Source organism: Coregonus lavaretus, assembly GCF_964263955.1.
Source record: "Coregonus lavaretus genome assembly, chromosome: 11".
Lineage (NCBI taxonomy): Eukaryota > Metazoa > Chordata > Actinopteri > Salmoniformes > Salmonidae > Coregonus > Coregonus lavaretus.
Genome location: NC_139998.1, coordinates 13,956,546 through 14,244,903, shown reverse-complemented (window position 1 = coordinate 14,244,903; position 288,358 = coordinate 13,956,546). Strand labels below are relative to the sequence as shown.

At 42.5% G+C, this 288,358-nt stretch overlaps 2 protein-coding genes across 4 annotated transcripts; both read right to left on the bottom strand.

The window, feature by feature from the left end:
- Positions 1-32,505: 32,505 nt before the first annotated feature.
- LOC311136810 (synaptotagmin-9-like) lies at positions 32,506-54,478 on the bottom strand (the record flags this gene model as incomplete). Of its 2 annotated transcripts, none has more annotated exons than XM_084171092.1 (7): positions 32,506-32,580; positions 34,105-34,234; positions 34,846-35,017; positions 35,334-35,454; positions 43,122-43,662; positions 43,761-44,124; positions 54,286-54,478. In XM_084171092.1, the coding sequence occupies 7 exons, from the start codon at positions 54,431-54,433 to the stop codon at positions 32,506-32,508; spliced, it is 1,551 nt and encodes a 516-aa protein (XP_084027218.1). The 2 variants fall into 2 exon arrangements, with proteins under 2 accessions (XP_084027218.1, XP_084027217.1); XM_084171091.1 differs by having other exon boundaries at positions 32,506-32,568; positions 34,099-34,234; positions 54,286-54,433.
- Positions 54,479-96,657: 42,179 nt separating this feature from the next.
- On the bottom strand, positions 96,658-231,373 carry LOC311137272 (spondin-1-like). Of its 2 annotated transcripts, XM_084171671.1 has the most exons (17): positions 231,210-231,373; positions 230,773-231,035; positions 217,367-217,473; positions 213,220-213,353; positions 181,601-181,674; positions 181,237-181,359; positions 179,151-179,299; positions 114,983-115,047; positions 113,340-113,541; positions 110,772-110,912; positions 109,838-109,913; positions 109,053-109,235; positions 107,266-107,436; positions 105,994-106,161; positions 104,905-105,066; positions 102,231-102,515; positions 96,658-98,068 (listed from the first exon to the last, which is right to left on the bottom strand). In XM_084171671.1, the coding sequence occupies exons 2-17, from the start codon at positions 230,999-231,001 to the stop codon at positions 97,899-97,901; spliced, it is 2,439 nt and encodes an 812-aa protein (XP_084027797.1). In that variant the 5' UTR covers positions 231,002-231,035; positions 231,210-231,373; the 3' UTR covers positions 96,658-97,898. The 2 variants fall into 2 exon arrangements, with proteins under 2 accessions (XP_084027797.1, XP_084027798.1); XM_084171672.1 differs by having other exon boundaries at positions 107,266-107,433; positions 230,773-231,373.
- Positions 231,374-288,358: the final 56,985 nt, after the last annotated feature.

The window sequence follows — 288,358 nt, the reverse complement described above, 5'->3', positions numbered from 1 at the left end:
CACATGGCAGCTCGATCTGCTGTTCGATTTCACTTACCGGCATGTCAACTGAGCCAGGGTCACAGTCAAACGGATTGGGAAGTAGTTCCCAAAGTGCTCTTCCAAGCGTTGGAGGTGAGCAGTTACTGATGCTGTTTTCTGTTAGAAACATGCACAGCCGAGGGAAGGGGTTATGGTTCGCTTTTGAAAGACTCTCCAATAAGAATTCTTTCCTCTGAATCCACTAATTCGGTCTCTCATCTGTAGAATGTTTTTGTATTTCCCCTGCATGATTGCGTTCAGTTCGTTCAGTTTCCCAAATGTCTGTTACATAGGCAAGGAGATACATTTTTCTTTTCATTACATAGAAAGTCAACCAATTCCGTTTTTTTTTTACATCCATTGTGAATGACAACAGTTGACAAAATCTTTCCAACACTCCCCCTTGATAAGCACCAAGCCTTGGTGTGAAATAGAACATTGTCATGCTCTGATCCCATATCTCCACATAGTTTTGTGAACAGGCGTGCGTGCAGTGGATGTGGTTTGATGTAATTTACAATTGAAGTTACCTGCTGCAGTATACACTGAGTGTGCAAAACATTAAGGACACCTGCTCTTTCCATGACATAGACTGACCAGGTGAATCCAGGTGAAAGCTATGATCCCTTATTGATGTCACTTGTTAAATCCACTTCAATCCATTTAGATGAAGGGGAGGAGACAGGTTAAAGAAGGATTGTTAATTATTGAGACATGGATTGTGTATGTGTACCATTCAGAGGGTGAATGAGCAAGACAAAATATTTAAGTTCCTTTTAGATTTAAATCATTTTCATTAAGATTTTTAAGGTTAACCACATTACAATGATTTTGAGATACAAAGATGATATAAAAATATATACAGTATATATATATTGTTTGTATATGTATTTCTTTCCTCAGGATTCTGGAAATTCTCCCGCAACTCCATTTTCATATCAGGCAACCCCACATGGGGTCGTGACCCCTAGTTTGGGAACCGCTGGCATAATAATACAGTCCACACTCAAAGGCGACTACTAGAATTTGTTTAATTTTTGAGTATTGTCTAGATCATTTATGTGCCAAAGACATCTTAAATCTATGTTTTTTTCCAATGTTTTTCTGCCATGGGTAATATGCGGTAGGCTATTAGGCTATGTATTGTATAACAGCACAATCATTATTTTAATTCCGTTTTTTCCCTGGGGATTCTGCTTTACTTTGTGGCAGGTTTAAAGCAAGTCCTCCTCCATGGGATGCTGTCTGTGTAGTTGTGGGAATGTTGTGGTTGAATAAAATGGCCACGTTTTTTTCTGGTGAATTCTGAAAGGAAAATACATCCAAAAATGGCCTGATACTTTGGCCAATATACCCCAATCACAACTGAAACTATATTACTTTAAACTGTGTTCTTACTCTTAACAGTTCAGAAAGTCACAACCACACCCTTTCTTTAACTACATTTAAATGTCAAAACCCATTATTCTGTATGTGTACCCCTTCACCATGCTTGGCTAGTACATGGGCTTGAATAACTAATTTCTTATACCCATGGGTGGTGTTGAATGGAGTTGAAGGATAGGACTAATAACAACTAACAACAACTAATAACAACAAGATAACTAATGTAAAGCATACTGTGTCCATAATAAGTATATAGGTTATAGGTTGAGAGCTTTGTGAAAGAGCACAGTTAGAAAGATATGGCTTATAGAAGCAAACCGGATGGACATCATGAAAATGATCGGAGAGGTTGAGGGTAGAGGAAGTTCAGGTGTAAAAACAAACAAAATTGAATTATTGCAAAATTGACTGTGTCCATAAAATGTATATAGTATATATAAGCTGGAAGTAGAGGCCTAAGCATTGTTGTTCACTAGTTTACTCCAATTAGGGAAGGGATGGTGGGGTTGGAAATATATTTTAAAAAAGGATATGTGTATTTATGTGTATATGTATTTATATGTATGTATGTGTATATGTATGTGTATGTATGTATATGTATATACAGTGAGGTAAAAAAGTATTTGATCCCCTGCTGATTTTGTACATTTGCCCACTGACAAAGACATGATCAGTCTATAATTTTAATGGTAGGTTTATTTGAACAGTGAGAGACAGAATAACAACAACAAAATCCAGAAAAATGCATGTCGAAAATGTTATGAAATGATTTGCATTTTAATGAGGGAAATAAGTATTTGACCCCTCTGCAAAACATTACTTAGTACTTGGTGGCAAAACCCTTGTTGGCAATCACAGAGGTCAGACGTTTGTTGTAGTTGGCCACCAGGTTTACACACATCTCAGGAGGGATTTTGTCCCACTCCTCTTTGCAGATCTTCTCCAAGTCATTAAGGTTTCGAGGCTGACGTTTGGCAACTCGAAACCTTCAGCTCCAGGACTGGCTAGGCCACTCCAGGACCTTAATGTGCTTCTTCTTGAGCCACTCCTTTGTTGCCTTGGCCGTGTGTTTTGGGTCATTGTCATGCTGGAATACCCATCCACGACCCATTTTCAATGCCCTGGCTGAGGGAAGGAGGTTCTCACCCAAGATTTGACGGTACATGGCCCTGTCCATCGTCCCTTTGATGCTGTGAAGTTGTCCTGTCCCCTTAGAAGAAAAACACCCCCTTAGCATAATGTTTCCACCTCCATGTTTGACGGTGGGGATGGTGTTCTTGGGGTCATAGGCAGCATTCCTCCTCCTCCAAACACGGCGAGTTGAGTTGATGCCAAAGAGCTCCATTTTGGTCTCATCTGACCACAACACTTTCACCCAGTTCTTCTCTGAATCATTCAGATGTTCATTGGCAAACTTCAGACGGGCCTGTATATGTGCTTTCTTGAGCAGGGGGACCTTGCGGGCGCTGCAGGATTTCAGTCCTTCACGGCGTAGTGTGTTACCAATTGTTTTCTTGGTGACTATGGTCCCAGCTGCCTTGACATCATTGACAAGAGCCTCCCGTGTAGTTCTGGGCTGATTCCTCACCGTTCTCATGATCATTGCAACTCCACGAGGTGAGATCTTGCATGGAGCCCCAGGCAGAGGGAGATTAACTGTTATTTTGTGTTTCTTTCATTTGTGAATAATCGCACCAACTGTTGTCACCTTCTCACCAAGCTGCTTGGCGATGGTCTTGTAGCCCATTCCAGCCTTGTGTAGGTCTACAATCTTGTCCCTGACATCCTTGGAGAGCTCTTTGGTCTTGGCCATGGTGGAGAGTTTGGAATCTGATTGATTGATTGCTTCTGTGGACAGGTGTCTTTTATACAGGTAACAAGCTGAGATTAGGAGCACTCCCTTTAAGAGTGTTCTCCTAATTTCAGATCGTTACCTGTATAAAAGACACCTGGGAGCCAGAAATCGTTCTGATTGAGAGGGGGTCAAATACTTATTTCCCTCATTAAAATGCAAATCAATTTATAACATTTTTTACATGCATTTGTCTGGATTCTTTTGTTGTTATTCTGTCTCTCACTGTTCAAATAAACCTACCATTAAAATTATAGACTGATCATTTCTTTGTCAGTGGGCAAACGTACAAAATCAGCAGGGGATCAAATACTTTTTTCCCTCACTATATATATATATATATATATATATATATATATATATATATATATATTTGCGAGAAGAAAAAAAAACATATGTTGGGATGGGAAGTTATAAAGACAATTACATTGATGGAAGTTACAATCTATCTGCAATATTAAAGCTGATCTATCCCCCAAAAATAAAATAAAATAAAATCTTATACCCAATTAACTTAAAGTAGTAGAGGCAATCTGAGTCCAGAAACTTCTTACTTGGTTACAAAATGTAATTGCAGTATTAATTCATAAAAGAATGAAGTGACAGTCAAAATATAACTCTACAATATGGATCAAGCAATAGACTTCAAAATAAACCAATCAGCATGATATCATGCTCAAGCAATAGACTTCAAAAATGCATAGTAATAACTAATTGTCATTCACCATCAAGTAAAAAAACATACACATTCAATAACAGACAATAACCGGTTGCAACCTTATATACAGGTATGCATATAGTGGTACAGAGAGGGGTCAGATATTCATTCTCAATTCACTTAAATGCACCAAAAACATGTTTACGCCTATCACTGTCAGAAATACAATTCTGGCATATTGTTTCCCAATCTATGGTGTACAGCTTTTCCTGGTGGATATGCTTTGTGTCATTGTTGAGCGCAGCCACGTCTACACCTGTTGTTTACGAAGAATGTGACAAATACATTTTGATTTGATTTGTCTTCAGCCTCCATGACAACCAAAGAAAATAGGCAACAACAGTTGTTATAGCACTTGGACGACAGTCATCAAAGAGGAGGAGTTTAACTTATAGGTCCAATTAGTGTGCAATGTAAATTGCTGTGCAACATGCTTTAGAAGAGTGCTTTATAACTCAAATTCTAAATTATTTATTTACTGTCTGGCAATAGGTATACAGTGCCTTGCAAAAGTATTAATCCCCCTTGGCGTTTTTCCTATTTTGTTGCATTACAACTTGTAATTTAAATGGATTTTTATTTGGATTTCATATAATGGACATACACAAAATAGTCCAAATTGGTGAAGTGAAATAATGGAAAAGTGGTGCGTTGATATGTATTCACCCGCTTTGCTATGAAGCCCCTAAATAAGATCTGGTGCAACTAATTACCTTCAGAAGTCACATAATTAGTTAAATATAGTCCAACTGTGTGCAATCTAAGTGTCACATGATCTGTCACATGATCTCAGTATATATACACCTGTTCTGAAAGGCACCAGAGTCTGCAACACCACACTAAAATGGTATTTGAATGAGAATTCCTGTATTTTCTTTACAAAACAAGTGTATTTATAATGTTTCTCAACTATACTTTTACAAATACACTCTACTCATTAATGACATTAGCTGTTGTAATTAGCCATGTAAAGGTTTCTGGGGTACGACAGTTGAACTAAGCTTGAGGCATTTATAGCTTATATTCTTCAAGAATCAATGGGTATATATCCTTAATTTATAAATAAATAAATGTATGCAGCAACACATTTTACTCCTGAACTAACTTACAGTGAGGGAAAAAAGTATTTGATCCCCTGCTGATTTTGTACGTTTGCCCACTGACAAAGAAATGATCAGTCTATAATTTTAATGGTAGGTTTATTTGAACAGTGAGAGACAGAATAACAACAAAAAAATCCAGAAAAAAACGTCAAAAATGTTATAAGTTGATTTGCATTTTAATGAGGGAAATAAGTATTTGACCCCCTCTAAATCACAAAGATCTCTGGCTCCCAGGTGTCTTTTATACAGGTAACGAGCTGAGATTAGGAGTACACTCTTAAAGGGAGTGCTCCTAATCTCAGCTTGTTACCTGTATAAAAGACACATGTCCACAGAAGCAATCAATTAATCAGATTCCAAACTCTTCACCATGGCCAAGACCAAAGAGCTCTCCAAGGATGTCAGGGACAAGATTGTAGACCTACACAAGGCTGGAATGGGCTACAAGGCCATCGCCAAGCAGCTTGGTGAGAAGGTGACAACAGTTGGTGCGATTATTCGCAAATGGAAGAAACACAAAAGACCTGTCAATCTCCCTCGGCCTGGGGCTCCATGCAAGATCTCACCTCGTGGAGTTGCAATGATCATGAGAACGGTGAGGAATCAGCCCAGAACTACACGGGAGGATCTTGTCAATGATCTCAAGGCAGCTGGGACCATAGTCACCAAGAAAACAATTGGTAACACACTACGCCGTGAAGGACTGAAATCCTGCAGCGCCCGCAAGGTCCCCCTGCTCAAGAAAGCACATACAGTGGGGAAAAAAAGTATTTAGTCAGCCACCAATTGTGCAAGTTCTCCCACTTAAAAAGATGAGAGAGGCCTGTAATTTTCATCATAGGTACACGTCAACTATGACAGACAAAATGAGAGAAAAAAATCCAGAAAATCACATTGTAGGATTTTTAATGAATTTATTTGCAAATTATGGTGGAAAATAAGTATTTGGTCAATAACAAAAGTTTCTCAATACTTTGTTATATACCCTTTGTTGGCAATGACACAGGTCAAACGTTTTCTGTAAGTCTTCACAAGGTTTTCACACACTGTTGCTGGTATTTTGGCCCATTCCTCCATGCAGATCTCCTCTAGAGCAGTGATGTTTTGGGGCTGTCGCTGGGCAACACGGACTTTCAACTCCCTCCAAAGATTTTCTATGGGGTTGAGATCTGGAGACTGGCTAGGCCACTCCAGGACCCTGAAATGCTTCTTACGAAGCCACTCCTTCGTTGCCCGGGCGGTGTGTTTGGGATCATTGTCAAGCTGAAAGACCCAGCCACGTTTCATCTTCAATGCCCTTGCTGATGGAAGGAGGTTTTCACTCAAAATCTCACGATACATGGCCCCATTCATTCTTTCCTTTACACGGATCAGTCATCCTGGTCCCTTTGCAGAAAAACAGCCCCAAAGCATGATGTTTCCACCCCCATGCTTCACAGTAGGTATGGTGTTCTTTGGATGCAACTCAGCATTCTTTGTCCTCCAAACACGACGAGTTGAGTTTTTACCAAAAAGTTCTATTTTGGTTTCATCTGACCATATGACATTCTCCCAATCCTCTTCTGGATCATCCAAATGCACTCTAGCAAACTTCAGACGGGCCTGGACATGTACTGGCTTAAGTAGGGGGACACATCTGGCACTGCAGGATTTGAGTCCCTGGCGGCGTAGTGTGTTACTGATGGTAGGCTTTGTTACTTTGGTCCCAGCTCTCTGCAGGTCATTCACTAGGTCCCCCCGTGTGGTTCTGGGATTTTTGCTCACCGTTCTTGTGATCATTTTGACCCCACGGGGTGAGATCTTGCGTGGAGCCCCAGATCGAGGGAGATTATCAGTGGTCTTGTATGTCTTCCATTTCCTAATAATTGCTCCCACAGTTGATTTCTTCAAACCAAGCTGCTTACCTATTGCAGATTCAGTCTTCCCAGCCTGGTGCAGGTCTACAATTTTGTTTCTGGTGTCCTTTGACAGCTCTTTGGTCTTGGCCATAGTGGAGTTTGGAGTGTGACTGTTTGAGCTTGTGGACAGGTGTCTTTTATACTGATAACAAGTTCAAACAGGTGCCATTAATACAGGTAACGAGTGGAGGACAGAGGAGCCTCTTAAAGAAGAAGTTACAGGTCTGTGAGAGCAAGAAATCTTGCTTGTTTGTAGGTGACCAAATACTTATTTTCCACCATAATTTGCAAATAAATTCATTAAAATCCTACAATGTGATTTTCTGGACGTGTACCTATGATGAAAATTACAGGCCTCTCTCATCTTTTTAAGTGGGAGAACTTGCACAATTGGTGGCTGACTAAATACTTTTTCCCCCCACTGTATACAGGCCCGTCTGAAGTTTGCCAATGAACATCTGAATGATTCAGAGGAGAACTGGGTGAAAGTGTTGTGGTCAGATGAGACCAAAATCGAGCTATTTGGCATCAACTCAACTCGGCGTGTTTGGAGGAGGAGGAATGCTGCCTATGACCCCAAGAACACCATCTCCACCGTCAAACATGGAGGTGGAAACATTATGCTTTGGGGGTGTTTTTCTGCTAAGGGAACAGGACAACTTCACCGCATCAAAGGGACGATGGACGGGGCCATGTACCGTCAAATCTTGGGTGAGAACCTCCTTCCTGTCACACCCTGGCTCTGGGGACTCTATATGTTGAGCCAGGGTGTGTAAGTTCTATGTGTTTATGTTCTATGGTGTAATTCTATGGGTGCTATTTCTATGTTGGCCATAGTGGCTCCCAATCAGAGGCAACGAGTGTCAGCTGTTGCTGGTTGTCTCTGATTGGGAGCCATATTTAAACAGTCTGTGTCCCGTAGTGTTTGTGGGATCTTGTTTCTAGTTGGTTTGTGTTAGACCGTGAACTGTCACGTTATCGTTTTGTTTATTTTGTCGTATAATCGCTAAATAAAGAGTATGTTTGCCTGCAACGCTGCGCCTTGGTCCTCCTCTGTTCCCGACGATCGTGACAGAAGATCCCACCAAGACAGGACCAAGCAACGTGAAGAGGAGAGAGGATGGACCTGGGATCAGTGGAGTAGGAGTCTCGACTGGGCCCAGCCAAGTGAAGAGCAGAGAGGTTGGACTATGGAGCAGTGGATTAAGAGTCTCGACTGGGCCAAGCCAAGTAAAGAGCAGAGTGGCTGGACTTTGGAGCAGTGGGGTGAGAGTCTGGCGAGAACTAGGGAGGCCTGGTCCACGGGGAGGAGAGACACCCAGGAATTTTTTAGGGGGGGGCTCACGACGTGGACGTCGGTGCAGCAGGAGGCCGCGATAGAGTGGTCCAGCGGGTTGGCAGAGGAGGCCGCCAGGTTACGGGGGCCACTGGTATTAAAGGGGAGGGAAAGTGTAGAGGCACGGCGAGAGGTACTGGGGTGTGTTACCAGTCCGGTCCGGCCCGTTCCTGATCCCCGCGTAGGGCCAATGGTGTGTGTCCCCAGTACGGTCCGGCCTGTTCCTGTTCCTCGCATCGAGCCTGTGGTGCGCGTCGCCAGCCCGGCCCGGCCTGTTCCTGCTCCCCGCATCGAGCCTGTGGTGCGCGTCGCCAGCCCGGTCCGGCCTGTTCCTGCTCCCCGCATCGAGCCTGTGGTGCGCGTCGCCAGCCCGGTCCGGCCTGTTCCTGCTCCCCGCACCAAGCCTATGGTGCGCGTCGCCAGCCCGGCCCGGCCTGTTCCTGCTCCCCGCACCAAGCCTATGGTGCGCGTCGCCAGCCCGGCCCGGCCTGTTCCTGCTCCCCGCACCAAGCCTAGGGTGCGCGTCGCCAGCCCGGCCCGGCCTGTTCCTGCTCCTCGCACCAAGCCTAGGGTGCGCGTCGCCAGCCTGGCCCGTCCTGTTCCTGCTCCTCGCACCAAGCCTATGGTGCGCGTCGCCAGCCCGGCCCGGTCCATTCCTGCTCTCCCCACCAAGTCAGTGGTGCGCTTCGTCAGCCCGGCTCTGCCTGTTCCTGCTCCCCACACCAAGCCAGTGGTGTGCGTCGCCAGCCCAGTCCGGCCTGTTCCTGCCCCCCGCACCAAGCCTATGGTGCGCGTCGCCAGCCCGGTCCGGTCCATTCCTGCTCTCCCCACCAAGTTAGTGGTGCTCTTCGTCAGCCCGGCTCGGCCTGTTCCTGCTCCCCACACCAAGCCAGTGGTGTGCGTCGTCAGTCCGGCACAGCCCGTGCCTGTTCCACCGGTGCCTGGTCCGGTACCGGTCAGCTGCTCCACGTCGGAGCTAGAGCAATCCGCTCCACCAGTGTTCAGTCCAGCTCCGGCCAGCAGGGCCAGACCGGACCAGGGGTACTGTGGGGGGTTAGAGAAGGAGTGGGGATCATGCCCAGAGCCGGATCCGCCTCCAAGGCGGAGTGCCCACCCAGCCCTCCCCTGGTTTGTTTGGTTGAGGCGCGGTCGCAGTCCGCGCCTTTGGGGGGGGGGGTACTGTCACACCCTGGCTCTGGGGACTCTATATGTTGAGCCAGGGTGTGTAAGTTCTATGTGTTTATGTTCTATGGTGTAATTCTATGGGTGCTATTTCTATGTTGGCCAGAGTGGCTCCCAATCAGAGGCAACGAGTGTCAGCTGTTGCTGGTTGTCTCTGATTGGGAGCCATATTTAAACAGTCTGTGTCCCGTAGTGTTTGTGGGATCTTGTTTCTAGTTGGTTTGTGTTAGACCGTGAACTGTAACGTTATCGTTTTGTTTATTTTGTCGTATAATCGCTAAATAAAGAGTATGTTTGCCTGCAACGCTGCGCCTTGGTCCTCCTCTGTTCCCGACGATCGTGACACTTCCCTCAGCCAGGGAATTGAAAATGGGTCGTGGATGGGTATTCCAGCATGACAATGACCCAAAACACATGGCCAAGGCAACAAAGGAGTGGCTCAAGAAGAAGCACATTAAGGTCCTGGAGTGGCCTAGCCAGTCTCCAGGCCTTAATCCCATAGAAAATCTGTGGAGGGAGCTGAAGGTTCGAGTTGCCAAACGTCAGCCTCGAAACCTTAATGACTTGGAGAAGATCTGCAAAGAGGAGTGGGACAAAATCCCTCCTGAGATGTATGTAAACCTGGTGGCCAACTACAAGAAACGTCTGACCTCTGTGATTGCCAACAAGGGTTTATTCTTTAATTTTGTATATATTTTTTATTTCACCTTTATTTAACCAGGTAAGCCAGTTGAGAACAAGTTCTCATTTACAAGTGCGACCTGGCCAAGATAAAGCAAAGCAGTGCGATAAAAACAACAACACAGAGTTACATATGGGGTAAAACAAAACATAAAGTCAAAAATACCACAGAAAATATATATACAGTGTGTGCAAATGTAGCAAGTTATGGAGGTAAGGCAATAAATAGGCCATAGTGCAAAATAATTACAATTAGTATTAACACTGGAATGATAGATGTGCAAGAGATGATGTGCAAATAGAGATACTGGGGTGCAAATTAGCAAAATAAATAACAATATGGGGATGAGGTAGTTGAGTGGGCTAATTTCAGAAGGGCTGTGTACAGGTGCAGTGATCGGTAAGGTGCTCTGACAACTAATGCTTAAAGTTAGTGAGGGAGATAAGAGTCTCGAGCTTCAGAGATTTTTGCAGTTCGTTCCAGTCATTGGCAGCAGAGAACTGGAAGGAATGGCGGCCAAAGGAGGTGTTGGCTTTGGGGATGACCAGTGAGATATACCTGCTGGAGCGCATACTACGGGTGGGTGTTGCTATGGTGACTCACTGTTCAAATAAACCTACCATAAAAATTATAGACTGATCATTTACATTTTAGTCATTTAGCAGACACTCTTATCCAGAGCGACTTACAGTTAGTGAATACATTTTCTTTATTTTTATACTGGCCTCCCATGGGAATCGAACCCACAACCCTGGCGTTGCAAACGCCATGCTCTATCAACTGAGCTACATCCCTGCCGGCCATTCCCTCCCCTACCCTGGACGACGCTGGGCCAATTGTGCGCAGCCCATGAGTCTCCCGGTCGCGGCCGGCTGCGACAGAGCCTGGATTCGAACCAGGATCTCTAGTGGCACAGTTAGCACTGCGATGCAGTGCCTTAGACCACTGCGCCACTCAGGAGGATGTCTCCACTGACAAATCATGTCTTTGTCAGTGGGAAAACGTACAAAATCAGCAGGGGATCAAATACTTTTTTCCCTCACTGTATGTGAAGAAATAATATACTGAAAAAAATATAAATGTAACATTTCATTAGCTGAAATAAAAGATCCCAGAAATGTTCCATATGTACAAAAAGCTTATCTTTCTCAAATTTTGTTCATACATTTGTTTACATCCCTGTTAGTGAGCATTTCTCCTTTGCCAAGATAATCCATCCACCTAACAAGTGTGGTATATCAAGAAGCTGATAAAACAGCATGATCATTACACAAGTGCACCTTGTGCTGGGGACAATAAAAGGCCACTCTGAAATGTGCAGTTTTGTCACAAATCACAATGCCACATGTCTCAAGTTTTGAGGGACGTGAAATTGGCATGCTAACTGAAGGAATGTCCATCAGAGCTGTTGCCAGAAATTGAATGTTAATTTCTCTACCATAAGCCACCTCCAATGTCATTTTAGAGAATTTGTTAGTACGTCCAACCGGCCTTACAACCGCAGACCACGTGTAACCATGCCAGCCCAGGACCTCCACATCCGGCTTCTTCACCTGCAAGACCAGCCACCCGGCAGGTGATGAAACTGTGGGTTTGCACAACTGAAGAATTTCTGCACAAACTGTCAGAAACCGTCTCAGGGAAGCTCATCTGCGTGCTCGTCGTCCACACCAGGGTCTTGACCTGACTGCAGTTCGGTGTCATAGATTAGGGCCTAATGAATTTATTTCAATTGACTGATTTCCTTGTATGAACTGTAACTCAGTAAAATCTTTGAAATTGTTGCATGTTGCGTTTATGTTTGTTTTTTTCAGTGTAGTTTATCAACATTTTAAGCTAAATGTTCTGATCTGTTGCATCAGCCTCATTGCTTTAGATTTGTTTTAAATAAATTTTGGATCTATCATCCCAGAACTGTCCCAGAGTCTGTTTTGTGTCCTTTTCCAAAAATGCACTGCTATGTGTCCTTTTCCAGGCCCAATGTGTTCAATAGTGCACGTTGCTGAACTGTTACTGCAGACCAAAGCAGTACATCACAGACCGATGTAAAGAGAAAGAGAGGAGAAATTGTGAGTTTCTCCGGTTTCTCCTAATAGGACGGCTGTCTCTGGGGGACCGGCGTAACCAAAATTGTATTTGGCGGCTGGGGGATCCAATCATAAAATAAGTAACTGAGTCACTGTGGTGCAAAGCCATGGCACTTTACAATGAGGATTTTTTTTCTTCGAAACAATCAAACTCATCATGGTATATTATTGAGGGGATCCAATTGACCTGTTTCTAATATTGGGTGATCCCTCCCATCCCCCCGCAAGTTACACACCTGGTGTCCACAATCTCTTGATCCCCTGAAGGTATCCCTCTGAAAGACAGAAATGCACTGCTATAAGTCCTTTTGCAGGCCCAATATGATCAATAACAAGAAGAGAGCCTTTTATCAACATGGTCAGAGCATTTCAGATTTTTCTGTACCTAAATCCGAGATACTCCATTTAGTATGATATGTTACGTTTCATATGGTACATAAGACAGATGGTTACTAAAGGCAAAAATGAACGTAGGGTGGTTGGGTGGTGTATAATCTGAACATCTAGCAATCCAAAGGTTGCGAGTTCGAATTTAATCACGGACAACTTTCGCATGAGCTAATTAGCAACTTTTCTACTACTTTTTAGCTACTTTGCAACTACTTAGCATGTTAGCTAACACTTCCCCTAACCCTAACCGTAACCCTTTTAGCTAACACTTCACCTAACCCTAAACTAAAACTTTTAGCCAACCCTTCCCTTAACCTTAACCCTAACCTTAACCCTTTAACCTAATTCCTAAACTTAGCCCTAACCTTAACCCTAACCCCTAACCTTAACCCCTAGCCTAGCTAACGTTAGTGAGCTAGCTAATGTTAGCCACCTAGCTAGAATTTGTAACATATCATACATTTTGCAAATGTATAACATATCATACTTTTTTCAAATTCATAACATATCATATTAAATGGAGTGTCTTGGCGTTACTTACAGAATAATATTGTCCCCTGTAGCTCAGTTGGTAGAGCATGGCGCTTGCAAAGCCAGGGTTGTGGGTTTGTTTCCCACGGGGGGCCAGTATGAAAATGTATGCACTCACTAACTGTAAGTCACTCTGGACTGCTAAATGACGAAAATGTAATATGAAATGCTCTGAGACCAGGTTGCTTTTATGTGGGGAAATTGCCTTGATAGGCTATGGTATCTCTTTGCTGGAAAAACTATTATTATTATACTTAAATAAGATGTCTCTATTTGTTGATATTGTTTTGTGTTTCGAATCACGTTTCTTCTGTTTGGTATCTAGTGACTACAATGAAACAGTAAACAGGAGAGACTGAACAAGAGATTAAATGCAGGGAGTGATTAATCATTGTGTGATCCAAAATAAAGAGAAGAGAGCGATGCTGTGAGCTGAGCTTAGCGTGGGTGTGTCCCTTTTCATAGAGATGGATGGGGTAAACACTGGCAGACTGACTTTAAAGTGCTATCCGTTTCTTATTGGGATACTGCTGTCTGTTCCCTGTTTACCAGACCCCACAGTCGTCTTGGTCAAAGCACATGGCTGGATAATCCTGTTTGTATCTGATTCCATAGTCTGTCTGGTCAACATCTGGGCTGTATGTGGATGATGCATCAAGACCAGCTTCAGAATTAACTCTTGACTCTTACAGAACTGACGGTTCTTATTACAAATAGAGAGCCTACTCTAAGTTCAGATGTTCCTAAACCTGCTGAGAGTAAAATTAAATAGAATAAATAAGACAGTCTTACAAGAAAGCTTTTAAACACTGTTTGATAAATTGATGAAAGTGTTTCTGTCACTTAGAAGAACAATAGCCATGTTGCAGCTTCTCAACATGAATGAAGGATACATTAATTTCTATTGGCATTTAGCAAACATTGTTTTTATCAGCAATGCTAAGGTCCAGCTTCAACCAGCCTCATCTCCCTGTATGTTAGATGAGTACCACAGTGGTACCAGCGTGCCCTGTGCATCCGAGAGTGGTATTCATGGTATAGTTCGCTAGCTAAGTGAACAGGGGTCCCAGGGGAAGGCCAGTGTTTCTGTAGCTGTCGTCACCCACTGCACAGTGCTCTCTGTCAGTCCCTGGGCTCAGGAGGAGCTCTGAGGCCCTCCAAGTGCCTCACTGAGGATCCAGCGCTCGCACCCTGAATAATATGAATAACGCAACTACTTCCCCTCGACTCATTTATATAACACATTTTAGTGGCTGCCCCATTTTAACACCTATTATGACATACAGTTGAAGTCGGAAGTTTACATACACCTTAGCCAAATATATTTAAACTCAGTTTTTCACAATTCCTGACATTTAGTCCTAGTAAAAGTTAGGATCACCACTTTATTTTAAGAATGTGAAATGTCAGAATAATAGTTGAGAGAATGATTTATTTGAGCTTTTATTTCTTTCATCACGTTCCCAGTGGGTCAGAAGTTTACATACACTCAATTAGTATTTGGTAGCATTGCCTTGGGTCAAACGTTTCTGGTAGCCTTCCACAACTTCCCACAATAAGTTGAGTGAATTTTGGCCCATTCCTCCTGACAGAGCTGGTGTAACTGAATCAGGTTTGTAGGCCTCCTTGCTCGCACACACTTTTTCAGTTCTGCCCACACATTTTCTATAGGATTGAGGTCAGGGCTTTGTGATGGCCACTCCAATACCTTGACTTTGTTGTCCTTAAGCCATTTTGCCACAACTTTGGAAGTATGCTTGGGGTCATTGTTCATTTGGAAGACCCATTTGCGACCAAGCTTTAACTTCTTGACTGATGTCTTGAGATGTTGCTTCAACATATCCACATAATTTTCCTTCCTCATGATGCCATCTATTTTGTGCACCAGTCCCTCCTGCAGCAAAGCACCCCCACAGCATGATGCTGCCACCCCCGTGCTTCACGGTTGGGATGGTGTTCTTCGGCTTGCAAGCATTCCCCTTTTTCCTCCAAACATAACGATGGTCATTATGGCCAAACAGTTCTATTTTTGTTTCATCAGACCAGAGGACATTTCTCCAAAAAGTACGATATTTGTCCCCGTGTGCAGTTGCAAACCATAGTCTGGCTTTTTTGTGGCGGTTTTGGAGCAGTGGCTTCTTATTGCTTTGCGGCCTTTCAGGTTATGTCGATATAGGACTCGTTTTACTGTGGATATAGATACTTTTGTACCTGTTTCCTCCAGCATCTTCACAAGGTCCTTTGTTGTTGTTCTGGGATTGATTTGCACTTTTCGCACCAAAGTACGTTCATCTCTAGGAGACAGAACACGTCTCCTTCCTGAGTGGTATGACGGCTGCGTGGTCCCATGTTGTTTATACTTGCGTACTATTGTTTGTACAGAGAAACGTGGTACCTTCATGCGTTTGGAAATTGCTCCCAAGGATGAACCAGACTTGTGGAGGTCTACAATTTTTTTCTGAGGTCTTGGCAGATTTCTTTCGATTTTCCCATGATGTCAAGCAAAGAGGCACTGAGTTTGAAGGTAGGCCTTGAAATATATCCACAGTTACACCTCCAATTGACTCAAATGATGTCAATTAGCCTATCAGAAGGTTCTAAAGCCATGACATCATTTTCTATAATTTTCCAAAGGCACAGTCAACTTAGAGTATGTAAACTTCTGACCCACTGGAATTGTGATACAGTGAATTATAAGTGAAATAATATGTCTGTAAACAATTGTTGGAAAAATTACTTGTGTCATGCACAAAGTAGATGTCCTAACCGACTTGCCAAAACTATAGTTTGTTAACAAGAAATTTGTGGAGTGGTTGAAAAACGAGTTTGACTCCAACCTAATTGTATGTAAACTTCCGACTTCAACTGTATATCTACAAAATACACTCATTTTTGCTCTTTAGAGTGCTCAACTGCTTTGCCTCTTTCACATTTCTTGGAGGACAATCTATCTCAACCCATCAATGTTCTTGTTTTTGTTCTCAATCCCAACAGATAACCTATAATTCAATGAGCAACGGGTCAGACAATAGCAAGCCTTTATTGTGCTGTGAAATAGGCAGGACAATTATCTGCTAATAGTCAATGTGTGCAATCTCTTGATGATATCGTACTGTTTGCAGGCTAAGTGACCTCATTTGCTGCTCTTTCAATTAAGTGCTGCTCGCTGGTGGAATAATCAAAATTCTACCCCTGATCCAGGCTGGCTGTAATTCACAGTGCCGTTGATAGCAGCAGCTTCATACGGCCACTCCTCTGATTGCCGTCCATTTAGATGAGAGCATGAAAGTGGGCCACACTTCCCTTCCTGCCGTTATGAGCTGAGAGTCAGACTGGCTGATGAGGAACCATTAAGATCAGAGCACGCCATCGAGTAAAGCAAGCCTAATGGGCATGTTTACTACTGGAGAATGCAGTGTGTACGTGCATGCATGTCTGTATAGAGGTGAAACGGATGTCAGCGATTTAAGTAATTTATTCATTATTTAAATAATCAGTTTATCTTTGTTTATCTAAGTTTACTTTATGTATTATTCTGAAGTTATAAGTTAATCAAACAAAAAGTGGCCAACTTACAATATATGACCAAAAGTATGTGGACACCTGCTTGTCGAACATCTCATTCAAAAATCATGGGCATTAATATGGGGTTGGTCCCCCCTTTGCTGCTATAACAGCCTCCACTCATCTGGGAATGCTTTTCACTAGATGTTTGAACATTGCTGCGGGGACTTGCTTCCATTCAGCACAAGAGCATTAGTGAGGTCGGGCACTGATGTTGGGCGATGAGGCCTGGCTCGCAGTCGGCGTTCCAATTCATCCCAATTCATCGTGCTTCAGCACTCGCCGATCCCATTCTGTGAGCTTGTGTGGCCTACCACTTCGCGACTGAGCCGTTGTTGCTCCTAGACGTTTCCACTTCACAATAACAGCACTTACAGTTGACTGGGGCAGCTCTAGCAGGGCAGAAACTTGACGAACTGACTTGTTGGAAAGGTGGCATCCTATGACGGTGCCACGTTGAAAGACACTGAGCTCTTCAGTAAGGCCATTCCACTGCCAATGTTTTCTATGGAGATTGCATGGCTGTGTGCTCGATGTTATACACCTGTCAGCAACGGGTGTGGCTGAAATAGACGAATCCACTAATTTGAAGGGTTGTCCACATACTTTTGGATATATAGTGTATTTCATGAAAGAGCTGTAACAAAATTCATCCTTTCCAATCTGAAATGGGTTTCTCCCACAGTCCTGGTGTGTGGAGCCGGTTGTTATTAATAACTTGCAAATTGAATGAAGAGAGAGAAATCACAGAAAAGTGTGATTCCTGAGGCTCTAATTGGAAAAGGCCCTTGGTAAACAGTCCTATCGTGTCTGGGCTTCGTTTAATTTGAGGGCAGAAGAGAAAAATGTAAGTAATTAACGAGAACACCCTGGGAGTCTAGACTAGTCTACAGGAACATTATGAGTCTGCACGTCTCAGGACCCTAGATAATTACATTTTAGTCCAGGGAATGGGCTTGACTTTGATAATCGAGTCCATCGTTCTTTTGAAGTTGAACCTTTGTAGCCCAGTAGCTATCAATTACAACAGTTTCTCTACCAATCAGTAACAGTTTTTCTGTAAAGAGACATACGTGTAGTGTATTAGTAGTTGGAGTATTACTGAGATACGCAGAGGAAAAGTAGTGGAGGTAAACTAGGTGCAGCCTCTTGTTTGAAAGGACCCAGCTAAGAAGCATGTGCACAGGTATGCATATGGAATGTGGTCAAATAGACTATAGATTTAGCAGTGTTGGAAATGGAAAATGTGGATTGAAATCTAAGTAGTCATTTAGGTCAGGCTTAACCAAGGGGATGGTGTATGTGAAGCATATCAGATGAATACATCAAAACATACAGTACGGTGGGCAGCTGCTCACCTGTGCAATGTGTGAGAGATACATTCATGTGTGTGTGAGTGTGTGTGTGCATTCTTAGGTGTGGCTCTGTGTGCGTGCTTGTGTTTGTGTGTGCGTATACAGGTAACTGCCAAAATAATGGAAACACTTGAGTAAATGAGGGATACAAAGTATATTGAAAGCAGGTGCTTCCACACAGGTGTGGTTCCTAAGTTAATTAAGCAATTAACATCCCTTCATGCTTATGGTCATGTATATAAATGCTGGGCAGGCCATTATTTTGGCTACCATGGCTATGGCCCCATAGGATGACAATGCCCCCATCCACAGGACACGAGTGGTCACTGAATGGTTCGATTAGCATGAAAACAATGTAAACCATATGCAATGGCCATCTCAGTCAACAGATCTCAACCCAATTGAACACTTATGAGAGATTCTGGAGTGGCGCCTGAGACAATGTTTTCCACCACCATTAACAAAACACCAAATGATGGAATTTATCATGGAAGAATGGTGACGCATCCCTCCAATAGAGTTCCAAACACTTGTAGAATATATGCCAAGGTGCATTGAAGCTGTTCTGGTAGATTGTGGTGGCCCAACGCCCTATTAAGACACTTTATGTTGGTGTTTCATTTATTATGGTAGTTACCTATGTGTCAAATATACAGTCAGGTCCATAATTAAGGGCTCCCTTGATAAAGACAATATAAAATAAATACTACAAATACTGAGATATATTGTATGCAAAAGTATATTATTTTATACTAATACGATTGCTCAGACAAAGAGATTTTATTTAACAATTAAGTATGGGGTTCTTTTCTGCATATGCATCTATCTTTCGATGCAAAACCCACCACTGTTGTGCATGGACAAAGAGCTCTATTTTCATGTCATCTGACCATAGCACAGGTTCCAATCCAAGTGCCAGTGCCGTTTAGCAAACTCCAGGCATTTACATTTGTTGGGTTACATGAAAATAGAGCTCTTTGGTGGGTCTTTGATGTTATGGGGCTATTTTGCTTACACTGGTCCTGGGTCCCTTGTTAAGGTCAACGGGATAATTAACTTTACCCAGTACCATGACATTTTAGCCAAAAACCTGGTTGCCTCTTCCAGGAGGCTGAAACTTGGCCGCAAGTGGATCTACCAGCAAGACAATAACCCCAAGCACACATCAAAATCCCCAAAGAGATGGTGAATTGACCACAAAATCAACATTTTGCAATGGCCATCTCAGTCTCCGGACTTGAACCCCATTGAAAACCTGTGGTTTGAATTGTAGAGGGCAGTCCATAAGAGAAGACGTAGGATATTAAGGATCTGGAAAGACTCTGTATGGAGAAATGGTCTAAGATCCCTCCCAATGTGTTCTCCAATCTCATTAAACATTTTAGAAAACGACTCAGTGCCATTATCCTTGCAGGGTATTGAATGGTATTGAAACACGGGTGCCAATTTTTTTTAGCCCTATATTTTTGAGAGATTTTTCGTTTTACTTGTTGAACAGAATCTCTTTCTCTGAGCAATTGTATTAGTATAAACAAATATAACTTTCCCTTTTTTTTTTTTGCATACAATACAGTGCCTTGCAAAGGTATTCATACCCCTTGGCATTTTTCCTATTTTGTTGCATTACAACCTGTAATTAAATTTTTTTATTTATTTAGATTTCATGTAATGGACATACACACAATAGTCAAAATTGGTGAAGTGAAATGTAAAAAATAACTTGTTTCAAAAAATTCGAAAAAATTAATAACGGAAAAGTGGTGCGTGCATATGTATTCAAGCCCCTAAATAAGATCTGGTGCAACCAATTACCTTCAGAAGTCACATAATTAGTTAAAGAAAGTCCACCTGTGTGCAATCTAAGTGTCACATGATATGTCACATGATCTCAGTATGTATACACATGTTCTGAAAGGCCCCAGAGTCTGCAACATCGCTAAGCAAGCGGCACCACCAAGCAAGCGGCACCATGAAGACCAAGGAGCTCTCCAAACAGGTCAGGGACAAAGTTGTGGAGAAGTACAGATCAGGGTTGGGTTATAAAAAATATCTGAAACTTTGAACATCCCATGGAGCACCATTAAATCCATTATAAAAAAATAGTCCCCTGTAGCTCAGTTGGTAGAGCATGGCGCTTGCAACGCCAGGATTGTGGGTTTGTTTCCCACGGGGGGCCAGTATGAAAATGTATGCACTCACTAACTTTAAGTCGCTCTGGATAAGAGTGTCTGCTAAATTGCTAAAATGTAAATGTAATATGGCACCACAACAAACCTGCCAAGAGAGGGCCGCCCACCAAAACTCACAGACCAGGCAAGGAGGGCATTAATCAGAGAGGCAACAAAGAGACCAAAGATAACCCTGAAGGAGCTGCAAAGCTCCACAGCGGAGATTGGAGTATCTGTCCATAGGACCACTTTAAGCCGTACACTCCACAGAGCTGGGCTTTACAGAAAAAAGCCATTGCTTAAAGAAAAAAATAAGCAAACACGTTTGGTGTTCACCAAAAGGCATGTGGGAGACTCCCCAAACATATGAAAGAAGGTTCTCTGGTCAGATGAGACTAAAATTGAGCTTTTTGGCCATCAAGGAAAACGCTATGTCTGGCACAAACTCAACACCTCTCATCACCCCGAGAACCCCATCCCCACAGTGAAGCATGGTGGTGGCAGCATCATGCTGTGAGGATGTTTTTCATCGGCAGGGACTGGGAAACTGGTCAGAATTGAAGGAATGATGGATGACTCTAAATACAGGGACATTCTTGAGGGAAACCTGTTTTAGTCTTCCAGAGATTTGAGACTGGGACCGAGTGTGATGAGTGTGATGGAAAGGAGTCAGGCGCAGGAGGGTAATCACCAAATACAGAGTTTAATCCTTCGTAGTGATGTGTATTTTTAATGGACTATGAGATAAACCTGGGGTAATCACACACATAGAGTTAGAATTCTTTGTTACTGGGCCAGGAATTTAATTGGGTCATTACATTTACATTTACATTTACGTCATTTAGCAGACGCTCTTATCCAGAGCGACTTACAAATTGGTGCATTCACCCTATAGCCAGTGGGATAACCACTTTACAAATGTTGTATTTTTTATTTTATTTTTGTTTATTTTTTTTAAATAATGTTTTATTTTTATTTTTTTGGGGGGGTAGAAGGATTACTTTATCCTATCCCAGGTATTCCTTAAAGAGGTGGGGTTTCAAATGTCTCCGGAAGGTGGTGAGTGACTCCGCTGTCCTGGCGTCGTGAGGGAGCTTGTTCCACCATTGGGGTGCCAGAGCAGCGAACAGTTTTGACTGGGCTGAGCGGGAACTATGCTTCCGCAGAGGAAGGGGAGCCAGCAGGCCAGAGGTGGATGAACGCAATGCCCTCGTTTGGGTGTAGGGACTGATCAGAGCCTGAAGGTACGGAGGTGCCGTTCCCCTCACTGCTCCATAGGCAAGCACCATGGTCTTGTAACGGATGCGAGCTTCAACTGGAAGCCAGTGGAGTGTGCGGAGGAGGGGGGTGACGTGAGAGAACTTGGGAAGGTTGAACACCAGACGGGCTGCGGCATTCTGGATGAGTTGTAGGGGTTTAATGGCACAGGCAGGGAGCCCAGCCAACAGCGAGTTGCAGTAATCCAGACGGGAGATGACAAGTGCCTGGATTAGGACCTGTGCCGCTTCCTGTGTAAGGCAGGGTCGTACTCTCCGAATGTTGTAGAGCATGAACCTGCAGGATCGGGTCACCGCCTTGATGTTAGCGGAGAACGACAGGGTGTTGTCCAGGGTCACGCCAAGGCTCTTCGCACTCTGGGAGGAGGACACAACGGAGTTGTCAACCGTGATGGCGAGATCATGGAACGGGCAGTCCTTCCCCGGGAAGAAGAGCAGCTCCGTCTTGCCAGGGTTCAGCTTGAGGTGGTGATCCGTCATCCATACTGATATGTCTGCCAGACATGCAGAGATGCGATTCGCCACCTGGTTATCAGAAGGGGGAAAGGAGAAGATTAGTTGTGTATCGTCAGCGTAGCAATGATAGGAGAGGCCATGTGAGGATATGACAGAGCCAAGTGACTTGGTGTATAGGGAGAAAAGGAGAGGGCCTAGAACTGAGCCCTGGGGGACACCAGTGGTGAGAGCACGTGGTGCGGAGACAGCTTCTCGCCACGCCACTTGGTAGGAGCGACCGGTCAGGTAGGACGCAATCCAGGAGTGAGCCGCGCCGGAGATGCCCAGCTCGGAGAGGGTGGAGAGGAGGATCTGATGGTTCACAGTATCAAAGGCAGCAGACAGGTCTAGAAGGACAAGAGCACATTGCACTGTGTGTGGGGGGGTAAAGAGGCAATTTGACCTAGGGTAAAATTGCTCGCTCTTACTTAAATCCATGGCTGTCTTATCTCATCAGAGACTGAAACTAGCTTGTGGCCTTTTGTTTCTCTCTTCAAACACAGTGAAGGGAGCGGCAACAGGGTTGACTGGAGTTTGGGCTAGACCATTGTCTCTCCTTGGCTATCTTCTTGATTGATTACAGCATGATGGGGTTGGGTTGGTGTATGTTTCAATGATTTAGGGACTTGTCATGTCCAACAATCTGTCTTTTTTATTTTTTATTTTAATTTCACCTTTATTTAACCAGGTAAGCCAGTTGAGAACAAGTTCTCATTTACAACTGCGACCTGGCCAAGATAAAGCAAAGCAGTGCGATAAAAACAACAACACAGAGTTACATATGGGGTAAACAAAACATAAAGTCAAAAATACAACAGAAAATATATATACAGTGTGTGCGAATGTAGTAAATTATGGAGGTAAGGCAATAAATAGGCCATAGTGCAAAATAGTTACAATTTCGTATTAACACTGGAATGATAGATGTGCAAAAGATGATGTGCAAATAGAGATACTGGTGTGCAAATTAGCAAAATAAATAACAATATGGGGATGAAGTAGTTGGATGGGCTAATTTCAGAATGGCTGTGGGCAGGTGCAGTGATCGGTAAGCTGCTCTGACAACTGACGCTTAAAGTTAGTGAGGGAGATAAGTGTCTCCAGCTTCAGAGATTTTTGCAGTTCGTTCCAGTCATTGGCAGCAGAGAACTGGAAGGAATGGCGTCCAAATTAGGTGTTGGCTTTGGGGATGACCAGTGAGATATACCTGCTGGAGCGCAGACTACGGGTTGGTGTTGCTATGGTGACCAGTGAGCTAAGATAAGACGGGGATTTGCCTAGCAGTGATTTATAGATGACCTGGAGCCAGTGGGTTTGGCGACGAATATGTAGTGAGGGCCAGCCAACAAGAGCGTACAGGTCACAATGGTGGGTAGTGTATGGAGCTTTGGTGACAAAACGGATGGCACTATGATAGACTACATCCAATTTTCTGAGTAGAGTGTTGGAGGCTATTTTGTAAATGACATCGCCGAAGTCAAGGATCGGTAGGATAGTCAGTTTTACGAGGGCATGTTTGGCAGCATGAGTGAAGGAGGCTTCGTTGCGAAATCGGAAGCCGATTCTAGATCTAACTTTTGATTGGAGATGCTTAATGTGAGTCTGGAAGGAGAGTTTATAGTCTAACCAGACACCTAGGTATTTGTAGTTGTCCACATACTCTAGGTCAGACCCGCCGAGAGTAGTGATTCTAGTCGGGTGGGCGGGTGCAAGCAGCGTTCGGTTGAAGAGCATGCATTTAGTTTTACTAGTGTTTAAGAGCAGTTGGAGGCTACGGAAGGAGTGTTGTATGGCGTTGAAGCTCGTTTGGAGGTTTGTTAACACAGTGTCCAATGAAGGGCCAGATGTATACAAAATGGTGTCGTCCGCATAGAGGTGGATCCGAGCGTCACCAGCAGCAAGAGCGACATCATTGATATACACAGAGAATAGCGTCGGCCCGAGAATTGAACCCTGTGGCACCCCCATAGAGACTGCCAGAGGTGCAGACAACAGGCCCTCCGATTTGACACATTGAACTCTATCTGAGAAGTAGTTGGTGAACCAGGCGAGGCAGTCCTTTGAGAAACCAAGGCTATTTAGTCTACCAATAAGAATGCGGTGGTTGACAGAGTCGAAAGCCTTGGCCAGGTCGATGAAGACGGCTGCGCAGTACTGTCTTTAATCGATCGTGGTTATATTATCGTTTAGGACCTTGAGCGTGGCTGAGGTGCACCCATGACCAGCTCGGAAACCGGATTGCATAGCGGAGAAGGTACGGTGGGATTCGAAATGGTCTTCAGGTTAAGCATAGGAGAGCCGGGGTTGAACAGAGTTTAAACTAAACATGAGTGTTTTTGCAAGACAGGGGAGTGATTGATTGTAGTACTATGTGATTCTGAACATAATGAAAGTCGAATTTAGCCGCCCTCAGAGACAAAGGAAGTGGGCGTAGTGATAAAGTGCGGGAAACTGAAGAGGGGTGGATTTTGAGCTAGAAGAGAGGTGGATGGGCTATATAACGGGGAGAGAGAGAAAAACGGGGGCTACTCTGCAGACTGGCCTGGCTTTGTTGAAACTCTAATAAAGTCATTTTTGTTGCAACAAAAACTCTGGAAGTACTTTGATTTAGTATAGTGATTAATTTCCACAACAGTAGACACACAAATGTGCTCAAATAGCGATCAACGAAACAGGCACAGGGGAAACTATCATCCCTGGCAAATACACTGCAACGGATATCCAATAATAAATAGGCACAGGAGAAAACCTACCCTGGCAACACAATGTTACGAGTAGCTCCACCGAGCTCCACTACTCTCACAAACAACAATCACCCACAAGGACAAGGGGGCAGAGGGAACACTTATACACAGACTAATTAGGGGATAGGAACCAGGTGTGTGTGATTGACAAGACAATTGTTATGATGATTGGGGCGGCAGTGGTTAGTAAGTCGGTGATGACGAACGCAGAAGCCTGACCAAACAAGGAGGGGAGGCAGCCGAAGTCGTGACACCACCGGCCTGAGGAGAGACACATGAAACGAGGGGTTAATACGGTAATCAGGGGGAAGTAATAACCTATATGTGACCTCGTTGATTCTCCTCAGGACTTTAAACGGCCCCACAAACCGCGGGCTCAGCTTCCGGCAGGGCAGGCGGAGGGGCAGATTCCGGGTCGAGAGCCAGACCCGATCCCCCGGTACGAAGACCGGGGCCTCACTGTGGTGACGGTCTGCGTTGGCCTTCTGACAATGCACAGTGCGCTGGAGGTGAACGTTGGCAGCGTCCCACGTCTCCTCCGCACGCCAAAACCAGTCAGGAGCCTCGATCTGGCTCTGGTGCCACGGTGCCAGAACCGGTTGGTAACCTAAAACACATTGGAATAGTGTTAGGTTAGTAGAGGAGTGGCAGAGAGAGTTCTGGGCATATTCTGCCCATGGCAAGAACATCGACCACTCCCCCGGCCGGTCTTGGCAGTAGGACCGCAGGAACCTACCCACATCCTGATTTACCCATTACACCTGCCCATTTGACTCAGGGTGGAACCCAGAGGTCAGGCTGACCGAGACCCCCAGATGTTCCATGAACGCCTTCCAAACCTTGGACATGAACTGGGGACTTCAGTCGGACACTATATCCTCTGGCACCCCGTAGTGCCGGAAGACCTGAGTTAACAGGGCCTGCAGGGCTGTGGGGAGACCATAAGAGAAAGGAGGCGGCAGGACTTGGAGAAGCGGTCCACAACGACCAGGATGGTGGTGTTACCTTGGGAGAGGGGAAGATCAGTCAGAAAATCAATACTAAGGTGAGACCATGGTCGTTGTGGAACTGGTAAAGGTTGTAGCTTACCCGCTGGGAGGTGCCTAGGTGCCTTACTCTGGGCGCACACCGAGCAGGAGGAGACATACACCCTCACGTCCTTAGCCAAGGTAGGCCACCAGTACTTGCCGATCAAGCAGCGCACTGTACGACCGATACCTTGGTGACCAGAGGATGGTGACGTGTGTGCCCAGAAAGTCAGACGATCACGGATAAGAGCAGGCACGTACCGCAGCCCAGCTGGACATTGCAGTGTAGATGGATCTGTGCGTAATGCCTGCTCTATATCCGCGTCCATCGCCCATACTACCGGCGCCACAATGCAGGAGGCCGGGAGTATGGGGGTGTTGTCTCTGGGCCTCTACTCTGTGTCATACAGCCGGGACAGTGCATCTGCCTTCACGTTCTTCGTACCCGCAATGTATGACAGTGTAAAATCAAACCGGGTGAAGAATAGGGCCCACCTGGCCTTGCGAGGATTCAGCCTCCTCGCTGCCCGGATGTACTCCAGGTTACGGTGGTCCGTCCAGACGAGGAAAGGGTGTTTCACCCCTTCGAGCCAATGCCTTCACACGGTCAAAGCTCGGACAACAGCCAACAGCTCCCGATCACCAACGTCGTAGTTCTGCTCCGCCGGGCTGAGCTTCTTTGAGAAGAAGGCACAGGGTCGGAGCTTGGGTGGCATGCCCGAGCGTTGAGACAGGACAGAACCTATCCCTACCTCGGACGCATCCACCTCCACTACGAATGGTAGTGATGGATCAGGGTGGGTAATCAATGCATGGGTGCAGACCGCCATCTTTCTTCTTCACAAAGAAGAAACTCGAGGAGGCGGGTGAAGTGGAGGGACATATATACCCCTGGCCCAGGGACTCGGAGCGTATCCATAGCCTCCGTTTCAGCCTGCGACAGGGGGTACACATGACTCCTGGGAGGTACAGCGTCTACCCAAAGGTTTATCGTGCAATCCCACGTCCGATGAGGTGGTAATTTTGTCGTCTTTGAAAACGCGTGCGCCAAATTGAGGTATTCGGGGGGAATGCGCATGGTGGAGGTACCGTCTGGACTTTCCACCATGGTTGCACCAACGGAAACATCTAGACACCTACCCTGACACTCTCGCGACCACCTCGTGAGAGCCCTCTGCGGCCATGAGAAGGTGGGGTTGTGGAGTGCTAGCCACGGGATACCTAAAACCACAGGGAAAGCAGGAGACTCAATAATCGAAAAAATCACCTGCTCACAATGTGTCACCTGGGTGATCATGGTGACTGGTATAGTGACTTCCGTATCAAACTCTGACCCTAATGGTCGACTATCGAGTGCTCTGATGGGGAGTGTAATGGATAGGGGAACCAATGCAATGCCTTGACGGCGTGTGAATACCCTGTCCATAAAGTTCCCAGCCACGCCTTAACCGACTAGTGCCTTACACTGGGGAACTACCATGTGATCGAGAAAGTGGATAGGTAGGGTACAGTGCGCAGCAGAGGGCTCTGAACAAGTGTGGGTGTTCGATACCTGTGGTGATGTGTGAGTGCCCTGCCTGCCGCCTCCAGGCCCAAAAGGACGTTGACTACGACGTGTGGTGTACTGTCCCTTCGTGCCACCAGAGTGACACTGTCGCTGTCCTCCTCCGCTCTCTCGGCCGGCAGCTCCACCCAGTTCCATCTGCTCGGGATCCGAGTCGTCCGGGGTGGAAACGGGCAGACCCCTACCAGGACGTCCTCTGGCTGCCAGCAGGTTGTCCAAATGATTGGCCATGTCCACCAGTTTGTTAAAGGACAACATGGTGTCCCGGAAGGCTAGCTCCCGTCGGACGTCCTCCCACAGATGGCACCGGAAATGGTCAATCAGGGCCAGCTCGTTCCACCCGGACCCCGCTGCCAGCGTACGAAACTCCAATGCGAAGTCCTGCGTGGTCCTCGTCCCCTGCCTCAGATGGACCAGCTGCTCGCCCGCCGTGATCGAAGACCGCCCGAAAGAGGTGAGTAAACTCCCCATAGTCCTCCAACGCGGCTCCTCCTTCTTTCCACACTGCGTTGGCCCACTCCAGGGCTTTCCCACAGAGGCAGGAAACGTGGACGGACACCTTCTCCCGCTCCGATGGCGCCGGCCTGATGCTGGAGAAGTACAACTCCATTTGGAGGAGGAATCCCTGGCACAGGGCCGCCGTCCCATCAAACGCCCATGGTCGGGATATCTGGATCCCTCCGGGTGCTGGGGTGTAGGTGGCTTGATCCGGTTGGCCAGATTGGGTCCTCTCCTCTCCAAGTGTTGGACGGCCTGAAGAACCCGATCCATCGCTTCCCCCAAGCTGGCCAGCATCGTGGAATGCTCCTGGACCCTTGCCACGACTCCAGGCATGCGCTCTTCTCCCGCTGACTCCATAGCGGGTGGGTGATTCTGTGATGAGTGTGATGGAAAGGAGTCAGGCGCAGGAGGGTAATCACCGAATACAGAGTTTATTCCTTCGTTGACACACAAATGCGCTCAAATAGCGATCAACGAAACAGGCACAGGGGAAACTATCATCCCTGGCAAATACACTGTAACGGATATCCAATAATACATAACCTACCCTGGCAACACAATGTTACGAGTAGCTCCACCGAGCTCCACTACTCTCACAAATAACAATCACCCACAAGGACAAGGGGGCAGAGGGAACACTTATACACAGACTAATTAGGGGATAGGAACCAGGTGTGTGTGATTGACAAGACAAGACAATTGTTGATTGGGGCGGCAGTGGTTAGTAAGCTGGTGACGACGAATGCCGAAGCCTGCTCAAACAAGGAGGGGAGGCAGCCTCGGCCGAAGTCGTGACACGGAGGTTCACCTTCTAGCAGGACAATGACCTTAAGCATACTGCTAAAGCAACACTTGAGTGGTTAAATGGAAACATTTAAATTTATTGGAATGGCCTAGTCAAAGCCCAGACCTCAATCCAATTGAGAATTTGTGGTATGACTTAAAGATTGTTGTACACCAGCGGAACCCATCCAACTTGAAGGAGCTGGAGCAGTTTTGCCTTGAAGAATGGGCAAAAATCCCAGTGGCTAGATGTGCCAAGCTTATATAGACATACCCCAAGAGACTTGCAGCTGTAATTGCTGCAAAAGGTGGCTCTACAAAGTATTGAGTTTGGTGGGGTGAATATTTGTGCGCGCTCAAGTCTTCTGTTTTTTTGTCTTATTTCTTGTTTGTTTCACAAGAAAAAATATTTAGCATCTTCAAAGTGGTAGGCATGTTGTGTAAATCAAATGATTCAAACCCCAAAAAAATAAATTTTACCTCCAGGTTGTAAGGCAACAAAATAGGAAAAATGCCAAGTGGGGTGAATACCTTCGCAAGCCACTGTATATGTCAGTATTTGTTTTCTACATTTTATACAGTGTTTTTGCTACATCTTTATCAAGGGTGCCAAAAATATTGGACCTGACTGTATGTGAAGAGGCTGGGTTAGCATGTCAAGTATGAATTAAGAGGTCACATTAGTCGTAAGCACAGTACAATTTACCGTGTTCAAAAGGTAACACACAAATCAGATGTCTTGCAGATGCTGTCTTTGAGCTCAAAGTAAATTTTTATATTGCACTTATACAGGTGTGTAGGAGGAGGAAAATGTTGAATAGACTCCCACACACCTTTGCGGTGGTCAGACAATGAATATCGTTGTTGTAAATCATATCACTAAGGATACTACATTTTCAGTTTTCAGCTGTAAAGAATCATTTGCCTTTGACATGGACTCATCTAATGGTAATGCTCTAGGGTGTCTGTTGAGTGTGAGCTTCTGTTGAAAGTGGTCAAACTGAAAATCAAAATGTTCTACCCATAGCATTATTGCAGTAAGGTCTCATCTGTCAAATCCTCATTATGGATGGCTTTTTAAACATGCTTTTTTGTCATCTCTGCCTTATGTGATCTTCCTACCTTGTTCATCAATAGTTTTCCTGGGAGATCTACTTGGGGCATTTTGTCCCCTGACAGGCCACATGTTTCAATTAACGCCTGACTATGAGCAGACTGCAGCCTGGGAGCATCTCAGGTCTCCCACCCTATCACATGGCTCTGCCTGTCTGCTGGGGGATTCTTATTCACACTCTCTCTGTTGCTCTGGCACACACCATTAGGCAAACCAAGACTGAAGACCAGCAAATAGATTCAATTAAATGTTCATTAAACAAGAGGTTTCATTAAAGTAAGATTAGACAGAAGGGTAAAGAGTGGGGTGAAGGTATGCATTTATACAAGGATAAATTACTTTGTCCATTTTCCCTCTTTGCCCCCATGTCCCTTTTCAAAGAGCAGGTCCCCTCTGCTCTCTGGTGATGGCTGTGTTGTTAAGTAGCAGTCATGAGAGCACACCCAGTTTGGCACTGCTTTGCACTTCAGAGAGATCCTGCTGTTAAATTATTCATTTTCCAAACAGTAATTACTGTAGCAGAGGAGCCTGGATGCTGAAATACATGATTAGTGAGAGCGCATGCGCACCACGGAACCCAACCCCCGTCGGCCTTAACATCTTTCCCATCTCCATCTCTCCCATCCCCCTGTTGTGACGGTAGTAGTACCTCACCCAGGTGCTCCTGGGCCTCCCTCTCCTGTAGTAGTATTACTACTACCGTCACAACATGATTGTTCACTGACTCTTTTTACCGGAAGAACATGCCAGAAGTGTCAGTGGAAAATGTCCCAAATGGGGCCCTCTACAATGAGGTAGGAGTAGAGAATATTCACAAAATCAGTTGTCTAAGCTGCATTCTGACTTCCTCATGTTTTCTGCTGTCTAACTGTTGGTCTTCATTGCGAGAAGCAATTCCAGTTATGTATAAAACAAAGACAGACAGAAAAACCAAGTGCCTCTATTCACGCCGTTTGGCATTTCATTTCAACATTAATATTGTGTCACGCCCTGACTCAGGGGACTCTTATATGTTGAGTCAGGGTGTGTTTATTCTTTGTTTGTATATATTCTATGTTGTATATCTAGCATGTGTGGATCTATGTTGGCCGGTGTGGTTGTCGCTCGTTGTCTCTGATTGGGGACCATACTTAAGCAGCCTATTGGCACAGTCTAGTTGTGGGATCTTGTTCAGGTTAAGGTATGTTGTGTGTTCTACCTTGGACTTCACGTTTCGTTTCCTTTGTTGTTTTGTCGTGTGTTTAATAGTTATAATAAACATGTACGCATATCACGCTGTGCCTTGGTCTGACCCGTCCTTCAACGAATGTGACATATTGACATGTGTTAAATTCTGTGATTGACCTTGAGATGTGTGTTTGGGGCTTTTACATTTTTTTTATGTCACCCTGTGTAGGAGTAATCATTGGTCCTGTCCTGCTGTCATTAATTGAGATCTCCACGTGGCTGCTGGTGGGGCCCCATCCTCCTCATCAGAGGTCACCTGTTGACTACCTGCTGACTGCACAGTGCTGGGTGATGATGTGATTTCACTGAGGGAGGGGACTGATTCTAAACCTGGCTCCAGCACTCCAGATGGATCTGGCTCCGGCCCTGTGTTGTGTTCCCATCAGCAGCCCAGTGTGCAGCTCAGACACACTCTGATTGGAGCACTCCCTACTGGCTGGCAATTACACCAAACACAGCTCATAAGTTTTGATATTTTATCACCCTGCTGTAACCTCGTTGCTGTTTGTTTGGCTGTCAACTGGTTTGGCGCAGGGCTCGGCATCCGTCATGTGTCCATGGCCTGTTGGAGACTGGTCACTGCAGGTGTGAAGAGAGCGTCTTCGTGGAGAAAGGTGCCGAGGACAAGCTCTAAGGCCTCTCTCTTCTTCCTGACACAGAAATTCACTCTTGAGATCATAAAATTACCCGTCTGTCTTTGTGTGGTAAACTTATAATATAAATGTTTATTTAGTAACATCTGAATGGACAATTTACATACTAGGTCTTAGTTTCATGGTACATTTTATGTTTTCAATATGTTAGTATCTCACAAAGTAATCAACCAAAGAGCAATATTACGCACAAAAAGAAATAACCATGCACTGTACCCAAATAACAGAGATCAATTAATTGTAACAATGTGTTATTAAACAAGACATAAACAAGACTATACATTTAACTCCCAACTGAAACTATAACACTTTTTAGATTTATGTAGTTTTTTAAACAAATAGTACTAATGAATGGCCACTGGACATGCAGTTGACTAAACATGGTCCCCCAAGCAAGAATGTCATGGAGGCACAAACTCTGAGTAGAGAACATATACTGTAGGGCTGGTTTCCCAAGATATGGTTTAAGCCTGGTCCTGGATCAGAAAGCACCTTCAAATGGAGATTCTCTATTGAGCATGCTTTTTAGTCCAGCACTAAGCACTTTTTGTGTATGGGTGGTCCTCTGTGGCTCAGCTGGTAGAGCACGGCGCTTGTAACGCCAAGGTAGTGGGTTCGATCCCCGGGACCACCCATACACAAAAAAAATGTATGCACGCATGACTGTAAGTCGCTTTGGATAAAAGCGTCTGCTAAATGGCATATTATTATTATTATTATTATTAAGCTTAATCTATGTCGGAGAAACCAAGTGTAACATCTACCATTACTAGCATACGTCTCTCTCCTCCTCTCTTGATGCTGGGGCTCTCTGCTGTTCCTCTCCTTCACCACCCTGTGTTCTCCTCATGGTGAGGGAGGAGTCTTCAGAGAGTTGGTGGAACCGCCCTGGCTTCCACCTACAGTCCCCTGACCCACCCACTAGAGAACACACAGAGAGAAAACACAGTTAGAGAGATGAACATAGCCCGGTTATATGAGGTATGGGAATACAATTTGACAGTTGAATTGCACAAAGAGGGAACGAGTCGGAGGTGAAATCTAATTTTGGCAAATAGAGACTGTGAGACTGAAGTCACATCATGCACTCTGAAGTTTTAATTCCTTTTACAAAACAAATGGCCTCGGTGTGTGTGTAGACCCCCTGTGGGTTCTGTCGTGCCTCTGTCCGAAAATCAATTGTCACCGCGCCGTGTCTCCGAAATTCCTCCTCCGTTTAGTAAAAAACGTACTCTAAATAAATTGTCCTTCTTTCAGAGAAACACAAAATCAGTTAGTGTAGCAAATAGCAAAAAAAATTCATTTTTGCCCTTTTTTATTTTCCTCCTAGCTGGCATTTAACAGCCTAAAAAAGCAGCCCAGGGGAAGAGAGAGAGCGAGAGAGAGATGTAAGCACAGTTTAAATGGCTGGTTTAGCGGCTCTGTGTGTAGAGGGAGCACAACCTTGGCTCAAGTGGCCTGAGATGTGAATTATTGATGAGAACTGTCTGTAGCCTTGGGGGTCAGCGAGTCTTGCACTAAGATTTCAAAACACCAATGCATGAAAAGCAAGCGAAAATAATGAAAAGTCAAGTGTGTGTGTGTGGCCGTAATAATAATAATAATTAGGTGGGTGCTTATATTTGTCCTAGTGTGTGTGTGTGTGTGCTCAAAGAGCATCTTTCCATTCTTGAAGTAACACAAATAAGACATTATCCCGAGCTTGAGCCCTCTGCTATGTCTTCTTCAGCTTAATAGGAGGAACAGGGTTGTATTCATTAGACAAAGACCGTGGCAAACAGTTTCAAAACATTTTGCAACGGAAACCGTTTACTCCAAAAAAGTTTATATTGGACAAATTCAGGAAGGTCCCTCCCCATATCATTCCATTTGCTTCTGTTTGCCTTTGGTTGGCTCTGTTTGGTTCCTAGTGCATACACCCCAGGGCTTCTGACTATGAAGCTACAATGATAGCCAGTGACAAGCACTTCAGTTATATCACTGTGTAGGCAACATTACTGTTCCAATTTCTGCTTTTAACCTCTCAGATGAATATGAATACATCTATTTCTGGTCTCCATTAATGAGGGTGGAGGAGTAGTGTTTTTAAATAGCAATGAAGCCGCCTTCTCTCCTCCTCTCCCACTACAAGAATGGATTGTTCTGATGATGGCACAAAAACAAGACAAGTATACATTTGTTTTATGCAATCATGCTTGTGTTTTATTGTCCCTATACAAGCTAGAGAAGGAGAGCTCTACCGTTTGTTGTTTACCTACACCTTGCTGTCTACTTACACTTGAGATGTGTGGTCATGATGTCAAGGATAAAGCTTTGATAGGCTTTCTTCTTTCATCACTTTACGTGTTGACTCACATAGAAAGACGGAGGGACGGACAGACGGATGGATGAATGGATGGATGGATTGGCACACATACACACACACATACACACACACACACACACCTCTACCAGGGTGTGCCAGTGGGCGATGGGCTTGCGGGGGTACGACAGCATCTCGTTCCAGTGGTCTCGGCCCAGGCTCTCCGCCTCATTGCCCACCCTACACACTCCAATGACTTCGTTGTGACCTACACTGTAAGAGGGGGGCACACATATACGGTCACTTTAAAACCTTTTGTTGCCATATATGCCCTCCCATTCATGTTTTTGATTTAAAACCACGTTGATTTGTGCACCTCTACACGTTTTCACTTAAATAGGTAGTTAGCTTGTCTTACAGATTTAAAAGGCCTGTAGTTGCACGTATCCTAGTGCATTTTCTGTCCAACATCATGTTCTTTGGTGTAATAATTATAGTGATGTTCGGCAGATTACATTTAACTCCTCAAATATTTACTCTGAACAGCATCAGGAGGAATATAGTGTGTACTCTGTACTCTGTGCTTGTTCGTCAGCATTTTAGTTTTGTAATGTTGTTTCCTCCTCTCTTGAGTTGGGCTAACAGAATGCCAGCTGCTTTCCAGGCCAATTATCAACTAAAACATGTTACACTTAGGGAGTCTCAGCTATGTGTTTGTATACAGCAAAGATACTGTCTACCCAAAAGCGTGGTTTCTGAGTCCTTTTCAGTGCATCATAGTCACCACAAACTTGTAGGCTATTTGCAGAATAAAAAACATAAACTGCTGTCATAATGATAGAAAGTTCAGTTCATAAAAGCTTCGCAAAATAAAATGTATTCACCGATCGTAGTCCATCACTGCTATTAGGAGATTGATCTGATCAATGTTCTCAGGAGGGACATCAAATACTATGGCTTCGTTGTAGACTGGATTCAGAGTGTTTCTCTTTGTGGATGTTTTCCTCTTCTTCAATCTCCGTCCCTCACACATTAAAGACACCTTCACATAGGGATCTAGAGAGAGTTGGGACACAGTGGCGGAAAGGGTAAACCCACGGAGTAACACATGGGATGCATCCACATAGGCCGCTGGTCAAAAGTAGTGCACTAAATAGGGAATAGAGTGCCATTTGGGATGCACACATGGCCTCCTCATTGATATGTTTTGTCATGGCTTCTGCTCATTGGGCCATATTATTAAAAGACTGGGAAACAGAAATGACTATTCCATTTGATATACTACTCTGTCATATCATTTATCCATCCAGTGTTGACTAAGCAGAATCCACATGACATTTGTACCCCAGTCCCCACATTAAGGACCCCCTACCTGAGGCTCCAGTGATGTCCATGGCTTTAAGGTTCCTAGCCTTGATCATTGTGATGGTCAGCCTTCCAGCCGTTGGTAGGTAACACAGGGAGAACATGAGATCCCCCAAGTCCACATTGTCCTACAAAGCAATGAAAACTTCAGTGAAATGTTTTGTAACTGAATGTCTCATGATGTCACCATATAGCTCTGGCTTCGCTGTTTAGAGATTCCGCTGGTTCACAGTGAACTGTGTGAGCAGTCGGGGTCTCAAATTATTGTTGAGAGTTAGAATAATAGAATACACAAGGTGCAATTTCGAAGCTTGGTTGTGCATCAGCAGTTTTCCTCTTGTTATATGTCACTCACTGACAATCACTCAATTAAACCATGTCAGTCAGTCTACTTAGTCTAGCCAGCTATCTAAACTTGCTGAATTACCGACCGGGCACGCAGAGCACGTGCCCAGGGGCCCTGACCTCCAGGGGGCTCCCATTGATTTTATTAGTTACTCTCACTCAGATATCATATTAACATGGAATAAGTCATGGCAAAATGTGTAGAATTTCAGAAAATTAGATTTTAAAACTGCAAACATTTCTCCCTACCCCATGTCAGAATGTGTAGAATTTGAGGAAATTAGCTGTAAAAGTGCAACAAAAACAATAACAGTTCTGTAAAACCAATGGATTTGTTTACCTTTTGTTCATAAAATATATGTTCTGCTAACAGATCCCTCTGTACGTATTAAATTATAGTTTTTCATCCCGGTGCTGAGTTTATGTGAGTAAATGTGTAGCGGCTAATTGTATAGCTAATAGGCTATGTGTTTGTAGATTGACTGAGGTGAATGAAGCTACAGCAACCAATGTGATAATGGCTGGGGTAATTTTCGTTTGTTTTTGCTGGCTACGGCCCTGCGTGTGTCAGTGAACAGGAAGAGCAGCGCTCCAATTATCACCTCTGAAAATAGCGTGTCTGTGAGAGAGTGATGTGTTCGTTAGACCACAGCATCACTCACAAGGTTAGTTACCGGCAGGGAATATGGAGGCCACAAGTCTCACCTCCAGTTGAGGCATGTACCTCACGTTGTAATGTAACCCTGACAACCCTGTTACCCCTACAGGTTTCTCTCTGCTTGAGGTAGGAGCTGGAGACACCCAACATAGTTAAATAAGCAGCATCTCCAGGCTTGGCTGACACTAGCCTGACATCTGAATTAGTCTTTGTGTGTGTGTGTGTGCGCGTGTGTGTGTGTGTGTGTGTGTGTGTGTGTGTGTGCTCCTCAGCCCTGAGCTGTACGGGCCTGTTATAACAGATCATTCTTCCTGTGTGAAAGTTCCCATTGGCAGGCCCCTGGAATCAGTGGGAAGCCCCATTATTCTGCATCAGCAGGAAAGGTCAGTCCAGCTCTCCACAGAGAACCGCTCATTATCAGGTCTGGCTTGGTCACCTGCCTGGTCAGTGGTCAGTCCCAGTCTCACACAGACACAGCCTTCCCGAGAAGCTAGCTAGCTCACACCCTGCTGGAACTCTTTTGCCAGGGCTATCAGACCTTTCTGCCTGGCTGTCATGTCTCTGACAAGCACATTGTCAACAGTGGCAACAGGGTTTAGTTCCCCATATAGCAGTGGTGTACCGCAGTTGTCCCCCACCCCTCCTGTAATTCTATTTTTTTTTGCCATGGCTTATGACGTGTTCATATCCTGGGTTGTGGGCCCCACAGTGACTGTGTTCTCTATGGGATGGGTTTTACTAGGGGGATATGTTCAATGATGAAGTTAATGAATTTTACCACATATTGAAATGCAATCACAGCTACATTTGTGCTCACTGCTCACTCACAATGACCATGAACCTGAATTGGAAAATGTATTTCTGTATGAATAGAGCCCAAATAGACTCCAAAATTAATATCAAAGTTTAAGAATAACAACACATGCTGTCTGATGTGCTACATTGTTCTAATGTTCTGTATATTAAAAATGCTTGTTACTATAAATGGCTCAATTCAGATAGTTAGCTAATTACTTTGATGTTCCGTTTCAAAGCGTCTCTGTAAAACACCTCACATCATATCCAACAGAAATCAGTGGACATGGTTGCTAAGGACTTGAACTAATAATATGTGCTACTTGTTCTGTTATTCTTTGTGCATTATAATTAATTTAATGTCCTACAAGGAATGACTTTGGCGGTTGTTGTTGGCTATTAGTTTTTTAGACAACGACATTGATTGGGACATTGATTGGGAGTGTAATAGTGGAAAATGTAGAATTGGCACATCCATTCAAGCATCAATAAGTTCTCTATGTGGATGATTGAAATGACAGATCTAATGTGATCTACTGTATCCAAAACAAGATTGGGCTTTATCATTGCTCTATGGCCTGTGTCCAAAATCACTATAAATGTAATCAAACAAAGGAGTTGATTTATCAAGGCTGTCAACATAGGGCAAGGCACCACAGTGACCTCTAACCTACAGCATCATCAGTCCGCACTTTGCTACACTGACCTGGTCACTCAGAAGGCGCGGCAGGAGGTATCCATCGTAAAGTGGTAGAAATCACGCATACACACACACGCATACACACACACAAGTACACTTTCAGCCTCTACTACACACACACACACACACACACAGGCTCAGCCTCCACACATACGAGCGAAAAGATTAGAGGTGGTACCATGCAGCCCATCCCTCTCAGGCTGAATAATCAAATTACCCACTTCCATCTGCAGACTATAGGATAACAGTCTCCTCCACTCATTGAAGCACTTAAATCAAGTCAGTGGTGGAATGATGGTCACTTGTGCTCTTTCAATTAAATTAAACTGGAGCTCTGAAGGCCCCCAATATGGCTGAGAGAGAATACTGACAGTCTATCTTGTGTAATTATCCATCTTGCACCTTCCCCCCTAGGATCTCTCTCTCTCTCTTGTAAGGGCCTCTTAACATACAGGGTGTGTTACTACCATCTTTGTAAAGAGAAACAGAGGGAGACAAAGTGGGAGGGCAATAGAGAGGGAGGTGAAAACGGCTTTGCAATAGCCGGCGCGTGTAAGACCATGTCTTGCCATGTCATCCTATTACATCAGCAGACAGTAAGTCAGCAGTTGTGACCCACTGTGGAACGACATGATTCAGCACTTTAGATGTGTTTCACTGGGCTGCTAAATGAACAGAATCAGGGTAAGCTAACACATTTCAATCACTCATAAATGTAGTACTCATGTTTAACTGGTTAGCAATAATGGACTTTGGAATGATTCGGTTGACATCTTGTAAATAAAATATTCTCAAGAGTCAATGGACTAGGTGGACATTTGAACCAAAACTTGACAGCTCCTCTCTCAGCAGTTGGCCTATATTTAAGGCATATTGTTGTAAACCCATTTTATCTTTCTTCCTTTCTTCATCAGTCATTCCACGAGTTTTATATTCAGCCCATGTCTGTTTCCACCATGCAGGTCAATAAGACATAAGGACATGTGGACATGCGTAAGGACATGTGATGTGCTCATTATACTGCGGTGGTGGTTATTGAGGAGCCAGGTAGTAAACCTGCTGAATTGGATCAAGCCACACACTCATCCCATTAATCAAAGTCCAAATAATTTTTTTTACGTTTACATTTTAGTAGAAGCTCTTATCCAGAGCAACTTACAGGAGGAATTAGGGTTAAGTACCTTGCTCAAGGGCACATTGACAGATTTTTCACCTAGTCAGCTCAGGGATTTTAACCAGCAACCTTTCAGTTACTGGCCCAATGTTCTTAACCGCTAAGCTACCTGTCGCCCAAGTTGGCTAACATCAATACTATTGACTGGCGTTGCAGGGATTACAGTGCTCTTTGAAATCTTTGTTATAACAGCCTGACAATTAATGTGAACCTGAAGAGGCTATTGGTCTTCTATTGAGTTCTAGAATAGATTAGTTAAGCTGTGTCTAATTAAAGAAAGTATACCACAGTAACAGGTCATCCATCCATACAGGTCCTTTATCTCCCTGACAGGATATTTTATTTGACCCTTATTTTACCAGGTAAGTTATAGGGGAGAGGAATGAGCCAATTGGAAGATGAGGATGACTAGGTGGCCATGATGGTATGAGGGCCAGATTGGGAATTTAGCCAGGACACCGGGGTTAACACCCCTACTCTTACAATAAGTGTCATGGGATCTTTAGTGACCACAGAGAGCCAGGACACCCGTTTAACTTCCTATCCGAAAAAACGGCACAGGCTACTGTCCCCAATCACTGCCCTGGGGCATTGGGATCTTTTTTTTTTAGATCAGAGGAAAGAATGATTCCTACTGGCCTTCCAACACCACTTCCAGCAGGATTTGGTCTCCCTTCCAGAGACCAACCAGGACCAACCCTGCTTAGCTTCAGTGGCAAGCCAGCAGTGGGATGCAGGGTGGTATGCTGCTGGCCAAAACCGCTAGTGATTCTGATCTGTTGTATAACAGTTTAATTCAACCCTCATGAAGATGGATTTGAGACCTGCTTGTGGAGGCTTGTAGAGATCAGGAAAAATATTTAGAGCTGGCCACTTGTATGGGTATTTGTATAGCTCTCTGTCCCTGGAAGGTGTCAGGTATTGTAGAGGTATGTTAAAAACATGTCATAAACATGCTACATTACTTGTAATTGATGTTATCGAAGAAGCAAGTGGTGGGTTACATTTTCTTGACCCCGTTACTCTTCATGTGGTCCTAGAGTTCATTTATGGAGATGTAGCACTTTAATATCAGATTTGATGCCATTTTACAGTTTGTATGTTACATATGGGATGTTTGAAACCCAACTTAGCCCATGCTGCATGATGTCCCATGCTCTGGGTCCCAGGAGGGCTGGCCCAGTTCTGGGCTGGAGAGTGGCTGTGTGTGTGCGTGTTTTTGTGAGTGTGCATTTGCGTGTGTTTGCTTGTACTTCCTAGATGCTCCGGGTTGCATCCCCTGAGACTTTGTAACTCCCCAGTTAGCTCACCCATGTCACACAGGTAAATCTAGGACTGAGAGTTTGACAGCCTCTGAGAGTCGACATTATAAATCTGGCCTCCTGAATGAAGCTGTGAAAAGATCTGCTCTTTAGGTATTTGAGTCTATTTTGCAGTTACTAGCTGTTAATGGATTGATGGTTTTCAATCTTACATTGCGGCCAGTTCTAAACCCCTTCTCTCACATTATACCATTTAGCAATCCTTAACAAATAGTCCAGAAACGTGAAGCTGCACAGCTTTTTTTGCTCTATGGGTACTAAATATAGATCTATTTAATGTGCAACTTGCCCAGAGTAGATCTCATGACACAAAGTAGACTTATTCATTGTCTAAGCCTAATCAAACACTTTTGATTAACTCAAACCCTACACGGGTGGTAAATCACTTCTCCTGGCTTCCCATGTCCATGGGAAGTGAAAATGAACACTTGTAAAAAAAGAACATGGCCCTCAAGGGAGACAGTATATACAGTGAGGGAAAAAGTATTTGATCCCCTGCTGATTTTGTACGTTTGCCCACTGACAAATAAATGATCAGTCTATTATTTTAATGGTAGGTTTATTTGAACAGTGAGAGACAGAATAACAACAACAAAATCCAGAAAAATGCATGTCAAGAATGTTATAAATTGATTTGCATTTTAATGAGGGAAATGAGTATTTGACCCCTCTGCAAAACATGACTTAATACTTGGTGGCAAAACCCTTGTTGGCAATCACAGTGGTCAGACGTTTCTTGTAGTTGGCCACCAGGTTTGCACACATCTCAGGAGGGATTTTGTCCCACTCCTCTTTGCAGATCTTCTCCAAGTCATTAAGGTTTCGAGTCTGACGTTTGGCAACTCAAACCTTCAGAGCCACTCCTTTGTTGCATTGGCCGTGTGTTTTGGGTCATTGTCATGCTGGAATACCCATCCACAACCCATTTTCAATGCCCTGGCTGAGGGAAGGAGGTTCTCACCCAAGATTTGACGGTACATGGTCCATCGTCCCTTTGATGCGGTGAAGTTGTCCTGTCCCCTTAGCAGAAAAACACCCCCAAAGCATAATGTTTCCACCTCCATGTTTGACGGTGGGGATGGTGTTCTTGGGGTCATAGGCAGCATTCCTCCTCCTCCAAACACGGCGAGTTGAGTTGATGCCAAAGAGCTCGATTTTGGTCTCATCTGACCACAACACTTTCACCCAGTTCTCCTCTGAATCATTCAGATGTTCATTGGCAAACTTCAGACGGGCCTGTATATGTGTTTTCTTGAGCAGGGGGACCTTGCGGGCGCTGCAGGATTTCAGTCCTTCACGGCGTAGTGTGTTACCAATTGTTTTCTTGGTGACTATGGTCCCAGCTGCCTTGAGATCATTGACAAGATCCTCCTGTATAGTTCTGGGCTGATTCCTCACCGTTCTCATGATCATTGCAACTCCACGAGGTGAGATCTTGCATGGAGCCCCAGGCCGAGGGAGATTGACAGTTATTTTGTGTTTCTTCCATTTGTGAATAATCACACCAACTGTTGTCACCTTCTCACCAAGCTGCTTGGCGATGGTCTTGTAGCCCATTCCAGCCTTGTGTAGGTCTACAATCTTGTCCCTGACATCCTTGGAGAGCTCTTTGGTCTTGGCCATGGTGGAGAGTTTGGAATCTGATTGATTGATTGCTTCTGTGGACAGGTATATTTTATACAGGTAACAAACTGAGATTAGGAGCACTCCCTTTAAGTGTGCGCTCCTAATCTCAGCTCGTTACCTGTATAAAAGACACCTGGGAGCCAGAAATCTTTCTGATTGAAAGGGGGTCAAATACTTATTTCCCTCATTAAAATGCAAATAAATTTATTACATTTTTGACATGCGTTTTTCTGGATTTTGTTGTTGTTATTCTGTCTCTCACTGTTCAAATAAACCTACCATTAAAATAATAGACTGATCATGTCTTTGTCAGTGGGCAAACGTACAAAATCAGCAGGGGATCAAATACTTTTTTCCCTCACTGTAGATATATCATTGAGACATCACTGAGACTACAGTTCTCCATTGAGACTGCAGACAACCTACAATCGTTCAATGACACCATAGTCCTTATTTCTACAGTGAGACTCCAATAAGACTGACTCATATTGAGACCGCACATTGACCAATTGAGACTTCAGAGCCTTTCTGACATCAGTGAGAGTCCAGTGAGATTCAATCGGACAGGTGAAACCTTCAGTATGTCACACCTCTCCACAGTGATTCATGTGATCCATGTGGATAATGTAGAAAATTTGGATAATGTAGAAAATGTGGATAATATAGAGAGCTCCAGCTTTGTGTCCTCATGTCAAAGCAGCCTCTTTACTGCCAACTCAGATTTAGGTCACTACCCCATGTGTTTCCTGATGTGATCATGTATTATTCATCCCATCTAAGTATATTTTTATTTTAGTGTTCTTTTTTTAAACCAGCGTGGGTGGTTCTGCGGGGACAGACATACTTACACTTTGGTATTTTCCTCCCTGCCTTGTTGTTACATGGTCTTTACACATTTATTATTGTTTGGACAGTTTTTGATAGCCCTGAGGGGAGGGCGGAGCTGGTTCAGATATGATTCTAAGTGTTTAACCCTCTCCAGTTCCACTCCTAAACTGACATAGTTGAATGATCAGGGACCAGAACTGAAGTGACTTCCAACTAAACTCTCTCAGATAATGTCCCCTTATTCACTACCTCATTTGAAGTCACAATGGTGCATTTATTATTGCGTGTCCATGTACTCAAGCAGATATTACGATACTGTAGTGAGACAAATATAGAGGTTAGCTCACCGAGGTGACGTATTGAATGTCCCTACAGAGTTTAGTCTCTCTGGGGAAGTCTGCAAGGTCCAGGAAGTTATCCACCACCACCTGGCCAATGATGTCGTGACGGGAGAAGCGGTCAAAGTCGTAGACGCTGAAGTGCAGTTTGCGTGTGGGCAGCTCAGTGTAGGCCACGGGGAACAGGAAGACCTCATCGAACACGGGGTTGAGGGTCTTGCGGTGCACCTTGGTCTGGTGCTTGGTCTTGCGGTCGGGGAGCAGGTAGATCTTGACGTAAGGGTCAGAGGTCCCTGAGAAATCCTTGGCCGGTAGATCCTGGGCCTTGTGGATCTTGATGATGAGCTGCTCCAGGTCACAGTCGAACTTGAGGATGAAATGTATCCGGCCGCAGCTGTCATCCCTCCTGCCGTCGTCCGTGTCCACAGAGTGTTGCTTGTAGAGCTCGGGTTTGATCCGGCCCAGAGTGGCCAGGGACTCCTGTCTCTGGAACTGGCCCATGTTGAAGTCTGGGTTGGACAGGTTCATCTGGCGGCGGATGGAGTTGTGCCTACAGAGGGTAGAGAAACCAGTTATCATTAGCTATAGACACAATGCAACATGGTTAGTTGAATTGACTTGTTATTTTTTCTGTGTTGTGGGACTGACCGGACAGAGGAGGTGGGCTCAGTGATCTGGCGCTGCACGCGGGTGATGTGGCGGACATGGTTCTCCTTGGCCTTGGCCTGGGCCTCCAGGGGGATGTCTGGGGATGTGTGGCTGATCTTCATGATTGCCTCTGGGACTAACAGGCCTGAGGGCTCCTTGACACAGTCCTCACTGTACTCATTCTCCGCCCCATCCACCTCCATCAGGACTGGCTGCTGGTCTCCCTGGCCATCCTTCAGGCCGTCGGGGAGGCCACGATCGCGCCATGGCACCCAGCACAGCTTCCACAAGACGAAAAGTGAGACACCAAAAAGGGCTAGGCCACAGGTGGTCACCACCAGAGACAGCAGGCTCACCGACACATCTGGATAGACAGAACCAGGGAGAGAAACAAGTTAGCAGGGAACTGTAGGAAGATATATTTTGTATTAATAGCAATATATTATAATATGCTATCAACCTTTCTTTCAATCTCTCCCAATGTGCTGCTCAAATTGATATTGCACAAACATTCATATTAGTATGACAGACATGACAATTGTATCCATTAGCAAAGGAAGAGAAACTCATCAGATAGGTAGCAATGTTCTGTTCAGTCAACATTAACTCATCAGTAAGTGCTCTCATCTCAAATGTCCTCTCACAGACAGTAAAAGGGAAGTGTCTGGTGTCTGGGATAGCCTGGTGTGTTCCACCGGAATATGTTCTGTTTCTCAGAAAGAGCATCTCATCTGAATGAGCTCACTCTGTCTCCATGTCTCCTCTCCACTCCCCAGTCATTGTGAATCAGGCCAGACAGACACAGAGAGGGATTTTAGTGAATAAGCCCTTGTCAGAGTGGCCTGCCACTGCCATAGCGTCCCATCAGATCTACTGTCTACATTGTCTGTACCTGGGCCATGTGTCCTTGCGACCGTACATCCCTGTGATTATCTAGACCAGTGGAGGGAAATGGAGCCTTGAGTTATTCCTCCCACCAATCCATCTTGGTTGGGCTTTACCCATGAGAAGATGTGGGATCCACAGGCTCATTGGGCTGGCCCACATACTGCACTGCAAACCAGCTGGGTCTTCTGCACTAAGCCACAGAGATAGATGGCATGCCCAGACATTGTGGCACTTCATTTTAGTGGTGACAGTTTTTGAGGATTCACTCATCTAGTTATCTGTTATTTTGACAATCTTTGGTATATCTCAATGTGGCTGTTCTAAAAAGCAAAAATAATTTCAAGATAAAATATCAAAGACACTATATGAGTTTGGAAGCAGAATTTCTCAAAGCAACACTCGGACAAGTTTAATTAGCATTGGCTTAATTACTTTAATTATCAATATTGTATTATTCAACCACCCAGCAACCACCCAACATTGGCACGCCCACACACATCCACGCGCGCACACATTCAATGAATTATATATACGGCCATAAGCAAACAGGAAAAAGCTCATCCAGAGGCGGCGCTCCTAGTGGCTGGGGACTTTAATGCAGGGAAACGTAAATCCATTTTACCTAATTTCTACCAGCATGTTAAATGTGTAACAAGAGGGAAAAAAACTCTAGACCACCTTTACTCCACACAGAGTCGCGTACAAAGCTCTCTCTTGCCCTCCATTTGGCAAATCTGACCATAATTCTATTGTCGTATCGGGTGAATGGTGGCAATTATTGCTGATGAACAAAGGAGTCCGCTCATACTGAACTTGGATCATAAGGTTTATTCATATCACAAGCTTCAGCATAAGTGACAGGTGACATGCCCACCCGGAGAGCGACGCCTCAGAATGGCCGCTCTGCCTTCTCCTTCGTTTAGCCCCTACTTATAAACAATGCAAAAAGATGGGTGGCTCCCTGTTCTGGCCAATCACCAGTCTCCCCTGTCTACAACACACTTCCTGTCTGTTGTATGTGGCGTTACACTAAAACATTCCCTCTTGATACTAAAATCAACATTCTTTCAGTTCCACTTAACAACATTTAACAAAAGCATAATCCCAATACACGACACTATCCTCCTGATTCCTGCTTACAAGCAAAAACTAAAGCAGGAAGCACCAGTGACTCGGTCAATAAAAAAGTGGTCAGATGAAGCAGATGCTAAGCTACAGGACCGTTTTGTAGCACAGACTGGAATATGTTCCGGGATTCTTCCGATGGCATTGAGGAGTACACCACATCAGTCACTGGCTTCATCAATAAGTGCATTGATGACGTCGTCCCCACAGTGACTGTATGTACCCCCAACCAGAAGCCATGGATTACAGGCAACATCCGCACTGAGCTAAAAGGTAGAGCTGCCACTTTCAAGGAGCGGGACTCTAACCCGGAAGCTTATAAGAAATCACGCTATGCCCTCCGACGAACCATCAAACAGGCAAAGTGTCAATACAGGACTAAGATCGAATCGGATGTGGCAGGGCTTGCCAACTATTACAGACTACAAAGGGAAGCACAGCCGCGAGCTGCCCAGTGACACGAGCCTACCAGATGAGCTAAATTACTTCTATGCTCGCTTCGAGGCAAGTAACACTGAAATATGCATGAGAGCATCAGCTGTTCCGGACGACTGTGTGATCACGCTCTCCGTAGCCGATGTGAGTAAGACCTTTAAACAGGTCAACATTCACAAGGCCGCAGGGCCAGAAGGATTACCAGGACGTGTACTCTGAGCATGCGCTGACCAACTAGCAAGTGTCTTTGCTGACATTTTCAACCTCTCCCTGTTAGAGTCTGTAATACCAACATGTTTCAAGCAGACCACCATAGTGCCTGTGCCCAAGAACACTTAGGTAACCTGCCTAAATGACTACCGACCCGTAGTACTCACGTCTGTAGCCATGAAGTGCTTTGAAAGGCTGGTCATGGCTCACATCAACACTAATATCCCAGAAACCATAGCCCACTCCAATTTGCATACCGCCCCAACAGATCCACAGATGATGCAATCTCTATTGCGCTCCACACTGCCTTTTCACACCTTGACAAAAGGAACACCTATGTGAGAATGCTATTCATTGACTACAGCTTAGCGTTCAGCACCATAGTGCCCTCAAAGCTCATCACTAAGCTAAGGACCCTGGGACTAATCACCTCCCTCTGCAACTGGATCCTGGACTTCCTTACGGGCCGCCCCCAGGTGGTAAGGGTAGGGAACAACACATCCGCCACGCTGATCCTCAACATGGGGGCCCCTCAGGGGTGCGTGCTCAGTCCCCTCCTGTACTCCCTGTTCACTCATGACTGCATGGCCAGGCACAACTCCAACACCATCATTAAGTTTGCTGATGACACAACAGTGGTAGGCCTGATCACCGACAACGACGAGACAGCCTATAGGGAGGAGGTCAGAGACCTGGCCGTGTGGTGCCAGGACAACAACCTCTCCCTCAACGTGATCAAGACAAAGGAGATGATTGTGGACTACAGGAAAAAGAAGAGGACCGAGCACGCCCCCATTCTCATCGACGGGGCTGAAGTGGAGCAGGTTGAGAGCTTCAACATCCTTGTTGTTCAGATTACCAACAAACTAACATGTTCCAAGCATATCAAGAAAGTCTTGAAGAGGGCATGACAAAACCTATTCCCCCTAAGGAGACTGAAAATATTTGGCATGGGTCCCCAGATCCTCAGAAAGTTCCACAGCTGCACCATCGAGAGCATCCTGACCGTTGCATCACTGCCTGGTACGGCAACTGCTCGGCATCCGACCGTAAGGCGCTACAGAGGGTAGTGCGTACGGCCCAGTACATCACTGGGTCAAGCTTCCTGCCATCCAGGTCCTATATACTAGGCGGTGTCACAGGAAGGCCCAAAAAATTGTCAAAGACTCCAGTCACCCAAGTCATAGACTGTTCTCTCTGCTACTGCATTGCAAGCGGTACCGTAGTGCCAAGTCTAGGTCCAAAAGGCTCCTTAACAGCTTCTATCCCAAAGCCTGCTACTCGCTGTTTATTATCGATGCATAGTCACTTTACGCCTACCTACATGTACAAATTACCTTGACTAACCTGTACCCCCGCACATTGACTCGGTACCGGTACCCCCTGTATATAGCCTCATTATTGTTATTTTATTGTGTTAATATATATATATATATATATATATATATTTTTTTTTTTACTTTAGTTTATTTAGTAAATATTTTCTTAACTCTTTCTTAAAACTGCTTTGTTGGTTAAGGGCATTTCACGGTAAGGTCTACACCTGTTATATTCGGTGCATATGACAAATACAATTTGATTTGATTTGATTTAACCTACATGTACATAGTACTTAAATCAATCAACCTAACTACCTTGTACCCCAGTACACTGACTCAGTACCGGTACTCCTTGTATATAGCCTGTATATAGCCTCGTTATTGTTATTTTATTGTGTAACTTTTTCTTTTTATCTATTTTTAAATTTTCGTACTTTTTAACTGCATTGTTGGGAATGGGCTAGTAAGTAAGTATTTCACTGCAAAGTCTACACTTGTTGTATTCAGCTCATGTGACAAATACAATTTGATTTGATTTAATTTGACTATTAACATCATTGATTTGATTTACTTATTTCATCAAGTTAAGGGTTTTCTGTATACTGTAGTTGTCTAATGTTGGTGGGGCATGTTTAACCAGTTTTAATGATAATAGGGGGCATGTTAACCTGTTTGCTTACACCTATCAAGTTGTTTCATTTATACTGAACAAGAATATAAATGCAACATGTAAAGTGTTAGTCCCATTTTTCATGAGCTGAAATAAGAGATCCCAGAAATGTTCCATACCCACAAAAAGCTTATTTCTCTCAATTGTATTTACAAATGTGTTTAAATCCCTGTTAGTGAGCATTTCTACTTTGTCAATATAATCCATCCACCTGACAGGTGTGGCATATCAAGAAGCTGAATAAACAGCATGATCATTACACAGGTGCACCTTGTACTGGGGACAATAAAAGGCCACTCTAAAATGTGCAGTTTTGTCACACAGCACAATGCCACAGATATCTCAAGTTTTGAGGGAGCATGGAATGTTCATTTCTCGACCATAAGCCGCATCCAACGTCATTTTAGAGAATTTGGCAGTATGTCCAACCGGCCTCACAACCGCAGACCATGTGTAACCACGCCAGCCCAGGAATTGTTTTTCAGTGTACATATTTAGGGAGTCAAATCAAATCAAATAAAGCTTTATTTATACAGCACATTTCAGACATGGAATTAAAATTAAAACTGAAATATTACTACACAACAAACATAAAAGGATAAAAAACAAAAGAACAACAAAAACTGAACGACTAAAAAGGACCCAGAGGAAAAGCACATCTAAAAAGGTGTGTTTTAAGATCTCTTTTTCAGGTTTTTCTGGCAGGCTATTCCAGAGGCTGGGGGCATAATAACTAAAGGCTGTCTCTCCATGTCTCTTGGTCCTAGGCTTTGGGATAGTTAAAAGGCCAGTGCAAGAGGACCTGAGTGACCTACTGGGTAAATAACTTAAAAGCATGACTGACATGTATTGGGGTGCATAATCATGGATTGATTTAAAAACCAATTAAAATGAATTCTAAAACTCACAGGCTGCCAGTGCAGTGACCTTAAAATTGGTGTAATGTGTGCTCTCTGTCTGGTCTTGCTAAGTACCCGTGCTGCAGCATTCTGTCTGTTTTTCAGTTGACCAATGGCTTTCTTGGGTAGACCAGACAGGAGAGCATTACAATAGTCAAACTCAAGCCTGCTTGTAATAAAAGCATGGATGAGTCTCTCTGTATCAGCCTGAGAGAGAAACAGCCGCACCTTGGCAATGTTCCTCAATTGGTAAAAAGTTATTTTGGTCACATTCCTAACGACTGATTCGAAATTGAGTTCAGAATCTTAAATAACACTTGTTTTTTTACCTGGTGTTTTATTTGTATTACCTGTGAATTAAAATGTGCAGCCAGAATCTTTCTCTGTCCTTAGCTCCAACAACGAGTACCTCGGTCTTGGTACTTATATAGGGGTTAGGGTTTCTTCTGGACAGGGCCTTACTATACTGGCCCAATAAGCATACAGTGGGGAAAAAAAGTATTTAGTCAGCCACCAATTGTGCAAGTTCTCCCACTTAAAAAGATGAGAGAGGCCTGTAATCTTCATCATAGGTACACGTCAACTATGACAGACAAATTGAGGGAAAAAATTCCAGAAAATCACATTGTAGCATTTTTAATGAATTTATTTGCAAATTATGGTGGAAAATAAGTATTTGGTCACCTACAAACAAGCAAGATTTCTGGCTCTCACAGACCTGTAACTTCTTCTTTAAGAGGCTCCTCTGTCCTCCACTCGTTACCTGTATTAATGGCACCTGTTTGAACTTGTTATCAGTATAAAAGACACCTGTCCACAACCTCAAACAGTCACACTCCAAACTCCACTATGGCCAAGACCAAAGTGCTGTCAAAGGACACCAGAAACTAAATTGTAGACCTGCACCAGGCTGGGAAGACTGAATCTGCAATAGGTAAGCAGCTTGGTTTGAAGAAATCAACTGTGGGAGCAATTATTAGGAAATGGAAGACATACAAGACCACTGATAATCTCCCTCGATCTGGGGCTCCACGCAAGATCTTACCCCGTGGGGTCAAAATGATCACAAGAACGGTGAGCAAAAATCCCAGAACCACACGGGTGGACCTAGTGAATGACCTGCAGAGAGCTGGGACCAAAGTAACAAAGCCTACCATCAGTAACACACTACGCCACCAGGGACTCAAATCCTGCAGTGCCAGACGTGTCCCCCTGCTTAAGCCAGTACATGTCCAGGCCCGTCTGAAGTTTGCTAGAGTGCATTTGGATGATCCAGAAGAGGATTGGGAGAATGTCATATGGTCAGATGAAACCAAAATAGAACTTTTTGGTAAAAACTCAACTCGTCGTGTTTGGAGGACAAAGAATGCTGAGTTGCATCCAAAGAACACCATACCTACTGTGAAGCATGGGGGTGGAAACATCATGCTTTGGGGCTGTTTTTCTGCAAAGGGACCAGGACGACTGTTCCGTGTAAAGGAAAGAATGAATGGGGCCATGTATCGTGAGATTTTGAGTGAAAACCTCCTTCCATCAGCAAGGGCATTGAAGATGAAACGTGGCTGGGTCTTTCAGCATGACAATGATCCCAAACACCCCGCCCGGGCAACGAAGGAGTGGCTTCGTAAGAAGCATTTCAAGGTCCTGGAGTGGCCTAGCCAGTCTCCAGATCTCAACCCCATAGAAAATCTTTGGAGGGAGTTGAAAGTCTGTGTTGCCCAGCGACAGCCCCAAAACATCACTGCTCTAGAACAGATCTGCATGGAGGAATGGGCCAAAATACCAGCAACAGTGTGTGAAAACCTTGTGAAGACTTACAGAAAACGTTTGACCTGTGTCATTGCCAACAAAGGGTATATAACAAAGTATTGAGAAACTTTTGTTATTGACCAAATACTTATTTTCCACCATAATCTGCAAATAAATTCATTAAAAATCCTACAATGTGATTTTCTGGATTTTTTTTCTCATTTTGTCTGTCATAGTTGACGTGTACCTATGATGACAATTACAGGCCTCTCTCATCTTTTTAAGTGGGAGAACTTGCACAATTGGTGGCTGACTAAATACTTGTTTTCCCAACTGTATGTCCTAGAGACATTGGTGCTGGTGGCCTTTGTTTGAGGCCCGCTAGAGGAATCACCCTACTCTCACATTCTTAGCAATATACTGTACCAGTCAAAGGTTTGGACACACATACTCATTCAAGGGTTTTTCTTTATTTGTTACTATTTTCTACATTGTAGAATAATAGTGAAGACATCAAAACTATGAAATAACACATATGGAATCATGTAGTAACCAAAAATGTGTTAAACAAATCAAAATATATTTTATATTTGAGATTCTTGAAAGTAGCCACCCTTTGCCTTGATGACAGCTTTGCACACACTCTTGGCATTCTCTCAACCAGCTTCACCTGGAATGCTTTTCCAACAGTCTTGAAAGAGTTCCCACATATGCTGAGCCCTTGTTGGCTGCTTTTCCTTCACTCTGCGGTCCAACTCATCCCAAACCATCTTAATTGAGTTAAGGTTGGGTGATTGTGGAGGCCAGGTCATCTGCTGCAGCACTCCATCACTCTCCTTCTTGGTCAAATAGCACTTACACAGCCTGGAGGTGTGTTGGGTCATTGTCCTGTTGAAAAACAAATGATAGTCCCACTAAGCCCAAACCAGATTGGATGGCGTATCGCTGCAGAATGCTGTGGTAGCCATGCTGGTTAAGTGTGCCTTGAATTCTAAATAAATCACTGATGGTGTCACCAGCAAAGCACCCCCACACCATAACACCTCCTCCTCTATGCTTTATGGTGGGAACTACACATGCAGTTGGTAGAGCATGGTGTTTGCAACGCCAGGGTTGTGGGTTCGATAAAAATAATGTATGCACTAACTGTAAGTCGCTCTGGATAAGAGCGTCTGCTAAATGACTAAAATGTAAAATGTAATAGCACCTCCTCCTCCATGCTTCACGGTGGGAACCACACATGCGGAAATCATCTGTTCACCTACTCTGCGTCTCACAAAGACATGAACAAAGACATGAACTTACCTCTGCAGCAGAGGTAACTCTGGGTCTTCCTTTCCTGTGGCGGTCCTCATGAGATCCAGTTTCATCATAGCGCTTGATGGTTTTTGCGACTGCACTTGAAGAAACTTTCAAAGTTCTTCAAATTTTCCGGATTGACTGACCTTAATGTCTTAAAGTAATGATGGACTGTCATTTCTCTTTGCTTATTTGAGCTGTTTTAAGAAGGCACACCTGTTAATTGAAATGCATTCCAGGTGACTACCTCATGAAGCTGGTTGAGAGAATGCCAAGAGTGTGCAAAGCTGTCATCAAGGCAAAGGGTGGCTACTATGAAGAATCTCAAATATAAAATATCTTTTGATTTGTTTAACACTGGTTTGGTTACTAATTTACATGATTACATATGTGTTATTTCATAGTTTTGATGTCTTCACTATTATTCTACAATGTAGAACATAGTAAAAATAAAGAAAAACCCTTGAATGAGTAGGTGTGTCCAAACGTTTGGCTGGTACTGTATGTTAATGTCATTATTTGGTAACAGTTACAATAGACCTATCTGATCTAATTAAAATGAGTTTGTCATTAGGCAAATTTCTATTGACCAAAATGTTCTCGACAAAAGCAATGTCGCCAAAAAAAGCAATGCGACGTTTAATGGAAACGGCAGATATAGGAACAATGCGCCAACATTTTCGAAAAACTGAATTCCACTTTGACATTATGGGGTATAGTGTGTAGGCCAGTGACCAAAACATCTACATTTAATCAATTTTAAACAAAGCAAAATGTGGAAAAAGTAAAGGAGGGTGAATAGTTTCTGAAGGCACTGTAAGACAGAAGGTTACTTAAGGCAAAAATGAAAGTAGGGTGGTTGGTCGGGGTGGATGGGTAGGCATATAACGCAAACGTCTAGCATGGGTGTTTCAAATCTCATCACGGACAACTTTAGCATTTTAGCTATTTAGCAACTTTGCAACTACTTACTTTTTTTCCTACTTTGTAACTAGCCTACTTAGCATGTCAGCTAACCCTTCCCCTAACCTTAAACCTTAAACCTTTAACCTAACTCCTAATCCTAACCTTAACCCCTAACCCCTAGCCTAGCTAACGTTAGCTACCTAGCCACCTAGCTAGGAATTAGAATTCGTAACATATCATACGTTTTGGCAAATTCGTAACATATTGTACGAATTGTAATTCGTAGCATATTGTACAAATTGAAATTTGTAACATATTTTGTAATTCATAACATATCATATGAAATGGATGATGGATATCCACAAATTAATACATACCAATATGAAACGTAACATATCATACTAATTGGTGTGTCCCGGATTTATGTATCTATGTTACTTCTACCCCTGAGTCCAGGTTGATGCCACATAGGCCCTTTTCAAAGGGATTAGTTGGTTTTTAGGGGCAGTTGCTCTTTAAAGGTAGTTTGTTATCAAAGTCAATATACAGCAATATAAATCATAAATAAACAGTCAAATTAACATTTAGAATACAAAACATTGGAAGGTTGTGAGCCATTGAGCAGGGTTTTGTCATGCAATCTCATATCTTCAAAGCATTATGTTTTCTGGGCTATGGAGAATGGGTGGGGCTCCTATCCCCTCCACTCTGTCAAAACAAAAACAAAAAACTTCCATTTGTGCTGCTGTAGATGCCTGGATGAACACAGGCAAGCTCATGTAGGTTGTTTAAATTGAAATACACTACGCACTGTTATCCAGTTCTAATTGATATAGCCTATGCAACAAGTTCCTAAAGCTCCTTATCACTGGAAAAGTGTCTTAAAAACCGTTTTAAAAACCACTGAAATCGTTGCAATTGTCACTCTATTTTCAAAGATGTAGTCTACATTAACTTCTGAAATTGAAAAGTTTCAAATCTCACAATGCAAAATAAAATCTATTTAAATACATTCCACAACATACCTGAATCTGAGTATCTTGGTCTGGCAAGATCTCGAAAATAGTATATAAAATCCACACAGTTGTCATTTTGCACTTCACCCCTAGAACAGAGATCTGACAGCAGTTCCAGAGCCTTTCGAAAAATCTCGTCCTCTCTGTCTCCAGGCATTTCCCACCAGCATCCTTCTTAATAATGGAGGGGCTCTCCGGCAGCTCCACAACACTCCTAACGCCTATCTAGACCCCGATTCCAGGCGCCCGGGGCATTCAGTCATCCCAAATAGCACTTTTGCCTACATCAGCATCACGCAAGCGAAGAGTTGAGAAACTCTTTATCCAACGAAGTTTTCCTCTGAAAGATGACTTTAGTTAGAATATAAAGTTTTGAAATAGACCTTTCTTGAATCTATTTTAGTCTTAGAATTGTACTACTGGTTGAATCCATCCACTGGCATTTGCTGTTCTCCGTTGCGCTGTGTGTTGTGCGCTGTCCACTAGACTGTGGTGCTGAATTACTGAGCTGTGCTCCTCAAGGTCTTGAATGAATGGCTTTGACTGCGTGCAATTTTTCCCCAATGCACACTCACAGGAATCTCCGTTCTGCCTACCCACGGTACCCTGCACTATTGTTCCCTGCAGAGCCAGTGATGGAACAGGCAATAAAAACACAGACATTGTGGTGAATCAATCTTTCAAGGTTTGTTATGAATTGATGAATCTTGGATTTTCAGTGTGACAGAAGGCTACTTTCCATGTTTAACAATCAACCCGAGCTTTGATCAACCTGGCATTTATGTCTGTTTTATTACAGCCCAGCTAGCACATAACGTTCTGGGAACCATATGTTTCTTAGAGCTTGGTGAGATCGTGGTTGCCCTATGGTTATTTTGCATTCAACTTTCCCACAACTTTCCGGGAATGATGCAGGATAGTTGCTTGGCTGGAACATTCTCAGCACATTTAATGAACTTGACAAAAAAACATTATTTTGTTGGTATTTCATTACTTTTTCAGAATGTTTCCTAAACATTCAAACATGGTTATATTTAATAAAACATTTGGTAATGTTCTAGGAACGTTCTCCAACTGGTTTGACATTGAGAATGTTCTCAAATAGTTCAGAGAACATTAAAGAAACAACGTTCTTCTGTGGGAATTTCAGAACTTCAGTATAACGTTTCCTACAGTTTTCCTCAAAGTTCTATTTAAAGTCATGTTCTCAAATGTTTCTGAGAATGTTAAGAAAATGTTCAATAAAAACGACAAGAAAACTTTAGTAACTTTCAGAGCACGTTCTAAAAATGTTATTTAAAAACATATACATTCCGTTCTCAGCATCAACAAAACTCTCTCTATCCTCTATATTGTTCAGTGTGTTCAGGTGTGTTGGCTGTGCTCAATAATTGGCCACACCTGATCTTAATGAGTGCTTGTATCCTTTAGACTAAAATTAACAGCTTTGTATGTGTAAAAAAATATGGCATCCTAGCTCCATCCTGGTTGCGCAGTGGATTAATTCCATGGATAGCAAACAGAAGATCATAGGTACAAATCTCACTGATGCCTGTCACACCTTGGCCTTAGTTATCTTTGTTTTCATTCATATTTTAGTTAGGTCAGGGTGTGACATGGTGAAGTATGTGTTTTGGTTTGTCTAGGGGTTTGTAGGTTTATGGGGTAATGTCTTGTCTAGGTGTTTGTATGTTGATGGCTGCCTAGATTGGTTCTCAATTGGAGACAGCTGTGGTTTATTGTCTCTAATTGGGAGCCATATTTAAGGCAGCCATGGGCATCATGTGTTTGTGGGTAATTGTCTATATTGAACGTTTGTTGCTTGTCTGTGCACTTACGTTATTTAGCTTCACGGTCGTTTGTTGTTTTGTAAGTTTTGGATAGTGTTCGGTTTCGTGTTTTTCTCTCTTCCAAAATAAAGAGATGTATTTTGCACACGCTGCGCCTTGGTCTACTCACTCCTACGACGATCGTGACAATGCCTTGTCACAATAATTTAAAAAAGTGTGTTTGCATGATTAATGCCTAAGGAAATGCATTGTGTGTCCTATCTGTGCTTGGAGTTAAAAAATGCTAACCCCAAATAAGCTACCAGTGCTTACAAGTCTTATTGAAACATTAAGTGAAAGTTTTAACCTCTACGGAATCGGTGTCCCATATTTGGGACGGTTGAGCTATCGTGCGCTAATGTGATTAGCATGACTGTTGTAGGTAACAGCAAACTTTCAAGGACATAGACATTTCTTATATGGGCAGAAAGCTTAAATTCTTGTTAATCTAACTTCACTGTCCAATTTACAGTAGCTATTACAGTGAAAAAATACCATGCTATCGTTTGAGGAGAGTGCACAACAACAAAAAAGGTATCACGGTAACTGGTTTGATACATTTACCTCTGAAAGTAAATAATTTACTTACATTCAGTAATCTTGCTCTGATTTGTCATCCTAAGGGTCCCAGAGATAAAATGTGGCATAGTTTTGTATGATAAAATCAATTTTTATATTTAAATGTAGGAACTGGGTTCTACAGTTTGAACCTCCCAAGTGGCGCAGTGGTCTAAGGCACTGCATTGCAGTGCTAGCTGTGCCACTAGAGAGCCTAGTTCAAATCCAGGCTCTGTTGTGACCGGGAGACCCATGGGGCGGTGCACAATTGGTCCAGGGTAGGGGAGGGAATGGCCGGCAGGGATGTAGCTCAGTTGATAGAGCATGGCGTTTGCAATGCCAGGGTTGTGGGTTCGATTCCCACGGGGGGCCAGTATTTAAAATAAAAAAATTATGTATTCACTAACGGTAAGTCGCTCTGGATAAGAGCGTCTGCTAAATTACGTAAATGTGAACCCCTGCTGTATCTGGCTCCCCGCCCGGCCATCTAGATGTGTGAAAGTTAGTGTATAAGCTAATGATCCATCATGTAAGACATTCCTGGGAGTGTATTATTTTGTATTACCATATAATTTTTGTATGTTCTCTACAGTTATGTACTTCAAAATGTATAAATTTGCCAATTCTGCACATTTGGGCAGACTTGATACAAAATAGCAGCCAACAAGTGCTCAGCATATGTGGGAACTCCTTCAAGACTGTTGGAAAAGCATTCCAGGTGAAGCTGGTTGAGAGCTTTTTGGCCATCAAGGAAAACACTATGTCTGGCGCAAACACAACACCTCTCATCACCCCGTGGGATGTTTTTCTTCGGCAGGGACTGGGAAACTGGTCAGAATTGAAGGAATAATGGTTATGCACGCTCAAGTTCTGTTTTTTTGTCTTATTTCTTGTTTGTTTCACAAGAAAATAATATTTTGCAACTTCAAAGTGGTAGGCATGTTGTGTAATTCAAATGATATAAACCCCCCAAAAATCCATTTTAATTCCAGGTTGTAAGGCAACAAAATAGGAAAAATGCCAAAGGGGGTGAATAAGGAGTCAATACCAAGCCACTGTACTTGGTATTGACTCCTTAGATATCAAAAGACAGGCCTATGTGGACATCTTATTTTCTCTGTATGGTGACAAATACTGACAGTAGGCCTACATAGTATATTTTCTCATTTTACATTTACATTTTAGTCATTTAGCAGACGCTCTTAACCAGAGCGACTTACAGGAGCAATTAGGGTTAAGTGCCTTGCTCAAGGGCACATTAACGTCATTTAGCAGACGCTCTTAGCCAGAGCGACTCACAAATTGGTGCGTTCACCCTATAGCCAGTGGGATAACCACTTTACAATTTGGGGGGGGGGGGGGGGGGGGGGGGGGGGGGGGGGTTGGGGTTAGAAGGAATACTTTAGCCTATCCCAGGTATTCCTTAAAGAGGTGGGGTTTCAAATGTCTCCGGAAGGTGGTGAGTGACTCCGCTGTCCTGGCGTCTTGAGGGAGCTTGTTCCACCATTGGGGTGCCAGAGCAGCGAACAGTTTTGACTGGGCTGAGCGGGAGCTGTGCTTCCGCAGAGGAAGGGGAGCCAGCAGGCCAGAGGTGGATGAACGCAATGTCCTCGTTTGGGTGTAGGGACTGATCAGAGCCTGAAGGTACAGGGGTGCCGTTCCCCTCACTGCTCCAAAGGCAAGCACCATGGTCTTGTAGCGGATGCGAGCTTCAATTGGAAGCCAGTGGAGTGTGCGGAGGAGGGGGGTGACGTGAGAGAACTTGGGAAGGTTGAACACCAGACGGGCTGCGGCATTCTGGATGAGTTGTAGGGGTTTAATGGCACAGGCAGGGAGCCCAGCCAACAGCGAGTTGCAGTAGTCCAGACGGGAGATGACAAGTGCCTGGACCAGGACCTGCGCCGCTTCCTGTGTAAGGCAGGGTCGCACTCTCCGAATGTTGTAGAGACTTGTTCTCAACACATACAATGCATATGCTCTTGACTGAGGTCCGTATCAGGATCTTGATATGCATTTTGATATGCAAATTCTAATGATTATTGGAGTTTTGAGGACATGCTCAATAATTTGGCAAATATGAAATCCATATAATTATTTCAGACACTAGCTATATTTTTGGTATTCCCTCTGGATAGAGGCTTGCAAACTGCAAGCTAAAAGCACTCAACTGTGTTCCAACTGTCATTTTAGAATTTGGGCACCACAAATACACACCTACTCATTCAAGGTTTTTCTTAATTGTTTCTATTGTTCTACATTGTAGAATAATAGTGAATATATCAAAACTATGAAATATCACATATGGAATCATGCAGTAACCAAAAAAGTGTTAAAGAAATCAAAATATATTTTATATTGGAGATTCTTCAAATAGCCACCCTTTGCCTTGATGACAGCTTTGCACACTCTTCGAATTCTCTCAACCAGCTTCATGAGTTATTCACATGGAATGCATTTCAATGAACAGGTGCATTCTTAAAAGTTAATTTGTGGAATTTCTTTCCTTCTTAATGCGTTTGAGCCAGTCAGTTGTGTTGTGACAAGGTAGGGGGATATACAGAAGATAGCCCTATTTGGTAAAAGACCAAGTCTATATTATGTCAAGAACAGCTCAAATAAGCAAAGTGAAACAACAGTCCATCATTACTTTAAGACATGAAGGTCAGTCAATATGGAAAATTTCAAGAACTGTTTCTTCAAGTGCAGTCGCAAAAACCATCAAGCGCTATGATGAAACTGGCTTTCATGAGGACCGCCACAGGAATGGAAGACCCAGTGATACCTCTTCTGCAGAGGATAAGTTCATTAGAGTTACCAGCCTCAGAAATTGCAGCCCAAATAAATGCTTCACAGAGTTCAAGTAACAGACAGATCTCAACATCAGCTTTTCAGAAGGGACTGTGTGAATCAGGCCTTCATGGTCGAATTGCTGCAAAGAAACCACTACTAAAGGACACAAAGAAGAAGAAGAGACCTGCTTGGGCCAAGAAACACGAGCAATGGACAGTAGACCGGTGGAAATGTGTCCTTTGGTCTGGAGTCCAAATATGAGATTTTTGGTTCCAACCACCGTGTCTTTGTGAGATGCGGTGTGGGTGAACGGATGATCTCTGCATGTGTAGTTCCCACCGTAAAGCATGGAGGAGGAGGTGTTATGGTGTGGGTATGCTTTGCTGGTGACACTGTCTGTTATTTATTTAGAATTCAAGGCACACTTAACCAGCATGGCTACCACAGCATTCTGCAGCAATACGTCATCCCATCTGGTTTGGGCTTAGTGGGACTATCATTTGTTTTTCAAAAGGACAATGACCCAACACACCTCCAGGCTGTGTAAGGGCTATTTTACCAAGAAGCAAAGTGATGGAGCGCTGCATCAGATGACCTTGCCTCCACAATCCCCCGACCTCAACCCAATTAAGATGGTTTGGGATGAGTCGGATGGCAGAGTACTGTGTTTAAATGGTGTGTGGTCGAACTGACAACTGGAGAAACAAAGAAGTGAGACGCTGTTCAGAAAATACCTCAAAGAAGTTAACGCTAAAGTGAGTAGCTAATTTGAGATGTTTTATTTATCTTAGTAACTAGAATGAAGAACGTTAGCTAATTTGGTCTGCAGCCAGTAGGGCTAGCTTGCTATCTAGGCTTGATAGGGCAGTAAAAGCTAACTGGTAGGCTAGCTAGCTAACAAATAACAAAATTGCTAGAGTAGCTACCTTGTGGTATGGTTATGTGAAATGACAATATCTTCTTGTATCAACACAATTTTGATTAATGATTTAATTATTGACAGTTTGGACCACAGACCAACACTACCACCACGTTGGGTCTGGACTGTGAGGGACGACCGCTGACGACCAAATCTGCACCCATCGCATCCATCGTCCATAACAAACAGGGCAGGCAGGGGTATTGAGGGTGTACAACTTTTATTTTCTGTTAAATAAATAAAATACATTTTTGCAAAGATTGGCCAACATTTGCATCTTTACAGAGAACGTGTTGTGATTGGAGCTCTGGATTTGCTATGCTGCATTCTTTTTTTAAAAATAGCATAGATGTGCTTTTGGAAATAGCAACTGGGATTAAATATGATGATGTTTGCCTTTCCGTTCCTTGTATAGCCTACTACTAAGTATATGGTGCAAATGTGTGCTCAGATATGTGAAGAAGCATGATCATTTTTGCCGCCTGAACAGGTCAAATAATTTGGCCGCTGGACATTTCATGAGTTAGATTTCGCACATTTTAGATCAGACATATGAGGATGAATATTACATATCAAGGATATCTATTAAAATGATGTGTAAAAAAAATACAGTCAGGTAATGACAAAATATATGATACATGTCTGAAAATATGTGGATTCGTATAAAGGCTTAGATATGCCAGCACGTTGACACATACCCTTTCTGGAGTTAGAATATTCTACAAATATTTCAGCGGGTGCGCGCGCATCAGGTGCTTGTCTTGAACGTGTCTCACACCAGATATCTCCCTGGATTAATATGGGAGCAGGGAGATTTCTGAGGTCCGGATTAGATGCATGTAGAATCTGTTCCATTACAGATAATATCCTAGCTCCGTATATGAAATTAAGGACATGTGTATCTGGAACATGTGTACACCTTATATCTAATAAAATATCAGATATCAGGAAATATACACTACCGTTCAAAAGTTCAGGGACACTGCAATTATTTTGTCCATTAAAAAACATAAAATTAATCAGAAATACAGTGTAGACATTGTTAATGTTGTAAATGGTTATTGTAGCTGGAAACTGCTGATTTTTTATGGAATATCTACATAGGCGTACAGAGGCCCATTATCAGCAACCATCAGTCCTGTGTTCCAATGGCACGTTGTGTTTGCTGATCCAAGTTTATCATTTTAAAAGGCTAATTGATCATTAGAAAACCCTTTTGCAATTATGTTAGCACAGCTGAAAACTGTTGTGCTGTTTAAAGAAGCAATACAACTGGCCCTCTTGAGACTAGTTGTGTATCTGGAGCATCAACAATTGTGGGTTCGATTACAGGCTCAAAATGGCCAGGAACTTTCTTCTGAAACTCGTCAGTCTATTCTTGTTCTGAGAAATGAAGGCTATTACATGCGAGAAATTGCCAAGAAACTGAAGATCTCGTACAACGCTGTGTACTACTCCCTTCACAGAACAGCGCAAACTGGCTCTAACCAGAATAGAAAGAGGAGTGGGAGGCCCCGGTGCACAACTGAGCAAGAGGACAAATACATTAGAGTGTCTAGTTTGAGAAACAGACGCCTCACAGGTCCTCAACTGGCAGCTTCATTAAATAGTACCTGCAAAACACCAGTCTCAACGTCAACAGTGAAGAGGCGACTCTGGGATGTTGACCTTCTAGGCAGAGTTGCAAAGAAAAAGCCATATCTCAGACTGGCCAATAAAAATAAAAGATTAAGATATGGATTTTTCTTTGCAACTCTGCCTAGAAGGTCAGCAGCCCGGAGTTGCCTCTTCACTGTTGACATTGAGACTGGTGTTTTGCGGATACTATTTAATGAAGCTGCCAGTTGAGCAAGCTGGCTACGTCCTGCCATTTAGGGTCAATACAGGGCAGGAACTTGGAAACTAGCTTGCTAGCTAATCATAGGATGTAGCCAGCTTGCTTTCAATAATGTTTCAACTCAAACTGGCTAGCTAACATTAGCTAGCTAGCCATCTCATTTCAACTCGGATCGGAAAATGATATGATAAATAACCCAGATTTGCAAGTTAGGTAGCTAGTTTATTTTCTAGTGCAAAAATAAATGGTACTTGTCTACTACAAATATAGCTATGTCTCTGGCAGCAAATAGCAAAACATATAAGCAAGCATCCAGCAACATACACAGCTGGTTGCATAGTAACGGCATCACCCTCACCAGCCTGAATCTATTCTGTAGTTTTACAACGGGTGGGTCTAATCCTGAATGATGATTGGTTAAAAGCGCATTCCAGCCGGTTTCTATTCCACAAGTTATCACCGGCTAAATCTATGATGTTAAAATGCCTATTTACTCTGTTCCATCTGACTGCACAATTCACTATCTCATCAGCTCAGTCAAGCAATTTATAAACTTGATCTCCACTATAAAAAGCATCTAGACATGATCTCATATTTCTTTTCGACTAACATTTAGTTTTCAACAGCGGAGATTTGTATAAACCTTGCTGTCTGTCTCTCGGACATTTGCAACATTGTTTCAATATTTGAATCCGATCTCCAGCTGTCCCATAGTAATGAACGTGTCGGGACAAGACAGACAGGCAGGCAATGTTTCTCAAACAGTCGAAATCATGAATCAGCTAGCATAATTTTTATGGATATATACAAATAAATGTAAATTGAAAAAAGATACAACGAAACGAAATGCAGCTAGTTTGTGTCACGTCTACTCCCGCTCCCCCTCTCCGGCGCTCGACGTCGCCAGTTTACTTATCATTATGCACACCTGCCACCATTGTTACGCGCACCTGCGCCTCATTATGAGACTCACCTGGACTCCATCACTTCACTGATTACCTCCCCTATATCTGTCACTCCCTTTGGTTCATTCCCCAGGCAGTATTAGTTATGTTTTTCATGTCCAGACGCTACTCTTGTTTTGTATTGTTCCATGTTTATTGTATTATTAAATTCACCCCCTGTACTTGCTTCTCGACTCCCAGCATCTGCGTTACAGAATACTGCCACAACAAATGGAAGCAACAGGGATTTTCTGGTGACATCTGGTCCAAATGCCACAGCCGAAGCAAGCGGCCATGCCTTGGCAGCAGATGCAACCACCAACCATGCCTCAGCTGGCTCGACAGGTTCCCATGCCTCAGCTGGCTCAACAGGTTCCCATGCCTCAGCTGGCTAGACAGGTTCCCATGCCTCAGCTGGCTCGACAGGTTCCCACGCCTCAGCTGGCTCGACAGGTTCCCATGCCTCAGCTGGCTCGACAGGTTCCCATGCCTCAGCTGGCTCAACAGGTTCCCATACCTCAGCTGGCTAGACAGGTTCCCATGCCTCAGCTGGCTCGACAGGTTCCCACGCCTCAGCAGAAGTGACCGGCCCACTCCTGGTCCTCGGGACCGTCCCTCTGGTCAGCGTCGTCCTGCAGCTGGAGTCGGGGGGGTACTGTCACGTCTACTCCCCCTCTCCGGCGCTTGACTTCACCAGTTTACTTATCATTACCCACACCTGCCACCATCGTTACGCACACCTGTGCCTCATTATGAGACTCACCTGGACTCCATCACTTCACTGATTACCTCCCCTACATCTGTCACTCCTTTTGGTTCATTCCCCAGGCAGTATTAGTTATGTTTTTCATGTCCAGACGCTACTCTTGTTTTGTATTGTTCCATGTTTATTGTATTATTAAATTCACCCCCTGTACTTGCTTCTCGACTCCCAGCGTCTACGTTACAGTTTGTAGTCTTTCCAGCTTCCAGTTTGAAGTGATTGTGTTAACTGTGTAGTTGGCTAGCTCCTCTGAACAACAGTATCCTGATGAGAGAGTACATTTTCTATGCCAGGCGAAATCGCGCCTCATTAGCTCATTGTTATGGGTGTATCCAAATAAATATCTCTAGAAAACAGCTAAGCAAATGCAGCTACTTTGCTGTTATTCTGGCTGCACTTTTTGACGTGACTGTAAGTTAGCCGTAGTTGGCTAGATAGCAAGCAAGGGATAATAACGTTGCCAGCCAGTATGGCAATGGAACATTTAGAACGAACGACTGGGTCGCGCCCATAGATACAGAACGAAAGACTGAACGACAGGGTCGCGTCTCTAGCAACCGAACCGATAGAATGAACGTCCAGCCGGCTTGGGTATGTGTCCGGACTATATCTTATGGAAGGATGAAATAGTATGAATAAATTAATCAAAATAACGTTTTTAATGAATATATGTGAATCATTATTTGAATATTTTGCTAACCCGTTGTATAAAACTGATAATTCCCTCGAAGCCTGTGTTTGGAGGATATATTGGCACGGTTTGCCAGACCTCGACTTCGTCTCGGGCCTAACAACACCCGTGCCAATATATCCTCCAAACACCGGCTTCAAGGGCATTGTCACTTAATTCCAGTCCCTCTATTAGCATATACATTACTTTTCTCGCTATATGTTTATTGAGTGATTATATTTTATTTAATTCAAAGTCTATGTACAAAACCTGGTGGATTTGTTGTTCGTAGTGCTGACCGATTAGTCGTTTTTGAGGTTGGTTCGGTTTTAGTTTGATTATTTAAAAAATTACGGTTTTCGATTTCGGTTTCAATTTATTTTTTTAAACATGAAATGCACTATGCATTATGTGGGTTGAATGCTGTAACAACACAGAATAAAACAATTAATAAAAGTCCCATGATGGTAGTGACTGCCCATTACTGCTTGTCACTTATTAACCATCATTCATTCACATTACTTTAATAACATATTTCAGTTGTTGTGTATATTACATTTGTTTTATAGAGCTGCTGCCTATGCTGTCTGACAAAATCAAAGTAAATAAGGCATACTTTTATGACTGCTGAATACCAACTATCAATCACTTAGATCATGTATTTTCAGGGAGAGATACCTTGAGAAGCAACAGCTGCTCTCTATATCAACTCAAGATCCCACATTCTTCTCTCTTCTGTAGCAGGTGTAAAAGAAACACAGACTGGACAGGTAGATGCGTGTTATGCGCTAAACTATATAGAATATTGGCCCGTTGGAAACAACAACACCCTACAACATCGCACAGTTCAGGCTGGATCTGATTTATCTCTAGGGAAACTGTGCGATGTGCGCATTGAGCACACAAAAAAAGTAGTATAACATGGAATTCAAATATTTTCAAAACCGAAAAACAACCTAGATGTTGGTTAATCGCTTAGCACTAGTTGTTCAGCAGTCATGGACCATTCCATAAAAATGTAGCTCTATAGGAGAAAGCCTCCAGCTGTTTGCTTAGAAAATTCTAGGAACAATAAGGAGGCCTGCATCTTATGACCGTAGCGTACGTTAAGGTATGCACGACAGGACCAAATCGGCGAGATAGGTAGGACAAGTCCACGTTTTGCTTTGTAGGTTAACAGTAAAACCTTGAAATCAAATAGAATGGCTAGCAATATGATCGCATTTTACCACTAGCTGAAGTTTATTTAGTGCCTTATCCGGGTAGCCAGAGAGTAGAGCATTGCAGTAGTCTAATCATGAAGTGACAAAAGCATGGATTAGCTTTTCTGCATCATTTTTGGACAAAAAGTTTACGATTTTTGCAACGTTACGAAGATGGAAAAATGCTGCTCTTGAAATATTTTTGATATGTTTGTTAAAAGAGAGTAGGTCCAGAGTAACGCCGAGGTCCTTCACAGTTTCATTTGAGACGACTGTACAACCATCGAGATTCATTGTCAGATCCAACAGCAGATCTTTTTGTTTCTTGGGACCTAGAACTAGCATCTCTGTTTTGTCCAGCATGCACTCCATCCTTCCTGTCACCTGACTGCACCTTTGCGTAACCTGTAATACATTACATAAATGGAGACTTGAAGACATAACTTCACCCAGAGAGCAGTGCATGTCCAGTGTGTGGTTAGACAGCCACATCCTTAGATTTGGCCAAATAGACAAATAGAATGCCATTCTAGTTCTGTTTAGACAGCTGAAGTTGTATGATATTTATAGCATAAAATGTTTTGTCTTCGTAACACAAACACATAAATCCATTTTATTTTTCGATAAATGTATCTACACTCAAGCTGGGCTGTGTTTTTGCAATGTCCACCTGTAAGAACATTAGTCATTCTGTGATTTGTCCATCGTGAAAGCTTTGCTTTGGACATAAGGAGAGATAAATAAGGCAGTGCTAGCTGTGCCACTAGAGATCCTGGTTCGAATCCAGGCTCTGTCGTAGCCGGCCGCGACCGGGAGACCCATGGGGCGGCGCACAATTGGCCCAGCGTCGTCCAGGGTAGGGGAGGGAATGGCCGGCAGGGATGTAGCTCAGTAGAGCATGGTGTTTGCAACGCCAGGGTTGTGGGTTCGATTCCCATGGGGGGGGCAGTATGAAAAAATATATATATATATTTAAAAAATAATGTATGCACTAACTGTAAGTCGCTCTGGATAAGAGCGTCTGCTAAATGACACAAAAAAAAAGATGAGACAAAACTAGCCAGTTATAGAATATTGTGTTGTAGGACAGCTGAGCTGACTCAAGATCGGGCATTCAACTCGCAGTTAGTATGTATTTACATGACATGAAGAAACGTTGAAACTAAGTCGCAAGCTACTTTCGTAGCGAGGTGTTGTGGAACAAGTGTCTTATGAAACACATTCCAGAGACTGATTCTTGCTATCTGGCCATAACTGATTTGACAGAGAAATATCAGCTAGATAGGATAACCAGCTGCAGCTATCATCAAGCTATGCTAGCTAGCTAGCTGCTATCAGCTTGGCTAAACACAAGGTCAGCGCAGGCTTTAGCCTACACATAGAACTGAATTAGCTGACCATCTTGAGATAGAAAGTCAGTCAAGAGTGGAGAATTACTCAACTTCAAAACGTAGTTCTCTCCATAGCAAAGCTAGCTAAGCTTACCTCACTGTATTCACTACTTGCCTTTTTTGTTGTGATTGGCAAGGACACACCCAATAAACACCCACATCAAACTACACCCCCAAGACAACTCTTGTTTGCCTTCATTCATGGCCACTACCATTTCTTAACGAGCGTTGATGAAAAACAAGGCCAATCAGGAAGTGCAGTCGCCCTTTAAATGGGTGTGTTGTTAATTAACTTACCTGGATAAAGAACGGTTAAATAACATTTAAAAAACTTGACTCTGTTCCCTATTTGTCACTTTCTAAAGAGTCACGTCTGACCTTTAATCATTAAGCTAATTAAGGGAAAGGACAGTAAATGTCAGCTAGTTGGAAAATAAGCCTCACTAAATGAGCAAATACAGGTCTCTTTCATGTTCCCTAGCTATTCAACGTGTAAAATGTCAAAGAAATGCCTAGGAAAATATGTTTTTCATTCTCCAGCCTCTGCTATGAGTCAACTTGTGTTTGAAGTGCTTTTCTTGTGTCAAGTTAACCATGAACCATGCTCTCCTTTGAATGCACACAATACTATGGACTTTCATTCTGTTTATGCAGACTCATATTTATTGAGAAACACTGGCTTGTGTGTGTGTGTGTGTGTGTGTGTGTGTGTATGTGTGAGATGGTGGATGTGTGTGTGTGCGTTTGTGTGATTGTGACCGTTTGTGTGTGCATGCGTGCACATGTATGCATGTACAAGGCCTGTTCGGCTACAAATGAATTATATTACAATTGTGTCCGCAAGATGCAGCTACCACCCCATCTCTAATATAACTCACTGAAAGGTCAAACTTTCTGCATGTAATCGTTTGAAGACATCAATACGTATCACCTGAAAGGGGTCATAGGGCAGAGGTGAAGTCGTCTAATGGCGCCGTGCTAACATGAAACTCACTAATAAGTATGACGTGATCAAACAGGGGTCTCTGGAGCCTTTGGCATGTGGGTTTGTTAGTAAGGGAGGATTTACTGAAAGCTTCTCCCAGCTGCCTTGAGGAACAAAGGGGATCTGTTCATCCTCACTGTGGATATGTCAATCAGTCAATGTTGTGATAGAGAAGCTCCTCTCATGGTTCTGCCACGGTCTTCAAGGTCTTCAGCCATGATGACAATAAACAGCAGAAAATACTGATTCAGTTAGTAACAGATGGATAAGAAGTGGATAGGGTTTTTGATGATCAGACCAAAGAGATGAGATGAGATGAGAGCTTAGTCCAAAATAAGGCAGCCCATTAAACTCTTGGCATTAGGGTTCAGGAAGTGAGTGAGAGAGAGAGAGAAAAGACACGGTTCATTGGTATGCAGATCAGTCTCATTGGTGCCTTGTCCTCGTGAATACTCAGTTTTTTACTGATAGACTGATGCACTACCATACAAACAAACACCTGTATCTCTATCGGGAAATATTCTTGAAATTGTGCTTCTGGAAAGCTATTTGGACTGTACATTTGAAAGACTATTTGATTTCTCCACACCCAGATGTTTCGTGTTCAATACACACCAATAGTACATTTGCCCAGCAGCAACAGTTGTGGCTACATGCTGAGGGAAAAAAGTGTTGGCTTTTCCATTCCCCATATCTGAGTCTGCCTGCTTGTCGTCTATGGCAACTAACAGACTGAAGAAAAACTAACTGTAGCTCCTTGTTGCTCTCACATAAACAATGTATGTCTCTCAGAGGCAATCAGAGAGAGACTAAAGCATAAGACACACACAGCTCCTCTCTCATCATGGAATGAAGACTAATGAGAGTGTGGTGCAGAGGCCCCTCTATGTCTCTGCTCCCCACTGCCACTGGGTCTCACTGTCACAACATGGTGCCAACTCCTGTTAATTAGACCATACATATGCAACTAGACATATAGGATCATGTACATCTTCTACAAAACCCATACATTTAAAGGGGAAGTCTGCAGTTTAAACAACAACACAGGGTCCCAACGCCACTGATTTGGTAAACAGCTGCGAGATTGGGCTGGAGAAATGTAACCACTCTAAAATACACTATAAATACAAAAGTAAAGTATGTGGACACTCCTTCAAATTAGTGGATTAGGCTACTTCAGCCACACTTGTTGCTAACAGGTGTATACATTTGAGCACACAGCCATGCAATCTCCATAGACAAATATTGGCAGTAGAATGGCCTTACTGAAGAGCTCAGTGACTTTCAACGTGGCACCGTCATAGGATGCCACCTTTCCAACAGGTCAGTTCGTCAAATGTCTGCCCTGCTAGAGCTGCCCTGGTCAACTGTAAGTGCTGTTATTGTGAAGTGGAAACGTCTAGGAGCAACAATGGCTCAGCCGTGAAGTGGTATGCCACACATGCTCACAGAACGGGACTGCCGAGTGCTGAAGCGCGTAAAAATCGGTTGCAACACTCACTACTGAGTTCCAAACTGCCCCTGGAAGCAACATCAGCACAAGAACTGATCATCGGGAGCTTCATGAAATGGATTTCCATTGCCGTGCAGCCGCACACAAGCCTAAGATCCCCATGGGCAATGCCAAGTGTCGGTCGGAGTGGAGTAAAGCTCGCCACCATTGGACGCTGGAGCAGTGGAAACACGTTCTCTGGAGTGATGAATCACGCTTCACAATCTGGCAGTCCGACGGACAAATCTGGGTTTGGCAGATGCCAGGAGAACGCTACCTGCCCCAATGCAAAGTGCCAACTGTAAAGTTTGGTGGAGGAGGAATAATGAACTGGGGCTGTTTTTCATGGTTCGGGCTAGGCCCCTTAGTTCCAGTGAAGGGAAATATTTTTTGGGAAGGCCCGTTCCTGTTTCAGCATGGCAAAGCCCCCGTGCACAAAGCGAGGTCCATACAGAAATGGTTTGTCGAGATCAGTATGGAAGAACTTGACTGGCCTGCACAGAGCCCTGACCTCAACCCCACCGAAAAGGCTGTTATAGCAGCAAAGTGGGGACAAACTCCATATTAATGCCCATGATTTTGGAATGAGATGTTCGATGAGCAGGTGTCCACATACTTTGGTCATGTAGTGTATATAGACAGAGCTATGGATGCAATGACTGACCATCCATGAGATAAAAATGACAGTTTTAACCATGTTTTGGGGCTATACAGTGTTTGTTTATATTTACATTAATTACAAACAATAGAGAATATTTTGGGTCCGATAGTTGAGCTAAGCTCATGAGACATTTATAAGTTATGTTCTTCAAGAATCAGTGGGTAAATATCATTAATTTAAAATGAATGTAGCAATCTCAGATTGCCCCTTTCACGGAAAGTAAACTTCTTGTCAAAGTGCTACAGATGTAGGATCTTAACTTGAGCCAGTTTGATACAGCAAGGATATAACCCAGCAGCAACAGGAAATGTGAATTATTTTGTGGATTATAATTAAATTACAAACTTCAGAAGCCTTTTTAAACCTCAAATACACTACAAGTTTTACATGTCCTGCCTTACAGGAAATGTATCCTGCAACAGGGTGATCAAATTAAGATCCTTCCTGTGGTACAGAGACTGCATGGGCTTACTTAAATCGAAACTACATTCCAGTATGCAATATTTGTATAGTATACACATTACACAGTGTACACAATACTTATTGTTGTCTTGATAGGATGTGTTTGCTGGCAAAGATACTGCATAAACATTGCTATGTCAGGTTTGATTACATTTACAGGAGGTATGATGATCATTATGCCTGCCAAAATTAATGTAGGTCTATGATGGGCTATTGGTGGTGTTCATTACGTCAGTGTTATCATCATTGAGATGAGATTGCTACATTTGCACACACTGTATATATATTTTTCTGTTGTATTTTTGACTTTATGTTTTTTACCCTATATGTAACTCTGTGTTGTTGTTTTTATCGCACTGCTTTGCTTTATCTTGGCCAGGTCGCAGTTGTAAATGAGAACTTGTTCTCAACTGGCTTACCTGGTTAAATAAAGGTGAAATAAAAAAAATAAAAAATAAAAAAGATTACAATCACAAACAGTAGTGATGGTGCTGTTGGCAACATTGTTGTTAAAGGGGTTGAATGTTTGAACAATAAAAAATATGTATTTACATGAACTAAGAGTTACGCATATCATGCTGTGATGTTTGTTCCTAAGGCTGAGGATGTGAGGAATGACATTCACATAGAGGCAGTGGTTTAATGAAAGTACACAGGGAGCTCTCATTAGCCTCAGAAGAAAAATTATGACAGTGTGTTCACGTAATCACTTATTTCCTGTGTGACTAATAAGGATGCTCCCCCATGTGTTACTAGGGGAGGTAATCATGATGCTTTGAGACAAGACTGGGGTGTCTCATAAGTCCCTGATGCTGGAGTGTTGATGCCCCGGGTGACAGATCTCATCAGAGACGCTCCATGCACGGCAAGAGAAGTAGAGGCCCACTGCTTTGTGTCCATCCTCTGCAGTGGAGAAAAGCAATAACCACACAGGGATGTAGTATAATTAAGAGGGGGCATGAATAGCTGATAGGTGGTGGTCATGAGGTAGGCTCTGTGTGACACAGAGGGCTGAGAGTCAACCTGAAAGGTTATGTTCTGCCTAAAGCTGCTGTTTACACAGGACTCTGTGGTCATATCAGTTTAGAGAGAGAGAGAGTAGTCTCGGCAATCCCAGACCTAGGACAACACTAGGTCTGGGAATCATGTCGGATTTTCTTGGCCAATTCAGGAAGGGTGCTCTTCAGACTGACAGCTCTTCTAACAAATCACAAGTTTGGGTAGGTGGGGCTTAAAAAGAATCCCCTCGGAAACATGACAGAGGCGGACACAATGCGGACACAGATAGCTAGGCAAATTTTTACCACAGCCAGTCAGTGGTTATAATAATATAATATAATATGCCATTTAGCAGACGCTTTTATCCAAAGCGACTTACAGTCATGCGTGCATACATGTTTTTTTTTTTTTTTTTTGCATATGGGTGGTCCCGGGGATCGAACCCACTACCTTGGCGTTACAAGCGCCGTGCTCTACCAGCTGAGCTACAGAGGACCACAGTGGTTGTAAGCTTGTATCTCTAAAATCATGGTGAATGCAAACTACTTACTTGCGAAATACAGTAATTGAAAATATCCTTTGCGAGCTCCATCTAGCTAGCTACCAGGAATGTTTACAGCAGGACATGAAGGTATAGGGCTCTGGACGGATTTGCAAGAAAATTCTCAGCAACAAAAGAGTGATCAAATTAAGACCCTACACCTGTAGTAACCAATTTAGCCAAATGAAACAAGCTACGTTAGTGAATAGCCACACCCATTAAGTCATAAGTGAAGGAATTGCCTGTATTTCAGATTTATTTAATGGGCATTGATATATTTTCACTGCCATCTCAAGTATTTCAGAGTACAGTCGTGGTCAAAAGTTTTGAGAATGACACAAATACTAATTTTGATGATGGCAATTTGCATATACTCCAGAATGTCATGAAGAGTGATCAGATGAATTATAATTAATTGCAAAGTCCCTCTTTGCCATGAAAATTAACTTAATCCCCAAAACACATTTCCACTGCATTTCAGCCCTGCCACAAAAGGACCAGCTGTCAGTGATGCTCTTGTTAACACAGGTGAGAGTGTTGACGAGGACAAGGCTGGAGATCACTCTGTCATGCTGATTGAGTTAGAATAACAGACTGGAAGCTTTAAAAGGAGGGTGGTGCTTGAAATCATTGTTCTTCCTCTGTTAACCATGGTTACCTGCAAGGAAACACGTGCCGTCATCATTGCTTTGCACAAAAAGGGCTTCACAAGCAAGGATATTGCTGCTAGTAAGATTGCACCTATATCAACCATTTAACGGATCATCAAGAACTTCAAGGAGAGAGGTTCAATTGTTGTGAAGAAGGCGTCAGGGCGCCCAAGAAAGTCCAGCAAGCGCCAGGACCATCTCCTACCATCAGTCCTGTGTCATGCCAACAGTAAAGCATCCTGAGACCATTCATGTGTGGGGTTGCTTCTCAGCCAAGGGAGTGGGCTCACTCACAATTTTGCCTAAGAACACAGCCATGAATAAAGAATGGTACCAACACATCCTCCGAGAGCAACTTCTCCCAACCATCCAAGAACAGTTTGGTGACGACCAATGCCTTTTCCAGCATGATGGAGCACCTTGCCATAAGGCAAAAGTGATAACTAAGTGGCTCGGGGAACCACAAAACATTGAAATTTTGGGTCCATGGCCAAGAAACTCCCCAGACCTTAATCCCATTGAGAACTTGTGGTCAATCCTCAAGAGGCGGGTGGACAAACAAAAACCCACAAATTCGGACAAACTCCAAGCATTGATTATGCAAGAATGGGCTGTCATCAGTCAGGATGTGGCCGAGAAGTTAATTGACTGCATGCCAGATCGGATTGCAGAGGTCTTGAAAAAGAAGGGTCAACACTGCAAATATTGACTCTTTGCATAAACTTAATGTAATTGTCAATAAAAGCCTTTGACACTTATGAAATGCTTGTAATTATACTTCAGTATACTGTAGTAACATCTGACAAAAATATCTCATAACACTGAAGCAGCGAACTTTGTGAACACCAATACCTGTGTCATTCTCAAAACTTTTGACCACGACTGTACAAAGCTTTTAAAAATCAAATGTCTTATTTTATGACCTAATAGAATCTATAATGTAATCTACAACCCATTTCAATTTCATTTGCACCTCTCTCATTCCTGTACGTCTTATCCCTCCTGAGTCCATTTTTATTACATTTTAAACAATTTATGATTTCGTGGACTGTGATTGCATTTGTTCTTGTTTGGGGACCATTCTCTCTCCCCTCAGATGGAGAAACTGTAATATCTACATTTGAAACGTGATCTACATACTCAATGTTTTATATTGCATTTTTTAGCACCCCCGTGAAGCATCCATGTATGACAGTATAAATGAGGGAGGTTCGAAGCTCGATGGCGTTCCTGGTTTGATGAAGCAGTTCACTCATTTAGTGTGCAATAGAAAAGCCAACAATCTCCATGATTCCTAGCCTAACGTAAACTCCAAAATATTTGTGTGGCATTGACGTTACAGAGTTCAGTGTGACAAGCTTACTTAAGCAACTCTGAGTATCTTATTCCACTGTGAAAAGGTCAGGGATGCAGAGGTGTTTACTACACCCAGGAGCACTGGGATATTCTCTTAGGGGTGCAGTACTGGAGGACTGAGGGACCTACTGCCTTGTGGTTAAATCTATTGACAATTACTTTCTGTCCAAATAATAATGGCAATCAATGAAATGGTAGGGCAGAGACAGAATCAGTACCCCTGAAGCACTGATGGCCTTCTCTTCTCCGCTGTGTTAAAAGCTACAATTACATTAAAGGTAATACACCTAATGGAAATAAAAAATTCACCAAATTAAATCAATCAAATCAAATGTTATTTGTCACATGCATCGTAGACAACAGGTGTAGACTAACAGTGAAATGCTTAATTATGGGTATTTTTCCAACAAGACTTAAAGATAAAAAATAAAATAGAAATAGTGACACAAGTAATAAATTCATAGTGAATAACTACTAAAAATAACAAGTAAAAATAACATGGCTACTGTATATACAGTGGGGGAAAAAGTATTTAGTCAGCCACCAATTGTGCAAGTTCTCCCACTTAAAAAGATGAGAGAGGCCTGTAATTTTCATCATAGGTACACGTCAACTATGACAGACAAAATGAGAAAAAAAAATCCAGAAAATCACTTTGTAAGATTTTTTATGAATTTATTGGCAAACGATGGTGGAAAATAAGTATTTGGTCAATAACAAAAGTTTCTCAATACTTTGTTATATACCCTTTGTTGGCAATGACACAGGTCAAACGTTTTCTGTAAGTCTTCACAAGGTTTTCACACACTGTTGCTTGTATTTTGGCCCATTCCTCCATGCAGATCTCCTCTAGAGCAGTGATGTTTTGGGGCTGTCGCTGGGCAACACAGACTTTCAACTCCCTCCAAAGATTTTCTATGGGGTTGAGATCTGGAGACTGGCTAGGCCACTCCAGGACCTTGAAATGCTTCTTACGAAGCCACTCCTTCGTTGCCCGGGCGGTGTGTTTGGGATCATTGTCATGCTGAAAGACCCAGCCACGTTTCATCTTCAATGCCCTTGCTGATGGAAGGAGGTTTTCACTCAAAATCTCACGATACATGGCCCCATTCATTCTTTCCTTTACACGGATCAGTCGTCCTGGTCCCTTTGCAGAAAAACAGCCCAAAAGCATGATGTTTCCACCCCCATGCTTCACAGTAGGTATGGTGTTCTTTGGATGCAACTCAGCATTCTTTGTCCTCCAAACATGACGAGTTGAGTTTTTACCAAAAAGTTATATTTTGGTTTCATCTGACCATATGACATTCTCCCAATCCTCTTCTGGATCATCCAAATGCACTTCAGACGGGCCTGGACATGTACTGGCTTAAGCAGGGGGACACGTCTCGCACTGCAGGATTTGAGTCCCTGGCGGCGTAGTGTGTTACTGATGGTAGGCTTTGTTACTTTGGTCCCAGCTCTCTGCAGGTCATTCCCTAGGTTCCCCCGTGTGGTTCTGGGATTTTTGCTCACCGTTCTTGTGATCATTTTGACCCCACGGGGTGAGATCTTGCGTGGAGCCCCAGATTGAGGGAGATTATCAGTGGTCTTGTATGTCTTCCATTTCCTAATAATTGCTCCCACAGTTGATTTCTTCAAACCAAGCTGCTTACCTATTGCAGATTCAGTCTTCCCAGCCTGGTGCAAGTCTACAATTTTGTTTCTGGTGTCCTTTGACAGCTCTTTGGTCTTGGCCATTGTGGAGTTTGGAGTGTGACTGTTTGAGGTTGTGGACAGGTGTCTTTTATACTGATAACAAGTTCAAACAGGTGCCATTAATACAGGTAACGAGTGGAGGACAGAGGAGCCTCTTAAAGAAGAAGTTACAGGTCTGTGAGAGCCAGAAATCTTGCTTGTTTGTAGATGACCAAATACTTATTTTCCACCATAATTTGCAAATAAATTCATTAAAAATCCTACAATGGGATTTTCTGGATTTTTTTTTCTCAATTTGTCTGTGATAGTTGACGTGTACCTATGATGAATATTACAGGCCTCTCTCATCTTTTTAAGTGGGAGAACTTGCACAATTGGTGGCTGACTAAATACTTTTTTTCCCCACTGTATAGGGAGTAGAAAATAACATGGCTATATATAGGGAGTACGAGTACAGAGTCGATGTGGGGTACGAGGTAATTTCTACGTACTGTACATATAGGTAGGGGTAAAGTGACTAGGCAACAGGATAGATACTAGACAGTAGCAGCAGAGTATGTGTGTGTGTGTGTGAGTGTGTGTGTGCGTGTGCATGTGTGCGGCGTCAGTATGCATGTGTGTCACAGGAGGTTGGTGGCACATTAATTGTGGAGGACAGGCTCGTGGTAATGGCTGGAGCGGCATAAGTGCAATGGTATCAAATAGATCGAAGACATGGTTTCCATGTGTTTGATGCCATTCCATTCGCTCCATTCCAGCCATTATTGTGAGCTGTCCTCCCCTCAGCAGCCTCCACTGATATGTGTGCATGTTATGTGTGTGGGCATATGTTGTGTGTGTGTGTGTGTGTGTTTGGGCATCAGTGTAAGTATGTGTGAGTGTGTGGGTAGAGTCCAGTATGTGTGCATACTCAGTGCAAGAGAGCAAAAAAGGCTCAATGCAGGTAGTCTGGGTAGCCATTTGATTAGCTATTTAGCATTCTTGTTTAGAAGTCTTATGGCTTGGGGGTAGAAGCTATTCAGGGTCCTGTTGGTGCATTGGTACCGCTTGCCGTGCGGTAGCAGAGAGAACAGCACTCATCTGTTGTGCTTGAGCTGATTTCCAAATAGTGTTGGTCAGGGTTGTTACTCTGTTCCTAGTCTCGTTTAACACCTGTTACCTGCCACGCAAAACAAGGCAACAACAAGGTTACTGTTTTTAAACCTCTTACAGTACTCTGACGCTCCTCTCCTCACCAGCCCACCAGAGCATCACATGCTACAGTAGATATTTCCTTTTCATCCACCTCTCTACCATTAATGAAATCTGAACCTAGGATCTGAGTGCTACAAATTTCACTACACACTAATGAGGCCTTAGTGGGTGAAAAAGAGCAACGCTGCACATTTCCACAATTAGTTTAAAATCCACTTCTTATAGAGTAATTTGATCACTGTAACTTGCTAGATTGTTGTCTCTTTGGCCAATTTGCACATCAATTGTAGTGTGCAATTTGTAGTGTGCTGTTTCCTCCTCTTAGCTGTGTCTCCTACCTAAACCACAATGTATGGTATCAGAGCAGCACTCCACTGTGCTGTGCTGTGCTGTGCTGTGCTGTGAGGTGATAGATTCACTGAGCTTTGGGAATTTGTGTTTTCTCAGTTTCTATTTATAATATGCATGTATACAACCAATTGAGGCAGACTGCATAATATCTCTTTAGCAACAGGCGTCATGTCTCTGAGACTGTAGGCTAATTATGGACATTGGAGTGTATAGGCATTTTTAAAAGGAGGACATTTTGGGAACACAAACTATCTGGGAGATGTCAAGTCTGTCATCTCCCAGCCAATGGCCATGGGGTAAGTTGAGCCAATGGCCATCATACCCCAGACAAATGATGATGACATTTAGTCAGTTTTATGCATAATATGCATAGTATTTTTCAATTTGTCATGCATAGTGCCTTTTTATTGTTACAGAGCAGACATCATCATTCCCTGTGTATAGAAACGTAAAACAAGCAGGGGTCTAGCCCCCCTTGAGGTTCTTGAGAGAGCAGCCAAGGAAGTGAAAGAAGGGAAGAAGTCAATTCGAGGGACAAAAAAATGTACTGAAGGACACTGAAGACCCTGCTGAAAAAAAACAGCATCGACCAGCAAACGTTGTGTTTTCACTGGTGACCAGCCTTCGCTGTGTTTTTGCTGGTGACCAGCCTTCATTGTGCATATGCTGTTCACCTGCAAAACCAGCATCAAGTCACATTATGCTGGCTTGCAAAGTGCTGTCTAATTACTATCGGAATCTAGACTGATTGAAGATAACTTTTATTCATCCACAACCTACTGAATGACTGCCAGGGTTAGAAATTGAAATGAAGTAAACTACATAAACCATGTAAACTGGAACCACCATTTCAGTAACTGGTGCAATAAATCCAACTAACAGATTGGATTAGTTTAGAAAAAATTATGTTTTTTATCTTTGTGTAGCATAAGATACATGTATTGATTAATTCATCAATCAATGTACATGCAAAAACACATATATTATAACAAACGATTATACTACAATAGAGCATGCTGGGAAATATGATAATGATGGGCAGACCAGCTTGACCAAACCATGCTAGACCATCATACACTAAAAAAAATGAAAAGGTTCTTCAGGGGTTCTGTGTCAGGGGTGAGGGTGATATCAGGAAGGGTTCTTTACATATCATGAAGGGTTCTTTACTGCTGTGATGGTTGTGAAGAACCATGAAATGCTACATTGTTAAAAAGTTCCTGTAATTTTTCATACATTACATGCTACTAGTTGAAGTGAAAGTAAGGTAAACAACAACAAGTTACTGAATTTTTACAACTGAATGAAGTTGTTCCTGCTGTAAACGGACAATATGCTGCTGAATGCTGGTTACTTGAGACTAAAACATTAAGAACACCCTCCTAATATTGAGTTGACCTCAGAACAGCCTCAATTCATCGGGGCATGGACTCTAAAAGGTGTCTAAAGCGTTCCACAGGGATGCTGGCCCATGTTAACTCCAATGCTTCCCACAGGTGTCAAGTTGGCTGGATGTCCTGTGGGTGGTGGACCATTCTTGATACACACAGGAAACTGTTGAGCGTGAAAAACCCAGCAGCGTTGCAGTTCTTGACACAAACCGGTGCACCTGGCACCTACTACCATACACTGTTCAAAGGCACTTAAATATTTTGTCTTGCCCATTCTTCCTCTGAATGGCACACATACACAATCCATATCTCAATTGTCTCAAGATTTAAAAATCATTTAGCCTGTCTCCTCCCCCTCATCTACACTGATTGAAGTGGATTTAACAAGTGACATTAATAAGGGATCATAGTATTCACCTGGAAGTATATAGACAGTCTATGTCATGGAAATAGTTCTTCATGTTTTGTACACTCAGTGTATATCCACACACTCTCAGAAATAGCGTACAGTTAGGGTACAGTTTTGTTCCCTAGGGTATAAAAAGGTCAACGGTACACCTAAGGTACCTTCACATGGTACTGGTTGGTTCCTTTAAGGGTACATGTGCAGATAACGTAGTATAATGGTACATTTTGCAAGTTTAGCTTTAGCTGGTTTCGCTTTAGCTTATGCTAGTCACCAGTGTCCAAAACACAGCGAAGGCTGGTCACCAGCGAAAACACAACGAAGGCTGGTCACCAGCAAAAACAAAACGAAGGCTGGTCACCAGTGAAAACAAAACAAAGGATGGTCTGCCAACATAAGCAGCTAGACCATGCTGGTCAGACCAGCTTGACCAGCATCTGATCAGCACTGACCAGCATAGGCAAGCATGGACCAGTGTAGACCAGCATGGACCAGCTTGACATTTATGCTGGTCTGTGCTGTTTTTTTCAGCAGAAATCGGCCAAAATCCCTGCTGCAGTGTGTGCAAACCTGGTCAAGACCTACAGGAAACGTATGATCTCTGTAATTGCAAACAAAGGTTTCTGTACCAAATATTAAGTTCTGCTTTTCTGATGTATCAAATACTTATGTCATGCAATAAAATGCAAATTAATTACTTAAATATCATACAATGTGATTTTCTGGATTTTTGTTTTAGATTCTGTCTCTCACAGTTGAAGTGTACCTATGATAACAATTACAGACCTCTACATACTTTGTAAGTAGGAAAACCTGCAAAATCGGCAGTGTATCAAATACTTGTTCTCCCCAATGTTTACTTCACTTTATGTAGTGATGCTGAATGTAAAAAATGGCTCAACTTACCCCACTCTCCCCTACTCCCCTACTGTGCTAAATTGTTGTTTAGAAGTAAACCAATTGACTGGTCATGAAATTCTTCATCATTATTAGCTTTCAGCATTGATGTGTTGAAGTAAACGAATGAACTGGTCATCCTTGAGTCTGACATTTCTCAGATGGTTTCACAGAATTAGTATGAGGCATTTTATGAGTCTCCCTGTGTGTACAGGCAGTAGTCATGACATGTCTACCAATTTATAGTATGGCCCTTTCTATGTCTGGACTTGGTATTGATTTGCTAGTTTTTGAAAATCCAAATATTATATTTCCATCCAACACGGCAGCAATGAAGCCCTGACCTATAGGCTCAACAAATTATGACATGATACAGTAGGAAAGATATGTGAAAGGGCGATTGGAAAATGAGTCCAAAAATTATATTTACTACGAACATACATTTTTGTCTCCCATCAATTCACTAAATAGATTTTTCTCAATATGCCAGATCAATGATCAGCCTCCAGCTCTTGAAATTGCATGGGAGAAGTGTATGTACTTTGTTTTGCATATCTCTAATGTAAAGCCTCCCCAAAAAGTAGGCTACCATAATGCCAGATCGTGATACGCAGGTTCAAATACATTTTTACCTGGCCAAATTAATAGATCACCTGCGAAAAAAACTGCTATTTTTTTAATGCACTGTAAAAATGAGCGTGGAGCAGCATGAGGTGCTCTCCCCACTATTTATTGTTTCTGCAGTGCGGATTCAACATCTTCAGATAATTCTTTTGTAACTTATTTGCAGATAATCATTGTTTGAAATTCAAAAAGCAATAGTAGTAGTATATAAATCAGGGAGCAGATGCGATTCGTTTCCCAACATTCACCACGACGTTCACAAATGACTCATCACTAGGCTACGCTTCACAACTAGTCAGACCAGAGAAAGACCAGCTCCCTCAGCAGCATCAGAGTTTCCATTCCTTCTTCAAAGTGCAAGCTGCTGTGCTTCTGTTTATGATGACGGAGAACACAGCTCTGTATGGAGCTCAGAGAGGACATGTACTGTATGGGTTAGTGCCACACAATTACTACCCACCAGGATACAATAGTGCTGAAGCAATCACGGGGTGATATGGTGGGAGGGGAGGTTGGAGGGGGATGGAACACACAGCAGAGACATGTCAGATGTGATGGTGGTAGTTCATTGAGTGAACCCATGGTAACCAGATTCAGACCTAACCTCTAAAACATGATCACGACATACTGCAGAGGTGGGACCAAGTCACTATTATTCGAGTCACAAGGAAGACTCAAGTCACAAGGTCCGAGTCTCAAGTAGAGTCCCAAGTAGAATGGGGTCAAGACTCGACTCAAGTCCAAGTAGTGCATTCTAAGAGCAAGTCAAGTCGAGTCGAGTCGCAAGTCAAGTAAAACAAAAAATCTATACATGCAACAACTTGTTCAACTACAAATCTTTGTCTATTTATCGAGGAACCAGACAGCCCTTTTCATTATTTTGGCTACAACATATTTTTATCAGCCTATGTAATTGTAAAATATGGACCTTGTAGCAGTCGTAAGGGCATCAAATCAGCAGAAGGCAAGCCAGGTTGACGTGCTCATAGAGTAGATTTATTTACAGGTATTGGTGATCCAATGGTGAAAGCACCATATCATACAAAATATACAAGTAGATTTACCAAATATAAATAAGCAATAGCTCGAAAGAAATAGCCTCTGTATCAGGCCTTACCTGTCTTATCTAAAAAAAAAAAAATATCGTATATGTCTAACAGGAGCTCAAACAGGTAGGTCTACATAATAAGCATTTGGCCCCAAGACCATACAAGTACCCAATTGGCAATTACATCCAATAAACTGGTTCTACAATGTAAAAGGCCATTTCCACCTCCATTGGTCTTAATCAGACTTAATGATTTTTTATGATATTCCAACACCATGTATACAGTGCCATGTATACAGTATTCATCCCCATTGGCGTTTTTCCTATTTTGTTGTGTTACAAACTGTAATTTAAATTGATTTTTATTTGGATTTCATGTAATGGACATACACAAAATAGTCCAAATTGGTGAAGTGAAATGAAAAAAATTACTTATAAAAAATAAATAACGGAAAAGTGGTGCGTGCATATGTATTCACCTCCTTTGCTATGAAGCCCCTAAATAAGATCTGGTGCAACCAATTACCTTCAGAAGTCACATAATTTGTTAAATAAAGTCCACCTGTGTGCAATCTAAGTGTCACATGATCTGTCACAACATCTCAGTATATATACACCTGTTCTGAAAGGCCCCAGAGTCTGCAACACCACTAAGCAAGAGGCACCACCAAGCAAGCGGCACCATGAAGACCAAGGAGCTCTCCAGACAGGTCAGGGACAAAGTTGTGGAGAAGTACAGATCAGGGTTGGGTTATAAAACAATATCAGAAACTTTGAACATCCCACGGAGCACCATTAAATTATAAAAAAAATTGAAAGAATATGGCACCACAACAAACCTGCCAAGAGAGGGCCACCCACCAAAACTCATGGACCAGGCAAGGAGGGCATTAATCAGAGAGGCAACAAAGAGACCAAAGATAACCCTGAAGGAGCTGCAAAGCTCCACAGTGGAGATTGGAGTATCTGTCCATAGGACCACTTTAAGCCGTACACTCCACAGAGCTGGGCTTTACGAAAGAGTGGCCAGAAAAAAGCCATTGTTTAAAGAAAAAAATAAGCAAACACGTTTGGTGTTTGCCAAAAGTCCTGTGGGAGACTACCCAAACATATGGAAGAAGGTACTCTGGTCAGATGAGACTAAAAATCAAGGGAAATGCTATGTCTGGCGCAAACCCAACACCTCTCATCACCCCGAGAACACTATCCAACATCATGCTGTGGGGATGTTTTTTATCAGCAGGGACTGGGAAACTGGTCAGAATTGAAGGAATGATGGATGGCGCTAAATACAGGGAAATTCTTAAGGGAAACCTGTTTCAGTCGTCTAGAGATTTGAGACTGGGACGAAGGTTCACCTTCCAGCAGGACAATGACCCTAAGCATACTGCTAAAGCAACACTTGAGTGGTTTAAGGGGAAACATTTAAGTGTCTTGGAATGGCCTAGTCAGAGCCCAGGCCTCAATCCAATTGAGAATCTGTGGTATGACTTAAAGATTGCTGTAAACCAGCGGAACCCATCCAACTTGAAGGAGCTGGAGCAGTTTTTCCTTGAAGAATGGGCAAAAATCCCAGTGGCTAGATGTGCCAAGCTTATAGAGATACAGTGGGGAGAACAAGTATTTGATACACTGCCGATTTTGCAGGTTTTCCTACTTACAAAGCATGTAGAGGTCTGTAATTTTTATCATAGGTACACTTCAATTGTGAGAGACGGAATCTAAAACAAAAATCCAGAAAATCACATTGTATGATTTGTAAGTAATTAATTTGCATTTTATTGCATGACATAAGTACTTGATCAGAAAAGCAGAACTTAATATTTGGTACAGAAACCTTTGTTTGCAATTACAGAGATCATAAGTTTCCTGTAGGTCTTGACCAGGTTTGCACACACTGCAGCAGGGATTTTGGCCCACTCCTCCATACAGACCTTCTCCAGATCCTTCAGGTTTCGGGGCTGTCGCTGGGCAATACGGACTTTCAGTTCCCTCCAAATATTTTCTATTGGGTTCAGGTCTGGAGACTGGCTAGGCCACTCCAGGACCTTGAGATGCTTCTTACGGAGCCACTCCTTAGTTGCCCTGGCTGTGTGTTTCGGGTCGTTGTCATGCTGGAAGACCCAGCCACGACCCATCTTCAAGGCTCTTACTGAGGGAAGGAGGTTGTTGGCCAAGATCTCGCGAGACATAGCCCCATCCATCCTCCCCTCAATACGGTGCAGTCGTCCTGTCCCCTTTGCAGAAAAGCATCCCCAAAGAATGATGTTTCCATCTCCATGCTTCACGGTTGGGATGGTGTTCTTGGGGTTGTACTCATCCTTCTTCTTCCTCCAAACACGGCGAGTGGAGTTTAGACCAAAAAGCTCTATTTTTGTCTCATCAGACCACATGACCTTCTCCCATTCCTCCTCTGGATCATCCAGATGGTCATTGGCAAACTTCAGATGGGCCTGGACATGCGCTGGCTTGAGCAGGGGGACCTTGCGTGCGCTGCAGGATTTTAATCCATGAAGGCGTAGTGTGTTACTAATGGTTTTCTTTGAGACTGTGGTCCCAGCTCTCTTCAGGTCATTGACCAGGTCCTGCCGTGTAGTTCTGGGCTGATCCCTCACCTTCCTCATGATCATTGATGCCCCACGAGGTGAGATCTTGCATGGAGCCCCAGACCGAGGGTGATTGACCGTCATCTTGAACTTCTTCCATTTTCTAATAATTGCGCCAACAGTTGTTGCCTTCTCACCAAGCTGCTTGCCTATTGTCCTGTAGCCCATCCCAGCCTTGTGCAGGTCTACAATTTTATCCCTGATGTCCTTACACAGCTCTCTGGTCTTGGCCATTGTGGAGAGGTTGGAGTCTGTTTGATTGAGTGTGTGGACAGGTGTCTTTTATACAGGTAACGAGTTCAAACAGGTGCAGTTAATACAGGTAATGAGTGGAGAACAGGAGGGCTTCTTAAAGAAAAACTAACAGGTCTGTGAGAGCCGGAATTCTTACTGGTTGGTAGGTGATCAAATACTTATCTCATGCAATAAAATGCAAATTAATTACTTAAAAATCATACAATGTGATTTTCTGGATTTTTGTTTTAGATTCTGTCTCTCACAGTTGAAGTGTACCTATGATAAAAATTACAGACCTCTACATGCTTTTTAAGTAGGAAAACCTGCAAAATCGGCAGTGTATCAAATAGTTGTTCTCCCCACTGTATACCCCAAGAGACATGCAGCTGTAATTGCTGCAAAAGATGGCTCTACAAAGTATTGACTTTGGGGGGGTGAATAGTTATGCACGCTCAAGTTTTCTGTTTTTTTTGTCTTATTTATTGTTTTTTCACAAGAAAAAATATTTTGCATCTTCAAAGTGGTAGGCATGTTGTGTAAATCAAATGATACAAACCCCCAAAAAATCCATTTTAATTCCAGGTTGTAAGGCAACAAAATAGGAAAAATGCCAAGGGGGGTTGAATACTTTCGCAAGCCACTGCACATGGAACAATCATTTAATCTTATTCAACATTCTGACTCCAAAGAGTGGAGTGTTAGCCAATTAGCCTATTTTTTATGTGAAGTAGGGTGCACGCGGTCCTATTACGCACAACAAAAATGGAAGAGACATAGGACACAGACACACGGAACTATGACATAACCCGGGAAATATGAACAAAGGAAACTATACATTGACTGAAATAAACGTAACTTCCACCTCATGAGTCTTGCGAATGTTCATGTGCATTATAAACATCACACCCACTCAGAGCAGGGTAAGAAATGGCTTTAAAATGAAAATGTATTGTAGACCTATCAAACATGAAACAGAAATGTCTACGTGTTGCAATAAACAGTTAGGTAATGGAATGATGAAACGCTAGCAATTATTGTAGTATAAGATGGAATATAGATTTACCACATAGGACCAACACATTTAAATGTGTGATAGCAACAGCAAATATTTCAACAAGAGAAAAAAAGCCCTCTCCGCTGGCGGGAGTTTGGAGAGTGCAAGTGAAGAGCCGTGGCTATGGTGCATCTTCCCCACAGTAATATTTGATTTTAACAACACATTCCAAATGGAAGCTTCTTAAGTAAATTATCAATATCAAGCAATTGTTAGGCTACAGTGGGGAAAAAAGTATTTAGTCAGCCACCAATTGTGCAAGTTCTCCCACTTAAAAAGATGAGAGAGGCCTGTAATTTTCATCATAGGTACACGTCAACTATGACAGACAAAATGAGGAAAAAAAATCCAGAAAATCACATTGTAGGATTTTTTATGAATTTATTTGCAAATTAGGGTGGAAAATAAGTATTTGGTCAATAACAAAAGTTTCTCAATACTTTGTTATATACCCTTTGTTGGCAATGACACAGGTCAAACGTTTTCTGTAAGTCTTCACAAAGTTTTCACACACTGTTGCTGGTATTTTGGCCCATTCCTCCATGCAGATCTCCTCTAGAGCAGTGATGTTTTGGGGCTGTCGCTGGGCAACACGGACTTTCAACTCCCTCCAAAGATTTTCTATGGGGTTGAGATCTGGAGACTGGCTAGGCCACTCCAGGACCTTGAAATGCTTCTTACGAAGCCACTCCTTCGTTGCCCGGGCGGTGTGTTTGGGATCATTGTCATGCTGAAAGACCCAGCCACGTTTCATCTTCAATGCCCTTGCTGATGGAAGGAGGTTTTCACTCAAAATCTCACGATACATGGCCCCATTCATTCTTTCCTTTACACGGATCAGTCATCCTGGTCCCTTTACATGCTTCACAGTAGGTATGGTGTTCTTTGGATGCAACTCAGCATTCTTTGTCCTCCAAACACGACGAGTTGAGTTTTTACCAAAAAGTTATATTTTGGTTTCATCTGACCATATGACATTCTCCCAATCCTCTTCTGGATCATCCAAATGCACTCTAGCAAACTTCAGACGGGCCTGGACATGTACTGGCTTAAGCAGGGGGACACGTCTGGCACTGCAGGATTTGAGTCCCTGGCGGCGTAGTGTGTTACTGATGGTAGGCTTTGTTACTTTGGTCCCAGCTCTCTGCAGGTCATTCACTAGGTCCCCCCGTGTGGTTCTGGGATTTTTGCTCACCGTTCTTGTGATCATTTTGACCCGACGGGGTGAGATCTTGCGTGGAGCCCCAGATCGAGGGAGATTATCAGTGGTCTTGTATGTCTTCCATTTCCTAATAATTGTTCCCACAGTTGATTTCTTCAAAACAAGCTGCTTACCTATTGCAGATTCAGTCTTCCCAGCCTGGTGCAGGTCTACAATTTTGTTTCTGGTGTCCTTTGACAGCTCTTTGGTCTTGGCCATAGTGGAGTTTGGAGTGTGACTGTTTGAGGTTGTGGACAGGTGTCTTTTATACTGATAACAAGTTCAAACAGGTGCCATTAATACAGGTAATGAGTGGAGGACAGAGGAGCCTCTTAAAGAAGAAGTTACAGGTCTGTGAGAGCCAGAAATCTTGCTTGTTTGTAGGTGACCAAATACTTATTTTCCACCATAATTTGCAAATAAATTCATAAAAAATCCTACAATGTGATTTTCTGGATTTTTTTCTCTCACTTTGTCTGTCATAGTTGACGTGTACCTATGATGAAAATTACAGGCCTCTCTCATCTTTTTAAGTGGGAGAACTTGCACAATTGGTGGCTGACTAAATACTTTTTCCCCCCACTGTACATACCAAAAGACCAGTAGACCTATGCTAGAAATTGTTGCCCCATTGCTGGTGAGCTTGCAAAGTATACAGTTCATATTCTTGATCACCAAACAATTTTTGGAGCTGCATAGTTATTTATTATGGCAATCCTCTCTCCCTACAATTTCACGTTTGCGCTGCACCCAATCCTGTAGCTGTACAGTAAATCAGCAATCTGTTCGCTAGCTCACCCGACCTTTGTTGATTGACAGTTTGCTGGTCCAATCAGAGTGCAGAGTGTGCGTTTCACTATCCAATCTGTTGCAGTTTGTTTTTGCAAAGGCGATGCTGTGGCTACAGTCTCTGGTTGCATGTAGATTAATCCACTTAGACTCTGTGTGACAAAATGAATGACAAAACATTACAAAACCTGGCCAGATAATTTCTAGTCATCAGTCTCAAGTCAAAGTCGAGTCCCGATTCTTGAGGCTCCAAGTCAAGTCTCAAGTTATTTTATTTTCTGTCAAGTGGAGTCTCAAGTCATCAAATATGTGACTAGTCAGACTCGAGTCCAAGTCATGTGACAACATACTGTACTACTGTATCCTTCCACTACCTACAGTTCCTACACCAAAGTGGGCCTGCATATCATACACTACATGATCAAAAGTACAGTGCCTTCGGAAAGTATTCAGACCCATTGACTTTTTACACATTTTGTTATGTTACAGCCTTATTCTAAAATGTATTAACAAAAAAAAATCCTCAGCAATCTACAAACAATACTTCATAACAACAAAGTGAGAACTGGTTTTTTGAAATCTTTACAAATGTATAAAAAACAACAACACAGAAATACCTTATTTACATAGGTATTCAGACCCTTTGCTATGAGACTCGAAATTGAGCTCAGGTGCATCCTGTTTCCATTGATCATCCTTGAGATGTTTCTACAACTTGATTGGAGTCCACCTGTGGTAAATTCAATTGATTGGACATGATTTGGAAAGGCACTCACCTGTCTTTAAAAGGTCCCACAGTTGACTGTGCATGTCAGAGCAAAAACCAAGCAATGAGGTCGAAGGAATTGTCCGTAGAGCTCTGAGACAGGATTGTGTCAAGGCACAGATCTGGGGAAGAGTACCAAAACATTTCTGCAACACTGAAGATCCCCAACACAGTGGCCTCCATCATTCTTAAATGGAAGGAGTTTGGAACCACCAAACTCTTCCTAGAGCCCTCCGCCCGACCAAACTGAGCAATCGGGGGAGAAGGGCCTTGGTCAGGGAGGTGTCCAAGAACCCAATGGTCACTCTGACAGAGCTCTAGAGTTCCTCTGTAGAGATGGGAGAACCATCCAGAAGGACAACCATCTCTGCAGCACTCCACCAATCAGGCCTTTATTGTAGAGTGGCCAGACGAAAGCCACTCCTCAGTAAAAGGCACATGACAGCTGATGAAACTAACACTGTAAAAGTGTGAAAAAATATTGAGCAGTGTTATTTCCTTATAGTTGCTGGTTGAAAATACAATCTACACAGGACCTTCTAATCAGCAGGTTTGCTTGGGAGGGAGTTTCAGCTTTCCATTGTATAATAATAATTTAGGTAGTGCTTATATTTGTCCTGTTACACACAAGGGTGTAATGAAAATTAGTTTTTTTGCATATCCCAACTCCCTCTGAGACACCCGCAGGGAGTGGGGTCAGAGCTAGGGTCGCCATTGTACAGCGCACCTGGAGCAATTAGGGTTAAGTGCCTTGCTCAAGGGCACAGCGGGGGGGGGGGGGGAAATCACCTTTTCAGCTTGGGTATTCAAACCAGCAACCTTTTCTGTTATTGGCCAACGCTCTAACCTCAAGGCTACCTGTTTGCCCCTGACATCGCCATGTGGTCAATTGGTTAATAGACCATTAACAAAGAGAGGTCCAAACCGCTCTGCCAATAACAGCTAGTTTTCCCGTTTTCCCCTCCACTCTCAGACCACTCCCAGACAGTCCTAGCAAAATTCTTGTTTGAGAAATAGTTTTTTGCTAAAAAGCAATTTTTTCCCATTTTAATGGACATCTATTATGGTAAGGTACTTAATTGTTACCCACAAATCATTTGATATTGATATAAAAACGTCTGCATTATGCTTTTAAAGTATAAATGAACCACAATGTTTTTCTCTTTCCTATTCTGTTTATTAAACTATGAATGCTGATTAATTTGCAAATTCAAGAAATGATTACCATCAGACATTATTCAACAGAATTGCGTAAAATTATTTTTAACCGCGAATACTCAAATCATTGTCAAAAACAGGCATTTCTCTTAGCTTACCAGTCATATGGCAGCAAACTGAAGCATATCAACCAGTGGTGACGCGTCATTCAGGGCTGGTGGGGCAAAAAAATATATATATACACTTTTCGAAAGAAAAGCAATTTTTTTGTCCATTCAAATAACATCTAATTGATCAGAAATCCAGTGTAGACATTGTTAATGTTGTAAATGGCTATTGTAGCTGGAAACTGCTGATTTTTAATGGAATATCTATATAGGCGTACAGAGGCCCATTATCAGCAACCATCAGTCCTGTGTTCCAATGGCACAAAGTGTATCATTTTAAAAGGCTAATTGATCATTAGAAAACCCTTTTGCAATTATGTTAGCACAGCTGAAAACTGTTGTTCTGATTAAAGAAGCAATAAAACTGGCCTTCTTGAGACTAGTTGAGTATCTGGAGCATCAGCAATTGTGGGTTCGATTACAGGATCAAAATGGCCAGAAACAAATAACTTTCTTCTGAAACTCGTCAGTCTATTCTTGTTCTGAGAAATGAAGGCTATTCCATGTGAGAAATTGCCAAGAAACTGAAGATCTCGTACAACGCTGTGTACTACTCCCTTCACAGAACAACGCAAACTGGCTCTAACCAGAATAGATAGAGGAGTGGGAGGCCCCGGTGCATAACTGAGCAAGAGGACAAATACATTAGTGTGTAGTTTGAGAAACACGCCTCACAGGTCCTCAACTGGCAGCTTCATTAAATAGTACCCGCAACACACCAGTGTCAAGAAGCAGTACGGATTGGCTCGCGACCTTCGCCGAGTCCGTAGGGGAATTGCAGCGATGAAACAAGATCGTAACTACCAATTGGATATCACGAAAAACGGGGTAACGGCATGGACAAGAAAAGTTTTAATACATTGGCAATGCTGTCAATCCAGCATGACTTCTGCCACGTTGAAAACAACTGGAAACTCAGATCTGGGAAATGTACATTTTACATTTTAGTCATTTAGTAGACGCTCTTATCCAGAGCGACTTACAGTTAGTGAGTGCATACATTTTTTCATACTGATCCCCCGTGGGAATCGAACCCACAACCCTGGCGTTGCAAGCGCCATGCTCTACCAACTGAGCTACACGGGACTAAATCTCAGACTTCAGTGAGTTCAAGACAACTGGGAACTCGGATAAAACTAGCTCGGACTGGGAAAATACGGAAAATAATTTTGAAAGGTCATCCAACTCTGAATTCCAAGTTGAAATTTCGGGCCTCTTTCTAGAGCCCATAAGAATGACCGCCGCGCCACCTTCCTGTTCAAGTGAACACAGCACCACAAAGTGAGTCCAAAAATGTATTGTATGCTGCTGCATATATCATGTAATATGCCAGGGATATATGTATACTGTAGCTAAGAAAATAATACTAAGTGTACAGTATGTTGTGTAGTAAGCTGTTAGTAGCCCATGTGCCTCACCCTAATAATTTTGGTCCCTTTCCCCCTCACAACTTAGCCTACTGTTCTGACTTGCTGGTGCACATGTAGCCTATAGCCTGTTTTAGAGAAATGTAATAATCAAATATTGTAAGCGCTTTCATTGTCTGCTTATATGCCCCCTTCATTTATCATACGGTTCTGACTTGGTGTGCAGGGAGAACACTGTAAGAATGACCCATGTTCTGAATTCTGTCGTTGTACATTTCAAAACTGCTGAGCAAATAGTTATATTAACTACGTCCATCCTAGCTCGCTCATTAATGTCTTAATCAAAATTACGGATTGCCTCTTATCCGCTCGTCATTCCCTTATGCCATAGTTTTTACATTTAAATTGTCAGTAGAAACCACATTTGTTTAAGCAAGTCAGCCATATCAGCTATGTTTTTTAAAAAGGCAGTAAATGAGGCTGAATGAACTGTTTCGCTGCCAGACAAGGCTCCGCTGATAGCCAGGTGTAGTGGTGGTAAGGCTTCACTCCATGGTGCTGAAAAGAAAGCTCTGCTGTTGGGACAGCTTTATGTAGTCCATAACTTGTTTAGTGTTGTGTTGTGTAGTGGCTTTGCTGGCATGCATTAAAAAAAATTGGGGGGAGTTTGCCCCGCCAAGGTTTACATGCTAAAATCGCCACTGCATCAAAACTATGAAATAACACATATGGAATCATGTAGTAACCAAAAAAGTGTTAAACAAGTCAAAATATATTTTATATGTGAGATTCTTCAAATAGCCACCCTTTGCCTAGGCAAATACTGTAGCAATAAAGATTAAATCATAATGGGGTGTCAGTAGAAAATGGCCCTGGTGATATTTTCAGTTATCCGGATCCCAGATTAATAGCTCCAGCACAAAAACTTTAAAGATTAGATCTGACACGAAGATTAAGCCTCACCCGGTACACCTTCATGGCATTTGCCTGTCACACAGAGGAAGAGAGGCAGAAAAAGATCAAGTGACAAAGAGCAGTTGAAACACCACCGCCCCACTCCTCCACTGGAGCTCTGAAGAAGGCGCTGCAGTGGATAGCAGCCTTCTTATGGGCTTCTGACCAATTATGCTATTTGGTGTTTTTTGCGCTGAGCTTAACTTTTTTGTTCATAATGTCTCTGCCATCATTTCCTATGACCGAAGACAGCTTCTGGAAATCAGAACAGTGATCACTAACCCCGATTTGGATGAACATTTCTACTTTAACGAGTCGGCAGCTCTGAACATTCTGCTTACTCCAGACCAGGCCCTAATCCCCGGGACTTGAAAGAGGAAGTGGCGGCAAAAGAGAGACAAGCGAGGCAGCATCCTGACGAGACTACATCGGCGAGCAAATAGACTGCCATTGCCCTCTGTTCTATTTTTGCGAATGTCACTGGAGAACAAACTGGATGAGCTCTGTTCGAGACTATCCTATCAACGGGACCTGAAAAACTGTAATATCCTATGTTTCTCAGAGTCGTGGTTGAACGGAGACATGGATAATATACAGCTCGCTGGTTTTTCTATGCATCGTCAAGACCAGACGGCAGACTCGGTTAAGAACAAGGGAGGAGGGGTGTGTCTCTTTGTTAACAGCAGCTGGTGCTCGGTCTCTAATGTTAAGGAAGTCTCAAGTTTTTGCTCGCCTGAGTTAGAATACCTCATTATAATCTGCAGACCATACTATTTACCAAGAGAGTTTTCATCTATATTTTTAATAGCTGTCTATTTACCACCACAAACCGATGCTGGCCTTAAGACCGTACTCAACAAGCTGTATAGGACCATAAGCAAACAAGAAAATTCACATTCAGAGATGGCGTTTCTCGTGGCTGGTGATTTTAATGTAGGGAAACTGAAATCTGTTTTACCTAATTTTTACCAGCATGTCACCTGTGCAACTCTAGATCACCTTTACTCCACACACAGAAACGCATACAAGGCCCTCCCTTGCCCTCCCTCTCGCAATTCAGACCATAACTCTATCCTCCTGCTTCCTGCTTACAAGCAAAAACTCAAACAGGAAGTACCAGTGACGTGCCCAATACAGAACTGGTCCGATGAAGTGGATCCTAAGCTACAGGACTGTTTCGCTAGCACAGACTGGAATATGTTCTGGGATTCATCCGATAACATTGAAGAGTTCACCAAATCAGTCACCGGCTTCATTAATAAGTGCATCAATGACGAAGTCCCCACAGTGACCGTACGTATGTACATAACCCAACCAGAAGCCATGTATTACAGGCAACATCCCCAGTGAGTTAAAGGCTAGAGCTGCCGCTTTCAAGGAGTGGGACACTAATCTGGACGCTTATAAGAAATCCAGCTACGACCTCCGACGAGCCATCAAACAGGCAATACAGTACTAAGATCGAATCCGACTACGCCGGCTCTGATGCGCGACAGATGGGGCAGGGCTTTCAAACTATCACTAACTGCCCAGTGACGCGAGCCTACCATACGAGCTAAATGCCTTCTATGCTCGCTTCGAGGCAGGCAAAACTGAACCATGCATGAGAGCACAAGCTGTTCCGGACGACTGTGTGATCTCGCTCTCCGTAGCCGATGTGAGTAAGACCATTAAAGAGGTTAACATTCACAAGAATACCAGGACACGTACTCTGCATTCACTGACCAATTGTCTTCACTGACAATTTCAACCTATCGCTGACCAGATCTGTAATACCAACTTGTTTGAAGCAGGCCACCATAGTCCCCATGCCCAAGAACACCAAGGTAATCTGCCTAAATGACTATCGCCCCGGAGCACTCACATCTATAGCCATGACATTTTTTGAAAAGCTGGTTATGGCTCACATCAACACTATCCCCTTAATTTGCATAACGCCCCAACAGATCCACAGATGTCGCAATCTCTATTGCACTCCACACTGCCCTCATCCACCTGGACAAAAAGGAATACCTATGTAAGAATGCTATTCATTGACTACAGCTCAGCATTCAACACCATAGTCTCCTCCAAGCTCAGGACCGTGAGACTGAACACTTCTCTCTGCAATTGGATCATGGACTTCCTGACGGCCGTCCCCAGATGGTGAGGGTAGGCAACAACACATCCTCCACACTGACCATCAACACAGGGGTCCCTCAGGGATGTGTGCTTAGTCCCCTCCTGTACTCCCTGTTCACCCACGATTGCGCGGCCATGCACGACTCCAACCCCATCATTAAGTTTGCCTTCGACATGACGGTGGTAGGATGAGGCAGCCTATAGGGAGGAGGTCAGAGACCTGGCAGTGTGGTGCCAGGACAACAACCTTTCCCTCAATGTTATCAAGACAAAAGAGCTGATCGTGGACTACAGGAAACGAAAGGGCGAGCACGCCCCCATCCACATCAATGGGGCTGTAGTTTAGAGGGTCGAGAGCATCAAGTTCCTCAGTGTCCACATCAGTGGAGGCTCCTGATGGCAGAATGGATCATAATAATGGCTGGAATTGAGTGAATGGAATGGTATCAAAAACATGGTTTTCATGGGTTTGATACCATTCCATTCCATCCATTCCAGACATTATTATGAGCCGTTTTCCCCTCAGCATCCTCCACTGGTCCATATCACCAGGAATTAACATGGTCACACACACCCACACAGTTGTGAAGAGGGCACAACAGCGCCTCTTCCCCCTCAGGAGGCTGAAAAGATTTGTCATGGTCCCTCAGATCCCAAAACATTTCTACAGCTGCACCATTGAGAGCATCTTGACTGGCTGCATCACCAGTTGGTACGGCAACTGCAAGGCACCGGACCGCATGGGGCTACAGAGGGTGGTGAGTATGGCCTAGTACATCACTGGGGCTGAGCTCCCTGCCATCCAGGACCTCTATTGCAGATGGTGTCAGAGGAAGGCCCAGAAAATTGTCAGAGTCCAGCCACCCAAGCCATAGACTGTTTTCTCTGCTACCGCACGGCAAGCGGTTCCAAGTCTGGAACCAATAGGATCCTGAACAGCTTCCACCCCCAAGCCATAAGACTGCTAAATAGATAATCAAATGGCTATCTGGACTACCTGCATTGACCCTTTATTTGCACTAAATCTCTTGCACTGACACACACACTGGACTCTACCCACACAATCACACATACTTACACTAAAACCCCAACACACACCCATAACATGCGCACACATGCATACTGACGTCACACACACACGCTGCTGCTACTGTCTATTATCTATCCTGTTGCATAGTCACTTTACCCCTACCTATATGTACATTGCTACAGTACCTCAACTACCTCGTACCCCTGCACATCGACTCAGTACTGGTACTCCCTGTATATAGCCATGTTATTTTTACTCTTTATTGTTATTAGTTATTCACCTGTATTTATTCCTTGTGTCACTATTTATATTCTTTATCAAATGTTTTATCTTTAACTGCATTGTTGGAAAAGGACCCGCAAGTAAGCATTTCACTGTTAGTCTACACCTGTTGTTTACGATACATGTGACAAATAAAATGAGATTTTTGGTGTACTCGGCCATTCATCACTGTTCATCTTGGCGGATGCCTCACCCCCCCACCATAGATATTTAATGTCTGTGTCAGAAAGTTTCTCTCCCACAATTCATAGTAAATCTTTCATGAGTGTACAATGTAGGCCTCTGTATTTGTTACCATGGCTATACTGGCTGGTTATAATGTTACCCAGTCAATCAACTCAGTTGCCATTACAGCTAAGACTAATTTATAGACATACATTGTATGCTTACCTTATTGAAAAATATGTGTATTCTTCCCATTTTGAAATTCAAGAAAGGAATGCAACTGTTAATTTCTCTCTATGGTTTGACATTGAATATAAATGAAAAATAAACCTTTTGTGATGAAGATGAGAGATTATGTTTTTTAAAGTCCAACTGCTATTGGTTCCCTTAAATCTATGACAGCCCTGGTTAAACCTGTGGCTGCGCAGTAACTGAGGCACAGGGCTGATTTGACAGTGGCAGATGAACATTTATAAATAAACAATGCTCTTTCTCCCCCTGTTGGTTGAACTGATACAGTGCCGCTGGGAAGTAGCTTGTCTCTCTAACCCTGGAGCTGGGTCCTCACTGTCAAACTCAATAACTATCTCATTGAGAGCATATGAAACAATGGCTTCTGCAATAACATACAAGTGCTGTATGATTGAACTAGGTCATTTCAGACATGTGACTAAAAGCTGCAAGGTCCTTCTTCCTCTCTCAATTTCCTTTTCACTGTCTTCACCTAGTGGATTCATACTGTGCCTACAGTAAAGGCAGACAAATTGAAAGTACAGTACATGCTCTGTCTAAAGAAAGTGTGAGATTAGCAAAAAGACATTCAGAATTATTTCTCACATGTACTTTTATTGTAAAGGTGATTTATTCCAAAATATGGTGTAATATGGTGTAGAGGCAAAATAAGAAAGAGAGAGGACAGAAAAAATAAGAGCGAGAACATCTAAATATGAGTTTGGCAAGTCTTGGCTGACATTTTTATCAAAATACACAAGAAAAAGAACAAAATATCGAATGATGCACACAATCTCTGCCCTCTCAATGGGGCATCTCTATGTTTAAGCCTCTACATGTATTACAATGGAATAAAAAGTCACAACAGATTCTTGTCTTGAAAATAATAATCTATTTGAGGCATACAAAAACCTGGAATGATTGTTCACCTGTGCTTTGTTTTGGAATATAATTGTCAAATTAACGAACTAACCACAGGATACAATATTTGTTATCAATTACTTGGTTGGTATTTTCATTCAATAACGTTTCAATACACTCAACACTGATTTTCGACACTGAAGACACTGAAGTCTTACTGTGTATACAGAGCTACATGGTACAAACTGTATGGAGTATTGTGGTTCAACCAATGGGGTTATTATGCCCAAATCAACAGGGCCGTGTTCTATGGAGACCTGCCTTAATGATAAAGGAATGCTGTGACCCAGATAAAGAAATTTTGGGCAGGAAAAAATGCCGAAGGCAAATTCCTTGTGATGCCCTAGACTTGAGGCCTGGACTGATGCGGCTCTTTCTAAGTTTTGCAAGTGCCCTTTTAAACATGGTTATCATCATAATCTGGCCACAGTTTTAAGTCTAGGGCCACAACCAGTGAAGTGAAGTCTTCTGACTGAGAAATGTTAGACATGCAAGAGTGAAAGAGTGTCATCACTGCTAGCTAGTAAAGCCAATACAACGGTAGTATAAAGACAAAAATAACATTGTAAAAAAACGTGTTGTATTGTGTGTGATGTATTGTATAGTTGTGGTGTACTGTATAGTGTTGGTTACATAGTAATACATAGGCCTGCTGAGTGATGAGGCTACTATAAGACTAATGACTGACGCTGGTCTCGTCCTCAGCCCAGTGATCCACTAAATGCCTACAGTAATGGCATCTCTGGAGAATCTCTTATCTCCATCCAACACACAGGTGGACAGTCTCCACCACAATGACTGCCAACCTTGGCTAAATCAACACTGACTGAGTATGCTTCTCCTTCCTCCCCCCAACCCTAACAAAGAGTGCACCGTATAATATCACAGAGAAACACAGATAAACAGCAGCGCCCCCTAGCAGGGATGGACTTTACATGCGCGGATCTCCTTCCTGTCCTTGCAGCTGGTGACCTGTGCCGGGGTGTTCTTGGCTCTCTTCTTCACCGTCATGAAGCGCTCCTGGATCCCCCCGCCGCAGTGCTTGGTACAGTCTGTCCAACTGGACCAGGGCCTCATCTTGCAACCTGTGGGAACAAGTCAATGACACAAGAGAGGAGGGTTTCAGATTAATTTATTTAGTTTGCCAAATCCATCCCTTTTAGTAATATTCTAATTGAATATGACATATCAGTTAAAGATGCACTATGCAGAAATCACTCCGCCATTTCCTGGTTGCTAAAATTCTAATAGTTCGCCTAATTTCGGTTTATGTGAAAAAATTAGCAAATATAGTGTACAGCACGGTTTCCCAAAGTCGGTCCTGCCCCCCCCCCCCCCCCCCCCCGAAAAAAAAGAAGATAAAAAACGATTTAATGAAATTGTTTATTTAGCCATACTGCTATTAGCCCATACAAACGCACTGAATAACATGGAACAACAGATAGTCCCCCCCAAGTTTGATCTGAGGTGTCTGTCCTATATCTGAGAGATCAGCAAACATTTGAATTTAACCCCTTATTTTTCGCACTAAACAGTCTCCGTATATACTTCCATTCATATTTCCAACTGGTACCGGGGGACCTTCAGACGAGTCTTATGAGGGGTCAAATTAGTGTGTAGCCCAAATTGTTCGGATGCTACAGACAGAAGTTGGCAGATTATGTGAATTTTTTTATGATATAAATTAGATTTCTACGGGGGCGCGGACATAGAGTCTAGGGGGTTAAATCAAAAACATGAAGTGCCTGCGGCACTCCAGGACCAGGGTTGCCTACCCCCGGTGTACAGAATCATTGTACCATCTAAACCGCTGTGAAATATATTTTCCATAACCAAAAATATTGTATTTTCAGCTGTTTGAAGCTGGTGTAGAAAAAATAAAATATAGAACAGGAAGCATAGAAATAGCGCACATAGAACATATCTACTGCTTCTTAGATTTGCTTTCAATGAGAATGAATTATCTATAAACCCACATTTCTATATGAATTTGGTCAGGTCGCCCAAAAAGTTACATATTGCAGCAATAAAGGAGAAGTTCACTATATTTGAACCAAATATGTTTTTTGGATGTAAATGGCATGTTATAGAAGAGTCCAGAGTCCATTTCACTTGGTTTTGAGAAACTTACCCCAACCAGCAATACACTTCCTTATCCTCGCTCTGCAGAGCCAGAGCTTCGATAAAATGTGAACAAAAGCTCCAAAAACACCCAAATATGTCCTTTTAGAAACGGCAGCATTCTCAGTATAATGATGCAGGTCTTTAGATGTTGTACACATTCAATTGTGTAATTACGCACTTCATCCGCAACGTTATACTGTATTCCATCTTGTGCAACGCAAGCCATACTTTTCCGTGTGCACATGTGCAGGCCAGACAGATAAATATCACAGATGGATCGAGGAAACCGCTCGAGTCGCACAAAATGGAATATAATGTTGCGGATAAAGTCTAAAGACCTGCATCACTATACTGAGAGTGTTGCCGTTTCTAAAAAATGTGGGTGTTTTTGGAGCTTTTGTTCATATTTTATTGAAGCCCTGGCACTGCAGAACGAGCATCCCTAGAGGATATACCACAGTGGGGGTATTTGTCACTGTCTACAGCTCATTAGCCCCAGGTTAAAGAGGCCTGTCCCTGTTTCTGTGGGGAGGCAGCAGTCCAAAGCCCACCCTGACTACTCGGCCTCTACCTGCTTGGAGCATCAGGACAGCCATCTGTGAGCTGGACCAGTCTCTGTATCACCCTGACAGGGCTGATCAGCATTGAGTGTAGCCGTTCTAACACAGCCATCGCTCTGCGCCCGGCTGGCCAGGCAGAGAGGGAGGGAGGATGGGGCAGGGTTGATCCTCTCAGGCCTTTGGGGGGGTGGGGGGGGTGGGGGGGGGGGCTCATGGGGAGGTACAACCGATACCTCAGCGGAGGTACAATGGAGGTACAACCGATACCTCAGCGGGACTCATGGGGAATTAATGATGTGAGTGACTTGCCCTATAAATGTTTTGCCCTTTATATTTGGGATATAAAGGATACATCAAGGTGGTGTATAAATCATGAATCAAGCATGGCTTGACAATGACATTAATCGAAATGTGGAACATGGCTGAAAGTGGTCATGACAATGACACTAATAGTGGTGTTGAAGATGATGATGGTCTTGATGAAGATGATGATGATAACAAAGGTATATAAACTCAGCAACGTCCTCTCACTGTCAACTGCATTTATTTTCAGCAAACTTAACATGTGTAAATATTTGTATGAACATAACAAGATTCAACAACTGAGACAAAAACTGAACAAGTTCCACAGACATGTGACTAACAGAAATGGAATAATGTGTCCCTGAACAAAGGGGGGGTCAAAATCAAAAGTAAGTCAGTATCTGGTGTGGCCACCATTATGTACTGCAGTGCATCTCCTCCTCATAGACCACACCAGATTTGCCAGTTCTTGCTGTGAGATGTTACCCCACTCTTCCACCAAGGCACCTGCAAGTTCCCGGACATTTCTGGGGGGAATGGCCCTAGCCCTCACCCTCCGATCCAACAGGTCCCAGACGTGCTCAATGGGATTGAGATCCGGGCTCTTTGCTGTATGTAACAGTGTTGCTTCAGTCCCTCTCCTCCCCCCTACCTGGGCTTGAACCAGGGACCCTCTGCACACATCGACAACAGTCACCCTCAAAGCACCGTTACCCGTCGCTCCAAAAAAGCCGCGGCCCTTGCAGAGCAAGGGAAACAACTACTTCAAGGTCTCAGAGCGAGTGATGTCACCGATTGAAATGCTACTAGCGCGCACCACTAACTAGCTAGCCATTTCACACCGGTTACACTCACCCCCCTTTTGACCTCCTCCTTTTCCGCAGCAACCAGTGATCCGGGTCAACAGCATCAATGTAACAGTGTTGCTTCCGTCCCTCTCCTCGCCCCTACCTGGGCTCGAACCAGGGACCCTCTGCACACATCGACAACAGTCACCCTCGAAGCACCGTTACCCGTCGCTCCACAAAAGCCGCGGCTCTTGCAGAACAAGGGAAACAACTACTTCAAGGTCTCAGAGCGGGTGACGTCACCGATTGAAACGCTACTAGTGCACACCGCTAACTAGCTAGCCATTTCACACCGGTTACATGGACATGGCAGAACACTGACATTCCTGTCTTGCAGGAAATCACGCACAGAACGAGCAGTATGGCTGGTGGCATTGTCATGCTGGAGGGTCATGTCAGGATGAGCCTGCAGGAAGGGTACCACATGAAGGAGGAGGATGTCTTCCCTGTAACGCGCAGCAATGCCTGCAATGACAACAAGCTCAGTCCGATGATGCTGTGACACACCGCCCCAGACCATGATGGACCCTCCACCTCCAAATTGATCACGCTCCAGAGTACAGGCCTCGGTGTAACGCTCATTCCTTTGACAATAAACGCAAATCCGACCATCACCCCTGGTAAGACAAAACTGCGACTCATCAGTGAAGAGCACTTTTTGCCAGTCCTGTCTGGTCCAGCGACGGTGGGTTTGTGCCCATAGGCAATGTTGTTGCCGGTGATGTCTGGTGAGGACCTGCCTTACAACAGGCCTACAAGCCCTCAGTCCAGCCTCTCTCAGCCTATTGCGGACAGTCTGAGCACTGATGGAGGGATTGTGCGTTCCTGGTGTAACTCGGGCAGTTGTTGTTGCCATCCTGTACCTGTCCTGCAGGTGTGATGTTCGGATGTACCGATCCTGTGCAGGTGTTGTTACACGTGGTCTGCCCTGCGAGGACGATCAGGTGTCCATCCTGTCTCCCAGTAGCGCTGTCTTAGGCATCTCACAGTACGGACATTGCAATTTATTGCCCTGGCCACATCTGCAGTCCTCATGCCTTCTTGCAGCCTGCCTAAGGCACGTTCACACAGATGAGCAGGGACCCTGGGCATCTTTCTTTTGGTGTTTTTCAGAGTCAGTAGAAAGACTGCTTTAGTGTCCTAAGTTTTCTTAACTGTGACCTTAATTGCCTACTGTCTGTAAGCTGTTAGTGTCTTAACGACCGTTCCACAGGTGCATGTTCATTAATTGTTTATGGTTAATTGAACAAGCATGGGAAACAGTGTTTAAACCCTTTACAATGAAGATCTGTGAAGTTATTTGGATTTTTACTAATTATCTTTGAAAGACAGGGTCCTGAAAAAGGGACGTTTCTTTTTTTGCTGAGTTTATATACAGTATATATAGCATAAAGGTGATGATGATGACTGACCTGGCTGTTCCTCCACTGCTGCGTCCCGTCCTTGCTGTTTGCCCCTTCTCTTCTCTTTCCCGCCGCCCACCTCTCCCCCGCGCCGTCTCTTCCTCTCCTCACTGGCCCTGGAGCCCCTTTTGCAATTCCTGATCTTACACTTCTTCCTCTGGACCGTCTCGGGGCAGGGCTCCCCTCCAAACTGGGGCTCCAGCTTCACCATGCGCGTCCTGATGGTGTGGCCTTTACCGCATGACTTATTACACTCTGACCACTCCGTCCACTCTGATACCATGCAGTCCGTAGCTGGGGAGAGATGGGAAAGGGTTGGGGGGGGGGGTGGGATATTGAAAGGTTGAGTGAAGAGTTACTTGCTAATGTTTTATTCATGTTCATCTACCGTGCTCATTGGACAACTACTTACTTACCTGACAATGATGAAAACACCTCAATTTCAGTGACATAAACTTAGCTGTGTTATATTTTTGCAAGTCAACACTTTCTAAAAGACACTGAGGGCTTACAGTGAGGGAAAAAAGTATTTGATCCAATGCTGATTTTGTACGTTTGCCCACTGACAAAGAAATGATCAGTCTATAATTTTAATGGTAGGTTTATTTGAACAGTGAGAGACAGAATAACAACAAAAAAATCCAGAAAAACGCATGTCAAAAATGTTATAAATTGATTTGCATTTGAATGAGGGAAATAAGTATTGGACCCCCTCTCAATCAGAAAGATTTCTGGCTCCCAGGTGTCTTTTATACAGGTAACGAGCTGAGATTAGGAGCACACTCTTAAAGGGAGTGCTCCTAATCTCAGTTTGTTACCTGTATAAAAGACACCTGTCCACAGAAGCAATCAATCAATCAGATTCCAAACTCTCCACCCTGGCCAAGACCAAAGAGCTCTCCAAGGATGTCAGGGACAAGATTGTAGACCTACACAAGGCTGGAATGGGCTACAAGACCATCGGCAAGCAGCTTGGTGAGAAGGTGACAACAATTGGTGCGATTATTTGCAAATGGAAGAAACACAAAATAACTGTCAATCTCCCTCGGCCTGGGGCTCCATGCAAGATCTCACCTTGTGGAGTTGCAATGATCATGAGAACGGTGAGGAATCAGCCCAGAGCTACACGGGAGGATCTTGTCAATGATCTCAAGGCAGCTGGGACCATAGTCACCAAGAAAACAATTGGTAACACACTACGCCGTGAAGGACTGAAATCCTGCAGCGCCCGCAAGGTCCCCCTGCTCAAGAAAGCACATATACAGGACCATCTGAAGTTTGCCAATGAACATCTGAATGATTCAGAGGAGAACTGGGTGAAAGTGTTGTGGTCAGATGAGACCAAAATCGAGCTCTTTGGCATCAACTCAACTCGCCGTGTTTGGAGGAGGAGGAATGCTGCCTATGACCCCAAGAACACCATCCCCACCGTCAAACATGGAGGTGGAAACATTATGCTTTGGGACAGGACAACTTCACCGCATAAAAGGGACGATGAACGGGGCCATGTACCGTCAAATCTTGGGTGAGAACCTCCTTCCCTCAGCCAGGGCATTGAAAACGGGTCGTGGATGGGTATTCCAGCATGACAATGACCCAAAACACACGGCCAAGGCAACAAAGGAGTGGCTCAAGAAGAAGCACAGTAAGGTCCTGTAGTGGCCTAGCCAGTCTCCAGACCTTAATCCCATAGAAAATCTGTGGAGGAAGCTGAAGGTTCGAGTTGCCAAACGTCAGCCTCGAAACCTTAATGACTTGGAGAAGATCTGCAAAGAGGAGTGGGACAAAATCCCTCCTGAGATGTGTCTAAACCTGGTGGCCAACTACAAGAAACATCTGACCTCTGTGATTGCCAACAAGGGTTTTGCCACCAAGTACTAAGTCATGTTTTGCAGAGGGGTCAAATACTTATTTCCCTCATTAAAATGCAATTCAATTTATAACAATTTTGACATGCGTTTTTCTGGAATTTTGTTGTTGTTATTCTGTCCCTCACTGTTCAAATAAATCTACCATTAAAATGATAGACTGATCATTTATTTGTCAGTGGGCAAACGTACAAAATCAGCAGGGGATCAAATACTTTTTTCCCTCACTGTATATTGTCCAGTGGGGGACTGGTATGGTTTTCATTTCAACCAGAGAAACACAAAGAAATGCAATGTTTATTGATAAGGAATAAATTGTCATATTTTCATATGTTATATCAGTCTGCCTGAAAAACAGAAAACTATTTCTCGTTTCAATCATTCTTTCCATAATCCATTTTCACATTTGACTGCATCATTCAGGGAATAATACGATTGTGTATTTTTGCGGAACATTTGTTATTACTTTGCAAGGAACCCGATTAGAATATCAATCATGGAGCTTTAAATGTCAAAGTACAAGGAGACAGAAGATGTCAAATCCTCTATGATGGAAATCTGCCTGGTGTCTGATTTCCACTATGTCTGTCTGTGAGCCTAAGTCTCAACACCTTTTGGCAACACACAGGCCATTGTTATGCGAAACAAACCATAGGAGTCAATTATACAACACAGAAAGATCTGGGACCAGGCTATGAGAGTGCTGAAAAAAGCATATGAATGTAAAGTTGGGCACTAGTTTCTAGTGGTCACACTTTGTATTGGTGTTGATGGTAGTGGTAAACAGTTTGGCAACATCTGATGGTGGCACTTACGACACTCAGGCTGCATACACCGCTCCACCTGTTCCAGATCCTCGGTACACTCCCCCAAGTCCGGAGACTTGAGCATGCGCTGGCTTGTACGCACTCCCTTCCCGCATGTCACACTGCAGTCGCTCCAGTCGGACCACGGAGACAGCATACATGGGATAGAGTCTGCGGGGATAGACCAAGCATGGGACTGTCAGTGTCACTCATTCTGCAGTCTGCACATAATACATAGTCATGTCCCCTGCTTTTCAGAACAACAGCTGTTCGGTAGTTTCAACATACAACATTCATTTCCTCCATCTTCAACTGCTGTGTTTCATACGTGGGACTTAAAATGATCTTATTGGGTGAATTGAGTGTACATAACATTAAGGACATCTTCCTAATATTGAGTCCCCCCCCCCCCCCCCCCCTACCTTTTGCCCTCAGAACAGCCTCAATTCGTCGGGACAAGGACTCTACAAGGTGTCTAAAGCGTTCCACAGGAATGCTGGCCTATGTTGACTCCAATGCTTCACTGGATGTCCTTTGGGTGGTGGACCATTCTTGAAACTTTTGAGCGTGAAAAAACAGCAGCGTTGCAGTTCTTGACACAAACCGGTGCGCCTGGCACCTACTACCATACCCCGTTTAAAGGCACTTAAAACTTTTGTCTTGCCCATTCACCCCCTGAATGGTACACATACACAATCTATGTCTCAATTGTCTCAAAGCTTAAACATCCTTTTTAACCGATCTCCTCCCCTTCATCTACACTGATTGAAGTGGTTTTAACAAGTGACATCAATAAGGGATCATGCTGTAGCTTTCACCTGGAATCACCTGGTCAGTGTATGTCATGGAAAGAGCAGGTGTCCTTAATGTTTTGTACACTCAGTGTAGTCTCATGTATTCTCTCCTATGAGATATTCTGTCAATTTCAGTGTGTACGTAACCTGTTGGATCTAGATAGGTAAAGACTAGAGATGCCCCTTGGCAGATGGCTGAACAAGGCTGCCTGTCACAGTGCTTTTAGATGGAGTGTCTCTGGCCTGCAGCCCGGGACCTGGGGGATGAGGCAGGTGTTGAGTGGGTGTGGGGGGCATTACTCACGGCACTCGGGCATCATGCATTTCTCCACCTCTGCCACCTCCACCTTGCACATGGAACCGTCCGAGGGGGGCATCTTCACCATGCGTTCACGCCGCTTCATGCCCAGCCCACAGGTGGTGCTGCAGGGATCCCACTCACCCCACTCTGTCACCACACAGCTACTGGGGGCTAATGGAAGGGACAGGGACAGATAAACGCTCATACACTGGGATGGTTCTTTGTTATGACAGCTTGTGATTACTGTTATTAACATTACTTGAGAAACCATGTTTCATTAACACATTGCTGGCATATAGCAGCTTTTCTCTAGAAATGTGTGTGGTCATACGCACATCCTTAAAAGAAATGTAGGTGCTGGGCTAAGGAAGTATACTTCAAAAGAACAGAAAGGCCCGCACACTGAATATGCTCCCAATTACCTCCTTTATTTACAATGTTTCGATCTTTGTCAGGTCAAACGGAGTGCTCACATTCAAAAAGATTTACACATTTCACCTCACATGACCATTACGCACATGACACATGGTGGGTGTGGAAACCATTCTAAACATGGCTATACAAAAAGGCACTAATCATCCATCACAGAGGTACATATGGTCATTAAGGATCAGGTACATACAAATAGGGCCGAGTTAAAACCTAGGCAACAGTAAAAAAGATTACTTTGGAAACTGTTAGAATACTGGCCCATAAGACCATTATGCACAGGTATATCCATTGCGCACAGGTAGTAGCTTTTCAACATAGGATTACTTTGACTATACATCATCACGCCATCATATTATAGACTAAACATCATATTGTAGTCTTTAAAGCTAGAATCCGCAGTTGAAACAATAACAAAGAAACACCCCGCCTCTGTTTTGGTTAAAAGCTGAGGGATGGGCCTGGAGAAATGTAACCATTCTCAAGTTTATAGACAGACCTATCGATGCAAGGACTGACCATCCATGATATAAAAACTATAGCTTTAACCGTGTTTTGAGGCTATACAGTGTTTGTTTACATTTACGTTGTTTACAAACATTGGAGTAAAACAAGCTTATATTTTGGGTTCTGATGAGGTATGACAGTTGAACTAAGCTCATGAGGGAAATAAGTTATATTCTATAAGAATCAATGGGTATACAGTATATCATGAATTATAAGTCCAAAAATGGTTGTAGCAACTAAAGATTCTAGCTTTAACACAAAAGGCCTGAACCCACAACATTATCCTGATGTCACAAAGACTCAGAGCAACTAGTATCACCATGTTTCAGTGAGACTCACAGCAGTCATCGTTGACCACACATTTCTCAGTCTCCTCAGTGTTCAGAGAGCAGATGGATCCATCCTCCGGGAACTGTTTGATGTAGCGCTCCCGAGACCTCATGCCCATCCCACAGGACACACTGCACGGAGACCAGCTGATCCACTCTGACATCATACAGGTAGACGCTTCTGGGAATGACGAGGCAAAGGCAAAGCCTGGTTAAACCACACTGGAGGCTGTGATCACCATTGTGTAATGGTGAGTGCAGGGTTCAGTCTGGTTTAACCAGGCTAGAGAAAACGAGCAGGGTCATTAACATTCCATACATGCAACAGCTCTGTCCATTTATTCCATCACTACTGGTTGACACCTCTGAATTCCACCTCCCTTCACCTTCTTCTGGTAACAAGTAACACACCCTCAAATAATGTATTCAGTCCTGCCTAATCTTACTCCGCTCTCTCCAATTATCTGGGAACCGAGCATGTAAGTAGATTTGTTTTCATAGAGGATGGATAAACTTTGGGGAACTTTCCATTCATTTCTCTCTTGTCTGGTCCATCCTACTGCCTGCCTGCAGATTGGAAGCAGCTGTGAGCGTAGCTTAATAAAACAGAACTAAGTGAATCATTAATAAGAGCTGTAAATAAATGTGGCCCTCATGAGGCCCCCAGGGGCCCCGTCCAGCTTCAGGAATATCAATCAACTATGGACATTAACGGAGCGATACATGAAAGCAAAGGAGTGACCTGCAGGAAGAAAAGCATGCGATGCCAGTCCTATTACTCGATAGTGTGTGGTGGGGAGAAACAATAGCCTTGAACAATTCAAACCCACTCATCAAGCCCCGACACAGCTGAGATTTGGGGCCCGAGATGAGATAAAGGGAGGAATGAGAGAGGGAAAGATAGTAGGAGTGAAGGCGAAAGAGAAAGCGACAAACACCTCTGCATGACTGATCATGTACCTTTTAGCATAGTGATCTAAATTTACAACTTTGATGAGAACTGGAGAAAGGAGCAGTTAGTTCCTGAGAGACAAAGTTAATGCCAATCTGACTGAATAGAACTGGAAGAAGAAGAAGCGTTTGTGGAATATCATGTATTTTGATCTCTACCTGGTTGTGGGACTTGATGAGACTCCAAAGTCCCAGCTTTGCATGTTGTATTTGAATGCCAATGACAAAACTGTGTTAATTGTGCATCTCAGGTAACATGTAAACCGGGAAAGGGAAAACAATGGCAATACAGTATCTTCTTGTGCTTGGCTAGAAAATTGGAGGAGGAGCGTGATACCATTTCAACCCTAATCCCTGTTCTCATACACAGGCCTGCTCCCATCTTAGTTCAGGAATCGTCTGTTTGCACATAATGGATATGTTGACTGTCTTTTGTCAATATGACATGCACACGATTACACAGGGATCACCAGCTCAGCCTGCAGAGCAGCAGATGAACACACAAACCTTTAGCCAACAACCTCTTCTTTATGACTTGCTTTGTTTAAAACAATAAAATATAATTCACTATGTCTTTTCTCCATTTTTGGAAGCTATTGGAGATGGAACAACATGTTCCGAATTAGACAAAACTGTTGGATTTCAATTCTCACACAAAATCATAGACGTTCCACCCAATATAGTCTAAAAAGCCAGCCATTTACCAGGCAGGCAAACAACTATATTCATGTCTAAGCTGAGGCGACTGTCAGCTGACTCATACCAGTGATTGAACTGTGCTATTCAAGTGCATGCATTAGTGCTATGAATGAGAAACAGGCCTGTGACACTGTCCTTAGTCCTCACCCTCCTCGCTGCAGCCAGGCCCCATGCAGGGCTTGAAGTCCTGGGTGTGAGGGCAGGGCACACTGAGGTCCAGCTGGGCCTTCAGCATTCTCTGTCTCATCCTCCGGCCCTTGTCACAGGTGGCAGAGCTGCAGGCTGACCATGGTGACCAGTTGGAGTAGATACATGTCTCTGGAGTGTCGTCTGGAGGAAGAAATACTCTATGACACAATGCATTGACAAGTCATCTTGGTCAGCTTGGGTAACAATAACCGCACTGGTTAAATTTCACTATCTTGTCATATTCTAATGATATGATGTTAATGTGTGGGGGGGGTATTCATACTACATTTTCTTGTTTATAACCCTACATTTTCACTGGTTTAGAATGTGCTGGTGCTGTATAGGTATGGACTAATGCCTAATTGCCTATAAAAGTAAATGCAAGTTCATACAGTTCAGGTCTTGCTCTAACCACAGTGTATAGTTACTGTACAGTACCCACAGTACGTGTATTGTAATGTACTAGAGACCGTCCTGTTTAGGAAACAGACAGTGTTGCCCTCAACAGAAAGAGGGTAGAGAGAACCCGGTTCAAAGGTAGCATTGGAAGGTAATTGCAGGGTGTGGTTAGAAACATAAACCCCACAGGTTCATTTCTCCTGCTTGACCGTGTTGATGGTGTTCAACAGACAGACATCTGGAGGTTTAAACAGGGATCCAGGCAAAGCAAGTCCAGCAGCTAGAGTGTGTGGCTTTTAAAAATTTGAACATCCCAAATTGGTTGAGATAAAGTGCTTCCACACCTTCCTCCTTCTCCTCCTGGCCAATATCTGCCACGATATCGTCCACGGTGTCCGGGACAATATTGCACTGCTCTCCCTGTGGGCAAGAAACATGATTCCACATCACAAACACTGATAAGATTCTCAATTTACCATTTAAAATAACATTCTCATCGGAGACAAGGGTAAACACCCAAATATGTGTAATTTATTTTCTGGGTAATCTTCTGTAGGTCAGGTCAATATGACATCTGGTTGTTGCTTTAAAAAATATAGATTTTTTATAATTCTTTGCTTCAATTGTCAGGAGACAAACACATTGTAAATTTTCTCTGTGTTTTCCAAAGACTTGCTATGATCACTATGGCAATATATGCTGAGTGTACAAAACTTGAGTTGCACCCCCTTTTGCCATCAGAACAGCCTCAGATCATCGGGGCATTGACTCTACAAGGTGTCGAATGCGTTCCACAGGGATGCTGGCCCATATTGACACCAATGCTTCACACAGTTGTGTCAAGTTGGCTGGATGTCCTTTGGGTGGTGAACCATACTACCATACCCCGTTCAAAGGCACTTAAATCTTTTGTCTTCACCCTCTGAATGGCACACACACAATTCATGTCTCAATTGTCTCGAGGCTTAAAAATCCTTCTTTAACCTGTCTCCTCCCCTTCATCTACACTGATTGAAGTGGATTTAACAAGTGACATCAACAAGGGATCATAGCTTTCATCTGTATTCACCTGGTCAGTCTATGTCATGGAAAGAACATGTTCCTAATGTTTTGTACACTCAGTGTACTGCCCATTCAAAGAGCTATGTATCCAAAGCAACATTACATGCATAGTGACTGTGAGGAGAGTTATGTTGCATGAACATTCACATCTCTTCAGAGAGAGGGAGCAGACACAGACAGAGATAGCGGAATGAATGAGCCAGGTGCTGTAGGTACCTTTCTGGCTATCCTTTCCACCACCACCCGGGCCAAGGCTGTGATAGGGCCTCCCTCAGTGTCGTAGAAGGGACTCTGGGGGTGGTCCAGGCTGGTCAGGGGCCGGATCCTCTCCTGGGGTATCGTGGGCTTGTTGGGAGACTGGAATGGTATGGTACAGGGTGGACTATGAGTGACACAATATGGACATTGGGCTAGGCATAAGTGTAACACAGGGTAATATAGGTCCACGGAAGATAATTAGTGTAACAGTACTAATAGTAATTCTAACAGGAGTTAGTATAGGTGCAGAGTTGGTATTAAAGGCCCAGTGCAGTCAAAAATATGATTTTCCTGTGTTTTATATACAATACCAGTCAATAGTTTGGACACACCTACTCATTCAAGGGTTTTTCTTTATTTTTACTATTTTCTACATTTTAGAATAATAGTGAAGACTTCATGTAGTAACCAAAAAAGTGTTAAACAAACCAAAATATATTTTATATTTAAGATTCTTCAAATAGCCACCCTTTGCCTTTTTTTTATTTTTTTGTCATTTAGCAGACGCTCTTATCCAGAGCGACTTACAGGAGCAATTAGGGTTAAGTGCCTTGCTTAAGGGCACATCGACAGATTTTTCACCTAGTCGGCTCGGGAATTAGAACCAGCGACCTTTCGGTTATTGGCACACCGCTCTTAACCACTAAGCTACCTGCCGCCCATGACAGCTTTGTACACTCTTGGCATTCTCTCAACCAGCTTCACCTGGAATGCTTTTCCAACAGTCTTGCAGGAGTTCCCACATATGCTGAGCACTTGTTGGCTGCTTTTCCTTCACTCTGCCGTCCGACTAATCCCAAACCATCTCAATTGGGTTGAATAAAAAGTATCTCTCTTTTGTATACTAGCTGTGCACGCCTAAGATGAAAATGTGGAATCAATAGTAAACTTTGCGATAAAAGCACCAAATTTAGCACAGAGGTAGAGATGTACAGTATGTACCCTGAAAAAAATAATATATGGAACCCAGATTTGGCCTCTGGCGTGGCAGCCACGATAACAAAAAAAATTACTCAAAAATGTAAATACATATTTAGGTTCCAGTCAATGTCTCTACACCAAGTCGAGAGTCTCATCTGTCAGATGCAATTTGAACTAGAGCTAAAAGTCTGATGGCCTAAATCGGCCTTATCTGTGGCCATTTTAGGTCATACGGGTATGTTAGATTAGCTCAATCGCCAAATTCTCAGCCTCTGAGTATTACAGAAACACAACATGTTGAATAACAGACAAATGTTCATAACAAGTGGCTATGGATGAAATTGATCAAAATATATTTTACAAAACATACAAAAACATACAAAACTGTGTATTTTGAAACATAAAATTTGACTATAAATATGTGAACATTAAAAAATATATTGGGGAATTTAAACAATTGACTTGTGTTACAAAAGGTTTGGCAGAAAGTGTATTTTTGCGATCAGATCCAAAAATGACCCCTTTTAGGGGTCAAAATACTGTACTTTTAGGGTTAAGATGCACTAACTGTAAGTCATTCTGGATAAGAGTGTCTGCTAAATGACTAAAATGTAATGTAATATGTAGTATGGGCACAGGGAGGGGAGCTAGTGAAAGTGTGGGCACAGGGCTGAGAGCGAGCACCTCGTCATGTTCAGCTGCCATCTGTTAGGGGCTTCTGTGTTTGATCTCAATATGCATAATTGATCGGCTGTGTAATATTCCTTTTATGAGTGATTTATGACATTGTTTCCTGCTAGGTGCATTGTGAATCACCTTTCATGCTGCTGTTCCAAAACAATAACTTCAGGGAAGAGAAAACTACAAAAGCCATTGAGTCCCTTTCTACTTTAACTCTAGGGAATCTAGTTTTAGTTAACTTTTGGCTGATATATTCATTGGTACTGCCGCCAATATATGGAGCCAAAAGTGAAATAACTAAATCACATATGGGGTATATGAATGCATGATTCATCTGCTTTCTTTGCATAGAAAGTATAAAGGCTATTTACAGAGTGTGGACTTGTGTATGATTACGCTGTGTGTGTGGGTCTGCATTGAAATCTGGATATACTGTATCTTCAGTGTCTTTTCTGGCCTATAGAGGGCAGTGTCTTTCCTTTTCTTTTCCCAGTATCTTTTGAAACCAGCAGAAAATGAACTATAAGTCCCAGTGCAGGATTTGTTGGGTACATATTTACAGTGTAGCGACACAAGACTCGTCAGTGAGGCAGCCACTTGGGTAAATATGTCCGCCTCAATAAAACGACAACACAGAGGATGTGCTGTTTTATGTTTGCAGTGGGGTTTTTTGCTGAATTTGTTTATGTGTTTTTCCACCGAGGTTGGGTAATTTGTATATTCATAAGCCATAAACAAAAATATTAAAAAGCAATGCTCCTGCACTATTAATGAAAGTAGATCAACAGCTTTCATTCCAGATTCATGGCAAAATACAGAGGCCTGGCTACGAAAGTTAGAATGGCAGAAGTATTTTACTAGATAACTGAAACCAGAGCCATTTACTACATATTGACCCCCATGTCTGGGGCCCCAGGGCCTCACCTCATAGGTGACCCCGTTGTCGGTGCCTGCGTCCCAGGGGATGAGGTCTTGGTCCAGGCTCTGGACCCAGCCACACTCCTTGGTGCAGAGGTCCTCTGCAGACAGCCCCACGTTCCAGTCAGGGCTGGGCCCCAGCATGCTCAGAAAGGACATGAGGTGACGTGTACGGTCCACTGAGAACTCAGCCGAGGGAGCTGCCCGCCTGGATAGACAAATAGATATACAGACATGCACAGCATGCTCCCCAATGTGCAGATTGATCTGATTGATCAACACACAATGATATAGTGTACAGTAGCTCCATGAGACTGCCAGCTCCATTAGTGGCCAGCGCCATAAGTACAGTATAGGATGAACATGTATGCATTAGTATTGATAGAGAAGGTTGGCAATATTGGCAATGTTAAAGACTGGTGAAGGCTAATACAATATACAACTGTGGTTTTCATTTTAATGCATCACATACCACACCAATTATCTGCTTTAAGTGTTTAAATGAGCTACATACTGTATATTTAAAAACTTTAGTTGGATAAATATTCAGAATTATCACTCACACTCAAGTCCAAACAAAGAAGTATAACACATTTCTGTCATACCAGATCAACATTTACTGGTTCTATTTAGAACTCAGAGAGAATAATGTTGTATCACTAGAACACATTAAAGAAGTGTTAATGAAATAGATGTTACGTTGGAGATGTTAAGGCTGGTGAATGTGCGTGGAGGCTAATAAAATCTACTGAATCTGTCCCAAATGGCCCCCTATTCCCTATATAGCCCTATAGGCTCTGGTCAAAAGTAGTGCACTTTATAGGGAATAGGGTGCCATTTGGGACTATCTCTTTGTTAGTTGCCACAACACAAATACTAAGAGGAGAATAACATCCAGTAACATCTGAATAGTTACTGAAGTGTGAAGAGATAATAAAAAATGACAAGGATAAATTATACAAGTAAGTGATAAACAACAAAATTCTGTACATTTCTATAATATATCACAATGTGGGAGTGTGATACTGCTCAATTAGATACAACTCATCTAATTCAAGCAGTTCCTGTGAGATGATTAAACAAGTATGGAAACAACAACCTACACTTTGCTGTGCCTTATTTAGAGAACTTCCACATTCCACATGCACATCAATCGTTTTAAACAATCTCCTTCCTTTAGAGACATCTATGTTGTTCCAATCTCCCTTTACATAAAAAATGTAGATGTCTCCTCCAAACAGCCTCTTCTGAAGAGAAAAAATAGCCTGGCTTAATTGGTAGGCTGATGTATTGGAACTGTAGGGAGGTCATTAACCCTAATCACAGAAACACATCTCTCATCAAAACAGGAGTCTTCCTTTTGCAAACAAAATACCTCATGAAAAATGTACACAATCGTTAATGAATTTAAAGAAAACACCCGCAGGCCAGGCAGGTAGCTATTGAATTAATGCTGGGTGATTATCTCCTCCTTAGCCTGTTTTCTGAGGAAGCTAAAAAATAATGAGAAATTCTGTTTTCATCTGAATTCTCAATTAATGGTTATCAAATGATAATCTCTACAAGTAGTTTCACATGTTTTAGACAGACAATGAACATTTTAAAACAGAATTGAGTGAGGGTACTCTTGTACATCACTGTGTACTCACACATTCAAGGGTTGCCATGCTGGCCACTGCGCCTTGGTTTTGATAACAGTCAGAACTTCATCACCCTGTGGATGACAAACACAGAAAGAGAGAGAGAGAGAGATACATTATTTTGGTAAAATTAGTGAAAACTGCATGGAGAATACAGAAATATACTCAACAGTGTTCATTCCTCTCTTATGAAATCCAAAACACTTTCCAAAGTTGGGAGCTGTGAAAGTGGGCGTCTTGTGACCAGATGTGCCTGTTATTTTATAATGGCTGTTTTTTCCACAAGAGGATCCCTCTTGTGAATCACACACAGTAGTTCAGCTGAGCTGGCCATTCTGGGAGAGCAGGGTGTTAACATAGCAGCAGCTGAAAAATTAAAGGCCCAGTTGCAAACAGACCCTTTTGATGTATAACTAAGTAGGGATTGTTGCTGCGCTGTGAGACAGTTTGGTGTCTGACATCAAACAAAGGAAAAACAGGGTGGTAGAGATCTGTGGTGTTACATGTAGCCTGTTATTACGTTATCACACACACTGCAACACTCAGCCTCTTTTTGGGACGCGCCCCGCATGCTTGCAAAAAAAATACTTTTTTTTATGGTTGACTGATGGTTCCGCAATACCCTGAAAGCCTCCTTCTCTTTGTGGATTTCTATAGAAAACAAGTCATTTTGAGAAAATAGATATTGACATGGCTACAGTTGGCTAGCCAAGACAACATTTATTTTTTACTAGGTAAGTCAGTTAAGAACAAATTCTTATTTACAATGACGAATGCTAGGTGTATTTTTGTAGCTTTCTTTTAGCAAACTATCAACAGTAGTCAGCATATTGCTTTTATGTTCACTATTGAAGGTTTACTTTTGTAAATCACTTTCCCTAAAATAAATAAGCTCAGCGAGTAGATTGATGGGAACACCACAGGCTATCGTTTGTCACACACCCTACGCAGATTTGTATGCTTCAATCTTGTTTTAATAAGTAAAAACCGTGTTGATGAGCCAATCCAGTTCAACAGTGATTGAATGGAATGGTAGCCGAGCGAGGGCTTCGGAGCTAGGGGACGTGTGGCATGGCAGCAGCGGACGGATCGATACTGAGTTTCCTGAAGTCCCACACAGAGATAGAATTAATGTCGGAGGACCGGGCGAGGAAGATGACTGATAGCGAGAAGAAGCGAGACAGAAAAAAAGGTGCGAGGTGCAAACCCAAACCGGCTGCGAAATACAAGGACAAATATCATACCTCCAAGACATACTAGCCTCTCACCATTACAATAACAGGGGGGGGGGGGGGGGGGGGGGGTATGATATTGTAACCGATCCGCCCGCTGCTGCCATGCCACACGTCCCCTAGCTCCGAAGCCCTCGCTTGGCTACCGTTCCGTTCAATCACTGTTGAACTGGATTGGCTCATCAACACGGTTTTTTACTTATTAAAACAAGATTGAATCTTACAAATCTGCGTAGGGTGTGTGACAAACGATAGCCTGTGGTGTTCCCATCAATCTACTTGCTGAGCTTATTTATTTTAGGGAAAGTGATTTACAAAAGTAAACCTTCAATAGTGAACATAAAAGCAATATGCTTACTACTGTTGATAGTTTGCTAAAAGAAAGCTACAAAAAGACACCTAGCATTCTTACATTATTCATGATTCATTCAGGATTATCCATAATCATGGGAGCATACACATTAATGTAGAAATGTTTAAAAGATATATATGATCATTATTTAGAATAAAAGTGACTCCAAAATGACACAATACATTATTTACCAATCATTTCTATTGGGCACAAAATTATCTGAAACACAACCAAAACGAACAGCACACGCATCCAACAAGTTTGTAGAGTCACAAGCTTGATAATAATAAATAATAATATGCCACTTAGCAGACGCTTTTATCCAAAGCGACTTACAGTCATGCGTGCATACATTTTTGTGTATGGGTGGTCCCGGGGATCGAACCCACTACCCTGGCATTACAAGCACCGTGCTCTACCAGCTGAGCTACAGAGGACCAATGCTTCACCGTAGGGATTGTGCCAGGTTTCCTCCAGATGTGATGCTTGGCATTCAGGCCAAATAGTTAAATATTGGTTTCATCAGACCAGAGAATGTTGTTTCTCATGGTCTGAGAGTATTTAGGTGCCTTTTGGCAAACTCCAAGCAGGCTGTCATGTGCCATTTACTGAGGAGTGGCATCCATCTGGCCACTCTACCATAAAGGCCTGATTGGTGGAGTGCTGCAGAAATGGTTGTCCTCCTGGAAGGTTCTCCCATCTCTACAGAGGAACTCTGGAGCTCTGTCAGAGTGACTATCGGGTTCTTGGTCACTTCCCTGACCAAGGCCCTTCTCCCCTGATTGCTAGGTTTGGCCGGGCGGCCATCTCTAGGAAGAGTCTTGGTGGTTCCAAACTTCTTCCTTTTAAGAATGATGGAGGCCACTGTGATCTTGGGGACCTTCAATGTTGCATAAATGTTTTGGTACCCTTTCCCAGATCTGTGCCTCGACACAATCCTGTCTCTGAGCTCTACGGACAATTCCTTCGACCTTATGGCTTGGTTTTTGCTTTATATAGACAGGTGTGGCTTTCCAAATCATGTCCAATCTATTGAATTTACCACAGGTGGACTCCAATCAAGTTGTAGAAACATCTCAAGGATGATCAATGGAAACAGGATGCACCTGAGCTCAATTTCGAGTCTCATAGCAAAGGGTCTGAATACTACTGTTTTTTTTTTTTTTTTTTTTTATGTACAAACATTTCTAAAAACCTGTTTTCGCTTTGTCATTATAGGGTATCATGTGTAAATTGCTGTGGATAATTTTTTTAATCCATTTTAGAATAAGGCTGTAAGGTAAGAACATTTAGAAAAAGTCAAGGGGTCTGAATAAACTCCAAAGGCATTGTAGATAGATCAAACATGACTGTCAGATAGATTGGAATAGCATAGGAGATTGTGTGTAGTCTATTAATTATATTTCTATCTTCAACATGCAGTTCCAGATACAGCCCTGCCATTAGTTGAAGGCAGCCAATCCAATAGTTTCTGAAAAGTAGTCACTTCCTGAGATCTGTATTCAAATAGTTTAAAAAAGTAGTTACTTGCGGAGATCTGCATTCAAATAGTTAAAAAAGTAATTTATTGGCATCTGTATTCAAATTGTTGTAGTCACCTACAAAGTAGCCATTTCCCCCCGAAACAATAGTTATTTTCCACAAAGCATAGTTATAACTATAGTTATCCCAGGTCTGTTGCTCTCACATCTCCATATATCACGGCTTCAAAATGCCAGAGCTCTGCGACACATACAGAGTTATCCTATAACTTGTTTCAGCAAACACCACCATTACTTTTTACTCACTATTGCTGAATGCGAGCTCAATGACACACAGCGTGCCGCCATTTGTAGAGGAAGCTAAACAGTGGCTAGGTTTTTTAAACATACTTTCTTTTGTAGTAAGTAGCCTACCTAAGGTTTCTCTGATAAATAGCACTCTGACAAAGAATATGTCTTAGGCTTTGTCTTCACTCTTACCTCCAAAGAATCAAGGCACTCTTATCTTTTCCCTTTACAAAGTTTTTGTATTTTAATTATTTGTCATGTTGACCCTAGGCTGACCCCATGTGATGCACTGTCCAGCCTCCTGAGTTCCCTAAATGGCCCTGTCTGTTTGTCTGTCTCCAGCTACAGAGAAGTCTGGGCCATAGCATAGCTCAGTAATTGATTTGATTTCAGTGAGGTGTCAGTCAGGCCAATCACTCCCGGAAGCTGAGAGGAACTGAGAGGCAGGGCCATGAGTCTGATGCCAGAGCACAATCAAAACCCAGTGACTTTGCCAAGGGATCTGTTGCACGGCAGCGGGAGAAATATTGTCAAATCGTAATAATGTTGAATGAGCTGGGAGCCTCTGGGAGAGTCTGTGTAATAAAGAATAAACTCTGTCATATTGGAGTTTAAAAGCTGGGTGACTGTCTGGAGAATGAGACTGGGCTCTGGGAGATGATGGTGTGGTCTTCTGTTGTGCTGCAACCGTGCAGTTCGGAGGGTGTATTATACAATAATTCCAGGAAACATTACCCAGATAACCTTGTAGCGGACCTTTTTAATCACTTAGTTCAAACAGTGCAGGATGAAGTACACTATATACTGTGCATGGTGCAGACAACAAAGCACATGATTGGATATCAATATATGTATACAGTAGGCCTACTACTTTAAATATAGCAAATTAACTCCTGTTATATAATGTACTGCACAGTGTCTTCAGAAAGTATTCACACCCCTTGACTTTTTCCACAGTTTGTTGTGTTACAGCCAACATGATTAAATTGAGGTTTTGTGTCACTGGCCTACATACACACAATACCCCATAATGTCAAAGTGGAATTATGTTTTTCGGAATTTTAACAAATTAATTAAAAATGAAAAGCTGAAATGTCTTGAGTCAGTAGTTATTCAACCCCTTTGTTATAGCAAGCCTAAATAAGTTCAGGAGTTAAAATGTGACCCGTTCCAGGAAGCTAGGCGTATGTCGCACGTCACTACTTCACAGGAGAGGCATTTGAACGCACATTTTAAATTTTTATCAAAATGCATTTTTGGGGCAAAATGCCTTCTGGAACATGGGAAATGTCACGTGCCTTACTAGCAAACTTGTATGCCATCTGTAAATATTAATAAAATGTTGGTTTAGCCACGGAAAAAGGCAGGAACCTTCCCACTAGCCATGATTGTCTGAGAAAATGTATGGGCTGGACATGCCGAGAGAGGAGTTCGGATTGGTCTGCCACGTAGAATGCTTCTGTCTATAGCATGATCTGCTCAGTATGTGTAGATAATCCCTGCTACCGTGGATTTTTAAAAAGATATCATGGAGAACTGCAAAAGTGTTGCTACTGCTCTCAACATTGCTGCCCTGAATTTAACAGGCGCTATCGATGAAGATCAGTGGGAAAAGGTTGTGATGGACTACTTTCTGGAGGATGATCGTGCCATGCTGACTCTCTCGACTCTGAAAATGAATCAGACGATGAGGAAATCCCTGTTGTAGTTAAAAACATTTTAATTGAACCAGACATTGTAGAGTCTTCTGATGACAGTGATGGGAAATAAATGGTGATCAACAGTGTTGTTGTCACGGAAGAAGTTGACAGAGTTTTGAAATCAGTGGAATGCCCAGTGGAAGCAGAGTGTGATTGCAAATGCGGAAGGAGTCAAAAAGACAACACAGAAGGCTGTTGGATAAAACAGCTGTCTCTGGAATACATCTTCAAACTAAGGGCAACCATGGCATCCATGACAGAGAGAGGAGAAGCGTTCATCCATGTATACGGGTAAGAGTCTAGCTACATTTTCAAATATTATATGTTTCTAATTTTGCAAGTTAAAGCGTACTGTTAGCTAGCTAGCTAATATTAGCTGGCTGGCTGGCTCAATAGCTAATGTTAAGTGTAGTAATATTATTCGTATCTCAGAAATCCATTTGCATTGCTAGTTATAGCCTAATGTTAGCTAGCTAGCTAACACTGAACCTACACTACATTACCAAAAGTATGTGGACACCTGCTCGTAGAGCAGTTGGTCCCCCCTTTGCTGCTATAACAGCCTCCACTCTTCTGGGAAGGCTTTCCACTAGAAATTGGAGCATTGCTGCGGGGACTTGCTTCCATTCAGCCACAAGAGCATTAGTGAGGTCGGGCACTGATGTTTGGCAATTAAGCCTGGCTCGCAGTCGGAGTTCCAATTAATCCCAAAGGTGTTCGATGGGGTTGATATAGTGTGTGTTTACCAGAGACGGTAATGTGAAGAACAACATGACTAGCACTAAAGTCAGATTAGGATATAGGCCAAGGTCTAGATAGTGCATTTCTACCATTACTTTTTGCTAGTACTTTCACCACTTTTACTCACTTTGTTTAGCACATGACCTCACATGTGAATCCTTAAAGAGATGGGTGGGGCTAAGGCTTAAGAGGGTGTGAACGATGCTGAATGGGTGTAGACTAGGGCTGCACGATATATTGTTTCAGCATCGACATTGCGATGTATGCATCCGCAATAGTCACATCGCAGAACGTGCGATTTAGTAAGGTAAACATATATCAGTCTACAATATATATATTTTTAAAATGTTAAACTAGCATTATATCTGTCTGATATAACGTAATTTACTCCAATTTATGGGTTATTGGATACACAGTTTATTATTATTATTATTATTATTTTAAACACGGAGTTCGTTGCTGCACGTGGTTGACATGCAGGCTCTGCTTGCGCGTGACGAAATGATGAGCGAGGAACAGGCAAAAAATACAGAAATTGAGAATTTGGTTGCAAAAAGAAATGCATCGTCAATTATATGGAAATATTTCGGCTACAGACAGGATGATGTTGACCAAAAACAGGTACTTTGTCGAGAGTGCCTTGCAATTGTTGCCACAACACGAGGCAACATGACCAATTTGTTCGATCATTTATGGCGGCACCACAAATCTTCGTATGACGAGTGCAAAGCATCTCAATGCCCTCCAAAGCAAAAAATTTATTTCGGATGCCTTTGCCAGTATTACACCATACGAGAAAGGTTCCAAACGGCAGAGAGAAATCACAGATTCAATAACATTTCAAGTCGCCAAAGACATGGTACCAATTAACACGGTTACCAAAGAGGGTTTTAAAAACATGATCCGGTCGCTTGACAAGCGGTATGTAATGCCATCACGCAACTATTTTTCTCAAGTTGCCATCCCAGAGTTGTACGAGAAATGCAAGGCACAAGTTGAAACAGAGCTGTCACAAGTGGAATATTATACAGCAACAACGGACTTGTGGTCCAGCCGGACAACGGAGCCCTACATAAGTCTGACCATACACTTTATTAATGAGGACTTCCACCTGAAAAGTCGCTGTTTGCAAACTGCATTTTTCCCAGAGGATCATACATACATCCTGTATTTTTTCATATCGCAATATATATCGCAGAAAAACAAAATATCTCAATGTCAGTTATTTCCAATATCGTGCAACCCTAGTGTAGACAAAGAAGAGCTCTCCAGTAGGTGTACCAAAACATTCAAGGGCCATTTTCTCAAAAGTGGGGTTACAAGTTGATTAACTTTCAAAACAGAATTCCTTTCCCATTGTTCTTCAACTGCAGTGTATAATAAAATGTTCTAGCGCTGAGTCTCTACTTTTATCCAATGTAAAAAACACCATTTCATATTTTTGTACAGAAGACCGAATCGAGGTGGCCACATGTGAGGCCATAATATGCCATTTAGCAGACGCTTTTATCCAAAGCGACTTACAGTCATGCGTGCATCATTTATTTTTTTGTGTGTATGGGTGGTCCCGGGGAACGAACCCACTACCTTGGCATTACAAGCGCCGTGCTCTACCAGCTGAGCTACAGAGGATCATGTGCTAAACAACCAAAGATTTCAAGACTAAAGGCTGGTTTATCCAACGTCTATCGACATGTCTGTAGACAGTTGTCGCAGTGACATCATGAACATTCTATTGTCGTCCGACATCAAACTTATCGTTGTCATTATGAAAAAGTATAAACACAAAAACAACAGGCTGCATGACATCAGCAGCCTGGTGGTCCAAAATAGCATCACTGGTGTATTTAACACCAACAAACCCATCCAACTGAAAATGAATTTAGAATATGTCAATCTAGCAAACCAGGCAACTAAAAGCAACTTTCTAAACAATGTTTTGGTTAGTTTCTAGCTTGTTAGCAAGCTAGCTAACGTTAATTTAGCTGGATAGCCAGTTCAAATAATGACCATATCATAGCTGACAACATCTTAACTTTAGCTAATTTTTATTCATTATTACAGGAAAATAAACTCACAACAAGATCATTATTTACAAGTTAATGGCGAGCTAATTACAGAAAATAGCTTACGGTTGTGAGTGTGACAAAATAAAAGCAGGGCATTCTACAGGAGGATTTTAGAACTTGGACACTGTCTCGTTGGCCTAACGTTATATCCTAATTTGACTTTGGTGCAGGTCATGTTGTTCTTTGCATTACCGTCTCTGGTAAACACACACTATATCAAATACAATTAAGTTGATTTGTCAAATGCTCAGGATACAGAATGTGTAAACGTTACAGTGAAATGGTTACTTGCATAGTGGAGTCTTTTGTTTAGACATGTGGCTAGCTAGCTAAACAATTAACCATAATCCCAATTTATACGAATCTGCAGGTAACTACATGTAACCAACTAGGTTCAATGTTAGCTAGCTAGCTAACATTAGGCTATAACTAGCAATGCAAATCGCTTTCTGAGATAAGAATAATATTACTACACATATCATACAAGTAACGTTAGCTAGCGAGCTAGCCAGCTAAAGTTAGCTAGCTAGCTAACAGTACGCTTTAACTTGCAATTAAAATGACTTTCTGACAAAATGAGAAATATATAATATCTGAAAATGTAGCTAGCTAGACTCTCTTACCCATATACATGGATGAATGCTTCTCCCTCTCTGTCACAGATGCCATGGTTGCCCTTAGTTTGAAGATGTAATCTGGAGACAGGTGTTCCCTTTTCGACTCCCTCCATATAATATTTACAATCAAACGCCAGAATTTTCTCCATATCCTTAGCTATCATACTCTGCTTCCGCCGGGAATTCCACTGATTTTAAAACTCTGTCAACTTCTTTGTTGCAGTTCGTGATATCTTTCAAAAAAGCCAAGTTAGAAAGGATTACTTACACATACTGAGCAGCTTGTGTAAAAGACAGAATCATGCTACATGGCAGACCAATCCGATATCTCAGCCAATCATGGATAGCGGGAAGGTTACTGTCTTTTTTCGTAGCTAAACCATCTAGGCTCGTAATTTAATTGTTTTATTCGTATTTACAGATGGCATGCAAGTTTGTTATTAAGGCACATGAAAGTTCACATGTTCCAGAAGGCATTTCTGCCCAAAAACATATTTTGATAAAAATAATTAAGTTGAAATGCCTCTCCTGTATAGTAGTGATGTGCGACATACGCCTAGTTTCCTGAAACGAGTCACAAATGTGGAATAAGTCGAGGGGTATGAATACTTTCTGAAGGCACTGTATAAGAGAAATAAGCCTTATGCATTTGCATGAATATAGCCTTTATATGACAACTAATCCTACCTTCAAATAGTTCAATCCTGTACATCCTCCTGACATTCAAACAAACTGCCCTTAAAATGTTCATTTCAATGCAAATCATGGTAGATACCTCATGTGAATTTTTATAACTTTAACCCTTAAATGATACTTTGGCAAAAGGTCATTGTTCTTAATTGGTCAAACTTCCTGGCAATCCCGTGTCCTGCCTTTTTCATTATAGCCAGATTACCAGTGTACTATAGCTCCCCCTAATCCTATGTATGGGTTGATACACTAATTAATAAGATACGTATGTAACATTACAGTATCTGAGCTGGTTGAAAAGCTTTACATATCACCGACTTTCCAAGTTAGGTTAAAAGCTATCTCCTGTCACGTGGCATATTCAAAAAAATAAGAACTGATAGTACATTGAATATAGATTTCTTTGATATCAACAATGACATTCGTCTGTGTCTCTCATTTACAGTGCTTGGCGTCATTTATGCCTTACTACTGTGCTGTAAGTCAAATGAGGGAGTGCATATGGGAAAATGGAGGAGTGCATGGGAGCACTAAACCAGGTTAAATGACATTGACTGAATAAGGTACAGCAAGTCAGGAAATATATATTTACATTAAACATTTTAGTCATTTAGCAGACACTCTTATCCAGAGCAACTTACGGTAGCAATTAGGGTTAGCAAAAGCAAAAGTGTCTTGCTCAAGGGCACAGACAGATTCTTCACCTAGTCATTTACATTTACGTCATTTAGCAGACGCTCTTATCCAGAGCGACTTACAAATTGGTGCATTCACCCTATAGCCAGTGGGATAACCACTTTACATTTTTTTTTTTTTTTATTACTTTTTTTTTTTTGGTGGGGGGGGGGGGGTAGAAGGATTACTTTATCCTATCCCAGGTATTATATAGTCGGCTCAGGGATTCAAACCAGCGACCTTTCGGTTACTGGCCCAATGCTCTTAACTGCTAAAAAAATTAGTTGGTGGGAACTGCTAACTTCCTGCAATTCTATACATTTTGCCATAGGGCAGAGAGGAACATTTGCAGTTTTATAGCTAATCTCATGCTATTGTACACCTATTGCCATGAGGCTGAGAGAAAATGTAACATTTCTAAAGCTAATGAAAGCTAAAACATAGGTGTGTTGACTGTGATAAAGGCCCTGGATTATGAGCTGTCTTGTTTGCTAAATGAACAAATGCAGTAGGCAGTGGTATGGTCCATATAGCCGTAGAAGCACAGCGACATATGCCTCAATGCGGTCATATTCGTGGCTTATTGGGGCCGTGGCTTTCACTTAGGTATTTTTGGCCACCCATCCCATGAGAGTGAATTGTCATTCCAGTTCATCTGAATGTCATTCCAGTGCACTGCTTGCTATAAATTCTATCTGATGGTGTTTGCATGTTTTGGTAAAAAGACAAATAATGATTGGGTGGGCCTGGGCCTACCCTGAACTCAATATTGCAACACACTTAAAGCTGCAACATGTCACTTTTTGGGTGACCCGACCAAATTAACATAGAAATGTGAGTTATAGATCTGTCATTCTCATTGAAAGCAAGTGTAAGAAGGGGTAGATATGTTCTATGCTTCCCATTCTTAAGTTTCGTTTTTGCGTCTTTTACTTTCTTTTTTGTACACAAGCTTCAAACAGCTGAAAATACAATATATTTGGTTATTGAAAATATATTTCACAGTTTAGATGGTACAATGATTCTCTACAATATACTTGCTTGTTTTGTCACATAAAACTGAAATTAGGCGAACTATTAGAATTTTAGCAACCACAAAATGGTGGAGCGATTCCTGCATATTGTGTGATGTATTTTCAATTCACTGTGGAATTATAATAACATCTCTCATATAGGATGTACATGATCCCTGGGATGCAAGATATTCAGACTATGTGCCTGTGCTTGCATGTGTGTGGGTTGTCTTTAATGTATTTTTGTATTTCCAAAATAGGAAAATAGGACTATTACATAACATTGGTTTAGGTTGTTATGTTTTTTTTCATTTGAGACTGAGTGCAAGGTTAGTTTTTATGCATAAACAGCATTTTTACTGTAATCTGTCTGACCTAGACTGCTAACTGTGACCAACTTTTCTCCATTTAATTTCATGTTTGATAATAAGCACATCTCAATACCTCCCACCGGTTTCTATGGAAAAATCATATGTGGAACAGATGTCATGATCAACCCGTCTGCTGTGATTTGCCTCGTTTCGGAGGCTAACATTTATACACATGCAGCTATGTACTCTGTACTGTATTTTATTTATGCAACATGAGACAGGAGTCATATGACCAACAATACTTTCTTTCTTTCTCTGCCTCAGGCCTGGAAAAATACTGTGTGATTAAATATTGCCTTTTAATAACATAACTGCGGCAACAGCAAAAGCATCTAGCATAAGTTTACTCTGGCTCATCAGATAAGGATAATTTGTCATTTTTTGGGTGCTGGATGATGTTTTCTGGGGAGCCAAGTGATACATCATCCATAATTCAGAATTTATGTTAGATATTACTTGACAAGAGATTACATTAGTCAAACATATATCACAGACTATTTAATCATGTCAGGGTATAGGCTCTGTTTTACCAAGCAAGGGAATAAATTAGTAACAGCAGATCTGCAGGTAAAAGGACATCTCTATGATAATAATCAGCAGACCCTCTGGGCATCATGGTATAATGTTGTCTGAGGCTACTCAAGCCATAGTAGATACCAGTGACGCCTGACGCTAACCAAAGCTAAGCACATTAGAAATAATACCAATGCCTGTCTAATGAAAAAAGTACTCAATCAATCATGAGATTTACAGTGTGCATGTGACATCAAACCTATAGCGCATTCTAACATTACAAACATCCTCACCTCTATTGGGTTTCAAACTACATAATATCCTTTAACGAAGCTAGTCGTGGATACTGAGTGTGGTTGATGTCGAGATCGGTGTGGAAGAACCTAACTGGCCTGCACAGAGCCCTGACCTCAACCCCATCGAACACCTTTGGGATGAATAGGAGGAGTGCATGGGAGCACTAAACCAGGTTAAATGACATTGAGCGCGCAACAGAACCGTGTACTGCCTACACTCGGTTTGTTGTTTTTATGAAATCGTTTTTAAAATCATAGCTAAAGTTTGCATTGCTACTGATTCCGCAACGCGGTCAGCCTTTACGGCTGGGACCGTAAGTTTGTGTCCCAGATTCCTGGTTACGAACAACGACGAGACAACCTACAGAGAGGAGCAAGCTGAAAGTAGGATGTCTCTCATGGCTTCGCTCACCCCTGGATGTACCACCTGCCAGTACCTGAGCCAGAGAGTCGCTGAGCTGGAGGGGAGAGTATCTGTCTTGCGCCAGATCAAGGAGGACGAGGAACTCCTGGACTCCATGGTTGCACAAACCACCTCCAAAATCGACGACGTCACCTGCCCCTGGCTCGGCACCTCCACTTCTGGGGAGCCTGTAACGGAGAAACTCCATTCGGTTCCCTTAAATGAGCCATGGCCCAGGCTAGGAGCTAAACCGAAGGGCCCGGTCTGTTCCACCCCTTCTGCTCCGCCTCAGGATGCCTGGATTGCTGTCCGGGGAGTAAAGCACTCCATGAAACGGAATCCATCAAATGTTTCGGAAGTGCTACAATTGGGGAGGAGATTCAAGGTCCTGGAAGACCTGGAAGTGCATTCCAATCATACTGTACAGGGTCCCTCCGCTACATCTCTACTGCTGCCGTCTCACTCTCAGGTGGAAGTACCCAAGCACACTAATCTGCGCTCCTTGCCTACTGCTAGGTCGTCAGTCTCAGCTGCTAGACCCCCTCAACCTGCTAGGAGGCAGATCACCCGGGAGAGGCCCCGTCATTTACCCAATAAACCCATCTGTAGTCCTTCCGTTCTCGTGGTGGGTTCATCCATGGTCCGAAACGTTTCAATCCGGAAAGCTGAGACTTTCTGCTACCCTGGCGCTAGGATCCCTGACCTAAATTCCATGCTACCGCTATTTATTAGCAAGCACTCCGCCGCTTCAACTGTCATTGTCCATGTTGGGTCAATGACATTAAACTCCAGCAGTCAGAGAAATTGAGAGACGATTTTAAAACATTGATAAATACGCTGCTGGAATCTGGGAAGCAGTGTGTTGTTTCCGGTCCTTTTCCATCCCCACGCTACACGGATATGGTTTTTAGTCGTATACGCCAATTACACACCTGGCTTAAGGGATACTGCTGCACGATGGGAATTCCTTTTGTGGATAACTTTGCAGCTTTTACAGACCGACCAGGTCTATTTCTTCGGGACAATTTACATCTTAACAGGTATGGCTCCAGCATCCTCTCCACCAACATGTCTCTTACTCTTGCCTCATGTAGAGCCTTTGATACCTGACGTTGTGTATTTTCGGGGGTTGACTTTTGGGATTGTACGCTCCCCTATCAGACTATGTTCAATGCTCCTCTCCCAATTTCATTAATTAGTCCCTCAATTGCAAATATGGAACAAACTTCAGCTAACAACCTGCAGAGAGGTATTGTTAGTAGTAATCTTGTCCCCATAAAATTGAGCTCTGTCAATAGCCAGAAAATGGTTAATTGCTCATTCAGTGCAGCTTCAGGTGCTACCTTGGATACTCCATCTGAAATGAATTCCCGTAGCAATGGCATTGGAATAATTCATTTGAATGCTAGAATCCTGATCCAAAAGTTGGACTTTATTGAAATGTTGGTCTCACAATCAAATGTTGACGTACTGATTGTATCTGAATCGTGGCTGTGTGATTCTGTGCCTGATTCAGATGTTCAGTTGATTGGGTACAATATTTATAGAGCTGATAGATTTGGTAGAGGTGGTGGTATCGCGAATTATGTAAAATGCTGCTTAAATGTTTCTGTGTCCATATCAACCTCTGTCCCAAAGCAATATTAATGTCTTTGTACTCTGTGCAAATTATCTGATATACTGTCTAACTATGCAAACTCTGAATTACTGATTTTGGGAGATTTTAACCTGGATTGGCTTTCACCAGTATCCGATAAATTAAAAGATATTTGTACTGAGCTAAATCTAACTCAGCTGATAACTAAACCAATCCGTCCCAACTTTAAGAATCCAGTAAAATCTACTCTACTAGACATTATTCTAACAAATACCCCCCATAAATACACAGCCAGTGTTTTTTTTTCAAATGATATCAGTGACCACTGCTCTATTGCTTGTATTAGAGATACCAGGCTGAAACACTCTAATCCCTGTATAATCTCTAAGAGAAATTATAAACATTTCTCACAGCAAGCTTTTATCCTTGACTTATTTATATCACTCTGAGCTTTTATCCACTTGCTGCTTTCTGGACCCGGTTTTAGCCCTTGCTTTTTTCTCTTCTATTGTTACCTCTATGTCTGATAAACATGCCCCGCTTAAGAATCACAGAGTAAGAAACCGAACCAGTTCTTGGTTCTCTCCTGAATTGTCAGGTCTTTTTCTGCAAAAGAATCGGGCCTGGGCCTTGGCGAGGAAAACAAGTACTCCAGCTGATTGGCTGTTTTTTAGGCAATTGAGAAATAAATGTACTGCAGCTGTCAAAAAGGCAAAATCAAATTACTTCCTTAATGCTATGACAGATTCTGCAGGAGATCCTGCAAAATTCTGGAAAACCGTTAATTCACTGAAACGGGGGAATTCTGCTGTTTCTCTTCCTAAGCAAATTATCTCAGACTCCTGTATTCTAAGTGAAAAAAATGATATTTGTGATGCTTTTAATAAGCATTTCATCTCTACTGGCCAGATAGTTGATTTTTCGTCTTGCTTTTCAACTGTTACTCTGAAAAATGGTAACCCTGTTTTTAGTTTCCAGAAAATAACAGAAGCAGAGGTTCTAGCTGCCCTGTGTGCCATTGATACTTAGAAATCCTTAGGCGCTGACAATTTAGACCTGCACTTACTTAAGTGTGCTGCACCTATCATTGCTGGTTCAGTGACACACATTTTTAATCTAACATTAAGCACAGGAAATATCCCTAAGGTGTGGAAAGCAGATTTTGTTCTGCCATTACATAAGGGAGGTGACGGTAGTGATTTGGATAACTATCGACCCATCTCTAGGCTCCCTCGTCTGGCAAAGATCCTAGAATCTATAGTCAACAAACAGTTACAATCTTTTCTTTCTGTTAACAGCCCCAATCAATCTGGTTTTAGATCTAAACACAGTAACACATCGGCCACTATGCTTGTTGTAAATGATATTGCAAATGCCTTAGATGATAGAAAGCACTGTGCTGCGTTGTTTGTAGATTTGTCAAAAGCTTTTGACACTGTAGACCATGCTATCCTTTTGAGTAAGCTGTCATCTATAGGACTGGGCACTGATGCCTGTCGATGGTTTTATGACTATTTTAAAGATAGAACTCAGGCCGTCATGGTCGACGGGGTCAAGTCTGACCCCTTACAGTTACTTAAAGGAGTCCCTCAGGGTTCAATAATTGGCCCACTATTGTTCTCACTTTATATAAACAACATTGCTGATGATGTCAGATATTGTAAATTCCATTTATATGCAGATGACAGAGTGATGTACTCTATTGCTCCAACAGCGGACCAAGCTTTAATGCAGTTGGAGTCTGATTTTAGGATACTACAGGGGTCTTTTAACAGCTTAAACTTGTTTTAAACGCTAAGAAATGTCATGTTTTTTTCTAGGTCTAAACTCTCAATTAGAAAAACTTTTGTAATCACTAGCTTGGATGGTACTCAAATCAAACAGGTCTCTGCATATAAATACTTAGGGGTATGGTTAGATGATAGGCTTTCTTTTAAAAAACATGTTACTGAATTGGGAAAAAAGCTCAAATTCAATATAGGGTTCCTTTACAGAAACAGGGCTTGTCTGTCCTCCGTAAATAGAAAACAAATTGTGCAGGCTACTTTTATGTCCGTTTTAGATTATGGTGATATTATCCATATGCATGCATTGGCAAACACATTAAAACCACTGGATGCTATTTACCATTGTGCACTCAGGTTTATCACGGGTGATAGTTACAAAACTCATCACTGTATCCTATATCATCATGTGGGTTGGGCCTCTCTATCTGTGAGGCGAGAGCAACATGCTCTCTTGTTTATTTATAAAGCACTTCTTTTAAAACTACCTCCATATATATCATCATTAATTTCCACTAGATATACTAATTTTAAAACCAGATCACAGATGTGGATTACATTAGAGACTTCTGTGGTCTCCACAGAGTTGGGTAGGACTGCCTTCAGTTCCTTTGCACCTTATTTATGGAACAAACTGCAGATCCAACTTAAGTTAGACACTCTGGTGTCCCTTGCCCATTTTAAAAATGTTATGGAGGATCAATATGATGTTGTCTGTGATTGTTTCTGTTGAATTGTGTTTTTTGTTTTGTATGTTTGAAATGTTCTTGTCTGTATGTCTAAAACTGTACATGTCAACATGTTTACACAGGGCACAGCCGTAAAAGAGATCCAGGTCTCAGTCTGTTTTTCCCTGTTAAAATAAAGATAAAAATAAATAAATAATAATAATACAAAAATAGGAACACCGACTGCCAGCCAGGCCTAATCGCCAAACATCAGTGCCCGACCACACTAATGCTCTTATGGCTGAATGGAAGCAAGTCCCCGCAGCAATGTTCCAACATCTAGTGGAAAGCCTTCCCAGAAGAGTGGAGGATGTTTTAGCAGCAAAGGGGGGATCAACTCCATATTAATGCCCATGATTTTGGAATGAGATGTTCGACGAGCAGGTGTCCATATACTTTTGCCCATGTAGTGTATCTCTAATTAGCCAAGCACAAAGCGGCTATACAGATGGTTAACGCCCTATTGCAAAAACATACTTTATTGTAAACCTACAGACGTATGAGCTACCAGATCCGGTCTCAAAGATGGGTCTCTAGTGAGTTAGGTAGATCTGTGTAAAAAAAATTTTTGCACCTTACTCTAGTCATCTCTAAAATGTGATGTTTTGGTGCCCCTAGGGCAGTTCAGACGGCTGGTTGATAACCTTTTTACTGAGGAATGTGTTTGTTTTTCATGATTGTGTTTATAAGTTACTGTTCTTGAATTGCTTGTAAATATTGTATGTTTTTATTGCATTGGAATTGTAAATTTTGTGAATTTTATCCCTTGTAAAAGAGGACTTGGTCTCAATAAGATTTTGTTGTCTAAATGTGCACCTGTACACAGCCATTCTGAAATTAGCCCACTCAACTACCTCATCCCCATATTGTTATTTATTTTGCTAATTTGCACCACAGTATCTCTATTTGCACATCATCTTTTGCACATCTATCATTCCAGTGTTAATACGAAATTGTAACTATTTTGCACTATGGCCTATTTATTGCCTTACCTCAATAACTTACTACATTCGCACACACTGTATATATATATATTTCTGTTGTATTTTTGACTTTATGTTTTGTTTACCCCATATGTAACTCTGTGTTGTTGTTTTTATCGCACTGCTTTGCTTTATCTTGGCCAGGTCGCAGTTGTAAATGAGAACTTGTTCTCAACTGGCTTACCTGGTTAAATAAAGGTTAAATAAATAAATAAATAAAACAGTTTTCTGTCTGTCTGTCGGTCCTGCTTCACTACATGGTATTTCTCTAGACGATGTCTAGACCGACGCATGAATTGTTCTGTTGTCGGTGTTCTGTTGTCATCAGGCAAGCATTAATTAGTTTAGGCTATGACTCAATTTAATTAGCCCAGCCAAAATGAAATAATATTGCAGATACGGTATCATAGTGCTTTGACGTGAGACATGACTGAAAACACATTTGTTCATAATGATGAGAAGAAAGTTTGCAGAAGAAAGACACTTAAGATGTATGGTTTCTTCAAACTTCAACATATTTTTTTCAACATACCTCAAACAATTTAACATGAAGTTGAATAGAAGTACACATACTGTGTCCCCATATTTGACGTTCATAAAGTTTTGAACGTTTCAAAGTCCGTTTTCAAAGCATTTTTCGACCCTGCCATGGACATTTCAAACTTGCATTCGGATGTAATTTGACAATTCAAATACCCAACTAGCATGTTCTTTCCATATGCTATTGGTCACACCAGAAAAGTGTCCATCCCTGTGAGAAAGACCCAGAGGTTGCATTTTAACAGTGAGGAGGCTGACAATGAAGATAGTTTTTGTTGCCCAGAGTGACACTTTTATTAGCAAACGTGACAAATTAATAGCTGGCTACTGTACAATATGTACAAATATAAATAGCAAACAGGCCGTTGATCAAAGACAATCTGAATCAAAATAAGTAGAGCTCTGTTAAAGAAAAACCCATGCTTCAAATATGCCTGTAACCAGCATCATGCCAACCTGTTCCCTGTCCTGTCCGACAAAAAAGGAAATGACAGGGTTTAAATACCCATAATGCATCAGCCAATAGGAATAACCATATCACATCATGATCAATTAACATTAACAATGCATGTCCAAGGTCAGCAGGACGATAATGCATGGAGTTACATTGGGATGCCACCGGGCTGCAAGGAAAGTTGGGAGAAGAGGAATATTGGGACAGGGACACAGAAAGGTGGATTTCTGAGGATGAATGGAGGGGAAACAAGAGGAAGAAGAGGTCGAAGAGAACAAGGAAAGCAGAGGTTGGATTTGAGGAAGATGGAGATAAAAATTCAGATGGGGTGTCGAAGAGTGGTGTCAAGTGCAAACAGAGTGAGCCATGTAAATATATATCAATAAATAAATGTGCTTCTCATAAACCATGTCAGTAACCACGTTTCCATCCAACCATTTCATGCGGATGAATTATCTAATGCATGAAAAAAGTCAGAACAGGGCTGATGGAAACATGAAATGCCGGTAGAATTGTATAAATGCCAACTGACAATTTGTTTGTTCGACGTGGTGGAAACTTTTTGTGTTAGTAAAATAAATGATGCGAGAAATGGCGGTAAAAATGCCTTTATGCGCAAATACTGATATAATAACCATCATATCGAAGTAAATTTGGAGTCACACGATGATATGTTGTGTGGTCCTCTCACTACGACTCGGGAAAGCATGCAGTTTATTAGGCTACAGATGAAATAGTTATGATGAACTTCACAGGGTGGTTAATGTGCAAGGTGATGAGCTTGATGCTCCTTTCCAATAAATATCGAGGGTCTTATTCTGGTGACATGATGATCGATGCTTGGCTGCCGTTTGGCAAATACCAATAAAATCGCTCTTATCCATAACAACCTCATAATGTAGGTAGCCTACCCATACTGTATCTGTGATTTGTTGGCTAGAGCACATATGCAAAGACCAGAGGGGGCTACATAAATGGAACAGTTTTTGTGACAAAACCATCAGTAGAGTTAAAAATGCGATGGAAACCCATTTAATTTGTAGTTTGATGGAAACATCTCTGGTGGGAAAATGCGCATATTGTTTTATGCAGATTTTTGAATATTTGCATGAAAATCTGTTGCAAATTGGATGGAAACCTAGCTAGTGTCTTGTTATTCAGAATTTCTTTAGATCAAGTGATGGACATGGGGTGATCATCACACTCCTATTCCCCTGGAGGTTGGGGAAGAGATGATTGGGACTGAGAGTGTGGTAATTAGTGGTGCGCGGGTCAGCTGTTTCTTCGAGAAGGGTGCAATTGCAGCCTGCAATTCGGGGCGTTCCTACATCTATACCAGTCTGCTAATACAGGACTAGTAAAGGCCCAGTGCACTACTTTTGTGAAAAAAATAATTTTTCAGGGGGTGCCCCACGGCTATGCGGGGGGAGACCGGGAGACAGTGTCTTTCGGCCCCGCCTGTCGGGCAATGGTTTCCCGCCGTTCTGTTAACGACGGTTAGGACAGGTGTTCGGCAGGAGGAAGCTCTAGCTAGCAAGGAGGACTCCGGGAGGTGCAGGCAAAAAAATGCAGATAATACTATTATTTCCCTTTTGACCCACATTTTGAACCAATGGGATGCTCGAGGGGGGGCGTTCATGCAGGAACCAATGGATCCTCGCGGGGGGGTGTTCATGAAGGAACCAATGGAATGTTCGAGGGGGGCGTTCCTGCAGATGCAGGAATGCCCACATGCAGGAACGCCTCGAATTGCGGGCTGCAGTTGCACACTATTGTTTTGTTAATTCACACCCGCCTGTAATTGCTAATAACCACTCCGCAACAGCCGACTATATGTGATAAAGTGAAAATGTGAGGCCCGCACCCGACCCTAACCTGCAAATATAGAAAATGTGCTGTAGGCTACAGTCAGAGACAGCAGAACTATTTATTGACGGGGTGCAGGGTTATTGTTTCGCTTAATTTAGATATGTTTCTGCTTATAATTTCTAACATTTCGGTAGGCTATTTCGAGAGTTTGGGACTATAATGTTCTATCTGCATTTTTGTTAAAAATGATTTATTGATATAGCCTTGTTCTGTTCAATGGTCTCTACCTATATAGTACACTAAATAACCCAAATCCATGTTGATAAGTTCAAAAGAATCCCAAATAAAAATTGATGACAATTCAAATGAGGGTTAGAAAATTTAAAGGCAATTATTTCAATCATCTTTTTGCGGATAGAACCTTATAGTCCCAAGTTCTCGATTTGTTAGTCAACTGTCTATAATTACATACATGCAGCTTCTCTTCTGTCATTATATGTTGCCTTACAAGACTAAATAAACCCTTGCTCACCAAAATGTCATAAATCGATAGAATGAATGCTTCTATCTAGTTGACATCGGTAAAGTTCTCTCTGTCAAAGACATCTAGGCACCGGGGAGAAAATACAATAACTTTCTTTCTGGGCCAAATTTGACCGGTTGTAAGGAAATAGAAAGTTGTGAAAATGACCAAACATGTTTCTGATAATATTTCAGTTTGGCTTCGAAGCATTTTATGTGGTTGAATATCAGCTTTTATGATGCTGATAAAGATAGCACCTCTACTGCAAGACATGATTACTTCTGCAGGAGTTAAACATCAGATCAAATTTATTGGTCACATACACATGGTTAGCAGATGTTATTGCGAGTGTAGCGAAATGCTTGTGCTTCTAGTTCCGACAGTACAGCAATATCTAGCAAGTAATATCTAACAGTTCCACAACAAAAATCTAATACACATAAATCTAAGTAAAGGAATAAGAATATATAAATATATGGTTGAGCAATATCATTATCAAAGTGGCATAGGCTAAGATGAAATAGATAGTCTAGAATACAGTATATACAAATGAGAAGGGTAATGCAAGATATGTAAACATTATTAAGATAGTATAGAATACAGTATATACAGCTGTGGAAAAAATTAAGAGACCACTGCAAATTTTTCTTAAATCAGCATCTCTACATGTACAGTGGGGAAAAAAAGTATTTAGTCAGCCACCAATTGTGCAAGTTCTCCCACTTAAAAAGATGAGAGAGGCCTGTAATTTTCATCATAGGTACACGTCAACTATGACAGACAAAATGAGAAGAAAAAAATCCAGAAAATCACATTGTAGCATTTTTAATGAATTTATTTGCAAATTATGGTGGAAAATAAGTATTTGGTCAATAACAAAAGTTTCTCAATACTTTGTTATATACCCTTTGTTGGCAATGACACAGGTCAAACGTTTTCTGTAACTCTTCACAAGGTTTTCACACACTGTTGCTGGTATTTTGGCCCATTCCTCTATGCAGATCTCCTCTAGAGCAGTGATGTTTTGGGGCTGTCGCTGGGCAACACAGACTTTCAACTCCCTCCAAAGATTTTCTATGGGGTTGAGATCTGGAGACTGGCTAGGCCACTCCAGGACCTTGAAATGCTTCTTACGAAGCCACTCCTTCGTTGCCCGGGCGGTGTGTTTGGGATCATTGTCATGCTGAAAGACCCAGCCACGTTTCATCTTCAATGCGCTTGCTGATGGAAGGAGGTTTTCATTCAAAATCTCACGATACATGGCCCCATTCATTCTTTTCTTTACACAGATCAGTCGTCCTTGTCCCTTTGCAGAAAAACCCCCATGCTTCACAGTAGGTATGGTGTTCTTTGGATGCAACTCATCATTCTTTGTCCTCCAAACACGACAAGTTGAGTTTTTACCAAAAAGTTATATTTTGGATTCATCTGACCATATGACATTCTCCCAATCCTCTTCTGGATCATCCAAATGCACTGTAGCAAACTTCAGACGGGCCTGGACATGTACTGGCTTAAGCAGGGGGACACGTCTGGCACTGCAGGATTTGAGTCCCTGGCGGCGTAGTGTGTTACTGATGGTAGGCTTTGTTACTTTGGTCCCAGCTCTCTGCAGGTCATTCACTAGGTCCCCCCGTGTGGTTCTGGGATTTTTGCTCACCGTTCTTGTGATCATTTTGACCCCACGGAGTGAGATCTTGCGTGGAGCCCCAGATCGAGGGAGATTATCAGTGGTCTTGTATGTCTTCCATTTCCTAATAATTGCTCCCACAGTTGATTTCTTCAAACCAAGCTGCTTACCTATTGCAGATTCAGTCTTCCCAGCTGGTGCAGGTCTACAATTTTGTTTCTGCTGTCCTTTGACAGCTCTTTGGTCTTGGCCATAGTGGAGTTTGGAGTGTGACTGTTTGAGGTTGTGGACAGTTGTCTTTTATACTGATAAGTTCAAACAGGTGCCATTAATACATGTAACGAGTGGAGGACAGAGGAGCCTCTTAAAGAAGAAGTTACAGGTCTGTGAGAGCCAGAAATCTTGCTTGTTTGTAGGTGACCAAATACTTATTTTCCACCATAATTTGCAAATAAATTCATAAAAAATCCTACAATGTGATATTCTGGAGAAAAAAAATCTCAATTTGTCTGTCATAGTTGACGTGTACCTATGATGTAAATTACAGGCCTCTCTCATCTTTTTAAGTGGGAGAACATGCACAATTGGTGGCTGACTAAATACTTTTTTTCCCCCACTGTATGACAGCCATTCCATTCCAGTGTCTGTTGAATTCCAACACAGGCACACCTCATTCTACTGAATTAGGTACTGATTAGGTGATCACCTGAACCAAATCTTATTTAATGAGGAAAAGTATATAAATCACTGCTGTGGTCATCACTATCCTCTTGCAATAGGACCAGCTGGATGGTAAAAACAGTGCTATTAGTACCTCAAAAGTAATATTAATAAAAAAAATAACTATTGACCATGCCAAAAGAGTTGAAAAGGAAAGTTTTGAGTGAGGAAAACAAGGTTTCAATTCTGGCTTTACTGGCAGAGGGATACAGTGAACGTCAGGTTGCTTCCATCCTTAAAATGTCAAAGATGGCGGTTCATAAGAACAAGGTCAAGCAGCAGACATTGGGGACAACAAAGCTACAGACCGGCAGAGGGCGAAAACGACTCTCTACTGACCGGGATGACCGCCAACTCATTCAAATGTCACTCAACAACTGTAGGATGACATCAAGTGACCTACAAAAAGAATGGCAAATGGCAGCTGGGGTGAAGTGCACGGCGAGGACGGTTCGAAACAGGCTCCTAGGGGCAGGGCTGAAGTCGTGCAAAGCTAGAAAAAAGCCCTTCATCAATGAGAAGCAAAGAAGAGCCAGGCTGAGGTTTGCAAAAGACCATAAGGATTGGACCGTAGAGGACTGGAGTAAGGTCATCTTCTCTGATGAGTCCAATTTTCAGCTTTGCCCAACACCTGGTCGTCTAATGGTTAGACGGAGACCTGGAGAGGCCTACAAGCCACAGCGTCTCGCACCCACTGTGAAATTTGGTGGAGGATCGGTGATGATCTGGGGGTGCTTCAGCAAGGCTGGAATCGGGCAGATTTGTCTTTGTGAAGGACGCATGAATAAAGCCACATACAAGGTTGCCCTGGAAGAAAACTTGCTTTCTTTTCCTCTGACATTGTTCCCAAACTCTGAGGATTGGTTTTTCCAGCAGGACAATGCGCCATGCCACACAGCCAGGTCAATCAAGGTGTGGATGGAGGAACCCCAGATCAAGACCCTGTCATGGCCAGCCCAATCTCCAGACCTGAACCCCATTGAAAACTTCTGGAATGTGATCAAGAGGAAGATGGATGGTCACAAGCCATCAAACAAAGCCGAGCTACTTGAATATTTGCGCCAGGAGTGGCATAAAGTCGCCCAACATCAATGTGAAAGACTGGTGGAGAGCATGCCAAGACGCATGAAAGCTGTGATTGAAAATCAGGGTTATTCCACCAAATATTGATTTATGAACTCTTCCTAAGTTAAAACATTATTATTGTGTTGTTTAAAAATGAACATGAACTTATTTTCTTTGCATTATTCGAGGTCTGACAACACCTCATCTTTTTTGTTATTTTGACCAGTTGTCATTTTCCGCAAATAAATGCTCTAAATGACAATATTTTTATTTGGAATTTGGGAGAAATGTTGTCAGTAGTTTATAGAATAAAACAAAAATGTTATTTTTACACAAACACATACCTATAAATAGTAAAACCAGAGAAACTGATAATTTTGCAGTGGTCTCTTAATTTTTTCCAGAGCTGTACATATGAGATGGGTAATGCAAGTTATGTAAACATTATTAAAGTGGCATTATTAAAGTGAATAGTGTTCCCTTTATTAAAGTGGCCAGTGATTTTCAAGTCTGTAAGTAGGCAGCAACCTCTCTGTGCTCGTGATGGCTGTTTAACAGTCTGATGGCCTTGAGATAGAAGCTGTTTTTCAGTCTCTCGGTCCCAGCTTTGATGCAGCTGTACTGTCCTCGCCTTCTGGATGATAGCGGGGTGAACAGGCAGTGGCTCGGGTGGTAGATATCCTTGATTATCTTTTTGGCCTTCCTGTGACATCGGGTGCTGTAGGTGTCCTGGAGGGCAGGTAGTTTGCCCCCGCACCACCCTCTGGAAAGCCCTGGGGTTGTGGGCGGTGCAGTTGCCATACCAGGCGGTGATACAGCCCGACAGGATGCTCTCAATTGTGCATCTGTAAAAGTTTGTGAGGGTTTTAGGTGACATGCCAAATTTCTTCAGCCTCCTGAGGTTGAAGAGACGCTGTTGCGCCTTCTTCACCACACTATATGTGTGGGTGGACCATTTCAGTTTGTCAGTGATATGTATGCCGAGGAACTTAAAACTTTCCACCTTCTCCACTGCTGTGGATAGGGGGGTCCTCCCTCTGCTGTTTCCTGAAGTCCACAATCATCTCATTTGTTTTTTTTTACGTTGAGTGAGAGGTTATTTTCCTGACACCACACTCCAAAAGCCCTCACCTCCTCCCTGTCGGCTGTCTCATCGTTGTTGGTAATCAAGCCTACTACTGTTGTGTCGTCTGCAAACTTGATGATTGAGTTGGAGGCGTGCATGGCTACGCAGTCATGGGTGAACAGGGAGTACAGGAGGGGGCTGAGCACACCCCTTTATGGGGCCCCAGTGTTGTGGCTCAGCGAAGTGGAGATGTTGTTTCCTACCTTCACCACCTGGGGGCGGCCCGTCAGGAAGTTCAGGACCCAATTGCACAGGGCGGGGTTGAGACCCAGGGCCTCAAGCTTGGAGGGTACTATGGTGTTGAATGCTGAGCTATAGTCAATGAACAACATTCTTACATAGGTATTCCTCTTGTCCAGATGGGATAGGGCAGTGTGCAGTGTGATGGCGATTGCATCGTCTGTGGCCCTATTGGGGCGGAATACAAATTGAAGTGGGTCTAGGGTGACATGTAAGGTGGAGGTGATATGATACTTGACTAGTCTCTCAAAGCAATTCATGATGACAGAAGTGAGTGCTACGGGGCGATAGTGATTTAGTTCAGTTACCTTTGCATTCTTGGGTACAGGAACAATGGTGGCCATCTTGAAGCATGTGGGGACAGCAGACTGGGATAGGGAGAGATTGAATATGTCCGTAAACACACCAGCCAGCTGGTCTGCGCATGCTCTGAGGACGCGGCTAGGAATGCCGTCTGGGCCGGGAGCCTTGCGAGGGTTAACATGTTTAAATGTCTTACTCACGTCGGCCACGGAGAAGGAGAGCCCACAGTCCTTGGCAGCTGGCCGCGTCGGTGGCACTGTGTTATCCTCAAAGCGTGCAAAGAACTTGTTTGCTTATCTGGCAGCAAGACGTCGGTGTCCGCGATGTGGCTGGTTTTCTTATTGTAGTCCGTGATTGTCTGTAAACCCTGCCACATACGTCTCGTGTTTGAGCCGTTGAATTGCGACTCCACTTTGTCTCAATATTGACATTTTGCCTGTTTGATTGCCTTGCGGAGGGAACAACCACTCTGTTTGTATTCTGCCATATTCCCAGTCACCTTGCCATGGTTAAATGCGGTGGTTCGTGCTTTCAGTTTTTCACGAATGCTGCCATCTATCCACGGTTTCTTGTTAGGGTAGGTTTTAATAGTCACAGTGGGTACGACATCTCCTATACACTTCCTTATAAACCCACTCACCGAATCAGCGTATATGTCTATATTATTCTCAGAGGCTACCCGGAACATATCCCAGTCTGCGTATTCAAAACAATCTTGTAGCGTGGATTCCGATTGGTCAGACCAGTGTTGAATAGGCCTAAGCACGGGTGCATCCTGTTTGAGTTTCTGCCTATAGGAAGGGAGGAGCAAAATGGAGTCGTGGTCAGATTTGCCGAAAGGAGGACGGGGGAGGGCCTTGTATGCATAGCAGAAATGAGTGTAACAATGGTCCAGCGTTTTTCCAGTGCGAGTGCTACAGTCAATATGCTGATAGAATTTAGGTAGCCTTTTTCTCAAATTTGCTTTGTTAAAATCCCCAGCTACAATAAATGCAGACTCAGGATATATGGTTTCCAGTTTGTATAAAGTCCAGTGAAGTTCCTTGAGGGACGTCGTGGTATCGGCTTGAGGGGGGATATACACGGCTGTAACAATAACCAAAGAGAATTCTCTTGGGCGATAATACGGTCGGCATTTGATTGTGAGGAATTCTAGGTCAGGTGAACAAAATTACTTGAGTTCCTGTATGTTGTTACAATTACACCATGAGTCGTTAGTCATGAAACATACCCTATTTGGTGCGCGTACAGTTGGGCCCTAAAGCTTATAACCCTATGCACTAATGCCAGATAGCCTAAAAAGAATGAAAGAAAAACATAAATGTAGCCTATAGACATAAATTGCACAATAATGATAAATGTATGATTTTTTAAATATATTGTTTTCTATTTATTCAACCCGCCCCCCCTTCATCCACACAATATTTCATGACCCTAAACCTGCCCGCCCCATAGATATTACCGTGGCGACTGCGGGTTATGAGTCAACCCACGCATCAATAGTGGTAACTGCTTTAACATTCAGCTGAGTTTACTTTACTCAGTCCGGCCAGGCAGGCAGGCTTCCAAATGAGTTTCCGGCCCCCTGCCCGTCCAAGGAATCATCTGACTGGGAGGGATGTTGACCCCAGTGTCTGTACCTGTGTGTGTGTCTCTTCACAGTCCCCGCTGCTCCATAAGATGTATTTCTATCTGTTTTTTAAATCTGATTCTACTGCTTGCATCAGTTACCTGATGTGGAATAAAGTTGAATTCATGGCTCTATGTAGTACTGTGCACCTCCCATAGTCTGTTCTGGACTTGGGGATTGTGAAGAGACCTCTGGTGGCATGTCTTGTGGGGTATGTATCGTGTCCGACACTTCTTACAAATACAAGTATTGATGAAGTCAATCTCTCCTCCACTTTGAGCCAGGAGAGATTGACATGCATATCATTAATGTTAGCTCCCTGTGTACATTTAAGGGCCAGCCGTGCTGCCCTGTTTTGAGCCAATTGTAATTTTTCTAAGTCCCTCTTTGTGGCACCTGACCACACGACTGAACAGTAGTCCAGGTGCGACAAAACTAGGGCCTGTAAGACCTGCCTTGTTGATAGTGTTGTTAAGAAGACAGACTTCTCCCCATTTTAGCTACTATTTTATCAATATGTTTTGACCATGACAGTTTACAATCCAGGGTTACTCCAAGCAGTTTAGTCACCTCAACTTGCTCCACATTATTCATTACAAGATTTAGTTGAGGTTTAGGGTTTAGTGAATGATTTGTCCCAAATACAATGCTTTTAGTTTTTGAAATATTTAGGACTAACTTATTTCTTGCCACCCATTCTGAAACTGACTGCAAGCTCTTTGTTAAGTGTTGCAGTCATTTCAGTTGCTGTAGTAGCTGACATGTATAGTGTTGCTCCTGTAAGTCGCTCTGGATAAGAGCGTCTGCTAAATGACTAAAATGTAAAATGTTGAGTCATCCGCATACATAGACACACTGGCTTTACTCAAAGCCAGTGGCATGTCGTTAGTAAAGATTGAAAAAAGTAAGGGGCCTAGACAGCTGCCCTGGGGAATTCCTGATTCTACCTTGATTATGATGGCGAGGCTTCCATTAAAGAACACCCTCTGTGCTCTGTTAGACAGGTAACTCTTTATCCACAATATAGCAGGGGGTGTAAAGCCATCACACATATGTTTTTCCAGCAGCAGACTACGATCAATAATGTCAAAAGCCGCACTAAAATCTAACAAAACAGCTTTTTATCATTAATTTTTTATCATTAATTTCTCTCAGCCAATCCTCAGTCATTTGAATGTCCTTCCCTATAATCGTGCTGAAAGTCTGTTGTCAATATGTTTACTGTAAAATGGCATTGTATCTGGTCAAACACAATTTCTTCCAAAAGCTTACTAAGGTTTGGTAACAGGCTGATTGGTCGGCTATTTGAGGCAGTAAAGGGGGCTTTACTATTCTTAGGTAGTGGAATGACTTTTGCTTCCCTCCAGGCGTGAGGTCACACACTTTCTGGTATGCTTAAATTGAAGATATGGCAAATAGGAGTGGCAATATTGTCCGCTATTATCCTCAAATTTTCCATCCAAGTTGTCAGACCCCGGTGGCTTGTCATTGTTGATAGACAACAATAATTTTTTTCAGCTCTTTACGGAATTCAAAATTACAACGCTTGTCTTTTATAATTTGGTCAGATATACTTGGATGTGTAGTGTCAGCATTTGTTGCTGGCATGTCATGCTTAAGTTTGCTAATCTTGCCAATGAAAAAATAATTCAATGAATGATGGAGCTGAGTTTGCCTTTCAGCCCAAAATGTAATTTAAGGTGCTCCAAATCATTTTACTATCATTCTTTATATCATTTATCTTTGCTTCATAGTATAGTTTATTCTTATTTTTATTCAGTTTAGTCACATGCTTTCTCAATTTGCAGTACGTCGGTTGTGTTGCCAGACTTACTTGCCATACCTTTTGCCTCATCTCAACCATACCATTTTTCAATTCCTCATCAATCCAAGGGGATTTAAGAGTTTTTACTGTCATTAATGTGGGCATGCTTATTCGTAACTGGAATAAGCTATTTCATAACTGTGTCAAGTGCAGCGTCTGGTTGCTCCTCATTACACACCAGCAAATATTCTTTACATCATTAACATTAGATCCTCTCTAAACTTTACAGGAATGTGGTTCTTAATATAGACCGCAACCCCGCCCGCATTGGCATTTCTGTCTTTTCTATAGATGTTATAACCATGTATGCTACCACTGTATCATCAAAGGTATTATCTAAGTGAGTTTCAGAGATAGTCAGAATATAATTGTCATCTGTTACTAGCAGGTTATTGACTTCATGAACCTTGTTTCTTAGGCTATATATGTTAATGTGGGTTATTTTTTAGCACTTTTCTGGGTGCTTCTTAGTTTTTATTGCTTTACTGGGAAGCTTATCAGATGTAGACATGCTCATGTTATTTATATTTGAGCTGATAGTGCAGGGTGAGCTGCACACTGTGGACTTCCTACTAGGGCACATCGCCTCAGTGCTAACAGTATAACTCTGGTTCATAGGCACATGATTACAGCATACAATAGCTGTAGGATCAACATACGCATTCAGGGCAATTAGGGGGACATTAATTAAGTTACTTACATTTGTGTCTGCCAATGCCCCTGGGATAATGTACATTTGCTGAAGCATCACGACAATTCAGCAACACAATGGTAGGGATTAACTGAGCTGGTCTTGGGTCATTGATAAATCATTGTCTCAACGCAGCCTTGAAATGCGTGGACAGAGTTCAGGAGCCAAGATGATTTGGATGGACTCCGTCAATCCTGTAGAGCGTCTTCTGTTTCCAGAAGGTGTTGAAGTTATCTATAAAAGTGATTCCAACCGAGCTACAGTAATCTTTTAGGCAGGTGTGTAATGCCAGTAGCCTGCTGAATCTTTCACACACGCGGCCCAACGATGGTATCGGACCTGAAATAATTGTCTGCTTTTGGAATCTTTCAGTACTAAAATCAGTTCTTTAAAAATCTATTTTCAGAAGTTCCAAGCTAGCCCTCCTGATGTCCTTTGACCCCACGTGGGCCGGAGTCTCAGGCAGCCTCATGGTCTGATGAGGGTTGGAGCTCTGAGGATCTGAACCTGAGGTAGAAGCCACTGGAGAGGGAGACAGAACAGAGGATGAAGGCGCAGGTACATCTGGATCCGATCTCGAATCGGAAGCCCCCAGGGAAGAAGGCACTGGAACCTCTGGATTCTGGGCAGCGATGCTGTTTCTGGTCCGTTGCCAGAGGATGCTGTTTTCGACTTCCACGGCGAGTGACAGATCGCCATGGCTTGTTGGTAGAGTCGAGAACAGGAACATCCCCAAAGTAATCCAGGAGCATCCTACTAGCTCCATTCTCCAGGGAAGGGGGAGACCCCTTCGGGGAGGGATCCCTGCAGAGTACCGGCCAGTCCGGCTACTGGGGTAGAGGAGAAAAAGTAGGTGGGCGTGGGTTCCCCAGTAGCTTGTGTAGGTTCGCTACTTGTTTGCTGAGAGTAGCCACTTCACCCCTGTAGTCTTCTGCAAGCAAACAGTTGCTACATTGAAAGTCCGGGCAGTCCACATTGTCCCGGAATAAAGCAAAATAAACACAGCTCCTGCAGCGTTGAAAAGGTTCAATAGTGACCTCCATTTGAGACTGCCAGCCAGCTAGGCTAGCTGGGCTTCCATGTCTCTCTCTTTATATGGAATTCTCAACTAAGTGAACAAAACGAGCTCACACAAATTGCAAAAGCAGAAAAGCAGAAATATGTGTCCTCCTTAAAATCCTCTCACAGCGGTGAGCGCGAAAGCAGTGTCTTTGCACGTAATGTTGGTAGCAGCATTGGCTAACGTTCATGACTAGTCACACGCCACACACTAGCTGTGCTTGAGTTGAAATACAGTGCCTTCAGAAAGTATTTATACCCCTTGACTTAATCCACATTTTATTGTGTTACAGCCTGAATTAAAAAAAAAAAAAAAAGATATTTTCCTCCCCCATCTACACACAATACCCAATAATGACAAAGTGAAAACAAGTTTTTTGAAATGTTTGCAATTGTATTGAAATATAAATACAGAAATATTTAATTTACATAAGTATTCACACACCTGAGTCAATACATGTTAGAATCACCTTTGGCAGCGATTACAGCTGTGAGTCTTTCTGGGTAAGTCTAAGAGCTTTGCACACCTGCATTGTACAATATTTGCCTTATTATTATTTTCAAAATTCTTCAAGCCCTGTCAAATTGATTGTTGATCATCGCTAGACAAACATTTTCAGATAAGTCAAAACTGTAACTCGGCCACTCAGGAACATTCACTGTCTCCTTGGTAAGCAACTCCAGTGTAGATTTGGCATTGTGTTTTAGGTTATTGTCCTGCTGAAAGGTGAATTCATCTCCCAGTGTCTGGTGGAAAGCAGACTGAACCAGGTTTTCTTCTAGGATTTTGCCTGTGCTTAGCTCCATTCCGTTTCTTTTTTATCCTGAAAAGCTCACCAGTCCTTAACGATTACAAGCATACCCATAACATGAAGCAGCCACCACTATGCTTGAAAATATGGATTTTCCACAAACATAACACTGTATTCTGGACAAAAAAGTGAATTGCTTTGCCAATTGTTTTGCAGTACTACTTTAATGCCTTGTTGCAAACAAGATTCATGTTTTGGAGAAAAAAATATATTCTGTAGAGGCTTCCTTCTTTTCACTCTGTTAATTAGGATACTATTGTGGAGTAACTACAATATTGTTGATCCATCCTCAGTTTTCTCCTATCACAGCCATTAAACTCGAACTGTTTTAAAGTCACCATCGGTAGGCCTCCCGAGTGGTGCAGCGGTTGCGGCGTCACTACAGACTGGGGTTCGATCCCAGGCTGTCACAACCGGCCGTGACCGGGAGTCCCATAGGGCGGCGCACAATTGGCCCAGCGTCGTCCGGGTTAGGGGAGGGTTTGGCCTGGGGGGTATTACTTGGCTCATCGCGCTCTAGTGACTCCTTATGGCGGGCCTGGCGCCTGCAAGCTGACCTCAGTCTTTAGTTGAACAGTGTTTCCTCTGACACATTGGTGCAGCTGGCTTCCGAGTTAAGCGAGCAGGGTATTAAGAAGCGCGGCTTGGCGGGTCATGTTTCGGAGGAAGCATGACTCGACCTTCGCCTCTCCCGAGCCCGTTGGGGAGTTGCAGCGATGAGACAAGATTGTAATTGGATCGCAATTGGATATCACGAAATTGGGGAGAAAAAGGGGGTAAAATTAATAAAAATAAAAGTCACCATTGTGAAATCTCTGAGACGTTTTCTTCCTCTCCGGCAACTGAGTTAGGAAGGACGCCTGTATCATTGTAGTGACTGGGTGTATTGATACACCATCCAAAGTGTAATTAATAACTTCACCATGCTCAAAGGGATATTCAATGTCTTGCTTCTTTTTTATTCTATTACCAATTGATGCCCTTCTTTGCGAAGCATTGGAAAACCTCCCTGGTCTTTGAGGTTAAATCTGTGTTTGAAATTCACTTCTCCACTGAGGGACCTTACAGATTCCTGTATGTGAGGGGTACAGAGATGAGGTAGTCATAATGCACACAGAGTGAGTCCATGCAATTTCTTATGCGACTTCTTAAGCACATTTTTACTCCTGAACTTATTTAGGCTTTGAATACTTATTGACTCAAGACATTTCAGCTTTACATTTTTTATTAATTTGTAAACATTTCTAAAAACATCATTCCACTTTGACATTATTGAGTATTGTGTGTAGGCCAGTGACAAAAAAATCTAAATTGAATCCATTTTAAATTCAGGCTGTAACACAACAAAATGTGGAAAAGTCAAGGGGTGTGAATATTTTCTGAAGGCACTGCAGGCATAAGCCAAGCTTGGATCTGTCTTTTATAGAAATGTAGGCAGTTATGCACTAAATATTCTATCTTGTCTTGTTCTTAGGCCTATCTGATAGACACTTTTCTTTCGTAGTTTTTTTGTAGCACTTTTTTGTAGTCACATGCTTTTATCTATATAAACATGTAAAATACATGTAGCCTAACTGTAGAGACATGCTTTTAAAAAACACCCTTTACCCCAGCGTCAAACTGCTGATAAAAGCATTACCATACAATTCAAGTACATTCAGGTCTGAGGTGCTGTAGCTACCCCCACCGAATCTCTACGGAGATGACTAAATGTAAAATGTAAATGTGAAATTCAGCCTGTTAGGATAGCAATAACCACGTAAGCCACACAATTGCAATTATCTTGTCGTCCCTAGATTGTAACTCTGAAATACATTAATGGAAAGTGACGGTAGAGATAACGGAGTCAAACAATTATAATGAAGAGGGACGAGAACCCAAGTCATCTCCTTGTCACACAGAAAATATCATTCACAAATCATCTCTAACAAAGGTAACAGGGTCATATCCAAGGCCTTTGAATGTCTCATCATCAATAAACCAGCCTGCCAAATGTTTAATGAAACAAACAAATCAACAGCCAGGCCTACTCTGATAGTGGGTTTGAAGAGATAGTTCACCGCTCTTTCCCCATGTTTTTGAATGCACGGCTAACTTTAAACAATCCGTTTCCACTAGCATTGCTAAATAGTCCACTACAAAGGCTTGAGCAGAACGTTCCTTGGAGCTAACACACACGTAATTGCTAATATGCTACAGCACTAAGAGAAAAATATTTTGGTATTTTGTTGTTGGGCTGTTCATTAGTATCTCTCCGACATCAAGCATGAGGGCTTTTCTACCTCCTCTTTCATCTTAACAAAGTTCCTCAACCTGAACTGAATCAAATCCCTCTCCATCAAAACCTTAGTCCCTTTTTTCGATTACATGACAACAATTATACAAGAGAACAATTAGGATGGAACACAATCTATATAAAAAAATAGTTTAATCTTTTTGTTTTGTTGAAATGCCCAACCATCCATCCCCCCTTAGGGTTTCACATGTAATTGCTGATTCATAAGCTCATTCTTGTTTTTGATGAAACTGACTGTTCTGTCTGGCTATTAATTCTAAGCCAGTGTCACAGTTAAGAGAATAAACACCAAGGGTGGTGGGCATTTTACCATTCATCCAGCGTTCAGGGAAGATCTTATTATAATAAATTCTTAACATACCAAAGCAATCATATTAATCACCTTCTGGGCTGTGTGATACATATTCAGAATGTTAATCTTGTTGCAAAGGCAATCCCTTGGCTTGTAATTACCGCTCAGTTTAAATATCTAATAAAATTGCGGATCTGCTTCTCCACCATAGTAATACTTCTTTGTCAGGCCAGAAAATGTTTCCTTGTAAACATTGGAGATCAGGGGCTTTTATGGCTAGTTGAAAGGGGGAGAGAGCTTCAGCTACTAGCAAAAATAGTTTTGATATTGCAAGCCTCCTAAAGTTTTCCTTTAAACTTATCATATATATCTTATAACAAACGATTTGTGGATTCCAATAAAGAAAAGAGAAACAAGACAATTCTATTTGGACATTCTGTCAGTTAACATATAGAGCTTCCTCCTGATCCGATCTTTAACAATTGATTTGCTGACAGAGGATTTCAGCTTCACCTTCAGTGAGGCCAACAGACAGGCACCCTGTGCAGCAATAATCTTTCATTTCAAATTCAGGGAGCCTTGAAGTCTTGAATAGGATCTATGCATTAGTTGTCGTCAATTCTGATGACTGATTTCAGTGACAAAATTATTCTTATCAATAACATGAACTTCTCTTCCAACATCAAAATCAGGTGTTTACAAAAACATAAAAATCAGCAATTGACCAGTGCTTTATCAAAGAGAGAAACTACACCTATGATTATACACACTTGATTGGTGGGAAGTCCTGTTTATTTGAGCAAATATTATATAGGCCTTCTTAAAAAGTAGTTCAAGAGCAGTTAACTAAAAGAGAGTAGTATGGGTGAAATATTTGACAGTCCGCTACTATAACAAAGGAATAAGAGAGAAATAAGGCCATCGAGAGACTGTATGAGTCTCTGAGCCTTGATATCAGATTGAATCCCACTACAAAGTGTGCTATCAAAGGCATCAGACATCAGACATGACAGAGAGGAGCGTGTTAAGAGATAGTCGTCTCTGCAAACATTCTAATTTCAGCGTGAGGGTGTCCTGAATAGGGGGTGATATGGCTGGGGACACTTTAGGTAACAGTTTCAGACATTCTGAGAAAGATGTGCAAGAATTGCAGCTGATGCAAGTCACCAAAATCCCCAACCGGTGTCAATTTAACCTCATCAAAATGCACAACTAATTTCTTCCCATTTTGGAAACTCATCATTTGCTATTAGTGAGACAGTAGCCTAGGGGTCCGTATGAAGGCCAGTGCTCTCTCTTCTCTCTCTCGTATCCCCACTCTATCCATTACCCAGACAGCACTGAGACATGTTTCCAAGCAGTGTGTGCTTCTCTCAAATCCTCCCCGTCAAAATCCCTACACACACACGGACACAGAGAGCTCAACCATGTCTCTCTACCCAGCCACCATCACCATCACTATCCTCAGCTCATTGTGTCCAATCAGCTCCTTCCGTTTGGCTTCACTGCTCGGCACCAATTAGGTCAGCTTGGTGAGTTTGTCTGTCAGCGGCCAAAGCTCACTACACAACCTCAGGAATGACTCCTCTCTCTATACACCTCCTTCCCTCTGCCCTCATCTTCTCCCACAAATAACTGACAACCACTTTCCCATGTCTATAGTCAGTGCTATCTTACTCCAGCTCACTTCACCAGTGCTCTCTGAGACAAGTGTCCTCATCCATTGTAATGAATACTCGGACAGAGTGGTAAGATCCAATCGCAGAATTGCGATGCTTTATTAGAGTACAGACAAGGGAATAGCTTAATCGTAGTCGGGCGGGCTGTGGTCAGAACCGGGCCAGGCAGAGACAGGCAGAGGTACCAAGGGAGCGGGCGTAGTCGTAGTCGAGGGCACAGGGTCAGAGTACGGTAATCACTGGGATAAACAAGCAGAGGATTAAGCAATACGGGGAGTCAAACAACAAGGCACAGGTCGGATACACGGGTAATCAAAAACAACAAACTCTCTCTCTCTCTCTCGGAACAAAACGCTTAGCAAGTCACAATGGAACAATACCTCGCACCGACTGAACTTCTGAGCACACCTTATATCCTACACTAATTACTGACAGGTGTGCTCAGAACTCAGGTGAACCAGATCGAGTCTGATGACTCCCCCTCTCTGTAGATCGGGGAAGTGTCAGACTCTGTCTAGATCCCAGCCAACCCCCGATCCCTTACATCCATCAACATATCCCTTTCACAAAACAGTCTGAGGTTGGCCAAGGGATAGAAGCAGGCAGACAAACACATAATAACACAGAAGTAAGAAATATTGTTAAAATAGAATTGGCAGTACTGGTTTGTACTTGTAAAGTTTGAAAGACAATATGAAAATACACTTAAGTTCTGAGTCATTGTGGATGAGGAAACAAATTATGTTATTTACTGCTGAGAGAATACAGCAGTACGTTACACCCTTATTTTCAAATGTATTAAATTGTTTTTTCCCCCTCATCAATCTACACACAATAGCCCATAATGACAAAGCAACAACAGGTCTGTAGATTGTTATGCAAATGTATTAGTAGTATTCAGACCCTTTACTCAGTACTTTGTTTAAGCACATTTGGCAGCGATTACAGCCTCGAGACTTTTTGGGTATGACGCTACAAGCTTGGCACACCTGTATTTGGGGAATTTCTCCCATTCTTCTCTTCAGATGCTCTCAAGCTCTGTAAGGAGTTCAGAAGTGGCGCCGGAGAAGATGGCTGCCGTTTTACAGCCCTCTAACCAATTGTACTATTATGTGTGTTTTTTCCGCATTATTTGTAATTTATTCTGTACATAATGTTTCTGCCACCATCTCTTATGACTAAAAAGAGCTTCTGGATATCAGGACAGCGATTACTCACCTCGTATTGGACGAAGATTTTTTCTTCAACGAGTCATATGCAAAATATATCCTACAGACACCCGACAAGGCCCAAATCCACGTCATTCGCATGAGAAAGAGACAGAGATATCGTGGACGTAGGTCGGGGTGCCTTGTAAGGATCCGACGGCGAGCAGGTAAACTGCCTCTTCCATCATTCCTATTAGCCAATGTTCAATCATTTGAAAACAAATTGGACGACCTAAGATTACGGTTATCCTACCAACGGGACATTATAAACGAATATATTATGTTTCACCGAGTCGTGGCTGAACGACGACATTGATAACATACAGCTGGCGGGATATACGCTACATTGGCAGGATAGAACGGCTGACTCCGGTAAGACAAGGGGTGGCGGTCTGTGTATATTTGTAAACAACAGCTGGTGCATAAAATCTAACACTAAGGAAGTATCGAGGTTTTGCTCGCTGGAGGTAGAGTATCTCATGATAAGCTGTAGACCACACTATTTACCAAGAGAGTTTTCATCTATATTTTTCGAAGCTGTCTATCTACCACCACAAACCGATGCTGGAACAAAGATTGCACTCAATGAATAAGGCCATAAGTAAACAGGAAAACGCTCATCCAGAGGCAGCGCTCCTAGTGGCCGGGGACTTTAATGCAGGGAAACAAATCCATTCTACCTCATTTCTACCAGCATGTTAAATGTGCAACCAAAGAAAAAAAAAATAACTCTAGACCACCTTTACTCCACACACAGAGATGCATACAAAGCTCTCTCTCGCCCTCCATTTGGCAAATCTGACCATAACTCTATCCTCCTGATTCCTGCTTATAAGCAAAAAGTAAAGCAGGAAGCACCAGTGACTGGGTTAATAAAAAAAGTGGTCAGATGACGCAGATGCTAAGCTACAGGACTGTTTTGCTAGCACAGACTGGAATATGTTCCGGGATTCTTCAGATAGCATTGAGGAGTACACCACATCAGTCACTGGCTTCATCAATAAGTGCATCGATGACGTCGTCCCCACAGTGGCCGTACGTACATAACCCAACCAGAAGCCATGGATTACAGGCAACATCAGAACGCCGCTTTCAAGGAGCGGGACTCTAACCCGGAAGCTTATAAGAAATCCCGCTATGCCCTCCGACGAACCATCAAACAGGCAAAGAGTCAATACAGGACTAAGATTGAATCGTACTACACTGGCTCTGACACTTGTCGGATGTGTAAGGGCTTGAAAACTATTACAGACTACAAAGGGAAGCACAGCCGCGAACTGCCCAGTGACACAAGCCTACCAGACGGGCTAAATAACTTCTATGCTCGCTTCGAGGCAAGCAACACTGAAGCATGCATGAGAGTATCAGCTGTTCCAGATGACTATGTGATCACGCTCTCCGTAGCCGATGTGAGTAAGACTTTTAAGCAGGTCAACATTCACAAGGCCGCAGGGCCAGACGGATTACCAGGACGTGTACTCTGAGCATGTGCTGACCAACTGGCAAGTGTCTTCACTGACATTTTCAACATGTCCCTGACTGAGTCTGTAATACCAACATGTTTCAAGCAGACCACCATAGTCCCTGTGCCCAAGGACACTAAGATAACCTGCCTAAATGACTACCGACCCGTAGCACTCACGTCTGTAGCCATGAAGTGAAACCCTAGACCCACTCCAATTTGCATACCGCCCCAACAGATCCACAGATTATGCAATCTCTATTGCACTCCACAGTGCCCTTTCCCACCTGGACAAGAGGAACACCTACGTGAGAATGCTATTCATTGACTACAGCTCAGCGTTCAACACCATAGTGCCCTCAAAGCTCATCACTAAGCTAAGGATCCTGGGACTAAACACCTCCCTCTGCAACTGGATCCTGGACTTCCTTACGGGCCGCCCCCAGGTGGTAAGGGTAGGTAACAACATGACTGCCACGCTGATCCTCAACACGGGGGCTCCTCAGGGGTGCGTTCTCAGTCCCCTCCTGTACTCCCTGTTCACCCATGACTGCATGGCCAGGCACGACTCCAACACCATCATTAAGTTTGCCGACGACACAACAGTGGTAGGCCTGATCACCAACAACGATGAGACAGCCTATAGGGAGGAGGTCAGAGACCTGGCCGTGTGGTGCCAGGATAACAACCTCTCCCTTAACGTGATCAAGACAAAGGAGATGATTGTGGACAACAGGGGAAAAAAGAGGACTGAGCACGCCCCCATTCTCATCGACGGGGCTGTAGTAGAACAGGTTGAGAGCTTCAAGTTCCTTGGTGTCCACATCACCAACAAACTATCATGGTCCAAACACACCAAGACAGTCGTGAAGAGGGCACAACAAAACCTATTCCCTCTCAGGAGACTGAAAAGATTTGGCATGGGTCCTCAGATCCTCAAAAAGTTATACAGCTGCACCATCGAGAGCATCCTGACTGGTTGCATCACCGCCTGTATGGCAACTGCTCGGACTCCGACCGCAAGGCACTACAGAGGGTAGTGCATACGGCACAGTACATCACTGCAGCCAAGCTCCCTGCCATCCAGGACCTCTATACCAGGCGGTGTCGGAGGAAGAACACCCTAGTCATAGACTGTTCTCTCTGCTACCGCACAGCAAGCGGTACCGGAGCGCCAAGTCTAGGTCCAAAAGGCTTCTCAACAGCTTCTACCCCCAAGCCATAAGACTCCTGAACAGCTAATCATGAATACCCAGACTATTTGCACTGACCCCCCCCACCCCACCCCATCTTTTACACTGCTGCTACTCTGTTTATTATTTTTGCATAGTCACTTTAACTGTACCCACATGTACATATGACCTCAATTACCTCAACTAGCCGGTACCCCCGCACATTGACTCTGTACCGGTACCCCCCTGTATAGCCTCCCTACTGTTATTTTATTTATTTTACTGCTGCTCTTTAGTTGTTTGCTTTTATTTTTCTTTAATTAACACATTTTATTTTACATTTTTCTTTAAAAAAACTGCATTATTGATTAAGGGCTTGTAAGTAAGCATTTCACTGTAATGTCTACACCTGTTGTATTCGGCGCATGTGGCAAATACAATTTGATTTGATTTGGATGGGGAGCGTTGCTGCACAGCTATTTTCAGGTCTCTCCAGAGATGTTCGATCGGGTTCAAGTCTGGGCTCTGGCTGGTCCACTCAAGGACATTCAGAGACTTGTCCCGAAGCCACTCCTGTGTTGTCTGTGCTGTGTGCTTAGGGTCGTTGTCCTGTTGGAAGGTGAACCGTCGACCCAGTCTGAGGTCCTGAGTGCTCTGGAGCAGGTTTTCATCAAGGATCTCTCTGTACTTTGCTCCTTTCATGTTTCCCTCGATCCTGACTAGTCTCCCAGTCCCTGCCGCTGAAAAACATCCCCACAGCATGATGCTGCCACCACCATGCTTCACCGTAGGGATGGTGCCAGGTTTCTTCCGGATGTGACGCTTGGCATTCAGGCCAAAGAGTTCAATCTTGGTTTCATCAGACCAGAGAATCTTGTTTCTCATGGTCTGAGAGTCTTTAGGTGCCTTTTGGCAAACTACAACTGGGCCGTAATGTGCCTTTTACTGATAGGAAATAGGAAATCAGTCAATTGAAATAAATAAATTAGGCCCTAATCTATGGAATTTACATGACTGGGAACACAGATAGGCATCTGTTAATAATATAAGTAGGGGCGTGGGATCAGAAAATGATTCAGTAATTGGTGTGACCACCATTTGCCTCAACCAGTGTTGTGCGATGTTTCTGGATATTGGCGGGAACTGGACCACGCTGTTCAATATGTGACATGTCTGGTGAGTATGCAGGACATACTGTAGAAGAACTGGGCCATTTTCAGCTTCCAGGAATTGTGTACAGATCCTTGCGACATGGGGCTATGCATTATCATGCTGAAACATCAGGTGATGGCAGTGGATGAATAGCACGACAATGGGCCTCAGGATCTTGTCACGGTATCTCTGTTCATTCAAATTGCTATTGATAAAATGCAATTGTGTTCGTTGCCCGTAGCTTATGCCTGCCCATACCATAACCCCACCACCACCATGAGGCACTCTGTTCACATCAGAAATCGCTCGCCCACACAACGGTATACCATCGGTCTGCCATCTGCCCGGTACAGTTGAAACCGGGATTCATCTGTGAAGAGCACACTTCTCCAGCGTGCCTGTGGCCATCAAAGGTGAGCATTTTCCCACTGAAGTCAGTCACGATGCAGAACTGCAGTCAAGTCAAGACCCTGGTGAGGACAACGAACACTCATATGAGCTTCCCTGAGACGGTTTCTGACAGTTTGAGCAGAAATTCTTCGGTTATGCAAACCCACAATTTAATCAGCTGTCCGGGTGGCTGGTCTCAGACGATCCCGCAGTTGAAGAAGCCGGATGTGGAGGTCCTGGGCTGGCGGTTACACATGGTCTGCAGTTGTGAGGCCGGTTTGACATACTGCCAAATTCTCTAAAATGACGTTGGAGGCGGCTTACAGTAGAGAAATGAACATTAAATTATCTGGCAACAGCTCTGGTGGACATTCCTGCAGTCAGCATGCCAATTGCACACTCCCTCAAAACTTGAGACATCTGTGGCATTGTGTTGTGTGACAAAACTGCACATTGTAGAGTGGCCTTTTATTGTTCCCAGTACAAGGTGCACCTGTGTAATGATCATGCTGTTTAATCAGCTTCTTGATATGCCACACCTGTCAGGTGGATGGATTATCTTGGCAAAGGAGAAATGCTCACTAACAGGGATGTAAACAAATTTGTGCAAAACATTTTAAAGAAATAAGCTTCTTGTGTACAAGGAACATTTCTGGCCTCTTATTTCAGCTCATGAAACATGGGACACTTTACATGTTGTGTTTTTATTTTAGTTCAGTATATTTACTATGAAAATGAATAGAATGCCTCCAGGCTTGTGTAGGTGTATAGCTACAGGTTAATGTACTCTAGGTTTACATCTTGGCAGATACACTATAATTCCTCCCCCTGATTATTATCAAATAATTATATGATCATGTGTATGAACTGTATTATAGACAGTGTTCACCCTCAATGTTACTCTTAGATAAATATAATAGAGCAGTATGAGAGTGGCCACATTGCAGCAGTGGGGAACTGTGCAGTGGAATGAAATGTTTGACATGCAGACACAGACGGGTCTTGGAAATCATTTTCTTAAGGACTATCACATTCCTACCACGGGACAATAGCTGCCTCGGAGAGTGTGTGTAGTGTGTTTAGGGGAGAAAGTCCAGACTGTCACTCAGACCAGTGCGTGTGTGTGTGTGTGTGTGTGTGTGTGTGTGTGTGTGTGTGTAAGTACATGCTCTCAGGCCTCTCGCTGCGGTACAGGAGGGAGGAATTCACAGAGCAAATTATGGGTAGATTACTGTCAGAAAGGCCTTTGGAGCTAAGGGTTCATTTACATAGGAAAACCATGGGACAAAGGCCGTTAATTGAAAACAGATTTATGAGGGGACCCTCATGAATTAAATAAGCTCTGTGCATAATGTAGCTTTATTGTGTTTACAGGGCTCTGTGTTATGAGGACTTTAGGAGCTGGAGGGATCGGGCCATATCGCCTGAATCTTAATATGGGAACACTCCTACTACTAGAGACAGAGACATTCAGTACAATCCCTCTGGGGGACAAGCCAAGAAACATGTTGAATGTTTCCAACAAGAACAAAAACCCACCAAGTGAACCTTCACTGCCCTACAAAAGCCTAGGACACTGACCCTCAACGCACACTGTCAGTCACACAACAGTTAGTTGTTCACAGCTCCTGCTAAAGTTTCCAGAGCTTTCGGTACTTCAGTAGTATACTGATGTTGCCACGAGGTGACAAAGTACTTCCAAACATTTGAGATTCCATTTGAAGATAGCTTTACTAATCAGAAATGCATTATGTTACTGTGCTTTAGAAAAGTCAAGATTGGAGCGGATTGGAAGAGATGCTGTCAAGCGCTGCCTGGATGCTTCAGGTTTTCACCCGTTTACTGGGATGTATATGGCAGGCAATAAAGGCTGAGTTTGGCTTTCGGATAGGTTTGCAGCAATTTCCTCTGAAGCAGTTGAGTATACAGATGAAAGTGAAGGACAGCTATGCAAGCTGGCATGCCCGCTGATTTCACTCCCTCATCCCAACCCTCCTGTCACAATATCAGTGAAATGAAGCCTTCAGAAAAACAAGTAAAGTAAAAAGATAGACAGAAACGCTTAGGATTTGTTTATAAGACGGAGGAAAGACATTCCAGTCAAATGGAATGGAATCTGTGAAGTGTCTGGAGAGTGAGAGGATAAGATATAGATGTGCTTTGTCAACTTCCAGACTGACAATAACTGACGAGAAACTTCAAACTTTGTTTACAGCAAAAACGGAATCCTCCATGAAATAGTCTGACATGTTTGTGCACTAATTTCGAGGTCTCTGTCCAGATAAAGACCATGTGCATAGCTAGTGCATGTTGCCTATGACGTTTGCGTATAACCTCCAGAACCATACAGTATATAGAGCTATATAGTATGACACTGATAACATACTGCTCTACTACTATAGGAAGTATTTGTGCTATGCAGAACTATCCAAACAAAACAATCTCCAACAAGGTAACATTTCCATCAAATATTCACATGATTATTCTTCCAGGTAAACAGAAAGTCAGATTAACCCCAGCAATATTGTTTACCTGTGCACACCTGTGGGTGCTGTGAGGCATATCTCCCCTCCATGCCCAGGATTAAAGATTTGTTAAGAGATCTTGGGCTTTGTTTTCATATTATCAGAGCTAATTCCCAGCTGGATGTTTGAGATTCCCCTGTAATCCCGGGCTTACTGGAATCCATGAACTGTGCACCTTTGGACCAGACTTTCTCCCCTGGTGGAGTGGTGCCAACCAGACCTGAACAGAGTACACTGGCAGACTGGACAGAGTCAAACATTGGTGCTTAGGATACATCCTATCTATGGAGGAAAAGCTTCTCTTATCCCCTGAGAAAGCATTTAAAGTGGGTGGTGGGCACGAACAAACACACACACACGTTTGACCAGCTGTAGTGAATGTGTATAGCCACTGGCCAGACTGTACAAAGATTAGTTAGATCCACAGTTCTGTAGAAACCAGATAAAGTATTTGTGAGCATATCACAGAGTTCTGAAGTGACAATGGTGAGTGAAGTCAGAAATCAAATCACAGTCATGAGAGAAGGTCAAACATTAAACAGCAGATGGTTGGGATATGATTACAAAGCACTATCGTTTTACATGTATTTTTCAAGTGACAATTGTTGCTAGTTGAGGAAACTTTGATATAACAAAAATAAAGTACAGAAACTTCTAAAAATAATAAAATTCAATAAAATTCAGTTTCAAGCCATTGTTTATCAGACTACGCCAGGTTTTAATGCACAGGGAAGTCCATTGTAAAAACAGCCTCACAAGCCAAGAGAGGGGTTAGGCCTGTCTTTCAAATACTGATGTCTCCATGCAACATTGCAAAGCTAAGCTGATAGGCAAACAGAAAATTGCCAGTTGGTTGAAATTAGACAATTGTTCCTCTGTAAACTACTGGAACGCCTGTCAAACAATGCAGCGGTCTACTCTACTGAATCCTGCCTGAACAACGGGCCCAGCGAGCAGAAGATTTGCACAGGGAAGAATCCTGTGGCGGCCGTCCAAAACCCTGATAGCTTAAGACTGTCTGTAAAAAGTATTGGGCAATATTTCCCATCATGTAGTGTGGACTGGACGGGCTAGCAGGCATGGTGGAAAGGCTGGGCTGACAGACAGAGCTCCCCAGAGATCATATTTACTCTAAATTGCCCCAGCTCTAGACTGAGCTAATCCAAGCCTTGTGAGGGGGATATAGAGGGGGACATAATCAATGCCTTCTGTATGAAAGTGATGGGCTGCCAAATGTTTAATTAGAGTCGGATTCAGACGTTGCAAGGCACATTATTTATGTTTTCTTGCTTTTTTTTGCCATAAGCAATGCAATTAGAGACCTCATACTCCACAGGAATCTTTACTCGCAATGTCGAGCCTGGAAATGTGACGTGCATTTTCATGCCTGTAATTTGCTGTGTCTGTGTAGGTTCTCTGCCCCCTCCTGTACTCCCTGTTCACCCATGACTGCGTGGCCACGCACGCCTCCAACTCAATCATCAAGTTTGCAGATGACACAACAGTGGTAGGCCTGATTACCAACAACGACAAGACAGCCTACAGGGAGGCTGAAAAAATGTGGCTTGGCCCCTAAGACCCTCAAAAACTTTTACAGATGCACCATTGAGAGCATCCTGTCAGGCTGTATCACCGCCTGCTACGGCAACTGCACCGTCCGCAACCGCAGGGCTCTCCAGAGAGTGTTGCGGTCTGCCCAGCGCATCACCGGGGACACACTGCCTGCCCTCCAGGACATCTACAGAAACCCGATTTCACAGGAAGGCCAAGATCTTCAAATGACCTCAGCCACCCGAGCCACCATCAGTGTTAAATAGCCATCACTAGCCGGCCTCCACCCAGTACCCTGCCCTGAACTTAGTCACTGTCACTAGCCGGCTACCACCCGGTTACTCAAACATGCACCTTAGAGGCTGCTACCCTATATACATAGAATGGTCACTTTAATAATGGAACACTGGTCACTTTAATGTTTACATACTGTTTCACCCATTTCATATGTATATACTGTATTTTAGTCAAGGCCATCCTATTCAACTATTGCTGTACACATACTATTCTATCCTATGTATTCTTCAGATATACTACATATTCTATCCATATACTGTCCATAATGCCTATACATCCCATCCCATCCTACATAGCCTTCAGAAAGTATACAGACCCCTTGACTTTTCCCACATTTTGTTAGGTTACAGCCTTATTCTAAAATTGATTAAAATGTTTTTTCCTCATCAACCTACCATACCATATAATGACGAAGCAAAAACAGATTTTTAGAAATGTTTGCTAATAAAAAAATCAAATAAAAAGGAAAAATGACATTTACATAAGTATTCAGACCCTTTACTCAGTACTTTGTTTAAGCACCTTTGGCAGCGATTACAGCCTCAAGTCTTCTTGGGTGTGACGCTACAAGCTTGGAACACCTGTATTTGGGGAGTTTCTCCCAATCTTCTCTGCAGATCCTCTCAAGCTCTGTATGGTTGGATGGGGAGCGTCACTGCACAGCTATTTTCAGGTCTCTCCAGAGATGTTCGATCGGGTTCAAGTCCGGACTCTGGCTGGGCCACTCAAGGACATTCAGAGACTTGTCCTGAAGCCACTCCTGCGTTGTCTTTGCTGTGTGCTTAGGGTCGTTGTCCTGTTGGAAGGTGAACCTTCACCCCAGTCTGAGGTCCTGAGCTCTCTGGAGCAGGTTTTCATCAAGGATCTCTGTATTTTGCTCCGTTCATGTTTCCCTCGATCCTGACTAGTCTCCCAGTCCCTGCCGCTGAAAAAACATCCCCACAGCATGATGCTGACACCCCCATGCTTCACCGTAGGGATGGTGCCAGGTTTCCTCCAGACGTGACGCTTGGCATTCAGGCGAAAGAGTTCAATCTTGGTTTCATCAGACCAGAGAATCTTGTTTCTCACGGTTTGAGAGTCTTTAGGTGCCTTTTGGCAAACTCCAAGTGGGCTGTCATGTGCCCTTTACTGAGGAGTGGCTTCCATCTGGCCACTCTACCATAAAAGGGCTGATTGGTGGAGTGCTGCAGAGATTGTTGTCCTTCTGGAAGGTTCTCCCATCCCCAAAGAGGAACTCTGGAGATCTGTCAGAGTGACCATCGGATTCTTTATTATTATTATTATTATTATTATTATTATTATATATATTTTTTTTTTAGGGGGTAGATCAGCTTTAATATTTCAGATAGATTGTAACTTCCATCAATGTAATTGTCTGCATCACTTCCAATCCCCCATATGTTTTTTTCCTCGCCAATATATATATATATATATATATATATATATATATATATATATATATATATATATATATATACATATACATACACAGTGGGGAGAACAAGTATTTGATACACTGCCGATTTTGCAGGTTTTCCTACTTACAAAGCATGTAGAGGTCTGTAATTTTTTATCATAGGTACACTTCAACTGTGAGAGACAGAATCTAAAACAAAAATCCAGAAAATCACATTGTATGATTTTTAAGTAATTCATTTGCATTTTATTGCATGACATAAGTATTTGATACATCAGAAAAGCAGAACTTAATATTTGGTACAGAAACCTTTGTTTGCAATTACAGAGATCATACGTTTCCTGTAGGTCTTGACTAGGTTTGCACACACTGCAGCAGGGATTTTGGCCCACTCCTCCATACAGACCTTCTCCAGATCCTTCAGGTTTCGGGGCTGTCAATGGGCAATACGGACTTTCAGCTCCCTCCAAAGATTTTCTATTGGGTTCAGGTCTGGAGACTGGCTAGGCCACTCCAGGACCTTGAGATGCTTCTTACGGAGCCACTCCTTAGTTGCCCTGGCTGTGTGTTTCAGGTCGTTGTCATGCTGGAAGACCAGCCACGACCCATCTTCAATGCTCTTACTGACGGAAGGAGGTTGTTGGCCAAGATCTCGCGATACATGGCCCCATCCATCCTCCCCTCAATACGGTGCAGTCGTCCTGTCCCCTTTCCAGAAAAGCATCCCCAAAGAATGATGTTTCCAACTCCATGCTTCAAGGTTGGGATTGTGTTCTTGGGGTTGTACTCATCCTTCTTCTTCCTCCAAACACGGCGAGTGGAGTTTACACCAAAAAGCTCTATTTTTGTCTCATCAGACCACATGACCTTCTCCCATTCCTCCTCTGGATCATCCAGGTGGTCATTGGCAAACTTCAGAAGGCCTGGACATGCGCTGGCTTGAGCAGGGGGACCTTGCGTGCGCTGCAGGATTTTAATCCATGACGGCGTAATGTGTTACTAATGGTTTTCTTTGAGACTGTGGTCCCAGCTCTCTTCAGGTCATTGACCAGGTCCTGTCGTGTAGTTCTGGGCTGATCCCTCACCTTCCTCATGATCATTGATGCCCCACGAGGTGAGATCTTGCATGGAGCCAAAGACCGAGGGTGATTGACCGTCATCTTGAACTTCTTCCATTTTCTAATAATTGCGCCAACAGTTGTTGCCTTCTCACCAAGCTGCTTGCCTATTGTCCTGTAGCCCATCCCAGCCTTGTGCAGGTCTACAATTTTATCCCTGGTGTCCTTACAAAGCTCTCTGGTCTTGGCCATTGTGGAGAGGTTGGAGTCTGTTTGATTGAGTGTGTGGACAGGTGTCTTTTATACAGGTAACGAGTTCAAACAGGTGCAGTTAATACAGGTAATGAGTGGAGAACAGGAGGGATTCTTAAAGAAAAACTAACAGGTCTGTGAGAGCTGGAATTCTTACTGGTTGGTAGGTGATCAAATACTTATGTCATGCAATAAAATGCAAATTAATTACCTAAAAATCATACAATGTGATTTTCTGGATTTTTGTTTTAAATTCTCTCTCACAGTTGAAGTGTACCTATGATAAAAATGACAGACCTCTACATGCTTTGTAAGTAGGAAAACCTGCAAAATCGGCAGTGTATCAAATACTTGTTCTCCCCACTGTATATATACATACATTTTACATTTTAGTGATTTAGCAGACGCTCTAATCCAGAGCGATTTACAGTTAGTGAGTGCATACATTTTCATACTGGCTCCCCGTGGGAAACAAACCCACAATCCTGCCGTTGCAAGCGCCATGCTCTACCAACTGAGCTATATACATACATCTATAAACACACACATATCCTTTTTAAAATTATATTTCCCTTCATTACTTTCCAACCCCACCACCCCTTCCCCAATTGGAATAAACTAGTGAACAACAACGCTTAGGCCTCTACTTCCAGCCCATACTTACTATATACATTTTATGGACACAGTCAAATTCTACAATAGTTATATTTTGTTTGTTTTTACTCCTGAACTTCCTCTGATCATTTTCATGATGTCCATCTGGTTTGCTTCTATATGCCATATTTTTCTAACTGTGCTCTTTCACAAAAGCTCTCAACCTATAACCTATTTCTTATTATGGACACATTATGCTTTACATTAGTTATCTTGTTGTTATTAGTTGTTGTTATTAGTCCCATCCTTCAGCTCCATTCAACACCTCCCATCTATCTCTTAACAAAATCCATATTGGATTTCTATTTGCAATATACTTTTCAACTGTACTGTGATGTTTTACAAAAGTTCTGAACCTTTCTACTCTCATTGTTTCTACAGATTGTAAATTGAAAATAAACATTTTTGCAAAAAGTATTATTATATTATTGATCGATTGACTATGACTTTTCAGATCACCCAGTAGTGCTATCTGCAGGGTTCCCTCCAGGTAAATATTGCAATCCTTTAGCCATTCCTGGACCTGTGTCCAAAAACAAGCTACAAATGGACAGTACCAAAACAAATGATCAAATGATTCTGTCTCTTCACAGCAAAATCTGCATTCATTATTTACAAAACAATCCAACAAAACATTGTAATAAAGTGTTCAGAACATGGACATTTACATTCTGAGCTTCACTTCCAGCTCTTGTCCTATGGTGTCTCTAAGTATATTCAGATTAATCCATGTTTTTCCCAGCCTTATCTTGATGCTACTGTTATGTACTAGCGTGTTAGTGTTTAGAAGAAACTATGTCCCTCCCCTGGCAAGAAATGAATGCTGAACTCCTTCCGTAGCATTTCCCAAGGTCAGTAGCAGAATTAGAAAATGTAATCACCCCATATCTGGACATTGTCAAATGATGAGCACGGAATGCTATAATCTATCCTTATCGTGTGAGAAAGAAAGTGCATTCTACAACACCCGATAGCCAGTGTCTCAATTCAACAGAATATAAGAAATTGATATGGCTTAGAGCTATGTAGTTGCATTTAACCCTATACAGCATGAAACATTCGTCACTGTCACAAACATCAGGACATTTTTAATTTATTGTGTGAGCTTTGACAAATTAAGCATGAGTTTACCTCTGGATCTGTGTGTGCAGCAATTTGACTCTCTCTTTTGTATTAGCAATGACTGAGAAATCACAGTAATCTAAATAAAGATCACGTTGTTACGTACTCAGCAAATAAAATAAAAAATCCACAGATGGAACAGACTGACGATCTCTAAGAAAAACACTCCATAGCCCAGATAGCAGAAACCCCAAACGCACTCTCCCAGACACAGCCATGCTGTCAGAGAGACACTCACAGATGCCAAAACACAGATTATCTAACCCTGCTGCCATATCTATGATTTCAAATCTAAATATCTTCCTCTTATGGCTTCATCTTTAGAGAAATGTACTCTTCAACACAAGGTGAACCCAGGTGTGCAATGGATAAGGATGTTTAGGTAGACATATTTACAGTATGTAAGCCATTATATGAATGGCCTACATAGGATCACATAAAAAACAAGAACTCTGATGGCTACATTGATGTATGATATAGGAGATGGCATTCCAAATCAAACAGATGACAGGTATGATGAATGGTGTAGACTGTTAACAGGCCAGGGCACAGCAGTGGATGGATGACAGAGGGATATGAGCATAGAGATCCTATAAAATTTCTAGAGGGGCTATGTCATAAACCCTCAAAGTTCTAGAATGGTATGTAAATGGAAGCCATTGTTTTTTAAATTACATACATTGTGAAGGATACATAATCAAATGTGTTAAAATGTTTAAGAAGGAGGTACAGTATAGATTATTGTAACACAAAACATCACAAATAAACACAAAAACAGAAACACAGGGTTTTAACATTCAAATAAATTTGAGAAGCTTAAGAGTATCAATTGACTTCATTACCTTCTTATTCTTACAGAGCATAATATTCAATGTGGTAAAGTAATTATTTATATCTACCTTTACAATTATTGAATATGATGTTGTTTTTTAATGCATTTTATAATCAAATTCATCACATACTTTTTGTTAGTGAAGAATCTTGGACTATCAAAAACTAAAATAACATCAGAAGCTTGCAGATGGATACCAAAATATGTCATCTCCTGAGTGGGGCAGTGCATCGCAGTGCATCGCAGTGCCACTAGAGATCCTGGTTCGAATCCAGGCTCAGTCGTAGCCGGCCGCGCCCGGCAGACCCATGGGGCGGCTCACAATTGGCCCAGCGTATTGGAGGGAATGGACGGTAGGGATGTAGCTCAGTTGGTATAGCTTGGCGTTTGCAACGCCGGGGTTGTGGGTTCGATTCCCACGGGGGGCCAGTATGAAAAATAAAATAATGTATGCACTCCCTAACTGTAAGTCGCTCTGGATAAGAGAGTCTGCAAAATGACTAAAAATGTAAATCTAAGTCCAGAAACATAGTCACATACACACATTAGAAAAACAAATGCTCAAGTGATTCTGTCCCGGATTGACAAAATGTAAATTTCTCATCAATTTCTCAGACCCCTTCACTTTTTCCACATTTTGTTACAGCCTTATTCTAAAATGGATTCAATTGTTTTTTCGCCTCATCAATCTACACACAATACCCCATAATGACAAAGCAAAAAACGTTTTTTAGAAATGTTTACGGAAATAACACAAGTATTCATGCCCTTTACTCAGTACTTTGTTGAAGCACCTTTGGCAGCGATTACAGCCAAGCTACAAGCTTGGAACACCTGTACTTGGGGAGTTTCTCCTATTCTTCTCTGCAGATCCTCTCAATCCCTGTCAGGTTGGATGGGGAGCGTCGCTGCACAGCTTCACCGTAGGGATGGTGCCAGGTTTCTTCCAGACATGAAGCTTGGCATTCAGGCCAAAGAGTTCAATCTTGGTTTCATCAGACCAGAGAATCTGGTTTCTCATGGTCTGAGTCCTTTAGGTGCCTTTTGGCAAACTCCAAGCAGGCTGTCGTGCTTTTTACTGAGGAGTGGCTTCCGTCTGGCCACTCTACCATAAAGGCCTGATTGGTGGAGTGCTTCAGAGATGGTTATCCTTCTGGAAGGTTCTCCCATCTCCACAGAGGAACTCTGGAGCTCTGTCACCTCCCTGACCAAGGCCCTTCTCCTCCGATTGCTCAGTTTGGCTGGGTGGCCAGCTCTAGGAAGAGTCTTGGTGGTTCCAAACTTCTTCCATTTAAGAATGATTGAGGCCACTGTATTCTTGGAGACTTTCAATGCTGCAAACTTTTTTTGGTACCCTTCCCCAGATCTGTGCCTTGACATAATCATGTCTCGGAGCTCTACGGACAATTCCTTCGACCTCATGGCTTGGTTTTTGCTCTGACATGCACTGTCAACTGTGGGACCTTATATAGACATGTGTTTGCCTTTCCAAATCATGTCCAATCAATTGAATTGATAACAGGTGGACTCCAAGTTGTAGAAACATCTCAAGAATGATCAATGGAAAAAGGATGCACCTGAACTCAATTTCAAGTCTCATAGCAAAGGGTCTGAATACTTACGTAAATAAGGTATTTCCGTTTTACATTTTTATAAATTAGCAACATTTTCTAAAAACCTGTTTTTGCTTCGTCATTATGGGGTATTGTGTGTAGATTGATGAGGATTTTTATTTATTTAATCCATTTTAGAATAAGGCTGTAACGTAACTAAATATGGAAAAAGTGAAAGGGTCTGAACACTTTTGCTATTGGAACAACACGGTCATAAAAAGCTTTTCTAATGAATTAATTATTGATAAAAATAAATAAATTAAATAAATTACTATGGTTGAATTCAGAAGTGATGGATCTGTATTGACCACAATTTGTTTCAAAACACCATCTGGTAATGCTTTACACACCATTTCATATTCCTTTAGTGAGACAGCGAGCTCATACATTCGGGAAAAAAAACGTTTTATGTAGAAAGATGTCCGTCTGAAATGAGAAGCTGGCCCACAAGTAAAATGTCCGTTCTAAACCAATGTTCTAAAAATAGTCACTTGTTATTTTTTTTATGACAAGATTATTCCATAAAACATACTTATGAGGGGGAAAATTATGTTTGTATAGAAGGGACCAACAATTAAGTAATCAAGCACCAACAATTAAGGACGTTTTTCAACTGCATAAGGACATTGCTAAAGGAAACTTAAACCACCAAACATATTGAAAATAAGATTTGGTATTGTAAACCAAAAGGTTTAGGTCCTTTAAAGTAATGCTTTATCCAAGAAATCTTTACGCCTTTGTTAAAAGTAGTGAAGTCCAACACATTAAGAACATACACTATACAGTTGTGGTCAAAAGTTTTGAGAATATTGGTCTCCACAAAGTTTGCTGCCTCAGTGTTGATGATGGCAATTTGCATATACTCCAGAATGTCATGAAGAGTGATCAGATGAATTGCAAAGTCCCTCTTTGCCATGAAAATGAACTTAATCCCCAAAAAACATTTCCACTGCATTTCAGCCCTGCCACAAAAGGACCAGCTGCCATCATGTCAGTGATTGTCTCGTTAACACAGGTGAGAGTGTTGACGAGGACAAGGCTGGAGATCACTCTGTCATAATGATTGAGTCAGAATAACAGACTGGAAGCTTTAAAAGGAGGGTGGGTGCTTGAAATAATTGTTCTTCCTCTGTCAACCATGGTTACCTGCAAGGAAACATGTGCCGTCATCATTACTTTGCACAAAAAGGGCTTCAGAGGCAAGGATATTGCTGCTAGTAAGATTGCACCTAAATCAACCATTTATCGGATCATCAAGAACTTCAAGGAGAGAGGTTCAATAGTTGTGAAGAAGGCGTCAGGGTTCCCAAGAAAGTCCAGCAAGCGCCAGGACCGTCTCCTAAAGTTGATTCAGCTGCGGAATCGGGGCACCACCAGTGCAGAGCTTGCTCAGGAATGGCAGCAGGCAGGTGTGAGTGCATCTGCATGCACAGTGAGGCAAAGACTTTTGGAGGATGGCCTGGTGTCAAGAAGGGCAGCAAAGAAGCCACTTCTCTCCAGGAAAAACATCAGGGACAGACTGATATTCTGCAAAGGTACAGGGATTGGACTGCTGAGGACTGGGGTAGAGTCATTTTCTCTGATGAATCCCCTTTCCGATTGTTTGGGCCATCCGGAAAACACTTTGTCCGGAGAAAACAAGGTGAGCGCTACCATCAGTCCTGTGTCATGCCAACAGTAAAGCATCCTGAGACCATTCATGTGTGGGGTTGCTTCTCAGCCAAGGGAGTGGGCTCACTCACAATTTTGCCTAAGAACACACCCATGAATAAAGAATGGTACCAACACATCCTCCGAGAGCAACTTCTCCCAACCATCCAAGAACAGTTTGGTGACGACCAATGCCTTTTCCAGCATGATAGAGCACCTTGCCATAAGGCAAAAGTGATAACTAAGTGGCTCTGGGAACAAAACATCAACATTTTGGGTCCATGGCCAGGAACCTCCCCAGACCTTAATCCCATTGAGAACTTGTAGTCGATCCTCAAGAGGCGGGTGGACAAAGAAAAACCCACAACTTCTGACAAACTCCAAGCATTGATTATGCAAGAATGGGCTGCCATCAGTCAGGATGTGGCCCAGAAGTTAATTGACAGCATGCCAGGGCGGATTGCAGAGGTCTTGAAAAAGAAGGGTCAACACTGCAAATATTGACTCTTTGTATAAACTGAATGTCATTGTCAATGAAAGCCTTTGACACTTATGGAATACTTGTAATTACACTTCAGTGTACATAGTAACTACTGACATAAAGATCTAAGAACACTGAAGCAGCAAACTTTGTGGAGACCAATACTTGTGTCATTCTCAAAACTTTTGACCATGACTGTATATACAAAAGTATGTGGACACCCCTTCAAATTAGTGGATTCGGCTATTCAAGCCACACCCGTTGCTGACAGGTGTATCAAATGGAGCACACAGCCATGCAATCTCCATAGACAAACATTGGCAGTAGAATGGCCTTACTGAAGAGCTCAGTGACTCAACGTGGCACAACGTCATAGTTTGCCACCTTTCCAACAAGTCAGTTTGTCAAATTTCTGCCCTGCTAGCTGCCCCGGTCAACTGTAAGTGCTGTTATTGTGAAGTGGAAATGTCTACGAGCAACAACGGCTCAGCTGCGAAGTGGTAGGCCACACAAGCTCACAGAACGGGACCGCCGAGTGCTGAAACGTGTAGCGCGTAAAAATCGTCTGTCCTCGGTTGCAACACTCACTACAGAGTTCCAAACTGCCTCTTTATTTTTTTATTTAACCAGGAAATGCTCATTGAGATTTGAAATCTCTTTTTCAAGAGTGTCCTGGCCAAGATAGGCAGCACCAAGTCATTACACAATTACAGACAGACAACATGAAAAACTACAAGTAATCTAGTAAACATCCATAGAAATCACAGGAGCAGAACAAAATCATAAAACAGCTATTTAAAAACATTGACAGGTCAAGGAATCAGCCTCAAAATCCTTCATCAATGATTTAAAAACACCAAATCGGGACAAGTTCTTCCAGTTTAAAAGTATGTTGTAAGGCATTCCAAGCCGATGGCGCAGAGTACATAAAAGCCCTTTTACCAAATTCAGTTCGGACATTTGGAACAGTTAGCAGGATAAAGTCCTGCGAACGAAGGGAGTACCCACCACATTTCTGAAGAATAAAAATGCCCAGTTAAAATGGTAATGAACCCAAAATGGCTTTGTAAATAAAAGTATACCAGTGACTGAGCCTACGATTCACTAGAGAAGGCCAGCCAACCCTGGTATATAAAGTGCAATGGTGCGTAAGGGTTTTGCAGTTTAAAAGAAATCTCAACGCTCCATGATAAAGGGTGTCAATTGATCTCAAACACTGAGCGGAAGCATTCATATATAAAATATCTCCATAGTCTAGTATAGGCATAAATGTAGCTGGTACTAGCCTCCTTCTGGTTTCAAAAGAAAAGCAGGCCTTATTCCTAAAATAAAATCCCAACTTTTTTTTTTGTAAGTTGTTGAATATGCAATTTAAAAAGAGAGACTGTCATCAATAAAAATTCCAAGATATTGACAGGTAGTAATAGGTGAAATGTTCAGTGGTCTGTTTCTTGCCTTAGAAAACACCATTAGTTTAGTTTTGTCAGCATTGAGGACACAAGGTATGTTGAACAGTATAAAAAGCAGTTGGCAAGTTCTGGAAAGCTTTTGTGAGAGACGAGGCACAACAATAAATAACAGTATCATCAGCATACAAGTGAAGTTCCGCATTTTGCACATTTTTGCCTAATTTATTTATGTGAATAAGAGGAGACCAAGTACAGAGCCCTGCGGCACACCATTTCAGACAGACAATTAAACAGACATGAGCCCATCAAATTGAGTGCACTGAGTTCTATCAGACAGATAGTTAGCAAACCATGCAACTGCATGCTCCGAAAGACCTACACTCGACAATCTCTGCCTCAGTATAGCATGATCAACTGTATTAAAATCCTTAGAGAGATCAATAAAAAGTGAGACACTGTGCAGTTTTTTGTCAAGGACTTCAGTGATATCATTTAAAACCTTCATGGCTGCAGTAATTGTGCTATGCTTTTTCCTGAAGGCCGATTGATACATTGATAAAATAGAGTTAGTATATAAAAATTATTTTAGCCGTTCACTAACAAGGGTTTGAAGTATTTTTGCCAGGGGTGACAGCTTTGAGATTGGCCTATAATTATTTAAAAGAGTTGGATCTCCCCCTTTTAAAAGTGGTAAGACAAATGCTGATTTCCAGATCCTTGGAAATTCACTACATTCCAGGGTTTGATTGAACAGTAAGTGGTTCAGCTATGAAATCAGCTGCCAGTTTTAAAAAGCAGAGATCAAGAAGATCAGGACCTGCAGGCTTTCTCTGATCTAAGGATTTCAGGGCTTTATTTACCTCCTGCCTCTGAAAGCAACGTCAGCACAAGAACTGTTCGTTGGGAGCTTCATGAAATGCGTTTCCATGACAAGCCTAAGATCACCATGCGCAATGCCAAGCGTCGGCTGGAGTGGTGTAAAGCTCACCGCCATTGGCCTCTGGAGCAGTGGAAACGCGTTCTCTGGAGTGATGAATCACGCTTCACCATCTGGTAGTCCGACGGACTAATCTGGGTTTGGCAGGAGGAGGAATAATGGTCTGGGGCTGTTTTTCATGGTTTGGGCTAGGCCCCTTAGTTCCAGTGAAGGGAAATGTTAATGCTACAGAATACAATTACATTCTAGACGATTCTGTGCTCCCAACTTTATGTGCACTGGAAAGGGCCATCCCCGAACTGTTGCCAAAGTGAGGTCCATACAGAAATGAGTTGTCGAGATCGGTGTGGATGAACTTCACTGTCCTGCACAGAGCCCTGACCTCAAACCAATCGAACACCTTTGGGATGAATTGGAACGCTGACTGTGAGCCAGGCCTAATCGCCCAACATCAGCACCGAACCTTACTAATGCTCTTGTGGCTGAATGGAAGCAAGTCCCCACAGCAAGGTTCCAACATCTAGTGGAAAGCCTTCCCAGAAGAGTGGAGGCTGCTATAGAAGTAAAGGGGGGACCAACTCCATATTAATGCCCATGATTTTGGAATGAGATGTTCGATGAGCAGGTGTCCACATACTCTTGGTACTGTAGTGTATTTATTTTACTTTGTGAGGGTTCTTTTTCCATATAAAGTTAAAGAGTGTCTTATCTAATTGGGAGCAAATACAGTTGAAGTCGGAAGTTTACATACACCTTAGCCAAATACATTTAAACTCAGTTTTTCACAATTCCTGACATTTAATCCTAGTAAAAATTCCCTGTCTTAGGTCAGTTAGGATCACCACTTTATTTTAAGAATGTGAAATGTCAGAATAATAGTAGAGAGAATTATTTATTTCAGCTTTTATTTCTTTCATCACATTCCCAGTGGGTCAGAAGTTTACATACACTCAATTAGTATTTGGTAGCATTGCCTTTAAATTGTTTAGCTTGGGTCAAACATTTTGGGTAGCCTTCCACAAGCTTCCCATACATAATAGGTTGGGTGAATTTTGGCCCACACCTCCTGACAGAGCTGGTGTAACTGAGTCAGGTTTGTAGGCCTTGCTCACACATGCCTTTTCAGTTCTGCCCACACATTTTCTATAGGATTGCGGTCAGGGCTTTGTGATAGCCACTCCAATACCTTGACTTTGTTGTCCTTAAGCCATTTTGCCACTACTTTGGAGGTATGCTTGGGGTCATTGTCCATTTGGAAGACCCATTTGTGACCAAGCTTTAACTTCCTGACTGATGTCTTGAGATGTTGCTTCAATATATACACATACATTTCCTTCCTCATGATGCCATCTATTTTGTTCAGTGCACCAGTCCCTACTGCAGCAAAGCACCCCCACAGCATGATGCTGCCACCCCCGTGCTTCACGGTTGGGATGGTGTTCTTCGGCTTGCAACCCCTCCCCTTTTTCCACCAAACATAACGATGGTTATTATGGCTTCATCAGACCAGAGGACATTTCTCCAAAAAGTACGATCTTTGTCCCCATGTGCAGTTGCAAACCGTAGTCTGGCTTTTTTATGGCGGTTTTGGAGCTGTGGCTTCACTCGTTTTACTGTGGATATAGATACTTTTGTACCTGTTTCCTCCAGCATCTTCACAAGGTCCTTTGCTGTTGTTCTGGGATTGATTTCTAGGAGACAGAACGCGTCTCCGTCCTGAGCGGTATGATGGCTGCGTGGTCCCATGGTGTTTATACTTCCGTCCTATTGTTTGTACAGATGAACGTAGTACCTTCAGGCGTTTGGAAATTGCTCCCAAGGATGAACCAGGCTTGTGGAGGTCTACCATTTTTTTTCTGAGGTCTTGGCTGATTTCTTTTGATTTTCCCATGATGTCAAGCAAAGAGGCACTGAGTTTGAAGGTAGGCCTTGAAATACATCCACAGGTACACCTACAATTGACTCAAATTATGTCAATTAGCCTATCAGAAGTTTCTAAAGCTATGACATCATTTTCTGGAATTTTCCAAGCTGTTTAAAAGGCACAGTCAACTTAGTGTATGTAAACTTCTGACCCACTAGACTATAGTTTGTTAACAAGAAATTTGTGGAGTGGTTGAAAAACGAGTTTTAATGACTCCAACCTAAGTGTATGTAAACTTCCGACTTCAGCTGTAGATTTGGGACTGTCAAGACAAGAGAACACATAAGAGGCTCTAGACAAGCCCTCAACCTTAGTCAGCAAAACTCTTCCCCGAATGGACAAATCTCTGCCGAACCATGAGTTGAACCTATTTTATTTTTATATAGCTGAGACAACTGGGGAAAGATTAAGGTTCTTCATTCTCTCCTTTTCTTTTGTAATTTTTGTCCCTAAAATGGCAGCCATCGTGGTCAGGAAGAAATGCAAACCAGTCTAACTGGAATGAATGGCACTTGAGGCATAGGTGACGCATTTTGTGCTTTTACTTCTGCAAGAAAATAAAAGTAAGGCATGTGATACAGTGCCTTAAGAAAGTATTCACACCCCTTGACTTTTTCCACATGTTGTGTTACAGCCTGAATTTAAAATTGATTTAATAGAGATTTGTTTGTCAATGGCCTACACACAGTACCCCATAATGTCAAAGTGGACATTTTTCTCTTCCATTTTTTATTTTTTATTAATAAAAATGAAAAGCTGAAATGTCTTAAGTCAAGTATTCAACCCCTTTGTTATGGCAAGCCTAAATAAGTTCAGGAGTACAAATTAGCATTAACAAGTCACATAATACATTGCATGGACTCACTGTGTGCAATAATAGTGTTTAACATGATTTTTGAATGACTACCTCATCTCTGTACCCCACACATAAAATTATCTGTAAGGTCCCTCAGTCGAGCAGTGAATTTCAAACACAGATTCAACTACAAAAACAGGTTGGTTTTCCAATGCCTCGCAAAGAAGGGCATCTATTAATTACACTTTGGATGGTGCATCAATTAAGGACTGGGGAGTTTACCAGGATGCAAAAGAAACGGAGCTATGCACAGGCAAAATCCCTTTAGGAAAACCTGGTTGAGTCTGCTTTCCACCAGACACTGGGAGATGAATTCACCTTTCAGGACAATAACCTAAAACACAAGACCAAATCTACACTTCAGTTGCTAACCAAAAAGACAGTGAATGTTCCTGAGTGGCCGAGTTACAGTTTTGACTTACACTACCATTCAAAAGTTTGGGGTCCACTTAGAAATGTCCTTGTTTCCGAAAGAAAAGCAATTTTTTTGGCCATTAAAATAACATCAAATTGATCAGAAATACAGTGTAGACATTGTTAATGTTGTAAATGGCTATTGTAGCTTGAAATGGCTGATTTTTTATGGAATATCTACATAGGCGTACAGAGGCTCATTATCAGCAACCATCAGTCCTGTGTTCCAATGGCACGTTGTGTTTGCTAACGTAAAGTTTATCATTTTAAAAGGCTAATTGATCATTAGAAAACCCTATTATGTCAGCACAGCTGAAAACTGTTGTGCTGATTAAAAAAGCAATAAAACTGGCCTTCTTGAGACTAGTTGAGTATCTGGAGCATCAGCAATTGTGGGTTCGATTACAGGCTCAAAATGGCCAGGAAGTTTCTTCTGAAACTCGTCAGTATATTCTTGTTCTGAGAAATGAAGGCTATTCCATGTGAGAAATTACAGAGAAACTGAAGATCTCGTACAACGCTGTGTACTACTCCCTTCACAGAACAGCGCAAACTGGCTCTAACCAGAATAGAAAGAGGCTTGGGAGGCCCCGGTGCACAACTGAGCAAGAGGACAAATACATTAGAGTGTCTAGTTTGAGAAACAGGCGCCTCACAGGTCCTCAACTGGCAGCTTCATTAAATAGTACCTGCAAAACACCACTCTCAACGTCAACAGTGAAGAGGCGACTCTGGGATGCTGACCTTCTAGGCAGAGTTGCAAAGAAAAAGCCATATCTCAGACTGCCCATCTTAATCTTTTCTTTTTATTGGCCAGTCTGAGATATGGCTTTTTCTTTGCAACTCTGCCTAGAAGGTCAGCATCCCGAAGTCGCCTCTTCACTATTTTGTTTAATTTGATTATAAACCAAGCATAGCCAACCCTTCCCTTAATCAAGGCTGGTTTAGCAGCATTGCATAGGTGCATATTTTATTCTGGCCATTCGCCAAGTAGCCTATGAATAAAGGGGTTTTAAATGGTCTACTGAGAGTGCTTTGAAATATTTTGGAGGTTTTTGTCCTCATGCTTTTTCATTATTCACAATTCACATACCTGCATTTTGCTTGTTCAAGTAGGCTATCCATCCCCATTTTCAAAAATCGCCCCTCGTCTGTTTTTTGAGAATCTGCCTGAACACATAGGTCACGATACAATTGACAGGAGCCTAGTATTTTGTATAGACGTGCAAATGTTATGCATAAAGCAATGTATGATTTCATGCTTCTGACCCCATCCTATTAATAAATATTGTTGTTTTAAAAAACAGATTGCTTGTTTTCCGTTTCACATCTGCATACTTCATTTTGTTTGTTCAAGTATCCATCCCCATCTCCAAATAGCGCATCTCATCCGGTTACCAAAGACGCGCTCCTCCAAACATATAACAATTATTCTGTCCTATAATGCAGTATCAACGGTAGGCCGAGGCTATATTTTGCTTATTGAGAACATGCCTTACACATAATATAACATTTACAGGAGCCTAGTGTTTTCTATTTTAGAAGAAGTGTGATGCATAAAGACATGTAGAGTTTGTTCTTAACTGACTTGCCTAGTTAAATAAAAAAATGTAGGCTCCTTGAGGCCATTTACAAAAATGTTGACTGCCAACACTCCAAACATAGACTATTGAGCAAACATTTTTTTTTTTTTTACTGTTGCTATTACTCATTACTGTCGTCTACGCTATTTAGTAAACTGTAGTATCAATCCACAATAGACCAGGACGAGAATAGTCCGTGCCCCCAGCTGAATTGGAGTTGATGACAATGCAAAGACAGTCAATAAGAGGCTCTGATTCAGCTGATGGATGGCTTTTAAACGCATTTAGAATGAATCAGGGTGTAGCTTTGACCCGAAAGCTGAAAGCAGACCACTACCTCAAATCTACTGCTGATAATCTGAATAATCCTTACAAAGTTCGGTTTGGAGTGCAAAAAAGATGCACAGCTTCCTAAACAACTGCTGGTAGACTCACAGGTGGTAACTGAGAAAAACTATATTCTGAACTCTTTTCATCAGCATTTTCTTGATGCAGGCAAATTATTTAATAGGGTTAAAGGTCAAAGTGAGCCCCCTGTGAAATGACCTCACACTCCTGAGCACTCCTTCTCCAGGTTCTCCTTCTAACCTTTCTCTGTCTCAGAGGTGCATAGAGCCCTGAAAGCAATTAATGTAAAAAAATAATAATAATTAAAAAAAAAATATGCCCCTGATTATCTAGACCCCCGCCTACTACAATTAGCTGCAGACAAGGTATCATGCAGCCCTTAGGTTTATTACCAATAAAAAGCGTTTGACATCACTGTGATCTCTATAGTGCTGTTGGCTGGTCTTCGTTGACTCTACGTTGGCTTAAACATTGGCATACCATGATCTATAAGGCCATTTTGGGAAAACTACCATTTAAGGTCTCACTCCTACTTACTTTTAACGGTTCCTAAAGTCAGAACAGATCATGTCAAAAAGTGTTTTAGTTACTCAGCTCTGTGGTCTTGGAATTCTCTCCAGACCAGCTTGAAACTCCAGGATCTTGTTTTCTTGGAGTTTAAAAGTTTGGTTGACTCACATGTTACTGAGGAATGTGATCGTCATTAGGACTTCATGCGGTGGTACATATGATAGATTTGTATCTAGAACGCTTGTATGTTTCTGTAATTGTAATGTATGTGTGTCTATGTCTAAATTCTGTTTATGGTGTGTCTATGTCTGTAAACTGTTATGTCTGATATTTGTCTGAAACATTTCCCCCCCCCTGCTGCTGTCTTGGTTGGACCAGGTCTCTCTTGAAAAATGTATTTGATCTCAATGAGACTAACCTGGATAAATAAAGGTTAAATAAAATAAAACAAATAACCTAAAGAACTTGAGACTAAAGCATGCAGTATTAAGCCATGGAATGTGTTGATTGGCCAGTGAGTGGCCAAGCCCTCATCACACTTACAACTTGTTTATTCATGAAAACCCAGCAATTTTGAGCCACAGCCAGCTATTGTGCTCATAATTCCGGCTGTCATGGCAAAAATATTTCTGACAGACCAATGATACTCCCAGACCTACAGCCAGCACCATTAACTAATCTGTTTCCAGTGTAATTCTATCCCAATTGAATTTCATGACCGATTTCAAATCAGTAATGTCTTTAAGATTCTCTGTGAGGTGGCCATCCTTACTCACCTCTCCCTCCATTAGCCATGCCACCGCTCCTCCACAGCCATCCCATAATGCCCATCTGCATCTCATTTGTCCCTGGCCTCAACACTATTGTTGCCATGTCACCCAAGAGCAGGGAATTAGCACTAAATAGCAGAGCGGTGCAGATCAGCCAATATACAGACTTGTGTATTTCATTAATATGCCAGAAAGGGCCTTCCATTAACTGATCAACCTTTGACATGCTGTTTCAGAGGCGGAGACAGGCACATTAAGACATCAGAAAGTCAGATCCAATACACTTTTTGTCTAAAGATCAGATATAGCGGATCAGCAAACATGAACAGTTCGGAACCCATGATGTTTTTGAGGACCTACCTTCTGTCTTATCTCCTCCTCCATCTTAACTGGAGACCCCAGCTCTGCTACCTGTTTCACCCCTTCGCTGGCAAAGCCACCGTACTCCCACAGGACATAGCTCCTGGAGTGGGACGCCCCGATGAGGGCTGACCAATGATTGGCACGTCCTGTATAGGGTGGAGACAAAGAAACAATGTTGCCTGTGTGTATGTCTGTCTGTGTACAGATGCAGGATCTTAATTTGATCACCCTGTTGCAGGAGAACTTTTAAGTTTAAAAAGGCTACTGAAGTTTGCAATTTCCACTTTGAAATTTCAGACTTGATTTTCCCTTACGAATAATGTATCAACCCCTACAACATTTTTGATTAATTAGAATCCACATAATAATTCACATTTTCTGTTACTGCAGGACTATTTTCCTGCTGTAGCAAACTGGCTCAAATTAAGATCCTACATCTGTAGGTGTAGAGGCTGACAGATCGCTCCTGGCTTTAACTGTGTCTGCTGGGCGTGTGAGGCTAACAGCAGAGTGGTGGAGACAGTGTTCATTAGCCATGCATGTGGCTGGAAGGCCACTGTTAGATATACTGTGACAGGCCTGCACTTCCACTGGTGGAGCCCTCATCATTACTGAAAGAGTTGAGGCTGGAATAGACCCTGTCACACCACACACACACCAACCAATTTGTATATAGAATAGTTTTTACTTTGGTCACTCAGGACTCTCCTCAGAAACTCTTGAATGTAATAACATTTTTCCATGATTCATTTTCCTCCGTGAAAGATGATATATAAATCTGGAGGGAAAGGTAAACTATACATTTAATCTCTTTAAACCCATCAGGCCTATAGAGAATCCCTGTGATGTGCTATAATGTACCAAAACTATTTTCTTATTTCCTGCCAAAAGAGCCTCTTCCCGTCTCAAATTATTTATGGCGATTCCTTTTGTAAGCTGTGACTACCTAACACTGACTGCAGGGAATATGTGTGCGGTTCGGATCATCAGCTCCAAAAGAGGACACTGTATCATAACAGCTATCCAATATCATACTGTTTTACTGACTTAGGCTTACTGAAAATGATGTTTAAATCCCAACAACACACAAATAATTTGAGAGAAATCCTCTAAACCAGTGGTTCCAAACTGGTTTGCCGTGAGGAACTCTCGTGTGTGCAGCAAAACCTTTCCTAATCTTTTTTTTTTTTTTTACACTTATAAACGTGACCTGCGGAATGAACATGGAATTTTGACTTGGGAGCACTAGTGCTGGTCTGATAATACATTACATTGCACATGATTACATCTGTATTGTTGTTTCAAGTCCAATACACTCAGGCTGTTATGTTTGTATCATTTTGAGGGGTGCGCATCACGAGCAAACTCATTTGTATAATTTTGCTTTGTCTGTGAAAACGATTAGAACAGGCTAGTCTGATTAGTCATTTCTTTCTTAATATATGGCTCTGGGCTTAGCTATGCCACAGCCTCTGCCATATAACCAAACAGAGCATGGCTTTGCGTCCATGGTTGTACCTTTACAATGCAGAAAGCAGCTCATCTTTAGCCCAAACCGTTCAAAACTAAAGACCTATTTTACCAGAGCTACATGTTCTTCTATCTGGCACAGATTGATAGGAAGCTCTTAAAGGGGTACACACAAATTAACCATCATGAGTAAGGAACTATGAAAACAAACCTATAAGAAATGTCACAGATAATAGATGATTTGCAGTATGGATCAGATGAGATCATTACCACTAAATAAATTAGAAGGGACATTTTAGGTGTGCCGCAGAATTTAATATCCTATCAAGGTGCGCCACGGTTCAGAAAAAGTTGGGAACCACTGCTCTAAACTACGGTGTGCTGTTCTTTCATGCAGTATGTTACTCTAGTCAACAGACAGTAAATATGTCCAGGGTAAAATGTTTAAACCTTTTCGTGTTTCTTCCAAACCACAATGTCTTGCTTCATGACTATAATGGTGCAGCTCCTTTCACTCTCCAGAGCAAATTGACAGTTGAGCAACAGGTGGGAAGTTGTACAGTAATGTGCAGTGTGTGGGGGTGTACATATACGACTGCAGTGGAGGACTTACTGGGGTAGTCTTTAGGGTGAATCTTCTCCGACCAGTTCCCATAGAAGGTGACTCTGTACTTGGCCGTCCCACAGGCACAGCATTCCGGAGGGGGCTTCTCTGTGGTCTCCCCAAACACAGCCTCTGAAACACACACACACACACACGCACACGCACACACACACACGACCCCCCCCCCCCCACACACACACACACACGCATACAAAGTGAAGATAAGAATGGTGATCTTGCTTGACCTAATATAATTTTTTTAATATGACTACATACAGTATCTTCATTATAATCTACTACAGTAACAGATCATATAAAAAGCATGGGGTTGTTCTGTGAGAAGTCATATTCGTATAGGACAGATATGCTGTACCTTTCTCACACAGTCTGACAGTGAGGGAGCCTTCATCCTGGAAGTAAATTATCCTCCTCTGCACAATGCTGGCCCTGCAGAGGAGGAAGAACAGCATTCCTTCTATTCACTGACAGCACAATGCAATACAGCCCTCATGTTAGCTCACATCTCCCAGGGGGCGCGCACACACACACACACACAGTGCAATGCATGAGGAATAGCCTCATAATTACCGGCTGATTACCGATGCACTGTAGCGAAACAGAATGTAAGCTTGCGAGACTTCCGGATGGTTTTACAAGGTTACGTGAGGAGTGCAAGAGGCAGTGACTGTCTGTTTCCTCTGAGGAGAGGTGGTAAAATCACCCCGTCAGAGTGCATGCCAGAGGCACTGCCAGACCTGCTTCCCATCAACCTCAGCAGAATACCAATGTGCAGAGAGCCAGGAGTCCAGACTGAGGCTGATCCACAGGACAGTCCATCAACACTCTGACAGATACTGTATGACTACTCTGTCTCACACACTCTAAAGCTCGTCTCCCAGGAGAGACTATTCTCGGCAGACAGAAACTTTTTTGGGGTTAAAAGATAAAATATCAAATTGTGATAGTCTCATCAAACCACAGGATCTGAGGCCATGGCACGTACATGTCTGTTTCTCCTAACAGACAAAATCAACCCCAAACTTTTCTCCACAACTGAATCTTTTGATATACAGTACCAGTCAAAAGTTTGGACACACCTACATTGTAGAATAATAGTGAAGACTTCAAAACTATGAAATAACACATACGGAATCATGTAGTAACCAAAACAGTGTTAAACAAATCAAAATATATTTTATATTTGAGATTCTTCAAAGTAGCCACCCTTTGCCTTGATGACAGCTTTGTACACACTTGGCATTCTCTCAACCAGCTTCATGAGGTAGGCACATGGAATGCATTTCAATTAACAGGTGTGCCTTCTTAAAAGTTAATTTGTGGAATTTCTTTCCTTCTTAATGCATTTGACCCAATCAGTTGTGTTGTGACAGGTAGGGTTGGTATACAGAAGATAGCCCTATTTGGTAACAGACCAAGTCCATATTATGGCAAGAACAGCTAAAATAAGCAAAGAGAAACGACAGTCCATCAATACTTTAAGACATGAAGATCAGTCAATCTGAAAAACTTCAAGAAAGAAAGTTTCTTCAAGTGCAGTCGCAAAAACCATGAAGCGCTATGATGAAAATGGATCTCATGTGGACTGCCACAGGAAAGGAAAACCCAGAGTTACCTTTGCTGCAGAGGATAAGTTAATTCGAGTTACCAGCCTCAGAAATTGCCGCCCAAATAAATGCTTCACAGAGTTCAAGTAACAGACACATCTCAATATCAACTGTTCAGAGGAGACTGTGTGAATCAGGCCTTCATGGTCGAATTGCTGCAAATAAACCATTACTAAAGGAGACCAATAAGAAGCAGAGACTTGTTTGGGCAAAGAAACACGAGCAAAGGACATTAGACCGGTGGAAATCTGTCCTTTGGTCTGATGAGTCCTTTGGTTCCAACCGCTGTGTCTTTGTGAGACGCAGAGCAGGTGAACGGATGATCTCCGCATGTGTGTTTCCCACCATGAAGCATGGAGGAGGAGGTGTGATGGTGTGGGGGTGCCTTGCTGGTGACACTGTCAGTGATTTATTTAGAATGTAAGGCACACTTAACCAGCATGGCTACCACAGCATTCTGCAGCGATACGCCATCCCATTTGGTTTGCGCTTAGTGGGACTATCATTTGTATTTCAACAGGACAATGACCCAACACACCTCCAGGCTGTGTAAGGGCTATTTGACCAATAAGGAGAGTGATGGAGTGCTGCATCAGATGACCTGGCCTCCACAATCTCCAACCTGACCCAATTGATGGTTTGGGATGAGTTGGACCGCAGAGTGAAGGAAAAGCAGCCAACAAGTGCTCAGCATACGTGGGAACTCCTTCAAGACTGTTGGAAAAGCATTCCAGGTGAAGCTGGTTGAGAGAATGCCAAGAGTGTGCAAAGCTGTCATCAAGGCAAAGGTTGGCTACTTTGAAGAATCTCAAATCTATTATGATTTCTTTAACACTTTTTCGGTTACTACATGATTCCATATGTGTTATTTCATAGTTTTGATGTCTTCACTATTATTCTACAAAGTAGAAAATAGTAAAAATCTAGAAAAACCCTTGAATGAGTAGGTGTGTCCAAACTTTTGACTGGTACTGTATATCCTCAGCCATACAGCTGTTCTAAAGCCCACAGTTACAATGTATGGAGTTCTGTGGGGACTTTGCATGTGACAATGCAACTTGATAATAAAACAATTTTAACTATCATTTCACTTTAAAATATGATACAGTAACTGATGCACAGCTGCATCAAGTTATCAAGGTTCAGACAAGGACAAACACTGTAGAAAGAATGACTTTAACATTTGCTGGCATCAGTGGGATCCAGTTGCAGTTGGGTTAATACAGTGAGGGAAAAAAGTATTTGATCCCCTGCTGATTTTGTACGTTTGCCCACTGACAAAGAAATGATCAGTCTATAATTTTAATGGTAGGTTTATTTGAACAGTGAGAGACAGAAAACAACAACAAAATCCAGAAAAACACGTCAAAAATTTTAGAAATTGATTTGCATTTTAATGAGGGAAATAAGTATTTGACCCCTCTGCAAAACATGACTTAGTACTTGGTGGCAAAACCCTTGTTGGCAATCACAGAGGTCAGACATTTCTTGTAGTTGGCCACCAGGTTTGCACACATCTCAGGAGGGATTTTGTTCCACTCCTCTTTGCAGATCTTTTCCTAGTCATTAAGGTTTCGAGGCTGGCGTTTGGCAACTCCAACCTTCAGCTCCCTCAACAGATTTTCTATGGGATTAAGGTCTGGAGACTGGCTAGGCCACTCCAGGACCTTAATGTGCTTCTTCTTGAGCCACTCCTTTGTTGCCTTGGCCGTGTGTTTTGGGTCATTGTCATGCAGGAATACCCATCCACGACCCATTTTCAATGCCCTGGCTGAGGGAAGGAGGTTCTCACCCAAGATTTGACGGTACATGGCCCCGTCCATCGTCCCTTTGATGCGGTGAAGTTGTCCTGTCCCCTTAGCAGAAAAACACCCCCAAAAGCATAATGTTTCCACCTCCATGTTTGACGGTGGGGATGGTGTTCTTGGGGACATAGGCAGCATTCCTCCTCTTCCAAACACGGCGAGTTGAGTTGATGGCAAAGAGCTCCATTTTGGTCTCATCTGACCACAACACTTTCACCCAGTTCTCCTCTGAATTATTCAGATGTTCATTGGCAAACTTCAGACGGGCATGTATATGTGCTTTCTTGAGCAGGGAGACCTTGCGGGCGCTGCAGGATTTCAGTCCTTCACGGCGTAGTGTGTTACCAATTGTTTTCTTGGTGACTATGGTCCCAGCTGCCTTGAGATCATTGACAAGATCCTCCCGTGTAGTTCTGGGCTGATTCCTCACCGTTCTCATGATCATTGCAACTCCACGAGGTGAGATCTTGCATGGAGCCCCAGGCCGAGGGAGATTGACAGTTCTTTTGTGTTTCTTCCATTTGCGAATAATCGCACCAACTGTTGTCACCTTCTCACCAAGCTGCTTGGCGATGGTCTTGTAGCCCATTCCAGCCTTGTCCCTGACATCCTTGGAGAGCTCTTTGGTCTTGGCCATGGTGGAGAGTTTGGAATCTGATTGATTGATTGCTTCTGTGGACAGGTGTCTTTTATACAGGTAACAAACTGAGATTAGGAGCACTCCCTTTAAGAGTGTGCTCCTAATCTCAGCTCATTACCTGTATAAAAGACACCTGGGAGCCAGAAATCTTTCTGATTGAGAGGGGGTCAAATACTTATTTCCCTCATTAAAATGCAAATCAATTTATAACATTTTTGACATGTGTTTTTCTGGATTTTTGTTGTTGTTATTCTGTCTCTCACTGTTCAAATAAACCTACCATTAAAATTATAGACTGATCATTTCTTTGTCAGTGGGCAAACGTACAACTCAGCAGGGGATCAAATACTTTTTTCCCTCACTGTATATCCCTGACAAACCAATGACTTCCATGGCTTGCTCCATGGTTATGTTCTTCACGCCAACGGTTTGGGCTGGGCTTCTGTCCACACCATTAGTTCCTGCGGGAGTGTTTAAGATCCTTTAGCCTTTAGTTGTGGTCCCACACACAGGCCTGTGGGCCCTGTTTCCGCATGTCTCCAGTGCTGCTGCCCGCCTGCAATCTCTGTGTCACTGGGGAGAGGGTGGCTATAGAGAGCAGAAGCTCCATTTAGAACTTAATCTCTTTTTCTTCTTCATCTGACTCTCAAACACTGTTATTTTTTCATGAGTCTGTCCTTCTTGTTCGTCAACTCTAAGATACTATTCAGGTCAAACCTCCAAGGGATTTATATGCAGTGCCCTATGACATAACAGCCGTTGACATTTCAGTATACAAGGTAAACTAGCACTAATGACAGGACTCAGTAGTGTAGAAGAAGGAGCATCCTTTTGGGATCCTTTTGGGATCTCAGCTGTTAAATGTGATATCCTTTATGAGATTCAGTGGGAGAAGGATTGGACCTCTCCCAGCAGTAATTTGGGTTCTATTTGATGTTCGGTGGACAGAGTTGGCAGCTGTGTTTCATGGCCTTTGTCTGGCAGGCAGCCCAACGCTCCGGTACGAGGTAGAGAGCTGTATCTCTAATTTGACAGGCAAAGACAAAGTGACAGCAATACGGCGGGATTTGCATAGCAGATGTTTCTCAGTGCAACATTTATTGGAATAATACCAGGACTGCAATAAGCCATCTGTCGTATGGGATAGGAAGATAAATTAAAACTAACTATTGTGGATATTTCTTCAAAGAGCTAGGCAGAGAGGAGTGAGTTACATCTACCACTAAGTCAGTGAAGCGCAGCACTATTTTCAGGGTAAATACAGGGCAGGGGATGGAGAGACAGAATGTGTTAGGGAAAAGGATCTCTTAAATATCTATACAGCACAGCTTAATTGTTCAGTATTCATGCGCCAATTCGATCTCACCTCAATTTCACATTTCTTAACATAAGAAAGAGCTTTCAGGTGACCAAGCAATATGCCATGGTAAGAGTTATTTAACACCCAATTTCAACCATTTTTGAGAATTATTAGGGCCAGGCTGCCTATTCTCCCTTTATGCTAATCATGCAAGTTTGTGTGACTGTGGGTAGCGCAGCTATTCCAGGAATCCACTGAGGCGACGCCTAGCCTCCTGGCTACACAACTCATGAGGCTAATGCAATAAAAGGCAGGTCTGTATCAGTAGGTATCCCCCACAAATGACACGTTAACAAAGGCATAAGCATGTGAAGATATAATCGAAACAGTGCTGAACTTGTGATGGTTGCAAAATGTGTTGTTTACTCAAGAAGTCTTCAACTAATGTTGAATTCTTCAGCTAAAGGGCATTCGGACTGCTAGCTCACTAGCTGTTGTGACAGGAGACCTTTCGTTTTTAGCCTGTATAACATGTCTACAGTTAAAGAGGCTTATTGATAACCTGTTAGATACGTTACGAACTCGTAATGAATTTCATGTCCAAATGTAGTTACATATGTCAGTGCTATTTTCAGTGCTGCCAACTTTCGAAGGAATCTTGGAGTGAGATGTTCTATTGTGAATATCATTCCCCCCTGACACAACCCCTAGACGGGGGGTTTGGCGGTTCTCCCCCAGGAAAATTATATCGTTTTAAAAGCTCATTTCCTGCAATTCTACGTATTTTGACATGGCTTATGCCTATGACCATTAAAAAAAAAATATATATATATATATACACTACAGGTCAAAAGTTTTAGGACACCTACTCATTCAAGGATTTGTCTTTATTTTTACTATTTTCTATATTGTAGAATAATAGTGAAGACATCAAAACTATGAAATAACACATATGGAATCATGTACTAACCGAAAAAGTGTTAAACAAATCAAAATATATTTTACATTTGAGATTCTTCAAATAGCCACCCTTTGCCTTGAAGACAGCTTTGCACACTCTTGGCATTCTCTCAACCAGCTTCACCTGGAATGCTTTTCCAACAGTCTTGAAGGAGTTCCCACATATGCTGAGCACTTGTTGACTGCTTTTCCTTCACTCTGCGGTCCGACTCATCACAAACCATCTCAATTTGGTTGATGTTTGGGGAATTATGGAGACCAGGTCATCTGATGCAGCACTCCATCACTCTGCTTTTTGGTCAAATTGAAAAAAAGAAGAAAAACAACTACCCCAGAAAGGGCCCAAATGGGCAGTATGAGTATCACCACTTACTCTCCTCTTGAATTGACCTCCATAAACTAGGTACACCTTGAGAAAAGTACTGGAGGGCATGAGTATATCCTGGTGTAAAATAGGTACCTTCTAGCAGTCGTAAGGACAAAGATTCAGCAGGACGCAGGCAGCTGGAGGTGCAAATGGATGTTGAATTTATATGAGATGAAAAAGGTCTAGTGTTACCTTTTATGAAAACTTTTACAGCTAACCATACCATAATTGAGTCCTCCACTGAATGATAATTGAAATGAATGACTAATAATAAAAATGATTTTTAATTGGATCTAAACAGAGATGAAGTCAGAGTTATGTAGTAAAGTATTATTACATCTCCATCTCAGTCCACACTTTTTCAATGGGAACATTTGAAATTGACAAAGAATGGGATTATGATCAGATAGAATGGCCGGTAATGTTTTAATAAATTCCATGTTACCTGTAATATCAGTAGATGTTAAAACATAGTCAATTCTCGAGAAAGTCTTAAATCTAGCAGAAAAGCATGTATAGTCCTTAGTTGTGGGATTATGAAGATTTAATGTTTTAAGATTAAGATCTTTAAGAGATTAAGTGCATTGGAAGAATTCACTTGTGATGAGCTATGAGGTCCAGATCGATCTATCTATCTTAGAATCAATAATGGCATTCATGTCAGTTCTAATAATAAGCGTATAATCCGATAAATTGAGTAAACTTCTGGTTCCAGAAGGGAGAAAATCTTTGTCATATGAGTTAGGAGCATACATAGATACAAATGCTATTTTCCTTACATACAGAGTGGAACATACTGTATGTAACTATATAAATCTGCCCTGTTTATCATTTCCAATTTTTTCAATTGTAAGGGGTAAATTGCGTTTGTAGAATAAGCACCCTTTTAGATTTAGATGTGAAGCAGGAAGCAGCTGCCAGTTTGTAGTATTTGTTTTGAAGTCTACAGACATCACCCTCTAAAAGATGTCTCTTGCAATAGAGCAATGTCAACTTTATTCCTATGTAATACGTTGAGACATTTAATTTGAACAATTGAAATAAAGAATCCCTCCACTCCCTGACAGGTTAGGACACAACAGTTCTCCCTCTCCCCTCAATGTTAGACCTGTGACTGAACGCAGCGGTGTCTATCACTAAAACCCTCTCCATTTCCCTGAATGTCTGACTCCATTTCCTAAATATTTGCATTAACTGACACAAAGGAGATATGAGAATGGCAAGAAATGCTCAGTTGACTGAATGATTAAGGCTAAATGTAGCATAAACATGGAGAACTAACGTGTAAAATAATTCAGTGGTGATGGTGATAGCTGACTTCACCAGCTACGCAGTTGTTGTCATTGCAACATGAAACAAGCTAGCTAGCTAGCTGCCGGCTAGGTTAGCTAAGCTAGCTAGCAAGCTACCACCAGACAAAGTTAACACAGAACGTTGTAAACGTAACTTAGTTGTAAAATACAAAAATGTGTTTGTAGAAGCTAGATAAACTTGCAACAACATGTAGGTTATCCTGGACACTACTGAATAGATAATGATTTAGCTAGCTAACAGATGTGATGATGACTTACTTAGCTGCTAACGTTAGCTGTAACGTTACTGTCCCAATCACCAAGCCAACTTGAAAGCTAGTTCACTAGCTAGCTAGCTAGCTTGCTGGTGCTCTGTTGTCAAAGTTCATAATAATGACAAGCAATTAGATCAAATGTTCCTCAAAGTTGTGGATAAATTCTCTTGACCAGTTCATTTAATCCATAGGTTACCCGGTGCTTGCATGGCCCCGTTGTTGAGTCTTCCTTCTCACAACAGGACCAGCGGCGTGGTGCTCACTGCGGTGCTCGTGGTTGTCCTCTCCCAGTGATGCCACGTACTCCTCAGAGTTTTGTGCTGTGGTGAATGACAGGCGCTCTCCCGTGTGTGGCCCGGTGCGTAGCTGGATAGACTAGGAATGATTGGATGCCCCTCAGTCAGAGTTTGTTCTGGACATCGTTGAAGGCTTTGTGGCATTGAGAGGTGTGGGTGCTGTAGTCAGGGAAAAACCGCAATGCCTTGCCGGCATGGTCAATGAGCTCTGCTGCTCTGACTCCTTATAGAATGGCTTGGTAGTCGTTGTACCAGAGGACCTTGAAGATCAGCATCTTTGGTCTGTCTGAAGCATTACCAGTCCCAGTTCCCGAGTAGATGCAGTGGGCTCTTTCTATCTCAACCTTGTGAGATATGGATGGGATCCATTTAGGGATCATTCCCTGTAGGAATTCGATGGGATCGTCAGTCTCGTTTCCATCTTTGAAATAAATTAATCCTACATTTGTGCGACGTGAACGGTCCTCCATTTCAGCCATCTTGAGCTGCATCTTCTCCAGTTGTGAAGAACAGTCGTTGATTTTCCATTTGCTTTCACCTATTTCCACCTTGCAGATTTTCCACTTTAGTAGGCAGTTTGTCAACCACTTTCATCCATCTCTCAATGTCAATTGTAAGTGCTTCAACAGCCGCTAAAGTCTCTGTCTTTGTTGAGTGGTTCCACCGCCTCAGCTAACAACCGTTGTAGCATAGCTTCAAAAGAGTTCTGTTGCTTGGCTAACACCTAAGAAATGGAGCCAAATGTTGGGGGCTGTCTTCTGACGCTTACCTATAGGCAAAGAACTCAGAGAAGCGCCATGTTTCTTGCCTCCTTGGGTATTTGGCATTGCTAGTCAGTCTTTGGTTATTTTTTAAAGAGTTAATTATCAAAATAATGTAATAAAATAATGAAAAAGAGATATCGGGTTTGCGGAGCTCTGGTGACTAGCGATCATATTGCCCGTTGGTCACGTGACCCCTCTTAAAATATCTTTAATTACTATATTCCACGCTTTGGATATCCAGCAAAACTTCACCATGACCAGGGCCGCAAGTTTGAAAATGACCTGTTCAGAGGCCTAGCTATCAGATTACCTCAAAGAACAGCCAACACATTATTCATTCTAATCAGACAGGTTTTTTACATGGGCGATACATTGGAGATAATATAAGGCAAGTACTGGAAACAATAGAACACTATGAAAAATCTGGGAAACCAGGCCTACTATTCATAGCAGACTTCGAAAAGGCATTTGATAAAGTACGACTGGGGTTTATATATAAATGCCTGGAGCATTTCAATTTTGGACAATCTCTTATGAATTGGGTTAAAATCATGTATAGTAAGAAAGTTTTAAACTGTCAAGAGGAGTGAAACAAGGTTGTCCACTATCGGCATATCTATTTATTATTGCCATCGAGATGTTAGCTATTAAAATCAGATCCAACAATAATATCAAGGGATTAGAAATCCAGGGCTTAAAAACAAAGGTGTCATTGTACGCTGATGATTCATGTTTTCTTTTAAATCCACAACTTGAATCCCTCCACAGCCTCATAGAGGATCTAGATACATTTTCTAACCACTCTGGATTACAAACGAAATTATGATAAATGTACTATATTACGTATTGGATCACTAAAAAATACAATTTGTACATTACCTTGTAGTTTACCAATAAAATGGTCTGATGGTGATGTGGATATACTCAGAATACATATCCCAAATGAAATAAATGATCTCACTCCAATACATTTTAATAGAAATTTAGCAAAAATAGATAAGATCTTGCTACCATGGAAAGGTAAATACCTGTCAATTTGTGGAAAAATCACCCTGATTAACTCTTTAGTATTATCCCAGTTTACCTATTTGCTTATGGTCTTGCCTACGCCTAGCGAACACTTTTTTAAATTATATGATAAAAAAATATTCAATTTTATTTGGAACGGCAAGCCAGACAAAATTAAACGGGCCTATTTATATAATGAATATGAATTCGGAGGACAGAAATTATTAAATATTAAAGCATTAGACCTATCACTAAAAGCTTCAGTCATACAAAAAGTATACTTAAATCCGAACTGGTTCTCTAGCAAACTAGTAAGATTGTCTCACCCAATGTTCAAGAAGGGACTTTTTCCCTTTATTCAGATTACAACCCCTCACTTTCAGGTATTTGAAAAGGAAATAATCTCCCAAATATCACTATTTCTAAAACAAGCCATAAAGTTGGTTGCAATTTCAATTTAATCCTCCAGAAATGACAGAACAAATATTGCAACAAATATTGTGGTTAAACTCAAATATACTAATTGATAAAAAAACGTTCTTTGAGAAAATTTAAAAAAAGGTATAATCTTCGTAAATGATATTATCGGTAGGAATGGTGGAGTTATTCGCACATGCAGCTAACAAAAACATATGGAAATGTCTGCTCTACCCAAAATTACAACCAAATAATTGCAGCATTACCGCAAAAATGGAAGAGGAAAGTGGAAGAAGGAAAAAGTAAGGAACTTGTCTGTCAGCCTTGCATTAAAGAACATAATTGGTTAAAGAAAATTGTGATAAATAAAAAAGTTTACCAGTTTCATTTAAGGACCAAAAGATTGACAGCTATCCCATATTGATTGCAAAATAGTTGGGAAGAGATTTTTGACGTACCGATTCCATGGCATAGTGTTTATGAACTGATACGCAAAACAACACCGGATTCAAAACTCTAGAATGTTTCAATTTAAATTATTATATAAAATTCTTGCTACCAATAGAATGTAATTTGTATGGGGGATACAATCTTCCCAGCTCTGCAGATTTGGCTGTGAAGAGACAGAATCATTAGATAATTTGTTTTGGTACTGTCCATTTGTAGCTTGTTTCTGGACACAGGTCCAGGAATAGCTGAAGGATTGCAATATTTGCATGGAGCTGACCCTGCAGATAGCACTACTGGGTGATCTGAAAAGTCATAGTCAATCGATCAATAATATAATAATACTTTTAGCAACAAAAAAATATTTTCAATTCACAAACTGTAGAAACAATGAGAATAGAAAGGTTCAGAACTTTTGTAAAACATCACAGTACAGTTGAAAAAGATATGGCAAATAGAAATCCAATATGGATGGTGTTAAGAGATAGATGGGAGGTGTTGAATGGAGCTGAAGGATGGGACTAATAGCAACAACTAATAACAACAAGATAACTAGTGTAAGACATGCTGTGTCCATAATAAGTATATAGGTTATATATTGTGAGTGTTTGTGAAAGAGCACAGTTAGAAAGATATGGCATATAGAAGAATACCAGATGGACATCATGAAAATGATCGGAGGAAGTTCAGGATTAAAAACAATCAAAATATAATTATTGACTGTGTCCATAAAATGTATATAGTATGTATAAGCATGAAGTAGAGGTCTAAGCATTGTTGTTCATGTTTACTCCAATTAGGGAAGGGATGGTGGGGTTGGAAAGTAATAAAAGGAAAATATATATATTTTAAAAAGATATGTATGTATGTATATATATATGCATGTATATGTATGTGTATATATATATATATATATATATGCGAGAAGAAAAGAAAAAACATATGGGGGATTGGAAGTGATGCAGACAATTACATTGATGGAAGTTACAATCAATCTGCAATATTAAAGCTGATCTACCCCCTAAAAAAATGTATATATAAAAAAAGAAAAAAAAAGAACAGCCAACACTCATTTGCACAGGGAAATTCTAAAAAAAAGTCAGAAGCGTAGCTCTTCAACCTGGGGACCATGTGCTTGTTAGAAACCAATGGGAAAGAGGAGGGCCAGGAAAACTGAGAGCCTACAGGGAGAAGGATACCTACAGGGTTGTGGAACAGGTGGGTGAAAACCCTGTCTACCAAGTTCGACCTGAAAAGGCCACTGGGATGCAGAGATTCCTTCACCGCAATCTATTCCTACTTGTCAATGACTTGCCTCGAGACAGAGGCCGCCCGATCAGGAAACACATCAAGTTGTAAACTTCCACGAGAGAGGCGGACAAGCCCCTCAACGGGGATAACCTTAGAATAGAGTTGAAGTCGGAAGTTTACATACACCTTAGCCAAATACATTTAAACTCAGTTTTTCACAATTCATGACATTTAATCCTAGTAAGAATTCCCTGTCTTAGGTCAGTTAGGATCACCACTTTATTTTAAGAGTGTGAAATGTCAGAATTATAGTAGAGAGAATGGTTTATTTCAGCTTTTCTTTCTTTCATCACATTCCCAGTGGGTCAGAAGTTTACATACACTCAATTAGTATTTGGTAGCATTGGGGGTCAAACGTTTCAGGTAGCCTTCCACAAGCTTCGCACATGGGTGAATTTTGGCCCATTCCTCCTGACAGAGCTGGTGTAACTGAGTCAGGTTTGTAGGCCTCCTTGCTCGCACACGCTTTTTCAGTTCTGCCCACAAAATGTTCTATAGGATTGAGGTCAGGGCTTTGTGATAGCCACTCCAATACCTTGACTTTGTTGCCATTTTGCCCCAACTATGGAAGTATGCTTGGGGTCATTGTCCATTTGGAAGACCCATTTGCAACCAAGCTTTAACTTCCTGACTAATGTCTTGAGATGTTGCTTCAATATATACACATAATTTTCCTTCCTCATAATGCCATCTATTTTGTGAAGTGCACCAGTCCCTCCTGCAGCAAAGCACCCCCACAGCATGATGCTGCCACCCCCACGCTTCACGGTTGGGATGGTGTTCTTCTGCTTGCAAGCAACCCCCCTTTTCCTCCAAACATAACAATAGTCATTATGGCCAAACAGTTCTATTTTTGTTTCATCAGACCAGAGGACATTTCTCCAAAAAGTACGATCTTTGTCCCCATGTGTAGTTGCAAACCGTAGTCTGGCTTTTTATGGCGGTTTTGGAGCAGTGGCTTCTTCCTTGCTGAGCGGCCTTTCGGGTTATGTCGATATAGGACTCGTTTTACTGTGGATATAGATACTTTTGTACCTGTTTCCTTCAGCATCTTCACAAGGTCCTTTGCTGTTGTTCTGGGATTGATTTGCACTTTTCGCACCAAAGTCCGTTCATCTCTAGGAGACAGACCGTGTCTCCTTCCTGAGCGGTATGACGGCTGCATGGTCCCATGGTGTTTATACTGGTGTGGTTGAAAAACGAGTTTTAATGAGTCCAACCTAAGTGTATGTAAACTTCCGACTTCAACTGTAAATCTTGAGATATAACTGAGGTGTCCCACACTGGTCGTAAAATAAGTCCAGTGGACTTTACACCGCCCCAAATTTATTTTAAACATTTATCATTCCTTGCCATGCGTAGTCTCAACTACAATGCAAATAGTAAAATGCTCTAATCATGTGTTCCAGTAGGTAGTGTAGCTGGTCCCCTTGGGAACCAGCACAATGCCTGCAACAGTCAGCCAGCCACAGTCAGTAAGAAGGTTAGAGACCTAACAAGTCAAATTGACCTTGGTAACAGCAACAGAGGAGGTAGTAGTCACTCAGATTGCAACACATGGAAGGAAATCTCCAAAACACTCTTCTGATGGTTAACACACATTTCACTAATAAATAGAACGCTCCATTCAGGAGGAAAGTTATTAGAAGTCATGAACCATGATCACACCGCCTGGTTCAGTGCTTATAGAGTCCTTCCGTCGTGAGGTAAGCTCCTCCGTGGATAACATAGCTATGAAATAGACTCCTTCATACCTATCGCCACTACAATGGTGTAAGACACATTGACTTGTAGTAAAACCACTACAGGTCCCCTTGGCATATGGCTTGAGGTCGGCACCAATTCCTACTGACACACGGTCATTGACATGGAAACTATCAGATGATGTCAGACTCACTCTGCCCAGGTTGCAGCCTACCAGGATACTTGGTTTTCTTGCCCTTGGCATGTGCGCTTGTGCAAGCATAAACGCACATGCACAACGGAACATTTAATGAGGATTTATACTAGGATCACTTCAGAGTCCGAGCAAAATACCAGTCTTGGTAAATTTGAACTAGACTCTGAAGCCCTTTTGACTCTACAGCTACATTAAATCACCAGTTTCTCTCCAGAGGTCCATAGGTCATCCCTGTAGACCGTCCGAAGCTAGTGCCTTACAGCTGTAGCCTTATCAACTTTGGATAGTGCCCTAAGCAACACACCTCTAAGTAGGATCACCCTAGATATGACATTAGACAAAATGCCATGATAGTCATTTAGCCAAGACCGTGGACATACAGTGGGGAAAAAAAGTATTTAGTCAGCCACCAATTGTGCAAGTTCTCCCACTTAAAAAGATGAGAGAGGCCTGTAATTTTCATCATAGGTACACGTCAACTATGACAGACAAATTGAGAAAAATTTTTCCAGAAAATCACATTGTAGGATTTTTTATGAATTTATTTGCAAATTATGGTGGAAAATAAGTATTTGGTCACCTACAAACAAGCAAGATTTCTGGCTCTCACAGACCTGTAACTTCTTCTTTAAGAGGCTCATCTGTCCTCCACTCGTTACCTGTATTAATGGCACCTGTTTGAACTTGTTATCAGTATAAAAGACACCTGTCCACAACCTCAAACAGTCACACTCCAAACTCCACTGTGGCCAAGACCAAAGAGCTGTCAAAGGACACCAGAAACAAAATTGTAGACCTGCACCAGGCTGGGAAGACTGAATCTGCAATAGGTAAGCAGCTTGGTTTCAAGAAATCAACTGTGGGAGCAATTATTAGGAAATGGAAGACATACAAGACCACTGATAATCTCCCTCGATCTGGGGCTCCACGCAACATCTTACCCCGTGGGGTCAAAATGATCACAAGAACGGTGAGCAAAAATCCCAGAACCACACGTGGGGACCTAGTGAATGACCTACAGAGAGCTGGGACCAAAGTAACAAAGCCTACCATCAGTAACACACTACGCCGCCAGGGACTCAAATCCTGCAGTGCCAGACGTGTCCCCCTGCTTAAGCCAGTACATGTCCAGGCCCATCTGAAGTTTGCTAGAGTGCATTTGGATGATCCAGAAGAGGATTGGGAGAATGTCATATGGTCAGATGAAACCAAAATAGAACTTTTTGGTCAAAACTCAAAGAATGCTGAGTTGCATCCAAAGAACACCATACCTACTGTGAAGCATGGGGGTGGAAACATCATGCTTTGGGGCTGTTTTCTGCAAAGGGACCAGGACGACTGATCCATGTAAAGGAAAGAATGAATGGGGCCATGTATCGTGAGATTTTGAGTGAAAACCTCCTTCCATCAGCAAGGGCATTGAAGATGAAAGGTGGCTGGGTCTTTCAGCATGACAATGATCCCAAACACACCGCCCGGGCAACGAAGGAGTGGCTTCGTAAGAAGCATTTCAATGTCCTGGAGTGGCCTAGCCAGTCTCCAGATCTCAACCCCATAGAAAATCTTTGGAGGGAGTTGAAAGTCCGTGTTGCCCAGCGACAGCCCCAAAACATCACTGCTCTAGAGGAGATCTGCATGGAGGAATGGGCCAAAAAACCAGCAATAGTGTGTGAAAACCTTGTGAAGACTTACAGAAAACGTTTGACCTGTGTCATTGCCAACAAAGGGTATATAACAAAGTATTGAGAAACTTTTGTTATTGACCAAATACTTATTTTCCACCATCATTTGCAAATAAATTCATTAAAAATCCTACAATGTGATTTTCTGGATTTTTTTTTCTAATTTTGTCTGTCATAGTTGACGTGTACCTATGATGAAAATTACAGGCCTCTCTCATATTTTTAAGTGTGAGAACTTGCACAATTGGTGGCTGACTAAATACTTTTTTTCCCCACTGTATATATATATAGAATAGTCCAATTAGATGATTAAGGTGTGGTAACTATATTTTGTATATCTTTTGTTTGTGTTTTTATTCTTTTTTTTATTTTTTTGTCATTTTTCTTTCACACTTAGGAAGTGATACCGCCACAAACAGGTTCCCCATACGACCACCAGTTAGTGCCACAACGCCGCTCATTTCGGGAAGAAATGTAATGATGTATTGCCTGAGTGTTGTGCATTGTTAACGTCTGCCTAAGTTACTGCCTAGATCCACCAGCCTTGACAACCGGACGACGGGTCCGGAACGACAATCCGCAACCAGGACATCCCATGGAAATTCTTGTGGTGGTCTGCAGCTTGCAGAAATCCTACCAGGTTAAAATACCAGAGGGGGACTCCTACGATGATCCACAAACCAGAACATCCCGTTCCAAGATTGAACCCACCAGAGGGGGACTGTCATGACTGTCCTGTGAGGATCCAAAGAGGTCAGATCAGGTTTGCAATGAATAACTTAAACCAGACCCCCTCTCACCCACAGAGAGGGGGGAGGAGGGAACTGTGGGGGTTTGACACCTCAAGCCCTGTTGTAAGTCAAAGGAGAGGAGATCCAGGGTCTCCCTCTCCAAATTCACAAAGCAATGTGCTTTGTCTCCAGAGACCTTTTCCCGCTGAAACTTTAACACGTTCAAAAGCGAATACTGGACAATATTCCTAACAGAGAACGTGGGGAATGGTCAGAGGCGATCTATAGAAAACGAATATCGTTTGGTTGGTTATTTTGTGATGTCATTAAAAATGTTAAAGGAAATACTGTAACTTATTAAGTATACCCACTACATGTAAGAAGTTTCCATCCGATGCGTTGTGCATGAAATATGATGAAAGTATTTTTGTTAAGATAGGGATGTGACTTTAGGAGCCATAAGAGATAACGGTTTTACATAAAACTTTGCACAGTAAGTAGCCACGCCCCGAGTGAGGTCAGAGAGCATGTCAGCTTGACGGAACCGCCCCTTTCGACCAGAGTGCATAAAAGGATTGGTAAAGAAATTAACATTTAGACCAGAAAGACGCATAGCTGCAGCTGGGCGTTTAAAGTGGTTTGAACTCTGAATTGCAACACGAGGTGGAGAAAACTCCCCTCCCGGATAATCACTGGTACGGCTGATTAGCTGTCCTAAGTAAGGTATCTTCAAAAGCGAATTTAATTAGAACAATCCTGCTACTCTCACCACCCCACTGGGGAACCATCGATACGGCTGGCGAGCATATCTTCAAAGAAGCAACTTCAAGAGCGACGGGAAGAAAAATCAATTCTGAAGTTCTGTTCAGGGCTACATGACAAGTCACCGGATACCGGACAACTACAGAGGAGAACAACAGTAGAAGACTCGTTGGAACATTTGGACAATCAGAGCCTTACAAGCGTGCCGCGAGAAATGCCAAACTCCCTTTCCAGGGCGGTCCTGTCCACCGAGAGATACATGGCGAACCAGACATTCCACGTAAATACATTCACGATTTCTTACTCAAAGAGGGCGGCGGTTCGTGTGCAAAGTATATTGGTACTGTAAAAGAGCGTAGTTTCTGAATGTATCAAAGTATTCTCTGTCCCTCTCTCTCTCCCTTTCTTCTTGTTAGCAAGCCATGTTGTTGTCATTCCACTAGGGACCTGTTTTCTCCAGTCAATATCCGGTGCAGAGTGTGTATGTTATCCTGTGTTCACATTTAATTATTGAAAAAGAAAAAGTTGATTGTGCTGATTTATTGGCGCATTGAACCATTTATTGCGCCATAGTTTAAAAACTCTGTGGGTATTGCTAAAACAATGACGTCGTATCTGAATTCCTCCATGTTTATGCACCTTCACCACAGAGTTTAAGCCAAGAGGTGCAACATCGCAATACTTCCGAGAACGCGTCGCGAAGCAGACTCGACAGACCAGACCGGGGTTTGGCAGGTCAATGTAAGAAGTGAAAAATGTGTCCTTAGTTGTTAATTTTCTCTAATTCTAAAGGCAAAACCTAGATTCGAGCCAATGTCTTAAGTAACTGAATTTGTCATTACTATAACCTCTTGAAAGTGAAAAACAGACACGTTTTCATTAGTCAAAAACAAAATTTGTCAAAAACGTATATATCTTTATTTTGTTACCACCTTTTTCTCCCCAATTTCGATCGTCTCATCGCTGCAACTTCCCAATGGGCTCGGGAGGCAAAGGTCGAGTCATGCGTCCTCTGAAACAAACCGCGCTTCTTAACACCCACCTGCTTAACCCGGAAGCCAGCCGCACCAATGTGTCGGAGGAAACACCTTTCAACTGACGACCGAGGTCAGCCTGCAGGTGCCCGGCCCGCCACAAGGAGTCGCTAGAGTGCAATGAGCCAAGTAAAGCCCCCCCGGCTAAACCCTCCCCTAACCTAGACGACGCTGGGCCAATTGTGCGCCGCCCTATGGGACCTTCGATCATGGCCAGTTGTGATACAGCCCAGGATCGAACCTGGGTCTGTAGTGATGCCTCTAGCACTGTGATGCAGTGCCTTAGTCTTCAGCAGCTAGAATTTGTCTGTCCACAATTCAACTGTGGGAACATGGCATCTCTCAATACCAGACAACAGAAAGAGCTGGCCACTACTATACGAGATATTGTGTGTGAGGACATTACCTCGACTTACAATTAAAACCGGTAAATGAATCATTGGCAGTGCTCACTGCTAAAGTGGATACCTATTCAACCAAAGTGGAAAGTCTGGAGAGGACAGCCAATGCGACAGAGGTGCGACTCCATGACCTGGAAACAGCGCAAGCTAGGTTGGAAGGGATAATCAAACTCCTAAAAGAGAAGACGGAATCAACCGAAAATCATTCCCGTAAATTCTATGTGTGGGTCACAGGACTTGAAACTGGTGTGGAAGTGGCCAACCCAACTTCCTTCGTGAGCAATCTTTTCTATGAACTGTTCGGGCAGGAGAAGCTGGGTCCCATGCCGCTGATCAACATTGCGCATCGCACGGGTCCTCTCTGGAACAGATATTGGTGTATGATTCTACGAATCCACAGCTTTGAAGATTTCGGGGGTCTGACCTATGCGGGAAAGAGGATCAGCATCTACCCAAACCTGAGTGCCGAACTGCTATTAACACTGAAGATAATAATTACATCATTAATACAACTTCTTTTAAAGTAATAATGGTAAAGCTAGCTATTAACTCTTGGAATGTGAAAGGTCTAAACTCACCCATTAAACCTTCCAGCTGTCTTGATATCCTAGCAAGAAACCATATTGATATAGCAATGTTCCAAGAAACACACCTGCTCCAAAAGGACATGCATAGAATAGAGTACCATTTGTACAAAACTGGCTGCTTTTTCATAAGCTCCAAACAAAGCTAAAGGTGTACAATAATAATGACACATAAGAAACTCAAAATTACCATCTTGGGTAAAGGCGAAGACCAATAAAGCAGAATCACTTTCCTTAAATGTATCCACAATGGAAAGAAAATTGCCTTTAATAATGTGTGTGTTCCAAATGCATATGATCCTACGTTTATTTTTATTCTCTGAAGAGCATATTGTTAAAATTAACTGAATTACAACTGGTTATTGGTACAGACATGAATGCCATTCTGGACATGTGGGACAAATCTGGCTAACAAGCTTCGCAGTAATGATAAATTAGTGGATATTGCAACTATTGAATCTGAATCAGGTGAATTAGTTTCAGAACCAACATTAATTAACCAAAGATTCTCCCATTTCTATAAAGAATTGTACATTCGTGGTCAAAAGTTTTGAGAATGACACAAGTATTGGTCTTCACAAAGTTTGCTGCTTCAGTGTTTTTAGATATTTTTGTCAGATGTTACTATGGTATACTGAAGTATAATTACAAGCATTCCATAAGTGTCAAATGCTTTTATTGACAATTACATTAAGTTTATGCAAAGAGTCAATATTTGCAGTGCTGACCCTTCTTTTTCAAGACATCTGCAATCCGCCCTGGCATGCTGTCAATTAACTTCTGGGCCACATCCTGACTGATGGCAGCCCATTCTTGCATAATCAATGCTTGGAGTTTGTCAGAATTTGTGGGTTTTTGTTTGTCCACCCACCTCTTGAGGATCGACCACAAGTTCTCAATGGGATTAAGGTCTGGTGAGTTTCCTGGCCATGGACCCAAAATGTCGATGTTTTGTTCCCAGAGCCACTTAGTTATCACTTTTGCCTTATGGCAAGGTGCTCCATCATGCTGGAAAAGGCATTGTTCGTCACCAAACTGTTCTTGGATGGTTGGGAGAAGTTGCTCTCGGAGGCTGTGTTGGTACCATTCTTTATTCATGGCTGTGTTCTTAGGCAAAATTGTGAGTGAGCCCACTCCCTTGGCTGAGAAGCAACCCCACACATGAATGGTCTCAGGATGCTTTACTGTTGGCATGACACATGACTGATGGTAGCGCTCACCTTGTCTTCTCCGGACAAGCTTTATTCCGGATGCCCCAAACAATCGGAAAGGGGATTCATCAGAGAAAATTACTTTACCCCAGTCCTCAGCAGTCCAATCCCTGTACCTTTTGCAGAATATCAGTCTGTCCCTGATGTTTTTCCTGGAGAGAAGTGGCTTCCTCGCTGCCCTTCTTGACACCAGGCCATCCTCCAAAAGCCTTCGCCTCACTGTGCGTGCAGATGCACTCACACCTGCCTGCTGCCATTCCTGAGCAAGCTCTGCACTGGTGGTCCTGGCGCTTGCTGGACTTTCTTGGGTGCCCTGAAGCCTTCTTCACAACAATTGAACCTCTCTCCTTGAAGTTCTTGACGATCCGATAAATGGTTGATTTAGGTGCAATCTTACTAGCAGCAATATCCTTGCCTGTGAAGCCCTTTTTGTGCAAAGCAATGATGACGGCACGTGTTTCCTTGCAGGTAACCATGGTTAACAGAGGAAGAACAATGATTTCAAGCACCACCCTCCTTTTAAAGCTTCCAGTCTGTTATTCTAACTCAATCAGCGTGACAGACTGATCTCCAGCCTTGTCCTTGTCAACACTCACCTGTGTTAATGAGAGAATCACTGACATGATGTCAGCTGGTCCTTTCGTGGCAGGGCTGAAATGCAGTGGAAATGTTTTTGGGGGATTAAGTTCATTTTAATGGCAAAGGGACTTTGCAATTCATCTGTCTGATCACTCTTGATAACATTCTGGAGTATATGCAAATTGCCATCATAAAAACTGAGGCAGCAGACTTTGTGAAAATAAATATTAGTGTCATTCTCAAAACTTTTGACCACGACGGTACACCTCTCTGATTGTAGATCCACACCAAGCCAGATTGAGTCATTTTAAAAAAGATATAAGAACTCCTCTTCTCTTAACTGAGGAAGCCAGCTTGCTGGGAGCCCACATCTCTCTCCATGAACTCAAAAGGGCATTGGATAACATGAATAAAGGCAAATCACCGGTATTCCTTCTGAGGTCTTTTTAAAAATGTGGAAACAATTAGGTCCACTGTTACTTGAAATGATTAGCACAGCCGTTCACAAAGGTTCATTTGGAAGGGATGTAAATACAGCACTAATTTAGCTTTTGTAAAAAAAGTTAAGGACTCAATCCAGTGCTCTCACCATTGCCCTCTATCTTTGATAAACACAGATGTTAAACAATTTTAAAAAATTATGTTGCCCTGTCTCGAAACATACTTACCCAAATTGGTACATCTGGACCAAAGTGGGTTTGTTAAAAAAAAATTATCCTCAGATAACCTCCATCATCTAGTACAGATCTTACATTCTTCATCAGAAACTAAAGCTCCTTGGGCAGTTCTATATCTCAATGCAGAAAAAGCTTTTGATAGACTAAAATGGTCATATCTTTGGTCAGTTTTGAAACATATGGGACTTGGCTCCAATTGTATTAATATTATTAAAATACTATATGCCAATCCCTCAGCTATAGTAATAAAGGGCAATACCTGCTCTGTTCCGTTTAGAATAACTAGAAGTAGCAGGCAAGGTGATCCAATCTCAACTTTATTGTCTATGGAGCCCCTGGCCAAGGCAATTCGACAACCAAAGGAAAGTACACCAATAGCTCTCAGTTCTACGATCACATCATCTAATTATATGCCAACAATATCTTACGTCATCTAGACAATGCATCTCAATCTCTCCCAAAAGCTATGAAGATCATAGACAAATGCAGCTCCATCTCAAGTTATAAAATAAATCTAACCAAATCTGCCCTACTGCCTCTCAAGACCCCGATGGAGAACTCCATCTCTACTTATAAATATTTGGGAATAGATATACAGTGGGGGAAAAAAGTATTTAGTCAGCCACCAATTGTGCAAGTTCTCCCACTTAAAAAGATGAGAGAGGCCTGTAAAAAAAAATCCAGAAAATCACATTGTAGGATTTTTAATGAATTTATTTGCAAATTATGGTGGAAAATAAGTATTTGGTCAATAAAAAAAGTTTCTCAATACTTTGTTATATACCCTTTGTTGGCAATGACACAGGTCAAACATTTTCTGTAAGTCTTCACAAGGTTTTCACACACTGTTGCTGGTATTTTGGCCCATTCCTCCATGCAGATCTCCTCTAGAGCAGTGATGTTTTGGGGCTGTCGCTGGGCAACACAGACTTTCAACTCCCTCCAAAGATTTTCTATGGGGTTGAGATCTGGAGACTGGCTAGGCCACTCCAGGACCTTGAAATGCTTCTTACGAAGCCACTCCTTCGTTGCCCGGGCGGTGTGTTTGGGATCATTGTCATGCTGAAAGACCCAGCCACGTTTCATCTTCAATGCCCTTGCTGATGGAAGGAGGTTTTCACTCAAAATCTCACAATACATGGCCCCATTCATTATTTCCTTTACACGGATCAGTCGTCCTGGTCCCTTTGCAGAAAAACAGCCCCAAAGCATGATGTTTCCACCCCCATGCTTCACAGTAGGTATGGTGTTCTTTGGATGCAACTCAGCATTCTTTGTCCTCCAAACACGACGAGTTGAGTTTTTACCAAAAAGTTATATTTTGGTTTCATCTGACCATATGACATTCTCCCAATCATCTTCTGGATCATCCAAATGCACTTTAGCAAACTTCAGACGGGCCTGGACATGTACTGGCTTAAGCAGGGGGACACATCTGGCACTGCAGGATTTGAGTCCCTGGCGGCGTAGTGTGTTACTGATGGTAGGCTTTGTTACTTTGGTCCCAGCTCTCTGCAGGTCATTCACTAGGTCCCCCCGTGTGGTTCTGGGATTTTTGCTCACCATTCTTGTGATCATTTTGACCCCACGGGGTGAGATCTTGCGTGGAGCCCCAGATCGAGGGAGATTATCAGTGCTCTTGTATGTCTTCCATTTCCTAATAATTGCTCCCACAGTTGATTTCTTCAAACCAAGCTGCTTACCTATTGCAGATTCGGTCTTCCCAGCCTGGTGCAGGTCTACAATTTTGTTTCTGGTGTCCTTTGACAGCTCTTTGGTCTTGGCCATAGTGGAGTTTGGAGTGTGACTGTTTGAGGTTGTGGACAGGTGTCTTTTATACTGATAACAAGTTCAAACAGGTGCCATTAATACAGGTAACAAGTGGAGGACAGAGGAGCCTCTTAAAGAAGAAGTTACAGGTCTGTGAGAGCCAGAAATCTTGCTTGTTTGTAGGTGACCAAATCCTTATTTTCCACCATAATTTGCAAATCAATTCATTAAAAATCCTACATTGTGATTTTCTGGATTTGACCCAAGTTAAACAATGTAAAGGCAACGCTGCCAAATACTAATTGAGTGTATGTAAACTTCTGACCCACTGGGAATGTGATGAAAGAAATCAAAGCTGAAAGAAATAATTCTCTCTACTATTATTCTGACATTTCACATTCTAAAAATAAAGTGGTGATCCTAACTGATTTAAGACAGGGGATTTTTACTAGGATTAAATGTCAGGAATTGTGAAAAACTGAGTTTAAATGTATTTGGCTAAGGTGTATGTAAACTTCCGACTTCAACTGTATCCACAGTACATTTAGCTAATAGTTTTGCTAGCTAGCCACCATAGCTAGAAACTGAAGATTATCTTTTTGGCTAGCTAGCCTAATTATCTGTATTCGATTCTGTCTATGTAGCCAGTTGTCTCTTTGCTATGTTAAATGTGCTATTTGTTCTAATGAATGAACACTATGAAATTCATCTTTATGGACAACTCATGAAGCCAATGCAGTAAAAGACAATACATTTAATTGTGCTTTCCTGTCAATTCAATTCAGGCCACATTCCTGGGGCCTGTAACACATACACAGTATTTTATGTGGGTCGACTAGAAAACTCTGTACATTGCCTTTATCACAATAGCTAACAATTGTTTGTGTCTACTGTGTATGTGGTGTTTGCCGATTTTGTCTAATTCCAACACTGCCTGAAGTTCAACAATGCCTGTCAAAGAGCAGCTTTTGGAATGAATCTGGCTCATGCTTCATGACTGCCAAAGAATTACAGGGGCCCATCAGAGTTCACTTCTTTAGACAGCAATCAAAATTCAAATAGGAGTTGCCTTGGGACGAGTTTAACCCACACGCCGCTCTAATCAGTGGCGAACAGTCATTCAGGGCAGGTGGGGCAGAGGCCCACCTGTTTTGAGCCCCAAAATTATTTGTATTTGTTGCCTGTTTTGCCTGTTATTTTGGCATTCATTCACGTCACATACCAGTTTGCAAACAATGTAAAGAAAAAAAGATAATAATTGACTTAATAAAGCCACATACAAATATGGTCTCTTTCTTGAGTAAGGCAGCTCCAAAATGCAGGTGTTTCAGCCTAGCTCAGTGCTTTCTGTGGTGGAGGGGCAGCCAGCGGAATATAAAGAGCATAGGCGTTGGTAATCTTCTCTAGTTGCGCCGTGATTGGCTCAATCTTCTGTCACTCATGGGGACACTACGTCACCGCAGAATCTACAGGGAGAGCTAGGCAGTTCAAGCCTCATTGGGTGCTGCCATAGATTTACATCAGAAGTGCCTATCCAAGAAGGCTCAAGGTCATTGGCCACAGATAAAATGTAAAATCACGTTATATCTACCATAGCTTTGATTGGACTTATCATGTTACTTTCAAAATCTTAGCTATCAAGCTAGACAAGCAGTCATCATCATGAATCACGTCGACAATCTACTGGCAAATCCTTTTCAATCCTTGTCATATGAAGATAAATTATAGATAATGGTATCGGTGCTCATCGGCCATTGGACATAAACATTACACAACAAGTTGGAAATCGCAAATTCAACAATGAGTAGTTTGGAAGGAAACAGTGGCTCACTGCAAGCGTTGCAAAGCAATCACTATTTTGCTTCCCATGCCTGCTATTTGGTGGAGAAGGTGTGTGGTCCAAGTCTGGGTTTAAGGATTTAAAACATCTGTCTGAAATGGTCTCTTTCCCCAGCTTAAAAGGATAAACATTTACTTGCAACACCATGGGCCAGAAAAGGTTGAATACATTGGCCATGCTGTCAATCCAGCATGATTTATGCCGCATTCAAAACAACAGGAAACTCAGAACAGGAAAAAAAAAAAAGAGCTCCGACTGGGAAAATAAGTTTTGAGCGGTTATCCAACTCGGAAATCCAAGCCGGGAACTCGGGCCTCTTTCTACAGCTCCAACCTGAAGATCACTAACGTCATGATTCAACCTCCCAGTTGTCTTGAAAGCACCTTTGATGACAAAATTTGCCCACAAGAAGGAACGCCGTGCCACCTTCCTGTTCAAGTGAGCACAACAACGGTGAGTCCAGAAATGTCTTGTATGCTGCTGCATAAATGAGCTCGTGCTTTTTTTCACGAGGAGGGGATACTATACTAATGTTGTTGGGTCTGAAACCATGTTTGTCAGTGAGTCTCTTCCCATTCAAGTATTTGTTTTCAACAAAAAGTTCAGTAATAGATGCATGTAATTCCAGTTGATATTGTGTGGGTTGTTTTTTGTTTTGTTGTCACCATTATAGTGCAATTAATGTATTGTTTAGTGTTGTGTTGTGTTGTGTAGTTGCTTTGCAGGTATGCATCTAAAATAACTCTGAATTCTTAAGGTTTGACATTAACTCTGAATGGTTAAGGTAAGGGTTAAGGTTTGGGATATGCTTAAAACAAAAATATAAAAAACAACTTTCTATCGCTGGATTCCACATGCAACCTTTCGAAACAGAGGCAGATGCTTACACCCATCCACCATCACCAACACTCATAGCAAAACCGAAACCTACTTGAACGTCGGCAAAAAAGCGTAATTAAATTGTTGCCAGCAGCACAGTTAGTCACCAACGCTCTGGATAACATGAAAACAGCCTAGCCAGCTCTGCTAGGGCAAGTAAAATGGTCAGCATGAGGTGTTCTCTCATTTGTGTCTGGAAGTAGCTAGCAAGCTAGCCAACTTTAGCCAGTTAGCTCGGGTGCTTGACTGCCGTTGTGAGGTCAGAACGCTCGGATCAATCCTACTCCTCGGCCAGAGCATCCAGTGTACACTCTGAATTTACGAACGGACAATCTGACAACGCTCAGAATTTACGAACACTCTGAGCGCTCTCTGGCACGCCAGATTGAATTTATGAACACACCCAAAGTCGTAAGATGTCTAGCTAGTACTTTGTTATTCTAACAAGCTAGCAAGAGGTTGCACAGCAACAGCATCAACTTCCGGTAGACAGGCGAAGCGCTAGTACGCTCAACTGAAAGGATACCGTTCGTTTACAGTATACTAAAATGAACTAATAATATATAGTATGTAGTATATACTCATTAAGTATGTAGTATACAGTATGTTAGTATGGGTATTCGAACACAGCTATGGTGTGTTATACACAGAGATGTGTTATTCTTCTATTCTACTTTGACAAGTAACTGGTCATACAGATGCGTTTAAATATATTTGCACCCTTGCACTTTACAATGGAGTGCAATATAGCAGAATATTTTGTTCCTTAGGTACTTACCTATGTATCTGGACTGTACACACCTTTTGAAATATGTTGTGTTAAAGACTGATTTTAGTACTGTCTGAATTCAAATGTTGTAAAATCCGATCTAGACTTGCAATTTTTTTTGTTTTTACTGTCAGGAAATGTGCTCAAACTGGCTCAAAAAAATTTATCACTGACAAATACATGGCTACAATGTTTTTCGGTCTGAACACAAATCTAAGGGTGGTGGTGTTGCTATATACATAAAATATACGTTTTCAGCGACCATTCTGACTTCTGTTACCAATCCCAAGCAATTTGAATATCTGTCTTTCAATATAAATCTCTGTGCATCCCCCCAGACCCCCCATCTGCTATTGCTGGCTCCTGGATTGTATTATTAATTATGAATTTGTAATTATGGGTGACCTGAACCTAGACTGGTATCTATGTAATACCTACAATCTTACTCCAATTGATAACAATTAAACAAGGTTGAATGCAAAGTGTCCTCTAAAATACTCTTTGATTGATCTTATTTTAACCAAATCCCCACATCGTTTTAATGCTTCTGGTGTTTATGCAAATGATATAAGTGATCACTGTGCTGTTGCCTGTGTAAGGGATGGTTCCTAAACTACCTCCAAGTATCATCATAAAAAAAACTGGAAGCAGTTTGATACTCAGGGTTTTTTAAATGACCTGGAATAGAGTTGAATTCATGCCCAATGTTGAATTAGCCTTTTATTACTTCCATAAAGCATTCCAGGATGTATGCAACAAGCATGCCCCTTTCAAACAATACAGAATTAAGGGCAGAGACAGATGAACTAGCTGAAATCATAGGGAAACGGAATGGTTTGTGGGCTAAAGCAAGAAGATCTGATTCAGCTGATGATTGGATGGCTTTTAAATGCCTTTGGAATCAGGGAGGGCAGATCACTACCTCAAATCTACTGCTGATAATCAGAATAATCCTTCTACATTTTGGCAAGTAGTGAAAGGTTTAGACTGCAAAAAAGATGCACAACTCCCTAAACAACTGCAGGTTGACTCACAGGTGGAAACTGATAGAACCTCTATTCTGAACACTTTTAATCAACATTTTCTTGATGCAGGCAGATTATTTGGTAGGGTTAAAGGTCAACATGAGCCCCCTGTGAAATTACCTCACTCTCCTGAGCACTCCTTCTCCAAGTTCTCCTTCTCACCCTTCTGTCTCAGAGGTGCATAGAGCCCTGAAATCAATTGATGTAAATGGTCTGTCCTGGCAAAGGTATCCCAGTCAATAAGCAGCTTAAGGCCTACCTCCACTCCAGGAAAACAATATTTTGAGTGGTATGCAATCAGGTTTCAGGTCTAGCCACAGCACTGTCACAGCACACTTTGAGGGTTTTGAATGATAGTCATTGTGCCCTGGATAAGAAGTTGCATTGTGTATCTGTATTCATCAACTTGTCAAATGCATTTGACACTGTGGATCATACTGTCTTGGTGCAGAGATTGAAGTGTATTGGGATTACTGGTCATGCTCTGGAGTGGTTTGTGAACTACATGTCAAATCGAATCCAGTATGTTAAGGCAGATGGTTTTAAATCGGACACCATAGAGTTGTGCTCGGGTGTGACTCAAGGATACATTTTAGGTCCCCTGCTGTTTACTATTTATATCAACAACATTGGGAGACATATTGAAACAGCTGATGTACATTTTTATGTGGATGACATCGTTCTCTATTCAAGTCGCAGCAGTTTGACTTTGGCTTTTGAAAAAGCTCAAACGGTGTTTAACATTCAACAGAATCTGTATGATTTGAAGCTTGTTCTGAATTCCTTTAAAACAAAGTGCATGGTATTTTCCAATACTAAAACACTGAGAACCATGTAATTACTACCTTGGAAGAACCATTCTATAGAGCAAGTAAAGATGTACAAATATATGGGAGTTTGGGTGGATGAGAAGTTGCGCTTCACCACCCATGTAGAGAACCTTGTCAGGAAACTCAAGCTGCGTATTGGGTTTTATTACCAGCACAAAGCTTGTTTTTTCTTTGCCGCCAGAAAATAGTTGATTCGTTGAAATTCTCTCTGTGTTGGAATATGGTGATACTATTTATGTGCAAGCCTCAAGCTCTATACTGAAGGCTCTTGACTATGTGTATCATGCAGCCCTTCGTTTAGTCACCAATCAGAGACGTCTAACTCACCATTGTGATCTCTACAGGGTTGTCGGGTCGATATCACTAGCAACACGCAGACATGTACAGTTGAAGTCGGAAGTTTACATACACCTTAGCCAAATACATTTAAACTCAGTTTTTCACAATTCCTGACATTTAATCCTAGTAAAAATTCCCTGTCTTAGGTCAGTTAGGATCACCACTTTATTTTAAGAATGTGAAATGTCAGAATTATAGTAGAGAGAATTATTTATTTCAGCTTTTATTTCTTTCATCACATTCCCAGTGGGTCAGAAGTTTACATACACTCAATTAGTATTTGGTAGCATTGCCTTTAAATTGTTTAACTTGGGTCAAACGTTTTGGGTAGCCTTCCACAAGCTTCCCATAATAGGTTGGGTGAATTTTGGCCCATTCCTCCTGACAGAGCTGGTGTAACTGAGTCAGGTTTGTAGGCCTCCTTGCTCGCACACACTTTTTCAGTTCTGCCCACAAATTTTCTATAGGATTGAGGTCAGGGCTTTGTGGTGGCCACTCCAATACCTTGACTTTGTTGTCCTCAAGCCATTTTGGCACAACTTTGGAAGAATGCTTGGGGTCATTGTCCATTTGGAAGACCCATTTACGACCAAGCTTTAACGCCCTGACTAATGTCTTGAGATGTTGCTTCAATATATCCACATAATTTTCCTTCCTCATGATGCCATCTATTTTGTGAAGTGCACCAGTCCATCCTACAGCAAAGCACCCCCACAGCATGATGCTGCCACCCCCGTGCTTCACGGTTGGGATGGTGTTCTTCGGCTTGCAAGCCACCCCCCTTTTCCTCCAAACATAACAATGGTCATTATGGCCAAACAGTTCTATTTTTGTTTCATCAGACCAGAGGACATTTCTCCATGTGCAGTTGCAAACCATAGTCTGGCTTTTTTATGGTGGTTTTGGAGCAGTGGCTTCTTCCTTGCTGAGCGGCCTTTCAGGTTATGTCGATATAGGACTCGTTTTACTGTGGATATAGATACTTTTGTACCGGTTTCCTCCAGCATCTTCACAAGGTCCTTTGCTGTTGTTCTGGGATTGATTTGCACTTTTCGCACCAAAATATGCTCATCTGCATGGTATGACGGCTGCGTGGTCCCATGGTGTTTATACATGCGTACTATTGTTTGTACAGATGAACGTGGTACCTTCAGGCGTTTGGAAATTGCTCTCAAGGATGAACCAGACTTGTGGAGGTCTACAATTTGTTTTCTGAGGTCTTGGCTGATTTCTTTTGATTTTCCCATGATGTCAAGCAAAGAGGCACTGAGTTTGAAGGTAGGCCTTGAAATACATCCACAGTTACACCTCCAATTGACTCAAATGATGTCAATTAGCCTATCAGAAGCTTCTAAAGCCATGACATAATTTTCTGGAATTTTCCAAGCTGTTTAAAGGCACAGTCAACTTAGTGTATGTAAACTTCTGACCCACTGGAATTGTGATACAGTGAATTATAAGTGAAATAATCTGTCTGTAAACAATTGTTGGAAAAATTACTTGTGTCATGCACAAAGTAGATGTCCTAACCGACTTGCCAAAACTATAGTTTGTTAACAAGAAATGTGTGGAGTGGTTGAAAAACTAGTTTTAATGACTCCAACCTAAGTGTATGTAAACTTCCGACTTCAACTGTAGTTGTTTCTAGTTGTCACCCCATGTCACTAGTTTGCGTTGCCATATGTAAGGAAGCATGTTGTTGAACTTCAAAACACACCACACACATGCCTCCACGCACACACTTTGTTTACTTTTGTATTTGTGCGGTTGACAGTGTTGTATGTCTGTTGTCCATTTTGTCGTACTTTTTTATTTATTAAATTTTTTTCGGACCCACAGGAGGCCTTTTACCTCTTGCCGTAATTGTAAATAAGAATGTGTTCATAATTGACGTGCCTGGTTAAATGAAGTTTAAATAAAATAATCAAACAAATACACATGTGAACACCAAAAGTTTTCAATTTCAACTTATTTTAGAAGAAATTGTCAATTGTGCTAAGGTGCCAATATATTTGACCCCATCTGTATCAATATTGAGAAATAGTATTCTGAAACAAATAATTGTTAGCACTAACAGGTCTTTTCCCATCTTGATTACTGTCCGGTAATATGGTCAAGTGTAGCAAAGAATGACCTGGCAAAGCTGTAGCTGGCTCAAAACAGAGCAGCATGCCTTGCTCTTAACTGCACATACAGAACTAACATCAACAACATGCATGCCAGTCTTTCCTGGTTGAGGGTTGACGAGAGATTAACTGCTTCTCTTCTAGTTTGAATTAGAAATATTACTGTGAGGGGACACGCACACTTGTCATGTTTTGTGCTTTTTGTGGAACGCATGAAGAGTAGCTGCTGCTTCTGCAAAAGCTAATGGGGATCCAAAGAGATAAACAAATACCAGTAACAGAGATTTATGGTAGTGGTAGTAGTGTAATAACTGGTGTAATAGTATCAGTATTAAAAGGTACCCACTTGAGGATGACACAGCCGATGCCAGAAGGGGGTGCTGTCCAGAACACTTGGATCCGGCTCCTCCTGCGGGGGGTGCTCTCAGTCACAGCAGGGGGACAGTTGGTCATGAACTGGGTGTCTTCCTCATCTATGATCTAGGGAACACAGGAAATCAGTCAGAAACACAACACTTCTCACCAAAATCACCTTTTGAACAAAAACAAAAAGATAGATTTTTTTTACTTTTTTATAAATGTTTTTCCAAAAACGAAAAGTTATAAATGCAAAAAAAGTGAGTAATTGTGTCAATAACATTTTATATTTTCAAAAATAGATCAAATGTATTTTAACTTTCAACCATGGTACTCTGCTCACTACATCTGTGCCGAAAAAGTTTAAAGTTTTAATTATCACGGCTGAGACTTATGACTAATTTTAGTTATTGATCAATGCTATAATTCAGGGCTCCTGTAATAAACCAATGGTTTAGCATCTCAGACAGGCTGTAATCTGTATTCTGTTGTCACCTCGCTGCTGTGTCACACTCCACTACGCCCACATACCATGATCAATAGTGTATTTCACAGTCACACGTGGCTGAATGTTTTCAAATGGAATCCTTTTCAGATGCCAACACTGGCATTACACGTACTGTAACAAATTGTTTTGTGTAGTTTGATATGTGAACTTCTCCTCTTAAAACTGATGAAAACTCAGATGTCTTCAGTAAAAAATTATAGATAACAGAGTTGTCGTAATACATTATGACATTGAATTCCACTCTAGGTATGTTGTTTCACCTCATCTCTCTACAAATTTGACTGGTTGATTGACAGTTGAGTGTGCAGTGCATAACATTCTAGGCATCCCTTCACCTGTCCTTGAAAGTAGGACAGTAATAAAATAATACTCCAAGTTACGCAACGAGAAAGTGGTAAAACAATGTTGTGAGTCCATGGCGTGTTCATCCCAGTCCCCCTCTATGTCACGGCCATGAGAGAGTAATAAAAACCAGGCGTGACGAGCAGCAGACTCACACAGAGATGACCTCTGGGGCCACGATGAATGTTCGCCAGCTGCCCCGGCTACACAATCATATTGATCTAACAGCCAGATGCTTCACACATGACAGAAAGTAAGGGAGGGAAGCAATTTTTCTTGATACGTTTGCGTAAGAGGAAGAATTCTTTCTGGAGGTCTTTTAGAAAATAAAAAGTATTCATTGATACAGACGATTGTTTCAATTTGCATTCTGTCTAGGTACCCCTGTGAGCCCAGTCTTCCCGCACTATAATTAGTATCTCCCACTCTCTCGGTCTTTGTCTCTTTCTCTTTTCTCTCCCTCTCTCTGACTCACATAAGCTCCCCGCTCCACCAGTATTCCTCCATACTATTCCTTAGACCTCATTATACTCATACTGAAATGTATTTTTGTGCCTCTTCACCATTGAGGTCCTGTCAGTCACAGGCAGCGCCAAACAACTGACAGTGCTAAGGAAAACAACAAATGTATAGGAGGAAGCTGAACTTGGAGTTGAGTTACTTCGGAAACTGTGCATTTCTTACAGAACACCCAGCCTATATCTATTTTTTTACCCTGTGGGAGGGAGGAGGGAATGGTTCCATTGTCTTGTAGGGGGAGGGGGAGTCTGGAGGAGCAGCTAAATACTGCTGTTTTCATAGTCATTCTCTCCCGGGTGACACAGCAAACACAGATGCTTTGCAGCGCCTGCATAAGTAAATGTGTATTTTCAAGGAGATGCAGATGGACAGTATTCCTTTTGGACTGAGTAGAGGTTAGAAGCCCCCTGCGAAAATCAAGACATGGAATAGATGATAGTTTGGCAAGAGACTCAGGGCGAATGTAACTTTCTGATACAATATTTAAAATGTCACATCAACATATGATTTAAAAGTAACAGGTTTCTTCTGATCTCGGTGGAAATCTCTAGACTCGAGAGCACTAAACGTTTGCCTTGAGCCTCCTATCAATCAAACACTTCTATTACTATGGAAACCCATAAAGATGTTCAAGCTATCTCTGATATCAAATCTTATTATGTGATATATTTTTCAAACAGTGAAAATGTCTGAACATGTCTGGTACAGTATTAGAGAATCAATATATAGAGTTATACCTCTTATATTACTGTATACTTTATTAGCAGATTGGCTTTAAATAATAATTTAAAAAACAGAACATCAATTAGCTATAATTATTTTCTATAGTTCATTAATCTTATTTAACAAGCTATTCGTAACACCCACTTTGCCATTTTTCTTCTTCATACATCACTGGCACATTCTTGGCTTGACAGTATTTACAGCAAGGGTCCAAGGTTTCCTGGGCATTTCATTTAGTCTGTCATGCTGCAGTGAGCTTCAGCCTGGAGAGCTAGCTCAAGGATGCTCCTAAATAACAGTCGCGTGCAATCTCTGGTCCAAATAAAAACAGCAATGATGAACTGTGCTCTATACAAATACAGCTGCTGAGATGGTAATGGTAACACTCCTCCTGTTATTTTCCCTAAAACCTTTGACGCTGGCTGGGTTTGTGTGAAAAGCTTTTAAAACAGGAGATCACTTGGAGATCACTCGGCCAGAAAACACACTCTTAAGAGGAACTAACATTATGATGGTGTAAAGAAAGCAGGCCAAATGTTTTGCCTTCGATAAAGGTGTGAAGTTGAGTTCTGCTTTTTAAATGTGAAAAAATGAGTGGTACAACTATACCTTTACCTACATCAGGATAGACACAGCAAGAACAGACGCCATGGTCATGATGACACAGGGAGCTATTGAAACTTGGACAAGGTGACCATATATTTCCCCTGACCTGTTGACCATCTCCCCCTCACCATGTCATATCCTGCTGTGGTGTAATATCCCTTTACTAAGGAGTCTGCTTCTGTAGATCATCCACCACTCATTTGTATTTTCCCTGCTGCATGTAATGTACTTGCACCCATTGACCTAGAGAGCAGATATCCAACAGAGTCAGCTTGTCTGTCTATCCATAGCAACCCAGAAACAAAGTGAAGCTTTTAATCTCTGTAAACACAAGATTAGATATAATCTGGGCTCATCTTCTCTCTCCAAACAAAATAGTTTGCTTCCCTTGCTTCCCTGGGTAATAACATCTCTGGCCTAGATAAATAAGAGCGAGGAGGGTTAGGAAATCTGCGTTTGTTTCTCTGAGGTTTAAGGCACAAATTGAGTATTTTGCTAACTTTATCTGCGCATACTTTAGTTCGATTTAAATTGATTGAGGCCATTGTTTGGACATCTCCCGGCAGATGGTCATTAGGATGGAAAATTTAATTTGCTATATCATGCTGATCTCATTGAATGATTTGTCAATTATTTGTCCAATTAAATGATGACAATCAGTCCCACTTTACAATAGGTTGTTATCAATTTCTAGCTTAGCGATACATGGGCAAATGTGCCCTTCTTCTGTTTGACGGGCAGAGCCCACAATGGAAGGAAAATTAACCTAAACCACACATACTTGTCAGGCAATAAATAGTTAACTTTTATTTTATATCACTCAAAAATCAAATTAAATGGTGGCTACTATTGAGAGATAATGTTAATGCATTGGAGTGGGCTGCGGGCTTGCCCCCCAGCTGTGAATGGAATGCTTTATATTTAATGAAATGTAACGTTATTGACAACTTATACAAAAACCTAAAACCATTCAGTAGTAATGAGATTGTAATAACCATGTTCGGACCTCACAACAGGACCACAATGCATATTGAATGTATTTGATTATCTATTACAGGTGGCATTAGGGACATTTGAAGATGCCAATGAAAATGGGATTCAAACCTTGAGAATAGAAAACGGTTACACACTCAGGGAGACGAAGGAGGCAGAGTGCGGAGTGTGGGCTGAGGCTGAGCAGGTTGTGGGAGCGTTTGTACCTTTTTATATTGTGAGGTAGTTAAGGACATTTGTTCTCACTGGTGGAGAGCTCTCTCACTCAGTAGGTGGTGTATTTTCATCGCAAGCTGAGCGAAGGAGACAACTCTTTCCTTTCATTTAGCTGTTCTTACTGAGGTTTTAGGAGGAATGTATTGACTCTTTTTGAGGTGGAGGGTGCATTTGTAATAAGAAGATAATTACTCAAATATGAGCACAGCAAACATTCACAATATATTACCTGGAATTTGCCAGCATAGTGGTCGTCTGTGGTTCCTTCCTTCCCCTCCTTCAGAGCGATGAGTGTAAAGCCTCTAAAATATGAGGGGCTGGAGGCGTACAGAGTCACTGGAAACAGGAAAGGAGGGGAGTTAAGAGAATATACACTACCAGTCAAAAGTTTGGACACACCTACTCATTCAAGGGTTTTTCTTTATTTTTACTATTTTCTACATTGTATAATAATAGTGGACATCAAAACTATGAAATAACACATATGGAATCATGTAGTAACCAAAAAAGTGTTAAACAAATCAAAAAATATTTTATATTTGAGATTCTTCAAATAGCCAGCCTTTGCCTTGATGACAGCTTTGCACACTCTTGGCATTCTCTCAACCAGCTTCACCTGGATTGCTTTTCCAACAGTCTTGAAGGAGTTCCCACATATGCTGAGCACTTGTTGGCTTAAATGAGTAGGTGGGTCCAAACTTTTTACTGGTACTGTAGGTCAAAGATAACGTAAGTAGTCCCATCCCAAGAGCAGACCCTCCCAGGTACTGATAAGAGAGAAACAAACTCAGCCGGTTGAGCCTACTACAGTATGTGGGCCATTTCATGGATGCTAAAATTAGGATAATTCACTTATTATATATATATATATATATATATTATATTTCAGTTTAAGTGTCAAAACAAGCAAGTATAGTGTAGAGAATCATTGTACCAAATAAACCGCTGTGAAATACATTTTCCATAACCAGAAATATTGTATTTTCAGCTGTTTGAAGCTCGTGTACAAAACCGAAAGTAAAAGATGCAAAAACTAAACTTAAGAAGGGAAGCATAGAAATAGTGCACATAGAACAGGTCTACCACTTCTTAGACTTGCTTTAAATGAGTGACAGATCTATAACACACATTTCTATGTGAATTTGGTTGGGTCAACCAAAAAGTTATATATAGCAACTTTAAACAACAGTTATAAAATAATGTAATTGATAGAGGGGAAACAACTTTTCTTCAAAAAAAAAGAAAGATGAAGTTTCACCTGAGTGCTGAGAGGATTTTTTGAAGTGAAAATGAACGTTAGCTTGGCTCTCTCTGTGTGTTTCATACCGTGGGAGTAGGGGTTGGTTCATTGACAGAGAGCAATGGCTAGCTAATATGCTAACTATTCTAGCTAGCTAACTAACTGGCTGAATAAGTTGACGACGTACTCACTCAAACTGTCAAAACTAACCCCACAACGTTAGACACGAACACAAAAGATCTGTTTAGCATGTTAACACACTATTGGTAGTTTGTTGTAACCGAGTATTGGTGCTAAACCGTATTATTGGAAGCTAGCACGCTAGTTATCTATGGCGTCATAGGATACGGTGCCCTGGGCGGTTTTCACTGAAGAATACTGTACCAAGTTAGCTAGCTGAATAAACTAAGTTAGAGTCTATTCCTAGAAAACATTGAACCGCTGTAGTTTACAACAATTATAATTTCTAAAGTGGAAGTTGGGAGAGTTATATTTGAGTGTTTCTGTGAAATGTAAGTGAGGGAGGCCATGCTCTCTCGCTTTCCCAGATGTTTAGTTAATCTCCTTTGCATTATTGTAGCCTTTTCTGTAGCCTGTCAACTATGTGTCTGTCTATCCCTGTCCTCTCCTCTCTGCACAGGCCATACAAATGCTTCACACCGCGTGGCTGCTGCCACTATAATCTGGTGGTCCCTGCGCGCACGACCCACGTGGAGTTCCAGGTCTCCGGCAGCCTCTGGAACTGCCGTTCTGCGGCCAACAAGGCAGAGTTCATCTCAGCCTACACTACCCTCCAGTCCCTCGACTTCTTGGCGCTGACGGAAACATGGATTACCACAGAAAACACTGCTACTCCTACTGTTCATTCCTCGTCTGATCATGTGTTCTCGCATACCCGAGAGCATCTGGTTAGCACGGCGGTGGCACAGGAATCCTCATCTCTCCCAAGTGGACATTCTCTCTTTTCCCCCTGACCCATCTGTCTATCTCCTCATTTGAATTCCATGCTGTCACAGTCACTAGCCCATTCAAGCTTAACATCCTTATCATTTATCGCCCTCCAGGTTCCCTTGGAGAGTTCATCAATGAGCTTGACGCCTTGATAAGTTCCTTTCCTGAGGATGGCTCACCCCTCACAGTTCTGGGTGACTTTAACCTCCCTACGTCTGCCTTTGACTCATTTCTCTCTGCCTCCTTCTTTCCACTCCTTTCCTATTTTGACCTCACCCTCTCACCACCCCCCCCCCCCCTACTCACAAGGCAGGCAATACGCTTGACCTCATCTTTACTAGATGCTGTTCTTCTACTAATCTCACTGCAACTCCCCTCCAAGTCTCCAACCACTACTTTGTATCCTTTTCTCTCTCGCTCTCCTCCAACACTACTCACTCTGCCCCTACTCAGATGGTAATGTGCCGTCGCAACCTTCGCTCTCACTCTCCCGCTACTCTGTCCTCTTCCATCCTATCATCTCTTCCCTCTGCTAAATCCTTCTCCCTCCGATCTCCTGATTCTGCCTCCTCAACCCTCCTCTCCTCCCTTTCTGCATCTTTTGACTCTCTATGTCCCCTATCCTCCCGGCCGACTCGGTCCTCCACTCCTGCTCGGTGGCTTGACGACTCATTGCAAGCTCACAGAACAGGGCTCCGGGCACCGAGCGGAAATGGAGGAAAACTAGACTCCCTGCGGACCTGTCATCTTATCACTCCCTCCTCTCTACATTCTCTTCCTCTGTTTCTGCTGCTAAAGCCACTTTCTACCACTCTAAATTTCAAGCCTCTGCCTCTAACCTTAGGAATCACTTTGCCACCTTCTCCTCCCTGCTGAATCCTCTTCCTCCTCCCCCTCCCTCCTCCCTCTCTGTGGATGACTTCGTCAACCATTTTGAAAAGAAGGTTGACGACATCCGATCCTCATTTATTAAGTCAAATGACACCGCTGGCCCTGCTCACACTGCCCTACCCTATGCTTTGACTTCTTTCTCCCCTCTCTCTCCAGATGAAATCTTGCGACTTGTGACGGCCGGCCACCCAACCACCTGCCCGCTTGACCCTATCCCCTCCTCTCTTCTCCAGACCATTTCCGGAGACCTTCTCCCTTACCTCACCTCGCTCATCAACTCATTCTTGACCGCTGGCCATGTCCCTTCCGTCTTCAAGAGAGCGAAAGTTGCACCCCTCCTCAAAAAACCTACACTCGATCCCTCCGATGTCAACAACTACAGACCAGTATCCCTTCTTTCTTTTCTCTCCAAAACTCTTGAGCGTGCCGTCTCTAGCCAACTCTCCTGCTATCTCTCTCAGAATGACCTTCTTGATCCAAACCAGTCAGGTTTCAAGACTGGTCATTCAACTGAGACTGCTCTTCTCTGTGCCATGGAGGCTCTCCGCACTGCTAAAGCTAACTCTCTCTCCTCTGCTATTATCCTTCTAAACCTATCTTCTGCCTTTGTTACTGTGAACCATCAGATCTTCCTCTTCACCCTCTCCGAGTTGGGCATCTCCGGCCCTGCTCACTCTTGGATTGCGTCCTACCTGACAGGTCGCTCCTACCAGGTGGCGTGACTAGAATCTGTCTCCGCACCACGTGCTCTCACCACTGGTGTCCCCCAGGGCTCATTTCTAGGCCCTCTCCTATTATCTCTATACACCAAGTCACTTGGCTGTCATATCCTCACACGGTCTCTCCTATCATTGCTACGCAAACGACACACAATTCATTTTCTCCTTTCCCCCTTCTGATAACCAGGTGGCAAATCGCATCTCTGCATGTCTGGCAAAAAAAAGTAATCCTTCTGTAAATGTAAAATAATTGGTATTGTAGCAAATTCATGGGGTAGCCCTAACCGGGAGCCCTAACAGCGCCCGTCAAGCCAATATCTTAACCGTTACGCCAAGAGGGTCAAACCTCTTAATGAGATCACTAGGTGTCGGGTTAAGGTCACTACATTGCCCCCTACCTTCGGGAGAGTGTGATATTGAGCCACCTACCACAGACCAATGAACACCTTTATTACATCAGTAATATATGACATATGACCCCCCCCCATGGCATAGCTGCAATAGCTGCAATAACAAACTTGTGTTACTTTCACTGATATTTGTGTTCAACGCAGGTCCAATTGATAAGGGACAGATCGAAAATAGGGGAGGGTTGTAAAACTTTTTATTTGCTTTGGGGAGGGTTTTGTGTTTTTTTATTGGGTAGTGTTTGTCCCTGGTTTACATTTGCTCTTTTGCAGATTTTACAATATAATTTCTTCCATCCTAGCCAAATTTCTTCATCTGCTTGCATGCGCCTCCCATATATCAAGGTGTTTTGGTACTTCTCCACGTGCTAACTTTTACTATACCACAGGTCAGTAGAGTCTACCAGTCTAAGTGTCTATCCTGCCTTCTCTCCACCATTTAGTGACAATAGTGGTAGGTGGATCGTTTATCTAGATCTGCAATAGACTAACTAGCAATCATACCACACATAAAAGCATTCAAAGCTGCATCAATGTTCAATATGAGCAGAAGAACAAACAGAAACAGCAGATAGGCAGTGGAGAGGTCATTGTGCATGTTAGAACAGTGAAGACAAGCAGCTCAAAAAGCTCCCCTATTTCAGTATGTAGACTCTTCCTGGAGTCCAAACAGGAAACAAAACAACAAATAAATTACATAATATACATAACACTACATAATACAGTGCAAAATACAATACAAAATATATACAAATGTCTGTGTTTCTTCACAGTCCCCATTGTGCCGTAAGGTGGTCTTTTATATGTTTTTTTAATCTGTGCCAACTGCTTGAATAGACAGTTCGGTACCTTTAACCCATCAACACCTCGCACAAAGACCAATAGTGATGCAGTCAATCTCTCCTCAACTTTGAGCCAGGAGAGACTGACATGCATGTTACTGACACTTTCCCGCGTGTACATCTAAGTGCTGCTCTGTTCTGGACCAACTGCAATTTACCTATGTCCTTTTTGCAGCACATGACCATACAACTGGGCAGTAGTCCAGGTGCAACAAAAAACTAGGGCCTGTAGGACCTGCCTGGTTGATTTAGATGTCAAGAAAGCAGAGCAACGCCTTATCATGGACAAACCTCTTCACATTTTAGTAACCATTGAGTCTATTGATCTTGTTTAGGGCCAATACAATTATCCTACATAGATGAGCCTACAACACCACAATGCAATTAATGCATTATTGTTTTCAAGTGAGTACAAAATTCGACTATAGGCTGCAGTGAAAATATCATTTGAATAACAGCCCTTAACCCCTGTGATTTGAATGTTTCATTTAATTTGGATCAGTTGTGGGTCTACTCTCGACAGTTAATAAGGTCTAGAAAGGCACAGTAGCAGGCCAGTCTGGCTGTATTTTTACTTCTGATACTGAATGCGCTGTCTGTTGCAGATCATCATTCTCCCAAGTCATCCTATAATGTGGCAACATATCCTCTTGGCAGTCCCAGTTATTCAGGAAAGCTTAACATGCTCTGCCTCCTCTCCAATCCGAGCGGCTATTCCTCACTCACCTAGAACCTAACACTTCAATATAGCCTAAATATTTGATATGTGGAATAAACACAAGCAGTCACAATGTTTTAATCTGATTAGGCTGCTTCAAAAGTCTGTAGGCATGCGCACGTTCGTCCAAAATATACTGAACAAAACTATAAATGCAACAATTACCTATTTTGTTACAGTTCATATAAGGAAATCAGTCAATTGAAATAAATCAATCTGGCCCTAATCTATGGATTTCACATGACTGGGCAGGGGCAAAGCCATGGGTGAGCCAGGCCCACCCACTGTGGAGCCAGGCCCATCCAATCAGAATAAGTTTTTCCACACAAAAGGGCTTCATTACAGACAGAAATACTCCTCAGTTTCATCAGCTGTCTGGGTGGCTGGTCTCAGACGATCCAGCAGGTTGTCACGATCGTCGTAGGGAATAGACCAAGGCGCAGCGTGATGAACGAACATGTTTAAATTTCATTATCTTTAGTGATAATAGACAACAATAAACAAAACAAGAAACGACTCGTGAAGTCCACGGTAACAATGACCAACACGGAACAAGAACCCACAAACACAAAGGGAAAACAGACAGTTTAAATATGGCTCCCAATCAGAGACAACCAACGACAGCTGACACTCGTTGCCTCTGATTGGGAGTCACTCTAGCCAACATAGAAATACAACAACTAGAACTCCCGACATAGAAACACAACACATAGAATGAACACACCCTGGCTCAACATATAGAGTCCCAGAGCCAGGGTGTGACAGTACCCCCCCCTAAAGGCGCGGACTGCGACCGCGCCTCAACAAGAGCAAAACAGGGGAGGGCTGGGTGGGCATACCTCCTCGGCGGCGGTTCTGGCTCCGGCCTTGCCCACCACCCTCCAATAAACCCCCCATAGCGCCCCAGGTCCGGTCTGGCCCCGCTGGCTGGAGCTGAACTGGACGTAGCAGGAGCGGTTAGCTTCAGCTCCGTTGTGGAGCAGTTGACCGGTACCTGATTAGGCACCGGTGACCCAGGCACGGGTTGTGCCGGACTGACGACGCGCACCCCTGGCTTGGTGCGTGGAGCAGCAACGGGCCGGACCGGGCTGACGATGCGCACCCCTGGCTTGGTGCGTGGAGCCGGAACGGGCTTTACCGGGCTGACGACTCGCACCCCTGGCTTGGTGCGTGGAGCAGCAACGGGCTTTACCAGGCTGACGACTCGCACCCCTGGCTTGGTGCGAGTAGCAGGAACGGGCTGGACCAGGCTAACGACTCGCACCCCTGGCTTGGTGCGAGTAGCAGGAACGGGCTGGACCAGGCTGACGACTCGCACCCCTGGCTTGGTGCGAGTGGCAGGAACAGGCCGGGCCGGGCTGGCGACGCACACCGTAGGCTTGGTGCGTGGAGAAGGGACAGGCCGGGCCGGGCTGGCGACGCGCACCGTAGGCTTGGTGCGAGTAGCAGGAACAGGCCGGACCGGGCTGGTGACGCACACCGTAGGCTTGGTGCGTGGAGCAGGGACAGGCCGGACTGGGCCGGCGACGCACACCGTAGGCTTGGTGCGTGGAGCAGGGACAGGCCGGACTGGGCTGACGACGCACCCCGTAGGCTTGGTGCGTGGAGCAGGGACAGGCCGGACCGGGCTGGCGACGCATACCGTAGGCTTGGTGCGAGGAGCAGGGACAGGCCGGACCGGGCTGGCGACGCGCACCGTACACTTGGTGCGAGGGGCCGGAACAGGCCGGACCGTACTGGGGACACACACCACTGGCTCTACCTCGGGATCTGGAACGGGCCGGACCGGACTGGTAACACACCCCAGTACCTCTCGCCGTGCCTCTACACCTTCCTTCCCCGCTTTGACCAGTGGCCCCCGTAACCTGGTGGCCTTCTGAATCCGCCCCTTTTCTGCCTCCGTCAGCCCCGTCGTCCATGCCGTGTGCCCCCCCCTAAACATTTTCTGGGGTTGCCTCTCGCCTGTCTGACGTTGACACTGCTGACGCCGCTGCTCCTCTTTCGCCAGGGCCTTTCCCGGCGCTTCCTCCCATGTCCAGTCCAAGTTCTGCCCCGGGACACGCTGCTTGGTCCTTACTTGGTGGGTTCTTCTGTCACGATCGTCGTAGGGAATAGACCAAGGCGCAGCGTGATGAACGAACATGTTTAAACTTTATTATCTTTAGTGATAATAGACAACAATAAACAAAACAAGAAACGACTCGTGAAGTCCACGGTAACAATGACCAACACGGAACAAGAACCCACAAACACAAAGGGAAAACAGACAGTTTAAATATGGCTCCCAATCAGAGACAACCAACGACAGCTGACACTCGTTGCCTCTGATTGGGAGTCACTCTAGCCAACATAGAAATACAACAACTAGAACTCCCGACATAGAAACACAACACATAGAATGAACACACCCTGGCTCAACATATAGAGTCCCAGAGCCAGGGTGTGACACAGGTGAAGAAGCCAGATGTGGAGTTCCTGGGCTGGCATGGTTACACGTGGTCTGCGGTTGTGAGGCCGGTTGGACGCACTGCCAAATTCTCTAAAACGACGTTTTTTTTTATGGTCGAGAAATGAACATTAAAGTCTCTGGCAACATCTCTGGTGGACATTCCTGCAGTCAGCATGCCAATTGCACGCTCCCTCAAAACTGGAGGCATCTGTGGCATTGTGTTGTGTGACAAAACTGCACATTTTAGAGTTGCCTTTTATTATCCCCAGCACAAGGTGCACCTGTGTAATAATCATGCTGTTTAATCAGCTTCTTGATATGCCACACCTGTCAGGTGGATAGATTATCTTGGCAAAGGAGAAATGCTCACTAACAGGGATGTAAACAAATTTGTGCACAAAATGTGAGAGAAATAAGCTTTTTGTGTGCATGGAAAATTTCTGGGATCTTTTATTTCAGCTCATGAAACATGGGACCAACACTTTACATGTTGCGTTTATATATGTTTTCAGTACCCTTCAAGACGGTAGCCCACTAATTAAACAGCATGGAAGCACAACTCACAAATGCGCATATTGTTTTTATGCAGATTTTAGAATATTTGCATGGAAATCTTTCACCTAGCTATATACACCCCAAAGGCTCTGGCAAGTGCGCTAGTCCAGTGTCACTTTGATTATGCCTGCACATCACCAGCAGCCCCAAACATCTAAAGAATAAGCTACAGACCAGTCAAAACAAGCTTGTAAGACTTGTACTTAAACTACCCCCTCATACTCATCTGGAGGTCGAACATTGTTTTGTCTGTATCTATGCAACTGTATACAGTGGGGGAAAAAAAGTATTTAGTCAGCCACCAATTGTGCAAGTTCTCCCACTTAAAAAGATGAGAGAGACCTGTAATTTCCATCATAGGTACACGTCAACTATGACAGACAAATTGAGATTTTTTTTCTCCAGAAAATCACATTGTAGGAATTTTTAATGAATTTATTTGCAAATTATGGTGGAAAATAAGTATTTGGTCACCTACAAACAAGCAAGATTTCTGGCTCTCACAGACCTGTAACTTCTTCTTTAAGAGGCTCCTCTGTCCTCCACTCGTTACCTGTATTAATGGCACCTGTTTGAACTTGTTATCAGTATAAAAGACACCTGTCCACAACCTCAAACAGTCACACTCCAAACTCCACTATGGCCAAGACCAAAGAGCTGTCAAAGGACACCAGAAACAAAATTGTAGACCTGCACCAGGCTGGGAAGACCGAATCTGCAATAGGTAAGCAGCTTGGTTTGAAGAAATCAACTGTGGGAGCAATTATTAGGAAATGGAAGACATACAAGACCACTGATAATCTCCCTCGATATGGGGCTCCACGCAAGATCTCACCCCGTGGGGTCAAAATGATCACAAGAACGGTGAGCAAAAATCCCAGAACCACACGGGGGGACCTAGTGAATGACCTGCAGAGAGCTGGGACCAAAGTAACAAAGCCTACCATCAGTAACACACTACGCCGCCAGGGACTCAAATCCTGCAGTGCCAGACGTGTCCACCTGCTTAAACCAGTACATGTCCAGGCCCGTCTGAAGTTTGCTAGAGTGCATTTGGATGATCCAGAAGAGGATTGGGAGAATGTCATATGGTCAGATGAAACCAAAATATAACTTTTTGGTAAAAACTCAACTCGTCGTGTTTGGAGGACAAAGAATGCTGAGTTGCATCCAAAGAACACCATACCTACTGTGAAGCATGGGGGTGGAAACATCATGCTTTGGGGCTGTTTTTCTGCAAAGGGACCAGGACGACTGATCCGTGTAAAGGAAAGAATTAATGGGGCCATGTATCGTGAGATTTTGAGTGAAAACCTCCTTCCATCAGCAAGGGCATTGAAGATGAAACGTGGCTGGGTCTTTCAGCATGACAATGATCCCAAACACACCGCCCGGGCAACGAAGGAGTGGCTTCGTAAGAAGCATTTCAAGGTCCTGGAGTGGCCTAGCCAGTCTCCAGATCTCAACACCATAGAAAATCTTTGGAGGGAGTTGAAAGTCCGTGTTGCCCAGCGACAGCCCCAAAACATCACTGCTCTAGAAGAGATCTGCATGGAGGAATGGGCCAAAATACCAGCAACAGTGTGTGAAAAGCTTGTGAAGACTTACAGAAAACGTTTGACCTGTGTCATTGCCAACAAAGGGTATATAACAAAGTATTGAGAAACTTTTGTTATTGACCAAATACTTATTTTCCACCATAATTTGCAAATAAATTCATTAAAAATCCTACAATGTGATTTTCTGGAATTTTTTTTCTCATTTTGTCTGTCATAGTTGACGTGTCCCTATGATGAAAATTACAGGCCTCTCTCTTCTTTTTAAGTGGGAGAACTTGCACAATTGGTGGCTGACTAAATACTTTTTTCCCCCACTGTATATGTATTTATGTAAAATAAAATGTTTGTGTCCTTGACTTTATTGTGCAATCCCGGTCACTTTAAAACATCTTTGTACTTTGTGTGTGAGTTTGTTTGTATATATATATATATATATATATATATAATAAAATACTGACAAATAAAATCAATCAATTCAAAATGTGCAGTGGCCATTTGATGAATGGAAAGAGACATCTGTTACAAAACACCAAAAAGTTGAAAATTATTTGATACTGGGTAGGCCTGAAAGGTAGGGAGGGAGGTATTTTCTGTTTGTCGAGGTTGACATAGTCCATTTATTGTGGTTTTGAAAAAGCAAACCATGATATTGAAGTGCCCGAAGTGGTTATGCTTTGTTTATTGGTTGTGTGGTGCATTGGCTCAGAAATATGTTGGTGGAAAAGTCATTGCATATATTTAATACAATTATAAATATGGCATCAAAATGTTGAAAATCTGATTTCCCCCTAGCTGATCATTATCTGCAGCCGGCTCTGATCGTAGTGTAATGAAAAAGGCAGGGAGAGTGCGTTCGTCCGTGGTGGTCGACAAACCCGCAACCTTCTGTCCCATAGCCCTGCGTGGCATTGGCAGTGCCATAAAAGCATGCTGAAGTGGCAAAGTCGATATCCACGTTTATAAACACAGGGTCGCTACAGTCATTATTATTTGTGGTTGTAAACATTATTTTGAGTTAATTCTATGAGATGGGAGGGTGTGCAATTTGTTACAGTACAAGGGGAGGGTTATGTGAAGAAGAAAAAAATACATTGGGGCAGTGTTTCCGTCAACAAAAATAGTGAGCAAAATATTGGTCAAACACCTATTTTTCAATTGACAAGCCTATAACTGACTAAATAGAACCAGAAAAAAACTAGAACTAAACAAAACAAAAAATAATTTAAGTTGACTAATATCTGACTACTAAATGGAATGGACAAAAGTTTTTGGAGAGATTGAGAGATTTTCAGTGTTAAGCACAATTCATATTAGCAGCACAGTTCTGTTCAGCAGTGGGAAGGATGTGGCAAACCTGGTACACACAGCCTAGCCTACATCAGCTGGTGAGCTGCGGGGGAGCAAGCGATGAGTGTGGGCAGACAGGCTCCTCCTGCTCAGAGTACACACACCGCGCAGGCGACGCTTGCTTCTCTGTAGCTAACCAGTCACCACCAGACTTCTACTTAGTTACCCTTTACCTAGTTAAGAAGCACAAGCTGCTTTATGAAATTAAAAACAATACAATACTCCCTTGAGTGTAGAAAGGTTGTTGAATTTGTAGTCTCACTCAACCCTCACACTTTCCCCACTGCATTTCATAGCCAGGTTCTGTAACCAACGTACTAACCAAGTCTCCCTCTTATCCTCCGAGAAAATTCCTTGATTCTAGCCATTACCATTCAAAAGATATGACCCATAATACCGGCGCTACGTTTTTTTTCTTTCTATTGTGCATTTTACATTCATAAAGCATATACCAGGCTTTTCTAAAACCAGGCTACTTGCCGACCGGCCAGTTAACTATTTGTTTAGGCTACACCTTGTTCAGTCACGTTACCTCGTTAGCTAGCTATAGCTAACAACCTGGGGCGCGTTCAGCAGGATGCAACGTTTTGGAACGTTCAGATAGAAATATGCTATGTATAAAAAAACATGCGTCTCTGACATGTTGAATAAGGAATAACGTCGGCGTTGTTAATGGAATTTCTATCTGCAATGCACAAGAACGTTTTGCAACTGAGCGTGGCCCTGGTAACATTACCAGTAGCCTATATGCAAACATTTGGTGGCATGGAAAGAAAGGGAAATGGATAGCAAACAGTTTATTGACTAAATCCCACTACACTATATCTGACTGGGTAAATAACTTTATTTTGAGCTAATGTGGACCCAGTGACTCAGACTTGAGCACTTGGACCAGGACTCAAACATGGGGACTCGGACTTCAGCCATAGGGACTCGTGACTTAACTCGTGATTCGACCATTGGTGACTCGGATTTGTAATCGGACTTGAACACAGGGGACTTGGGACTCGATTCTGACTTGAGGTTTAGTGACTTGACTACATCACTGGGCGAAACAGTCATTAGCCCCATTCTACTTTTGGACATCAATGTGGCTGCGACGTCTGTGGAACGTTGATAACAATGGCAACTGAGTGACGGAGGCGCAACCCATACTACTTTGCCAATACGTTGCATCTGGTGATTGTGCTACTCTCTGTTTCTCTCCCTCTCTCTCTGCTTGTGTGTGTGCTTGTTTTGTATGTAATATGCAATATGTAGGCTGTATTAGGTCCCATTACATGGCCAGATAATTTTTATATTATTTTACATGTTTGTCATATTTCTGCTGTTGGGAAGAAAATATGATGTTATACTTGGGAAGAAAATATGATGTTATGGTTGGGAAGAAAATATGATGTTACGCAGAAGAATATGTTGGTAGGACAAGGCTATGTATGTTTGTTCAAATGGAAGTCAGTGATTTATGTTTACTATAAGTTAATGAGGCAATACAAATGTGATGTGACTCAAATGAAAGGGCATTTAGTTGACTAAAATGGCCCTCTGTTTTCATCATTTTGACAATAACTAGACTAAGTAATTATTTAAATGAAAAAATTTGACTAAGACTTAATTATATTTTTGTCAAAATGACTAAGACTAGACTAAATCTAAAAAAGAGTGCCAAAATTAACACTGCATTGTGGAGGGGGTGCATTTGTTTTATGACACCTTAAGTTGGACCAACTCCCCCCCAGTAACTTTCGAACTGGCCCTAAATGTTTTGCATTTCAAGTGACAATGAGTTGTGATAAGTACTCAGGTTAGCTACATTTGCGAAATGAAGTTACTTGTGCACAGAACCTAAACTTGACTTTGGTGTTAGGCTAGTTGTCATTTTCAAAGCCACTTCAATTTGGTGGTATAACAAAAGCCAAGCAAGTAACTGTAAGTAAAATGTGCTCTAGCTGCATACCTCTGTAGGTGCTTGCAGGTTGGTAGTTTTCGGGGTCCCCCTCGACTCTTAGCCGAAACTCATTGTAGCCATCTCTCCGTGTACCCTGTGTCTGTGCCCGTAAAATCCTGCCGCAATATCCATCCGACTTCGCATGCTTATCTGTGGGTTCTTCGACGAAAGCGAGAGCATTGCACAAAAAACTCGACACCAAATACTGCAAAAGCAGCAAATGCATATATATTCCCATAACGTATGTTGTGGTGCGAAGCTCTTTATTCCACCTATAAAAAGCAAACAAAAATATAGGAGTATAAATTCTCTCCCCACAGTCCCCACGAAAATAAATACCTGCAAACTATTTAGCCCTGAAACTTAAGTAATAAATAGTTTGAGAAACCGCGGTGAATCCATCACAGACGGACGGATTTTGAAATTCAATGGCAATGCTTCAGTACCTATAGTTACACTGATTTGAGAGGAAAGCGGTGATAGGTGGCTTGAATGATGAGTTAAGGGAGTAGGCTAATTCTCAGCGTCCGGGAAATAGCGAACCGCAGCATTGAAACGACTAGATTGAAGCGATGAAGGCAGCAGAGTTTAAACAAAACCCAGACATTTCAACCAATGGCCGCTGTGAGCCTGTGACCGAGGAGCGTTCGACATTCTTGGTGAGACGCAGGAAAGCTGTTGGCCAATGTTTGCACAGCCGTGGATCTCACAAGTAAATTACATCAACGCGCTCATAACAATTGTGCGTCTTTTCTTTGCGTAAAACATGTTATTAATGGTAATGGAGACACAATCGTTTGGTGAGTCAAAAACATGTCTCAATTATTTACTTTTGACGATGAAACAATTATAATGTCTATATAAAAGTGCATGATTTGATTTGATTTTTTATTTTAATTTTTAAGGGGTAGATCAGCTTTAATATTGCATATAGATTGTGGCTTCCATCAACGTAATTGTCTGCATCATTTAGAATCCCCCATATATTTTTTGGTAAATGTATATATGAAATATATATAGTGCCTTCGGAAAGTATTCAGACCCCTTGACTTTTTCCACATTTTGTTATGTTACAGCCTTATTCTAAAATGAATTATAAAAAATTAAATTCTCAGTAATCTACACACAATACCCTATAATGACAAAACGAAAACAGGTTTTTAGACATTTTTGCAAATGTATTAAAAATATTTAAAAAACAAAGAACTCATAAGTATTCAGACCCTTTGCTATGAGACTCAAAATTGAGCTCAGGTGCATTCTGTTTCCATTGATCATCCTTGAGATGTTTCTACAACTTGATTGGAGTCCACCTGTGGTAAATTCAATTGATTGGACAAGACTTGGAAAGGCACACACCTGTCTATATAAGGTCCCACAGTTGACAATGCATGTCAGAGCAAAAACCAAGCCATGAGGTCGATGGAATTGTCCGTAGATCTCCAAGACAGGATTCTGTCGAGGCACAGATCTGGGGAAGGGTAACAAAACATTTCTGCAGCATTGAAGGTCCCCAAGGACACAGTGGCCTCCATCATTCTGAAATGGCAGAAGTTTGGAACCACCAAGACTCTTCCTAGAGCTGGCCGCCCGGCCAAACTGAGCAATCGGGGGAGAAGGGCCTTGGTCAGGGAGGTGACCAAGAACCCGATGGTCACTCTGACAGAGCTCTGGAGTTCCTCTGTGGAGATGGGAGAACCTTCCAGAAGGACAACCATCTCTGCAGCACTCCACCAATCAGGCCTTTATGGTAGAGTAGCCAGACGGAAGCCACTCCTCAGTAAAAGGCACATGACAGCCAGGTTGGAATTTACCAAAAGGCACCTAAAGACTCTCAGATGATGAGAAACAAGATTCTCTGGTCTGATGAAACCAAGATTGAACTCTATGGCCTGAATGCCAAGTGTCACGTCTGGAGGAAACCTGTCACCATCCCTACGGTGAAGCATGGTGGCGGCAGCATCATGCTGTGTGGATGTTTTTCAGCGGCAGGGACTGGGAGGCTAGTCAGGATCGAGGCAAAGATGAACAGAGCAAAGTACAGAGATCCTTGATGAAAACCTGCTCAGGAACTCATACTGGGGTGAAGGTTCACCTACCAACAGGACAACAACCCTAAGCACACAGCCAAGACAACGCAGGAGTGGCTTCGGGACAAGTCTCAATGTCCTTGAGGGGCCCAGCCAGAGCCCGGACTTGAACCCGATCGAACATCTCTGGAGAGACCTGAAAATAGCTGTGCAGCAACGATCCCCATCCAACCTGACTTGAGCTTGAGAGGATCTGCAGAGAGGAATGGGAGAAATTCGCCAAATACAGGTGTGCCAAGCTTGTAGCGTCATACCCAAAAAGACTTGAGGCTGTAATCACTGCCAAAGGTGCTTCAGCAAAGTACTGGGTCTGAATACTTACGTAAATGTGATATTTCCGTTTTATTTTATTTTTTATACATTTGCAAGAAATTATAAAACCTGTTTTTGCTTTTTCATTATGGGGTATTGTGTACAGATTGATGTGGGGAAAAAACGATTTAATCAATTTAAGAATAAGACTGTAACGTAACAAAATGTGGAAAAAGTCAAGGGGTCTGAATACTTTCTGAATGCACTGTATATTATTTTTTAAAATATATTTTCCTTTATTATTGTCCCATAATCCTACCACCACTCCTCTAACTGTAGTAAACTAATGGACAACAACACTTAGGCTTCTACTTCCATCTTATACATACTATATACATTTGACGGACACAGTATATTTGACAAAAGTTATCTTTTGTTTGTTTTTGCATGATTTATTATTGTAATCGAATTATATTCAACTCATGTGTAAAAGGCACACGTGAGATATCTGGACGTGAATCAAAGGTAGCTATGTGATAATTCATTTAGGCAGACTGTTCAATTTCAGATCAATACATATTTACTAATGGAGGGTAGCCTACCATAGGTCTATCTATAAGGTCCAATCCATTAAAACACTGATTAAATTAAATAATATATTCATAGAAATGTATTACAAACTAGGAAACCTCTCTTTTGATACAGACATAGGCTACTGTGATGTTTCACTGGGGCATCATAATCATTTTATGTAAATTTCCTCATATCTGAGACCAATTCACCACCTCTCGATGGTGCAGCTGTAGAACCTTTTGAGGATCTGAGGACCCCATGCCAAATCTTTTCAGTCTCCTTAGGGGGAATAGGTTTTGTCGTGCCCTCTTCATGACTGTCTTGGTGTGCTTGGACCATGTTAGTGTGTTGGTGATGTGGACACCAAGGAACGTAAAGCTCTCAACCTCCTCCACTAGAGCCCCGTCGATGACAATGGGGGCATGCTCGGTCCTCTTCTTTTTCCTGTAGTCCACAATCATCTCCTTTGTCTTGATCACGTTGAGGGAGAGGTTGTTGTCCTGGCACCACATGGCCACGTCTCTGACCTCCTTCCTATAGGTGGCAGGTGGCTTAGTGGGTAAGAGCGTTGTGCCAGTAACCGAAAGGTCACTGGTTCTAATCCCAGAGCCAACTAGGTGAAAAATCTGTCTGTGCCCTTGAGCAAGGCACTTAACCCTAATTGCTCCTGTAAGTCGCTCTGGATAAGAGCGTCTGCTAAATGACTAAAATGTAATGTAAATGTATAGGCTGTCTTGTCATTTTCGGTGATCAGGTTTACATTACATTTTAGTCTCTTATCCAGAGCGACTTACAGTTAGTGAGTGCATACATTATTTTTTTATTTTTTATTTCATACCCCCGTGGGAATCGAACCCACAACCCTGGCGTTGCAAACGCCATGCTCTACCAACTGAGCTACATCCCTGCCGGCCATTCCCTCCCCTACCCTGGACCAATTGTGCGCCGCCCCATGGGTCTCCCACTGTTGTGTCATCGGCAAACTTAATGATGGTGTTGGAGTCGTGCCTCCTGAGTGGCGCAGTGGTCTAAGGTACTGCATCGCTGTGCTACTAGAGATCCTGGTTCGAATCCAGGCTCTGTCGTAGCCGGCCGCGACCGGGAGACCCATGGGGCGGCGCACAATTGGTCCAGGGTAGGGGAGGGAATGGCCGGCAGGGATGTAGCTCAGTTGGTAGAGCATGGCGTTTGCAACGCCAAGGTTGTGGGTTCGATTCCCACGGGGGAATGAAATAAAAATAAAAAAAATAATGTATGCACTCACTAACTGTAAGTTGCTCTGGATAAGAGACTAAAATGTAATGTAAATGTGCCTGGCCAAGCAGTCATGAGTGAACTGGGAGTACAGGAGGGGACTGAGCACGCACCCGAGGGTCCCCCGTGTTGAGGATCAGCGTGGCAGAGGTGTTGTTACCTACCCTTACCACCTGGGGGCGGCCCATCAGGAAGTCCAGGATCCAGTTGCAGAGTGAGGTGTTTAGTCCCAGGGTCCTTAGTTTAGTGATGAGCTTTGAGGGCACTATGGTGTTGAACGCTGAACTGTAGTCAATGAATAGCATTCTCACATAGGTGTTCCTTTTGTCCAGGTGTGAAAGGGCAGTGTGGAGCACCATAGAGATTGCATCATCTGTGGATCTGTTGGGGTGGTATGCAAATTGGAGTGGGCTAGGGTTTCTGGGATAATGGTGTTGATGTGAGCCATGACCAGCCTTTAAATGCACTTCATGGCTACAGACGTGAGTGCTATGGGTCGGTAGTCATTTAGGCAGGTTACCTTAGTGTTCTTGGGCACAGGGACTATGGTGGTCTGCTTGAAACATGTTGTTATTACAGACTCAGACAGGGTGAAATGCTCGGAGTACATGTCCTGGTAATCCGTCTGGCCCTGCGGCCTTGTGAATGTTGACCTGTTTAAAGGTTTTACTCACATCAGCTATGGAGAGTGTGATCACACAGTCGTCTGGAACAGCTGATGCTCTCATGCATGTTTCAGTGTTGCTTGCCTCGAAGCGAGCATAGAGGTAATTTAGCTCGTCTGGTAGGCCCGTGTTACTGGGCAGCTCGCGGCTGTAGTAGTTTGCAAGCCCTGCCACATCCGACGAGTGTCGGAGCCGGTGTAGTACGATTCGATCTTAGTCCTGTATTGACGCTTTGCCTGTTTGATGGTTCGTCGGAGGGCATAGCGGGATTTCTTATAAGCTTCCGGGTTAGAGTCCCGCTCCTTGAAAGCGGCAGCTCTACCCTTTAGCTCAGTGCGGATGTTGCCTGTAATCCATGGCTTCTGGTTGGGGCATGTATGTGCAGTCACTGTGGGGATGACGTCATCGATGCACTTATTGATGAAGCCAGTGACTGATGTGGTGTACTCCTCAATGCCATCGGAAGAATCCCGGAACATATTCCAGTCTGTGCTAGCAAAACAGTCCTCTAGCTTAGCATCTGCTTCATCTGACCACTTTTATTGACCGAGTCACTGGTGCTTCCTGCTTTAGTTTTTGCTTGTAAGCAGGAATCAGGAATATAGAATTATGGTCAGATTTGCCAAATGGAGGCCAAGGGAGAGATTTGTACGCGTCTCTGTGTGTGGAGTAAAGGTGGTCTAGAGTTTTTTTCCCTCTGGTTGCACATTTAACATGCTGGTAGAAAATGAGGGAAAACGGATTTAAGTTTCCCTGCATTTAAGTCCCCAGCCACTAGGAGCACTGCCTCTGGATGAGCGTTTTCCTGTTTGCTTATGGCCGTACACATCTCATTGAGTGCGGTCTTAGTGCCAGGATCGGTTTGTGGTGGTAAATAGACAGCTACGAAGAATATAGATGAAAACTATCTTGGTAGATAGTGTGGTCTACAGCTTATCATGAGATACTCTACCTCAGGCGATCAAAACCTCGAGACGTCCTTAGATATCGTGCACCAGCTGTTGTTTACAAATATACATCACCACCCCTTGTTTTACCAGAGGCTGCTGTTCTATCCTGCCGATACCGTGTATAACCCCATGAGTATGCTATTCATGTCGTTGTTCAGCCAAGACTCGGTGAAACATAAGATATTACAGTTTTTAATGTCCCTTTGGTAGGATATACCTGCTTGTAGTTCGTCCACTTTATTATCAAGCGATTGTACGTTGGCCAATAGTACCGATGGCAAAGGCAGATTAGCCACTCGTCTCTGGCTCCTTAACAGGCACACCGATCTCCTTCCGCGTTATCTTTGTCTCGTTCTAATTCTCCCCATGCTACCGTTCACTAAAACCTAATTGAGGCATACCAATCTCTGTGTTGCTATGTAAACATTTCCCCAGCAAGGTGAAATAAACATCACTTAACATACGTCATTGAATAATGGTTGGTGTTTGGTCTGTATGTTGAGGAAAGTTATTCTGGTGTGGACCTGGGAGTGGAGCTATATGACAGTGGTAACAGCACATAGAGGAGAACAATGCCTGAGGCTGGAGGTGGTTACTCTGCATCCGCATTGACGTTATCTGAGGAAACCCATCTGGCAACCAATCTCTGTAACGTGTATCGATGAGGGGTGGCTGTTTCCCATATAGAGGCATGTGTGGCTGTTTTTACAATACTGTTGTGCAATGGTACATTTTTATTTTACAACATGCATAAACACAGACACAGATGTGTACATGTACGCTTCAACCTACCAACGTAAACAAACAATAAAGGGCTTTTCACAGTACTGAGCCGAACCAAGCCAAGCTAGATGAAGCTGTGCCTGGTTACGTATCCACCATAGTTGCTGTAACTGTGCCGGAAATGACCATTTCAAAAGAAAATACCAGAGGCAGCGTAGCTTGTTTTGCGTCAGCACGATAGTGTGAAAGGGGTATAAGATAACATATTAATAATATAATATACCATGTTCTGTATCATCATCAAATCAATCTATTAATAACGTGTAATAGACTATAAAGTGTTTGGTCACTCTCAGCAGGCAGTGTGCTGTGTGCTGTGTCAGTCTGACCTGCTTCTCTAAGACTGTACACTGAACCTTGATGGGAGTTGCAGGTAATTGGTTCAGACGTCCATTAAACACACTTCTGAAATATCCTGAACGTTTGGAGGCCATCAGATGCAGTTACAGCGAGTAATGGCAGATAACTGAATCAAAATGCATGTACTCAGGTAATTGTAGTATTTCTCTCTGAGTGAGACTATATCATATATCCCAAGTAATATTTAAATGAAACACACTGTTGAGGTAGTGCTTAGCTGCGTTGATACAGTAGTGCAGTCTATCAGAGATAATGGTGAGAATTAAGATAGGAAAGGTGTTGAATATTGACTTCTAAAAGCCTGAAACGGTCTATGAATTGCCCAATTATGTTACATTTCTTAAGCAGTGTTTCATTTCATTTGAGTGAGATATAAAGTAACTGCCTAGTAGAAGTACTGAAGTATACATGGGGTACTTAATTTATCAGCTCCCTGTATGAATGGACATTATTTAGCATTAGAGTGATCCTGAGGGTAGCAGACCATTCTTCACCCATGCTGATGTGATGTGGGCTCGCCTCACTGAGCTTCCACACATAGTGAATGTTTCTCCTCCTCAGGCTAGTGGCTTCCAAGTGTGCTGCTGGAGATGATGAGCATACATCTACATGTGTAACTCATTGTGCTGAAGTACTGTACATCACCAACCAACATATGGTGAAAAACACTGTTGGTCGCTAAATCCGGCGAGACCTAGAATCATGAAAAAACGGCTAGCTGGAGCTCATCTGAGCAGTCGGCTGTGAATGCCTTCACACGCTAGTACACTTAATGCTGATTGGTTTTTGTTTTGCCCACTATAGTGCTGTCTGGTTAGAACGTGATGTTGAGGCCCATTACTGTAACTTGGTCACACGCGGACACCAGTGACGGTCGGTGCCGTTTAAGATTAGGGAGGACAATTTCTTTATTTTATGAGCATATTTTATTTATATTACAGCATATTGGATGACTGTCATTCGTATTCCATTCACCCAGCTCAATGTAACATCGATAGGTTTAGGCTACTACACACATTTTCCCTATACCGATCATGAGATTGACTACAACCTAGCCTACGAATGAAAGTTTATAACGTAGGTGCACATGTCGAAAGTCAAATTGGAGTAATCAAGGTGACAGACAGTGACACATTAAATACCACCTTGCACACCCTTGCCTACATCTAGCTGATCTAGGGATATAATCATTAGTCCAAACAGTAATTATGAAGACTTCCGGAGGACATCCTCCAACCTATCAGAGCTCTTGCAGCATGAACTGACATTTTGTCGACCCAATCAAAGGATCAGAGAATGAATCTAGTACTGAAAGCATAAGCTACTGCTGTTGGCTAGAGTGCACTTGCCAATACTAGAGTGGGCACACTCGCTATATAACTTGATAAACCCATCAGTAGAGTTGAAAATGCAATGGAAACTCATTTAACTTGTATTTTTTATTCAGTACATGGGTATTTAACCGCAAAATGTATTTATATGTGCACTACGTCATCAACCACAGCCTTTTATCTGCAACAAGTCAATTTGATGGAAACACGTCACAGGTGGGAAAATGCTGATATTGTTTTTGAGCAGATTTTTTAATATTCGCATGAAAACCCTCACCAATTGGATGGAAACCTAGCTACTAATCACATTTCCATACTCAGTTTTTATGAAGGTAAAGTGATATTGATGAAAAAAATTCACCACAGCTGTGATGGAAACAGAAAGTTTAGGTGTTATTTTATAAATGCCAACCGATAATTTGTTGGTGGGATCTTTTTGTGTCGATAAAATGTATTATGCGGGAAATGGCAGTGGGAACTAGGGTTTCATATTTTCCCGGTATTTTACAAATGTTCCATCCTTAGAATAAATCCCTTTTCTCTCGGGTAACCCGGTATTTCCGCCAAAACCGGAAGTGTCATTCAAAAGCATTATAAAGCATATAAATAGGCCTATGTCTGGATTTGATTAGAGCTTTGATCGAAAATTCAAGCCTGATGCTACCTGAGCCTTATGAGCCATACATTAAATACATTTTATGAGCCCTACATTAAAGACATTTAATAAGCCCAAGCCCCAAAAAGCCCAAATGATTGTTCCATTATCCAATAAATATACAGTGCATTGGGAAAGTATTCAGACCCCTTGACTTTTTCCACATTTTATGACGTTACAGCCTTATTCTAAAATTGATTAAATAGTTTTTTCCCCCTCATCAATCTACACACAATACCCCATAATGACAAAGTAAAAACAGGTTTAAATTTTTTTAGATATTTTATAACAAATTAAAAACTGAAATATTACTTTACATTAGTATTAAGACCCTTTACTCAGTACTTTATTGAAGCACCTTTGGCAGCGATTATAGCCTGGAGTCTTCTTGGGTATGACGCTACAAGCTTGGCACACCTGTATTTGGGGAGTTTCTCCCATTCATCTCTGCAGATACTCTCAAGGTTTGTCAGGTTGGATGGGGAGCGTCGCTGCACAACTATTTTCAGGTCTCTCCAGAGATGTTTGATCGGGTTCAAGTCCGGGCTCTGGCTGGGTCACTCAAGGACATTCAGAGACTTGTCCTGAAGCCACTCCTGTGTTGTCTTGGCTGTGTGCTTAGGGTCTGAGGTCCTGAGCGCTCTGGAGCAGGATCTCTCTGTACTTTGCTCTGTGCATGTTTCCCTCAATCCTGACTAATCTCCCAGTCCCTGCTGCTGAAAAACATCCCCACAGCATGATGCTGCCACCACCATGCTTCACCGTAGGGATGGTGCCAGGTTTCCTCCAGACGTGACGCTTGGCATTCAGGCCAAAGAGTTCAATCTTGGTTTCATCGGACCAGAGAATCTTTTTTCTCACGGTCTGAGAGTCCTTTAGGTGTCTTTTGGCAAACTCCAAAACTTCTTCGATTTAAGAATGATGGTGGCCCCTGTGTTCTTGGGCACCTTCAATGCTACAAAACATTTTTGGTACCCTTCCCCAGATCTGTGCCTCGACAGAATCCTGTCTCTGAGGTCTACGGACAATTCCTTCAACCTTATGGCTTGGTTTTTGTGCTGACATGCACTGTCAACTGTGGGACCTTATATAGACAGGTGTGTGCCTTTCCAAATCATGTTCAATCAATTTAATTGACCACAGGTGGACTCCAATCAAGTTGTAGAAACATCTCAAGGATGATGAATGGAAACAGGATGCACCTGAGCTCAATTTCGAGTCTCATAGCAAAGAGTCTGAAAACGTATGTAAATAAGGTATTTCTGTTTTTTTATATTATTACATTTCCAAAATGTTTTCACTTTGTAATTATGGGCTATTGTGTGTAGATTGATGATACAATATATACACTGCCGGTCAAAAGTTTTAGAACACCTACTCATTCAAGGGATTTTCTTTATGTTTTACTATTTTCTACATTGTAGAATAATAGTGAAGACATCAAAACTATGAAATACACATATGGAATCATGTAGTAACCAAAAAAGTGTTAAACAAATTAAAATATATGTTACATTTGACGTTCTTCAAATAGCCACCCTTTGCCTTGGTGACAGCTTTGCCACTCTTAGCATAACCTCCACAAGTCTGGTTCATCCTTGGGAGCAATTTCCAAATGCCTGAAGGTACCACGTTCATCTGTACAAACAATAGTACGCAAGTATGAACACCATGGGACCACGCAGCTGTCATACTGCTCAGGAAGGAGACGCGTTCTGTCTCCTAGAGATGAACGTACTTTGGTGCGAAAAGTGCAAATCAATCCCAGAACAACACCAAAGGACCTTGTGAAGATGCAGGAGGAAACAGGTACAAAAGTATTTATATCCACAGTAAAACGAGTCCTATATCGACATAACCCGAAAGGCCGCTCAGCAAGGAAGAAGCCACTGCTCCAAAACCGCTATAAAAAAGCCAGATACGGTTTGCAACTGCATATGGGGACAAAGATTGTACTTTTTAGAGAAATGTCCTCTGGTCTGATGAAACAAAAATAGAACTGTTTGGCCATAATGACCATCATTTTGTTTGGAGGATAAAGGGGAACGCTTGCAAGCCGAAGAACACCATCCCAACCGTGAAGCACAGGGGTGGCAGCATCATGCTGTGGGGGTGCTTCGCTGCATGGGGGACTGGTGCACTTCACAAAATAGATGGCATCATGAGGAAGGAAAATGATATGGATATATTGAAGCAACATCTCAAGACATCAGTCGGGAAGTTAAAGCTTGGTCGCAAATGGGTCTTCCAAATGGACAATGACCCCAAGCATACTTCCAAAGTTGTGGCAAAATGGCTTAAGGACAACAAAGTCAAGGTATTGGAGTGGCCATCACAAAGCCCTGACCTCAATCCTATAGAAAATCTGTGGGCAGAATTGAAAAGGCGTGTGCGAGCAAGGAGGCCTACAAACCTGACTCAGTTACACTAGCTCTGTCAGGAGGAATGGGCCAAAATTCACCCGACTTATTGTGGGAAGCTTGTGGAAGGCTACCCAAAACGTTTGACCCAAGTTAAACAATTTAAAGGCAATGCTACCAAATACTAATTGAGTGTATGTAAACTTCTGACCCACTGGGACTGTGATGAAATAAATAAAAGCTGAAATAAATAACTATTATTCTGATATAATAACTGCTATAGCCTATCGCTGTTCTTTCAGACTACCTGTGAGTTCTATTGGCTGCTGTATTTAACATTCAGCAAACAAGAGCTTGCGTACCTCTTTGAATAGTCTATTGGTATAAGAAATGCAAAAAAAATTATGCCCAGCAAGCTATTCAAGTCTAGCTTTACCTGCATGGGACTCCAAGAGCTAAGGAGCGTTTTTTAAGGAGAGAGGCCAGCGGAGCACAGGTGCGTGAGTATTGTGCAAGAGCCGTCATAAATTACCTAAATATAAGGCTAATACTGCATTGAATTTATTACCTGAAAGAGGTATGCTAGGACATCTAAATACATCTAAATTCCATCTGTCACAGTTGAAGTGTACCTATGATAAAAAATTACAGACCTCTACATGCATTGTAAGTAGGAAAACCTGCAAAATCGGCAGTGTATCAAATACTTGTTCTCCCCACTGTATATGGCTATATATATCACTCTATAAGAGGATTATCTATTTTGGATGCAATTTGAATGGAGTTGATGGAGAGAGACAGAAAGACTGAAAGAGAATGCTCGCGCATGCACTGATTTAAAGCAACAATATTGGAGTGATAGACTGTTTTAAAACTCTGCAGCTGCGATTAAGAAATACAGTGGGGAGAACAAGTATTTGATACACTGCCGATTTTGCAGGTTTTCCTACTTACAAAGCATGTAGAGGTCTCTAATTTTTATCATAGGTACACTTCAACTGTGAGAGACGGAATTTAAAACAAAAATCCAGAAAATCACATTGTATGATTTTTAAGTAATTAATTTGCATTTTATTACATGACATAAGTTTTTGATCACCTAACAACCAGTAAGAATTCCGGCTCTCACAGACCAGTTAGTTTTTCTTTAAGAAGCCCTCCTGTTCTCCACTCATTACCTGTATTAACTGCACCTGTTTGAACTCGTTACCTGTAGAAAAGACACCTGTCCATACACTCAATCAAACAGACTCCAACCTCTTCACAATGGCTAAGACCAGAGAGCTGTGTAAGGACATCAGGGATACAATTTTAGACCTGCACAAGGCTGGGATGGGCTACAGGACAATAGGCAAGCAGCTTGGTGAGAAGGCAACAACTGTTGGCGCAATTATTAGAAAATGGAAGAAGTTCAAGATGACAGTCAATCACCCCCGGTCTGGGGCTCCATGCATGAACTCACCTCGTGGGGCATCAATGATCATGAGGAAGGTGAGGGATCAGCCCAGAACTACACGGCAGGACCTATTCAATGACCTGAAGAGAGCTGGGACCACAGTCTCGAAGAAAACCATTAGTAACACACTACGCCGTCATGGATTAAAATCCTGCAGCGCACACAAGGTCCCCCTGCTCAAGCCAGCGCATGTCCAGGCCCGTCTGAAGTTTGCCAATGACCATCTGGATGATCCAGAGGAGGAATGGGAGAAGGTCATGTGGTCTGATGAGACAAAAATAGAGCTTTTTGATCTAAACTCCACTCGCCGTGTTTGGAGGAAGAAGAAGGATGAGTACAACCCCAAGAACACCATCCCAACCATGAAGCATGGAGGTGGAAACATCATTCTTTGGGGATGCTTTTCTGCAAAGGGGACAGGAGGACTCCACCGTATTGAGGGGAGGATGGATGGGGCCATGTATCGCGAGATCTTGGCCAACAACCTCCTTCCCTCAGTAAGAGCATTGACGATAGGTCGTGGCTGGGTCTTCCAGCATGACAACGACCCGAAACACACAGCCAGGGCAACTAAGGAGTGGCTCCGTAAGAAGCATCTCAAGGTCCTGGAGTGGCCTAGCCAGTCTCCAGACCTGAACCCAATAGAACATCTTTGGAGGGAGCTGAAAGTCTGTATTGCCCAGCGACAGCCCCGAAACCTGAAGGATCTGGAGAAGGTCTATATGGAGGAGTGGGCCAAAATCCCTGCTGCAGTGTGTGCAAACCTGGTCAAGACCTACAGGAAACGTATGATCTCTGTAATTGCAAACAACGGTTTCTGTACCAAATATAAAGTTCTGCTTTTCTGATGTATCAAATACTTATGTCATGCAATAAAATGCAAATTAATTACTTAAAAATCATACAATGTGATTTTCTGGATTTTTGTTTTAGATTACGTCTCTCACAGTTGAAGTGTACCTATGATAAAAAATTACAGACCTCTACATGCTTTGTAAGTAGGAAAACCTGCAAAATCGGCAGTGTATCAAATACTTGTTCTCCCCACTGTATATAGCTTTACAATTAAAAAACAAGGTGACCCCCAAAAGCCAGATGGAGATGGATAAATTAGACACGCATTTTGTCTTCATATTACTGTAGCATAGACTATGCTGCAGCAAATGCAGGCCTACCTGTCACAAGAAAATAAAGTTTACAGTTTTCTCGCAGTTATTTATCCCGGGAAAAGGGAGTGGTTTTGGGCAGTAAATCCCGGTAAATCTCGGTAACTGGATTCCTGCCATTCAACCCTAGTGGGAACGCCTTTATGCGCATTGCGCAAATATTTATATAATAAACATCACATTGAAGTACATTTGGAGTCACACAATGACTTGGGAAACAATGCAGTTTATCATGCTACAGATTAAATAAATGATGATGAACTTCACAATATGGTGAAAGTGCACGGTGATGAGCTTGATGCTGCTTTCCAATAAATATCGAGGTTCTTATTTTGGTGACATGATGATCGATGCATGACTGCCATTTGACAAATAAAAATATTCTTGCTCTTATCCATAATAATCTCCTCATGTAGACTAGACAATATGCACAGAAAACTCAGACTGTATGTGCGAGCTGTTGGCTAGAGCACAGGTGCCAAGACCAGGATAGGCACATTTGCTATTTAACGCAACAGTTTTTGTGACAAAAATATTGGTAGAGGTGAAAATGCAATTGAAACACATTGAACATTAGATTTTTATTCTGGTAAATGAAAACGTAAGCGAAAATTTACATTTTGTATGCATTACATCACGCACTGATTTTTATCCACAAGAAGTCCATTTGGTGGAAACATACCACTGGTGGGAAAATGCTCAGTAACACTTCCTATTAAGGGGTCCTTATTACAGTTTAATTACATGTGTAATTACACTGTAACAAGTATTGTAGTTAACTGTAACAACTAAAGGTTACGGTATAATAACAACATGTAACTGGTAGTAATTGCGGTCTATAATTACAGAAGTGTAACAACGAATGCTTGTTACCTTATTGTAACAAATGGGCAGGTTTCCACTAAATTCACAACTTTTTGTTTAGCTTCTTCTAAGCTGCATCCGATTCATTAACAACTGTGATAAAGGTTGGGATCCCTTGTGGATGCGCTGGGTGTCTGAGAGATGATGGAAAACAGATCTAATACGAGTGTCATCCCAGATGAGGAATAAGACACTATTTCAAGCATAGTACATGTTATATTCACATAAGTACAATGTAATTAGTAGTTGTTACACAGGATTTAGCTAGTTAAGTGTATTTTGAGGGGTATTTACTGTAATTATAGTGTACCTACAAAGTACGTCACACATCCTGATGATCTAACCGTCAGCTTCTGAAAGCGCAATCCAAGTGAGAAATAAACACACTAGTACACCACAGAGTGCATATAATATCTGCATAAATACAATGTAGTTACTAGGCGTTACACAGGATTTAGCTATTTCCATCAAATTACTTAGGCCTACTACTCATGACCAATTGAAAATACCTACAAACAATAGATGAGCTTCTACTTTAGTAAACTTTATTGCTTTATTCCACCACATTTGGCGGGGAGAAGAAACTCAACCGGATGCTTCACATTTATACTTCCGCCGAAACATCTGGGCCATTGTTCTATTTGTGCTAACACTAATACAGTGAGGGAAAAAAGTATTTGATCCCCTGCTGATTTTGTACGTTTGCCCACTGACAAAGAAATGATCAGTCTATAATTTTAATGGTATGTTTATTTGAACAGTGAGAGACAGAATAACAACAATAAAATCCAGAAAAACGCATGTCAAAAATGATTCAAAATTGATATGCATTTTAATGAGGGAAATAGGTATTTGCCCCCCACTCAATCAGAAAGAATTCTGGCTCCCAAGTGTCTTTTATACAGGTAACAAGCTGAGATTAGGAGCACACTCTTAAAGGGAGTGCTCCTAATCTCAGCTTGTTACCTGTATAAAAGACACCTGTCCACAGAAGCAATCAATCAATCAGATTCCAAACTCGCCACCATGGCCAAGACCAAAGAGCTCTCCAAGGATGTCAGGGACAAGATTGTAGACCTACACAAGGCTGGAATGGGCTACAAGACCATTGCCAAGCAGCTTGGTGAGAAGGTGACAACAGTTGGTGTGATTATTCGCAAATGGAAGCAACACAAAAGAACTGTCAATCTCCCTCGACCTGGGGCTCCATGCAAGATCTCACCTCGTGGAGTTGCAATGATCATGAGAACGGTGAGGAATCAGCCCAGAACTACACGGGAGGATCTTGTCAACGATCTCAAGGCAGCTGGGACCATAGTCACCAAGAAAACAATTGGTAACACACTACGCCGTGAAGGACTGAAATCCTGCAGCGCCCGCAAGGTCCCCCTGCTCAAGAAAGCACATATACAGGGCCATCTAAAGTTTGCCAATGAACATCTGAATGATTCAGAGGAGAACTGGATGAAAGTGTTGTGGTCAGATGAGACCAAAATGGAGCTCTTTGGCATCAACTCAACTTGCCGTGTTTGGAGGAGGAGGAATGCTGCCTATGACCCCAAGAACACCATCCCCACCGTCAAACATGGAGGTGGAAACATTATGCTTTGAGGGTGTTTTTCTGCTAAGGGGACAGGACAACTTCACCGCATCAAAGGGACGATGGACGGGGCCATGTACCGTCAAATCTTGGGTGAGAACCTCCTTCCCTCAGCCAGGGCATTGAAAATGGGTCGTGGATGGGTATTCCAGCATGACAATGACCCAAAACACACGGCCAAGGCAACAAAGGAGTGGCTCAAGAAGAAGCACATTCATGTCCTGGAGTGGCCTAGCCAGTCTCCAGACCTTAATCCCATAGAAAATCTGTGGAGGGAGCTGAAGGTTCGAGTTGCCAAACGTCAGCCTCGAAACCTTAATGACTTGGAGAAGATCTGCAAAGAGGAGTGGAACAAAATCCCTCCTGAGATGTGTGCAAACCTGGTGGCCAACTACAAGAAACGTCTGACTTCTGTGATTGCCAACAAGGGTTTTGCCACCAAGTACTAAGTCATGTTTTGCAGAGGGGTCAAATACTTATTTCCCTCATTAAAATGCAAATAAATTTATAACATTTTAGACATGCGTTTTTCTGGATTTTTTTGTTGTTATTCTGTCTCTCACTGTTCAAATAAACCTACCATTAAAATTATAGACTGATCATGTCTTTGTCAGTGGGCAAACGTACAAAATCAGCAGGGGATCAAATACTTTTTTCCCTCACTGTAAGTTAGCTAGTGTTTAGCTACATTGAAAAGGAACTAATGTTACTCATAGTGTGTTGACACACGTAGCTAGCTAACGTTAACATGCTGTGTGTGCTAATCCAAACAACACTCAATAGATTGCATGGAAAGTCTATTCTGTAGAATGTGCTATGGTAACTAGTTAGCTAGCTATCCTAGTTGGTAGGCCGTTTGCTACCTAGCTAGCTATATATATATGGCTCTGCAGTTAGCTAGCTATCTAGCTGGCAAATGCTTGCTAGAGCAGGGCCGGCCCACTCATTAGGCAGGATTAGGCGGCCACCTATAGTGGCAGATTGACGAAGGCGGCATTTTCTGAGCTAAACTGACCAAGACGCACCTCCAACAACCCATAAAACCTCACATAATTCTGCCCAAAAACAATGACATTTTCTCTCAACCAGTGGCATATGGGATTTTTAGGTGAGCGCTGATGCCGCCCTGTGATAAGCAGTGCCCACTTCGTCAAAGGCAGGGACGCAAAATATTTATCTTGTCTATTCCCAGCACGCCTCACCAGGGTGCTGTTGGAGGGATGCATCGCTTTTGGAGAGACAAATTTGCCAGCTAGCTAGCTAGCTAACTTCAAAGGCTAAATGTAGCTTGCTAGCAAACATAGCTAGCTAGGTAGCGAACGGCCTACCAACTAGGCTAGCCAGATAACTAGTTACCATAGAATGTTGCAAGTTAAAGTGTACTTTTCGCTAGATAGCGAACGTTAGCTTGCTGGCTTGCTAGCTAACGTTACGTGTATATCTGTGTAGTAATATTATTTGTAAATCAGAAAGCCATTTACATTGCTAGTTATAGCCTAATGTTAGCTAGCTAACATTGACCCTAGTTGGTTCGCTTTAGCTACCTGCAGATTCATACTCCAGCATTTCATGGATGGTGGCTAGCTATGCCAATACATTTGTACTGTAGCTATGGGTGAGGATTATGGTGAATTGTTTCGCTTTAGCTACCTGTTTAGCTAGCTAGCTAGCTAGCTAGCTACATGTCTAAACAAAAGATTCCACTTCGCAAGATAATTATTATATGACCCATCAAGTTAGCCAAGTGTGTCTGGGGGTGATTACGGCAATCTATTTTATTTCATGAACATGTGTACATGTCTAGACAATAGTGAGCCATCCACTTAGCTAGATGTGGTGGTAAAATGTATTTCACATGACCCATCAATTTCGACAAGTGTCTGAGTAGGCATCATCTAATAATTATAAAATATTTATAAAACATTTTTATCTCAACACTTTCAAAGTCAGATCAGGATATAGGCCAAGGACTAGATAAAGTGTGTTTTTCCTTATTGTAGGCTACTACTTTCACCACTTTTAGTCTTGAAATCTTTGGTTGTTTACCTTAAAGAGATGGGCTTAAGAGGGTGTGAAAAATGCTGAATAGGTGTAGACAAAGACCAGCTCTCCAGTAGGTGTACCAAAACATTCAAGGGCCATTTTCTCAAAAGTGGGGTTACAAGTTTATCAGCTTTATGAATGTGTTATTCAATGTGTTTCTATGGGCTATAGTAGTAAAAGCCAAATTAAATATTTTATAATTTTTTTAAACATTTGATACCTAAATGTGCGGCAGGTAGCTTAGTGGTTAAGAGAGTTGTGCCAGTAACCGAAAGGTCGCTGGTTCTAATCCCCGAGCTGACTAGGTGAAAAATCTGTCGATGTGCCCTTGAGCAAGGCACTTAACCCTAATTGCTCCTGTAAGTCGCTCTGGATAAGAGCGTCTGCTAAATTACTAAAATGTAAAGGGGTCCTAAATTCAAAATTAAATTGCTAAATGATCCATGGTATGACCATCTTAAAACAATTCCATATGTTAGCTTAGTACACAAGTAATTACACTGTAATAAGGACCACTTAAAAGGAAGTGTTACCAAATGCGCATAACTCTGTCACCAATTGGATGTAAACCTAGCTAGTGTAATGAATGTTGCCGTATTCTAGACACACTTTTCTCTGCCCCTGTTCCTCCCTGGCCATCTGCCTCTTTCAGATGCACAATCTTCTAGCTAAACATGATGCAGGCCGGGAACAAGCATAATGACTGCCACAAATGCTGCATATATTTGTAGGCTACAACAACAAGTCACCTTTTAAATGGGGTGAAAACTTGGACCCGGCAGAATTGAGTTAAGACTTAATTGAGCATAGAATAATGGAAGTGTCATTTTTTCGAAGGTACACAAGCTGGAAGTCTTTCTAAAGTTCACTCTTAACTATTTATCCATCAGTCCACACAGCTTGGAGGACTGCTGAGTCCACATATCCGCCACTGTATTAGGAGGTTCAAGTTACTTCTGAAACAAAAGTTAATGGTGCAATCTTGAAGTCCATAAAAATTGGAATTATACCTCATCAGCAAAACTACAGTACAGGAACATTTTGGACCCCCTGATTTACATTTTTGTGTCCTGGCTTTCAACAAAAAACCGAATGCCAAGTTACATAATTTTTGCAAAGTCATGAGTTTATAATCTATATTTCACAAGAATACATACAAATATTATGCTATGCACATCAAATCATAGGTTTATGTAATGTTTTTTTATAATTGAACACGATTCTATGTTGCAGTAACAGTGAAGAGTTCACACACATACAGGACAGTGCCCTGCTATACAGTAGATAGAATCACAAAGCAGTACCTAAAAAGCACTACGCTGCAGTGAGGACTTAAATTAACCCATCTCCCTCTTGCCTTAGGATGTGTGTTACACAATCTCAGAGCCTCACTCCCTCTCAGTTTGCTGACCATCAGCTTAATGGGCACTCTCCTTTCCCTTGGCTCTGTCTCTATTCCCCAATATGTTTGGCTTCACGTTGCCCACCTGTGGTTTAGATCGTGTGGTCAGCTGTTTCAGGTAGTCTTTTGGAGCCCTGGAATTTATAGAACATGAGAGAACTTGGGGATAATGCAGTGATACACTACATGGGCAAAAGTATGTGGACACCTGCTCGTTGAACACCTCGTTCCAAAAACATATGCATTAATATGGAGTTGGTCCCCCATTTGCTGCTATAACAGCCTCCACTCTTCTGTGAAGGCTTTCCACTACATGTTGGAACATTGCTGCGGTAACTTGCTTCCATTCATCCACAAGAGCATTAGTGAGGTCGGGCACGCAGTCGGCATTCCAATTAATCCCAAAGGTGTTTGATGGGGTTGAGGTCAGGGCTCTGTGCAGACCAGTCAAGTTCTTCCACACCAATCTCGACAAACCATTACTGTATGGACCTCACTTTGTGCACGGGGGCATTGTCATGCTCAAACAGGAGAGGGCTTTCCCCAAACTGTTGCCACAAAGTTGGAAAAACTAAATCATCTACAATGTAATTATATGCTGTAGCGTTAAGATTTCCATTCACTGGAACTAAGGGGCCTAGCCTGAACCATGGAAAACAGTCCCAGGCCATTATTCCTCCTCCACCAAACTTTACAGTTGGCACTACGCATTCGGGCAGCTAGCGTTCTCCTGGCTTCCACCAAACCCATATTCGTCCGTCGTACTGCCAGATGGTTGAAGCTTGATTCATCACTCCAGAGAACGTGTTTCCTATCACGGTTCAGGCTAAGACCCAGATGCAGACACAGAAGGCAGATAGTACGAGTCTCTGAGTTTATTATAGTTCAAGGGGCAGAGAAAAGGTAAGTCAAGGCAGGCAAAGGGTCGTAATCCAAATCAGAGTCAGGCAGGTACAGGATGGCAGGCAATCGGTAGGTCAAGACAGGCAAAGGGTCTTAATCCAATTCAGAGTCAGGCAGGTACAGGACGGCGGGCCAGATCAGCGTCAGGACAGGCAGAAAGGTCAGAACTGGGAAGACTAAGAAAAACAAAAACTAGAGCACAGGAAACACGGGAACAAGCTGGTAGGACTTGACGGGACAAGACGAACTGGCAACAGAAAAACAGAAAACGCAGGTATAAATACACAGGGGATAATGAGGGGAAATGGGAGACACCTAGTGAGGGGTGGAGACAAGCACAAAGACAGGTGAAACAGATCAGGGTGTGACAGTACCCCCCCCCCACCCCTCTAGGGATGCCACCTGGCATCCTACCTGGGCGCATACCTGGTTGACCGGGGTGCTGGCGGTTGATGAGGGCTGGGTCCAAGGATGTCCCAAGCGGGGACCCAGCACCTCTCCTCCAGGCCATAACCCTCCCAATCAACCAGGTACTGGAATCCCCTGCCCCACGGTCGAACCTTCAGGAGGCGCCTCACCGTGTACGCCGGTTGGCCGTCGATGAGACGGGGGAGAGGGGTGAGCCTGGAAACAGGAGACAAAGGGCTGTGAGACATAGGTTTAATCCTAGACACATGAAAAGTGGGATGTATACGTAGAGTGTGAGGCAACAGAAGGCGAACAGCAGAGTGGCTAAGGACCTTAGAGATGGGGAAAGGTCCAACAAAACGGGGGGAAAGTTTGCGGGACTCCACCCGGAGAGCCAGATCCCGAGTGGACAGCCATGCCCTCTGTCTAAGATGGTAGCGGGGAACAGGGGTCCGGTGCCTCTCTTCCAGGTACGGCGACAGTGACGGACGAACATCTGGGCAGAAGGTATGCTGACCTCTTCCTCTGGGAAGAGCAGGGGCTGATATCCCAGGGAACACTCAAAAGGCGAGTGACCCGTAGCAGAACAGAGAAGGGTGTTGTGAGCATATTCCACCCACACGAGTTGCTGGCTCCAAGTTGTGGGATTGGTGGAGACGAGGCAGCGAAGAGTCGTCTCCAGGTCCTGATTGGCTCTCTCCAACTGGCTGTTAGACTGGGGATGAAAACCAGAGGACAGGCTGGCCGACGACCCAATGAGGGTGCAGAACGCCTTCCAGAACCAGGATGAGAACTGAGGACCGCGATCAGAGACCGTGTCGACCGGCGGTCCATGGATCCGGAAGACGTGCTGCACCATGAGCTGGGCCATCTCCATAGGTGAGGGCAACTTAGGAAGGGGAATAAAATCTGACGGAGGGAGGCCCGTGACGAAATCCAAGGATATATGGGACCAGGGGTGGTGAGGGACAGGGAGTGGTTGAAGGAGGCCAGCCGGAGATTGCCGCGGAGTCTTCAGGAACCATGGTAGGCCACCAAAAATGTTGTAGGACGAAAGCCAAGGTCGGAAGGGAACCAGGATGACAGGTGAGTCTCGAGGAATGTGCCCATTCCAGAACAGGAGCACAGGCAGAGTCTGGGTTAAACATCCGGTTAGCCGGGCCCCCCGTCTGGGAACACTGTGCCTTGCGGACCAGACTCTCGATTCCCCAGATGATAGCAGCCGCTAGACAGAAAGTAGGGAGGATGGTCTCTGGGTTTGATGGTGTAGAAGCGGGGCTGTACAGACGTGAGAGTGCATCCAGCTTCACATTCTTGGACCCCGGGCGGTAGGAGATATAAAAATGGAAATGAGTGAATAACAGGGCCCATTTCACCTGCCTGGAGTTGAGGTGCTTGGCGGTGTGGAGATATTCCAGGTTCGTATGGTCCGTCCACACCAAAAATGGCTGTTCGGCCCCTTCTAACCAGTGCCTCCACTCCTCCAACGCCATCTTGACAGCGAGTAATTCTCAATTTCCCACGTCAGAGTTCCTCTCAGTGGGGTGAAGGCGATGGGAAAGGAAGGCGCAGGGATGCAGCTTCTGGTCCTGGGCAGAACGCTGGGACAGGATAGCCTCCTCTCCGATGTCTGAGGCGTCGACCTCCACCACGAACTGACAGGACGGTCCAGATGGATTAAGATGGGGGCTGTAGTGAATCGCTGCTTGAGGTCTGAGAACGCCCGGTCAGCTGCTGGAGACCATATGAATGGAACCTTGGGAGAGGTGAGTGTAGAGAGGGGGGAAGCAAGGGTGCTGTAACCCCGGACGAAATTACAGTAGAAATTGGCAAACCCCAGGAAACGTTGCAGCTGAGGCCAATCCACCACCGCTCTCACCTTCTCAGGGTCCATCTGAATATTCCCTGCAGCGATGACGTATCCTAGTAAGGAAATGGTGGAGCGATGGAACTCACATTTCTCCGCCTTCACGAAAAGCTGGTTCTCCAGGAGACGCTGGAGAACCTGTCGGACATGGAGGACGTGGTCTTGAGCTGACCGGGAATAGATGAGGATGTCGTCGAGGTAGACAAACACAAATCGGTTCAACATGTCTCGGAGCACATCATTGACCAGGGCCAGGAACACTGCGGGAGCGTTGGTCAGTCCGAATGGCATCACCAGGTACTTGTAGTGCCCGCTAGCCATGTTAAAGGCAGTCTTCAACTCATCTCCTTCCGTATCCGAACCAGATGGTAGGCATTCCAAAGGTCCAACTTGGAGAAGATGATCGCCCCCTGGAGGTGCTCGAAAGCTGAGGAGATGAGTGGTAGCGGGTAACGGTTTTTAACCGTAATGTCATTGAGACCCCGGTAGTCGATACATGGATGCAGGGTCTTGTCCTTCTTCTCCACAAAGAAGAACCCTGCCCCGACAGGGAATAAAGTCACTCCCGAGGTGGTGCGGTGCCCAGGAGAAAGTCGATAGCACAGTCGTAGGGCCGATACAGCGGAAGAGATGTTGCTCCTGGTACTCCACGGGAACGGTGGAGCGATCCAAGGTTTTTCCCAAGCCAGCTGGTAGACGTCCCAGGGCAGGCTGCGCTGACTTCAGACAATGAGCATGGTAAAATGGGCTCCAACCCATGATGGAACCCGTAGACCAGTCGATAAGGGGATTATGCCTCTGGAGCCATGAAAACCCCATAACCATGTGTACATGAGGAGACTCCAGGAGCAGAAACTGCATGGATTCACTGTGGTTGCCTGACACTCGCAGGTGGATAGGAACCGTACTCTGGTTGACTCTGCCAATAGAGAGCCCATCCAGCGCTCTGACGTCCATTGGAATGGAAAGGAGTTGAGTGGAGATGCCCAGCTCCGACATCAAGGTAGTGTCCATAAAGCTCTCGTCGGCCCCAGAGTCAATGAGCACCCAGATGGATTTGGACTGGCCTCCCCACAAAAGGGTAGCATAGAGGGGGTTACAAGTAGTAAGGGATTGTAAACTCCCCATATGGCTCACCAGTGTACTCGTACCTACTGATGAGCCTGGTCTTTTAATGGGCAGGTAGATAAGAAATGTCCCGTAGCTCCACAATACAGACAGCTCTTGGTGTTTAGTCTGCGTAAGTGCTCAGCAGGAGACAATCTAGCCCTGCCCAGTTGCATGGGCTCCGGAGGAGGTGAGTCGGCAGCCCTCTGTGATTCCTGAGAGAACTCGGGTGACATTGGATTCACATGGTAATGTAGACTTCGGGGATTTCCGGGATACCTCGGAGGCGAGGTGGGAATCGAGGACGAGCGAGGGCAACAGGGAACAGATTCCCTCTCCCTCCTACGTTCCGTGGCCGCCTATCGATCTGGATGGTCAGGCTATGAGGGAGTCGAGGTCCATGGGAAGCTCCCGGGCTGCAAGCTTGTCTTTAATCAACTCCGATAATCCGTGAAGGAACATGTCGAACAAGGCTTCCGGGTTGCAGGCACTCTCAGCCGCCAAGGTGCGAAAATCCACTGCGTTGTCTGCAACACTATGGAGTCTTGACGTAACTGGAGCAGCTTACGAGCAGACTCTCTCCCGGACAACGGAGAATCAAACACCTTACGTACCTCCACCACGAACTCCTCCAGACTGAGGCAAACGGCGGAACGTTGCTCCCACACCGCCGTAGCCCAGGCGAGTGCCCTCCCGGACATCAGCGTTATGAGGGAGCACTGGGAGAGAAAGGCCGTCAGGTTCCAGAATCTCCAGCGTAGCGCTCCGGAGGAGGTAAGCGAGGTTCTCGGGACAACAGGGTAGGCTGGGAAGAAGCGCCGCTAGTGGCGGGGTTGCTGAGAGTCTGGGGGATTACTGGTGTGGCTTGCTGCATGGTAGAATTGCTCCAGCAATGTATCGAACGCATGGTCATGGCATTCTGCCAGGGTATGGTGTCCCTCCATAAGGCATTGCGGTAACTCCTTGTGTCTTCCAATGGTGGCTCCTTGCTGGGAGTCTCAGAGTTTATTATAGTTCAAGGGGCAGGCAAAAGGTAAGTCAAGGCAGGCTGCTCGGCCACCAAAACCCATTTCCTGATGCTCCCGATGAACAGTTATTGTGCTGACGTTGTTTCCAGAGGCAATTTGGAACTCGGTAGTGAGTGTTGCAACCGAGGACAGACGATTTTTACGCACTAGGCGCTTCAGCACTCGGCGGTCCTGTTTTGTGAGTTATTTCCCAGAGCTCTTTCACAAGGCCATGGAAATTGTCATTGAGGGGTTAGAGGGAGTTTGAGTGTATGTGGATGATTTTGTGGTCTGGGGGTCCACTATTCAGGAACACAATGAGCAGCTGGAAAATACTTTGCAGAGGGTTCAGAAGCATGGATTGAAGCTAAATCGGGCTAAATGTCAGTTCTGTGTGAAGGAAACCACATTTCTTGGGGATAAGCTGTCCTCAGAGGGTGTGCAGCCTGATCATGCCAAGGTCAAAGCGGTGAGGGAGATGGCAAATCCCACTGATAGGAAAGGCATTCAGGGTGTTTTGGGTATGGTCAATTATTTGGGGAAGTTTGTACCAAACCTGTCAGCTAAAACAGTGAACTTAAGGACACTCCTTCAGGACAAAACAGAGTTCTCATGGAACAGAGAACATGAAAGAGAGTGGAACGATGTAAAGAACATTTTCGCTGAAGAGCCAGTGCTAACTTTTTTCAAACCTGACAGGCCTACTAAGGTGTCCACGGACGCCTCCAAAGATGGCATTGCAGCAGTGTTGCTTCAGGAGCATCAAGGTATGTGGAAGGCTGTGCTTATGCGGCCCGTCCTTTGACTGATGCTGAGAAGTGTTATGCTCAAATAGAAAAGGAGTGCCTAGGGTTGGTCGTTGGCTGTGAGAAGTTTCACTGTTACATTTATGGCTTACCAAAGGTGATTCTAGAAACAGACCATAAACCCTTTATTCCAATCTCTGTATAAAATCTGAATGACATGACTCCTCGTTTTCAAAGGATGATGATGAGGTTGCAACGCTATGATTTTGTTCTAATCTATGTGCCTGGGTCAACTTTAATGGTAGCAGATGCCCTCTCAAGGTCTCCACCAGTGGTGGTCCAAATCAGCCTCAGTCAGGAGTCTATGGAGGAGGAGGTTGCCTTGCATGTGGATATGGTCATGGAGTCACTTCCTGTTTCTGAGCTAGAACTAAGGAGAATAGCTGAAGAGACCACAACAGATCCCATTCTTTGCAAAGTGATCCTGAATCTGGAAAATGGCTGTTGTAAGCAGTACTTCCCACTAAGCGCAGAGCAGTCAGTGATCAATGGTGTGCTGTTGAAGAATAACAGAATGATGATACCTACTTCAATGCGTCAGGAGATGCATTGAAGGAGAGTGCATGAAGGACATCTGGGAGCTGAGAAATGTAAGAGAAGGGCCAGAGAGTCCCTTTATTGGCCAAATACAAATTCTGACATTAAGCAAATGGTGGGAAATTGTGACACATCTCAAATTTCATTATAGACAGCCCAAGGAGCCAATGGTTATGGGAGAGGTACCCACCACAGCCTGGGAGAAGGTTGGAGTCGACTTGTTTCACTGCAATGGTATTGACTATCGACTACTTACCCTGAAATTGCACTTTTGTCCAGCACAACAGCAAAGACTGTCATTTTGCATTTGAAATAATTTTTTGCTAGGCATGAGATTCCCCTAGCGGTGGTTTATGATAATGCATCTCAGTTCGCTTGCAGTGAATTTAACATGTTTGCAGAGCATTATGAGTTCAGACATACAACCTCTAGTCAGCTATATCCTAAAAGTAACGGAAAGGCTGAAAAAGGTGAATCGTGAAGAGACTCTTAAAAAAGGCATCACACAGTGGGACTGATCCATACTTGGCTTTATTGTCTTACAGAGCAGCGCCCTTGGAAAGTGGCCGGTCACCTGCAGAAATCTTAATGGGACGCAAGTTGCGTTCCGGGTTGCCTATTTTCTGCCTGAATGACTCTCCATTAGCTATGCAGGACAGGGCCCTGCAGTTGAAGGCAAGACTACTATGACAAAAAATATTGATACAACAGTAGCTAGGATGGGGAGAAGTCTGTATATAATAAGGCACTGCTCTGCATTCTTAACAGCACTATCAACAAGGCAGGTCCTACAGGCCCTAGTTTTGTCGCACCTGGACTACTGTTCAGTCGTGTGGTCAGGTGCCACAGGAGGGACTAAGGAAAATTGCAAAATTGGTCCTTGGATGTACACAGAGAGCTAACATTAATAATATGCATGTCAATCTCTCCTGGCTCAAAGTGGAGGAGAGATTGACTTCATCACTACTTGTATTTGTGAGAGGTATTGACATGTTGAATGCACCGAGTTGTCTGTTTGAACTACTGACACACAGCTCGGACACCCATGCATACCCCACAAGACATGCCACCAGAGGTCTCTTCACAGTCCCCAAGTCAAGAACAGACTATGGGAGGCTCACAGTACTACATAGAGCCACAACTACATGGAACTCTATTCCACATCAAGTAACTCATGCCAGCAGTAAAATGAGATTTAAAAAACAGATACAAATACACCTTTTGGAACAGCGGGGACTGTGAAGCAACACAAACATAGACACATGCATACAAACACACGATAACATATGCACTATACACACATGTACACAAGGATTTTGTTTTATAGATATGTGGTAGTAGAGTAGAAGCCTGAGGGCACACACTTAATATGTTGTGAAATCTGTTATTAATGTATTGTAATGTTTTTAAAATGTATAACTGCCTTAATTTTGCTGGACCCCAGGAAGAGTAGCTGCTGTCTTGGCAGCAGCTTATGGGGATCCATAATAAATACAAATACAATTGATAGAGTGTTGTCACCGTTGGCAGCTCAGGATATGGTTCGAATTCGGGGTCCGGATTCATGGGATAGAAAGGCTACTGTATTGGAGGAGGTTGCGCCTCGCTCATATGCAGTAAGGACAGAAGATGGGGCTGTGTATTTGCGCAGTAGACAAAGCCTTTTGAGAACACAGGAGACGTTTGAGGACACTCAGGACACAGGCATTCTGCCACTGGACACACAGGAAAAATAAAGGAGAACAAGTGGGGATGTTTCTGTGACATCAGGTACTGGGAGAGTGACAGTAGCTTCAGACACAGTGCCTCAGACACTGCGCAGGTCTGAGAGGGCCAGCAGGGCTCCAGAAAGACTGACTATTCAGTGGTGATGTTTAATGGACCAAAGACTGAGAGGCTGACTCATTGAGTTGTTGGGGTTCGTTTTGATATTTTCACTATTGACTATTTTGAATCAGGGATGAACTGGTATTTGTGAATTGACATTGCTTGTTGGTGAAATGTGTATGTTTGTAAAAGAAAATATAAAAAAATAAAGGAAGATGTATTGATGTTGTTCTGTGTGATTGTTTATGACACTTTTTTATGACACCTGTCGTATATGTGTGGCAATGGCGGAATAACATAAAAAACGTGTTAACTTTGATTGATGGTGATGGTCGTCTTTGCTCGCTGTAACCAACAAAGTAATTCAGTTACCTTCGCTTTCTTGGGCACAGGGACTATGGTGGTCTGCTTGAAACATGTAGGTATTACAGACTTGGTCAGGGAGAAGTTGAAAATGTCAATGAAGACACTTGCCAGTTGGTCCGTGCATGCTCTGAGTACACGTCCTGGTAATCCATCTGGCCCCGCGGCCTTGTGAATGTTGACCTGTTTAAAGGTCTTGCTCACATCGGCTACGGAGAGCGTGATCACACAGTCGTCCGGAACAGCTGGTGCTCTCATGCATGCTTCAATGTTGCTTGCCTCGAAGCGAGCATAAAAGGTATTTAGCTCATCTGGTATGCTCGCGCACTGGGCAGCTCGCGGCTGGGTTTCCCTTTGTAGTCCGTAATAGTTTGCAAACCCTGCCACATCCGACGAGTGTCGGAGCCGGTGTAGTAGGATTCAATCTTAGTCCTGTATTGACTCTTTGCCTGTTTGATGGTACGTCTGAGGGCATAGCGGGATTTCTTATAAGCGTCCGGATTAGTGCCCCGCTCCTTGAAAGCGGCAGCTCTAGCCTTTAGCTCGGTGCGGATGTTGCCTGTAATCCATGGCTTCTGGTTGGGTTATGTACGTACGGTCACTGTGGGGACGTCATCATCGATGCACTTATTGATGAAGCCGGTGACTGAGCTGCCATTGGATGAATCCCGGAACATATTCCAGTTTGTGCTAGCAAAACAGTCCTGTAGCATAGCATCCGCGTCATCTGACCACTTCCGTATTGAGCGAGTCACTGGTACTTCCTGCTTTAGTTTTTGCTTGTAAGCAGGAATCAGGAGGAGAGAATTATGGTCAGATTTGCCAAATGGAGAGCCTTGTGTGCGTCTCTGTGTGTGGAGTAAAGGTGGTCTAGAGTTTTTTTTCCTCTGGTTGCACATGTGACATGCTGGTAGAAATGAGGTCAAACGGATTTAAGTTTGCCTGTATTAACGTCCCCGACCACTAGGAGCGCCACTTCTGGATGAGCATTTTCTTGTTTGCTTATTGCCTTATACAGCTCATTGAGTGCGGTCTTAGTGCCAATATCGGTTTGTGGTCGTAAATAGACGGCTATGAAAAATACAGATGAAAACTCTCTTGGTAGATAGTGTGGTCTACAGTTTATCATGAGGTACTCTAGCTCAGGTGAGCAATACCTCGAGACCTCCTTAATATTAGACATCGCGCACCAGCTGTTGTTGACAAATAGACCCCCACCCCCACCCCTCGTCTTACCAGACGTAGCTGTTGACAGCCGATGCACGGAAAACCCAGCCAACTGAATATTATCCGTGTCGTCGTTCAGCCACGACTCGGTGAAACATAAGATATTACAGTTTTTAATGTCCTGTTGGTAGGATAGTCTCGAGCGGATATCATCCAGGTTATTTTCCAGTGATTGCACGTTGGCTAATAGAACGGATGGTAGAGGCGGGTCACCCACTCGCCGACAAATTATCACAAGGCACCCCGATCTCCACCCCCTATATTTCCGTCTTTTCTTCACGCGAATGACGGGGATTTGAGCCTGGTCTCAGAGAAGCAGTATATCCTTTGCGTTGGACTCATTAAAGAAAAATCTTCGTCCAGTTCGAGGTGAGTAATCGCTGTTCTGATATCCAGAAGCTCTTTTCGGTCATAAGAGAAGGTAGCAGCAACATTGTGTACAAAATAAGTTACAAACAATGCAAAAAAACACACAAAATAGCACAGTTGGTTAGGAGCCCGTAAAACGGCAGCCATCCCCTCCGGCGCCATTATATTATATTCAATTACGTTGAAATCTGGTGACTGAGGGCATTTTCACACATAGTTCTGAGCTATAGTTCAAATCAGAGTTCGATTACTTGTTACATTGTATTTTTTTCATTTGGTCCAGTTCGTTTTCATATTGCCAAATGCCAAACATATAAACATTCCTAAACAAGGCCATGTGTTCATGCAAGTCATTTGTTTATTGGAGAAAAATGAACACGTTAAATCCATCTATGATTATCAAGAAGCATAACTGTGTCCCAAATTTCATTTTACTTTTGTCTTCCAACAGCATGCAGGAGGTGTGAACACAATAGCCACTCTAACTGCGACATGAATAGGCTATATTCAGTAGCATATATACATTTAGCAGACAATCTTGTCCAGGGCAATTTACAGGAGCAATTAGGGTTAAGTGCTTTGCTCAATGGCATATCCACAGATTTTTCACATAGTCTGCTCAGGGATTCGAACGAGCAACCTTTTGGTTACTGGCCCAACACTCTTAACCACTAGACTACCTGCCACCCCATGGTATACAGTATATCCCCGGTATAGCCCCCCTCTCCCCTAATCTGCATCGGACGCGCTCATAAATGCGCTGCTACTCACAGAATGTTTCAGAGATAAAGTTATAGGCTACCTTGTGCATTTAATAAAATGTTCGCAGTCAAACAACCAATAATACTGCGCACCTCTGGTTCTTCTCCCGTGTTTGGTCTAGACTGTGTTCTCACATGCAGCAAACCGTATCATGGTATGAATGGAGACCACCCTTTTACACCACTCCAAACGAATTTGATGTGAAAGCCCCCTGAGACACACATACACACACATCTTTTAAACCCCTAGGCTAATTTGAGACCCCTCTTTCAAAGGGATTTTTATACATGACTCGAAGCATGATGGGATGTTAATTGCTTAATTAGCTCAAGAACCACACCTGCTTTCAATATACTTTGTATCCCTCATTTCAAGTTTATTTTATTTTGTAATTTCCCTGTATAATGGCTTGCAGCATCAGCAGACATTTATGTACATGAAGTCCAGGGCCTTAGAGGACCTCAAGACCCAAACAGATTCTAGAAACTAAGTTTCTTACATGTCCATTTTTAGAGGCTTTTTATTTTCATCTCAGCATTTGCAACAACACACTGTCAGCTCCCTGTACTGGCTGCTTAAGGCAGTGGGTGTGAGGTGAAGCACATAGAGGAGTGAATCCCCAACCTGACTGCCATCTGACAGGGTAGGAAGGGAGCTTCTGCATAATGCTGACCAAGCAAAGATGTTTCATTGTAGTGTAGTGGGGGTAGTTCCAGTTTAACTTATTTTCAATATGAATATAAAGCTACGTTACCTCATGGCTCTCTTGGCAATGAAACGGCTCAACCGAAAAGTGGTATGCACGGTTAGGTTATGATGTGTGCCAGTTGATGACCTGCAAAGACCTGGATCTGATACAGTTTCTTTCATCGTCAATCTCATACGCTCTCGGCGGATTCACAATAATGATGATTGCTGATAGCTGGGTCGGTTAGACAAAGGGGATAGCGTGTCTGTAAATCATTGGAGTTGGACTGGACAGGAGATTACATTGACTCTAATGAGAACCTGCACTACGTCTGCTGAACTAGTAGGACAGAACCATATGCTGCTGTGGTGGGTGAACAATGAGGTGACCTCTGTTAACCCCTAAGTAAAACTAGCGTAAAACTAGCGTTGAATGCTTAATCAGCATGCCATGGCGGCCTGATAGAGAGGGGGAAGGAGAGGCACGGTGGCTTCCTGTCCTAATCTGATTAATGTTAACATGATTGGGAGCTAATGTACTGTGCCAGGGACTTCTTTCACTGGGTTTTATGGAGAGAGAGAGAGAGAGAGAGAGAGAGAGAGAGAGAGAGAGAGAGAGAGAGAGAGAGAGAGAGAGAGAGAGAGAGAGAGAGAGAGAGAGAGAGAGAGAGAGAGAGAGAGAGAGAGAGAGAGAGAGAGAGAGAGAGAGAGAGAGAGAAGCTGATGCAAATAGACTCCATATGCATTCCTCCATTTCCCTTTCCACCTCTTACTCCTCCAGTTTTATTCCATTAAATCTAGATTGGACAATGTTTCAGATACCCTCTGTAACAATAAGTTGCAGGATGCCAATAAAAACGGTTTAAAATTAATTAAATTAATTAATCATTAAATGCAAGATGGCAATTTTCTAAAACATATTGCATAAAGCATAAGAACAGAAGCTCTGTAAATATTACCTTAAACGTTCCCTGTCTATCTTCAGTATTCAGAGAGGGTGTGAATTAATGGACACTTGATTTGAACTTCAGAAAGTTCAGCCTCTCACGGGATGTGTCTTACAGGCCTGCTGGCGAGAGCCAATTCAGCCAAACTTTGGGCTGGTGTTTGTGTTCACAACGGGTCAGGTCCTTGAGGGAGCAGCAGACGCTCTCTGACGAGCACCATCACCACAGGAAAGACGTTAGAGAGAGATGAAAACAGAATTATAGAAGCACAGTAACAGTACCTTCCTCATTCCTGACCAAAGACAACAACCAGAGTTTTAAAAGTAAAAGAAAATAAATCAGAACCATTGATTAATAAATGACTATGGTAACATTGCCAGCTAATGAACAAGACACCCCACCTCAACTCACAGAGCCCCAAAGTATATTACAGACAGCAGCCAAAAAAGGGAATAATCTGAAACAAATTTGAAATTGATAAAGCAGGGGAAAGCTGCAGGTCCTTGGGGTTTGTGCTGTACCTAATAATGCTCTATGTGATTTGTCAAACATTAATGGTTTTCTAATCCCTACTGGATCCAAAGCCTTGCCAGCAAGCACTCTCCTGCCCCCACATGACAGCTCTGCCTCTAACAAATGGCTGGTGTTGGTGTGTCGCGGGGTACTGGGGGGATCACTTGTTTATAATTCAAGGATAGGGCCGTGGAGGGGCCCTCGCCATCTGCCAGTGTAGGGTCCAGGGGCCAAGGGTGGCCAGATGAGAGGGCTGGGAGGGGAGCCACCCGGCCTCCACTGTACAGAATACAACAGCTGTCCTATAGGTGATGCAGGTCCATGAGGTAAATAAAGCCTGCAGTAGAATGATAAATATGTGATATGACAAAAAGTCATAATTCAAAGCATGATTCACAGTAGCTGCATTTAAGTTCAACTTCAACGGCATGTGCATTAGTTAACTAGAAGTTTCAGAGTTTCTGGAGAGAGCAGGGAAACTGTTTATTCATTTAGACCTGAAATGCTGTCCTGCGCATATATTTTCTCCCGTTGAGCTACAGTAGATGCATCTGCCATTTGTATATAGGACATAGGCTTTCTGAGACTCTGAGAAAAACCTAGCGAGACAAAATTAGGCCTGACAATGAGAGCGAGAGAGAGAGAGAGAGAGAGAGAGAGAGAGAGAGAGAGAGAGAGAGAGAGAGAGAGAGAGAGAGAGAGAGAGAGAGAGAGAGAGAGAGAGAGAGAGAGAGAGAGAGAGAGAGAGAGAGAGAGAGAGAGAGAGAGAGAGAGAGAGAGAGAGAGAATTCATGAATCTAAACAGAGAGGAACAGAAGAGTCCCTTGTCCTTCTACTATAATTGCCTTTCTCTGCCCAACTTTTAGTCTCTCCTTCAAGTTTCTAACCTCCTCCCTCCTCCTTCCATCCCTCTCTCATCCCATCTCATCTCAGTCCTCTCTCAAAAAGTTTGAGTGTTTATGGCTACTGAGAGGATATAATGATAATTGTAGCATGTAGTAATAATAGTTTTTCAATTTACTAGATGAGGCATGCATCTTACTCTTGTGTTGTCCTCAAATCAAATCAAATTTGATTTGTCACATGCTTTGTAAACAATAGGTAGAGACTTACAGTGAAATGCTTACTTCCCAACAATGCAGAGAGAAAAAAAGAGAAATAATAGAAAAATAATAGCACAAGGATTAAATACACAGTGAGTAACGATAACTTGGCTATATACACAGGGTTCCAGTACTGAGTTGATGTGCAGGGTACGAGGTAATTGGGGTATATACAGTGCCTTCAGAAAGTTTTCACCCCCCTTTACTTCTTCTACATTTTGTTGTGTTACAGCCTGTATTTAAAATGGATTACATTGAGATTTTGTGTCACTAATCTATACACACTACCACATCATTTCAAAGTGGTATTTTGTTTGTATAACATTTGAAATTAATAAAACATTTAAAGCTAAAATGTCTTGAGTCAATAAGTATTCAACCACTTTGTTATGGCAAGCCTAAATAACTTCAAGAGTATAAATGTGCTTAAAATCTCTTAAGCTGACAGTCCCCGAAATCGGGCACTAGAATTACTAAAATAAAATACATTTACATGACCTATTTTATTGATTTCCCACCGTTTTAGAAGTCAGAAGACAGCCATCCAGACCTTCCTAGGACTATGTCTGTCAAATAAACGTGTACTTGCCTCCCTCTGGATGTCAGCTGTATAATTACATCAATTTATATATCTTCACTGCAACGTTACGTCGAAGGGGCGGTCCTTCGAAAAACGTGTTCAGCTCGACTGCTTCACTGCACAGACATGGCAAAGCAATCACTGAATTTGTCTCAAGCAGGCGGATCTAAATACATAACTTTCATAGCTCTACGATAAAGAATGCAACCTACACACTTCCTTAAACCTAACATAAGTAAAGAAGTAATTTTGTGTGGAAGTCATACATTTGTTTTGTGTCGGAGGCAGACACATTGCATATGCTCAGAAAGACAAAATCGAGACCTTTACATAGCCCGTCTCCCCTTGTCTATAGGAGGGATGCACAGTGTTTAAATGGCCCAAATGTTGATTTAGAACATCACTAATGTCATGATGTGTTATAAGTAATAAAGAAGGTGAAATATCTTCGGTAGATGTTCCTAAAACAGATTATAATTATATATAAAACAGTTACAGAGTTCAATGGTTGTGATATGAGAAAACTGAGGATGGATCAACAACATTGTAGCTACTCCACAATACTAACCTAAATGACAGAGTGAAAAGAAAGAAGCTTTTACAGAATAAAAATATTCCAAAACATGCAAACTGTTTCCAACAAGGCATTAAAGTTATACTGCAAAAAAATAAAAAATAAAAAATAACTTTTTGTACTGAATACAAAGCGTTATGTTTGGGGAAAATCCATCACAACACATCACTGAGTACCACTCTTCATATGTTCAAGCATGGTGGTGGCTGCATCATGTTATGGGTATGCTTGTCATCATCAAGGACTAGGGAGTTTTTTAGGATACAAAGAAATGGAATACAGCTATAAGCACAGGCAAAATCCTAGAGGAAAACCTGGTTCAGTCTGCTTTCCAACAGACACTGGGAGACGAATTCACCTTTCAACAGGACAATAGCCGAAAACACAAGGCCAAATCTACACTGGGGTTGCTTACCAAGAGGACATTGAATGTTCCTGAGGGGCCTAGATACAGTTTTGACTGAAATCAGCTTGAAAATCAATGGCAAGACTTGAAAATGGCTGTCAACCATCAACTTGACAGAGTTTGAAGAATTTGAACAAGAATAATGGGAAAATATTGTACAATACAGGTGTGCAAAGCTCTTAGAGACGTATCCCCAAAAAGCTGGAATCACTGCCAAAGGTGCTTCTATAAAGTATTGACTCAGGGGTGTGAATACTTATGTAAATTAGATATTTCTGTATTTCATTTCAAATAAATATGCAAACATTTCTAAAAACATGTTTTCACTTTGTCATTATGGGGTATTGTGTGTAGATGGATGATAAAACAAATATATTTAATACATTTTTGAATTCAGGTTGTAACACAACAAAATGTGGAATAAGTCAAGGGGTATGAATACTTTGTGAAGGCACTGTATGCAGTGGCGGCTCCTGAAAAAAATTCTCAGGGGGGGCAATTTTTCTGATGATTTAGGTGACCTACACACATTTTAAAAAAGATATGTCCAGCAACAACATGAAGACAGGGGCAGCATATAAGTCAATACTGATATACACATTACTTGCTTCAAAAAGGCCTCATGGTTGAATTGGAAATATGTGCACCTGAGCATAATTCACAACAAGCAAGCAGGAGCTTTTGATAGAGGCTACTGAAAACATTGATGCAAGTTATTGGTAATAAGACATTTTTATAGACTTCCATATTCTGCCCTCTTGTATAGATTTGTGAAAATGAACAGTGATAGACATTTTGCCTGAAAACAGAATTTGAAAATAATTTCTAGAAAAGGTAAACACAGCTATCTGTATGGCTTTGTAAAAATGAACAACCATATTCTGGCCAATTGTATAGATTTGTAAATATGATGATGTCTCCTTTCATGCATACATTTTCAAATAAAGCTCTGCTTTGAGAAAGATCGAATGATATTGTTTAATCTTACCTTATGGCCTGCACACTGCTTGTGAAGCTGTCGAGGGCACGTTTGATGAAGACAGCATCGATGTCCTTCTTCTGTAGCTTCTGGTACAGAATGTCGACGTGGGGCATGATTTTGTGAAAAAGCCCCAGGAAAAAAATAAAATCTTCTTGCTATCTATGTACCTCAGCACAAGCACCAGCTGTGTCTGTGTAGAAACGTCCGTGGTCTCGTCAGCTTGGATAGCTACGAAGTTCGCCGACTTCACCTCCTCCACAATATGTTCCGTCATGACCGCTAGCATACACTCCAGTAGCTCGTTTTGAATGGTCTTTGATGTGCCCTTGAAAACTTTAGCATTTTTAAGATGGTCATCAAACACCTCATATAATTGTGCCACAAAGTTGACAAGTCCAAGAAAAATACCAGGGTTGGTGGAGCCCTCAGTTTCATCTTTGCCTCGCAAAGCTAACTCAAACACTCCGCAAAACTTCACACACTGGATTAGCCGGCTGAGGATGTGGCGGTTCTTGCTAACCTCATCGTTGTGGCGGCGGACAGCTAGCCTGTATCCCTCATCCAGTTGAGTGGCAATGTTCACTCTCCCCAAAGCAGACAATCTCAAACAGCTATCCATGTGGGTCTTTGACAGCTCATGTTTCTTAATCTTTTCTGAAAGATGGTGCATGTCCGTTACACCAGTCGCTGTCCAAGCGGTGCTGTCTGCCGTACCGCCTTCAGGGTGAAAGAGTAAGCAGGGATAGCAGAAGACTGCATTAGCTACATCGCAGCCTGCTAGCCAGGTTTTTCGTTCGTACCAATTTTTGGAAAATCCTCGGGTGTAGGACTTTCCCCCTTTAGTAGAAACCTGTTGAATTATTAAATTTGGTCTGGGAGGTCCTAATTGTTTCGTTGCCAATTTATCTTGATTTGTTCGCAGACAAAAATGAACTTCAAAACGGGCGGGGCCATTTGAAGCACGACTTTAGCCTGATTGGACATTTAGTGGCAGATCAGACGTCTAGATTAGAACACTGAAAACTACTGTTGCCGTGATATAATTGATTAGAAAAAAAATCCCTTCCTTTTCCCGTTTGGCAGTGCGTCGCCCATATTGCCCTAATGAACACACCGCCCCTGACTGTATGTACATATAGGTAGGGATAAAGTGACTAGGCAACAGGATCGATAATAAACATTAGCTGCAGCATATGTGATGAGTCAAAAGAGTTAGTGCAAAAAGGGTCAATGCAGATAGTCCGGGTAGCTATTGGTTAAAGGGATACTTTGCGATTTTGGCAATGATGCCCTTTATCTACTTCCCCAAAGTCAGATGAACTTGTGTATACCATTTTTATGTCTCTGTGTCCATAATGAAGGAAGATAGAGGTAGTTTTGTGAGCCAATGCTAACTAGCGTTAGCGCATACTAGCATATACTACTAGCATACTAGCATACACCCATAGACTTCCAGTCATTGAGCTAACAGTAGTTAGCAATTGCACTAGCGCTAGTTAGCAACTTCCTTCAAACTGCACGCAGAGCCATAAAAATGGTATCCACAAGTTTATCTCTCTGGGGAAGTAGATAAAGGGCCTAATTTCCAAAATCCCAAAGTATTTTATTTATTTTTTATTTATTTCACCTTTATTTAACCAGGTAAGTCAGTTGAGAACAAGTTCTCATTTACAACTGCGACCTGGCCAAGATAAAGCAAAGCAGTGCAATAAAAACAACAACACAGAGTTACATATGGGGTAAAACAAAACATAAAGTCAAAAATACAACAGAAAATAGAAAATATATAAACAGTGTGTGCAAATGTAGCAAGTTATGGAGGTAAGGCAATAAATAGGCCATAGTACAAAATAATTACAATTAGTATTAACACTGGAATGATAGATGTGCAAGAGATGATGTGCGAATAGAGATACTGGGGTGCAAATTAGCAAAATAAATAACAATATGGGGGTGAGGTAGTTGGATGGGCTAATTTCAGATGGGCTGTGTACAGGTGCAGTGATCAGTAAGGTTCTCTGACAACTGATGCTTAAAGTTAGTGAAGGAGATAAGAGTCTCCAGCTTCAGAGATTATTGCAGTTCGTTCCAGTCATTGGCAGCAGAGAACTGGAAGGAATGGCGGCCAAAGGAGGTATTGGCTTTGGGGATGACCAGTGAGATATACCTGCTGGAGCGCATACTACGGATGGGTGTTGATATGGTGACCAATGAGCTAAGATAAGGCAGGGATTTGCCTAGCAGTGATTTATAGATGGCCTGGAGCCAGTGGGTTTGGTGACGAATATGTAGTGAGGACCAGCCAACAAGAGCGTACAGGTCACAGTGGTGGATAGTATATGGGGCTTTGGTGACAAAACGGATGGCACTGTGATAGACTACATCCAATTTGCTGAGTAGAGTGTTGGAGGCTATTTTGTAAATGACATCGCCGAAGTCAAGGATCTGTGAGAGTAGTGATTCTAGTCTGGTGGGCGGGTGCCAGCAGCGTTCGATTGAAGAGCATGCATTTAGTTTTACTTGTGTTTAAGAGCAGTTGGAGGCTACGGAAGGAGTGTTGTATGGCCTTGAAGCTCGTTTTGGAGGTTTGTTAACACAGTGTCCAATGAAGGGCCAGATGTATACAAAATGGTGTCGTCTGCGTAGAGGTGGCTCTGAGAATCACCACCAGCAAGAGCGACATCATTGATATACACAGAGAAAAGAGTTGGCCCAAGAATTGAACCCTGTGGCACCCCCATAGAGACAACCATAGGTCCAGACAACAGGCCCTCCGATTTGACACATTGAACTCTATCTGAGAAGTAGTTAGTGAACCAGGCGAGGCAGTCATTTGAGAAACCAAGGCTATTTAGTCTGCCAATAAGAATGCGGTGGTTGACAGAGTCGAAAGCCTTGGCCAGGTCGATGAAGACGGCTGCGCAGTACTGTCTATTATCGATCGCGGTTATAATATCATTTAGGATCTTGAGCGTGGCTGAGGTGCACCCATGACCAGCTCGGAAATCGGATTGCATAGTGGAGAAGGTACGGTGTGATTCGAAATGGCCGGTGATCTGTTTGTTAACTTTCAAAAACTTGGGCAAGCTGCAGCGGAGGGTGCAGAGCTGGTGACCGGGGTAGTGGCAGCCAGGTGGAAAGCATGGCCAGCCATAGCAAAATGCTTGTTGAAATTCTCGATTATTGTAGATTTATCGGTGGTGATAGTGTTTCCTAGCCTCAGTGCAGTGGGCAGCTGGGAGGAGGTGCTCATATTCTCCATGGATTTACAGTGTCCCAAAACCTTTTGGAGTTAGTGCTACAGGATGCAAATTTCTGTTTGAAAAAACTAGCCTTTGCTTTCCTAACTGCTTGTGTATATTGGTTCCTAACTTCCCTGAAAAGTTGCATATCGCGGGGGCTATTCGATGCTAATGCAGTACGCCACAGGATGTTTTTGTGCTGGTCAAGAGCAGTCAAGTCTGAGGAGAACCCGGGGCTATATCTGTTCTTAGTTCTGAATTTTTTGAATGGGGGAAGCACTTTTAAAGAACAACCAGGCATCCTCTACTGACGGAATGAGATCGATATCCATCCAGGATACCTGGGCCAGGTCATTTAGGAAGGCCTGCTCTCTAAAGTGTTTTAGGGAGCGTTTGACAGTGATGAGGGGTGGTCGTTTGACCGCGGACCCGTTACGGACGCAGGCAATAAGGCAGTGATCACTGAGATCCTGGTTGAAGACAGCGGAGGTGTATTTAGAGGGTAAGTTAGTCAGGATGATATCTATAAGGGTGCCCATGTTTACGGATTTAGGGTTGTACCTTGTAGGTTCCTTGATAATTTGTGTGAGATTGAGGGCATCTAGTTTGGATTGTAGGATGGCCGGGGTGTTAAGCATATCCCAGTTTAGGTCACCAAGCAGTACGAACTCTGAGGATAGATGGGGGGCAATCAATTCACATATGGTGTCCAGGGCACAGCTGGGGGCTGAGGGGGGTCTGTAGCAAGCGGCAACAGTGACAGAATTATTTCTGGAAAGGTGGATTTTTAGAAGTAGGAGCTCAAACTGTTTGGGCACAGACCTGGATAGTATGATAAAGCTCTGCAGGCTATCGCTACAGTAGACCCCCTTTGGCAGCTCTATCTAGACGGAAAATGTTGTAGTTGGGGATGGACATATTTTTGGTGGCCTTCCTAAGCCAGGATTCAGACACTGCTAGAACATCAGGGTTGGTGGAGTGTGCTAACGCAGTGAATAACTCAACCTTAAGGAGGAGGCTTCTGATGTTAACATGCAAAAAAACAATGCTTTTATGGTTGAAGAAGTCAACAAATGATAGCTCCTGGGGAGTAGGAGTGATACTGGGGGCTGCAAGGCCCGGGTTAACCTCTACATCACCAGAGGAACAGAGGAGGACTAGAATAAGGATACGGCTAAAGGCTTTAAGAACTGGTCTTCTAGTGCGTTGAGTACAGAGAGTAAAGGGGGCAGATTTCCGGGCGTTGTAGAATAGATTCAGGGCATTATGTACAGACAAGGATCTGAAAGGATATGAGTACAGTGGAGGTAAACCTAAGCGTTGGGTAACAATGAAAGAGATAGCATCACTGGAGGCACCGATTGAGCCGGTCTCCGCGTGTATGGGGGGTGGAACAAAGGAGCTATTTGAGGCAGTTTGAGAGGGACTTGTGAAATTGTATAATAAGGCTTTACAGTGAAATTGTATAATAAGAACTAACTGGAACAGCAATAGGCAAGGCATATTGACATGGGAGAGAGGCATAAAGCAATCACAGGTGTTATTCGAGAGAGCTAAGACAACAACTGGTAATGGCGATGAAAGTTTGGGCTGAGGTTAAACAGATAAACAGGACAGGGTACCGTGTAAAGGGGCGGCAGGTAGCTTAGTGGTTAAGAGCGTTGTGCCAGTAACCGAAAGGTCGCTGGTTCTAATCCCCAAGCCGACTAGGTGAAAAATCTGTCGATGTGCCCTTGAGCAAGGCACTTAACCCTAATTGCTCCTGTAAGTCGCTCTGGATAAGAGCGTCTGCTAAATGACTAAAATGTAAATGTAAATGTAAAGGAACAGTCCAGCATGCATCAGCTGTGCAGCTGAGTGATCATAAGGTCCAGTGAACAGCAATATGTGAGTCCGAGAGCAGTTCGAATTGGTGCTACAGCACTGGCTAGCAGGAAGCACGGCTGTTGTTTGCGTGTGCTAGCGGGCCAGGGCTAGCAGATGGATCTTCGTGGTCATCGCAACGGGAAGCATGTTGAAACCACAGACGATTACGTCGGCAGACCAGTCGTGATGGATCGGCAGGGCTCCGTGTCGACTCTAGGAGGTCCCGTCCGGTTGACAGAGAGGTAGATAGCCGGGAGATAGGCCTGACTCGAGGCTAGCTCAAGGCTGATTAGCCAACAACAACATCCATTTGGTTGCAGCTAGGTAGTTGCGATGATCCGGAGTTAAAGGTCCAGTGATTCAGTGATTCAGGCAGAAAAAACGATATGTTCTGGGTTGATAACGCGCTGTGCAGACAGTGCAGACTGGCTGATAATAGTCCAGGCTAGAGCTGGCTGGTAGGTAGTGCATGCCACGTACAATGGTGAAAAACCACTAACGTTGGCTAATAGCAAGTAGCTAGTTAGCTGGCTACTCCCGTCTGGTAGACAGAGAGGTAGATAGCCGGGATATGGGCCTGGCTCGAGGCTAGCTCAAGGCTAACTGGTGCTTGCTTCGGGGGCAGTGGTGATTAGCCAACAGCAACATCCATTCGGTTGCGACTAGCTAGTTGCGATCCGGTGTTAATGTCCAGTGATTCAGTTATTCCGACAGAAAATCCGATGTTCTGGGTGAAAACCGCTAATGGTGGCTAATAGCAAGTAGCTAGTTAGTTGGCTAGCTAGTTTAAACTGGAGATTCTAGATAAAAGGTAAGTCAATAATAGAATCCGTTCCACATTGAGTGAGGCGGGTTGCAGGAAAGTATATTTAGTAGAAGGATGAAAAGTGTGATAGGGAAATATGTACGAAAAAAATAAATAAAAACATGGACATGCACATAGTACACGACCGCACTGCTACGCCATCTTGAAAAAAATTGGGGATAGAAGCTGTCCAGGGTCCTGTTGGTTCTAGACTTGGTGCATCGGTACGTTCTCATTCGTCTTTCATATTCTGGTAATTAGTCCACTGAGGTTATTGACCTCGCAGAGACTGGCTCATATCTGTACTTACTGTATGTTTGTGTCCAAAGGGACAAATCCAGATATTGATCTTGAAACAGTTGAGTCAACTTTCCCATTTACACACACTGTCTGGGCAAGGATGAGCAGGTCTGAGTGAAAATAACAAGACGTTATAGACCTCAAGCATGATATAGATGTGTATGAGTGGTGTTGTGTGATCATGTTGATGAAGTAGGCTGAATGAGTCAACTATCCAATCGATAGATGCGGTCAAATATACTTCAGAGTGGAACCTTGCCTTTGATCTGAATGAACGGTTCAGTATGTGAAAAGAAAATGGATCTCAGGCTTTCTTGAGGATATTTTTTTCTATAGTAGAATAACTAATGAAGAACAAATATTGATATTTCTAGCACTTCAGTCAAAATCAAAAATATAATATACTGAACAAAAATATATATGCAACATGCAACAATTTCAAAGATATTACTAAGTTACAGTTCATATAAGGAAATCAGTCAATTTAAATTAATTAATTAGGCCCTAATCTATGGATTTCACATGACTGGGAATACAGATATGCATCTGTTCATCACAGATACCTTAAAAAAAGGTAGGGGTGTGGATTAGAAAACCAGTCAGTATCTGGTGTGACCACCATTTGCCTCATGCAGTGCGACACATCTCATTCACATAGAGCTGATCAGGCTGTTGATTGTGGCCTGTGGTATATTGTCCCACTCCTTTTCAATGGCAGTGCGAAGTTGCTGGATATTGGCGGGAACTGGAACACGCTGTCGTACACGTTGATCCAGAGCATCCCAAAAATGCTCAATAGGTGACATGTCTGGTGAGTATGCAGGTCATGTTGCGTTAATATTTTTGTTCAGTGTATATTGGCATCCTTGCACTTTACAATGGAGTGCAATAGACCAGAATGTTCTGTTTGATCTTTTCAAAACTGGTTGAAGCGATTCAACTACACAGTAAACAAAAATCATTGCCTCCAACCAAATTAATTAGAAGTAAAAAATCTTAATTTCAGTTTACAATTTTTTTGTGCAGTTGTAAATCAAGCAAATACACATGTAAACACCAAATGTTATTTTTTGTGTGTGCTTATTTTAGAAGAAATAGTGAATCATGTAAGGATGCCAATATACAGTATTTGACCGCATATGTACAGTGAGGGAAAAAAGTATTTGATCCCCTGCTGATTTTGTACGTTTGCCCACTGACAAAGAAATGATCAGTCTATAATTTTAATGGTAGGTTTATTTGAACAGTGAGAGACAGAATAACAACAAAAAATGTTATAAATTGATTTGCATTTTAATGAGGGAAATAAGTATTTGACCCCCTCTCAATCAGAAAGATTTCTGGCTCCCAGGTGTCTTTTATACATGTAACGAGCTGAGATTAGGAGCACACTCTTAAAGGGAGTGCTCCTAATCTCAGCTTGTTACCTGTATAAAAGACACCTGTCCACAGAAGCAATCAATCAATCAGATTCCAAACTCTCCACCATGGCCAAGACCAAAGAGCTCTCCAAGGATGTCAGGGACAAGATTGTAGACCTACACAAGGCTGGAATGGGCTACAAGACCATCGCCAAGCAGCTTGGTGAGAAGGTGACAACAGTTGGTGCGATTATTTGCAAATGGAAGAAACACAAAATAACTGTCAATCTCCCTCGGCCTGGGGCTCCATGCAAGATCTCACCTCGTGGAGTTGCAATGATCATGAGAACGGTGAGGAATCAGCCCAGAACTACACGGGAGGATCTTGTCAATGATCTCAAGGCAGCTGGGACCATAGTCACCAAGAAAACAATTGGTAACACACTACGCCGTGAAGGACTGAAATCCTGCAGCGCCTGCAAGGTCCCCCTGCTCAAGAAATCACATATACAGGCCCGTCTGAAGTTTGCCAATGAACATCTGAATGATTCAGAGGAGAACTGGGTGAAAGTGTTGTGGTCAGATGAGACCAAAATTGAGCTCTTTGCCATCAACTCAACTCGCCGTGTTTGGAGGAGGAGGAATGCTGCCTATGACCCCAAGAACACCATCCCCACCGTCTTACATGGAGGTGGAAACATTATGCTTTGGGGGTGTTTTTCTGCTAAGGGGACAGGACAACTTCACCGCATCAAAGGGACGATGGAGGGGGCCAGAATCGTCAAATCTTGGGTGAGAACCTCCTTCCCTCAGCCAGGGCATTGAAAATGGGTCGTGGATGGGTATTCCAGCATGACAATGACCCAAAACACACAGCCAAGGCAACAAAGGAGTGGCTCAAGAAGAAGCGCATTAAGTTCCTGGAGTGGCCTAGCCAGTCTCCAGACCTTAATCCCATAGAAAATCTGTGGAGGGAGCTGAAGGTTCGAGTTGCCAAACGTCAGCCTCAAAACCTTAATGACTTGGAGAATATCTGCAAAGAGGAGTGGGGCAAAAGCCCTCCTGAGATGTGTGCAAACCTGGTGGCCAACTACAAGACACTTCTGACTGTGATTGCCAACAATGGTTTCGCCACCAAGTATTAAATAATGTTTTGCAGAGGGGTCAAATACTTATTTCCCTCATTAAAATGCAAATCAATTTATAACATTTTTGACATGCATTTTTCTGGATTTTTGTTATTGTTATTCTGTCTCTCAGACTGATCATGTCTTTGTCAGTGGGCAAACGTACAAAATCAGCAGGGGATCAAATACTTTTTTCCCTCACTGTACCTGTAGTGCCTGCTGAATCATGGGTACAGCTTCAGCAGAGATCTGACAGGTAAAGCAAACAAAACCATAAATCGAACCTATTTCATTATTGGACCTAGAAAACCCCCTTTCATGTATGATTGTGCTTGCACTTAAGAGCGGAGACTGCTCCACACCATAGCAAGGGAATTTGCGACAGGAAATTAACTTTGAACAGCTTGATTAATGATGTTTATGAGCCATGAGAAACACTCAATAGAATATAATTGTTTGTGTGACCACACTCCTGACGCTTGTGTGTATGTTCTTTCACTTGCATCTGTTTTCCCCAGTGATTCATACAGCGCTAAATTAGACATCAGATTGGCTGTTGAGAATGATGACTGTTATTTTTTGTAACTCTCAGCGAGGGAGGTCAAAGACAAACAGATCAAGACGAGCACTTCAGTCAATCAACAAGCCTACATGTTCACTACAGTCTTTTGATTGATACGGGAAAATGGATGATAGCAGGGACAAGAGACTATAATTAATGAATACCTACTTGTAATCCTCTGCCTACAGTATGTGAAAGAAAGGGCAAATTATTTCACATTGAACTGTATGAAAGGCCTCGACTGACGCTCTCTGACAAGGAAACAGCGATGTCATAATAGGAGAAAAACCTAGCTAAACCTAGCTGGTGTGACCTCACAGGTTGAGGTCACACCAGGGTTCCAAAATAGTTCTCCACTCAATTAGGATAGAGGGTGATACATGGATTTGTCATTTTGGTTCTCTTTCTTAAGTGTCTGACGGGAATGTTTTAATTAATATAGCCTCCAGTCAGTGAATAATGATTTATAGAGGTACTAACGTGGGCGCTAGATAAGGTCATTTCAATTAGTTCAATAACAAAGAAGAAAGTTTTCCTCCAGTTTAGTTTAGTTTATTGGGATTCAAATTAGCTATTGCACATGCAGCAGCTATTCTTCCTGGGTTCACATAAAATGTAAAAATACATGACATAGTACAGAACAGTTATAGACAAGAACAACATAAGATAATCTTAAATAAAAAATTAAAAGAAGTACAGTGTCAGGTGCTTCTCAACTTGAACACGTGACGTTAGAGGAGGTTCTGAAAAACTATTGTGCAATATAGATTACATTGTAGAGGGTTATTTAATTAAAATCATTTATGAAGTTCATCAATCATTTATAAATCATGTTGGACAACTTCTTATTTCTTAACTTGTTTCAAATAAAATAACATTTTATTTGTCACATGCTTCGTAGACAAAGGTGTAGACTAACAGTGAAATGCTTACTTACGGGTCCTTTTCCAACAATGCAGAGTTAAAGATAAGTATAAGATAAATTAAAATTAAAATAACAAATAAAAATAATGAGTAAAAACAACATGGCTATATACAGTATGTAGGGGCATGATGCAATATGTTATTATTTACTCCTTATTGAGGGCGTGTTCGGAAGAGCTATCAATACATCTCTCAGTGATTAGATCCAGATATTCTTGCAAGCATCTTTAATGTGAGAGGAAGGTCAAACTGTATTATAGAAAGGTCCATCTGATTTGCGCTGGAGACTGTTTCTCAGAAACAGTAAAGTAAGAATAAGAGCATGCTTTGCTGAAACAGTCAGTGGTGTAAAGTACTTAAGTAAAAATACTTAAAAGTACTACTTAAGTAGTTTTATGGGGTATCTGTACTTTACTTTACTATTTATATTTTTGACAACTTTTACTTTTACTTCATTACATTCCTAAATAAAAATGATGTACTTCCCTGACACCCAAAAGTACTCATTACATTTTGAATGCTTAGCAGGACAGGAAAATGGTCTAATTCACACACTTATCAATAGAACATCCCTGGTTTTGCCTCTGATCTGGCGGACTCACTAAACATGCTTCATTTGTAAATGATGTCTGCGTGTTGGAGCGTGCCCCTGGCTAACCTTAAATAAAAATAAAACAAGAAAATGGTGCCGTCTGTGTAATTAACAAATTCAATTAGCTGTTCCTATCAGGATATAAAAATAGCACCAAATATGACTTCCTGTCCAATGTTATTTTTGTTATTCTTTAATTATGGTTTTTATGGTACAGCAGAACATAATATACTGTACAAGCTGCACGCAATTTGCAAGGGCCATAAATCCAATGCAATTATTCTAAATGGGGCCATATTTTCTAGCCTGCTTTGGGGATCCCTGATGCTGATTGGACAGACGAACAGTTCAGTTTGTAAACCCAGACCAAACACTAGTGTTGCACAGTATACCGAAACGTATGTACTTTTTTGATACTAGAACATGAAAAAAGGTTCGGTACTAGATTTAAAAAAAGCTTTTGGTACTTCTGTCAAATGTGTCTCACGTCATCACTGATTGAGAGATGATCAAGTCTGTCTATCAGCACAGCCGATGTCCCCTAGCGCGAGTGCACCGTTCCTGCTCCGTGCCTGCTCCATGTTGCACAGAATAATGCAGAAATGTTGAAATGGTTAATTACTGTTCGCAAAACAATGTCCATTACAGGCTAGAACGCTTTGCAAAGGTAGCTTCCAGCTTTGTAGGCTAACTTTAAAGCTGATGCGAACATCAATTCACTACCTTAGTACTTTGTGATAATATGGAAACTATAATGCAAAATATGCTGATTTCAAAGCTGTCACCAAAAACGTTATTATTTCACTTAATCTTCTCACCTTCTTCCTTTGCCTAATACATCAGACTGTTACCATGGTTACCCCATGGATATTCAGTCTGAAAGAAGTCACCCTAAAAAGACACAAGAGTCTCTATGTTGAATATGTTGAAGAGCCAGAATGTTGAATCAGATCATATTTTAGCTTACTTTACCGTTTTTTCCGTGCTGTTGGTCCTTTTGATGGTAGGAAGTGGAGATAAAATGTCCACAGGAAAGTATTATTAACCCGACTTCTTGGGGCGCCTGTCTGTATATGGCTCTGTTGGCTTGCATTTCTGGTTTGTATTTTAAATCTCCTTCACATTACACATGATGCACAATATTTAAACAATATCCTTTTCTTCGCAATCAGCTGGAAGTGCTTGCATCTTACTGCAAATTAAAAGTCGCCAACGTTCAATCTGTGGTCCGGTAACACTCGGCCATTGTTTACATACAGTGCCTCAGAAAGTATTCATAACCCTTGACTTATTTCAAATTTTCTTGTGTTACAGCCTGAATTCAAAATGTATTAAATCTTTATATTTTCTCACCCATCTAAACACAATACCCCATAATTACAAAGTAAGAATATGTTTTTAGAATTGTATGCAAATTCATTGAAAATTAAATACAGAAATATTTCATTTACATAAGTATTCATACCCCTGAGTCAATACATGTTAGAATCACCTTTGACAGCGATTACAGCTGTGAGTCTTTCTGGGTAAGTCTCTAAGAGCTTTGCACACCTAGATTGTACAATATTTGCACATTATTCTTTAAAAAATATTCTTCAAGCTCTTTTCAAGCCGATTAAAACTTTAACTAGGTCACTCAGGAACATTCAATGTCATCTTGGTAAGTAACTCCAGTGTATACCTTGTCTCCCAGTGTCTGTTGGAAAGCAGACTGAACCAGGCTTTCCTCTAGGAATTTGCCTGTACTTATCTCTATTCCGTTTATTTTTATCCCCAAAAAAAACTCCCTAGTCCTTGCCGATGACAAGCATACCCATAACATCATGCATCCACCACCATGCTTGAAAATATGAAGAGTGGTACTCAGTGATGTGTTGTGTTGGATTTGCCCAGTGGTGTAAAGTACTTAAGTAAAAATACTTTAAAGTACTACTTAAGTAGTTTTTTTTAGGTATCTGTACTTTACTATTTAATTTTTGCCAACTTTTACTTTTACTTCACTACATTCCTAAAGAAAATAATGTACTTTTTACTCCATACATTTTCCCTGACACCCAAAAGTACTCGTTACATTTTGACAGGAAAATGGTCCAATTCACACACTTATCAAGAGAACATCCCTGGTCATCCCTACTGCCTCTGATCTGGCAGACTAATTAAACACAAATGCTTAGTTTGTAAATTATGTCTGAGTGTTCGAGTGTGCCCCTGGCTACCCGTCAATATATATATATATATATATATATATATATATATATATATATATATATATATATATATATATATTTTTTTTTTTATGGTGCCATCTGGCTTGCTTAATATAAGGTATTTGAAATTATTTTTACTTTTACTTTTGATACTTAAGTACATTTTAGCAATTCCATTTACTTTTGATACTTAAGTATATTTAAAACCCAATACTTTTAGACTTTACTCAAGTAGTATTTTACTGGGTGACTTTCACTTTTACTTGAGTCATTTTCTATTAAGGTATCTTTACTTTTACTCAAGTATGACAATTGAGTACTTTTTCCACCACTGGATTTGCCCCAAACATAATGCTTTGTATTCAGGACATAAAGTTAATTTCTTTGCCACATCTTTTGCAGTTTTACTTTAGTGCCTTATTGCAAACAGGATGCATGTTTTGGAATATTTTTATTCTGTACAGACTTCCTTCTTTTCACTCTGTCATTCAAATAAAATAAAATAAAATGTTTTTGGTCTCATACACGTGTTTAGTAGATGTTATTGCGGGTGTAGCGAAATTCTTGTGCTTCTAGCGCCGACAGTGCAGTAATATCTAACAAGTAATATCTAACAATTTCACAATTGTATTGTCGTATCGGATGAATGGTGGCCATTATTGCTGTCAACAAAGAGTCCGTTATGCTGCATCATGTTAGAGGCTTTTATTAAAATCACGAGGTTACAGCATAAATGACAGGTGACATGACACCCGGGGAGCGACGCCTCCGAATGGCTGCTCGCTCTGCCCCTCCGTCGTGGTTCCCCCCTTATATATAACCTTCCGAGATGTGAGTGGCTCCCTCTACTGTCCAATCCCCGTGTCTACAACACACTTCCGGTCTTGTTGTATGTGACGTCACACCCAAAACATTCCCTCTTGATACTAACAAACAACATTCCATTTCTTCATGAAAAACATTTAACAAAGGCATAATCTTCAGATACGATATTCCCCCCTTCGAGACGAACTAAACGTCTCGAAAACAAACAGAATAGGATTATGACTAGTAACAATTTATCTTATTGAGTATCTTTAACATTAAACCAAAAACATTCTCCTCTAGAGTGTAAATACCTTTCTATGCAATAATTGTTTATGAAGTGTGAATACATTACTATGACATATGAAGTGTGAATACATTACTATGACATATGAACAAATCTCTATGGAGTGTAAGAGCGAAAAACTGTCCGGCAGCCATCTTTTCAGATATCCATCCATCAATCAAGACAGTAAAATTCTCTCACGGTCCCTCTGCCCCAGGCAACCACCGTCGGTACTCCAGATAAACTCATTAGCCATGTAAATGCATTTTGAAACTATGATGCAATTAAATACACATGTAAGCCCCTGCAAACAAAATCCTATCCATAAACATCCACTTGCAAGGCTGGTCAACCCACCGGACCGTACAGTGGAACTCTCCCTGCCTAGACCTTCTGTCCCTAAGCATTCACCGAAATAAACAAAAACATCTAAGATCCTCACATGTATTCAATAACATCAAACATCATTCTACAAAATTAATCCCTGAGGCTATTACACAATTATGTATTACACATGTCTATATTTCATTGCAGACACTGGAATGTAGTCCACTACACTTCATCTCCCTGTAGTCTCGACTTCCAATGGACTGTTGATGATGGAATCAGCCACACCCTCCTTGTTTCATCTCCTCCAGTCATATTGTCCCTTCCCATGTTCCTGTTTGAGTATTTCAATCTCCATATGTTCCCCCAAATGCTTCTGGAAGAAAAAGAAACGACCAAACAGTATCTTTTGCAAAACAAACACTTTCAAATTAAACATGAATATCAACTAAGAATATAAACTGATATATAAATGATGCATGAATCACATAAACCTATTCCCCCCTTTGATTCATAAATCATACCAACATCACCCCAATATTGAAAAAAAAATTGAAAAATAATCAACTCATAAAAAAATGATATTTATCCATCAGTAGTCCATCCATCTTCCTCCAGATCAGGAACAGTCAACACCGGCATCTGAGTGTTGTCTCCAGGAATCACTCTCCAACCTATCTCAATATCATAACTTTCTCAAAGGTAAGTAACAAATTCACAGTGCTATCAAAGCTGCCATTAAAATGTAACCCATCACTGCCCCTACTGGCCTAACTGATCTTGCAACCAAGTCTTCCAAATGCATCCCTTATTTCCTTCAATGCATCTATAACCCCAGTGATATTATCTGAACTATCTGGACTCAAAGTATAACTAATATTTATCAATATGATCTTCCCAAATGTTACACCATACCATGAATAAAGTCCCCCCTTCTCCCTTAGACTCATCCTTCAATGATAGGCTTGAAGACTATGACATGTAGCCATGTCACCCTTTTAACCCTAGATTTAGCTGTGTCCGGTGCTATCCCTCTTATAATGGTAAAAGCCTCATATGGAAGCTTCAACGTTGACATGTAACAAAATCCTTTCCATCCATAATGTAAGAATATATATGCTTTATCACCACAAACCCTCCAAATATCTCAAAAATCCCCATAGTCACATTGTCAGTCAAAAGCTAATCGTTTAACCATCAAAGTCCTGCTCTTCTTACTACTTGGTATATTAAACAGTAACCTTATATTTCTCATTACTACCCTTAATGTCATGCTTATCCAAAGTCATCATATAATCATCACAATCTGATATTCCCATAAACATACCCTTTACCTCATATGTTTTATTAGAACAAAAACAACTTTTAGCCCTCAATGTTTCACCTGAATACTTCAGGGTTCCGTTGTTACCTGATTTTCCTTTCCCATTTAACAATTCCCATAGGGTAATTCATTTAACCAAGAACACTTAAACCTAGGCTTAAACCACTGTTCTGACAACGACATTATTTTATCTGTCAATGACTGTTGCTAATACCACAGTCATGCCAAAGCATAAGACTGACCCACACCTGATAGAGGCCGCGCGACCGTCTAACATGTTTGGTGCTGGAATTCTCAACAGACATGGACCCTCAAGATTCCTCACTGATCTTACAGAATGAGTTAATCTATCTCTAATTTCCACAACAGAAGAACAAGCGGTACTGATCAGATACCTCTCCTTGTCTGTCATCAAAATCAAAGACCTCATCCTGTCCTCCATGATAGTATCCTTCACTATTCTCTCTACTACTATCTGCTCTCCTATTTTAACCCTATTCGTACTATCATTGACAGCACTCTCCATCCGTAACATAACCCATGAGTCTAAAATTCCCCATTTAATTTCAGAAAAGTTGTCGATGTCATACCCCCTACATTTGCTATTGCCATCGTATCACTAATCCCTTCCAAAGTTACCATTAAAGTAGTTGACTTAATTGCTGTATCAACCCTAATTACTTCTAGTGCAAAAGTTCCCATTATCCTCTGTGTATTATCTACTGTTGGAGTGACTACTGTAATCTACTCCTCCTGAACTCCCTCAATGACTGTGGAAACGTCAACAGACCTCAAATCTTCCATTATAAGCGTCACTTTACGAATTACATAGCCCTTTAACCCATAATTCTTAACCGGAACAACTTCTAATGCTTGCCCTAGATAAGTACACATATATTCTCCCTGACCTTTCTCTGTAACATTACGCCAAATAAGTGAACAGTCACTCCTAACCTCTTCCACTTCATATCGTTGTACAAACTATCCCTCCTTTGACTAAGGGACACCGCTTCTACATCTGGTCCTGATAACAATACTTATTCTCCATAATTATCTCTCCATATGGGAGGAACGTCCCCATCCTAAACCTAATAAGTATTCTTCCCTAAAATTGGTGCTGTATTGGTTCCCTTATAATCAAATGCGATATATTTATGGCTTTAATAACTATCAATGTTGAAAGAGTTAAATTGCTTCTCCCTGTTGTTCTAATAAACTGAAGTGTTAATGTCCTTAGTTACTCCTAGTTTTCCCCAAAGAAAAGATGTCTCTGCTTGTACTTCCATTTATCACCACTAGTGTCACTTTTTCCCCAAATCTCAGTCCTTTCTCTAAATCCCTGACTTTAAACTTTTGATTACACAAAATACACCTATAATGACCTTGATCTTCCTACTCTACAGTGTCATTCACCATTGTTCTCTCTCTTACTACTAACTTTGAAACTTAGCTTACTGTCTCAGAGTTCCTTCAACCCTAATCTACTCCTAACTTATTTTAATCCAATCTTTTCTCTCATAACATTTAAAACTTTTTCCCCTGATTTATTCACAAAATCCCTTACCACCAAATTTTTAGAATATGTGATTGGGAAAGTTCCCCACCTGCTTCTGACTCCTTACACACAGACTTGGCAAACGACTAAACACCTTTTAGCCTAGCCTGAAATCTCTTAGTGTAAGAATGTAACCCAGAATAAACAGTCACCCCTTTTAACTTTTCAGACAGATTGTCTAATAGACAGAACCATAGATTATCATCCTTCCTATGATATTATCTTTTTTAAGCCAATGATTCCCAAAAACCCAGTCGTCTAGTGTACATCTTATTGTACAATTCAATTTAAACAATGCATCTCTTCCCAACACTGCAATAACAGTATCTTCTAATATTAGTACCTTAAGAGTAATTAACTGTTTTACTACCTCAAATCCCTATCCTAATTAGTTATCAATTAGTGAGATGTTTAACCTCTTTAGGCTGAACCCAGATAAGTTTTCCCCTATTCACTATCACTTCTAATGGTCGGTTGTTTCACTTCAATAGTTAGCTATTTTCTCTTCTTCTCTAATCGATGCTCTCAGCTGATACCCCCCTTCGTCTCTTCTAGGCACTAACAGGTGATCTTCACTTGCTCCTTTATCTTCCTCTGTTGTTTTCTCCTGGCGCATTTCCATCACAGGTAAAGTACCCAATCTGTCCACAATTATAACAGTCTTCTGAAAGTTGCTGGAAGTGTAGCTGAAATCTTCCTCCTTCTTCTATTTCTTCTTTGTTCTTCTCCAATTCTGTGTCTGTCCATAAACTGGCTTTGGATATGAATCAACTGGTGCCGCCCTTGGTGGCTGATACAATTGCATTTGATATTGTTCAGTTGAAGCTGTAACAGTGATTGTTGATTTGGTTCCCTCTGATTCTTCATAACCAAAACGTATCTTCTCCACCCGTTGTATGATTGAGTTTTCAGAGTTGCTTCGTCCTGTTCTTTCTTCTTCTCCAATTCTTGGGATCCTTTTCTCAGCAGTTTCTCCTCTTCTGTATCTTCAGCTGTGTTACTTCTAAACTATTTGCTTTATCCAGGCATGATAAACATCGGTCTATATCTCTATTTCTTCTTTGCTAGTCATTGTAGGATAAAATCCTCTTGAACATAAAGCACCATTAATCTCCAAATCTTCATCGCTTTCTTCATCAGAACTCGAATCTCTTGTCTCCTTCTTCGTTCAACTTTCATCAGAGATCAAATCTCGTGTATCCTTCTTCGTTTCTCTCTTGCCAACTTCCTTCTGATCACAGAGTCATATCCACCCATGCATGACCTCTTCATCATCACTCATCTTCATCATCCTCATCCTCTTTAACCTCACTCTTCTCTTCCATACATCACATTTTCTTCCTTCTGGAGTTTTGAATTCATCTTCATCGTCGTTTCTGCTTGTCCTCTATCTATTATTCGTCTTCATCTCTGATGTAACAATCACCCTGCTGGATGATCACTGAAAGCTGAGGATAAACATCCCTAAGCTGTACTTTTTCTTCTCGTAAGGTGGGTGTCTTTTTGCTGAATCCGTATGTGAGAAAGGTGTACTAACATCTGCCATTAGTTTTTCTAACACTACTTTCTAACACTCCTTTAGTTAAAGGATTACTATTTTTCCCCTATATCAATCGGTGTAATCACCTTCATCTAGCCTTGCTGTCCTTTCTCCCCATTGTAAGAACTCTTTTATATTCCTTTATTATGAATTAGCTTATTTTAGACTGTATAGCCTATGGCTTCCCCCCTTAAATTATTAATATAACCCTAACAACCCCAAAAAAAAAAATTCAATCAAATGCCTTATTCAAAAACCATTTAATTAAAAATTAAAAACCAATTAAAAACTCAATTAAAAATTATGAATAATTTAAAACCAATTTTTTATTTCTACATTCTATGTCACCAATTTATCAATTAGTGTTGGCTATCTTACCACAACCCATCAAATGCAAGTAAGTTAGTCAACTTCAAAGCAATCCCAAAAACAAAGCCTCTAACCCTTCAATACTCCAATTCCCATAACCCCTTGCTCTATAACCCCTAATTATCATATACCCCTAATTATCATTTACAGAAGAATGTCAGTCTTTGATTCCCAACACATCTGTAATCAAACCCCAGTGATACACAGAGCTTCCAAAATGCAATTTTTAATGAAATAGTATTTGCCAAGCCTATGTAAAATTGTCATAACATCACATATCTTGTAACAGTCTCAAAACCTTTTTTTTTTTGACTTGATCCTCGGCCGCGTCACGTGATCACTTCCTGTATCTCCTCGCTCCCCCTCTCTCCTGTCTCTCATGACAAGGGACAAAGACACAGAAACAGCTTTTAGTAGTTAATGCAATCACTGAGTATTTCCAACCATATTCAATATTCCTTCGTTCATATTATTCCCTCTAAGACTAAAATCAGAACTAAATAGATCGCTCAAAAACATTTTTATTTTATTTTAATCCGTCATTTAATTTAATTCATTATACTTCGCCAACATATATTTAATGTATAAATTCAATAGGTCACAAAACAAGTTTCATCTTTAACCATCGCCGATTAAACTAGAATAATCGTGTTAAAATTTCTCCTCTGTCTGTCTATTTTCTCCGTCTCCCTGCAGCCCCCAGATGGGACCTATGACCCTAACCAACCATTTTGTTTTGTAGGCTGAGCACAACCGCATGTCGTAGTTTTAGTGCCGTAAACCAAAACGTGTCCTAATCTCGTGCCATAAACTCCCCCTTTCTGTAGTGTAGTGTCGCAAAATTAAACGCATGCGCACAGCCATTCAAAAATACCTTTTCACCGTGGAAGAAAGATTTTCTACTCCCTCCCGAAACAGACAGAATAACAGTCCAGCTGTAACTCCCGTTTCCCCCTTATAGTCAAACAACATTTAACAGCACTCACAAAACATATAACCTGACTTAAACACAGAGACAAATTTAAGAGACTTTAATCCATCGCAATGGAGTCTCTAAGGATACATTAGCATGTAGCACACAACACAATTAGCATTTAGCATTAGCATTTAGCATTAACCTTAGCCACTATGTAGAATGTAGCATGATTCACACTTTAGCATTGAGAATTAGCCTTAGCCACGATGTACCACGTGGCCCAAAACAATCAAGCATTAGCCTTAGCCTCTAGCTAACTGCGGCCTACTACACAATCACACACCCTGCACTGGCCTATTTATTTTTGAACCTATTTCTCCTACCGTTTTTGTTGCCGAGAATTAATGACTATTACACCGAGAAATCAGACCCAATCAAACATCCCGTCGGACGAGAGTCAAATCATAATCACAATCAGATAAATTCCACCAACCCGAGTTCTCTTCAAAAACTCACCAAATGTACATTCTATCGTACACATGGATTTGCCAGCCCATTATCTAAAATGGCCCCCCCGGGGTCTTAAAGCGGTCCAGTGCCCTAAAGATGAATGCATATCGGCCTTCTCTAAATTTCCCCATTGTCACCCGTTACCAATGGAATCTATCTTAATGCTCTAAATCCTCATTGTCAACCGTTACCAATGGAA

What these genes read in the sequence shown, in the direction of transcription:
- LOC311137272 (XM_084171671.1), bottom strand. Translation starts at nt 231,001, where the DNA reads ATGGGAATATATATGCATTTGCTGCTTTTGCAGTATTTGGTGTCGAGT. An exon ending in ACTATGCTGGCAAATTCCAG is followed by an intron (nt 213,354 to 217,366) that starts GTAATATATTGT and finishes TGTGTTCCCTAG; the next exon opens with ATCATAGATGAGGAAGACAC. An exon ending in TCACCCTAAAGACTACCCCA is followed by an intron (nt 179,300 to 181,236) that starts GTAAGTCCTCCA and finishes CACCCTATACAG; the next exon opens with GACGTGCCAATCATTGGTCA.